This window comes from Cupressus sempervirens, chromosome 7 (genome assembly GCF_028749045.1).
Source record: "Cupressus sempervirens isolate cs-2001-9-10 chromosome 7, ASM2874904v1, whole genome shotgun sequence".
NCBI classification, from domain to species: Eukaryota; Viridiplantae; Streptophyta; class Pinopsida; order Cupressales; family Cupressaceae; genus Cupressus; species Cupressus sempervirens.
In genome coordinates, this window is record NC_143124.1 from 374,218,742 (window position 1) to 374,487,627 (window position 268,886).

Consider the following 268,886-nt stretch of genomic DNA (forward strand, 5'->3'; position numbering starts at 1 on the left):
CCTAATCATTAGGATTGAAGACACTCCCCAAGGTGATTAAACCCTTGGGAAACTTGTTAGAGTTGAGGTTGATGATTTGATCACCATGTTGGCTTTGTAGTTTGGACTAGTTTCTCTCTGAGAATTATACCTTATTTTATAGAAAATTGACAATCTACACATCAGAGTCAAATACCTACCAATTGGTATTGTTTTTTGGGATTGTAGGTCTTACAACCACTCTGATTTGTTGCTCCTTTTCATCTTCAACATGCTCTAGTACATCATAAGAAACACCAATTGTTGTAAGCCTATCATTATGTGTCTCCTAAGGATGCTTTGGATGTTGAATGCTTGAAATCCCTCAAGAAAATATCATACCCTATGCTTGTGTGATTTAAGAAGGTTGTTCTTTGAAATATTTTGATTTCTAACCTGATGAACAACCAACTCACTTTCCCCATATACCTTCAAAGTTTAGATGCCTCTCCTTTTTGCTAGTTGAAGGCCCTAAATCGGTGCCTCATATTCTGACACATTATTGGTGTAACTAAATTGGAGTCTTCAAGAGAAATAGCATTTCTCCAATTCAAGGGAAATGAGCATGACACTAGCTCTTGAGCCATTTTTATTCCTTGAGCCATCAAAGAACAAACTCCACAATCTACTTGTATTTTCTTTGGTCTTTATAAGACTAGGAACAGGGGCCTCTTCCTCAAGTATGCAATAGGTTCAAAAACATATCTCCCTAGCCTCTTGTATTGGGTCAAATTGATAAGCAGTGGCCCAGTCATCCAAGAGATACTCAGGCACTTCTACCAAAGAGGTAGCAGGCTCTTGGGCCATCTCTTTATCATATATCTCATGGATAGTTTAATTCATATTAATGAGACTTGGAGAATAGGTTTCAATATGATTGAGGGCCAAAGGCTCTATGCTTATGGAAGCTTTTTTCCCATATCTTCTTCTAAAAAATATGTATGACTAGTCAGATGAAATATAGCCACCTATTTATGCAGTAAAGTCTCCAAAAAGATAGATAGAAAAATGTAGTTTGACCTCAGCTACTAATATATCTTGGATAAAAATACAACTAGGGAAAGCATGCAATGTCATCTCTAAATTTTTGTAATATTCCTACTATCTTGACAAAGCTACCATCTAACTGGAGTACATCTATAATCATTGGCTCATATTTGATACCTGGGAGGTCAGCTACACACCTATGCATTACAAAACTACTAGCCCCTGAATCAATCATGCAATTATGGAGTAGTTTATCTCCTATGATTAAAGAGACATAGAAAGGAGGAGGTATTCTTTTCTTACTTTATTATCCCTCTTTTCTTTGTTGCACTAGGCTTGTAGCATCCCTTGGAGTAGCCTACCAATCTTCCATCCTCATAGTTTCTAGCTCTTGTTGTAGCAACACCCTTTGTGATGGCATAGTGATAACAACATCCCACATAGGGACACTAACATTGATCCTCTTCATCTAATCCAAAATGTTAATAGGAATGCCAACTACTTTGACTAAAGCTTTAGGAACTGCAAGGTTGGATGATTGAACATGAGCAAACTAAGATTCATTAGGCTTCCCTCTATTTGTATCTTGTTGATGATGGGTAGCCACACTTGGTTGTGTATTCATTATTGGAACATGAGGAGCAACTCCTAAAGTTGAAGCTTGATTAAGTGGAGGAGGGATAGCATCCTCAATAGCTCTTCTCATACTTCTGGTGTTGTGAGCTATGGCATACTAATTGGTATGATAATGATCTCCCTATTGATGATTCATGAATGAATAATCACCTTGGTGCTAAAAATGGGCAGCATTAGTGGATTGAGGGGCATTATATTTTTGTCCTAATTCTTGGCCTTGAGTGGTTAGAGCTAGGTATGATTCCACTTTTTGGCACATACAATGACAATATGAATAATTGCAGGAGGGACAAAAGTCTTGGTCCTAAGCAAGATTATCTAGATTTGGGTTTACATTTGTTGCAAAGGTATTTCCACTAGGCCTATTATATGTAGGGATTTGAGAATAAGTTGGGGAGGCTTAATATTTTGAGCTTGCTTCCCTTCCAAGGTCACCACCTTGTTGCTCATCTTTTGGACTACTCACAAATTGTCCTCTAGCTTCTTTTCTTGATCCTACAGCTTCTTGCCTATCTTAGAGCCCAAATATTGAAATTTTTGATTACTCAACATCAAGGCTTGCATCATGTCTTTCAACTCCTTAGGGCTAGAGCAAGAGGTCATCTTGTGGAGGTAGTATGGATAGGGGCTACTATGGACCAGTGATTATGAATATTTGGGAAGAAAGGCATTAGAGGCCTTGGAGTTAATTTTAATCCTTGTATCAATATATTCTCTACTCTTATGGAAATTTCATAGGCATCAAGCAAAGTGTATCCTCCCATGGATTTTAGGGTGGTAGCAACATCAATGTTAAGGGCTCTAAGGTAATGCTAGAAAGCATTACCATGAGAAGGTTTAACTACAGTGGGTATTCTATTCCATGTTTTCTGAAATCTATAATTAAAATTAGTCACATGCTCATGGGGTGCCCTCTTGATAGTTGTTAGCTACTCCAAGAGTGATAGATGATCACTCTTATGTTCAAAGTGTTTACAAAGCCCAACTCCTAACTCATCCCAATCAGTAATAGAATTAGGGGCCAAACCTCTATACCATTACAAGGCCTTTCCTTTTAGTGATGAAGCTAAAAGTCTAACAGCAACATCATCTTCTATAACACCATGTATATTATAGACATTTGAAACTTCTTAAATATGTTATAAGGGAGAAATGGAAGTTTCATCAATAAATTTAATTATACTTTTAAGTGTAGAAACTGGAATATCATGTCTTTGAGCTAGAAGGAGGAGACCTCCACCATTGGAGGTGGCAAAAGCATGGGCTCTAGCCATATAAAAAAGTGATCTATTTATATGAGTAGATGGTATTCTAGGATGTGATCTATTAATAGGAGGGTAGAGATGGATCTTGCAGGTGTATATACTTCTTTAGTGCTCCTGATTGGTGATAGAGAGAGTCTATCTCTTTTCCTTCTATGGTTTGAGAATGAAAGCTCAATGTATTGAAAATTACTTCTAGAAGATTCTCTTTTGTAATCTTTTGGCATGAATCACAACAACTTTGGTCTATAAACTAGAATGTATAGATAGATTCACCAAGCACTTGAAAATGAGCCTCTTGAAGGCCTGGAATACTAAGACCAACACTATCTTCTCAACATATATTTGAAGTTCTTCTTCTTTGATACCAGTGAACCTAGAATACTTAAATATGAGAGTCCCACCAGGTGTGCCAAAAATTGTGAACCCCTTATTTTTCCTTCTTCTACTCTAGCTCTACCATTTAGATCCCCAAGGACATGTATGTGACTGTTGTTTCCTTGCAATGGCTAAAGATCTTGCACCTTCAAAAAGTGTGCCTATGTCGACTGTCAATCCCATGAGATCTGACAATTGAGATTTGAATTGAAAACTAACCTTGTTTGTACCTTTGACCAATAAGGTTTGAAATTCCTCTGACACATCTATTTTGTGGCCCACATAATTTCTTTGGTCCCATAAGTCCATGTATCACAATGGCATTATCTTTCTTTGGCTAAAGATTTTGCTCTTCAAAATGCATGCATATGCCAACCGTTGATCGAACAAGATCTAACGATTGAGAAAAATCAATAGAAGATGCTTGTACCTTTTGCAAATAGTTACTGGCTGCTAGCATGAAATGCTTTGAAGATGCACTAACTATAGATTTAACTATTTTGTGCCTTTGCAACTTTCTTGAGTGTTAAGTGCTAACAGCCTATGACTAGGCAATGAAAGAGACTTCACAAGATCACAACTTAAAATGTTAGAGGATATAACATGAAAATCAAAAGTTGTAACATTTAGACTTAGGAATATAAGTCCAAAGCATATGCATCTATTTTACTTTGTGAAAATTCAAATTTGAACAATCAATATAATTGTTAGACATGTTTGCCATTTTAAATTCAAATTTTGGTGGGAGGGGCAAAAAATGGATAACAAATATCACAAAAGAAACAACCAAGGGATAATGGAGCCTATAGAGGGGATAGAAAGAAAATCCAATTTAAACCTAATATAGGATCATCTTGGGTTGCCTTGCTATGCTGCTCATCTTTGTTCATTCTACCTATTAATGTCTAGTTATAGTCATTGTTGAGTTTCAATGGTTGCCAAGTTGTAGTTGTCATCGAGTTGTCTAGTGTTGCTCAATCACTTATGTATGTATCAAGTTTTCTAGTGTTGGCAAAGTGTTCCTTTATGCACCAAGTGAACTTGACATTTGTTGATGCTTAGTTCATTATTTGATCAATTTTTTCTATGATTCATTCCTAGTGTGAGTCAACTTATGTATTTTTTTTGGGTCATAAATTTAGTGTTAGGATCTTGTCTTGGAATGTGTGCAAACCATTCTAAGGTTGGCCTTTCTATTATATAATGATCTAGAATCTTTTATAAGTCATTCTGGAAAGTATAACTATGGGTGTTTTGGTTAGGTTAGGTATGCTTAGAGGGAGAGTGTGAAGTTGAGGGAGTTGGAAGTACAAATTAAGGACCTATAAAATATCTACGTCTAGAATTTTGTAAATGTTTTTTTTGTAACCCTGAAGGCCTTACTATTGGGAATGTATGTTGATAATTAGATGAATAAATAAAGTATTTTTTTATTTCTTCTCTCCTTGGTGTTGTTCTCTATGTTGTTTACTTCTGTTGTGTTTACTCAACAAGGTGATTGGATGTCCCTTTGCAAGTAGAATTTCAAATCTCTCCTTGCATCAGGTGGTATCAAAGCTTGAGGTTCATTCTTGAGGAAATTGGATCATATAGAACCCTAAGTTGAATTTGGTTGTGAAGTGATAGATCTATACATCTGACTTATAAGTTGCATAGGGTTACGATCTTGTAGGAGCTTGTTTATTAAGATGGTTTGAGGTAGAGGAAAAGTTGACACTACTATAATGGACGTGTTGAGACAAATTGTAGCCATATTAGTTGTTGTGGAGATAGCCCAAAGGAGAAGAGAAAATTTAGATAATGTGAGTGATGATGAAGCAATGGCACCAAATCCTAATCCAAAACCTAAGGAAGATCAAGATGAGAAAAGATTGTTGAGAGTATTATCTAAGGCACGCCAAAGCCTGTTTTGGAAGTTGTTTCTTATGATGGAAAGTTGGACACCAATGTTGTGTTGGATTGGATCTCTAATATGGAGAATTTCTTTAAGTTTGAACGAACTCTTGATGATAGGAAGGTGAATATTGTGGTCAATAGGTTGAAAGGTCATGCATCACTATAGTGGGAGCATTTGCAAACTGATAGATAGAGAAGAAGAAAACATAAGATTGAGGCTTGCCTGAACATGGTGGTGAATAAAGAGAAGAAGAAGCTCCTTCTAGCTAATTACCAAGTTAGCTTTTTGAGGAAGATGCAAAAATTAAGCCAAAAGGACATGATTAAAAAGGATTATACCGAGGAATTCTATAGATTGGACATCAGATCTAGACATGGGGATGATGAGGTTGAGAAATTTGCAAGGAACCTGAATGGATTGAGATCTAGAATTCAAAATGAGATAAGTTTTGTGAAATTGGAAAGTGTGGAAGAAGCATATCAATATGCCTTGAAAGATGAAGAGATCTTGACAAAGAAGCATGAACAAAGATAGAGAGGTAGAGGTAATAGATTTTAGATAGGAAAAGATAGATCTTTTAGAGAAGGTGGTAGATCTAACAATTTTGCACAAGATAAGGGAAAATTGGAATGGAAAAGTGATGATAAAGGAAAGATTGAGTGGAAATTTGGTAGTTCATATTGAGGAAGTACTAGTTCTTATCAAGGAATAAGTCATTCTTATTCTAGAGAAGGTTTTTAGTGTAATGGTTTTAGATGTGGTAAAGAAGGGCATAGATCCTTTAGGTGTAGGTACTTTGGTGAAAATGAGCAAGGTAATATAAATATTGTGATTCAAGGATATCTTTAGGGTTCACCTTGTGTACCTAAGGTTGGAGAAAATTTGAAGATAAGGATAACTTTGTGTAATAAAATAGTTGATGACGAACCTATTCACATACGAAGTCTTTTCAAGACCATATATAAGATGGAAGGAAAATGTTGTAAAGTGATCATTAATATTAGAAGTTCAAAAAATTTGGCATAAAAGGAGTTGGTTACAAAGTTGAAATTACATAGGTTGAGACACCCTAAACCCTATTATGTTCCATGGGTTGAGGATGAGCATAAATTGTTGGTAGTGAGCGATGTTTGTAAAATTCAAGATTGCAAACTATTTTGATGAAGTTCTATTTGATATTATGCCTATGGATTGTTTTCATATTCTGTTGGGTAGACCTTGATAGTATGATAGAAATTTTTTAAATGATGGTATATTAAATCAATACACACTTTTGGTGAATGGAGAAAATAAATTATTGTTGCCTTTGAGTGAAACTCCTGATGAAGTAAATTGTACCACTGTTAGAATTGGCATAGTTAATGGAAATCAATTTGAGAAGGAAATAAAAAAAGAACAAAGTTTGTTTTTCTATAATTCCTAAAGGGCCAAGTTGTGGTAGTAATGGTCAAGTGACAAAGAATAGTAATGATAGAGTGACAAATAGAGGCCAAGTGACAAAACATAATAGAAGTTGAGTGATAGTAAAAACTAGTAGTTTTGGCTGAGTGCCCATAGAAATTGAAAGGTTGTTGAATGAGTACAAAGAGATTGTTATAGAGGATATACCTTATGGTTTACCACCATTAAGGAGTATAAGTTGTTGTATGGATCTGATTCCTAGAGTTATTTTACTTAATAAAGCACCATACAAATTGACACCTACAAAGAATGAAGAACTTAATAGACAAGTGCAAGAGTTATTGCAGAAAGGTTTTTGATCAAAGAAAGCTTGAGTTCATGTGTTGTACCTACTATATTGGTGCCTAAGAAGAATGGGGAATGAAGAATGTGTACTAATCCTAGAGATATTAACAAGATAATAGTTAAATATAGGTTTCCTATGATAAGGATGAACATAATGGATTGTTTGAGTGGAGAAAAGTACTTTACCAAGACTAATTTGAAGAGTGGTTATCATCATAGTAGAATCAAAGAAGGTGATGAATGGAAGACTACTTTCAAGACAAAGATAGTTTGTATGAATGGTTGGTTATGCATTTTGGTTTAACAAATGCACCTAATACTTTCATGAGGTTGATGAATAAAGTTCTAAAGAGATTTTTGGGTAAGTTTATGATTGTTTACTTGGATGATATTCTAATATTCAATAAGACTAAAGAAGAACATCTTGAGCATGTTAGGAAAGTATTGCAGAGATTGAAAGAGGAGAAGTTGTTGATTAAAAAATGGTTCCTTTATGCAAGAAGAGATTGTTTACTTAGGATTTATGGTTTTAGGTGATGATTTGGGAATATCTTGAGAAGGTTAAAGCAATTTTGGAGTGGCCTACACCTGAGAATGTGGGTGATGTAAGATCATTTCATGGTTTGGCTAGTTGCTATAGGAAGTTTATAAATAATTTGAGTTCTATTTATAATGTTATGACTAAGACTATGAGATGAGATAAAAAAGGATTTCAAATGGACACATGGAATTGATAATATTTTTGAGACTTTGAAACAAAAGGTTGTTGAGTTACCTATATTATCTTTTTTTGATTTCAATAATGTATTTCAAGTTGAGTGTGATGCAAGTGGCAATACAATAGGAGTTGTGTTGAGTCAAGAAGGTAAACTTGTTGCTTTCTTTAGTGAGAAGTTGAATGATGCTAAAAGGAAGTATTCAATGTATGATCAAGATTTTTATGCTATTTTCCAAGCCTTGAAGAAGTGGATACATTATTTGATTCCTAAGGATTTTGTATTGTATATTGATCATAAAGATTTATAATATTTGGTTAGTCAACACAAGTTGAATTAAATATATATGAAGTTGGTTGAATACTTGTAAAGTTTCACATTTTTTTACCAAGCACAAAAGTGGAGTCATTAACCAAGTTATTGATACATTGAGTAGAAGATGTTCTTTGCTAACTAAGATGAAGTTTAAATTTCTTCGTTTTGATGAGATGAAGAAGTTGTATGATACTGACCTTAATTTTTTTGAGACATGGAGAGAGTGCAGAGCACCAAATATATCAGATCAATTGAGTAATTATGAAGATTATCTCATTAAAGAAGGTATGTTGTTCAAAGGAATTTAGTTGTGTATACCAAGAATTTCTATGAGAGTTAATTTAATTAAGGAAAAGAATTGTGGTGAATTAGTTGCACATTTTGGTATTGATAAGGCATTGAGTTTGCTTATGGATAAGTATTATTGGCCACAGATGTATAAGGATGTTTAGAATTTAGTTAGGAGATGTGGAATTTGTCAAGTTGCAAAAGGAGTAGATCAAAATACTAGATTATATACACCTATTTATTTTCCTAAGAAACCTTGGAGTGAAATCAGTATGGACTTTCTTGGATTACCTAAGACAGCAAGGGAGTATGATTTCATATTTTTGTTATGGATAGATTTTATAAGATGGTACATTTCATACCATGTAAGAAGACATCAGATGTTATGCCATGTTGCTGAGATTTTTTTCAAAGAGATTTTTATTTTTCATGGATTGTCAAGGAGTATTATTTCTAATAGAGACAACAAGTTTGGTGGTTATTTTTGGAGGATTTTGTGAAAGAAGATGGATAATGATTTTAAGTTTAGTTCTACATTTCAACCGCAAATAGATGGATAGACAGGGGTTGTGAATAGAATCTTGGGTATATGTTGAGATGTTAAGTTGGAGATAAGCTAAGTAATTGGGATATGGTAATGGCACAAGATGAATTTTCATATAAAAATTTTGTGAATAGGAATAGGGAAAACACCTTTTAAGATTGTTACTGGAATACATCCTAGAGGTATATTAGATTTGACGGATATTGCTAGAGAAGAGAGGAGAAGTGCTAAAGGGGAAGTATTTTCTAGTTTTATGAAATCTTTGCATGAGGAAGTGAAGTCAAAGTTGGAACAAAGTAATCAGAAGTATAAGGAAAATAATGATAAGTCTAGGAGACATCATGTTTTTGAAATTCGTGATGAGATGATGATTCATTTGAAGAAAGGAAGATTTCTTGTTGGAGCATACAATAAGTTGAAAATGAAGAATTTTGTTCCTTGTAGGGTTTTGAGGAAGTTTGACAATGGTAATGCTTATGAAGTTGAGTTACCTAATGACATGGATATATCTCCTATATTCAATGTTGTTGATTCACATAAGTATCATGAGTTAGATGATGAAGTTGTTGTCCCATAAACTTATCCTAACAAGTGGATTGAAGAGATTGAATAGATATTGGATCAGAGAATTAGTAAATCACAAAAGGAAAATATTACTATGAATATTTGGTGAAGTGGAAGAACAAACCAGTTGAATATGCTACATGGATTTCTCAATCTAAGTTTGTTGCAGCTTAGGTTATTGACACTTACATGATTCATGAGAATCATTTATTTAAACCTCAGTTGTCTAATATAGGAGCATCTTGGATTGCCTTGCTATCTTGCTCATCTTTTTTCATTTTGCCTGTTAATGTCAAGTTGCAGTCATTATTGAGTTCCAATTATTGCAAAGTTGTAGTTGTTGTCAAGTTGTCCAGTGTTGGCTAAGCACTTCTGTATGTGCCAAGTTGTCCAATGTTTCCTAAATGTTCCTTCATCTGCTGAGTGAACTTGATATTTGTTGATGCTTGATTCCTTCTTTGACTGAGATTGTTTGTTATTGGTTCCTAGTGTGATTTGACTTATGTATTTAATTTGGATCATGAATTTAATGTTAGGATTTTTTCTTGGAATATGTGTAGACCATTCTAAGGTCAACCTTTCTATTGTGTAGTGATCTAGAATCATCTATAAGCCATTTTGGAAAGTATAAATATGGGTTTTTTGGTTAGGTTAGATATTCTTAGAGGGAGAGTGCAAAGTTGAGGGAGTTGGAAGTCCAAGTTAAGGACCTATGAAAGATCTAAGTTTGGAATTTTCTAAGTCTTTTGGTCATAACCCAGATGGCCTTATAACTGGACATGTATGCTAATAATTAGATGAATAAATAAAGTATTTGTTGTTTATTATCTCCTTGGTAATGTTCTTTGTGTTGTTTGTTTCCATTGTGTTTACTTAGTAAGGTGATAATTGGATTGTTAGGTGTGTCTTTGGCCCTAGATTTTTTATTCCCTCCTTGCATCAAAACCCTAAATGATAGATTCCTTATAATATAATGCAAATTCATAGGGGATAATAGATGCATTGAAGAGCAGAAGAAGGACATGTTATGCCTCCCTAAGTGGTTCCAATTTGTACTAGACATGCAAGAAAAGATGTCATTGTATAAAAGAAAAACAAGTCAACAAAGGGAGATAATGGATCCAATGATATAGATAGAAAGAGGAGATAGGGCCCTTGCTCCCCAAGTTGAGAGACAAGGAAAATGACTATTAAGTTACTCACAAAGTAGAACAATGATCCTCCAAAGGAAAATATAACAATGTCACAAACTAAAGAGAAGCATAATATGTATGTAGATGCATCAAGTAAAATGACCATAAAAAGTTACCGTCCATCATCCCAAATCATATGAAATTATAAAACATAAGCAAGTAATTAATAAAGTATAGAAGAAGATCTCTTAGATTTAATTAATTTAAAATACAAAGAAAACCAATCAAATAAAGGTGTTTGGTACACAAAGTCAAGAATGTAAGATGTTGATGTGAAATTTAAGGTCTCCCAATCATGATGAATTGATAAGCCACTTATATGATCAATGTGAGTAGGGTCCTTAGGATATAAGTTTGGGTTTGTAAAGATAAGGTCATAATGATTATCATGTTCAACAAGACCCAGATTGTGTTTGTATCTCTATCTATTATTGTCTATTAGTGTCAAACACTTAGTCATATACTAGGCAGAGTCAAACATCATCACTGCGACCAAGCTACTCTATATAGGTCATCATATAAAGACTTGTAAATAAACATGTATATGTTGATCTCTATAAGGAGCCAAGCAAGTCTTTGGTCACTGAGTATTTTTAGCATAAGCTAAGCTTAATGATTTATGAGTAGTATAAGCACATTGTTGTCAAGTTACATAGAAGGTGTCAAGCACAATTAAGACTAGACAATAGCAGCAAGAGCAATGAATGTTGAGTATTAGAGACATTAAGTGTTGAGTAATGAAAAATTAGCATTCAAGTCAGGAATGATGCAAACTTTGAGGTAAACTATTTTGGGTTGATATGAACAAGATATGTAATACTTGTAGAGATTTTTATTGATGTTATTGTTGACCTAATGGTCAAATTAATTTGTCTATTAGTGACTTAACACTTATTTAGTTGGTTACATTGCTACTAATCTCTATAGTTACTACCAAGCTTATCATACTGCTATCAATGTAAACTAAGTGTTTTAGTTGCTACCAAGCTAATCAGTTTGATTACAATTCATGTCAAGCTTCATAATGTCTTTTGAGCATCTAAGATAGAGTATAATGTTAAATGAGCTTTGTAGTGTCTACCGAGTTGGAAATGTTAATAAGGTGAGCAAAGGCAGTGTTAACTGAGCCATTCAGTGTCAACTAAGTTTTCCAAGTTCCTCAATGTTCACCAAGTCATCTAGTGTTGATCGAGTTCCTATTACCCCAAGTGATTAGTATGGACCAAGCATCTTCATCAACCAAGTGCCAAACTTTTTTGAGTGTTGACAAGTGTTATCGAGTGTCAGAATATCACTTGAGTGGTCTTCAGAACTCAAGTTACAACTATAAGCCAATTTTCTGAAGATTGCTTGAATTTGGTATTGTAGCCAACTCCAAAAGGTAATCTATTGGATTGGTATATATATGAAATATATCTTTTCATATCCAATGTAATAATATCAACAAAGCAAGAAGCAAATGAGTATGAATTAAGAAGGCTACAAGAAGTATAAGGAAAAGTGAAGTCTTATCTATCACAGTCAAGTGATCATTGTTATTCAAAGGAATCTCATTTAGCAAACCAAGTTGTAGATCAAAAATCAGCCACTAATTCACCCTAACTGGTGCATCAGTCAAATCCTTTAACAAGGTGGACTTAATAGTCTCATTCTAAATCTCCTAACAAAGTACATACTTCATTATATGTTGTAAATCCTTTCATAAGGTGGACCTAACAATCCTTATTGCTCCTAATAGGGTAGATCATTAGAAGTGATAAATTGTAAGTTTTAACAAGCTAACTTTATACGGTAGTAATAAATATTGTGGGTACCATCCCCACCCTAGTTTTACTTTCTATTTGGAAGGTTTCTGGGTTACCAAATATTGTGTCAAGTGTTATGTTTTTTATTTTTCTTTTATTCTTTCATGCATGTAATTAGATCAAATTATGTGGTGGTGGTTTAATTGGTGAATTAAAGTATAAAATTTATTAGTTCCTAATTCATCCCCCCTTCTCAATCTCCTAGTCCATACTACATTTCCAACAATTGGCATTAGAGCTTTGGTTCTCACATCATAAGTTTAGTAGCTTGAGAGAAGATTAGAGACAATGGAAGTCTATAGACTAGAGAAAGCTATTGAAAATGAAAAGTTAGATCTGCAATTAGCCATGGATCTGTTGGCTCTTGATTTAACAGATTTAAAGATAACCAAGAAACCTGAACAATACATCTAAGGCTAGCAAATTCCTATGATGGATGCACTTGACTTCTGATCTTGGGCCAACCATAAGGCATAATTCCTTCTAATCTTTTAGTATTTTGATTTATTCTAAATAGTTCTTCAATCCTTCCCCTATCTAATCAAATTACCTATAATCCACATTTTCCTTTCATCCCAAAAGAAGAATATGACTAAATTTTGATCATTGCAAATATTACAACTTCTGAATGCATCTTTCAAAGCCCAAACATTTTAACAATCTAACGGGAGTCAGTCAAGCCCCAAAGTGGGTCCAACTAAAAAAAATATATTTTTAAACAACTGATAATTCAAACTAATTTGATGGACATCAAGTATTATTTTAATTCAAGATTCAACCACTGAAACATCATTAAAACTCATTTTATCAGTTATCTGCAAACTATGATTCTCTACTAATAGGGCCTACCAGTTGCCTTGAAAAACTGACCCAAATAGATAACTAGGCTCTAAAAGCAAGCATGCTAATACTTTGTTCTAAATCCTTGCACCCTACCAAAACTCATCACATAATGACCACTCAATCAAAAGATATTGACATTCAAAGTTGCCTAGTCGAAACTACCTATAGATGAACTCGCCAAAAAACCATAAACTGTGTTTGATTTTAGCCTCAAAAATGGGCAAACTGATGCTTGAAGGTTTAAAAAATAGGGAAAATAGTTCATTTCCATGAGGAGAATTTGATTTTCTGATTTGGGCTCATGATGAATAACTGGACACATTTGGCAAGTGTGCGAAGTGAGGTACTTAGAATTGCAGGATAGTGAACATCAGTAGAAAAGTGTTTTTTATAGATGGAAAGGGCCTAGAAAAGTATGCAGATGAATTTGTCAAGGTTCAAAAATTGACACGCTTGAAGTATTTTTAGAATATATCACAATGGTACAATCTATTTGATTTCATCTATTACAAAATTAGCGTTACAACATCACAAATAGGGATATCGAACAAACTGCATTTTATGACACTAGTGAAAAGTTATAAATTGCATTTAGAATCGGATTTCAAAACTAATCAAATGGATTCATCACAAGCTCAAATTTTGAGTGTGATGAGTGTGTGACCTCTAGAATGCAATGCAAAAATAATTTTCTCAGTAGGGTCAACTGGGTCAAAGTTATAATAGGTCAAATAGGACCTCTTAGATTTTTGAGAAATGTGCATCAACATGATAGAGATAAGTAACCAACTTTGGGGAACTCAAAACCTAGTCAAAATATATCAAAATGACTCAAAATTTGAAACATAGGTTCACTAATATGCATAATAAACAATCTTAAAGAAGTGATTCATGAAACATTACTAGATACAATATTTTTGAATGCAAACTAGGCCTCCTGTTACTATTTAACATAGGCAAAAATGTAGAACTAAACTACTCAAAATGGAACTTCACAAAATGGTTTAGAATAATAGTTTAACATTATAGAATACATTGACATGATGAATGCAAGGTGTTAGAAACATAAAACACCTCTTAGACCTTAAAACAATAGTTGGGTATATAAGCAAGAAAATGCATATAGGGCTCAAAGTAAACTCAAAATTTGGAATGGTACTTAAAATGGGGAATGCAAATTTCAGTCCCATCAGTGGCTTTTTTTGGGGATGTATACCCCTTGTAGGCATGGTAAGGATTCAGATCTCTGGTGGAAGTAGATGGATTCAAAAACTTTCTCCGAACAATTTATTGAAAGCATGAAACCTATTCTAACAGTACAAAAGGATGGTCCCGAGCCACCACAACTTCTCAAAACTCCTTACCTCTATCAAACACATGATTCTCATTTACATCTCTCTACGGTAAGCTAGAAAAAACTTTTCCATCAATTTTATGAAACATGACAAAATTCTCAATTAGCTCAATTGGCAAAGAAAAATAACTTTCCTAACTTTCATAGTCAATACTAGGGACATCCTTAACATAATTCTCACTATGAAAATAGGGATTAGCATGCTCAAATATACCAAGATCAAACTGATAACTATCTTCAATAGATGAATTATGCATGCTATCAATTTTGAAAGTGAAAGACTCAAACTTAGCTTGGGGAAAAAGATCAGACACACCTTGAAATTGTATATCTTTATGTATAGCCAATTGGTATTCAAATGAGTATTCAAATTTATACTCACCAATATTATCCTTACTAATGACTAAAACTAATCCAAGGCTCTCCATTGATTCTTCACAATTAGAAGATGGATCAGTCATATTAGAGCATTCATCTTAAAAATCCTTACAAGGTGCAAGCAGATTTTCAATAACCATTTCATCTAACACCTCACCATCATCATCACAATTGAAATGTTGATTAGTTTTTATCTCATATGAATCATCACAAAACTTACTATGAAGTGCCCAACTTATTTTCAAAGACAACTCCATCAAGCACCTTATCTTCAAGCTCACAAAATGCAACATCATTAGAATATTCACTATTGCATGTGGAAGAACAACATTCTGATTTGTTACAGTAGTATGATAGTGTGTCACCATTTGCATCTAGCTCAACTAAATCTAAAGATTCCATGTCTTCTTCAAACAATGGATTGATAACTTCATGCAAGGATCCTCTTTGAACATTTTGACAAAAGATGAGCTAATCATCATCAAAATCCTCATCATATAAAGCATTAGTATACACTTGAAACTCACTACCCATTTCATCTTTATGGAAACTCTCAGCATATGAAAAAAAATTGGAACTAGATGAAGACTCACTTTCTATTTCTCCTACCAAGCATATAGTATCCATAATTACATTCTCTTCATTATCTTGTTTAGGATAACCATTATGGATAGACCATGATTCATTCCTAAACCCTTCACTACATGATGTAACTTTATTGTCTAATGTAAAAACATTTAACAACCCTTCCTTGAGATCTTCATATTCAAATTCATTAGCATCAATTGGATTCACCATTTCTTTATCTCCATACCTTGAGGACAAATCACTCTTGAATTCTTCATCGACTAACTAATTTGTATAATGCAAAAAATAAGATGCATTTTTACTTTCAGATTTAGAAAAAGAATTCACACCTTCACTTTCATATGAATGTTCACTTCCATCATTGCTTTCTTTTTCTTCTATTGCATCTGACTTATAGGAAGACATCTCAACATCACTTCCTTCATCACTCTCACTTATATGATCACTTTTAGTATTCTATTCATCTAACTGTGATTGAGATAAATGTGATTCACATTCTTCATCTTGTGTTACCTCTCCATGGAATGTTGGATCAGCAACATCAAGCTCATCTTTGGAGACATAACACTCAACCTTCTCACTTGCACAAGATTAAGATCTAGATGCAGCAACTTCATGTCTAGAAACATTAGCAACATCATCATGTACATAATTAGCACTACAAGAACTCATTCTTGTAGCTAATCCTTCATCTATAATATCATCACATTGCTCGTTTCTATCAAAGTCTAAAATACATCTTATTGTTGTAACATCACAAACATATGTGTCTTCATTTGCAATCAACTCATTCTTCTCTACACACACATTCTAATTTGAAATTTCAATTTGATTATACATTACAGCAAGGGTGTTGATATTCTAATTTGGAATTCAAGTTTCAACACTATGTTCAACTTTTCTTTCATAACCATTATACTGACAGTCATTCATAGAAAAATGACCTCTAATCAATCCATGCTTCAAATTATTTTCAACATCCATAGTGGTCACAAAAGCCTAATATAATGTCTAAGGTTCTTTATCCCTTAGTAGATAGTCCATTTTCTTGTCAAATGTGTCAAGATAAACTACTAGACATACTTGATCATCTGGTCTACATTTTTCAGGGATCTCATTCAAGGTTCTTGCAAAACTAATATTAAATTGGTGAACAAGTTCACCATTATTAAGATGAATCCTTAAAAATTTATTATATGAATCAGATATGCTTACCCTTTCTCTAAATTGCTCCATGAAGGTTGAATGTAACTCACTTCAAGATGAAATAGAACATGCTAGTAAAAAGGAAAACTAGTCTCTAGCATCACCTTCTAAAGTTTGAACAAATAATTTCATGTACACATCCTCATGAGCAATCTCATAGTCATCCATCAAGTCACTAAAAACTTGAACATGATGACTAGCTGAAATAGTATGGTTCACATTAAATTTAAGCAAACTTTTTCTAATATCATTAGGAATGACATTTGGGAAACCATAGATACCATCAAAGAATAATGGCATGTATCTCTTGGTAGAACAAGATCTACAAACATCACTAACCAGATGCATACTTGATGAAAATAAACTTGTCATTCTTCAAAGCCTTGACACTTATCAACAATAATTCTAATTTATAATTTGTAGCAGGCTTATAACCTTCTACCAAATGAATCTCTCCAAATACTCCACAAAACTTTATACACCAAGCTAAAACTTACTACAATGAAGTGTATAAAACTTATCACACTATTATCCTCCTCCTAGTGCTGAAAATCACTTGATGGAGAACACATATGTATACAACTTCCTTTCATGATAAGAACAACAACATGAAAAATGAAATACCTCAAGTGTTAATGCTAGAACCATTGATCTGCTAGTTTGGCACTGGTGCTGACATGAACTTCCTCACACCACATATGAAACCATTATAGATCCACCACCTCCTTGAAGAGGAAAATTAATTCACAGCAATGATTTACTTTGAACATTTAGATTTCTTTCCATAGTAGAAGCAATAGCACTGAACTTTAATCTAGAAATACTTATTTCCCAAGAAACTATCAAGAGCTCCAAATCTACCCATACAACTGAAAGTCCTTCAAATTTTAAACATGAAATAAACTAGGATACAATGGTATAGAAATAGAATCACCACTCATAAACATGAGAAATAAAACAAGATTTGTCACTTGACAAAATCTGAACCAGACTTTCTATGGTAGAAAAAACACAAATAATCAAACCACTCTTATAGATTTACAATCTTGAAAAACAAAGAACAAACCATGCTTATTCATTCCTAACTCTAAATACAACAACACCTTGAAAATATTTCTCGGCTAAACTAACTAATGATGGAAACACTAGTAACAATAAAATCTTCATTCAACCTTCAAAGCTAATATTGTCCTGGATAAAAAATCACTGGGAGGCATGAAACTTTAGTATGACCTTTCTGTTGATAACAAACTTTGCACATACCTTTCTCCTAATTGTATTGAATCACCTTTCAAATTGTAATACTCCCCAATAGACTTGCCATTTTGTTGGCTCTTGATTTAACAGATTTAAAGATAACCAGGAAACTAGAGAAATACATCTAAGGCTAGCAAATTCCTATGATGGATGCACTTGACTGCTGATCTTGGGCCAACTATAAGGCATAATTCCTTCTAATCTTTTAGTATTTTGATTTGTTCTGAACAGTTCTTCAATCCCTCCCCTATCCAATTAGATTACCTATAATCCAAATTTTCCTTTCATCCCAAAAGAAGAATATGACTAAATTTTGATCATTGCAAACATTAAAACTTATGAATGCATCTTTCAATGCCCAAACACCTTAACAATATGATGGGAATCAGTTAGGCCCCAAAGTGGGTCCAGCTAAAAAAAACTCATTTTCAAACAACTAATATTTCAAACTAATCTGATGGACATCAAGTATTGATTTGATTCAAGATTTGACCACTAAAATGTCATTAAAACTCATTTTATTAGTTATCTACAAACTATGATTCTCTCCTAACAGGGCCTGTCAAATGGCTTTAACAACTAACCCAAACAGATAATTGGGCTCTAAAAGTTGGCATGTTGATTACTTTGTTCTGCATCCTTGTACCCTATCAAAACTAGTTGCATAATGACCACTCAATCAAAATATATTGACGTTCAAAGTTGCCTAATCGAAACTACCTATAGAATAAACTCATTAGAAAACCATAAAATGTGTTTGGTTTTAGCCTCAAAAACTAGGAAATTTGATGCTTGAAGGTTTGAAAACTGGGGGAAATAGTTCATTTCCATGAGGAGAATGTAATTTTGTGATTTGGGCTCATGAAAAATAATTGGACACATTTTGCAAGCGCACGAAGTGAGGTACTCTAAATTGTATGACAATGAACATCAGCAAAAAGGTGTTTTTTACAAATGCAAAGGGCCTAGAAATGTATGTAGATGGATTCATCAAGGTTCAAAAATTGACACACTTGAAGTACTTTTAGAGTAGATCACATTGGTACAATCCATTTGATTTCATCTATTATAGAATCAGAGTTATAATATCACGAACAAGGGTATCAAACAAACTGCATTTTATGACACCAGTTAAAAGTTATAAATTGCATTCAGAATCATGTTTGAAAACTAATCAAATGGATTAGTCACAAGCTCAAATCCAAAGCATGACAAGTGTGTGACCTCTAGAATGCAATGCAAAAGGAATTTTCTCAGTAAAGTTAACTGGGTCAAAGTTATATTAGGTCAAACGAGGCCTCCCAGATTTTTGAGAAATGTGCATCAGCATGACAGAGATAAGTAAACAACTTTGGGGAACTCAAAACCTAGTCAAAAAATATCAAAATGACTCAAAATTTGAAACATAGGTTCACTGATATGCATACTAAATAATCCCAAAGTGATGAGTCATGAAACATTACTAGGTACAAGATATTCAAATGCAAACTAGGCCTCCTGTCATTGTTTAACACTTGGGCAAAAATGCAAAACTAAACACTACTCAAAATGGAATTTCACAGAATGGTTTGGAATGTCAGTTTAACATTATAAAATGTATTGACATGCTGAATGCAATGTGTTAGAAATATAAAACACCTCTTAGACCTCAAAATGATAGCAAGGTATACAAGTAAGAAAATACATATAGGGCTCAAAGCAACTCAAAATTTGGAATGGTACTCAAAATGGGGAATGCAAATTTGAGACCCATCAAGGTCAATTCAAGAGAATGAAGGAGCAGCTCTCTAAATCCTTGAAAAGAAGAAAAGATCTTGTAGCATGGATGAATGAAAATATTGACATTGAAGAAAGAATTGAAGACATTTTTCAAGAAACAAGTTCAGATGAAGTTGATGCAGCAATCACAAATTTACTTGAAAAGAATTTTACTCTTCTTGAAAAAGTCAAAAAGTTAAAAAAGACAACAAGAAATTCAATCATTCAGAATGTGTGAAGCCATGGAACAAAAGGAAAAATCCAAAGAAGAAATAAAAGAAAAGGACAATGAAATTCATCAACTATCTCTTCAACAAATAGATCTAACTAATCAACTCAATGATGCAAATCAAGAACTTATCAACTTAAGGACAGAAAATAAAAGATTGTAGAATGATCTCAGTATAGAGAAGAAAACCAATGAGAGGATGATGAAATATCATGAAAGAATGAATCAATTGAATAAGAAAACTCAATTTAGACACAAAGGAAAAGCTAGATTAGGATACACAAAAGAAGGTGAGTCATCTTAGCAAGGAGCTCAAAAGAACAAAAGGCCTACTTGTAATCATTGTGGAAAGATAGGACATACATCAAATAAGTGTTGGAGCAATGGTAAATCAAAGTTTAGTGGAAAGTGATATAGTGGCAATAAACCAAGACATGGAGCAAGTGAATGCACAGAGAAACCTATGTTTGAAGGAAAATATCACAATTGCAACAAACAAGGACACAAATCTTCAAAATGCAAAACCAAGAAATGGAACCTTGTAGAACAAATTGTCAAATCTATAGTTGGTTGGATACAACACATGATGTAGATGTCACTACTATGGTGGGTTTCAGCACATTGGAGCAAATTGCATAAAACATCACACAAGGAAGAGAGACACTAAAAAGAAATGTTTTATATGTACAAAACATGGACATCTTGCCAAGAACTGTATGAACTAAGAAACAATTGAAGATGAAAAGAAAGAAAATGTTGAAAATATTAGAAGTTAGATGAGGCATCAATGGGTAAGGAAATCTCCTAAGGATGCAAATCAGAGTAATGAAAGTGTTGACACCCAAGTCAATGAACTAGGTGACTCAACCATTTTAACCCAGTTATTTATCGAGATTACTAGAACTATGATTTAGAATGAGATATCTAACATCAGTTCCAATCAGTGAGAAGAAGATCCATATCAGTATTTCAGATGCACAAGGATCATGAAGTTAGGATGATAGCTGGAGCGATGTCTTAGACCTTAATGAGCATGGTTAGGTTGCAAGACCTAACCGAGCTTGGATACAGATGATGAAAGTTCATGTCAAGTACTTTTCCAAGTTGATGACTCTATCTAGTTAAAGGTATCTTCTAAGTGTTAAAGACTTAGCTGAGTGCAGGATAGCCTATTACTAAGTGAATTATTGTATGATGCATTTATGGTGACTTGAAGATAGAATTTAGTTAAAAGGAGAAATCAAAGGTTATTTTTTCACCACAATTTTTAGAGGAAATAGAGTAAAGAGAATTCCAAAGCCCTCAAGTGATTTAGAGCAATTTTTTCATAGTCTTTTTCTAGAATTTGAAGTTTTACTAAGTAATATGGCATCCTCTAGTAGCAAAGTAAAGAAAAGGTATAGAGATGTTAGTTTAAGGAGTCAATTGTAAAGCCCCAACATTTAAACTAAGTCTGATGATTGTTGAAGAACTTGACCTAACTTGAGCATAATCATGGATTCCTCCCAAGGAACTCCTTATATGTGACATTCAGTCATTTTACCACTATTCAATTCAAGATTTGGGAATCCTAGAAATTAACCAGGCATTCAATGAGTTATGTGTGGATGGGAGCTTGAAACCCAAGCACAAGCATATGAAGACAAAAGTTTTAACACATATCTTACATATGTTAGGGGATTTCTAAGGGAAATGGATTAGGTTTATCTTAAGCCAAGTCCACGACATGCATTTGTGGTTGGACCATCCCATTTCGATTACAAAGAAGATGATACATAGAATAATAGCGTTTCTAATGCTAAACAAGACAAAGACCACAAAATCCCTAGGTCAAGTTGAACTGACAAAGAGGACTCTTGTCGATTGGGATGGTAGAGGCATGAAAGTGAATGGAATTACTGACATGGAGATAAAGTTTGGCATTCATGTTATAGAACACAAGATTTACAACTCTAGTTATATGAACAAAATTCCCTATGAAGCTATTGACCTAGCATACAAGGTAATGAAGAATAGCATATCCTTTGAGGTTGTTGAGTAGTTGTTGAACCAACTCAATAAAAATATGGACAGCATCTAAGTTTAAAAGAACAACCCATGTAAGTTTGGATCTCTATTGACTTGTTTATTCTTTTTTGCACAAAAATTCTTTCCTTCCAAAGGAATTGTGGTGTGGAAAAAGGATACACTAGTTTAATATCAAATTGATGAGTTTATAGTAGAAATGGGTGAAAATTTTAATAGTATTATGGATAACTACTTTGAGTTTTTTAAGGAGAAAATGCAAAGAAGATATAGAATCTCTAAAAAATTAGTGGAAAATTATTAGCAAAGCATTTGTTTTCTGGTGGATTATGTGATAAGGTTCATATCTAGGCAGTAAGGCTAAGAGTGTCATTGATCAAGCCTCTAGGATATGAGGTTAACATAGATGACACAAAGGATATAATTGAAGCTCTCATTAACGAGCCAATGGACCCCAAAGCACCTTATTTTGGCACATGTGAGGAAGCAAAGGCTAGAACTGCATTAGAAATCAAACTACCTCAAGCCTTGAAAAAAGGAATAAAGAAAGTGAAGAAAATACTTAAGGATAGCAAATCATCTAGTTATCCTCTTATGCTAACTAAAGGCAAAGGAAGTGATCTTGAAGAAGAAGAAGGATAGGAGGAAAATGCAAAGGAAGAAGAACCTAAAGAAGAGGAACCTCCTAAGAAGAAAGGGAAGGTCATAATCACCAAACCTAAAAAGTCCTCTCCTACTATGGTCACCAGAAGAACATCAAAATCAAGGAAGAAATTGAAGTTAGGTGATGATGATGAATAAGATGAAGCAGAGAAAATAATATTTCAAAAGATTGCACCTACCTTTGTAGAAAGATTGAAAAGACTAGAAGAAGGAGGAGGTATGGAATATTTCAAATCTCTTAAGTATGACACTAGTAGTGTAGAAGAGAAGAAATAGATAGAAGATACTCTAATGACAAAAATGGAAAAGTGGAAATAATCTCCTAATGAACTAACCAAGCAAGTTCCTAACAATATTCTAAAGGCAGTTACACCTATATGGGATAACGCACTTAATGTTACAAAAGGCATCAAAGAACATACTTTGAGGAAACTTATGCCTAATTTGTCAAATAATTAAGTAAAGGAATCATTACAAAAAAATGAGTAGAATTTTACGCCAAAATTCAATGCATTACTGATTCTTACAAAGGACACAGAACCTATTGTGAAATCTAACATTATAGCATGGAAGAATATCTATGGGTTGCACAAGCCTACTGAACAAGTTGTGCAAATTGATGATGAAGAAGGTGTTGAGAAAGATGATGAAGAAATAAATGATGATGAAATTGATGATATTGAAAATTTAGAAGGAGATGACACAGAGGATCAAGAGGATCAAGAAGTAGCAGAAGGTGATCTTCCTAAAATTCATAGTATTGAAGACTCAAGTCCTGAAAGGATAGCAATGGAGGTAATGGCCTCCCTCCCTCTCTCTCTAAGCAAAGCCTTAGTGCAATCCAACTTAGAGAAGGCTACCACTGAGTTAGTTGAGGTAAAAACTACTTCACCAAGTACCCAACTAACTAGTGGAGCAATACTATCAAATGTAATGATGAGTGAAGTTTCCATCACTTCATCTACTAAGAAATAGGCTCAAATTGTCTCATCATAAATGTCATAGCCAGCATCAATAAGTTTTCCTGTCATTGTTGTTGATACTATTTGTACTATTTTTACTTCATCTATTATTTGTTTACTAACTTCATCTTCAATGAGTGCAATGATGGTTGAGGTCAAGCCTCAACTTAGCACTAAAGTTTTGAAGAAAGATAAGGAAATTATTCCTTCATTTATTCAAAAGGAAAAGGGTAAAGAGATAGAAGCCTCTAGTAAAGAAATTGATCTAGAGGAGGACATTGTAATACCAAATTAGGATCTTACCAATCTAACCCCTAATCAAATGGATACCCTTGGTCAGCAATGGAAGAAGAGGGAAAAACAAAAAAATCTCAAAGAGGGGAAGAAAAAGAAAAATCAAGTGCTTATAGACATCAAGAATATATTTTTTGATGCACTGAATATTGAGGAGGATGATAAACAACCAATTTTGGATCAGTTTGTTGACATTTCTCAGAAGTATAATGAGGAAGCGGATGGACAAGGAAAACCTTTGCAAAGGGTGGAAAGGAAGTTTAAGGATAAAGTTTTGGAGAAGGTAGCATAAGGGATTGCTATTGACCAAGTAGAGTTATCCACCATTCTTGCTACATTTTAAAATTTTGTAAATAATGTTGTTTCATTATTTGTGAAATTGAGTGATAAATATAAATTCACTAAGGAAATAAAGGAGAAACTATCTAAGATAGATTCTGATGTGAAGGCAAGTGCACATTAGTTGTTACTTGATCCTAGCTACAATTTTGCACATTTTGTCAAAATAAGATATCTGACAGATCTTCAAGCAAAATTGTTACAGGAAGACGCTAGGATAAGGGCCACACTAGTAAAAACATAGGGCATGATCCTTCCCAACATGGATGTAATGCAAAAACATATTGCACATGCAAAAACATTGATCCATGACAACAATTTCTCTATAGAAAATCACATGATGGAATTATCAACAGAGGTGCAAATAGCTTTGCACGCATCAAAAGTTTTGAAAGAGAATTGGGAAAAGTTAATGTCCATAGTTTTGAAGGTATGAAGTAATTTACTTTCACATTTTGGCATTACCCTATAGTTATGCATTTTTAGCATTTGTGTAAAAAAAGGGGGAAATATAGAATGTATATCATATGTAAAGAAAAATTGTATATACAAAGGAGGAATACATGTACAGTATGAATGATGTATATACATAACATAAAAAAAATTTACAAAAACTATTTTGAAAAACAAAAATTAAAAAGGCAAAGATTACCGAGTAGCAACAATAACAGACAGTAGTCAAAACCGAGTTACAGACCTAGACATGTTGATAGGGGGAGTTTTGACATGTATTTTGAGTATTCAATATTTTGGTATGATGTGTGGTTTTTTCACTAATTCCAAAGGGGGAGATTTTTTACCTAATGGTCAAATTCATTTGTCTATTAGTGACTTGACACTTAGTTAGTTGGTTGCATTGCTACTGAGCTCTACAGTTGCTACTGAGCTTATCATACTGCTAGCAGTGCAAACCAAGTGTTTCAATTGCTACCAAACCAATCAGTCTTATTATATTTCATGCTAAGCTTCATAATTTCTACTAAGAATTTGAGATAGAGTATAGTGTTAACCAAGCTCTATAGTATCTACCAAGCTATCAGTATTAATAAAGTGAACAAAGGTAGTGTTGACCGATCCATTCAGTGTCAACTAAGTCTATCAAGTTCTTCAGTGTTCATCAAGTCATCCAGTATTGATTGAGTTCCTTATACCCCAAGTGATAAGTATGGACCAAGAATTTACATCAATTGAGTGCTAGAGTTTTTTTAGTGTTGACTAGTGTTGTCGAGTGTCAAAACATCACCTAAGTGGTCTTTAGAACTCGAGTTATAGTAGTAAGCAGACTTTGTGAAGATTGTTTGAATTTGGTATTGTAGTTGACTATAGAAGGTAATTTATTGGATTGGTATATATATTAAATATATATTTTCATATCTAATAAAATAATATCAAAGAAGTAAGAAGTAGATGAGTGAAAATTAAGAAGGCTACAAGAAGTATAAGGAAAAGCAAATTCTTATATATCATAATCAAGTGATCATTGTTATTCAAAGAAATCTCATTTAGCAAATTGAGTTGTAGATCAGAGATCAGCCACTGATTCATCCTAATAGGTGCAATAGTCAAATCCTTTAACAAGGCGGACTTAACAGTATCATTCCAAATCTCCTAACAAAGTGCATACTTCATTGTATGTTGTAAATCCTTGCACAAGGTGGACATAACAATCCTTATTGCTCCAAATAGGGCAAATCATTAGAAGTGATCAATTGTAAGCTTTAACAAGCTAACTTTATACTATAGTAATAGAGCTTGTGGCTATCATCCTCACTTTAGTTTTACTTTCTATTTGGAAGGTTTCTGGATCACCAAATATTGTGTCAAGTGTTATGACTATTTTATTGCTTTTATTCTTTCATGCATGCAATTAGATCAGATTATGTGGTGGTGGTTTAACTGGTGAATTAAAGTATAAAATTTATTGGTTCCTGATTCACCTCCCCCCTCTCAGTCTCCCAATCTATACTACATTTCCAATATCTATTATGCATTTTATGATGTGGATTATAGATCCCTATGATATGTGATCAACAAATCAGATGAAGAGGCAAAAAAGGGAAGCATCTAGAGAACTCTTTAAGAAATATTTAAATAGATCATATCAACACCTATTCTAATATAATGGTGAGAAGAAGTGAGCAAGCTATTTGTGTGATCAGAGAGTAGATCAAGTATGAAAGTGTGAACATTGCAAAGAAGGCAAAAATGTTGAGTTTTGTTATTGCAGAATAGAGGAATCGACCTTATCAAGTAGTGAAGGATAGTAAAGATATATCAAATTAGAGATCAGATTAGATTGAAGAGAGGAGATCCAAAACCAACTTTTAGAGTAGATCAAGGATCAGGCCCTAAATTAGATTTAATAGATTGAGTCAGGGCTAATCTCCTAACAGAGTGGTCTTAATAGATCTTTTGTAAATATCTTAACTGAGTCATTACTTTACTATAAGTGTAAAATCCTCTCACAAGGTAAGACCTAATAGTCTTAACAACCTTTAACAGGGTAGATCATCAAAAGTGGTTGACATTGTAACCCTAATATGTTAACTTTATTACTACAGTAGTGAAGATTTGTGGGTGTCATCCCCACCCTAGTTTTACCTTCACCTTGGAGGGTTTATGGGTAACCAAATATTTGTGTTATGTTCTTACATTTCATGCATGTGATTGATAGATTATATCTACATGTTACTAAAGTTTGATTTTACAAGCTATATTATGCATGCATTATATATGAGATGGTAAATGTGGTGAATGTACTAAAGTTGTGTGAAAAGATAAAAGTGTCACATATCCTGATTCACACCACCCCCCCCCCCCCTCTAATATCTTAGTTTCCCTATTAAGACTTCCAACAAATTGAGTTGAGATATAGCTTGGAAAGAAGAATCAAGGGTGTGGTCTATTGGATGTTTTTCATCTATATTTCCATCAATGCCAAGTTATATATCCAAGTTCCAAGAATACCAAATTGTACTTTTCTTTTGTCTTCTTCTCAAATCCTCTTCATCAATCTAAAATCTTTCTAAAACATTGTATTCTTCTTCTTCTTCTTTTAGGATCAGCAATAGTTGTTCACAATAAACAACTTCTAATACTCTTTGGTTGCATCTATGCACTTGCACATCCTTCTATGTACTAACATGAATCTTTCTAAATCTCCCTAAAGAGATAACTCTCCCCCATTTCCATCTCTTCTCATGTGCATTTGTTCAATGTGTTTTTCATGTACATTCTCTCCACCATTGACATCAATGTTAAAGGTGTCAATCACAATACTAATTGTTACATGCCAATTGTTACATACCACTTGCTAATCAATTGCTTAAGTCATCAACTAGCTCGAGTGTCCAAAGATACTATTCAATACCAAATACCTAGAGTCCTTCATGACTTAGTACAATTAGATACTCCCCCATATAGGAAGTATCAGCATTCAATCCAGTCTAACCAAACTACTCTGCAACACTGGACTAATGCAATACTGGATTCCTAGGCATACTTATTATACTTGTGTTATCATAGTAAATGATAACAGGTTCTATAAACCCAATTCTAATATCCTTCAATGTTTGTTTCATCCACATAAATTGCTTATAGTTATTTGCCGCTGCAACATACTCTGCCTCAGTTGTACTTTGAGATATACAATCATGTTTCTTGCTCAACCAAGAAACCAATCTTCCTCTAAGAAAGAATGCTCCACCACTAGTGCTCTTTCTATCATCTATAATACCTACCCAATCTACATTAGTATATGTGCACAAAGTGAAATCACTTGATCTATCAAACCATATTCCATATTCAGATGTACCTTTCAAATATCTAAATATCCTCTTTACTGTTGCATAATGATACTCTTTTGGATTATCTTGGAATCTTGCCACAATCCCAATTGCATTTTCTATTTCTGGTATGGTGTGAGTCAGATATTGCAATCCTCCAATCATAGATCTATACTTCTTTTGTTCAACTATAGGTGTCTCATCCTTATTGGATAACTTGTGACCAATTATCATGGGTGTACCAATAGGTTTGCAATTCTCCAAACCAAATCTTTTCAAAAAATCTTTCAGATACTTATTTTGTGAAATAAATATCCCATATGTATTCTATGTAATCTACAATCCTAGGAAAAATTTCATTTCTCCTATCATGTTCATTTCAAATTCATTTTTCATCTCTTCAGCAAACTTATCACTTTCTTCATCATTTCCTCCAAATATTATGACATCGACAAATATTACAATGATAAATAGACCATCATTAGTTTTCCTCAAATACAAATTACCATCTATTGTACCTTTGATAAATCCAAGCTTTGATAAATACCTGTCCAACCTTGCATACCAGGTTCTAGGTGCTTGCTTCAGACCGCGCAGTGCTTTCTTTAGTTTACATACAAAATCTTTATCTTTTGTTAGAGGGAATCCATCAGGTTTCTCAATGTAGACTTCTTCTTCGATTTCTCCATTAAGAAAATTTGACTTGACATCCATCTAATAAACCTTGAAATTCTTGCTTGCTGCATAAGCCAAGAACATTCTTACTCCCTTCTTGCCATGGTTACATAGGTTTCTTCATAATCTATGCCTTCTTAATGTGAGTAACCTTTGCAAAAAAGTCTAGCCTTGTTTCTCACAACTTCTCCTTTCTCATTCATCTTATTTCTGAATACCCATTTGGTTCCTATCACATTCTTGTCTTTAGGTCTAGGAACTAATTCCCATGTTTCATTCTTGACAATTTGATCTAATTCTTCTTTCATAGCTTGCCTCCTCTAATCATCCTTATATGCTTCATTTTTACTCTTAGGTTCCACTTGAGAAATTAGACACAATTCCTCATTTACTCTATTTCTTGTCATTACACCTTTATTCTTGCTCCCAATTATCTACTCTAGAGGGTGATTCTTTGTCATGTTTCTATTGGAAGTAGGAGTTGACATCTCAACTCTGATCTCTTCCCTATGTTCAGATCTTTGTTCTTCTCTATTCTCAATAGATACTTCATTCTACAAATCATTGTTAGTCTCAAAAAAAGCTTCAAAATTTTGTCTAAAAATTCTAGAATTATCCTCTTCTTCATCAAAATTATAATCTACCATTTTCTCTTTAGTACCAAAATTTTCATCAATCCTTACATTTGTTCACTCAACTATTGTCTTAGTTCTATAGTTGAATAACCAAGAAATATACCTTCATCGCTTCTATGATAAAACTTACCAATATCATCATCTCTCTTTATGTAACACTTACTTCCAAAATTTCTAAAATACTTAACTGATGGTTAGTGACCAAACCATAATTCATAAGGTGTCTTTCTCATACCCTTTCTAATTTGTACTTTGTTCATAGTATATATTGTAGTGTTAGTTGCTTCTCTCCAAAATGTCTTTGAGACATCATTCTCAAATAGCATCACTCTTGTTGCTTTTGCTACTAACTTGGTCCTTCTTTCAATAATCCCATTTTGTTCAGGTGTTTTAGATGAAGATAATTGTCTTTTGATTCCATTCTCTTCATAGAACATGTTGAACTCTCTAGAAGTGAATTCTCCAACACTTAATCTTAAGACCACATCCATTTTCAACTCTATTTTTGAATAACTTAAATTTCTCAAAAGCTTCAGACTTCTCTTTAAGAAACGCTGCCCAAATCATCCTAGTGAAATTATCAACAAAAATCATAAAGTATCTTTCACCATAAGATCCTCTGGTTCTTGTAGGATCACTCAGATCTATGTGAACAATCTCCAGTTTCTCTATAGTAGAGAACTTCTTGCTAGGAAAAGACACTTTCCTTTGCTTAGCCAAAATACATTCCTTGCAAATAACATTAGTAGGCTTAATATTCTTAGGCAGATCTCTTACTACAAATGTATTGCTAACTTTCACAATATTATCAAAGTTTATATGATAGAACCTTCTATGCCATAACCAACTATTATCAACCTTTGCAACCAAACATGTTATTTCAACAAGATTAGATTGAAACACATTACCTCTAGATTTGGCTTGAGTACCAATGAGCTTACCATCTTTGTCTTTGATAATGCAAGTCTTCTCTATGAACTAAAACATATATCCCTTGTCTACCAACTGTCCAACACTTAAAAATTATGTTTCAAACCATCAACAAAGTAAACATCATGAATTTTAGTTTAACCATCAAGAGTAATATATCTAATCCATGTAATATGATAGGTTGCATTGTTACCAACTCTAACAATACCTCCATCATGATTTCTGAACTTAACAAATTTGTTCATATCACCAGTCATATGATGTGAACATCTACTATTGATTATCCAATTTGATTTCTTCTCATCTTGGGTAACTAGAGATCTTTCTTCTCTAATTTCTCTATTAAGGTTATCTTCCTTAATAGCCACAAATCCTAATTCATCATCACTTCTGCTCTGATACTTTTCATCAGATTCTTTGTCCTCATTAGCATATAAGTAATTTCTATCCTTATCTCTTCTAGGCTTAAATTTTCCTCTCAACTTTTTTTTTCTCTTTTAGGACATTTTGATGCAAAATGACCATATTCATCAAAAGTCCAACACTTAAAGATTTTCTTACCATCTTTTTCTCTTCTTACAAGAAGGATTATTCCTTCTTCAATCTTCTTATCTTCTTTAGATCTGCTACTGCTGGAAAAGTTTCTTCTTGTGCTTGTACTTCTTGATAAATTAGGTTGAATGTGCATAGCACTAAAAGTTGTCTCAACTCTGGCTAATTCCCCAAACTGTCTCATTTCTACTTCTACAAGTTCTAACCTTCCAAGAAAAGTTTCCTTTGTAAAATCTTTGGTGCAGGGCATTACTAGATGAATCATCTAAACTATTTGCTTGAATGGTGGTGATAGACTTTTCAAGATCTTCCATTTAACCTCATCATCATGTTTAGTTCCACCAAGAGATCAAATACCTGCAACAATTCATGATATTCTTCCCATATAATTTTTGATGGACTCATCTTCCATCATCTTAGCATTGTGAAATGCACAAATCCAACTTTGTAATTTCATTCTTTTTGCATGATCATCACCTTCAAAAGTAACTTCTAATGCTTTCCAAATTTCATTAGAAGTTTGAAATGTCTTTACCTGATTGATTGTATTTATTCTTTGGAAGAGCTGATAGTAGGGCTTCTCTAGCTCTCATGTTACACATGATAGATCTCTTTCTCCCTCACTACATTCCTCTAGCTTTGATTCTTCAATAATTACCTTCTTAAATTTTTTCAAAAGCCAATATCCTGGACCCATACACAATAGATGAGTCTTCATCTTTTCCTTAAGCCTTAAGCCTTATCTTCAAGGACCTAATGCTCTAGTACCAATTGTTGGAATATATAGTCCACTGATATAACTAGAGTGTAGGGGGGTGGTTGAATTAGTTATACAACTATCATTACAAATATTAACCTTAAACACTTAACTATGTGAATAATATAAATTGAAACCATAATAAGATACTCATACACAATTAACACCTAATATGTTAACTAGAGAAACCCTTGATTAGAGGGAAAACCCTAGTGGGGATGGTACCTACAAGATGATGTACTAATATAAATAATCCTTGTTAGAGGATAGACCCTGTTAGGAGTCTATTACAACATTCAATACATATCATTCCCTGTTCGTAGACTTTGAATCCCTGTTAGGAGATTCCAACCCTATTAGGAGTTGTGGAAGATAGTTGGATGCACTGCCCAAACAACTTCAAGGTTAAGATCAAAGAACCCACTATCCAAATGATCTCTGTATTATTCCTTGCAGAATAATAGAACTAAAATGTACTTCTTCCTCTATCTCTATCATGTCAACCAGACTTATGTTCCTTTAGATCTTGTAACCAAATCTTATACTGTACATCCAGTGATCCCTTAGATCATTTACACACATTTAGTAAGCATTCTACTCCTTCTCAATCTACACACTAATACTTCACATTCCACTTGATCCTCTCTTTTGAAGTCCTTCTTATAAACAAAGAAAACAACTTTCCTTTATACGATATTTTCATAATAATTCCTTGAGGTGGCCTTGAGGATTTCTCCATTAATTAAAATAACATAATAAATTAATCTACAATTACAACAACATTGTCGGCTCATAGTCTATACAAAACTTAACACATGTGAAACCATGTCTTTTGTACATGATGGAGTCACCACATGATCATCCTCTATCATTGTTAACTATGTATCACCTTCATTACATCTTAGATGAAAGATAGTGATAGATCATCAGAACTATGTTTTCCAATGTTCTATTTCTAAACCTGCTTCTAGTAAAACAAGTGTAACTTATGTACAACATCGAATTAGACTTAGTCCTTTCAACCACATCATCTAGACAACCTAAAGAACATGTCCTCCACTATGCATCATTTGAAACTTCCTTAGCTCCTATGCATACTAAGATTACTGACTACTATTCTTCCAGTCTTAATAGAATTACTATTGTGTTGACATCAATGATAAATACAGTGATGAATGTAACATATCAATACTCTTCAATGCTTACGATACTCCCCTAATGTAGTATCATCATCATTCATGCTAACATGGTCTTCTATCACTAAGGGACTCTTAGGAGAAGGACAAACACAACTCATCAAGGCCTCATCTATAGAAGGAACATCAATGAAATATATAGAAAGAGTTTGATCAATAGGAGAAATAACCATTTTATCATCCAAAAATGTCTCATGAGGAAGAGAGTAATATTTATTCCTATCTAAGGGTTCATCCCAAATAGTAGAATCATCCAAGGTGGGAAAAAACACACATTAGAAGAGGAACAATCATGAGTCAAAGAAGTTTTAAGAAGGAGAGAGTAATCAATATTAATTTCCAGGGGATCATCCCAAACAATATTACTATAAAGGTAGGAACATCATGAATCAGTAAATATTGACCAACAATATCTTTAAAAAGATTACCCTTAAAGGGGATTGAGAGTTGTTGAGTGGTTGTTTTACACGATGCCAATGACAAAAACTCTTACGAATTTCTCTCTTGAAAAGATGATAAAATTGGCCAACTCCAAGATTCCAAATGGTTATTTTTAACCTTTCTAGGTAGTTCAATTGAAGATAAATGAGAATTTTTACAACAAGGCCTTTGTTGGTATTTTAATCTACAAAACTCTTAAGAAATACAATCCACAAACCAATTTTTTTTTTGTATTTCCTGATTTTAATGATGAATGCAAGTTCTAACATTGCAACTATATGAATTCCTATTATAACCATGTGTTCAATAGTGAAAAACAAAGTTAGGGTAACAACGGATTTAAAAGAAATTACTTAAAATTAAATTCCTAATGGACATAAATCATAGCCACAATGCCTCTACAAATTAAATTTTTAAAAGCGATCAAGTAAAAAACTAATAAAATTAGGAGTAGTGTGTCGTCAACTCCATTGATGCAATTGTCAAAGGAAATGATGAAAACCCTATGATGTTTCACAATTCATCAAATTGTATAGCCATGAAAAGTGTGGTTACACAAGACAAATTGCTATGCAAGAACTCAAAGGTGATCCTTTCTCCAATTTGTCACAATAGAGGAATTTATTGGCAAATGAAAAATGCTAGAACTAAATGATAACACAAGCATTAAAATACAATAAAATCATTGGCTTCATTTCTAATTAACATAAAACTCATAAAGGAAACACACATTCCATCAAGAAACACTATGCATAGAATGAGAGCACCAATAGCATACTTTATTGCATCAAAATATTAGCCTTGAATGCATATTACACCCATGTATTTACAATATTCCCTTTCATTATGAGTGATGGTTCTTCTAATGCAAATATTATGTTAAAAACTAGTAAAATAAAGCTAATTATATACAAACTGACTCTCTAAATGGTGCTAAGTAGGTCTCCAGCCTTGTTTATATTAATTAATGGGTGCATGAGTATCTAGGAGTCACTAGAGCTTCTAAAAATGCAAGCTCAACCTTCTTTAGGTATTTCTAGGAGTTAAACTATTGTCAAAATACATTTTTTGTGCATGGAATGCTCAAAAATTAGAATTGGTAGTTAACTATCGGTACACCACAACTGATCCAAAATTATTGGCACACCTTTGTGTCTAGTGCACCTTGTTAAAAGTGCACCTTTGTGTTTGTTGCACCTTATAAAAATCCACCTTTGTAAAAAGTGCACCTTGGTGAAAGGACCAGAACTGATAGAATTTTTCTAAATCCACAATTTTCCAAAAGTGACAGAATTCTCTAAATCTACAATTTTCAAAAGTGATAGAATTTTTTCTAAGTCCACAATTTTCCAAAAGTGATAGAATTTTTTCTTAGTCCACAATTTTCCAAAAGTGACAAAAAAATTCTAAGTCCACAATTTTCCAAAAGTGAAAAAAAAATTCTAATTCCATAGTTTTCCAAAAGTGACAAATTTTTTCTAAGTCCACAATTTTCCAAAAATGGAAAAAAAAATTTAAGTCCACAATTTTCCAAAAATGACAAAAAAAATTATAAATCCACAATTTTCCAAAAGTAACAGAATTTGGGTCTTGTTGACCTTCAACCAAAATGATGTTTTGATGTTCCCCTTTGAACTTTTGGATGGCAGAGGTGATTTCTTAAGGATCTAACAAATCTAAAGCTCCATACTTTTCCCTCACTTACCTATGGAAATCGTGAACTTCTTTCCTTACTTTTGAAAAATTATCCAACTTAGAGTTGAACTCCCTTAGTGTCTCCTCTTTCAAAAATGCATCAGATGTTATTCTTAGAGGATACTGCTTCAAATGATGCTTGAATTGTTGTACAACTATTTTCACTGAGCATAGTTGTGTTTTGGAGTTGTCATCAAAAATCTCTATGTTGGTTGCACTATAATATTTATCCACTTCTTTTAGTTGGGCATGTGTTCTCTACATATCTTCATACATAGATAACATGATCTTATTACTAGCTTGTATGTTCTCAATCCAATCATCGATCTTATCTAGTTCTTCTCTTGTATAATATCTAGCAACATTCGGTATCTCTCACTTCTGAGCACAAATCCATGAAGTGTTACTTCTTGGGTACTCCTTGGAACTTGAAAGTCATGGGTTTGAATGTAATCTTAGCTTTTGCAGAAGATGAGGAAGCTATTGTAGTTTTGGGGACCTCAGGGACCTCTAGATGTTTTGGATATGTACACTAGCACACCTTCAAACTTAGAGAACATTTTCACTAGTGCACCTTCACACTACTACACCTTCAAATTTAGTGCACCTTCACACTAGCACATCTTCAGGGAGTCGCACAAGGTGCTCAATTCACCAAAAAATCAAAGTTCCCAAATTTGAAAATAATTTTTGGGTTTTTCTCAAATGAGGTCTATGAACACTTTTGTGTACTTATTCCTAATCTTTTCGATGATTTATACCCTATTTATAGTCCAACATTGTCATGGACTTGAACTCCTTATGCTTCTTCTATCTAATAGCCTAAGGCACTTGTGTTGAATATGCACATGCAATACCAAGGTAATCCTTGATGCTATGGATGATGAGGATGCCATGATGACCTACACAAAAAATAAACATTAGTATACTTGTGATAAGGGTTAAAAATGATGCTAACTAACCAGACTCCTAAATCTAAACAACAAAATTTTTGCTCCCCAAGGCACCTTTGAAGATACCTTATTCCGAAGAATGAGCTTCTGTGAGTCAAAAAAAGGGGGTCCCAATTTGCGATATTGAAAATGGGGCATGTGTTGTGGAGCCACAAACAAGAATCAATACAAGGAAAAACTAAGTGGTCATCATATGCAAGAAATGGAACATCTTGAATATCATGAATAAAACATGAAAAGAAAGATAACAACCCCATTAAAAGGAAATGCAATGACTATGAAAGAAACTAGATGTAATTTTTTTTTTTGTATTTTTAAAATGCAAACATAGGAAATGAAATCTATATGTAAACAATGCAAAAGGAGATCTAAATACCACTAATGCACCAAAATGAAATATAATTCCAAAATTTAGGAAAGAAGTGTAGTCATCGAGTTCACTAAAAAGAAGGTAAACATCAAATAAAATGCAATAATCTAACTCTAAAATCAAACAAGAGATAAAAGTACATCAAGTTCACCAAAAGGAGGTAAACACCTAATTCAAAATCTAACTCTAATAAGAAAAGTGTATGGGAAATTGGGTCCACCAAATCATGCATGGAGTAAAATGGGTTCAATCACCCTAACACATTTAGAAAGGGGAAGACCGAGATCCACCCCTCGAATTAGATTGGATTCATACAAGAGGAAATATAAATGCAAACCTAATGGACAAAAGAATGAATAACTCAAATTTATTTCCCTCTCACCTCCACCTTAAGAGGGTTTAAGAAAAAATATATTCAATATGGAGATTAGATATGAAGATATGACAAAATGATGAAATATATAGAAATGAAAGAGAGGAAGATGATATACCTTGTGAGCTATAAATCTAAAAAACAAGCTATCAAACGACCTCCAAAAGGGTCTATTCTTGTTATTTAGACTAAAAATTGTGCTATAGACAAGACCTAGAAATTGTTCGGCCCAAAATTAGGGGTGGCCTCCTTAATCAGGGTCAAAATGGAGCATTAGGGGTCAATTCACCCCTGATGAAAGGTGTGTGACGTTGATTCTAATTTTGCATTTTTTGTAAAGGATGAAAAGGGTATCTAGATCTACAACCTTTTCTCTAATCCAAGATATAAAACCTACAAAACAAGAGATTGTCTATTTGTTGTTTGAGAAGGGTGGTTGCCTAAGTCAAACCCTAGTTTAGGAATTAACCTTGAATTGAAATAATTGAAATCGAATGCTAGAAAGTAGTAGTGATAGATCTACTATGAAGTAATGTAACTCTATGAATATGTTCTTGAAAAATTAAATATAATCAAGTATATAGATGTAATAGCTTTGACTTAAATTAAAAAACCCTAGAAAGGAAATCAAAATGATATCAAAACCTTCATATAGGAATGTTCTTGATATTTGTCATAGGAATGCATGTAGATGAATGTAGATCTTGATAGAATGAATGTAGAAGATGCAAAAAAGGATCTTGAATGTATATGAAGGGAGATCTTGAATGTTGGAATGATAAATCTTTCATAAAATCCTTAAATATCTTGAATGCATGAATCCTTTATCTTAAATAGAGAAATCTTGGATGCCTTGAATACTTGAAGAATACTTGAGAACTTGAGAGCTTGAGAGAGAGAGAGGGAGCTTGAACTTGAACTTGATGGATGCTTGGATAATTGATAATGAGATATGAGAAATGGAGAAAATGGAAGGGTCTATAAAGTTCTTAGAATTAACTAACTCCCAAAGATCAACCAACCTTGAAGTTAACACCCGAACATCCCTGAACACAAGATCTAAAGAGGGGAGCCAAAATAGGGCTTCATCAGGAGAAAATTGCACCCCTAATTAGTCCATCAAGGAAAAACTCCACCCCTGATTGGTCAAGGTTGAAATTTTCCCTTGTTGATCAAGTGCACAAACCCCTGGGGTTATCTTGGGGCTCCAAAACATGTCTTGAAATCTCAAAATCAGGTCCAAATTATGAGGAAATATCATTTCAATGCAAGAAGAATATTCTAGGTCGATGGATGGATGAAAAGGAGGGACCTAGGGGAAAAATATCCTACCTTGATCTTAACATCATCAAAATAAGATCTTTAAAGGGGATCTATTAGGTTTTACCCTAATTCCAGCTAGGAGAAAGGACAAAAAAGGGAAGAAAAGATTAAAGAGCAGAAGAGATTCATGATTTCACATTAAATAGGTGTTAAAACTTCATTAAATTAGAGTGATGTCAATTTAAGATGGTATAGCTCATCATGGTAGCTCCCAATCTTGAACTTCATTAGGCATTGTTTATTGACCATGACCTCATAGTTATCTTGCATCCAAGAAACCCTATATGGATGCAGGTGTTTCTGCCTCTTAAGCTTTAACTTCATGACCATCTATTCTGACACTGAATTTTTAATACTTCTAGTATCAATAATCGCATCACAACACTTTTCCTCTCATTTGCACCTAGTGCAAAACAAGTTCCTCCTTTGTTGAGGTTAATTCTCACCACTTAGAAAAACTCTTCTTTTATCTAGGACTTCGCATCTTTTAACATCTTTAGAATGTTATGATTTGGAATCTTCATCCACACATGAAACTCCTTCTTGGCCTTTAGTCCTCCTATATGTCCTTCCTTGGTGTTGAGGACATCTAAATGCTCTATGACTTCTTCTTTGTAATGAAAATGTATTCCATGAAAGCCTCCTCTTCCAGGTCCTTTCCCTCTTCCTCTTCCTTTTTGATCCCTATTATTTTGATCATGAAAATGATTAAAATTATTTCCCCTTTGATTCTGACTACTACTATTAGCCTCACCCTTATTCTTTTGATCTTAATTTTGGCCTCTATAAGACTATCCACCAAATCTTCCACCAAGCCCTCGTCTATTTTTATTGTTCTCAAACTTCTTGTTCAAATTTTCCACTACTCTTAGAGGAAACTAGTATGCCTCTTTAATGTTTTTCATTTTAACTAGACCCAACTCCTCCTGAACACTTAGCCTCAATCAATTAAGGTAATGGAAAATTTTCTCCTTATCAACTTTCCCATGGCTTGTTCAGATGAGGACTTGGTAGAACCCTTCTACATAGTCTTGAAAAAATATTCCCACTTGCTTCAACCCTTGCATTTTCTTAAGAATATCAAGCTTGTAATCAATGGCGATGAAACTTTTCTTTAATTTATCCACCATTTTATTCCATCTTGTGATTTTCTCCTTTCCTCTTTTATTTTGCTATAATTGGATCTCTTCCCACCAAATCTACACATGACCCTTTAGTCAATCCTTTATAAAATTGACACTATTAGGATCCTTGATAGCTTAATACTCAAAATAATCTCTTAATTCATTGATCCAATCCATTGATTCCTCTGGGTAAAGATTCCCCAAAAATGTGGGAACCTCAACCTTAGGTCTTTTCCCCATCTTGGAAAGGGCCCTAAAAAGCCTTTCTTCCTCTTGGTTCAAAACTCCATCTCCTCCTTCCTTATCAATATTTCCTTATTCTTCTCTTTCATCTTCACTTTTATATCTTATGAAAATATTCATTCCTTTATGGACCTATTCTTGTAATTCTTGCATTTTTATTTGGAGGGTTATAACCTTAGGTGGCACAACTCTTACTCTTCTATCATGTTCCCTTTGTAGACACATTTTTTCACTTATTATTGAAACCCTAAACCCTGATCCTAGTGTAAACTACCTCACAATCTATGATCTATCCACATGCTCATATCAATCCACATTCTTGGTGTAAAGTTCCTCATAGTCAGAGATATGTCTACATACTTGGGAACTCTCACTCTGATACCACTTGATGAAGGGTGCTCCCCTTAATACCAAAAACACATAACATAAATAAAGAAACAACAATAATTTTACCAAAATAGAAAATGGGCTTCTTATTATCTCCAAAAGTATAGAATTAGAGATTTTCAAAAATACAATATGAAAATCCACATGGGTGCCTTCCTTATAATATTTTGCAAGATAGAGATGTAAAGCACAACCTAGAACTATCCTAGAAAATGATATGAGCCTTCTTGATATATGCAATTTTCCACTACTTGGGAAGGTTCTAGACATTTATCCCTTACCTTTAAGGCCAACCAATCCTAAAATTATTTTATTTTATTACATAGAATCTATTGGCTCCTGATTTGACAAGATTTTAACTACCTTTTGAAAATACATAGAACACCTAGAAGTTCACCAAAAACAATAATAAGAATTCCAAAAACAAATCAAAAGGGCCAACTATTAAGACCATTAGTCTTCTTCCCTTTGAACTCTACAAGATTCAGGCAAGTGTACCTTGGAATTTATAAATCTTCTTCATTTCTATCAATTCTTAACACAAATTCTAGTATAACAGATGGATGCATGTTATTATTCTAATTTAAAGATTGAAAAGGGATGTGAGCTAGTTGTTCCTTCAAACCCTAAATCTTCCTTAAATCAAGTGCAATCTATATTTTTTATTTGTGATTTTAAAAGACTTTTACAATTTAATTGGTTGATTTTGCACTATATAGTTCCTCCAAATTTAAGTAATTTGAGACATGATCAGTGCTTTATCCATTTGGGTTGATAGTCACAAAACCTGACACATAATATATGATCTAACTTTTCCCTTTGTGAAAAAATAAGGAAATCATCATTCAATTTTAGACCTCATTCTTATCAGAATCTTCTTGTGATAACATTTAATTTTCTTATTTCACATCAAAAATTTACACAATACATTGGATCATTAGCAAAATATGAAGTAAGATATAATTCTAAATGAATTGCAACTAAGAATTCAAAGACTTTGTCAATGAAACTTAGAAAATCAAAAGTAACACAAGTATATACAAGATCCAAATTGAGAGATCAATGTTTCTATATTTTGTATTATCTTTTCAAAAGATATACAATTTAGCATCAATTTTTTTTAAGAACTAACTCAAAAACAAACTCAGAACCCTTGATTTCTTTATGTATTTTCCATTAACAATCTCAAGAAAGAAACCATACAATACATGAATGACTCAAAAAGTGAGAAAGATTGCTTTCATTTTAATGATATTCTTTGGACCCTTTCTAAATTTGAATTATCTTTAGGACTGGGGTGAAAATCATTATAAAAAATTTTGTTAAATATGGAGTAAAATGTTAATCTATGTGCTTATCCTTTCTAAAGTTCATTTGTCTTTATTGCATATTTATATCATTCACTTCATATTTATATCCTTCACTTTTATGATCTTGTTTTGGAGTAATATTTGTGAAAGTTGTTGTGGATGCTAAGGAACTAGAACAATCACCTAGGTATGTGCAAAAAATAGAACAATCTCAAAAATGTGACTAGGCTTGCCTAGCTTCAGATTAGGTAGGACTTAAAACTTTTCTATGCATCATTTTTTTGTGGCATTTTCAAGTTCATAATCTTATTGTGAGTCACTTTTTATTCTAAGGAATGAACAAATGTTAAAATTAAAGTTATTTGTTTCCATAGATAAGGATTGGAAATAACAACCATGTTTGTTGTGTTTGGAGGCTAAAAGTAGTAGGGATATGCTCTTGTCCTATTGGATGATCAAATTCCTAGACCTACTCTTAGTTTCATTTCTTTTTTTTAGTAGGTGGCATAAAATATTTGGGGCAATACCTCCTAAGGCTTTTCTTAATGAGGTTGGTGAGAGGGAAAGTCAAGAGTGTGAACAACTACTTTAACTACAGTATCTGACAAAGAGCATGCAAAAGCCTTCATCTAGTAGTTCTCATGGATTGCATAAAACCTCCATGGCATTGGTGGGAAGCTCTCAAAAGAGAGGTAAGAGTAGGTTCTTTGAACAAAAAATCCTAACTAGACCTTGTTTATCAGAAACCACCTTTTTGGCCATGTCCAAATCAAGTTGTCCTTAGGAAGATTTCTTGGTATCTATTCTTGCACAATACTTGTAAAATCAATCTAGAACATGCATTCAATGTTTGTATCTTCGAACTATTGATTGCAGTGAGTGTTGTGCTTGTTTATTTTGTTGTTAACTTCAAATTTTCATGTTGTAAGTGTCATCAAATAACCTTTAAATCACATATCAAGGTTCACTATCAAGGATCCCAAGTCCTTAGAACCAAGAGATCACAATCAAAATATCAACAAGTCTAAATCATAGAGATACTACTTTTTCTATCATACTTCAATTCAAAAGACACTTTAAAATTGGAATCACTGTAAAAATAGTTTGAATCACACTCCAAGTACCTCACATCAATGGAAAGATGTCTCTTACATACCCTTTTGGTTAGAGATTAGTCATCAAAATCAATCATTGAAAAACCCAGATAATATGTGCTTTAATCCATTTTCCACCTACAATGAGAAACAAGATCTGAACAATTATGATGACATAGACCCCTTTGTCTATTTAGAAAGCTCCCCTAAGATGACACAAAAACAATGGAAAACTATTATTCTCATACAACAAATGCAATACTTACGAACTGAGTTAGATGATTTTAAAAGTCAAAGGCAACAAATGCCTTACACCATGAAGGATATTTATCCCTACCTTGCCAATCAATCAATCAGTCAACATGCCTCTAATCAAATAACAAGTCAACAAAGATCTATTTACTTCCTCAAATCTACCACAAAGGATTTTAGAAACAAAATCAATTGAAAATATGGCATTCTTTGGACATCAACAAAGTATGATCAAGAATAAACCTATGGTATCATACATTTAATCGACTGATGACTTGCAACATGCAAGCATCAACATGGTATCACCAACAAGATCACACAACCAATGAAAATTCCAATCTAGTCCTTTAAAACATTTCCATCAAAAACTAGTTGATAATCATCATCTTCTTGTTCAACAAGATGAAAATAATCTACTCATGTCTATCAATGGCACATATACCTCCCATAGAGAATTTGTACTTCAAGAAGCCTCCATAATTTCCACCTTTCCTTTATCTCTCAAAATGTCACAATAGGAATCTATTCCATTTCTATAAAATGATATATCTAGTAATGAGACTTCCCAAGGGCTATCCATAATTAATTTCCAAGTTAATACTTTTCATGATGCAATTCCCTTCTACAACTCAAATATTCAAAATCCAATGCCACCATATGCTCTATTCCTAGACAAACCCATCTTAGAGAGTCTTATTCATAGTCTATCTCCCTCATGTAAAAGCATTGAGCCATTTGAAGAGTCCACCTCTCATGTTCCAATTCATACCCCATGTCAAGAGGATGATTTAAAGAATGAAGATACAAATCCTAAAAAAAATCAAGATCAAGATCCCAATAATAACTAGAACTATCCAATTTTTCACCATGAACCCATATTTTTGGAGTCCTGTGAAGATTCTACTATCCTTTTCCATCCTGACCAAGATAATCCTCTTCCATCCCCAATTTTATGGACCTTACACTTCCCATTCCTAAGCAAGATCATGACATCCTATCCGTTCTTCCAAATGATTCTAGTCATAGTCAATAGAAAATGCCCTTAAAATAGAGTCCAATAATCACTTTCCAAGTCAAGATCAAAGTATCCCTTCACCTTCATGTCCACCACAAGATCCCACCATCTCTCCAAATCCTCCTCATGATCCTACCTTTCAATCAACTTCATGTCCTAATCATCCATACCTTCCATAATATCCTAACCTACTAAATGATCCTATCACTCCTCCTATTGCATTGCCAAATCTCATTATTCCTCTTGATGTCATTCATGATCAAAGAAAAAATGTGCAAGTTATTCATGAACCCCATACATGACAAATAGGTTCATCTACTTTCATAAGGACTAGTCTACTTCATGATCCTATTATTTCTTCCATATCATATCCACTTGAAAAGGGACTCACATCTTGTTATGAGTATCCTATTGATGAGAAGCATTATCCAATCAAAGGGTTAAACCTCCAAAGAAATTATATTAAAACCCTTCAATCAAAGAAAATTAAAAGGCCATGCCCTAAGCTATAAATATCATTTTGAAGGTGTTGGTTTCCCTTCAATATCCAAATTCAAACATACAACTTCTATTAGGATTAAACCATAGACAGAAATAACAATTACATGCAAATATAAATGATATCAAAAAATATTAAATCACACAAAAGAGAACACAAGACACCAAGATTTAACATGGTTCACCCAATCCCTGGGCTCCGTCCACCAAACATAAAGTCCAATATTATTATGATCTAGTGATTACAATCTGTAATCCCTTACAGCTCAATATTGTCACAAGAAAGAATTATCGATTATTGCATCACACATAATGAAAATCCCTAACCCTAAGCTCTTCTATAAAAGTATTTTTGTTTCTTTAGGGTTATAATTAATTATTACATGTTGGTCCAAAATCCTAATAAAATAGGGCCCAAAATTTTTTTTCCAAAGAATTATGAAGTATGTACAATACTTCCTTGATCAGTCACCACAAAATAATAATCTCCCACTTGGGGACTAATCAAGCTCCACACTAAACAATAATCTCCCACTTGGAGACTGATCTTGTAGTAATATCACTACTGCATGGGGCTCCCACTAGATCAAACCACCCTGGACTATGCTATTCTTTTATTCTATTTAGTCTAGAAGACCAACCAAAGCTAAAGAGGAGTTCAACATCTCCCTTGTCACTACCTTTGTAAACATATCAGCTAGATTGTCATATGTATGTATCTTGTCCATTATCCATCATCCAAAAGTGACCAAATGAAATGGTACCACAAATATATGTGTTTTGTCTTTAAACATAGAGCAGAATTCTTCACAAGATGAATGGCACTCTGACTATCTATAAACAAATAATTATACCTTTTAGGGTGTCCCAATTCTTCCAAGAAGAATTGAAGCCATATCAGCAACATACTCTGCCTCTATAGAGGATAAATTATTAACCTTCTACAAATGAGAAACCTAGCTCACTATTGCCCCACCAACAGTAAATACGTAACCTATAGTACTCTGCCTGGTATCAATATCCCCTACAAATCAATAGTAGAGCTCCCAAAATGTAGACACTTATTGGATGCTCCTCTCAAATATCTACGAATCCATTATACTACATTCTAATGCTCAATTCCTGGATGACTCACATGCCTACTAACGACTCCCACTGCATGTGCAATATCTAGGCTTGTACATACCATAGCATACATAAAAATTCCTATAGCTGAAGCATAAGGTACCTTATACATATTATCCTCCTCTTCTTGTTGTAATGTCTTGTTTAGGACATTTTCTGATTATCTTCTTTATTCTATTAAGCCTTCATGATAATTCATATCTGATCCTCTTTTCATTGTTTGGTATCCTATATTTATATGCATATCTCCAAGAGTCGTGTCCCTTCATTAATATTAATTACATGAATAAGATAATTATATTAATAAGATAATCATATTATATATTGATTATGATTATATAGCATATTACTTGTTATATTTAATCATATATATTAATTAATATAGTATTTTGATATCTAATATATAAAGGTGTGTGTGTGTGTGTGTGTATATATATATATATATTCTTAATTTATATACATTATTAATCATTTTAATATAAGTATAATACTTATATTATACTTATCTATTATTAGATTATATATGTCAAGATAGGGATATCACAGTCCTCTCCCCTCTCGAATTTGCTTGTCCTCAAGCAAAATTGTCCATACGCAACTCCTTCATAGATACAAACATATTTCCATACAAAAGTCCTTAAAAAATTATGAAATATACATCTCAATGAATGAAAACACGAAGCAAACATAGTGCAAATAGGTGAAGACACAAAGTATACATGATGAAAACACATCATACATTATTTATTGATTCTCTATAAAATTATTTTTCACAATGAAGTAGAGTAAGGGGGATAATTTATAAAATATACTTCCCCAATACGCTTTTTGATCATAGATCCTGCAACACAATCAATTATTAGCATGTACATGTATATAATAGCTCCAAAGAAAAGTTTAGTCATGATAAAGTAGTTCTAAACCAATATCCTACCAAGCCCAAGAGTGAAACTTTGGCCCTCTTGGCCTTGAGGGCAGCCTTTGACATCCATTAAGGTGGTCTACTTGGTAGATTTGTAATTGAATTAAGTTGACATGATGTCAAATATTAACTTAACCAATCTAAGCCCATGAGCAAAACTTTGTCCCTCTTGGCCTTGATGGCAGCCTTTGACATCCATCAAGGTGTTCTACTTAGATGTTAATCTTATTCTTCCTACCTAAGCCCAAGAGCGAAACTTTGGCCCTCTTGGCCTCGATGGCAACCTTTGACATCCATCAAGGTGGTCTACTTAGGAGGTAATCTTATTCTTCTTAAACATCCTACCTAAGCCCAAGAGTGAAACTTTGGCCCTCTTGGACTTGATGGAAGCCTTTGACATCCATCAAGGTGGTCTACTTAGGAGGTAATTTTATTCACCGCTTTATATCTTTTCTATCTTGATATTTTATTCTTCCTCTTTGCCTTAAGATTGGATCTTGTCATCCTTCAATTTTGATGGCAAGATGACTCCTTCCAACCAAGATTTTCTTAATAACACAATTTGCAAAAGTTATATTAGTGATTTGGTTATATAATGTTGTCAAATAAGATTGAAATTTTAATAGTAACTCTGAATTAAGATTACAATATCTTCTAACTAAGTAAAGATATTTATATTCAATATAAAATAACTTAGGAAATAGAACTTATCTTTATTTAGAGAAATGTGCTTGAAATTTATGCAGGTCATTGTAGACTTTATTATTTTATTACTTATCCTCCTGGAAGCTTGAGTCTAAATAATAGCTTGTCACAAATCAATCCAAACATAGAGAGATATGTTGATTCTCAAGCTAGATTAGGAGTTCTTCCTTAGACACATGTCCTCCATCTTTCTTTCTTTTCTCCCTATAATTTCAGCCCTTTATTCTTTTTAGAGATTTCGTATTCTTAGGAACTCCTCCATACTACTTAGACATAGTTTTTTTTATCAATATTTATTAGTTCCATATGAGTTGGCAGTAAATACATGGCTTATATTTTTTGTTGGTTTTTTCCTATGCCACCTTCATATTATCATTTGTAACCATACTTCTCTCATGATGCAGATAAATGTTAAAGACATTAAAGCATTCTCGAATGCATATTTTCCTTAATTCAATCCATTATATCTACACCCAAGTTAATAACTATCATTGATTCTACTCCCATTAGCTTCATTTTTAATTGACTGAGCACATATGACATTATTTTATTCTCAAAAATGAAAAGTACTCCCCATTATCTATATTGAACTCATAGCAATAACCCAAATCTCCTCATTGTTTGATCACCTACCATCATAGTAGAGTACGTTGAGTTTGCATTATTCCTTCTATAATGCCATTTCTACACAATCATATATAATGGTTGGTGATAGTAATTGATTGGTCCTAGTTCTAATGTATGTTGAAAATATTTCTAGCTTCAATAGTTAATTGATATGTATTGTATGGGGAAGACACATTAATCTAGATCTATGTGCTGCATGGGGACATGTCCTCTGCCTTGGCACCCTCTCCCCAGTGCCGAATTGTTTTTGGAAAATGAGGACTACAAAGTTAGGATATTGATCAACAAAATTCCACATTCATGTTATGAATCAACAGTAGATTTGTTTGATTGAATTTGCATTTATATGTTTGACAAGATGGTGTGAGTTGAGAATTTTCATAAGTAACGAGTATGCAGATTTTTGGAGTCTTTGATACTATTGAAGGATGTCAAATATTTGATAAGGATATGATATTTAACATTTCCATAGGATAGAGCATGATGGAGTTTGAATAAACACTCGTTAAGAATTTGACAAGGTATTGACATCAACATATGTCAAAATGTGCATTAATTAGCATTATGGGTAAGCATATGAATTGTTTGGCAAAATGCCACTCTTGGAGGCTTGTGGAATGCAAGGGTTTATCATTGCTCAAGTTTTCCACCTTCTATGCATGGTTTTTTGTGAATACATAATGTGTGGAACCAAATTCCACAACCTCGGTCCTATTATTTTTGCGCACACCTTAAGGAGGATTCATTCGATAATTGGGATGATGTGATAATGACACATTGTACAAAAAGCATAGTTGACAACACAAAAGCATGGAAACTAATTGACCAAATGTCAATGCACACATTATATAAATGAGTCTTCAAGTTCAAATTTTCGTCCTTACATGCTCTCCTCTTTCGCCAAGCCTACCACTGGATTGAGTCCACCCTTGTCACACGCCCCCACATATTGAAAGAGTAGAAATTAGCAGTGAGGAAGGGCCAACTAGACGTAGGAGTGGAAATCATCCCTTTCAATGGCTACACCCTTGACACCTAGATCAGTGCCTTCACCTTTGATAACAATAATGTGCACCACACTTCCGCTGATCTCTTCAAACATGCCAATTCACAAAATATTTGTCTTCTTTTATCTACAACTCTATGAAGCTTTTGAAGAAAAATACTCTAATATAATTGCTCCTTTGATGCATTTCACATATCCTCATGTTGGATCCACAGGCAATGTGATCTCCTACAGTAATATAGGTGAAAAATAATAATCTCTCACTTGTCTATGGAGGGGCTGGGAATTCCAATGAACATAGTGGGAACATATTGTGATCATTGTTAAACTTTGAATATGTTCATGCAATATCTTAGTTGATAAGCACACTCGCACTAAAAAAAAGTTGGATCCATTAATATTGCTATCTCTTTTTTCTATATTGGTTAATTTGTCCACTGAATACTTTCCATAGGATGGCAAGAAAGATGCTCTGATACCACTTGTAATGTCCCATTTAGGACATTTTCTGATTTTCTTCTTTATTCCTATAAGCCTTCATGATAATTCATATCTGATGCTCTTTTCATTGTTTGGTATCCTATATTTATATGGATATCTCCAAGAGTCATGCCCCTTCATTAATATTAATTACATTAATAAGATAATTATATTAATAAGATAATCATATTATATATTAATTATGATTATATAGCATATTCCTTGTTATATTTAATCATATATATTAATTAATATAGTATTTTAATATCTAATATATAAAAGTGTGTGTGTGTGTGTGTATAAATATATATGTTCTTAATTTACATACATCATTAATCATTTTAATATAAGTATAATACATATATTATACTTATCTATTATTAGATTATATATGTCAAGATGGGGATATCACACTTGTGTTTTGGGACACATCTCTTTAGTCAACTTCAAATGACCAGGTAAATGTGTGCTGACAACTTTAGCATTCTCCATAGAGAATATTGCAAAACCTTCACAATATAATCAGCTTGAGATAATGTCAATTTCATGTTCTTCCTATCTCTACAAATTTTCATACTAAGGATTTTTTTTGCTACCGCAAATCCTTCATAGAAAATGAATGTGCTAACTATTCTTTTAACCCCTTAATGTGATCCATGTTAGACCCAACTACAAGCATATCATCAACATATAAACATAAAATAATGTAGTTTTCATCATCCAACCTTGTAAAGTAAATATAATGATCTAAATGGTAGCTATTATATCCATGCTTATGCATAAAATTTTCAAATTTCAGATACCATTTTCAGGGTGCTTGCTTCAAGCCATATAAACTTTTTTTCAATCTGCACACTAAGTTTTCCTTAGCTTTGATCTCAAATCCCTATGGTTGTGCCATACATCTCTTCATCCAAATCACCATGAAGGAAGGTTGTTTTAGCATCAAGGTACTCCAAATGCAAATCTTTAGTAGCTATAATATTTAAAATAGTAGAAATAGAAGTCATATTAACAACTGGAGAGAATATCTCATGAAAATCAATGCCCTTTTTCTATGCAAATCCTTTAACAACTACCCTAGCTTTAAATCTTTTCGTACTTCCATCCTCTTCCTTTAACTCATAAACCCATTTATTCTATAAAGCATGTTTACCTACAGGAAACTTACACAAATCCCAAGTCTTATTTTTCAACAAAGAGTCCATTTTATCTTATTCTTCAATAAATCTAACATAATAATGAGATCCACTAAGGAAAGATACCTAAGATAGTCCCCATACATCTATATGCACAAGCTCTAATCTCTCACTTTTCTTTTCCTTCCCACTCTTCACAAAGCTCACTCTTTTTTGTTTTTCATACATCAACTTTCACATAAATCCATATTAACACATTTCAGACCTGGAAAAACTTTCTTATAATGAAGTAATTTCATACATTTCTCACTCATGAGCTTAATTTTTTTGTGACATAACGTTGTATTAGAATCTACAGCAATCATTTGTTCTCCCTACTCAATTGCAGCAATTATTCCTAAACATTCATTTTTTCCTAAAATAATCAAAGTAAAAGGAGTAGTATGACTTGTAAAAAGATATAATGTGCCTACTTTCACACATTTTTCTACTACAAGGGAATATTTTGAAACCTTCCAATTTTTATCATTAAAAGTAACTACACAACCCTCATCACCGAGTTGCCCTGTGGAAATTAAATTCCTACTCATCCTTGGAACATGTCTTACCTCATGTAGTAGGCAATGATTCCCATTCTGCAACTTAATCTTAACATTTCCCTTTTCAACAATCTGACAGGGTTCATTCTCCCTCAAATAAACAAGCCCAAAATTGCTTTGGACATAATCAATAAAATAACCTCTATGAGGTGTAGCATGAAATGAAGCACCAAAATCTAAAACCCATGAATCATCAACACTTTCTAAAGAAAGAAGAAAAGCATCCTCTTCAGATTTCTTACTTACCACATTTGCCTCTTTGTTCCCTTCTGGTTTATCTCCTTCATTGTTTTTTTGAGACCATCAATCTTTCTTCATATGCCCTAGTTTACCATAGTACTAGCAATCTCTTGGTCCTCTGGATTGAGACCTCTTTCCCTTTGACTTTCCTCTTGATTTTCCATGTTTTCTAGAATTGTTTTCTCTCTTAGTCATTCTACCTCTACTTTGTGCATTCAAAGCACTTCCTGATGTAGATCCACTTGAGGTTTTCCTACGAGTATTCTCACTCAAAATAACACCAATCACATCATCAAATTTTAATGTATTAGATTAAAAAAAAAAATTACTCATTTATTACCAAGCCATTCTAGCTTTCAGACAAAGAACACAAAATCAAGAGAGCCCTAATTTCTTCATCAAAAGTAATACCCATAGAAGATAACTCACTAGTAATAGTATTAAATTCATTTAATGATCTGCAATAAATCCACCTTTTTCCATTTCATATTAAATAAATGCTTTATGAGAATTACTTTATTTGAAGCGAAGGGCTTTTCATATACTTTCGCTAGGGTTTTCATCAACTCTTCTGTCATTTTTTCTTTTGTAATGCTAAATGTCACTGATGGTGCCAGGCATAACCAAATGCTTCCAAGTGCCTTTCTATCTAAAATCTCTCAGTCCTCATCTATCATAGTTTCTTGTTTTTTGGATTTTCCTTCCATTTATTTACATAAATCCTTATAATAAAGATAGTCTTCCATTTGCATCTTCAATGACTAAATGTAATGCCTCACCAAGGGATCCAAAGAATTTTACTAAGTTTGCCAAACAATTTTTTTTTTTTAACATGAAAGATAAAACCATTCATAACATTTGCGGAAGCAATAGCAACAATTCAAATGAAAATAAACATAACATATATACATAACAGGCTACATTCTTTAAAGATCCCTTAACGTTGTATCACATCTAAATTAACTATTCATCTAACATCCCATCCTTATGAGATAACAATGATACATCCAATGTACTTAAACAATATACAAGTGTCCTTTTGTAATTATATTTTAGTTTAGCTCAATCATCCACTGTACATATCACAGGGTATGAAAAGCTTAAAAGAATAAACATCCAAGTAACTAAAGTACATCATCATTATCTAATATTAATCCATGATGCAATAACATAAATGAAACCACATATCATACATGATACATCATTACAAAAGATATAAACATCCATCACAAAAGATAACCATATATCACAAACATAAATAACTAAGTGCACGGTTCCTCCCAACCGTAAATAGCATCATTAGACTATCGTGGATCCTAGCCATCCTTTCGTGCGTAACATTCCAAAGCATCGAAGAGATCATCGGTATTAACATAGTAGGAATGTCACTCCTAAAACATCCTACTAACATGCAAAGTAAAGTATAATAAATCATCAACTAACATATGCAAAGTAAAGCAAATCATCAATATAAGAAACATACCAGTAAATACATCCATCATAAGGTATATTATCTATCATAATGCTCTAAGAACATAATGAAGAATAAATACCAACCAAGGATACTCCAGCCACAGTGTCTGAGACGGATCTCAAATGATAAGAGTGAAAATACACTACCACCCGACCGCGTAGAACTTAAGTGGTCCACTCCCACCGTGCTGAGGAGATAGTCTCAAGTCCCAAACAAGATATCAATTCACGAAGCACAAATTTCTATAAGTCTAAGAATCCTAAAAGTATACTAACTCAAAGGTTCCATTACACAAAACTGACATCTAATTCCTAGAGGCACAACAATGACATGTAGGAAACCTACTATGCAAGCGAGAAAGTGTCATCGCATTTATCATGTACAAGTTACCCTGGCAGTTAGCTAAACTCCACGGGTCCATACTAATCTCATGCGGCCACTAGTATCCTCTCATACTGACAAGGCATACTATGGAATGCACAGTCGCAACCATGCGTTCTCACTACTCCCATCCTAGCCTGTACAAGCACTCAAGGCATGGGCGAGAACGTCAAAACAATTATCTTTTTAAGTTCATTTAATTCTCATTTAGTGTGTAAATGTTATCACTTATTAACCAAACTTACAATGAGTTACCTTGGCAGCCACTTAGGCCCCCGACCCCCATTGCAAGCCACTTCCCGACACTACAAGTAGATTACCTACCCTAAGCTCATGAAATCATAAATCTCAAAATCATAAGAGATAATCTATAATAAAATCATCAAATATGCATAAAAGCATCAAATATCCATAATAAGAATCATCAAATCTTCAAGATAAGAATCATCAAATCTCCATGAGCATCTGAAAAAATATCCATAGAAAATTATGACCACAACAGTTCTCTATTTGCAACTGAAGGCATCACAGATAATCATAAGTATTAATTGGTTCTCAATAACCAAAATATATCTCAAGATAAATGGTTCTCAACAAGCAACCAAGAATATCTAAAAATCATACTGATCGAAGACTCCAAAATGGTTGAGTCAAACATGTCACAACATGACATCATCCAAAAATAAATCCATATTTCAGTCCCATCATGGCGACTAGAAAATAATCCAAGGATAATTGATCGATGACTCAAAAATGATTAGCTCAAGCATCTCAGATATATATACATCTCAGCTTCACACATGAAGGCTGAAGAACAAATACAAACATTTCATAGAGCATACGATCACATAACCATGGTTGGGCTTATAAAGATCAAGACCAAATAAGATCAACATGCCATCACATCTCATAATCTCCGAGCCTCTGGTAACATCCTAAGACTGGTCAACACTAGTCAACCCAAAACTCAAAACAAGAAGCATATAGAATACACGATGCAAACACATATTTTGGTTTACTAAATTCACATAGATGAATAATGTGTAGGGGTTTCTAATTTTCTGTTTGCAAGTATACTTCAAGTGTTTTAAGTTTCATCATTTGACCTACAAGTCAACCCAATTGTTTTCCGATAGCATTACCCTTCCATTATTAAGAATTACATTCTAAGAATAACTTAAAGATAAATATTCACTAAACTGATCATCATTGACTTTAATTAAATTTTCTTTTATATTTAACCATGATCCATATTCTAATTGATTAACCTTTCAACTTTTTTTTAGAATCATTATTCGTTATATTATAAGAGGACCAATTATCATTCTTCGAATAAGAAATTATAACTTTATTAAAATGATCAATTACATCAATCAATTAACATAGGTCCATATTCTAATAGTCCTCAATTAAATATTACTCTCTTCACCATTAAAACATCTAAGGTCTTTATTCAAGTCATGAGAGTACGACTTATCAACTTCGATGTAAATACTTCACAACTTTGCTAGAGGAATCGATATTAGCATATCAATTAAAACACTATTACATAACTTGATTATTAATTAAATCTAATTAACTCTAATTAATTTAATTAATAATTACATATCCAAGGCAACATTCCAATTAATATCAGTTGACTAATAACTAACTATAATTTTATAAGTTAAAAGTCATCTATAGTTTAGTACACAAATATTCATATTCATAGTTCAATAATAATAACTTGTTAATATTTAATAACAAGCTATATCGAAAATCTTATTAATAAATCTATAATGACCACATTCGTCATTCTTTCAACAATGTTCCCATTTTATTTTAATAATAAGTTATAATAAATCTTCAATACCAAGTATTATTATCTCAAATAAGTTTCTCCTATGTACGATAATTCAATTAATTAATACTCCAAATTATTAACCAATTAAATTTGATTAATATCTTTTACAATACTTCAATCATTAACTAATCTCCTCTAGATTAACTCTGATCGTATTAATTGATAACTATTTAAACTATTTACACTATTATTTATTAATAATTTGTTAGTCCCAACAAACATTAATAAATAATAAACTCATCAAAACTGTTATTAATCGATCTAGAGAACTTTACATAAGCTTCATTAGTTAACTCTTAATACCATTAAGGTATATCAATAATTTAGTTAATAATATATAACGTATTAATAATACCATAATAATTCAAATTATAACAATGTTATAATAGTGACTTCATGTCAATTAAATCTTAATCCATTATCATTAAAGTTTCTTCATTTAAAAATGTAATATAAAATTACCATCTCTAAATTATTTAATATATATTAAATAGTATTTAATATACATTACAAAAAGTCTACTATATAAACTATATTAAAATATCTTTTCTTTTAATTTTCTCTCATCCATTTACTTAGATTGACTAATAATTAATTACACTTCTTCTACTATTAATTAATCTTAATTAAATTTGATTTAATTAGATTAGATAATAAATCATATAAAACTAATGCATATTAATAAGATTCTAATAAAGAAAGATTTCAATAATATCTTTAATTCATTCCATGCTTTGATATATTATTTTTGTGAAGTTTAAGCATAAAGAACTCTTGGTTATGAGAAATGGAGAAATATTTGTCCTTGAATAAAATAGTCTCAGTATGACGGCCATATCTCCCTAATGAACTGTTGGATCGGGCTGAAATTGAAATATGTTGGAGAGGGCCAAGTTGCACCAATTCTGATTGGAGCAATCGAATAAATTCAATCCTGATAAAAAGTTATGAATGACTGAGTTCGGGTCTATCCAAGGGGCAGCGACAGAACAATTAAAAATTTCTTCTTAAAAGGTAATTGTTCTCTAAATTTATCCAATAATTTCACTAATGGATTTGGTCATAAATCTTGAAACCATTTTCAAATCTATTTCAATTTGATTCTAATTCGAACCCAAACCCGTTTTCTCTTTTTTTTAAATCCATGCATATAAAATTCTCAAATAAATTTAATTGCCCAAATTGAAAATGCATACAATAAAAATATGAAATTCTTCAGAAGACATATGGAAGACACAAAGAAGATAGGAATGCATGATGCGGAAATAGCATAAGAAAAATCACAAGAATCTACTCGAATTCTGATGCTAATACGCTCTTCCTCAAAAAATCTGCAAAGCAAGTTCCCTTCTTCAGAGTTATTGGGTCTTCAAATGCTCCAATTGCTCTCCACCCCCTCCCTAAGCTTCTATGAATGCTTGAATATGAAGAGCTCTCAAGAAACTTTTGGATTGCTTCTTGAAACCGCTGAAAGGTGTCACCAACTAAGCATGGGTCTTTTCCAACCTTTTTGATGAGTCATAGAGTTGTAGACACCTTGTGCTTAATTGATGCACTAACCCCCATGTTGTTGACACATGTTAATTCTCATGCAAGCTTATAACTCCAATTTACTTTTTAAATAATCTCTATTTAAATTTTATAACTTTTATTTTAATTTTTATAACTTTTATTATTATTATTTTATTTATTACTTTATTATTATTTTATAATTATTATTAATTTTAATTTCTAGTTTTCTTTTATTTAATTCTTTTTTCTCAATAATTCACATTTAATTAATTACAATCAAAATATCAAAAATCATGATATTTTATTAATTTTTTCAAATAAATAATTTATTAATTAAATCTATTTATTAAGACTTAATTAATAGAAAAATTCACCATAAACCTCCAAGATAAAATATGAAAACTCATTATAGAAAAAATCATACAAAATAAATCTAAAGGGTTAAAAATCACGAAATATGTCATCCGACACATTCGGTGGGTATTCAACTCAGATACTTGTCCTAATTTTCCAATTAGGACAAATGACTCAAAGGGTTGGGATTTGGACTTGAGAATTTATCTCCCCTCTCTTATCATTGAGATAATGTTATAGGGTATGCTCATCTTAGCAATTCCGAAAAGTCGATACCCGGTACCTGCAACTTGCATAAAAACTATGCATGTACAAACACAATAAATACTAAACTAAACAGACAATGGTAGGAAGTGGTGCATCGTGTAGATTCCGACTAGTAGGTGACTACGACTCCCTTCCTCAACCACATCAGACACGTCATACAAAAGCAAACACACAAGGCAAACACGCACACCATACACATGCAAGTATGGGGTAAGTATCCATAAGAAAGCACGTATGATAATAAATCATCTTACTAATCATCATTAATAATTGAAAGCAATGTAATAATCATCATCAATAATTGTGAACACTAAAAATAATCATCATACATACATAAAATGTAGAGTCAAAGTAATCTCATCACATAATAAATTGAATCCATAGCACAATATCTGATAATCTCAAAAGAATGTTGCTAACCAACAACATAAAACTAGTTCTAAAAGAGTTCAGCAATGATAACAAAATATGAACCAGGGGTAGGCACTACATCCACCCCCCCGGGATTAGGCTTACTCTTGGAAGCCTATAGGAATAAAAAACTAAGATACTCACTATGTGGATCCCATTGAACCCTTTTCTTCCCTACAGGGGAATATGATTCCACTAGAAATATTACAACACACTTAAAGCAATATGATTCTGGTTTAATGGTAAACTGAAAATCACATTGATCCAACATTCATTCCTTTAACATCTACTAAAATAGATCCTCTAATACATTCTAAACAAGAGCAACTTAATGCTTGCAAAGATAACAAAGGTATACTACCTTAAATCATAGATGAAAGATACATGTTTTGCAACTAGAATAACTTTCAATTTTCAGTTTTGCCCATGTTTAGGTTTGCAGTAGAATTTTTAGTTTTGAAAGCTAAGTGTTGAAATATAAAAAATATGCAAATAACAGTTTTAAGTTCTGTTCCAGTTCACCTAGTTTCAAGTTTTCAGTTTGAAAAAGATACACATGATAGTTTTAAGTTTTCCTTTTATTCAACTAGTTAATAACTAGTAGCATTCCAATATACCCAGAGCTCCTAATGTTGAAACTCGGGCTCTGATACCAAATGTAATGCCCTGCCAAGGAATCCAAAAAAATTTACTAAGTTTGCCAAACAATTTTTTTTTTAAACATGAAAGATAAAACCATTCATAACATTTGCAGAAGCAATAGCAACAATTCAAATGAAAATAAACATAACATATATACATAACAGACTACATTCTTTAAAGATCCTTTAACGTTATATCACATCTAAATTAATTATTCATCTAACATCCCATCCTTATGAGATAACAATGATACATCCAATGTACTTAAACAATATACAAGTGTTCTTTTGTAATTATATTTTAGTTTAGCTCAATCATCCACTGTATATATCACAAGTTATGAAAAGCTTAAAAGAATAAATATCCAAATAAATAAAGTACATTATCATCATCTAATATTAATCCATGATACAATAACATAAATGAAACCACATATCATACATGATACATCATCACAAAAGATATAAACATCTATCACAAAAAATAACCATATATCACAAACATAAATAACTAAGTGCACGGTTCCTCCCAACCGTAAATAGCATCATTAGACCATCGTGGATCCGAGACATCCTTCCGTGCATAACATTCCAAAGCACCGAAAAGATCATCGATATTAACATAGTAGGAATGTCACTCTTAAAACATCCTACTAACATGCAAAGTAAAGCATAATAAATCATCAACTAACATATGCAAAGTAAAGTAAATCATCAATATAAGAAACATACCAGTAAATACATCCATCATAAGGTATATTATCTATCATAATGCTCCAAGAACATAATGAAAAATAAATACCAACCAAGGATACTCCAGCCACGGTGTCTCGGATGAATCTCAAATGATAAGAGTGAAAATACACTAACACCCGACCGCATGGAACCTAAGTGGTCCACTCCCACCGTGCTGAGGAGATAGTCTCAAGTCTCAAACAGGATATCAATTCATGAAACACAAATCTCTATAAGTTTAGGAATCCTAAAAGTATACTAACTCAAAGGTTCCATCACACAAAATCAACATCTAATTCCTAGAGGCACAACAATGACATGTAGGAAACCTACTATGCAAGCGAGAAAGTGTCATCGCATTTATCACGTACAAATTACCCTGGCAGTTAGCTAAACTCCATGGATCCATACTGATCTCATGTGGCCACTAGTATCCTCTCATACTGACAAGGCATACTACGGAATGCACGGTCGCAACTATGCGTTCTCACTACTCCCATCCTAGCCTGTACAATCACTCAAGGCATGGGCGAGAACATCAAAACAATTATCTTTTTAAGTTCATTTAATCTCCATTTAGTGTGTAAATGTTATCACTTATTAACCAAACTTACAATGAGTTACCCTGGCAGCCACTTAGGGCCCCGGCCCCCATTGCAAGCCACTTCTTGACACTACAAGTAGATTACTTGCCCTAAGCTCATGGAATCATAAATCTCAAAATCATAAGAGATAATCCATAATAAAATCATCAAATATACATAAAAGCATCAAATATCCATAATAAGAATCATCAAATCTTCAAGATAAGAATCATCAAATCTCCATGAGCATCTGAAAAAGCATCCATAGAAAATTATGACTACAACAATTCTCTATTAGCAACTAAAGGCATCACTGATAATCATAAGTATCAATTGGTTCTTAATAACCAAAATATATCTCAAGATAAATGGTTCTCAACAAGCAACCAAGAATATCTCAAAATCATATTGATCGAAGACTCCAAAATGGTTGAGTCAAACATGTCACAATATGACATCATCGAGAAATAAATCCATATTTCAGTCCCATCATGGCGACTAGAAAATAATCCAAGGATAACTGATCGATGACTCAAAAATGATTAGCTCAAGCATCTCAGATATATATACATCTCAGCTTCACATATGAAGGCTGAAGAAAAAATACAAACATTTCATAGAGCATACGATCACATAACCATGGTTGGGCTTATAAAGATCAAGACCAAATAAGATCAACATGCCATCACATCTCATAATCCCCGAGCCTCTAGTAACATCCTAAGACTGGTCAACACTAGTCAACCCAAAACTCAAAACAAGAAGCATATAGAATACACGATGCAAACAAATGTTTTGGTTTACTAAATTCACATAGTTGAATAATGTGTAGGAGTTTTTTGTTTTCTATTTGCAAGTATACTTCAAATATTTTAAGTTTCATCATTTGACCTACAAATCAACCCAATTGTTCTCCAATAGCATTACCCTTCCATTATTAAGAATTACATTTTAAGAATAACTTAAGGATAAATATTCACTAAACTGATCATCATTGACCTTAATTAAATTGTTCTTTATATTTAACCATGATCCATATTCTAATAGATTAACTTTTCAACTTTTTTTTAAGATCATTATTCGTTATATTATAAGAGGACCAATTATCATTCTTCGAATAAGAAATTATAACTTTATTAAAATGATCAATTACATCAATCAATTAACATAAGTCCATATTCTAATAGTCCTCAATTAAATATTACTAACTCTTCACCATTAAAACATCTAAGGTCGTTATTCAAGTCATGAGAGTACGACTTATCAACTTCGATGTAAATACTTCACAACTTTGCTAGAGGAATCGATATTAGCATATCAATTAAAACACTATTACATAACTTAATTATTAATTAAATCTAATTAACTCTAATTAGTTTAATTAATAATTACATATCCAAGACAACATTCCAATTAATATCAGTTGACTAATAACTAACTATAATTTTGTAAGTTAAAAGTCATCTATAATTTAGTACACAAATATTCATATTCATAATTCAATAATAATAACTTGTTAATATTTAATAACAAGCTATATTGAAAATCTTATTAATAAATCTATAATGACCACATTCGTCATTCTTTCAACAATGTTCCCATTTTATTTTAATAATAACAAGTTATAATAAATCCCCAATACCAAGTATTATTATCTCAAATAAGTTTTCCCTATGTACGATAATTCAATTAATTAATACTCTAAATTATTAACCAATTCAATTTGATTAATATCTTTTACAGTACTTCAATCATTAACTAATCTCCTCTAGATTAACTCTGATCGTATTAATTGATAACTATTTAAACTATTTACACTATTATTTATTAATAGTTTGTTAGTCCCAACAAACATTAATAAATAATAAACTCATCAAAACTATTATTAATCCATCTAGAAAACTTTACATAAGCTTCATTAGTTAACTCTTAATACCATTAAGGTATATCAATAATTTAGTTAATAATATATAACGTATTAATAATACCATAGTAATTCAAATTACAACAATGTTATAATAGTGACTTCATGTCAATTAAATCTTAATCCATTATCATTAAAGTCTCTTCATTTAAAAACGTAATATAAAATTAACATCTCTAAATTATTTAATATATATTAAATAGTATTTAATATACATTATAAAAAGTTCATTATATAAACTATATTAAAATCTCTTTTTTTTTAATTTTCTCTCATCCATTTACTTAGATTGACTAATAATTAATTACACTTCTTCTACTATTAATTAATCTTAATTAAATTTGATTTAATTAGATTAGATAATAAACCATATAAAATTAATGCATATTAATAAAATTCTAATAAGGAAAGATTTCAATAATATCTTTAATTCATTCCATGCTTTGATATATTATTTTTGTGAAGTTTAAGCATAAAGAACTCTTGGTTATGGAAAATGGAGAAATATTTGTCTTTGAATAAAATAGTCTCAGTACGATGACCATATCTCTCTAATGAACCGTTGGATCGGGCTGAAATTGAAATATGTTGGAGAGGGTCAAGTTGCGCCAATCCTGACCAGAGCGATCGAATAAATTCGATCTCGATAAAAAGTTATGAATGACTGAGTTCGGGTCTATCCAAGGGGCAGCGACAGAACAATTAAAAATTTCTTCTTAAAAAGTAATTGTTCTATAAATTTATCCAATAATTTCACTAATGGATTTGGCCATAAATCTTGAAACCATTTTCAAATCTATTTCAAATTGATTCTAATTTGAACCCAAACTCGTTTTCTCTTTTTTTTAAATCCATGCATATAAAATTCTCAAATAAATTTAATTGCCCAAATTGAAAATGCATACAATAAAAATATGAAATTCTTCAAAAGACATGCGGAAGACACGAAGAAAATAGGAATGCATGATGCGGAAATAGCATAAGAAAAATCACAAGAATCTACTCGAATTCTGACGCTAATTCGCTCTTCCTCAGAAAATCCGCAGAGCAAGCTCCCTTCTTCAGAGTTCTTGAGTCTTCCAATGCTCCAATTGCTCTCCACCCCCTCCCTAAACTTCTATGAATGCCTAAATATGAAGAGCTCTCAAGAAACCTTTGGATTGCTTCTTGAAACCGCTGAAAGGTGTCACCAACTAAGCATGGGTCTTTTCCAACTTTTTTGATGAGTCATAGAGTTGTAGACACCTTGTGCTTAATTGATGCACTAACCTCCGTGTTGTTGACACATGTTAATTCTCATGCAAGCTTATAACTCCAATTTACTTTTTAAATAATCTCTATTTAAATTTTATAACTTTCATTTTAATTTTTATAACTTTTATTGTTATTATTTTATTTATTACTTTATTATTATTTTATAATTATTATTAATTTTAATTTCTAATTTTCTTTTATTTAATTCCTTTTCCCCAATAATTCACATTTAATTAATTACAATCAAAATATCAAAGATCATGATATTTTATTAATTTTCTCAAATAAATAATTTATTAATTAAATCTATTTATTAAGACTTAATTAATGAAAAATTCACCATAGACCTCCAAGATGAAATATGAAAACCCATTATAGAACAAATCATACAAAATAAATCTAAAGGGTTAAAAATCATGAAATATGTCATCCGACACATTCGGTGGGTATTCAACTCAGATACTTGTCATAATTTTTCAATTAGGACAAATGGCTCAAAGGGTTGGGATTTGGACTTGAGAATTTATCTCCCCTCTCTTATCATTGAGATAATATGATAGGGTATGCTCATCCTGGCAATTCAGTGAAGTCGATACCCAATACCTGCAACCTGCATAAAAATTATGCATGTACAAACACAATATATACTAAACTAAACAGACAATGGTAGGAAGTGGTGCATCGTGTAGATCTCGACTAGCAAGTGACTACAACTCCCTTCCTTAACCACATCAGACACGCCATACAAAAGCAAACACGCAAGACAAACACACACACACACCATACACATGCAAGTATGGGGTAAGTATCCATAAGAAAGCACATATGATAATAAATAATCTTACTAATCATCATTAATAATTGAAAGCAATGTAATAATCATCATCAATAATTGTGAACACTAAAAATAATCATCATACATACATGAAATGTAGAGTCTAAGTAATCTCATCACATAATAAACTGAATCCATAACACAATATCTGATAATCTCAAAAGAATGCTGCTAACCAACAACATAAAACTAATTCTAAAAGAGTTCAGCAATGATAACAAAATGTGAACCAGGGGCAGGCACTACACTAAAAGTTTTGCCCATTAAACTTCTCCACTTTTAGCTTACCTTCATCTGCTATTGCTCCCACTCAATCGTGAGACTCCCATTCAACTGTGAGACTTTCCTGTATAGGATAATTGAAAAAACAACCTCACTTTAATACCACTTATTAGGATTAAACCACAAATAAAAATAACAATTACATGCAAATATAAATAATATCAAAAAATAGTGAATCACACAAAAGAGAACACAAGACACCAAGATTTAATGTAGTTCACCCAATCCCTAGGCTACGTCCACTAAACAACAAGTCCACTATTATTACGATCTAGTGATTACAACCTTATTACAATCTATAATCCCTTACAAATTAATGTCGTCACAAGACACACTTATCATATCACACATAATGAAAATCCCTAACCTTGAGCTCATTTATATAAGTATTTTTGCCACTTTAGTGTTATAATTAATTATTACATGTCGACCCAAAAAAAAAATTCAAAAATTATGAAGTATGTATAGTACTTCCCTAATCAATCACCACAAACTAACAATCTCCCACTTGGAGACTGATTAGGCTCCACACTAAACAACACCTTCCCCTTCATCCTTTCCATCCATCTTAGATCCGTATATTCCTCTATCCACTAGCTCACAACCCACTTATTCTTTTTGAAATTGAAGTCAACAAAGCAACACATTTTGGAGAACCCTCCACCCATAAAAAAGGCATCCATATCATTCATATCCATCTATTTATGCCAAAAGCATTGGAAGAAAATTGAATGAAAAACATAAAAATAACAAGTCCAAACATCCACATCCATCAAAGAATCAATATGTCCTATCAAATCATCATGTTTATCAAAAGAAAAAGAATCCAAAAGGTTAAACATACCCATTGAATAAAAAGAAATATCTAAGACAATGTGGGTTCTTAAATCCCTCGTTGAAGCAATGTGTTCTAAAAAATCACAAAGCAAAGAAAAGTCAACTATGTGGATCCCCAAGTCTCTCATAAAAGACTTGCATACTAAAGAAAATTCAAAATTGGTATTCAAGCTTCCTAAGGCTTCCTCAAATCAACCATCCAAACAACTTCCATCCACTTACAAATATATTTTGGGTACTTATCTCCCAAAATTATACCCATATTCATTTCACTATCAAATCCAAAATGCATAGCCATTCCTCCATCAAATCAAAAACAAAACAAAAAATCCTCCATCACTCTATTACCCTCCAAGGTGTGTGGCAATGTTGACTTTGTCACCCTTTTCATATAATCCTACACAAGTCTTCCAACATCCCATCTATTATTCAACTCCTCTATTCAGACCTCTCATCCATCCTATCCAATCCTTTGCATAAACCATTATCTCACTTCATCCAACCATCCATTTCATCTCCTTTTTTCATTACCCTACCAACATCTTTAAGCATACCACCAAAAGCCATGGTCCATTATTTCCTATTTTTCAAGAGCACTATACAAGGAAAGTGATGCTTGAGTCCTTCCTCCATGTCCTAACATGAGTCTATCATCTTCTAAAAAAAAACAAAATAAATAATTTCATCCAATAGTGAAAACCTGACAAATAGGCACTTTTGATAAGTATCATGATGAAAACCTAGCAACATGCATCATGTGTAAGTTATGAACTTCTTGCATCACATACTTGGGGGTACATTTCATCCATGTAATCCTGTCATATCACGTCCCTTTCATTTCCTCCATTATCTTATGTTCCTCCTACCCCTTGTCTTATTAGCATCCATACTTACTTTTTCCCAACTTTGATCTTGAAAAGGTTAGTAATATTCATGGAAGCATCACATGTCATATCTGCTTCATTTTCTCCATATCCTTTAGATCCATATCCATTATCCTATCGACATCCCTTTGGCCAGTATCTATTATCCCATCTATATCCCATTGGTCCACCATATTGCTTATCTTATCACAACCTTCAGTCCATATCCCTTATCTTATTCATTCTTGATCTTGCTTCAACTATCATTATCCTATCCAAATCCCTCTCTTGATCTTGATAGAAAATAAAAGGATATAAAAATAAAAAAACATTTTCAACATCCTCTTGACATGGACATTCCTACATTTCATGCCAATCAATGCACCATATCATCACCCTATCTTTTCATGTCCAATCCCTAAGCTTGTCAAAAACATGTTATCATATCCTATGGATAGTCTTTAACATCCAACCATCTCCAAGGCATAATAAGGAATCTTTCTCCTTCATCCATATACCAATCCATCTATCAATCCCTTATCATGTTAGACATTGGGGGCAGTCTTAAAGTCTTGAAAATCATCAAAAACATATCCTGAAAAAAAAAATCTTCAAAAACATTCAAAAAATGTCCTGAATTTTTTTATTATAAAAAAATTCAAAAAAATGTCCTAAAAAAATCTTCAAAATCATTCAAAAATGTCTTCAAAAAAAATCTTCAACAGCATTCAAAAACTATCCTAAAAAAATCTTCAAAAACATTCAAAAAAATGTCTTAAAAAAACCTTTAAAAGCATTCGAAAAATGTCCTAAAAAAATCTTCAAAAATATTCAAAAAATGTCTTTAAAAAATCTTCAAAAACATTCAAAAAAATGTCGTAAAAAAAGTTCAACAATATTCAAAAAATGTCATGAAAAAGTCTTTATAAATATTCAGAAAATGAGTTGAAAAAGTTCTTCAAAAACATCATATACAATCCTTAAAAATTTCCAAAAAATTCAAAATACATCAAAATCCTTGCGATAAAAAATCTTTCTCAACAAGCAAAAACAACATGATGATGAAACATTCATATCAAAGCAATGAGCTTGACAAATCAAAAATGGACTCATGAAATCAAATCAAACATCAAATCAATCCAATTAATAATCAGTAAAGTTGCTGACAAAGTCCTTTATGTCAGCCTATTATTAATTTATCTTTCATGATTATGTTCCTATGATCATCAAGGATACTACTAAGTGGTGAGAGAGGCTATGGTGGTTCATCATCTTATTTTCTTTGTTTGTGTTTGTGGAGTGTTTTAATAAATTTTTGGGGCAAGGATGATGTAGGGTGAATGTGATAAGAGTTGTTATGCATTTGGCAGTCACACCCATGATCTCAGACAACCTAAAATGACATTGAAACATTCCTTTTTTTTTTCTGCTCATTAATCAGAGATAGTAGTGGTATCTAGGTGGTCAATATCTAGGTGCACTTATATTTCTTTCTTTTCAATAATGCACGATAATGAAAACCTATGAAGAATCGATACATCATCTAACTTGATAGCAAAAGATCAATTATTCTAAGTCACAAATTCTAATTCATGATTCTTACTAACATTTCTTCTACCAATCAAATCAATCAATCCATCAATTTGTCAAAATCCAAATCTCTATATCAGTTGGTCAATCAATCAATGACAAACTTGCAAATTTACATTTAACACACTAATTATTCTTCTATCTTTGCATCATTTACTCTTCCTTATTATTACTTAAATAATTAAACTTGTTTTATTGATAAACCTTTAATTAGTTGATTATTATTAGTTAATCAAACTTAATTTCTAATTTCCCATAATTTAAATAATTATTTAAATTAGCTAATGTATTCCTCTTCATTAAATTAAATTCTAAGTTTAATTTTATCTCAATTTCAATTTTGATCAATTTCTAATTAATTTTTATTTAATTTCAATTAATTTCATCTTTCTAATTTGATTGAATTTTGAATTAAATTAAATCTTATAAAATCAATCTTATAAGAAAGTATGATTTCGAAAAATTAGAAAATTCTCATAAACTAAAAAATTATTTTCTGAAAACCCAAAATTAGAAAATTATTTAAAGTTTCCATTTTCAATTTTTGGAAACTTTATCTCTCCAAAATTTGAAAATATCTTAGATTTTATCCTCTATCTTTTTTAGTTTAAAATTGGAAACTTTCCAATTATTCCTCCAGTCTCTTTCATCCTATCCGTTAATCATGATTTTCCCAAATTGATCTCAACCATTTATGGATTTCTAAAAGATATATTTAAACAACCCTCCTATCTCATAATTTCATCACTCACTTTCACATCAAACCTCTATCAGCTTTCTATTATCTTGCTATCACTTGAAATCATATCTTTTAACTATATTTCTCAAAGCCCAGAGTCTAAGTGCTGCCAAACTCACAACTGAGTGCACACTTCATACAATCAAAGAGAAGTGACAAAGTCTTGGAGTATTTATCGGTTTGTATGCATTCATTTATGTATTTTATTTCTAATAATATTTTATTTCTAAAAATTAGAAACTCCTCATAAACTGGAAAATCATTTTTCTGAAAACCCAAAATTGAAAAATATTTTAAAGTTTCTATTTTCAAATTTTGGAAACTTTATGTCTCCAAAAATTAAAAATGTCTCAAATTGTATCCAATTGGAAACTTTCCAATTATTCCTCTAGACTCTTTCATCCTTGTCCATTGATCATGATTTTCCCAAAATCGATCTCAATTGTTTGTGGATTTCTAGAAAATCTATATAAATAGCCCTCCTATCTCACAATTCCATCACTCACTTTCACATCGAACCTCTCTTAGTTTTTTATCATCTTTCTATCATTTGAAATCATATATTTTAATCATATTTCTCAGAGCTCAAAGTCTAACTGCTATCAAAATCACAATTGAGTGCACACTTCATATGATCAAAGAGAAGCAACAAAAGCTTGGAGCATTTGTTGGTTTTCATCTATTCATTTGTGTATTTTATTTATGATAATATGCTTCTTATTTTGTTGTTTGTAGGCTCGAATGAATTTATTAGTTTAGCATATTGATATATTGGTGCTACTAATCAATTTGTTTGAGTCTTGCAGATTTCCCCTACGACAATAGTATTGGTATTACATTCTTTGAACTTATTATCATGCATTGTGACAATACAACTACAATTAATATGCATAAGATTCCAGTTTTATACTCTTAGACTAAGCATATTGTAAGGATTAACCTCAGAGAGAAATAATAGTTACATGTAAATATAATCAATATTAGAAAATAATAGATTGCACAAAAGAGAACACAAGACACCAAGATTTAATGTGGTTCACCCAATCCATGGGCTACATCCACCAACAGCAAGTCCAATATTATTATTATCCAGCGATTACAATTTGTAACCCCTTACAGCTCAATACTGCTGCAAGAAGCTACAATATCACCATTACATTATGAAATCCCTAACCCTAAGCCTTTTTATACAAGTTTTTTTCCACTTACAAAATTAGGGTTAGAATAATAGAAAAATGGTAGTTGACATCTTTTACAATATAAGGTCATTTTTGGCTTAACCCTACGAGGGTGTTGCCCCTCGACCCCACCCTGTATTGCAATAGGGAGCACACCTGGGGTGCTACCCCAGGACCCCATAGGGGTGCTACCCCTTGACCCCATCTTAGGGGCTCTACCCCCAAACCCTTGTAGAAATGATATGAGGAGAAAATTGTGCCGAATAAACCTCTGAGTCTGATTAGGCTCCACATCACAACACATATTAAAATTAAGTATCACTTTTTGAGAGATAAATTCATTGAGAAGGAAATTGGACTAGAATATGTGAGCACATATGAGAAGGTAGTAGATATATTCACTAAACCATTGGTTAAAGACACTTTAGAGTACCTTAGATGTATTCTTGGGGTAATGGTCCCACCCAGTGCAGTGTAATTGATGTAGATTTGCATTAGTCTAATGTAATCAGAGAATATTTATTCATATGAATGTGATGCTCGGTATTACTCCTTAAGGGGAGTGGCTGCTTTATGTAGAGCTCTTATGTAATGATTTTCAAAATAATAGTATTTGTTGGTACTTGACATTTATTTGGTACAGATTGGCTTGATCCAATGCAGGCACTTTGATGAAGATCATCATCAAAGGGGAAGATAATACTTCATATAGGGATAAGATCAATGAGTTACCCTAATTTTTGGCATATTGACTCAAAGGGGCAGAAGACTAGTGAAAAACCTTCTTGGATAGAAAGAATGTAATAAGATATATGCAAGAAAGTGTTAGAGATGATCAATGAAGATACATGCACAAATGAAGACTATATATGTTGAAGATGTTCAAAAAAATTGTATTGTATTGATTATTTTTGGATTGGTGGGTTTTTGCCATATGTTTCTATTAATGTTAAAGGGGGATATTGTAGGAATTGAGGATTTTGCTTGCACTTGGATGAGTTGTTGTGATGTTATATTGATGACTAGTTTAACATTGATGACAACATATGTTTTTATGTTTATGACATTGTTGGAATTATTAATCACATTGGCATTAAGAGTGGTGACTGATCATGCTTAACTCTTAGCATTTGATAGTGTTTTCATTGATTGGTGACTAGTAGACAAAGGAGGATGAACATGTGGAGTAAAATCAACCACTGATAGACTCATACATCAGTCAAACCAAGAAAAGAGTTAACAACAGGTCATACAGACAAAAAGGTGAAGTGAATAGTCATAAGCAGTGAACAAGGAGGGTGAGTCACCGTTGATGTAACATAGCAAAGGAAGGCACCTGAAACAAGATGTGATAGGTGTTCAAAGATGTAAAGGATGGAAGATACAAATAGACTTATAGGGTGACTAGAAGGCCTACCATTTTAGACCCCTACTCATTGGTAGTCATAGGTATTTTGTGACTACCCCATGTATGGTATTCAAATTTTGAATCTATCAATTTTGAGTGGGAGTTGAAAATGTGGTTTTGGTACAAAAGTATTGGGAAGTTTAAATAGACATTTGCACTTCATTTTTCATGTTGATGATGTTGTTGTTAAAACTTTGTTGTGTGTGAGTGAAAGAGAAGAGAGTTGTAGAACAAAGAGCTAAACACTAGACTAGTGATTGGAGACACAGAAGAATAAACACAAGAGAAAGGTGACACAAGAGTCTTCATAGGGAAAGTGAAAGCAAGAAAAGGAGATCAATGGATCTTCAAGGTATACACAACATATCTATAAGGCAAGTTGTGCCACCTAGTAGATCAACCATTATATTTTTCTTTCTCTCCATTGCATCTATTTTATAAGCTCTTAACTAGGTGTGCTTCATTAGTAATAATTTGTAAAACCTCTTACAAGTTACTTCCTAGAAGGAGTGTTATAAATCCCCTTACAAGGTAGGCTTAATAGGTTTTTGTAATCCTCATATATTATCAACGTTCATAATTGAATGTGTTCTTAGAAAGAATAGGTGCAACCTCTAATTGACAAACATTTTATCCATCAAAAGGCTAGTGGGTATATTACTCCCATCATGGTTTTCATCCTCTCATTAAGGGTTTCCATGTACAAAAACAATGTGTCATTTATGTATCCTTTCTTGTGTGAGTTTATATGGTTATATTGTGTGTCTTTCATTATTATCTTGTTTCTCAATCAACTGGTAGTTAAAGTAATTGAAAAGGCACCTCAGCTAATAGATTTTAAAGTTCGTATTGATTCACCTCCTTCTCAATACCTATTTTGGATGACAAAAGTATCCAATCTTAGACCTTAACAACAACAATCTTGAAAACTTGAGGGATGATCAAATAGAAGCTTTAAGACATTAGAAACAATTGGATGGTATTCTTACCACCATTGAGGATTTGAAGTACAAGGTAAGGGTTTCCTTAACTAAGAGAAAGAAATTGGTGAAGAAACTTAGTGAAAGCCAATATCAAGTAGAAAAACTTAAAGATCAAAGTGGATCAAATAAATATAAAGATGCCATAACTGATCTTATGTCTGATAATGAGAAGTTGACCAAAACCACTGCATTGCTAAAGAAAGAGAAAGAAGGCACAAAAATAAGAATTAGTCAAGCACAAGATGAAAAGGTAATGCTATCATGGCCAAGGAAGAAGCAAAGAAAACACTAAGTGCAGCCCTAGAAGCTAATAAATAAATAATTTGTCTTCTAGATTTGATTGTATGCGCTTTTTTACCATCAACATTTCGGATCATACTACATGATCTCTACTCCTGCACTTTCTCATCCTGATGATGGATCATGTAGTATGATCTGAAATGTTGATGGTAAAAAAATGCACACAATCAAATCCAGAAGATAAATTATTTACAAATGGATTGTGGAAATTTGATAATGTTAGCTAATAAATACATAAGGAAGAAGTAAGGGGTAAGGATGAATAAATGACACAAATAGAGGAAGAACGTCACTATATAAGATATGAAAATAGTGTCTTACATGAACATGATCATGACTACAAGGAGCAGATTGAACAACTAGTGGAAGAGAACAAGTTCAAAAATTGACTAAAGAGATGAAAAGTACAAAAGAGAGGAATAAAAAAGTGAAGAAGTTTAATGAAATCTCTAAGGGCCCGTTTGGTTGGTGGAATATAATTTTAGAATTGGCATTCAGAATCCTTGATTTGGGATTTTGGAACTCCAAATCCATATTACAATTTTGAGAATTTGATTTGGGGTTGTTTGGTTCACCAAGAATTCATTATGAGAATACACATTTCCTCCATTTGGTTGTGCATTTTTGGATTCGGAATTGGAATACCAACGTGAAGAAGAATTTTTACATCCATTTAAAATATTTTCCATCCACACTTTAATATTAAAATAGACCCTTTTTCACATTTATATTTAATATTTTTAAATATAAATTTTTTATTTTTTATTTTTTTTCAATTTATTAATTTAACTAATAGAAAAAATAAAGAAACTGCACTTAATTAAAAATTCTATTGACATTAATTTGTTTTAAAATGGGATCTAATACTATTTAAATATGATAACACCTTAGTAGTCCTTCCTTGGAGCAATGAATATTATCTTCTCTACGGAGGAAAACATAACAATAGACTCCATTCATTTAAGTCAATGCCAAGAGCACAAAATTTTTACTTTATTTTAGTAGCAAAAGTAGTTACTAATGATTCTACGTAGCACAGATAGAGCTTTATGTTCTTCCTCTTTCTTTCCAGGCATAGTAACCTTGTACCCCTTCTTCACCATTACATATTCAGTGACTTCTCGGTCAATAAAAAATATAGTCAAAGGGAAAACAATAACCCTTGTCAAGAATGTATCTGTGTATCTCATCTAGGTTTGTAATTATTGAGACAATCAACCATTCACCTTATCGCAATCAAAGTTTAGCAATAGATTTCAATCACATCCTCCCATGAAGTCATTGATCATATCAGCTATAGTCAACATCTTCACCACAACCATAAGTGATTTCATTTGGTTGCTTGGTAGACTTAGAACAATAGCATGTCGAGAAAGTCGAGTTAGGGTTTGGACGTCATCATTAGCAAATGGCCACAAACAAAAGATCAAAGACAGCTACACCCCAAACATGACATCAAAAAACCCTCAAATGCATACCTGTGTACAAAAACTCTAGACACGAGTCTGATCAAGACTAAAATAGGGTTGAGCCAAAGAGTGAGAAATCAAATAGGTCAGGCAGACCTCAACAAAAACTCAATTTTCATAAATTTGTAATTCACATTTTTGCCAAATTGGAATTAAAATTAGAATTAAACCAATTCTACCTATTTTGGTGGAATACGAAATTGAGGTTTTGGGGGTTAAATGGGCACATAGAATTCCATTTTTTTACAATTCCCATTCCGATTTGATGGACCCAAATAGCGGATTTTTTTTCTCTAGAATTCCAAATACCAATTCCATCCTAATTTCAGCAACCAAACAGACCCTAAAAGGATAGAGGATCAATTGAAATCCCAGAGGAGAAACAAAATTACTATCAGTATGGGATATGAAGGTGACAACAAGATTGAAAAGGGGTGATTCTTCTAGAGAAAAAGATCTAGACTACAAGAAGAAAGGAAGGACATAAAATAAAGGTATGAAACCCAAGAAACCCACTTGTTATTGTTGCGGTAAAGTAGGACATACCTAAAATATATGCTAGCACAAACAAGTATCACATGGTATCCAATGTACCTTTGATGGATACTATCACAACTACCACCAATATGGTCATACATCATAAGAGTACAATTCTCATTTCAATAAGGAGAGGATCAATAAATACTATTACTACTATAACAAGTATGGACATGAGGCTGAAGAGTGTAGATCCAAGACAAAACTAAACCATTCATCCCCAAAGTCATCAAGTTTGAATGAGAAAGACAAATATACCGCATGAGTTTGTACAACCTATGGAAATTGTGGACAACTGGAAACATCTTACAAATTAAGGAAGGATCAAAGAAATAATGTTCGACCTTGGAGAGGAACATTTATGACTTGTTAAAACTACAAAAAGATTGGACATCTTTCTAGAGAATGTAAATCAAGAAACATGTCCAATGATCAATACCTTGATAGGAAAGGGCAGAAAGACTATAAATAGAGAGGAAGCCAAAAAGAAATTTTATAGAATATGGACCAAGAAAAGTGATGAGGTAGAAGAAGACAAACCTATTGAGGTTGTGATATCATTGGTCAATGGTGAGACTTCTGAGTAAAACTAAGTTATTTTAGCTTAAGGGGTTGTACGCGTAAGGCACATCTTACACCAATCCCCGTATCTAAACTGGTAAGTCACTTGTTATAATGTCAAAGTTGATAAAATGCTTGTTACACTGGCAAATGCACTATACCTATGGTAAGAAAGGTGAATGACAAGATTATGACCATTTGTTTACAGGTCATTGACATTAATTGCATGGGTTAAGTGGTAGGTAAATTCTTTTTTTTTTCTATTTTAATCTTAATGTTGCTATTTCTCTCTATAAATTGGCTTTCAAAAAGCTCTTTACCACTTTTAAAATTTTAAATCTCTTGATTTATCTAATTTGCATGACCCTATCATTCCAAGTGCAAACTTTTTGCAAATACTATGTGATGATTCAAGAAAAAAGTGAAATGAAATTGAAGTATTGTGTTGTTGAGAGTACAAAAACTAGAAGATCATGAATTGCTAATGACATTTCAAAAAAAATAGCATAAGAAATCAACAAATTCATGTTGGTCAATGGAAACATCATCAAATGACTAGAGTATGAGGTTATCTCATTAAAGGCAGATGAGAGAGACATGGCAAGAGCATTATCGTCACTCCCAACTAATGTATCACTTATTGAAGATGTAAGTGCATTTCTAAAAGTTATAATTCAAGAACTTGGTGATTAAAAAAATCTATGACCTATATGGGGAGCTCTGAGAAAATGGGGTTTTGAAGAAGAGCGCAAGTTTTTGGAGAATACCTCATTGCTAGATGTGATGAACATTCCCAACTTCTTCTATAAAGATTGGGTTAGATGTTGAGCAGAGTGCATGACCAATATATGTGGTTGAACAAACCCTGTAAGATTATGAAGGATATGTTTTGAAGGGTTATTGGTTTAAGTAACTCCAAGGTGGAACTAATCACCAGAATAATTCTAGTAACAAATGATGCAAAACGAATGGGAGGCCACAGTGATGGGTGCACTTACACATTAAATGACATCCCCAACTATGAGACGAGAATCACAACAATGGTGACTTCCTATTGTATCTACTACTTGAGCCTAGACAACAATACGTTGAGTGGTGTAGTCTATGGTGCATATCAAATTATTTATGGCCGCACCATACTCCACCTAAGTGGGTGGCTTCACAAACAAATAATGGAAAATCTAGGTAATATTAAGGACTATAGTAAACATATTTTGAGATTTGGAGCTATTCATGTGAGCATATTATTTTATTTTAGAAGAAAATTTATAGGGTATCTACCCTTCAATTAGGAAAAAAGACACACCTATTACAACCCAAATTAGTAAGCTATATAGAAAATTATAAGGCAAAGGAAATGTTACCTTATGGGGTACTTCAAGAGTTTCCAACATGAGATGCACCAAAGGGAAATGATGTTGGAAATATTCAAGATATAACAGTTTACTGAGAGGGGAGGGGTGAATGTGTTAACCGAGCTCAGTCGGTAAACACTGCATCCATTTTTACTCGATTAATATTGAGTTCTTAATTAACCGACCGAACTCGGTTAATGCTGAGTTCTTAGTTAACCGACTGAACTCGGTTAATACTAAGTTCTATGTTAACCGACTGAACTCGGTTAACACTGAGTTCTTCTTTACTCGGTTAATACTGTGAGAAAAGTGTTGTCACTAATGGCAAATAACTTTATGCCAACAATCTCCCCCTTTGGCATTAGTGACAAAAACAATTATGTATCAAAGTTTATGTATAGAAATTGACATACATTTCAAAAAGTTTCCAAAATTGTAGATCTTATTAGATGTATGTCTCCCCCATACAATATGCACAGTATTTACAGATCAATACATATATCTTTGCACGGATAGCTCTGAAGTTCTGAAGTTCTGTCTCCCCCTTTTTGACAATAATGCCAAATAACATATATTTACACTGAGATTTCAAAATGAGAGAGAAATTCTGAATGTACCTTGAGAATAAGAGCCAAAGTCTTATCCCAATTTTCTTGTAAAATTTTGCTGGAGGAGAGTGCAATTTGAATTTCTGCAGAAAGTTCAATCATATGATCTGCAACTGAGAAATTGTTGTCATGAATCAATGTTCTGGAATGAGCAATATGCTTTTGCATTGAAGTCATGACAGGAAGAATCATATTCTGGATATCTATGAGAGTAGACCTGATTCTTGCTTCCTCTCTCAGCAATTCTGCCTGTTTCTCCGACAAAAATCTTATTTTATGATGATGGGATGAACTTGTACTGAGGTCAGATTGCAGCACTTGGGCACTGACCTTCATATCCTCATCAATTTTATTCAACTTTTCTTTTATATCTTTGGTATACTTAGTAACATCACAGAGTTTTCCAAAAAGTGAAGTTACAATATTAAAAGAATTCTCAAAATTATTCAAAATTGTAGACAATTCTACCTGATTTAATGCAATATGCTGAGCAATGTGCTCAAGCACCTTATTGTCAAATTTCTTCTCTGCTTTTTCAATCAACTTTTCTTGGCCGGAGGTATCCTCATTGAATTTGTTTACAGCCTCTTCCAACTGAATCAAAATGTGTTGAGTAGAATCTACTTCAACACCTATAGCCTCTGTTATAATATTTTTAGCACTCTCAATGATGCTATATTCCAGATCTCTTTCATGCCGTAGCTGTTTCTGCCTAGCCTTCTGCTCTAATAGCTGACTGAGCATTCTCATTTCATCAACTGATGCTGTATCAAGATCTATTTTAGGAAGGATAATGTCCTTATCCAAATCAATTTCCTCATCCAGTGTTTTGCTGGAAAAGCAAAAAGATACATGTTTTCCAGCAAGACACTGGATGAGGAAATTGATTTGGATAAGGACATTATCCTTCCTAAAATAGATCTTGATACAGCATCAGTTGATGAAATGAGAATGCTCAGTTAGCTATTAGAGCAGAAGGCTAGGCAGAAACAGCTACGGCATGAAAGAGATCTGGAATATAGCATCATTGAGAGTGCTAAAAATATTATAACAGAGGCTATAGGTGTTGAAGTAGATTCTACTCAACACATTTTGATTCAGTTGGAAGAGGCTGTAAACAAATTCAATGAGGATACCTCCGGCCAAGAAAAGTTGATTGAAAAAGCAGAGAAGAAATTTGACAATAAGGTGCTTGAGCACATTGCTCAGCATATTGCATTAAATCAGGTAGAATTGTCTACAATTTTGAATAATTTTGAGAATTCTTTTAATATTGTAACTTCACTTTTTGGAAAAATCTGTGATGTTACTAAGTATACCAAAGATATAAAAGAAAAGTTGAATAAAATTGATGAGGATATGAAGGTCAGTGCCCAAGTGCTGCAATCTGACCTCAGTACAAGTTCATCCCATCATCATAAAATAAGATTTTTGTCGGAGAAACAGGCAGAATTGCTGAGAGAGGAAGCAAGAATCAGGTCTACTCTCATAGATATCCAGAATATGATTCTTCCTGTCATGACTTCAATGCAAAAGCATATTGCTCATTCCAGAACATTGATTCATGACAACAATTTCTCAGTTGCAGATCATATGATTGAACTTTCTGCAGAAATTCAAATTGCACTCTCCTCCAGCAAAATTTTACAAGAAAATTGGGATAAGACTTTGGCTCTTATTCTCAAGGTACATTCAGAATTTCTCTCTCATTTTGAAATCTCAGTGTAAATATATGTTATTTGGCATTATTGTCAAAAAGGGGGAGACAGAACTTCAGAACTTCAGAGCTATCCGTGCAAAGATATATGTATTGATCTGTAAATACTGTGCATATTGTATGGGGGAGACATACATCTAATAAGATCTACAATTTTGGAAACTTTTTGAAATGTATGTCAATTTCTGTACATAAACTTTGATACATAATTGTTTTTGTCACTAATGCCAAAGGGGGAGATTGTTGGCATAAAGTTATTTGCCATTAGTGACAACACTTTTCTCACAGTATTAACCGAGTAAAGAAGAACTCAGTGTTAACCGAGTTCAGTCGGTTAACATAGAACTTAGTATTAACCGAGTTCAGTCGGTTAACTAAGAACTCAGCATTAACCGAGTTCGGTCGGTTAATTAAGAACTCAATATTAACTGAGTAAAAATGGATGCAGTGTTAACCGAGTTTGGTCGGTTAACATAAGGACTCAGTGTTAACCGAGCTCAGTCGGTAAACAAAGAAGTTTGTTCTACCGAGTTTGTTTTGCTATTTGGCCGACTCAGTTAAATTTTGTCTACTTTTATTCAGCCGACCATTGCATGTAATTTTAACTTGGATGGTATATATATGTAATGTATTGTATCATTCTAAATGGATGTGAAAGATATGAATTATGTGAAATATATGAAGTATGCGAAAATATATGAAGTATGTGAAGAATGTGTGCGAAAGCATGTAAGTTGAATTTTGAAGGTTTTCAGCAAGGTCAGCATTGGAGCAGAAATGTTTTATCTGTCATATCAAGGACAATCAGAGCATAGCGGATCTTATCAGCAATCAGTTGTATTCAGATCCACTGTTTCATTCTAACAGGTGAATCAGTTTTTATAAATCCTTTAACAGGGTAGACTTAACAGTCTTTGTACTAAATCTCCTAACAGAGTGCATACTTATGAAGTATGTTTCAAATCCTTTAACAAGGTGGATATAACAATCCTTTATGCTCCTAACAGGGCAGATCACCAGAAGTGATCATTGTATGCCTTAACCGGCTAACTTCCTACTGCAGTAAAGAAGATTTGTGGGTTTCATCCCCACCCCAGTTTTACTTTCTATTTTGGAAGGTTTCTGGGTCACCAAAATCTCTGTGCTTATGTGTTATGAATGTCTACATACTGCTGATTAGGTGATTAAATATTTTACTGGTTAATATGAATTGATTTAAGATTTTATGTTTACTGATTCACCTGTTAGAATGAAACAGTGGATCTGAATACAACTGATTGCTGATAAGATACGCTATGCTCTGATTGTCCTTGATATGACAGATAAAACATTTCTGCTCCAATGCTGACCTTGCTGAAAACCTTCAAAATTCAGCTTACATGCTTTCGCACACATTCTTCACATACTTCATATATTTTCGCATACTTCATATATTTCACATACTTCATATCTTTCACATCCATTTAGAATGATACAATACATTACATATATATACCATCCAAGTTAAAATTACATGCAATGGTCGGCTGAATAAAAGTAGACAAAATTTAACTGAGTCGGCCAAATAGCAAAACAAACTCGGTAGAACAAACTTCTTTGTTTACCGACTGAGCTCGGTTAACACTGAGTCCTTATGTTAACCGATCGAACTCGGTTAACACTGCATCTGTTTTTACTCAGTTAATATTGAGTTCTTAATTAACCGACCGAACTCGGTTAATGTTGAGTTCTTAGTTAACCGACTGAACTCGGTTAATACTAAGTTCTATGTTAACCGACTGAACTCGGTTAACACTGAGTTCTTCTTTACTCGGTTAATACTGTGAGAAAAGTGTTGTCACTAATGGCAAATAACTTTATGCCAACAAATGATTTTTTTTTATCTTGTAGAGAATCACAAGAATAGATTGTATTTCCTTGTAAACATAGACAAATGCATGGTTTAGGTTGTTCAACAAGGAAATCACTAGTTGACACCATTTCACTATGAAATAACTAAAGAAGTGGAAAGGCCAAACATCGAAAGGTTACTGGTCATGCTAGTGAACCCTAAATTGCCTAGGTTTAGAACCAATATGGAGGTAAAGAGCAGAATCATCAAGAACCACACTAATGCTTCACTAATGAGGAAATCAATAAAATCAAACATGAAAAAGGCTACCAAGGCCACATAGTTAGAAGAAGTTGAAGAAATGGATATTGAGGGAGAGCTCATCAATGGAGCTCCGTCAAGTCCTTAATAGATGGTAGAGACTGAGGCATAAATTGGACCAACCAAAGATTCATCACCTAAGCTTGTGGAGACAACAAAAGATATTGATAAGAAGGAGGCAAGCATAATGTAACCTGTAAAGACTGAGACATACAAGAGAAAAAAGAATGAGAAAGAAAAAATGAAACTATCATCAATTCAAGAAAAAAAAGGGTCCCTTGAAACTAAAATAAATGTTGAAGTGGCAAAGGTGGTAAAGAAAGGTACAAATCAACCACCCCAACTTTTCATTCATGACATTATAGCTGATATTGTTTATGATGAAAGCTATAAAACATTGAAAAATTCTCCAAGTTTAATGAAGCAAATAATAAAATGGTTATAAGTGTTGTACTACTTAGTATGAGAACATTTAGTAGAAGGCCAACAAAAGTAAGAGAAAAAGTACCAATAGAATTGGGATACATTATGCTCAAGAAATGGCAATTAGGGATCTTACAATTCAAGCAAAATACTTAATGATGCCCTTTCCAAGATTAGGCCAAAGTGTTCTTCATCATAAAGGAATATGTTTGTAGATGCTTACAACAAGAACTTGGATGGCAAGAGAATGTATCTTTTGTAACCACTAGACAACTAAAAGAGGTATATACATATGTAGTAAAGAGTTGGAATATAATAGCTAATCAATTAGAAGATTTTTGTGTGAAGAAAAAGGAGGAAGGGGATAAAGCCCAATTTCCTTAACACACAGATCCAAAAAGTAAGAGAATAGACCCATTTAATCCAAAGAAGAAGAACTAGAAATATTGACTAGAATCTAGTAACAATGAAGAGAGCAAACTAGAAGAGCTACATGATGTACCTCTAGATTTTAATCCTCTCACCTCACTAAGGAAACAAGTCCAAAAAGATTCTATAATAGAACAATATACTCAAGAGGAGAGCTAAATGGTGAATGAGAACTTTCCATAATTAGCTCAAAGGAAGGTTTCACCTATAAGGGCAACTTAACAATAAGAGTAGAATCACTAATCATGGGGAGCACACCCATCCAATAGACTCAATAAGAGAAGGAGAACACTACTGAGAAAACATAAGTAGTTAAAAAAGAGAGTTTTAGATGAAACTGAGAAGGTGAAGAAACCCGTAGAGAAACATGGAGTTGATACACAAGTTAGTGATGCCAAACGTATTATAGTGGATACCCCATAGAAGGTTGACTCCCCAATAATACAAGTCATATAGGATAAATCCAAGTTTATTGAACTTGCAACACAACAAATAATGAGAGAGGACACTCCAGTAAAGGAGGATACCCTAGCAAGGGAAGACACACAAGCAAAGACAAAATCTCCTAATAAAGATAATACACCAAAAGCATAGAAGGATACATATACACTAACTAGTGTAGCCGCATTGGTCACAAAGGGAACTTAAGGAGAACAAGCTAAGGAAAAAATGAAAAAATCTAGAGAAGGAAAAGCCATGAAAAAGGGTGAAGACACCTAGAAGGAAAATACTCCAGTACCAAAGGAGGAGTCCAAACAAGATATGGTTAAAACACATGTAAAAGAAATGACATCATTAGGTCAGAAGTATTAGAAAGAAGGACATGAGGACAACAAAGCATGAAGAAGCAAGATTCCTTAAAGAGGAAGATCAGTCTAGAATAAGAAGACACAAATGCTAAGAAAAAGAAGAGAAAGGTTCAACATAGGTCATCCTCATCATCTTCTCGCTTAGAAGATGAAGGAGAATTATTTAAAGATTTCGAAGAAGTTGAGAAGAACTCATTCAAGGAGGAGATGGAGAAAATGAAGGAGAAGGTTAGAGAGAAGAACTCAAGGGAATTGAAGAAATACTTCAAAGTGGTACGCTAGTATGAACTTATTAACCAAACCAAAAAAAGATGAGAGCAAACACATACACTAGTTAAAACTAGAGACCTGGTTATCAATTTAGCTTCAGGGGTCATATTTGAACCTCACACTAATCTTGTAAGTCAAATCACTCAAATAGTTGACAACATCACAGGACAAGTTGAGGATGTAGAACATGTAGTAGTAAAGAAAGTTGAAGAGAAGAGAATGTCAAAGCTCACGAGTCTTCTTGAGATAAGAAAGCTATCACTAGAATAAGCCAAAGATGCAATGTCAAAAGCATTAAAGACAATAAGTCCAGTGCTCTGGAAAGTGTTAGATTAATCTAAATTCATGCTTGACTTGGATTAGAAAATGAACCAATCTCAACAAGAGCTTTAGCAAATGAAGATAACATTTGATACTCTAACTAGTTCAGCAATTGACTACAAAAAAAAATTTCAAGAGTCCATTCACCTCATCAATAGGATAAAGGTTGAACAAGAAGTTTAGATTTCCTATCACGTCCTAGTAGGAATTTTTTAAGAGCACATTAAGGATGCTAAGATATAAATTTCTAAGCAACCACTAAGCATAGTAGATGGCATTAAAGAACATTCGGTTGACATTAGAAATGAGATAATTGGCCTTACATCTCTCAAAGAGTCATGGTAGACACTACTAGATTGTGCTCCTATGCATTACAAAGAGGTTCTTGACATGGTGTGACCATTTTCTTATTACACTTAATCATTGATGACAAAAAGGGGGAGAATTAGAGAATAAATAAGGAAAGGTGCATAAAAGACAAAGGGAGAAAAAGAGAAGGAGAAGATGTATCAAGTAGATAGATGAGAAAAGTAGAAAGGGGGAGCAAAGATCAAGAACAATAGATTGAGGAGTTAAGGAAAATAGCATTCAAGGACATGGATGTAAAGGCATGAAAAAAAGAGACAAGGCCAAGGAGACTACATTAAGGGGAGTCTCATAAGATTTTTGACTAAGTCCACACTAGTGTAGAGTCTTCTATTGATATAGTCAAAGAAATGAAGGAGGAAAGGGCCAAAGCCAAAGGTTTTTGTTAAGGACAGTTTAGGGTTGTCAAAGGTTTTTCCATATATGCCAAAGGGAGAGATTGTTGAACTTATTAGTTACATTGGCAGGAAGACTAGAGATTGGTGATGCTTACCTCTTAGCATCACGTAGTGTTGTCATTGATTATTAATCAATAGATAAAGGAGGATGAAGATATGGCATCAGATCAACCATGAGTAGACTCCTACACTGATTAGATCAAGGAAAGAGTTAATAAAAAGTAACACAGACATAAAGGTATAGTGAACAATCATAGGCAATTAGCAAGGAGGGCGAGTCACCATTGATGTGGCATCTAGAAGAAGAAGGCATATGAAACATTATGTGATAAGTGTTCAAAGACATAAAGAACAAAATATACATATATAATTATAGGTTGAGTGGCATGCCTACCAGTTTAGAACCCTATTCATAGGTAGTCATGGGTATTTTAAAACTAGCCTGTGTATGATATTCAAATTTTGAACCTATTAGTTTAAGTAGGGTTTTCAAATGTGGTTTTGGTGCCTAGGTATTGGGAAGTGTAAATAGGATTTTATACTTTATTTTATATGTTGTCGATGTTGTTGTTGAAACATTTTTGCATGTGAGTGAAAGAGAAGAGATTTGCAAAGTAGAGAGTTGAACAACAGAGTGGTGGTTGGAGACAGTGAAGAATATGACAAAAGAGTGTTCACTACGAAAGCCAAAGAATGAAGAGGAGATCAAGGGATCTTTAAGGTATACACAAAAAATTTACAAGGAAAGTTATGCCATCTATTAGATTGACCATTTATAGTTTTCTTTCTCGCCATAGCATCTGTTTTGTAAGCTCTCAACTAGGAATGCTTTATTAGCAAGCATTTGTAAAACCTCTTACTGGGTACCTTCCTAGAGGGAGTGTAGTAAATTATCTCACAAGGTAGCCTTAATAGGCTTTTTTAATCCTCACATATTATCAACATTCATAACTAAGTGTATTCTCAAAAAGAATAGTTGCAGCTTCTAACTGTGCAACCTTTTATCCATAGTAAAAAGGCTAGTGGGTATATTGATCCCATTGTGGCTTTTATCCTCTCATTGAAGGTTTCCACGCACAAAACTCATGTGCCATTGATGTATGCTTTCAATTTTGTGAGTTTATATGGTTCTATTGTATTGTTTTCATTAATGTTTTGTTTCTCAATCAAGTTATAGTTAAAATAATTGAAAGGGTAGCTCATCTAAAAGGTTTTTAAGCTAGTATTGATTCATCCCACCTCTCAGTACATGTTTGGGACAATAGACATACAAAGATTCTATATATCATAGGTTGTTTATTAGTTCAGTGAGGTTAGTTGGTGTAAAAGTGATGCAATATTGATTCCCCCTCTCAGTATTGCTTATTTATAACAGGAATGTAACCAAGGAGAGATTACCAACAATGGCTTCCTTGTGGGTGGACACGAGATTATTGAATCTAGATCGATATAGTTGAATTCAGAACATAAAGATGAGCCTTTAGCACTGCTACAAGGATGTTCAACCAAGAAATGGTCTGATTTGGGCATGATTTTTTTACTGATGTAATTAGCAATGGTAATCCCATTAACTGGGTCTAATTAAGTACAAGGAACAACATCCCACAATTAGAATAGAGAATTTACTCTACTCTTAGAGAGGCATGAACAAATTTGAATACCCCAATCTTTTGCATGGAAGAGGATAAGTACTTCTCTAACTTCAAATGTTGTGATGGCTCATTGTTATGCAAAATCAAAAGGAAAGATGTTTTTAATCCCCTTTCTAATAATCATTTTATCTATGATCATATTCATGCTTGTTGGAATCTTAATCACCATGATAGCTTTTGTAGTAAGCGTATATATAACTTGTGGAAATCTACTAAGCCTAAAAAGGGCATGGTCTAGATGGTTATTTATGTTACAAAATCTAGCTTTTAAAAAGTATTCTAATGATACTAACATTTATCTAATCTGTATAAAATAAGAAACTATAAGAAATATATATTATTGAGTGTCTTTATGCTAAATAATTTTGGCTCATGTTTTGAAATGGCTTTGTATTTGAGATTCCAACAATAGTGATGCAATTACTAATTTCTTATTTGGTAGCTTTAATAAATCTGAGAAAGTGCTTAAAATCTTTTAGCTATCTCTATCTATTGAAATTCTATGACATTTATGGAAGGCTAAAATGGACAGTTGTTTAATGGTACAAGGAGGATGTTGACTAAGTCTCACAAAGACTCAATGCCAACATATGTTCATATAGTCATGACATTCACAAGTTACAATTAATATAGAGATCTCAAAGGCCAAGTTCAACAAATTATTGAAAGATGGGATTACAATGGTGAATGGACAAGAAATGTGACCTGAGCATGCCTAAGTATGATAAAGATACCAAATCCACCTTTCACAAGCATCTTGTAGAACTACATAGACTAAACGACCTTGAAGAGAAAAAATGCAGTTGCTAACAAAAAAGAGGAAAAGAAGCATAGTTCAAAGTTCTTCTTCAACAATGATAAATGATCAAGCATTAAAGTTGTTAATTTCAATGAAGACTTCTTTGTAGTGTCCACCCCCCTCCCCAACATAATTGTCATAAATTTGATGAAAGATAATATGTTAGATAGTAGTAGGCAAGTAGAGCTTTGACATTATTCTATATGTAATATTGATATACCTTTTTTTTTACTTTTGTAAATTGTAAAATAAAAATTGTTATTATTTAGTTGCTTCTAATCACTAGTAGCATTGATACTAATATATGGAAGGTAAAATCTCTCTCTCTCTCTCTCTCTCTCTCTCTCTCTCTCTCTCTCTCTCTCTCTCTCTCTCTCTCTCTCTCTCTCTCTCTCTCTCTCTCTCACACACACACACACACACACACAAATTTGATGCACATTTTCATTACAAAATCCCCACAGTAAATCTAATTTTTGTCATATATAAAAATTATTATTATTAGAATTTTTTTTAACTAAGCAACGTATTACATACTCTTATTTTAAATTATACCATGGTTTTAAAAACCTTTATTAACCATACTAAATCCCATCAAATTTGATACTTGAAATATTTTGACCACTATTATCATCATCATATTTTTTATTAATATTTTAAATTATATAACCATCTTCAATGTTATATAATTATTGTTATAAATATTTTAAAATCATATAATCATCTTCAATGTTTTTAGTAGTTAAATTATTCTTTATAGCATCATTCATTCGAGAAACTTGTAAGGGAGACTTTTTCCCTACCAATTAAATAGGTTGCAAAAAGTGACCCACAAATAGGTACCTTTTTAGTTAAAGATTATATTATTATATTAATTAAGGAATTTGGAAAAAGAGGGGTAAAAATTTATTAAGACAGAAAGTATTACAACAAGGAGAGCTCAACAAGGAGCTCTAACTTGAGCAACAAGTTCATCAAATTCATGTACCAACTCAAAGGGAAGTTGTCCCCTATCCATAATATTCCATCCCAGACCATGACCAAAAGCCCATTTGGCCAAACAATTGGCAGCTTCTATTCCATTCATGAAGAATGTAAGTAAACCTAATGAACTCGGGAGAGGTACAAAATAGAAGAGTTTGATCAACAACAGTGCTCAACTGCCAACTAACATCCTCAAGCTCCTACAAGGAAAGTAAGTTCACCACCACTTGGGAGTCGGATTCATAGATAATCTTGCACCATCCACACAAACAACACAGTTCCACAGCATATAAAATGGCTTGAGCATCCATTAGATTGTTAGTGTAGTCACCCTTATGCACTATGAAAAAAGAATTTAACTTTAGTAGAACTAGAATGAGCCACTCCTCCAATACCAACAGGACCTAGATTCCCCTGGGAAGGACCATCAGTGTTAATTTTTAGAACTCCATGAGGAGGAGGAGTCCAATGTCCCTCCTAATTCAGCCATCCTTTCCTCTGTTATCAAGGTTTCTTGGGCACTCTTTGATACCATTGAGCTGCAACCCCATCCTAAAGATGAAAATTGAGGTGATTGCAGATAGTAAGATCAGTCAGATCCATACCCCCATCTAGCGCACACTTCACTTGAATAGTTTCCTAAAGAGAATGTGAGATCTTCCACCAAAGATGTATAACACCAATCTGAACATCTTGGAAGATTTGACAATTCCTCTCCAACCAGATATCCCAAAGAATGAATGATGGGCCAGCAATCCAAGGAACATGGAGAGGAGAAGACTTGGAGGGAGCACTACCCAAATGGACCCAAAACTTAGGCAAAGAGGAAGCATGCTTACAAGAGAAACCCCAAGTACTCTACCAAATGTGCCATAATTGAGTAAAAAAGGAATAATGGAAGAATTAATGGGAGACATACTCCTTCGCATTACCACACCAAACACAATAAGAGGGCCCCTGAAATCCATGTTTACAAAGATTATCCCATGTAAGATAGAAATTGCGAGCCACTAGCCACATGAAAAAATTACACTTGGACCAAGAAAATTTATTCCAAACTTGCTTCCACCAAGGGACCTCAACATCTCCAAATAATTGTCTAGTTATCTCTTGATACCCAGTAGAGACATGATATTTACCAAACAAGGTACCTCCCCAAGCCAAAACATCTAGTCCTAGTAGAGATGAACACTCCCTAGAGGCCAAAATCTGAGAAAGCTCTTGACGATCCACCTCTGTGCCTCCAAGAGGCCAATTAGAAGAGTGCTTCCATCTATAACCAACAACAAGTCACAATTGATAAGGAGCCTTGTAATGAGCCACTTTATCCCATCAAGCAACATGAAAAGAATCATAGAGAGTCTGAAGATGAGGGTACTTGGATAATATGGATGAGAATCCATCCCAAGTGTAAGAATTTTCCTTGGGGAAAAATTCACCCAAGAACAAAAAACTCAAACACAAGCACAATAGTAGACTAGAAAGAGTATGATCAGAATATTGATATGTATTCAATTCAATGTGAAAGTACACTAGGAGTGCCTGTATATAAAGGCCTCTAGAATGCTTCTAGAATGCATAGGAATCAACAACATGATAAGTCATAAAACCAGGCACATGTCCACCATATATGGGTTATCCTTCATTAAGCACATGAGAAAGTGTGACGATGAGAAGATAACCTACAAAGGTGTAGCATGTAAATTTATGTTGTAGACACCATGTGCTAAATTAGGAGTATGAATAATTGTGTTGTCTACATGATAACTCAGTTAATGATGTAAACTCCAATGTTGTAGACACCATGTGCTGAATTAGAGTTGCTTACTTTTGTGTTGTCAACATGACAACTCATAAAAGTACGCAAACTCCTAAGTGTCTCACCAAATAAATAATAAAATAATGCATTAACCTAGGTAAACCTAAGTAAGTGTAAATAGTAAATACGTATTTACACCAACACCAAGAATTAGACTAAAACAAAGCCTCAAATCCTCCCTTACATATCCAAAACAGACCTCTCTTGACTAATAGAGCAACAATCTTCATAGTATGCCAAACCATAGAGCCACAACCTTTAAGAGGAAGTGCATAAATAGAGCAAGGATCAAGACCACTAAATTATTTGTGGGTGATAATATGAGCCTAAATTTAATGTTGTCTAGAGCACCATCACCAATAAATCTTAGCAGCCAATGCTTGACTACTCAAGAGAGTTGATTGAAGACCAAGACCACCCTCCTTTTTAGGCCTGCAAATAGTCTCCTAGCTAATCAAACTCCATGTACTACTATACAAATAATCACTCCAAAGGAATTGCCGAGAAAGAGCATCAAACTCCTTGAGAAAGTAAATAGGAACAACCTAAACCATGCTTCTATAAGTAAAAAGAGCTTGAATAACATATTAAAGAAGAGTAACCCGAGTAGCAGTAGAAAGCCATCTATGAGTCCAACGATTTACCTTATCCTGAAGCTTGGTAATCAAATTTTTCTAGAAGAGTCGTGGCTACCTAGAAACAACAATAGGGATGCCAAGATAAGTCAAAGGAAGCAACCCAATCTGAAACCACAAGATATCAACAATCCTTTCCTGAATAGAATCAAGAGTGTTAAAAAAGTAAATGGAAGATTTGTGCTCATTAACTTTTTAGCCTGAAGCTGCCAAATAAATATCTAGAGTATGTCGAAAGGCTTTAGCTTCCTTGATCCTAGCAAGATTCGCAAGAGTAAAATCATCAACAAATTGAAGGCAAGAAAGAGTAGGTAAACCATTACCCCACCACCACCCTTGAATAGAATTTTGGGACACTTGATACTTAATGAATCTACCTAAGCCCTCAGCCATGATGTTGAAAAGATAGGGGGAGAGAGGATCACCCTGACGGAGACCTCTAGAGGCATCAAATAGCTAGGAATGTTGACCATTAAGAAGAACTAAAAAAGAGGCAAAAGTAACATAACTCATAGTCCAACTCACCCACTCAAAGCTAACGCCAAAGGTAAGAAGAATATTTAATAGGAAACTCCATTTAACTCTATCATAGGCCTTAGCCATATCCAGCTTAACAAACATTGATCGCTTCCTTGAAATAGCCATAGAGTGAATAGCCTCAGTAGCAATAACCACCCCATCCAAAATTTGTCTTCCAGCAACAAAACCACCTTGTTCCTCTAAGATGATACTAGGGAGCCACATTTTAATTCTCTTAGTAATCAACTTAGTAATGAATTTGTAAACCACATTACATAAGGCAATTGGTCTAAAAAACTCTTGTTGATTAGCCCCCTCTCTTTTTGGAATAAGAGTCAAGAAAGTAGAATTCAATGTTCAAAGCATCTACTTGCTACAATAGGATTCCTTAACCAACTCAAAAAACTCATGATTAATGATGTCCCAGAATTCTTGAAAGAACTCAATTGGATAGCCATCAAGACCAAGAGCCTTTCCCTTAGGCATGCCAAAAAGCACCTCCTCCAACTCTTCCAAAGAGATTGGTCACATGAGATAATCATTCATTTCCTTGGTAATAAGGGAAGGAATACAAGACAAAATAATATTTTCTTCATTATCAATAGGAGAGTCCTCAGAGAAGAGGGTAGAAAAGTACTAAGTAGTCTCCTAGAACAAAGCTAGCAAGGAAGTCAGCTGGATACCTTAAGAATTAACTAATTCTGACAAGATTGCACAATTTTATGGAAAAAAGTAGTGTTCTTATCACCTTCTTGGAGCCAATTAGCTCTAGCCTTTTGCTTCCAAAAAACTTCCTCTCGAAGTTACCATTCTTCTAGAACTCTAGAAGCTAGGGATTCGGCCCTTCCAAGATCCTTCGAGAAACCTCGATCTCTAATATGTCTGGTGATGACATCAAGGCCTTCCTAAGAAAGCCTCTTTATATAGTAAAGGTTCCCAAAACATTGTCTATTCTATATCCTAAGTTACCTTTTAACATATTGAAGCCTTTTAGAAAATGAAAACATAGTAGTACCATATGTAGGAGCACCATCTCTCCACCAACATAATACAAGATCACGAAGAGAGGAGTCATAAAGCCACATCAATTGGAACTTAAAAGGTGGACACTTCGGAATAAAAGCCCTAGTAGTAGAAAATTTGATTGGCCAATGATCAGAACCCCTCTAGTCTAGAATTTTCAAAGAGAGAGTAAGAGTGCCACTAACCCAAAAACAAGAAACAAGAAATCTATCTAGACATTCTGAGATAGGATCAGCCCCAGTCCTTTGATTATTCCAAGTATAAAGACCATTAGAAGGCTTAACATCAGAGAGGTGCAAAAGCGCTATGTGCTATTGAAGAAGAGTAGAAGAAGGCCCCAATCTAGCCAAACCACCTTGCTTCTCCTCTAGACTTAAAACTAAATTGAAGTCTCCTACTAACACCCAAGGATGAAAAGGATGATAATTTCTAACATACTAAATATGCCTCCAGATTTCCTTCTTTCCCACAAAATCAATAGGCACATACACATTAGTAATCATGATTACCTCTCCTAAGTCCAAAGCAGAGGCCACCATAGAGAGAGCTGAGTGAGAAGATACTTAGCTAGGGGGAGAAATTTTCCATGGATCCCAAAAGATAGCCAAACTGCCAACATTGCCTATCGCCCCAACACATTGGCATTGCCCACGAGGCCAAATACTAGAGGCACATTGGACCATAGACTCTATAGAGAGCTTAGTCTCTTGGATACAAAAAAACATCAGGAGAATGAACAACCACCACATTTTGAATAGCTTTTTGTTTAGGGGTGCTATTCAACCCCCTAACATTCCATGAGAGAATAATCATCATTGAGTAGAATGGGGAAAATGAGCATCCAATGGCTACACTAATCTAGACTCTATTAATATATCTCCTATGAGTTTAATCTTCTATTGGTTAGTTTTGCACCCACTCCTTAGAGGAGGAGTAAAGGAAACCCACTTAAAGGGTCTATGCATCAACTCTAAGGGGACAGGAGACCCCTTACCCTTACCAGATGCTAGCACATCCTTAACCAAGTATGCCAGAACAATGTCATTATCCTCTGACACCATAGGTGTCACCTGAGCATCTAACATAGGAGCTATAGGGACCACACAATTCTAGTGTACCACAACCTAGGATGCCTTACAAGCGTCATGAGGTGAAAGTCCCTCATCTATTAAAACTAGGTCAGAAGAGATACTAGGAGGAATACCCTCCTCTAAAACCATACTATCTAGCACCTCAAAGTGAAAACCCAAATTAGATTCTCTATCTTTCAAAGGCCTCTTATGACCACACCCCTTAGCTCATGGGAGAGCAGGGGTAAATCCATCCTTATCGTACATTTAAGCTTTTCCCTTTCTTGTAGTATATAGTTGATTCTTTCCCTTGGTTGTATTATCCATCCGAGCATGTCCTTTCCCTATAATATTTTCTAGACCACCACCATTGTTGGCTATAGAACCATCCATTCCTTTGGAAGTCAAGTTGTCAAGAAACTGATGCTATAAATGTCCATACTCATGACATATCTGACATCAGAAAGGGAGGGATTCATAATCTAACTGCTGCACCCATGAAGAAGCCCCAAGACAAATTTCCAAAGGATCTAGTAATGGGTTATTCAAATCAATTTCAACACAAATTCTAGCAAAAGAAATAACCTTTTTTATTGAGGGATTGATGTGTAAAAGCAGTTGGCTTTCCTAGCAAAGCAACAATTTGACAGAGGATGTCTTCTCGCCATAATTCCAAGAGAAGGTAAGGCAAGCAAACCCAAATTGGCACTATTGAAGGGAGATCCTTGGTAGAATTAAATCCTAAATACAGGGGTTTGACAAATAACCCCACATGGTTGTAGAAATAAGGCCTTCCTTCAAAAACATGGTCATGATCAGACATGCATGAGAATACAACAAAAAAAAAGTTATTCCCAGCCAGCATGCTCTCCATATCTCCTTCCACTTGCCATGAGCTACAGATCCATGCCTCAAGAGCAGGTAAGGAAATCCAAATTCCAAGAAATTTGCATATCAAAGCATGCTTGGTCCAATATTGAAATGAAATAAAAGATTTATAATGACGTCCACTAGGCCATAAGCCTAAGGGACCCACATAAACTCCTATTCAGTCTATTGTGATTTCTCCAGCCTGTCTCTTTTGTTGTGAATCTGCATAAGTAAAATGGCCCCCTTGAGGAGTCTTGGTCCTTTGAGAAGGTCTTTTATGTTGTTCACTTTTAATGTTTCTTTGTATTGGTTGTGAATGTCTTCGTATGTTGTACAATCCTTCAGATAGTGCCACTTTATTTTCACCACACCTTTGTTGTAAAATCTACAAATTTTGTCCTCCCACTCTTCCTTAGGGACCTTCCATCTACCATTTTCACATCTCAAATGGTGGGAACCACATCTCAATTGAGTGATTACAATTTTTGCCTTTCCTTTGATGTCAGCTCCTAAATAGTCTTTGTTGTCATGTTCGCATGTGGGATTAAATTCTTTGACATAATTAGCCGATAGGCTTTCCTTCTAGAGTTGCCTCTAGCTGGAAATTGACTCATGCGTAAGAACCTTTCTATAAACCATCTTCAGTCACAGGCTACATCACCATTTATCATCTACCCTCATAATGAGAGAAATCTTACAAGATCTTTGTTAGATAAAGGTATGGGCGGAACAGTGGGCGAATGCATATCTATTTCAATCTTGTTCACCGACCATATTTATTTCAAGATTTTAGATATGCATATCTTTATATCAAGAGATCTTCAATAGTTCTATAAGATCTCAAAATTAATTCATTACAGATGTTTCTATAAATATCGTCGTCGGCATCGGGCAAAGTAAAGGTAGCGAGGCATTGCAAAGGTGAGCTATTTATTCTTGTCGGTCAATTAGTCGGTCTAATGCATTATTGTACACATTTTCCTCCATTGAATTTTATGTGTAATATTGAGCATTGTGTCGATTTGAACTTGTTTGATGGATATTTTGGCTATGAATTTGATTCATCAGTCAAATTTACTTTTTTTGTTAAGGTTCTTGGAAATGTATTTGAATATTTTGAGTCACTTTATGTATTGTTTGGACATGGATTTGAAGATTCGTTGGTCAGAGTTTGAGGACACAACAATTGATTTTTCTATCGAGTTTGAAGTGTTTGACGATGTTTTGTAACATAAATTCGAGGCTTCGATTCATTGTGAGGTATTTAATGCAGTTTTAGGTAATGCAATTGAGACTTCCTTCCATTTGAATCTTCTAGCTAAATTTTCAGGCACTAGTGTGTGGGTTCTATCCTTTTTATGTTATTTGACGGAGTATTGAGAATTGAACTTTGAGAATTTTCCAAGTTTAGATCTTCTGGACATGATTTACTCTCATCAAATAAGTCTTATATTTTCTTATCGCATTATCATTGTTTTTGATTTGGAACATTTCATTTTCTTTGAAATTTGCATTTTCTCCTTTGAATTTCGGGCCGTGGGACTCGTTACTCATTGTTACGTCATTGACCGATTTTCTTGGTATGCATTTTTCTTTAGAATTTAGGTTTTTTATTTTAATTTCCAAGTTCTTGAATGGCCGAAGCTTCTATTCTGTATTTTCTTGACTTGATTTTGATCAAAACATTTTTTTTTTCAAGTTTGTGGCTAAAAGCGCTTTTCTGCTTTTAAATATTGTATTTCTGATCTAGTATCTCTGGGGCTTATGAACTTTCCTTTTTGTGGAGTTGATATCTTAATTCTGAAGCTTGCTTACTAATTCAAGTATTCCTTGAAATGAGTTTAGGAACTCATATTTAGGTCATTTGAGTTCTCTTTAATGTGTTTAATTCTCAGCTTGTTTGGTGCTTTTCTCTAAGTTCCTTGTACTCTTTTTTAAGCCATGATTTTGAACTCCTCCCATCTTGATATCGCTTATTCGTAATCTAGTAAAGAATAAACATGCATCTATTTCAGGCTCTGCACTTGGAGTATTTGAACCACTCGATGACCTTTCTTTTACAAACTTCTTGTTTGTTGTAGTTTCTCCAACGGGTGAGTTAGTACTGTGCAAGTTATGATCCTTTTCTTTGAGGTTAAGATTTTGTTTTTCTCTATGCATTTTTGTGTCACGTGATTCTTCCATACAACTAATTGCATTCTGGTTCGATCCTGACTGTGAACCTTGTGGCGAACTCTCCAGGCTTCCAGGCTTGGGACACAATGAACTAGTATTACCATCATTCAATTGTTGCATGGATACTTTTCTCTCAGATTTAGAACAAGGATTGTTGGGCATTGACTCGAGGACTTTGTCTGCTTTTTTTAGGTGAATCTCTTTTCTAGGCATGAAGATGACTTAAAATAATGAAAACACTACTAATAGTGTCAAATTAAGGAGCCTAATTAACTAATACTACTATCCATTTAATAAAAAATATATCCTAAATTTTTGAAGAAGCTACCAAAAATCACATGCAATAATATATCAAAATATTTTTCAAGAAAAAAACTTTTTAGAAATTAGTTTGATGTTCTCTTCCCTTCAAACTATTTACATCATATTCAAAAATTCATTTTCCATGAAATGACCACCCCATTGACTTTTAGATGCTTCAACTATGCCATATATTCTTAATTTCATTATAGTTTTTAAGAAATAATTGGAATATGAATCCTTTCCAAAATGTTAAATTAATGCACTATATATTAGAGCTCTCAATCTTTGTCCAATTCCATATTTGCTTCTAGTAAATTAGCCAAAAGAATCACTTCGCACTCATACAACCCTATGTTGGGTGTAAACTTCAATGAATTTATTGATAAAGCTTGATGATTGAGATTATTGTTGATTAAAATTCCCAAACCTACTTAGACCTGAATTGTCACTTTTCCTTACATCTCATCTTCAATACAATATTGCTAAAATTTTGGCATTACCAAATGCAACTAGAATATTCATGTGTGCTAAGAGTTGAGTAACAACAATGTTGACTTGGAGTAAATAACACAAATTTTGAAGCTAAAAGACTTAAAAAACTTAGTTAAGAGTAATATTTGTCAATGTTAACCCACTGAATTTTGAGCATTTTATTTGTACAATTAAGAAAATGTTTTTTTTTTGCTATGATAAACCCATGACTAGGAAAATTGGTAGTTAATTGGGTTTGGTTTATTACCAACTACAAACCAATTAGTTTTTCAACCCTAATTGTGTGAAGTAACATCATGAAGGGTTGTCCGCATTTAGTCAATTTAGCTTTGACTAAAATTGTGAGAAATTATGTCATTTAGGTACACAAAGTCAATGAAGAAAGTAATATTCCTAATATATGTTTTCATCTTAGGGATATAAGTTAGGAAGTATGTAAAAAATTCTGAATGCAATATTTAGATATAATTTTTCCTATTGAAATGAGGAGAGATTCACATTGGACTTAGATACAACATTATGCTGGTAAAAACATTAATGGTCATGGTCTTTTAGACATTTTTATTGTTTTAATATGCAAATTTTATCATTTTGGGCAATGCGAAATCATTTCTCAGTCTATGTGGGATAAATGGGCTTAGAGTGAGGTAGTTTCCTAATCTATGTTTACATCCACACTAAAGCAACATGGATCATAATGCCCAAATCCTATATCAACAAAAAATTATGTTAATAGATTTGTCTCCTTTTGTCAAGAGTTTGATTTTAGGATATTTCGAAAAATAAGCGTAATGTAGTTTGGGTTTATGACAATTAATCTTGAGTTCATAGAAAATCAATATTGTGGTGAAAAGGAAAATCCTAGGTATAAAAGAAGGTGTAAGCTTTTTTTCTTTGGACATTGGTCTAGAACTAATATTTCTTCCTCTGACCTGATTCAACAATTTCAAGAAGTCATATAGTTGGCGATATAATCCTTTATTGAAGAGCATAATATACAAGAGGATATTCTTTTAATTTATTTATTTTCCTATCTTTTTAAGGTAGAGATTTGTTGTGGTTTTCTCATTTTTTAGGATTCTATTGAGTTGTGTATGCCCATGTTGTATGTGAATCACACTTGTGGTGGAATTTTCCTTGGAGTTAATCGAAAATCTTTTCCACGTAATGGAGTGGTTGACATAAAAATATCTTGTTGAAAAAGCATAAAACAAAAATCCATCAATGTTCAATTTTTAAAAAGATTCTATGATAGTTTGAGATTTGGAGGTTATACATTCACATATTTTTAATAGTAACTTGTATGTGGATGGAAATTCTACAATCTTCATTCAGAGTTTATATCAGTTGCCAATAGTTTTTTTAATATTTTATTTTTAAATTTTCAACATTCCTTTTTATAAAATAAATAATATTATCTTTTAGCTCTTGAAAGCTATTGCTTATGGGCTTAATGTACATTTTGCAAGTTTATGCAAATAATGAGAAAATAAGATATAGACCCAATTTCAAAGTACTATTTGTTAAAATACCCTCTTTCCTTCATCATAATTATTGTCACTTATAAATTATAACATTTCAATTAAAGAGAAGATTTTTAATTAGGAATAATGCACTTTTTTTTGTTGTCTTTTCATGCATTTTAGTGGTATACTTTCTTAGGACCTACAAAAGCTAGAAACTCTATTTGATGCTACTATGTAGTAGACTACCTTCTACAATAATACATGTTCATAGATCTACACCTTTTAAAACTTACTATTATCATGCAAAGTTTCAATTATGCTTTCAACTCAAATACCTATCGACGTACCCCTTGCACCTCTTTTGGGTGCAAGTGCTACTAGGCTTTTTTTTTCTACCTAAATGGTTTGCCCACATAATAGATCTGATTTTTGCTGCCACCCATTTTTTTATTTCAGAATTATTTTCCAGCCACTCTTGGTAGTCAATGTTCCACTTTTTTGAACCATTTATCATTTTGTTTCTTCCATGTCTTCTTCTGACGAGCCAATTTTCCATCCACCACCCTACTAGGCCAGTGATGTGCATCTGTTTTACTCACTTTTTAAAGATAACTCAACAATCTAACAATTACTGAGGCCTCACTGAGAATATGCCCACCTCTGCTAAAATAATCTCGTATGGAACTATGGATTTGATTTTGAGATTAGTTGTGACGAAGTGTTTCTTAATTCTTTCAATTTTTCGCCATTTATGGTTTGATACCTTGCTCCCCCATACCTCGCTGCCATATAGAATAACTGGTATCACCAACAACCTAAAGAGGGCTTTCTTAGTCTTCCAATCCAATAACTTTGCTATTCTGCACCTGTTTTGAAGAAGATAAGATGCCTTCCATCCCCCTTGTATTGTTTTTGATCTGCGTGTTTCCCAACTGAGCTAATAATGGAAATCTATCCCCAGATACTTGTATTCTTCTACAATTTCTAGCACTTTGTCATTAAATATGAAAGTGCATTGTTGTTTTCTCTTCCTTGAGGAAAAGACCATGATCTTGCTCTTAGAAGTGTTGATCTCCATCCCTACTTTCGTGCAAAAGGTTTCTAAGTTCTTCAATTTTTCCTTTAACCCTTGTGTTGTTTTAGCAAAAAGAATGAGGTCATCAACATACAAAAACAATCTAATCACATATATCAGCTAGCTGAGTTCCCTCTCCATTGGCTTTGTTTAGCCATTCCTCTAGTTTGTCAATATAGAGGCGAAACAAGGTAGGAAATAATGGACATTCCTGTTTGACCCCTATGTCACTGTCAAAACATTCTAACATGCCCACTTTGGTTTTGATTTTCACTTTAACTTGTTCGTAAAGTTTATAAACAACAGCTCTATACTCTGTTGGGATCTCCAATTCCTCTATCCTATTCCATAACTTATCCCTAGGGATGGTGTCGAAAGCTTTCTTAAAGTCACCAAAGTAGCAAAAAGCCTCTTTCCCCTATTTATCCCACTCTTTTTTGATGAGGAACCTTAGGGTACTGTAATGATAAATGGTGGAATGTTTTGGTCTGAAACCTGCCTATCCCATAGCTCTTTTCCCTTCTTTTTCTGCCCATCCATTGATTCTCCACTCTACCATACTCTTGTAGAGTTTGCTTAATAGGTGTTTCACCATGATGGTAAAGTAGTTGGAAGGGTTGTTGACATCCTCACTCTTATGGAGAGGAATAACTACACTCGTGGTCCACTCCATGGGAAAGTAGTCTTGTGTGATCGTATTAAAAATGTTTCTGATGTATGGAGTCAACAAATTTGTCCCCCACTTTAGAAATTTAGCCTATAGCCCATCAATATCCTGAGCTTTTCCACTTGCTAATCTCCTTATCTCTAGAGTAATGTCTTCATCAGAAAATAGTTCATCCGAATTGTCAGTTGCGAGAAGTGAAACTTCATCCTTCGGTCTTTCATAAAGAGTCTTTGCATACTCTAACCATTGAGAATCCGTAATTTTATTTTCAATCTGTTTCCTAGCTTGTTGTAGCTTCCTCCAAAAATCTTTAAGATTGTGCTTTCCTAATATGATTAGCTCCTTCCTTCGATTAATCATATATTCTTCTTTTTTGGATTTGATCAGTTATTTGTATTCTCTTATGATTGTTTTGTTTTCCTTTCTCCCTTTAAATTTCCTTTTTGCAACCTTGCATTAATTGTCATACCATGGGTTAGCCAGAAAGGTGTTTGAGATGCTTCTTTATCCTTGTTCTCTTACAACCCTTTAGTGCTTCTTAAATTAGTGAGATTCGTGAACTACTGGTGATGAGACTTTTCTTATCATTGTTTTCCTTAATAGTCGTGATGTCATGATGCATTTGGATCTACTGTTCAATAGTGGGGCAAAATATCTTTTTATTTATGTCCTCATCACTGCCATTGGAGGAATAACCAGAACAGGGTAATCATGGTTATGTGGAAAACAACCATCAACTTTTTTTCATCTTGAAGCTCTCTTTTGAATAAAACGATTCAGATTTTGTTGCATGCATAGTTAGAGAAGAACCATTCATCTTCATGAACGCAGAGGAAATCTCAAGCCCTCCCATGCAAACAATAAAAACCCCAATCTAAAATTGTTTGCAAATGCTCTCCAAGATCCCGAACCCACACTCAAGTATCAAACTTCCAAAGTTTTAAAATACTTGCCACCTAACTCTTTTTTAATTTTTAATATTTAATTTTTAATAATCTCCAAACCGCGTACCTCCGATTTAAACTAATGATAATAACAGGGCCAAATCTGGTTTAGCGTGAATCCCAGCGGAGACCCACACGAGCAGCCGGCAACCGTTTTCTCCTGGGGCGGTCCGTTGTATCGACCCACGCATGGAGACCACCAGGCAGCTTACGAAAACCTTAAAAATTGTTCGAATTTTCATTTCGAGCGTTTACTTCACAGGCAATTCAAAATTTGGATGCGAGACCATATTAATTGGCAACGGTTTTTTGTGACGCTTCGTAGGAAACAGCTTTCGGTTGACCCGTTGTTTTCTAAAATCCAACGATAAATCAGTTATCTGTCTGAAATATACAGAAGTTGCAGAGACCTCAGCTTTTCCCAGCCTAAATTTAAGGTTAAGGTAGGTTTTTTCCCCTTTTTCTCAAAAATTGTACCTTCTTCATAGCATTCTGTTCGGTCCGGTTCTTGATTTTTTTGGGCAATTTATGACAGTAAGGCTTTTGATTGGTTAATTGCCAACGAAATTTACTGCAGTTGATAATGACGAGCTTTTGCTGAAAGTTCATACTAACGTCTGATAAATTTGCTGTCAATACGATCAAATCAAATGGCCTTTCTGCTTAAATCCCTTCTCTTTGTTTAAAACTCCCTATTCCAAAGCCATTCTGACCATAAAACTGCATAGATTTCTATTCAATTGTTATGAGCAACAATCTTCTTTAAAATTTATGCGTTAAGTCCTTTGTTTTGGAACTGTTGATTTGTGTTCATTTTAATTGTAATTCTTTGTAGTTATTGACTCCTCTGGCTCTTATTGGCACTATTGTATTGTTGTATGATTCATCTTTATTGAGAAATTTAAATCCATCGGACATTTAAGTTCATTCTTTCTTTTATCAGGATGTTTTCCTTAGCGGTTGCATACTTGGCCGGGGTTGTCTCTGTTTTAATTGTTGAAGCCGGGCTATTACTTTTCTTCATAGCACACCTTGTTCGTCGATGGCACTCTCGGTCCATACGTCTGGAAGCCAAACCAAATTTGGTTTCTCACGACTCGGTACCTACCTTACTCAGCAAGCAGGTTGGCACTCTTACCTTGTTAGAACTTTACATGTTCCTAGTTTTTCCTATGTTAAAGCTATCTCAAATTTCATTGCCCTTTGTTAAATATATGCTGTGTTTGAAAATGGGTACGGACCATATCAGTCTTAGCAATATTTCATTTAGAAAGCAAATGTAAATACCTGACCTGCATTTCTTCAAACAGCAGTTTAAGAGCCTACAAACGGGCAATGGAGATCCTTGCTCTTGGTTTTTGATATGCTGCTACTGAAAAATTGGGGACAGACAATTTGCGGCTGGTCACATAAAAAACCCATCAGGAGTCGATTCTCGGCGTCCCATTCAGGCTGAATGTGAAGGGAAACAGAGAGACACATAAACTTGAAAAGATTCCATGACAAAGTGACAATGTTTGTGAACAAATTTTATATAATGCTGCATATGCATTAAATGACATTACCATCGAAAGACACAAATCGATGGCTTTGTGCCATTCTTAAAAAAATAAACAAGGTCTTTTTACATAACGTTCCCAAACCTAATAAAAAATAACTTGTCCACTTCTTTGCCAAAGCTTTCATAAGATCCCTTGTCCTTGTGATTGTAATATGTATGAGGATCTATGCTGTCTATTTGCAAAGTGAGGTGATTGCTCAGGTTCAACATTGCTTAGAGACACTTTTAGTTTTAACAAAAGCTATAGAAAATGAGAACCCTAGTAACTTGAATAGAGAAGATGGTCAAACACCTGAGGATAACTTGAGGTCTCTCACCAATATAATAAAAAGTAACCGCCAGCATGCATATCAATATGCATGTGGGTAATTTTTTTTGAGATGATCGTGGATGATAATTCCACTTGAGACAACTTTTGCTCAAATTGTCTATCATCTTTTTTTATGTATTTGGATTTTTTTATTGAAGTTATCTTGCACCTTATTATCGTTGTTGACATATTCTTAATGCATTTGTTCATTTCATTGGAAATGAACCAACATTTCAGAACACTCTGATGTGTTAGTTACTGTGTGGCATCCACCAGCTGTGTTCATTAGATAGACTACTTTCTCTTAATTTTATTTGTTTTGCATGAATGTCAGTATGCACCGCTGCTTTATTCAAAGGAGGTATTTTAAGCAGTCAGTGTCATCACTGTAGGAGCAAAAACATTGAAAGGAACACCTTTTGGCAAAAGGCATAAGACCAACCTTCATGTGTTTGTGGTAGTTGTTAAATACTTCTTCAAATATATTAGAATTGGATTTATATATTTTGGATAGCTGTTAGATAGATTGCTGATGATCTCTTTGTTTGGAATTAGTTGACAAGTTTTATAATTTATGGCCCAAACTTTAACATCAACAAGGCAGCATTCTTTAATTCTCTTTTAATATTGCTTTTGTTGGGTTCATAAATTAAAGTTGGCATCAAGTTGAAAGAGGCGAGGGACAAACAATAAACTAAACATAGATTACACATTACGTAATGAAGCTAATGCAAGTAGGGTAAAATGAAGCAGCACCATTGTTGTGGAGTTAGGGAAAATCTGATAAGCCATTCAAAGGACAAGCGAAATAAAATATACTTCCTCCAACCAAAGCTTTAATGACACAGGTTTGTTATAAATACACCTCTCAAGGGTTTAAGAAAAAGGAGCCTATGACTATTAATGATGTGAGACTATGAAGTGCTAATCTGTAAGACATTCTCCTTCGCTAATCTGTAAAATGTTATCCTTCTCTAATCTGGAAAACTTTCCCCTTTGCTAATCTGTTAGAGAGCTGGGCAAGTCATTTATGGTGGCTGCTATTTTCCTGCGACCCAGACAGGCTATTTTGGGCCATGAAACATTACTACTTACTGCATCATAATCTGTATTGAGCCTATTTTTAGGCTGTCTGTGGTCTGACTATGTATGGAGTTGGTATTTCTATAAAACGACACATTTAAAGTAGGCAAGGGGAGTTTAGAGAGAATTTTACTCAATATCTTCTTCCTTGCTGAAAATAGAATGATGAGAGTATAAGAGGCATTTATAGTATTTTCTTATGTTGGCTAATGTAAGAAAGCCTTTTGTTGTTTTTGATACAGCAAAAAACTAAGTTGCTGGTTTGGCTTCGGGTTCAAAGTTTGTTGTTCAAAATTTGTTCAATTTGTTTTGTGTTGGCTTCAGGTTTGTTTTGGGTTTGTCTGTACAAGTTTTTTTCCTGTTTATATATATGTGTGTGTGTGTATGTGTGTGTATGCTGGAGCAAATAAGTTCTTACACCACTATGCTAATATTAAAGCAGCTTAGCAAAATACACCACCACATATATTAACATTTTGGTTCAAATGATATAACAAAATGCTAAAATGTACCACTATATCAATGCTTTGGTTCAATAACAATAATGTCAATATTAATACTCTGTCACTAGTGATCAAATATCACAAAAATCATCATCATTCTGCTGTTGCAGATTAGAAGCATAAATTTTGTCACTAGCATCAGTACTAGGCTACTAGCAGCCTTAGGATCAACTTCAACATCAGGAAGGAGCTCGTGATCATCATCATCAATAGCAAGTGTATCAAAATGGGCTTCCAACTCCGCATACTTTGGCTCAGCATCTTAATGCTCTGCCTCCCCTTTTTGGCAAGTATTTCGTTGTGTGTTGGGAGCCTCATGTTTGAATGCACAAGACCTAGTTATCTGCCTTCTTGGAGTTTAGTTTGTTGTGTTTTATTGAGTGAATGAAGGAGTATGTGCTCCACTTCCTCTTTGATAATGATGAATTAGCAACCTATTAAGGTTTTACAATTTTGAAATTAGAGAGTTAAGAGTTTTGAATAAAAAACTTTAAAATATAAATTCAATATTTATCAACAAGAATTTAGAAATTAGAGTTTTAATCATTGTGCTACAATTTTGATGGCAATGGTTGTAGGTGCTGGCACATTTGTCCATAGAAATACCACCATTTATGAGCATCAACATTGTTCTTTTAAGAGCTTCGAGGCCACAATCATTGGTGCTTGCAAAACTCATGAATTTAGATCTCACTGCAGGTTGTAGCTGCTTGAGAAACCGAAAGTCTTAAAAGGGCCGCCTTGTATGCCGCCTTGTATCCTTGAGCAACTTTAGGATCTCTGTATGAGGCAGCTCTAGTGGTACTACCCTGAGGAACAATTGGTTATAGAACTTGAGGATCAATACAAAGGGGTAGTCATTTTGTTCCATCTCTCTACCATGATTACCTATAGCTCCTTGAAGAACTTTTCATCATGACGTTCCTCTCTCTCATTTATGATATTTCTAATATCCTCAATCATTGGAGTGAATGGCATCGTATACCTCACCCAAGCAAGCCCTATCCATGTTAGCGTATCAGATCGTTCTCAATATAGGCTTAATGAATTTCAGAAGGTACTCAACATAATCCCACCAAGAGTAAGCTAGTATCAATGCCTTAATGGAAGCTACCTTGACACTATTAGATTGCCTCCATATGCTCCAATTAGCACTAATTACCATTCTAGACAATACCTCGTTAACCTTGACAGGGCATCTCAAAACAATAGTGTTGGAGGCAAAGCGGGTCTTGACAACCTATTTAAGATAAACAAATAATAAATTAGAGTCAAGATTAAAATTATAATTCAAAAAACATAGAAAGTCTACTAAACCAAAGTGACTAGACTTCTAAAACATGTTTAAATTTTAAATAATTGAACATAACTTCAAGAGCCCCGATTTTGAGTATTGTCTAGATATATGGCTTGCATCATATGGTGGTTCGCGACGAACATTTGAATCTCTTGTGCATCTTCATCCATTTTTCAATCCGCTCAATCTTAGTGCCATTTTTTTTGCAGCAGTAGGTTGAGTGAGTGCACAACACAAGGGATGCAAAAAATGTGTTCGAAGCACTCCTCGACCAATAAGTCAACAACCCTATAATTCTTAGCATTGTCAATTATAACGTGAACACCATTTTGAAGGCCAACTTGCTCAATTGGATTGGATGTGAATGTTTGCAATGAAAGGACTGTCCTTCACCTCTCCTCCACAGTCCACAACTTTCAAAAATACTGCACCTCTTGTGGACACTGCAATAATATTGACCAAAGGTCTACCTCATATCTTTTCATCCATTAGATACTATGGTCACACCTATTTCGATCCATGAATCCTTGATGGGCTGCATGAAATGCTCTACACTTGTCATCTCTCTATCCAATAAAATGGTTCACACTTCATAACTAAGGTTCTTGAACCCCTTTGGAGCCTCATTAATTGCTGTCACCATTTTTTGGCAATACAATGAGCAAACAACATCAAAAGACAATTCATTTGCTTGGCAATCTAGCGTCATTTTGAAATTATGTTTCCAAGTGTCCATTGCTCTTTTATTTGTGACCAGTTCTTGAGGAGGGTGCAATAATGGATGACCCTCTACATGTGGCTTATTGGGAGTGGAAGTTGAAGACATAGATGATATTTTTTCTTTTTTTTTTCTAGCATTTTGCAGAGGATGATTTTCCATCCCGACTGCTTAGGATGATTTGTCCTCCCGACTGCTTCATCTGCTTGTTTTAGTTCTTGAATATATTTGTTCACTATGTAGTTTGGAAGAAAGGCTTTAGGTAGCACCCCAACAACTCTTGACTTCCTTGTACAAAATTTAATGCCTTTTTGAGAAATAAAGCACAAATGTTCTTTCACACTACTATAAGAGCTTGTAAATTCCTCTTTGCAATGCTTGCCACATATAATGATGTCGGAGCATCTTGGGGTAGTTGGCAATCCTGTATGTTGGAATGGTTTTGACCTTGGAGTTGGTGGACTCAGTTGATGAAGGTGATGCTTGGTTATCATTGGTTTAGTTTTGGATTGTAGTTTCCCCTAAGGAACTTGGTGATGCTTATGGTGCTCGGTGATGCTTGTGAGAGCTCGGTGGGTGTGCTTGGTAGGTATGCTCGGTGGTTGTTGCTAATGCTCAATTGTTGTTGCTGTTGCTTGGTGGTTTGCTTCATCAACTGGATGTTCTTGGAGATTTGATCAGTCAACTTGGTGCATATAATATGTGTAGCATGTGATCGTGATGTGGATCGATTGTGGGATGTGTGTTGACCTATTTGTGGGCTTGGTTATTTCTCTTATGTGCATTTAATGATTTTTGTAAGCCGACTAAGGCATATTATGTTTATTTAGGTTGTAGATGATTCATTTGCAATACAACTTGTGGCCATGCAAGTATAAAAGGAAGGGTTGGCTAGAGTTATAGGCAGGTATTGAGAAGCAGAGATTCAGGACAAAATTTGGAGTTGCAAATTAAGAGTAGAGCTAGTAGCTAAGTATGGGCTTAGGAAATAAGAAGGTTGTTGGATGGCTTGCGAGCACAAGTTTAAATCTTGCTTGGTGTTTCTACCAGATTTCTATGCTATTACAGATTTGGACTAGTTGGGGTTGAGAGGTCTTGTGAGGTCTTGCAGAATTATTACTGTAATTGCTTTATATTTAGTCGTAACTGGAAAGGCCTTACAACTCGACACATTGCATGTAATCAGTTGTTTATTAATAAAAGAGTTGGATATTCTATTAGATCTTGTATTTTGTGTTGTGTTTTCATTGAGTGGTTGTTTGCTGGGGGCTTGGTCACCTCCACTGGGGTTTCACTCGGCCTTGCACTGCGTTAGGTGGTATTAGAGCGAAGGCTTGATCTAGTTGAAGATTGTTGGAGCGTAGTTGTAGAGATTTTGTGCGATTTGGTTGCAAATCCATGTTCCTGAACTTGTGAAACTCTTGTCTAGTTGTTGTGTGAGGTGGTAGGTTGCAATCTGATTTGCAAACAACTCAGGTTGTCACAAGGTGGTTGGTTGGATTTGTTGCAAAGGGTTTACAAAGATCTTGGAAGACGCCTTCGAGAAGATTGGACCCTAGGGTGATTGCAAATCTCTGTGATGCTATGGAGACTAAGATTTCAGAGAAGTTTAGATCAAATTTCAGATCTGAGATGGAGTTGATGAAGAATGATATGGTTGCTAGATCATTAGGGCTATAGCTGGAGTATTGAGGGATGTGGGTACGAAAGATGGTTATGAGGAAGTTGCTGAAGACTTTTAAATTGCTGGATCTAGTGGAGAGGAAAAAATTGATCAAATGGAGAGATCTGTGAAAGATAGAACTAGTCGGTTGGATAGATCTAGCACTTGGTTGAAATTGAAACACAAGATGGAGGTTTCTAATTTCTCAGGTACGTTGAATCCTAAAGACCTGATCGATTGGACTAGTGAATTGGAAGACTACTTTGAGTTAATGGATATTGGAGATCTGCTCAGAGTAAGGTTGGCACAAACTAAGTTGAAAGGACATGTTGCATTATGGTGGAAAGAATTGCATAGAGATAGAGAAGAGGAAGGTGAATTGAAAATCGCTAGGTGGAGATTGATGGTGACAAAATTGAAGGCTAAGTTCATTCTTGCTGATTATAAACTTGAGTCATTCAAAATATTACAAAATTTGAAATACAAGGATATGTCTGTGAAGGATTATACTGAGGAGTTTTACAAGTTAACTATTTGGTATAGACATAGAGAACTTTGCAAGGAAAAGGTGGCTAGATATATAAATGGCCTGAGATTCAATATTCAAGATGAAATTGGTATGTTGAAGATTGATTCAATTGAGGATGCTTATTAGTATGCTCTAAAGGTAGAAGATAAGCTGAAGAGAAGACATCACAGGTAATTTTTGAGGGAAGGAAAAGCATGATCACTTGGTGAAGGATAAACATATTGTTGAAGATGAACCAAAACTTGTTGAACAGAGGAGAATAATAGGTAGAGGTGTATTTAAAGGTAATTGCTTCAGGTGTGGTGAAGGACATAGATCTTTTGAATGTCCCAATGCTGATAGGAAGGTTAGTGATAAAAGAGCTACTGTGGTGAATGAAAGTGAGGACTTGGTGAATGAGCTCGAGGTGGAAGATAACTTGCTAGCTCGACGAGTATTATTTGGTAAGAGGATGTTGGAGCCTTGTCAAAGAATTTGTTCACGACTCGATGTAAGACCGAAGGTAAATGCTGGAATGTGATTGTGGATAGTAGTAGTACTGATAACCTAGTTGCTAAGGAGATGGTTTAGAAACTTGGCTTGAAGAGAGTAAGACATCCTTGTCCTTATAGCATCAGTTGTTTGCAAGATGAACATGCTTTGGACTTGAGGGAACAATGTCTTGTTGATTTTTAGATTGGGCAATATAAGGATCAAGTGTTGTGTGATATTGTGGACATGAGTAGGTGTCACATATTACTTGGTAGACCTTGGCAATATGATTGTAAGACAGTGCATGTTTATGTCAAGAATGTGTTTCCTGTTGAGAAGGATGGCGAGAAGTTTTCCCTTATTCCTTTGCAGAATGAAGAACTCGGTAGGAGGAACTTGAGTTTTGGTAGGAGAGTTGAGTTGAAGGATTCTAAAGGGGTTAGAGATTAGCATGGGAAACGGACTTGTAGTACACTGAGGAAGGATGTGAAGAAGTAGAGTCAACAGTTGTCTGTTGCAGGAAAGAAGTGGAACAAAGGCAAGAGTGTACAAGTTGAGAACTTCTAGGATGTGTATATGAAGAACCAGTTTAGGATCTATGTGTTGAATCTTGAAAAATGTTCTTCCAACTATTAAGAACATCTTTTTGCACCTAGGATGTTTGATGCAAGAGTATCCTAGGGTAGTTGGCAATTCTGTATGTTGGAGTGGTTTTGACTTTGGAGTTGGTGGACTTGGTTGAAGAAGGTGATGCTCAGTTATTACTGGGGTAATTTTGGATTGCAGTTTCACATGAGGAACATGATGACTGAAGGAACTCGGTGATGCTTATGGTGCTCGGTGATGCTTGTGAGAGCTCAGTGGGTGTGCTTGCTAGGTATGCTTAGTGGTTACTGCTGACGCTTGGTTGTTGCTTTTGCTCGGTGGTTTGTTTCATCGATTGGATGTTCTTGGAGATTTGATCGACCGACTTGGTGCATTTAATATGCAGTATGTGATCATGATGTGGATCGATCGTGGGATGTATGTGGACCTATTTGTGGTCTTGGTTATATCTCCTATGTGCATTTAATGATTGTTGTAAGCGAACTAAGGTAGATTATGTTTATTTGGGTTCTAAATGATTTTATTTGCAACAAGTCGACTTGTGGCCATGCAAGTATAAAAGAAAGGGTTGAGTAGAGTTGTAGGCAGGTATTGAGAAGCAGAGATTTAGGAAGGAATCTGGAGTTGCGAATGAAGTGCACAGCTAGTAGCTAAGCGTGGGCTTAGGAAACAAGAAGGTTACTTGGTGGCTTGCGAGTACAAGTTTAGATCTTGCTTGGTGTTTCTACCAGATTGCTGTGTTGTTATAGATCTGGGCTAGCTAGGGTTGAGAGTATTTGGATCTTGCGAGGTCTTGTAGGACTATTATTGTAATTGCTTTATATTTGGCCGTAATTGGGAAGGCCTTACAGTCCGACACATTGCATGTAATTGGTTGATTATGAATAAAAGAGTTGGATATTCTATTAGATCTTGTATCTTGTGTTGTGTTTCCGCTGTGTGGTTGTTTGTTGGGGACTTGGTCACCTCCATTGGGGGTTCACTCAGCCTTGCACTGCATTATATAACCTCCTCCACTGGGCATTGGTTGAACCATTTCTACATATTTCCATAGTGGAGAGTTTCTAGTGCTAGAAGCACTTGCAAGCATTCTTTGAATCTACTAACAACAAAGCAAGCAATTTTTTTCCCTTCATAAATCAGAAAATATGAAATAAAACTAAGGACTTCAGGAAATAATTTGAAGGAATTTAGATACAACTCTGGATCTCCATTTTGTGGTAGGACATTCTCCTATCACTATCAAACTTCTTACATTGCTTCTGTTTTTCTAGGCATTGAGTCACATTTTAAGTGCATGTCCTTATTTGACTATAATAGTATAATGTTAGGAAAGGAGTAGCATACAATGACTGTGTAATTTCCCCCCTTTTTTGGCGAGTTTATGCAGTTGATGGAGTTAGCTCATCATAGCGACCGTCTTTAGATGACAAGGTGATTTGGGGTCCCAGTTGTGGATTTACTATTTTTGGTAAGTCTATTTTTGGCAGTGTAGTGGGTGGCTCTGGCAGTTGGCCGTCACTTGCAGTGGACGAGGTTAATATTTGCATGAGCTCTTGTTTATTAATTAATTAGTTAAGTTGCATTATTATAATAATATTTATGTTATTATAATAATGACATTAAGAGATATTTCTAAAAGAGTGTGTTGGAAAGTTTCAAGTGTTGAGTTCTTTTGGGAAACTTCTACAGTTTCTGAAGTGGAGTTCTTTGGGAAACATTTGCCAGCAAAGGATTATAAATAGGAGCTCATTTCATTGGAAAAAATGCTTGGATATTTATTTGCTTTTGTTGCCTTTGTGGTTTTTTTTCTGAGGTTCTGAATTCTGTTGCCCTTTCTTGAAGTGCAAAGGTCTGGTTCTTAGTTGTATTTTGATCCATAACTGAAGTATTGTGGATTGAGTTTTGAGAATTATCAAGTCTTGAGTTATTAAGTCTTCCATTTCTGTATACCTGTAGCTTTGGAAGGAGTCATTTGTGCTGGGAATAAATCTGAGATTGCACTTGCAACTCACTTTGCCATTTCTCCTATTGTATTTCCTGTGTCTAAGGAGAAGCTTCTATTGGTGTTTGCATTTGAATTAATGTAAGTATTAATTGTGGTTTCCATTGCAATTCTGGAGCTGCATTCTGAAAGTGCGATTTGTGCAATTGAATTACAATGATCAATTAGAGAAACCGTGTGGGGGTTTAGAGGCTTGGATTATTGTTGGGTGCCAAAATACCAGCACCCACAGGTGGCAAATTGGAGTCTCCAAGTCATTTCTACCACCTGTGAAATCATTTGCTGCTCCTGTGTTATATTTTCCTTTGTCTGTGATTTGTTTACATGCCCTGCGATTTGTCTCAAGGTGTTGCCAGGCTGGGCATTTCATTACAGGCAGCGTTTGATCAATTTCTGGGCTGCGTTTGGTTTATATTTGCCCTACTCTGCATATTCAGTGGACCTGCGGCTTGGTATGGGAGGACAAAGCTAGTGGATAAGGAAGTTGTGACCTGTGTTTGTGTTTGAGGTTGGAAGGGTCAATTATATGCCATTATTTTGGACGACAGACTTTTTGGAGCAGTTCATCTCTGCATTGTTATTCTGCAATAATCTAATCAGGTTCATTATTATTTACAGCACTCATCAGCATACTAGAACTTCATAGAATAAATTGGTAGCAGCATTGGTTGGTAAATAAATACATTGCCATTGCTCTACTAATTCAAGACAATAGCTGTTAAGTGGAGTTTGTCAAACCAACATTGCTACATAGAATATATGTGGAGGACTGATTGTAATACATAGGTGCATGAATTAAACAGTTGTAAAAATCTGAACTAGTGAATTCATTATTTGCAAAACTAATCTGGCATAGTCATTCCGTAATTTGCATTTATATTTCTTGTGAATTTGAGACAAGGAAATGAAGATACTCTGATTATCTTATTAATAGTTGTTATGAGGTTTCTAGACAATTGTTTGACAGAATGCCTAACCACTAAATATTAAGGAAATTAGTGATATTTGAAGCTACAACCAGGTAGGGTTATTACAGATTGGGAGTTTGGCAAGCTTGGATAGGTGGCACTATTGCAAAGACACGCATATAAATTTCATAATTTGATAATTGATACCTTTAAAAAAGTAAAAAAAGAGCTTACTTGCAGCAACATAGCTACCCATGGGCTCTTCTTTTCAACGACCTAAAGATATACCAAACACTAGAAGACATAGACGTTGCTAGAAGACACACTAAACACGGTTGATAAACCAGACTTGCCATTGATAAACCAGACTTGTCGCATGAGGAAAAATGCTTGCTATGTGTGACCAAACACTCTGTATTTTCTCAGAAAATGCCATGGGAGACAAAACACTGCCTGCTGTGTGCTGCGCAAGACCAAAAATGTTGTGGGAGGCCAAATCAGATCCTTTACTTTTTAGGTTTAGTTTGAAAAAAATGTTAAAGAACTTTTACGAAAAGTCAACAAAATTTAGAAAATTGAAATTCGCCCGACATTCACCCAATTTCATTCAAATTTGCCCTAGGCTTGTGCGACCATTTCTATAATTGCTCTAAATGCGTTGAAATTCAACCAGGGTTTGTTTTACCGGATTTACAGTGAATTCCTTAGAAAAATCAAATTTGCAACAAATACGAACTGTTTCAACTTCTAGGTGAATTGGCTCTCAACTTTGGCTGGGATCGAGCAAATATGGTAACTTAGGCAAAAAAATGGTTGAGATAGGAGAGATTATTTTAAAGTACCTATTGCTGGACTGTATGTAATGTCCCCTTTCTATCTTGCCCTTTGTCCTAAAGTCATAATTGTGTAAAATTAGGATTAGGGTTTACTATATATAGGATCTCTTTGGTAAAGTAATCCCAAACAACAATCATAATCCCATAGCTTGATTCCATAGGATTATAAATATAATATAAATATAGAATGTAAATTAATTCAATAGATGTTGGAGTTAACTTGAGGATGACCCCACCATAGAATTGATAAGGTAGCAATAGGATGATTTGATGAGATGCTTTAGAAACCTCCTACACTAGGTCCAAGAGAAAATTTATTGTTCCCCTTGGTATCATGTGGCCCTTGCCATACATATAAGATGAGCTTCTTAGAATGGTGTCTTGCTACCATTTCCTTCATCTTGTCATTCCTAACATGCTTCTAATGATTGAATACCCATTCACAATGGTAGGGATTGTGAAGAGTATTCACCAATAAGGTGCCCTGAAAGTCTATCTAGAAACTTCCTACACTAGGCCCAAGAGCAAATATATTGTTCCCCCTTGGCCTGATGTGGCGCTTGCCATACATATGAGGTGGTTTGCTTAATATGGTGTCCTATTAACTGTTTTCCTTCATCTTGTCATTCCTAACTTGCTTCTGATGATTGAATACCCATTCACTATGGTAGGGATTGTGAAGAGTATTCACAATAAGGTGCCCCAAAAGCCTATACCCCCTAAGCCCAAAGGCAGTCTATTTTGTTCCCCTTTGGCCCCATGGGGATTCCCCTATCACAACTATGAGATGGCATGCTTAGGAGGTGGCCTTATCGCCTTTCTGGAAATCATGATTGTAGAAAGGTTATTAACACAAGTTACACATAGCAATGTGGCATAGATTCAATAGCACCAATAGAACATTCATTACTCGTACCATAATACCAAAATAGGAAGGAAATATTATTACTTTTATTGATTACCAAAAACATGAGTACAACATCCAAGTTCCAAAGTTCTTGTATAATGGTTGGTTGGTTGGGAAAACCAACAAATGCATCCCCTCGCTTCCTAACTACTCAACCTACAAGGCTTAGCTAGTTCTAATTACAACATTAGTTTATTACGTACTACATTTATTCCCCCCGAAAAAGAAGTCCTCTTCCAGACGACTACCCAACAAAACAAAAGGAAAACCAAACTTCAAGAAGAGGGTTGTGAAAACATCCCTGGGCTCGGGGCTTCATGAAGGCGCAGAAGATCGTGTTTAGTTGGCTTTTGTTTGGCATGAACTCCTTGTAGAACACGCAATGCATCCATCTTTTCCGCCTCTGTTGTTGCGAATTTCTCTTCCAGGGTTGCTTTTTCTATCCTCCAGTTTTCTTCCAGGGCAACTTCTTCTACCTTTCATTTTTCTTCTAGAGTGGCTTTTTCTAACATTCCCTTGCTAATCATCTTGCCAATTCCTTTTCCTGTTGAAGTTCCAAGTACGCCCTTCTAAATGTGACGTCCATTTTTTCAAGTGCCTGTATAAGAGGTGGCTGTTCTTTAGCAAGAGGTATGGTGTATCGGGTTGTCCACTTTGCAACTGTTTCCTCCTTTTACCCACCCTACTAAAGTAATCTCCAATTTGTATAATAGTCCTTCATGAATGCTACCAAGGATTCAGTTGCTCTAACTATGGCCCCTAGGTTCTAATTTTTAGCCCGCTTTATAATTTCTTTGGTGGTATGTTCCGTATCTTTTGATTCTTTGAGGAATCTTTCTACTTTGTCCTCTAACGAGAACATCTCCAAGGGTCCTAGGCCCGTGCTTTATATCTTTGTTTTGTCTTCCCCTTCTACCACCAAGGGGGTTGGTGAGGGTGGAGGTACCATTCTTTCTTCTACAAGCAATTTATTTGCCTCCTCTAATATAGTGGTCTCAACTGGTATGTCTTCATTTGCCATTTTGGTTTCTTCCGCCTATTTCTCACTCTGTGCACCCATGTTTCCTATGGGCTGTAAGACTAAAGCAATAGGATGTGCTACTTCTATACCTTGCGAGATGTGCAGTCGCCCACACTTTATCTGACACCTAAGATCTATCACCTTAGTACAAGTCTGCTGATCTCCAGGAACTAATTTTGCCACTCGTGGCAACGAAAGTCTTGTTGCCCCTCATTGAGGAACTTTGTGCCGTTTACTACATTCTCCCTTTGTACTAAGGTTCTCTTCTTGTACGGCTGCTCGCCACGGTACTGACATTTGCACCTCCTTGCGTACTAGGAGTGGTACGGATGCTTTCCTCCATACTAATGGTGGTATGTCCCTACTACAGACTAGGCATAGTACGGATGCCTTCCTCTGCCCTTGGTGGTACATTGTTTTTGTTGCACTGGTGAATTTGGGCGTACTCGGGTACCCCACTTGGCAATGACCCCCCATTCTTGGTAGAAAGGTGATATCTCCAGGTGCGCCCTTCAAGTGGCTTTGATGGATTTCTCAAATTTCTTCTTGTTGGGAATTTGAAGACATGTCTGTACTAGTCTCATCTTCCTTTGAACTGTCCTCTCCAATCTTCTTGATTTGAACTCTCAACAGATGCTACTTGTTGTACTTGTGTGGCTGCCTGTCTTAGTTTCTTTTTCCATGGTTCTCCGCCACATGATCCTACTTCGAAGGTAATCATGTGAACCCAATATGTCATTGCTTGTTTATAGGGTTCCACTCTATTTGCTGGAACCAATGCCCCTCTATGCTCAGCGACCACCTGAGTACGAACTATTTCTAGAAATAAGGCTATGGCATGGTGTGGCATGTAGAATGTCTTCTGCTTCAACTCCATGAATTCTTGTAACTTCTCTAAGAGAAAATGTGCCCAATTATACACCTGTCCTCTGTTCAATGGTCTTCAACCCATCAACCACAGGGAGCTTCTGATGTGCAACTTCCAGATGTAAGTTTACATTTAACCAAGTCTACTAGGCATCACCTTTCTTCATTAGCTATTAAATTTTTCTTTAGGCCTTGACTATTCTTTTTGTTGAGAATGATCTACTCCTGTGCTGTGAGATATTTTCTGCACATTATCCCCAACCACGTCTCTTTTTCCTCCATTTTTATTAGGGATTTTGTCAGTTCCTTCCACTTGTTGGGAATTACAAACACCTTAGTTATTTCTTTAGCGGAGTAAGAGATTGTTAGTTTGATGAAAATATTGGATTACTGATTTATGGGCTTTCTTCTCATAGCCAGCCACCATGGTGCGTAATATAGATTCGAACTTCTTGAAATTAAAGATGGGCATATATATTATTTTGTCTACCTTTGCTTTGCGCAACACCTCTTTCAAAAGGTGACTGTTCCTCTGTATTTTCCAAAGTAATGAGACTTGGACTCGCTTGGACTTGGCAAGGGTAACTCGACTCGCGACCTCGCTTGGACTTGCCAGTGACTCGACAAACTGACAAAACCCTTGAAATATTGAGATTTTTTAGGATTTAAAGAACATTCCATGCACCCATTATTGAATAAAGCTTAAAGACAATAACATCATGAAATAGAAGGTAATTTGATCACATACATAAACATACATTGATTACATAAGTACAGAGGTAAATTGCTAAATACTAAATTGTAGCTAAAAGAAATAGAAAACATAGATATATAAAATTCATGAAATCCATCAAAATGTATATCAAATCCATGAAATCCATCACTTTTAAAAATATAAAAAAAAACAAACATTTTTTAATTGTTTGTCTTAGCAAGAGCTTGACTACCGTGGCCAGTCACGATAGTCGTGACTTGCGAGTCACGCCTTGAATTGCAAGTCAAGCGAGTCACCTGACTTGACCTGCTGAGCTCGAGTCATGGGTCATTTTGACTCGACAAGCCTTGCTTGACTTACCGATTCGGGAGACTCGCCCGGTTCGCGGTGAGTCTCGTTACTCTAGACTACTTTCCCACCAGGTGCGACATTCACTTCCATTACACTTTCGAAAGAGACATTAGCTGTGATACTTTTTTTTGCAGTTTTACCTTTGTTACTGGACATCTTCTTTATTACCGTTCTAGCCCGCAAGAGTGGGTTTTTCTTTCTGGAATCGATGATTTTCCCTCTTCTAGGGTTCCCAACACTTATATTTACCATTTTTGAATAATGCGCAAGTCCCAAACTGATATTAGTCTTGTTGTCTTTTCACTAATTGTTTCTCCAATCCACGTAGTATGAAATGATTCCATTGCTGCCTCCGAGTAATTCTTCTTCTCTTCCATACCTCCATAGACCAACCCATATTTGTACCCTTTCTATGAAGCTTCCTTGAACACCGTCCACCGTTGTTAAGGAGTTTCTACTCCATCTTTTACCTTGTATGCTAGAAATGGTTCGTATGCCTATTGTAGCTAGGCCTTCACTATGTGTTGCGGTTGTGGGAGTGGCCTGCACTTCCCTTAGCTCGAGTACGTTTGAAATAGTACGTACCATTTTGCCTCCACACCGTACTTCACCTCGTACGGATGAAACAACTTCTAGACCTTGTATGCATTGCCAAATCTTGTACGAACTCTTGCCAAGGTGCGAACGCCTTCTCATACCCCCTTCCCTCCTAGTGTACGAGATGGATCTTCGCCTAGTGTACGATCTTGAGCTCATACTTCCTTCTTCCACACTCATACGTTGCTGGCAAGCACTTCCTTCCAACTTGTACACAGACGGTCACCACTTTCTCCTTGTAGATGCACGCCCAACCCGATTACCTCTCAACTCGTACGCTGACTCCCAATGCTTTCTCTTACTCGTACTCGTACAACCAAACACAAAGTTATGTTGCATACAAGTTTTTTTCAAGTGCGTGGATATTAGGGTTTAGTTTTAGTAGTTCCCCTATAGTGCGGCTTTTTATTACCTTATTTTTTTCTTCTATGTCCATGGAATATTCGTTCTCTACCTTCCTTAACTAACCTTGTATTTCTAGCAAATAGATAGAAAGACTCCCTCTTTTCTTTGTAAGGCTTCAATTTTGATCCATTCACAAGGTCTTTTAGGGGTTTATTGTCCAAGGTGGACAACCTTACTGCCGCATTATCTTTGATTTCCAAAACCTTGTATGGCGGCCCCCAACCATCTTACTTTAAACTTACCTGGCTTTGTTTCATTTTTCCCATTGTACTTAAGTGCCAACTGCCCAGGTCTACAATCCATCTTTTTTAAATGCTTATCATGTTAGAATTTGCTTCTCCTTTGTGCTACTTCATTGTCCATTGAGCTAGTCTCCTTTTCTCATCCAGTTTTATCAAAGTATTGAGTCTTTTCTTTAAACTCTCAACATCCCCCAACCAGTGTTCAACTGCTATTCTTAGGCTAGGTATTGCATATTCCATTAGCACTACTACTTCTTGTCCATAAATTAAGTGAAAGGGGGTTTGCCCAGTGGTGGTCTTGTAGGTAGTCCTATACGCATGCACGACTGCTAGAAGTCTTTCTTCCCAATTTCCTTTTTCCACTTCACAAGTCTTGTACAAAATTGTCACCAATATTTTATTTGTAGGTTCTGCTTGACCATTACTCCTTGGATAGTACCAAATGGAAAAATAATGAAAAATTCTATACTCACTTGTCATTGTTCTGATTGCCTTATTGACAAAGTGCACCCCTCTGTCACTCATCTGTCACTCATCAATTGCAGTGGTATACCAAATCTTGTTACTATCTATTTGCTCGTAGAAAAATTTGGTCGTACCGAGAGTTGTGTTGTCCGAGAGTGCTCGTACCTCTACTCATTTAGTAAGATATTCTGTTGCCACCACTATGTATTTGCACCTAAGGTTACTGCTAGTAGGCAAAGGTCCTACAAAATCCAGTCCCCAATGTTCAAATAATTCTTGTTGCTATGATGGAAACAACGACATGAAATCTGTTTTTAGGGGTCTCTTTTTCAACTCTTGGAAGGCCTCCTCATGTTCTTTCTCCCAACCCCTTTTGTGGTGAGTTTTTCCTAAGGGTAAGGGCACTTTAGAAAATGCCTTTATAAATTTCCTATAGTACCCCACATGCCCTAAGAAGGACTTGACACCGGTTATATCCGATGGAGCTTCCATATCTAGAATGACCTTGATCTAGTCGGGATATGTTTTCAACCCTTCTTGTATACTATATGGCCTAGAAGTTTTCCTTGTGGAACCATAAAATTGCAATTATTAGAATTCAAGGCCAACCTTGCCCTTCGACATCTATCCATGCATTCGCCAATGACCTTGAGGTGGTGCTCCTTTCCACTATAAATTGACCAGTCATTTAGGAAGGCTTTGAAATTCTCTACAGACATAACGCCAAAGATATGTAGTATGATCCTTTGAAAGGTGGCGGTGCATTGCACAACCCAAATGACATCTTGTTATAAGCATACACCCCATCTTCAACTACAAATGTGGTTTTCAACTTATCCTCCTTGGCAATGCTAATTTGGTTATATCATGAAAACTCGTCCATGAAGGAGTACACTTCATGGCTATGAAGGAGTACACTTCATGGCTGACCACTTCTTATAGGATACTATCAGTGAAAGGGATTGGGAAGGGGTCTTTTATAGTTACCGCATTCAAGCACCTGAAGTCCACACATATCCGAATTTGGTTTTCGTCCTTTAGTGATATGACTATAGGAGATACCCACTTATTGGTTAGTACTTTGATTATGATTCTTGCCTCCAACAGTTTTGTGATTTCTTCCTGCACCTTGGCTGCATAGTTCTTGTTCATGTAGTACAACCTTTTGTGCATTGGTCCTGCTCCTGGTATCAATAGTATTTGATGGACTCACAATTTTGATGGCACTCCTTTCAAATCCTTGTACATCCATGTGAATACGTCCTTATATTCAAGGAAGAACTTAAAAGCTGTCACCTTCAACACCAGAGCCTAGTCATCCCCTATGAGAATTTCCTTAGGTTCGTACTTCTTTCCTAGGTTTACTGACTCCAACTTAGCCTTGTATTCGACTTTCTTCTCTTTGCTAAATATATGTGCTAGTTTACTGTTGAGAATGGCCATACCCTCCTTGTACTCCTTATATCCCTCTAGATACCTTTCTTCTTCTAATTCAAACTCTTGGCTTTGCAACATATTGCACTCTGGTTGGAATGCTTCACAGTGCCATTTGCCATTGAAACAATCTGTTGAGAGAGCCTGTTTCGTCTTTTGAGCAATCCCCAAGCCAAAGCACTCCTTCATCTGGTTCCACTCCTTCCTCGTCTTCTCCCTCTGCCTTTAAATTGGATGCCAGATCCTCACTTACAGACGGGTTCCTTAGATCTATTGTGTACTTTCTGCCTTCTACCTCTATGGACAAGGTATTTCTCTTCCAATTATGGGTGGCCTTTGCTGTGACAAGCTTTCCTCTCCCCAACAATGCATTGTACCTTTTCTTCTCTAGGGGGTAATCACCACAAAGTTGAGGAGGAAGTGCTGTGTACTAATCATTACCTTTTGCCCCATCAAAGTTCCTATTGGCCTAACTCCATGTTAGTCTGCACTCACCAGTTGGAATGTGGGTGGCCAGAGTGTAGGTTTCCCTAGTGCCTTCCAAGTCTCCTCAGGTAGGATGTTCATTTGGAACCTCATTGACGATAGTGTTTGATAGTTTACATCTCATTATTTCCATTTCAACCACTGTGGGTGTCCTCATTCCTATGGTGAACAGGGTGTTAGTCTCTTTTTTGACTGTGCTTCTTCTTTCTTCTCCTTCTTGGAGGGTACCCCTTTGATACTTGCTCCTTGTGTTATTGCTACCCGCAATTGAGATAGCATTTCTAATAGATCCTCAACTTTCACGGGAATAGTGGTCTCTAGTACTTGTTTCATGATGTTTGGTATCCCCTAGTTGTTTGGGAGTTTAGCCATACTTAATCCCCCTTCTTTTGCCATGTTATCTTTAATGCCCTTTCTGGCTTCTTGAAATCTTTCTTTCTCTGTAGCTGCATCCGGTTCTACAATTTTCCTGGCCTGCATTCTTGTGTTGGCTAATACTTAGCTTTCTGGATCTGCAATGTCAAGTGTGTTCACCCCTTTTTGCCTAGGGCAATTGGCATTCTCATGATTACTTGGTCCGTACCATTTACAGAACATTCCTCCATTCTGTCCTCCACCGTTCTTACAATCCTGTGCAAAATGCCCCCATTCGTTGCATTGCAAACATTGAATCAGAATCATACTGGATTGCTTTCCTAGGTATGTTGTTATTGCTTCCCCACCTATTGTCTCTATACCTCTAGGTGGGGCTTCTGTATTTGTGTTTCATGGAGGGGTGGAAGGTGGTGTGGATTGTTTTCCTTGGGTGAAGAATACTTGTACTTGCACATTCCATGCTTTTAGATTGTAGGGTTAGTCCTTGATTGTGTGGCTTAACACCTGACAGATGTCACGAAAGGCTTTGCGTGGGCATGACCCTTTTGTGTGTCCTTTTCGCAATCTGTACACCACAACTCCCTCCCCTCTCCTTTCTCTTCCTTACTTCTTGTTACCTCCTTCATTAGCTTCATCATGTCCTTCCTCAGCGCTTGGATGGTCTTGGATTCATCCTTGCTCTCCTTTGAACTTCCACTCCTGCTCCCATGTCTCTTGGCTTTGGAAGTTTTGTTCTCACTTTCTATATCCATTGCGCGGGTGCATGCATCAACAAAGGATGGTGACTTTTCTATCTTCATTTTTTGTCTCAAGGATGGAGTTAGCTCCTCAATGAACCACTACTTTTTAAATCCGTCAGCAAGTTTGTTGTCCAACTTCTCTATCAATTCCTTGAGTCTCTTGCTATATACTCTGACTGATTCATTTTTCCCTTGTCATGTATTATAGATTTCTGTGACTATCTCATCATCATCCCTTAGGAATCTAATCATGTGGTCTTCTTTGTAGCCTCGAAGTCTGTATACTTGTTGATAGCTGCACCTATTAGCGTGGCAGGGAAAGCTTTTAACCATTCATTGACATTATTTTCTCTATTGGCTTGCCATATAGTTATACATGTTTTACAATGACGTACGGGGTCCTTCTATCCTTCCCTAGTAAATTTAGGGAGTTTTTGTTTGTCTAATGCCATTTTTCTTCCGCTCTTCCCTCGTGTCGGGATGCTCCCTCTTGTTGGAGTAGATTTTTGGTTTCTTGGTCTAGTAGTATCTCTTCCCCTTGTGATTCTTCTTCTGTCTGGCTGGAGCTTTGTTTCATGATTCTTCCACCCTTCATTCCTTCCCTGTGTTTCTGAAATAGCCAAGTCGGCTATACCTTCTATTGTGTTTTCGATCAACCTTCCCTCGATTTGATTTGTACTCTAGGGATGGTTCACTAGTTCCCTTAAGTTGCAACGTCTTTCCTCCTGCCGGTTTTCACATCATCGCCCCAAAAAATTTTGGGGACCCCTTTTTTTGGTTGCCTTGGCAAATTTTTCGGAGTTGTCCAGAGGTTTTTGATTTGAAAATTTTACACTTTGGATACCTTTGGGCCAGGAGGGATGTGATTTGATTAGGTTTATTTTTCACTCGGTGTTGAACTTGATTTTTTGGAGCATGTAATTTTATCCTTAGGCGAAACAAATTTCAAAAACAACATTTCTTTTGGTTAGAACAATATTCGGCTGGATGAAATTGCAAATTTTGGACTTAGACGGATTTTTGAAAATTTGATATAATTGTATAAGCTTGAACATTTTCAAACTGAATTTGTTAGATTTAGTCATTTCGGAAAATCTTGAATTTTTTGGTGAAAAATGAAATTTTTGATAGTGAAATTGAAATTGGAGTTTGAATTTTGACTGCTAGGAAAATGATTGATTTTGTTCAAAAAAAAAGAGAGAAAAATTTATAATTGCATTGCAAAATTAAAATTGGATTAAATTGCAAAATCACATTAAATTGGGTTGAAATTTTGCCTAGAAGATTTTAAAAATGTTAAAAGAAATTGGTAAATTGGAATTGAAAATTGATTTTAGCTTGCTAAATTCAATTTTAATGATATTTTAATTGCCAAAACGTTATTAAATGAAAGTTTTGACATTTCCTAGGCTCACCCTGTTTCAATTTTGCAATTTTTGATCAAAACTAGCAATTAGATGAGCTAATTTTACTATGGGCTAAATAATTTTAATGTGGCATTTAAATCTGGGCCATTAATAAAGGAGCTAATTTAATTTTGTTTTCCTCTAGGGCAAGTTGGCTAAGTTGGAGAGGCAAGAAAATTTGGTCTAAGAGGGGCTCCCCCCCTCTTATTTCCTCATTCCCTCTTCCTCCTCCTCCTTTGGTGGGCGATTTTTTCTTCTAAAGGCAATTTTCAACTTGGGCGATTTCTTCTTGGAGCAGATTTTCTCCCTTTTGGTGACATTTTCTTCTCCATTTTTGCGCAGATTTCTTCCCTAAGACGATTTTTGGAGCAATTTTGATTTTTTTCCCAGCTTAGGTGATTTTGTTAAGGCAGTATTTTCCATTTTCTTGGCAGCGAATTTCAGAATTGGGGGATTTTATTTGGTGAAGAGGCTACATGATTCGAGGTCTGATTTTTTTGGCATGTGTGGGCAATTTCAAGGAAGTCAAAATTTTTATTTTTGCTAGGGCATCATTATTCATGAGGAGGTTGAATTTCCGAAATCTGATCCAAACTTGAGGAGGGCCCGATTATTGGTAAAGGTAGATTTAAGGTAAATTCTATTCATTTTTAGACGTGAAGATTGGTTTAAAGGTGGATTCTATTCCTCGTTCTTGCTTGGTTTCGTTTCCCTTATATTCTTCTTGCACTCATCATCCACCACTTCATCATTCCATTGATAGGCTGAAGTTTGGAGAGACAAGTGTAGATTTCATGAGAGGACACTTCAAGAGGCAGAAATAAGCTAGACCACCCTAGGTTTGAAGTTGGGATATATAAGTGTAGTCCATCCTAAGGGTAACGAAGAGACAAAAATAAGTGGTAGTCCCACCCCTAGGTTGAAGCTTGGAGATTGATAAGTGTAGAGATAGGACTTGGAGAGGCAGAAATAAGCTAGATTCCATTGATAGAAAGAAGGTTAGAGATTGATAAGTGTAGTCCATATCATTTAGAACGAAGGGGCAGAAATAAGTGTTTATGATGGTAGATGTTAGTGCAAGCAAGAACCCAAAGGGAACGAATACCAAAAAAGACAAAGAAGACATGATGCCTAAAATCACCTTTTTCTCGAAAGTGAGGCGAATAAGTGATACCAATATCAGCACAGTAAACAAAGAACTCTTAAGAGCAAGAGGAGAACGTCAATGAGCCAGAATTTGGATCAAGATTGGATGAGCTGGGGAAGGTTGCCATCAAGAGGAAACATTTGGGCACCCTTGCCTCCCTTAATGCCTTTATCGGATATGCAAAAGAATATGAGAAGGATCATGAGAAGACATTGCAAGTGGCAAGCAACATGATGAATTGGCTGAGCTCAAGATGAAGCACACGCTTTGCCCTCCCATGAAGGGAATCAATGACAAGCTAGCCAAATTCATTGCCTTGGCTAAAAAGATGAAAGAAAAGGGTAGATTTATATTAGAAGATCATTTGATGTAAGTGGCAATTTCTCCTTCTTGGGTAGGATATGTGTCTGATTCTGATTGGCTATCATTTTGGTGCCTTCTCATTGGTTGCCACTTTTCCTTTTTTTTATTGGTCCATTGATGAGGTGGCATCTTCTCATTGGCCAATGGGGTGGCAACCCTAATTAAGGTTTCTAGGATTCAATCTAGATTGTTGATTTTGCCTCTTTATCTCTACCGTCAGTTGTAATTTCGGCCTCTATATAAGGCCATTTGCTCTTATTTGTAAAGGGTTGAAGAACATTGTTGTTAAGATAATACCAAAATCGCTTCTCTTTATCATTGTTGTGACTTGCATGGTGATTAAGAACATTTGGTGTTATTGCATGGTTTCTATTTTCACTAGTTAGAATTAGATTTCCTATTGAAGTTGTTAAAGCAGATTTCATTTCAAGAAAGTTGTTAAGAGTAAGAGTAGATGGATAGTTGCCTGGTGATATTAGTGGATGTTTGATAGGGATCTATAACTAGGCCACTAGCATCCTAGCGACTTTTTAGGAAGCCTTGTGTAGTAAACTAGTCGTTTCCTTTGAATCATTGCATCTATGGAGGTAGAGCCATTGATAAACTTTCATTAGATTCAATCCCCGTCCATTTGTTAATCTTTCCATTCATAGGAGTAAGAGTAAAATAGCAAGTAGTTGAGTAGTTGGATTTCATTCTGAGAAAATTAAGAAGGCATAAGTCATCTAAACACACCCTCCATCATCTTCACTATCAACATTATCTAGCACTCATACAAAATCATCACCATCACACCAAAAGTCCAAGTTATCCTTGAATGAACAATGTAAGGCCGCCTACATAATTACCAACAAATCACATCGATATAACTGAGTTAGTATCCACAGGTGTAAGGAACATTGGAGTTTTTTCTTATGTCCTCATGAGTATTAACTTTACAAGAGAGGAATTGAGTGTTTGATATTCCATATCAAGTATTCAATTGCTATATGTTATGTAGTGGTACAAAATTGACATCAACAAGTTTGTAGGGCGGCTTCCTTGGTTTCTTCCTTTGGCACTTGCCTAAGATATTTATTTGGAAGCATGGGAATTGTTTGTGTCTGGTTACATTCCTTGGATTGTCATGCTCCTCCAGTTCCCGTGTCCTCTCGGCGAACTGTTGGAGCACTTGTCTTTTTCTTTCTCTTTCCATTTCTGCTCTTTCTTCCTCCATGCGTACCAAATTTCTTGCCAATAGTCAAGGGATTTATCCAAGTAGATCGTACACTGCTGGTGCTACTGATAGCTTGTCTCATATTGTGCTCTCTCTAACAACTCTCTCTCAGGCTTCCCTTTGCACGTACTGGTCAATTGAAACTTCCCAGGCTGCCACTAGATCTTGTGTCACTTGATCTTCTCTTGTTATTTCCTCTTCTTCGTCATTGTTTGTTACTTGTATGCATGGTAGGAAGGGTCTTTTCATTACTCCATCTTGCGTAGTCGACAACCTCCAGGTTCAGACTTAGGCAATGGTGCCAAAATTTAGAAAGGTTATTAACACAAGTTACACAGAGCAATGTGACATAGATTCAATAGTACTAATAGAACATTCATTACTCGTACTAGAATACCAAAATGGCAAAGAAATGTAATTACTTTTTTTTGATTACCAAAAACATGAGTACAACATCCAAATTCCAAAGTTCTTATATAATGGTTTGTTGGTTGGGAAAACCAACGGACGCATCCCCTCGCTTCCTACTACCCAACCCACAAGGTTTAACTAGTTGTAATTACAACATTACTTTTTTATGTACAACAATGATTGCTACACATTCCGTACCATGATTAATTACAACAATTAAAAAACATAAATAACGTTTTATGCGTGTTTTCCATAATAAATCTTATAAATTGTTGTTGTTATAGTGTTGGGAGCTATCTTTCTTTCCTAAATTTGAAATATATAAATATTTTTTTTATTGAAGACAACAAAGGGTCCTGAACCTGAAGGGTTGATACATTGAAGAGTCAAGACAATGAAGGGTCCAAAGAAGTTTATATACTTCAAGAAGGAATTCACAGATACCATAGACTGATATCTTTTGTTTTCTAAGAGATCAATACTATTTTTCAAATTATTGTTCGCATATCAGTTGCAATGATCATCACTTGAGATTAGTGTTGTGTTTTGGCAAATTGTAAATTTGTTTTTGGCTCTTTCATTAAATATAAATGTGTGATGTCTCCAATCTCGAAGGTCAAATTAGACAAATAATGATACAAACATAAATATAATATTTAAATAATCAACTAATAAATAATACAATATAATCAAATATTAATATAATAATATATTTTTAGTGTAATAATAATATTTAGATCTTAATAAATAAATAAACAAATAAAATATATATTGGTGATCAATTATTGGTATATGAATATTATGTTGCTAAGACAATATTAGCATATAATCATCAACAGTAAACATAATTATAGATGTGTTGGTGTAAATAAGTATTTATTATTTACACTTAGGTTTACTTAGGTTAATGCATATTTTTTAGTATTTATTTATTAGCCACCTAGGAGTATGCGTACTCTTGTGAGTTGTCATGTTGACAATATAGGAGTCCGCACCTCTTTTATGCACATGGTGTCTACAACATAGGAGTTAACACACTAATTAAGCACATGGTGTCTACAACCTTGTCATTCTTATCCACTCATCTAGAATGATGGATAAGGCATGTGCTTAGTTGTCATGATGCTTATCTTATCTCCTAGTTCTTTCTAGAGACATTCTAGGTGCTTCCTGAGAGGCCTTTATATACCGGCACTCCTAATGTGTTTAAATATCACATTTTGAACAGAGCAATATATTGAGACATACTCTGATTAATTGATTATATCCATTTTTGGTCTACAATTGTGCTTGTGTTTGAATTCTTAGTTCCTGGGTGAATTTTGCCCTAAGATAAATTCTAACATGGAATCAGAGCTATACCAAACTCTTACATGGTATCAGAGCTTGGAGATTTTCTCATCACATAGCTTTTCGAGACCATTGTTGCTTCAACACCTTAGCTCGAATCTGAAGTACTGCAGAAATTGGGAGTGTCTAGAGCCAGATTTGACCTCGCCATTGCATCTAGAATGCTGATTTGGTGAAAATCGGCTATAAAGCTGGCTACCCTAGGCCAAAGTCGATTGAGGCAAATTTTTTTGCAAACCGGCACCAGAAGGACCGATTTGTAGAATTGGTATGATCATTTCAGATTTATACATTTAATTTTTAGATTTGCATTTTTTTCATTTGCATCTGCTATTTTTTTGGATCTACATTATTTTTCGGAATTTTTTTTGGCCATTGGGCCATTGGAGAGATTTTTTTGCAAGTGAAGATTGAAGCTTGCTAGTGCAAATCAGATATTTGCATCACGTTCAGAAGGTTCAAAAACCCCCAAATCGGATTTTGTTTCATCCAAATCAGACATCTGAGGCAAAATCTAGAGCCATTTGTTTTTTGGAAGTGCGGGGGTGGTTCAGAAAAATAACAGTAGTAACAATTTTCAAACAACGATATCTCCCTCATATGGACTCTTTTTTGCGAGCAATTTTTTTTGTTTTGGGGTAGGATTTCGTGATCTACACATTGGTGTAGGAAGTTTGACATCTCCATTCTTGAATTTTTTTGCAACTCGCAAATCTCGAATTTTGCTACTTAAAATATTCTGTACGGGCTCATCAAGACACATAATTAGGTTTCGTTTTTTTTGAAAGTACATATTTTTTTGTCTACTTTCCATATCTGCAATCATATTATAGGTTATATGGACAAAAATACTGCTTTCAAAAACAGGCCCTAAATTGGCAAGTGGCTATCAAGTGCCTAAATCATACATTAGGGGCAGTTCTTTCATTCATTATTCTTGTTTTTTGGAGGTTACATTGATTGGTCCATCATGGAAGAGGAGTATTGTTCCACATGTCGGTATGGCATTAGACCCAAGTTGACAAACAACAACTATCACAGATGGAGTGATACACTTCTTGATCATCTTAGAAGAGAGCATAAGGAAGTATTTCCTTATTTATGTTCCAACGACTTGATCACTGATGAATTACAGAAACTTGTTGGTAGACTGATTTGTATCATTCTTACCAGTCTCTCTTCTTCTGATTATTATTATATGATTATTGGATGTATCTTTGGGAGAAGTATGGAGATCCAAACATTCCTCCATTCCCAGAAGATATCTTACCTCCAGTTGTTGTTGCATCCTCTTTAGTTGAGATCATACCTCCAGATGCTCCTACTAATCCTGTTTTAGCCACAGATGCTTTGGATTCAGTGCAGTAGGACCCTTTATGTCTTCCTACTTTACCTTCATGCGACGACTTCCTTCTCGCCATTGCAGGCCTGCTCATGGAGTCTCACATTGAAGATGTGGGAGACATCCTTGAGGATATTTGTCTTCTCTTTGAGGCGAATTCTTCATTCATTGCCGTAGTGACAAATTCATGTACTTCAACATAGTAGGGTACACATGGTCTTCCAGGTGATGACTTCTTGACTGACATTTCAAGTTTGTTTGTGGATTCACACACAACAGATTTGGAGGACTTCTTTGATGATTTATCGCTTCTCTTTGCTGAGGATGATCCTTCGAAAATTGTTGCGAGGGCCCACTCTGACCCTCATGTCCATTCTCTACATGATCAGTCTTTTCGGGCTGATGTGATTGTGGATACTTATGTACAACATTTGTAGGAGGTCTCTTTGTCATTTGAGAAGATTGTTGGTTTTTTGAAACAGGTTCTACATCACTCCTTGTTTGATCTGCACTTCTTCTCAGCAGTTTTGGAGGAAGCCATCATCATCATCGACATAGGGACACTTGAATAGGTTTTAGAGACACCGTTCATCTTACAGATTCCTTCTCCATACAGGGGACACATCTCCTTTGTACCCTTACATTTGTTTCTTCCAAAGGGGAGGAACATCATTCAAAGGTCATGGATCAGCTTCTACGTTGGAGCATTTCTCACTGGTCGGCACACTACTTTTAGGGGGGGGGACTACCTCGTCTCCTTCTCCTTTTTGGGGGGGGACTTTTTCCTCTTAGGAGGTTTTGCCCTTCTCCATTTTTCTCTTGTATATACTGGATGTATGTTGTAATGGGGGGGTCTTGATTACTCCATCCATCCATGCATCCCTTTTCATCTCTCTTTTTGGGGGAGGGTTTTTCCCATGAGGTTTTCTCTCTTTCTCCGCTTTATGAGAGGTTTGCATATCATTATGTACATCGGTACCTAACATGGCCTAGTAGCTGGGACCCATTATGCATTGCATCTTAGTTTTCGTAAGCTTAAGGGCATTCCCCTAAGTTGCACTTAAGGGGGGGTGTTGGTGTAAATAAGTATTTACTATTTACACTTAAGTTTACTTAGGTTAATGCATATTTTTTATTATTTATTTATTAGCCACCTAGGAGTATGCGTACTCTTGTGAGTTGTCATGTTGACAACATAGGAGTCCGCACCTCTTTTATGCACATGGTGTCTACAACATAGGAGTTAGCACAATAATTAAGTACATGGTGTCTACAACCTTGTCATTCTTATCCACTCATCTAGAATGATGGATAAGGCATGTGCTTAGTTGTCATGATGCTTATCTTATTTCTTGGTTCTTTCTAGAGACCTTCTAGGTGCTTCCTGAGAGACCTTTATATACAGGCACTCCTAGTGTGTTTGAATATCACATTTTGAACAAAGCAATGTATTAGGACATACTCTGATTAATTAATCATATCCATTTTTGGTCTACAGTTGTGCTTGTGTTTGAGTTCTTAGTTCCTGGGTGAATTTTGCCCTAAGACAATTTCTTACATGGTATCAGAGCTATACCAAACTCTTACAAGATGAATGAATGCATCTACTAAAATAAATAAAATAACAATACAAATTACCATATCATAAAATACAATATATATCAAATATCAAATACATACATACACACACACATATATATATCTCAAATAATGTTGATTAAATTACAGTCAAAGGATATCTGCCACAAGTAATATATCTTCAGCTATCACAGGCAGCTAGGAGAAGTCCATTTTGCCCAAGTGGATATCAACCTTGGCAAGAGTATTATCGGCATTTAATACATTGCCTCACCACCCTATTTATCATGGAATCATTATATTTATCTTCTTTATTCATATTTGGAGTGGTCTATTGGTGCAGTGGCCCTTGTCAGCATAAGTTCCGTAGCATACTGAAACGCTGCAGTTACACCACTCATCTAATACTTCTCATTGACACTTCCTATGAATACTTCTTATCATAATTCTATTTCATCATCCATCTTGAAGCCAGAGCCATGAATCATCTAAAGAAATAATTAAGAATGTTGCCTATTATGAGAAGTTGAACATACAAGATGGATAACTCAGAAAAATTGAAGAAATCAAACATTGTTGAGGGCCAGTACATCGATATCAGAAAACTCTACAAATGCCAAGTTAAAATCATTGCAACTGTACAAACAGTGCCCAGCATCAATTGATTTTATGTAAATAGTTCTTTCCACATAATGCTATCGGGTATGAAATCAGACAATAGAATTATCAGAAAATCTCGCTGACAGCGATGGAATATATAACGAATAGATTTTCCGAGTAATGTGAGAGATTATAATAGCAACACTAGTCAAAGACTACATGTATCCAGCATGTGAGAAGGATAACGATCTGGATAAAGATGAAAATGGTTAGAGGGAGGAATATACTATCAATCTTTTGTGGACAACACATGTACTTGATGAAAATATAGATTATGAGGTAATGGGAAAAACGTTAAGTCTGACAGTTAAATGATTAACAATGAAGAGTCATGTTAATTAAAGAATTGTTTAGCGATAGAATGGGCATGTGTAAAAGATGCAACCAGTCGATGATGAAAGATATATATGGAGGTGGAAGACATTCATTTCAGATATAGAAGATTGTCTCTTTTAGGATTTGCATATTTATTGAAGGAGAAGCAGCCGCTTATCCAATTATTCAATGTGTATTTAACATATCCAATATTGATTACGAGAAGAGTCAGGATAGTGGTTTGGATTAATTATATATTACATTCCAGAAATAATTAGGAGGGGTGCATATCTCGGTATATATATGTGAGATGGAGATTGGTTATATTCACTAGTCTTCTGAGATACTGCAGCAAGCATGTATACTGATTTATGCAGTATTATAAATTTGAATTCAATTAATTATCTCGGATCTGGGTTGTGATATGCCATAGTTGTCCATAGCCATATAGTATTGGCTAATTAATCTCTTACATAAAAATCATTTTTCTTACATAAGTTTTACACATCAATAACCTATTATACTTTCCCAATCAAGAAACATAATACCCCTAAGTATAATTGTCCTGATAAAAATACAAAAATAGAGTGACTTAGACAAGGGGTCATTTCAAAATGTGATATTTTTGTGGCTTGGTTTTTCTCCCTCAAGGTGGAAGGTTTTCTTAGGATAATTTGCGGTGTCTTATTGGTCATTATTTTGTTTTTGTATATATATCTTACTTTTGATTTGAGAACCCAACACAGTATCAGAGCCAGGTTGCAACTCCCTAGTTGCACAACAATATTTTTGCTCCTTCGCTGCCAAATCTGGGTAGGGGCTGAGTGAATCTAGCATGTTGAACTTTATGTGATGCGACACAACTAGAAGGGAGTGCCAGTTGCAGTTTCATATATTTAGTTTGAAGCAACTACATGGAAGTTGGTAGAGTTTGAGGCATATATTGGGTCTCATGCTGGACAAATTTGAAGAGAAGCTTATTACCAAATCTAATATTGTGACAGATTGGAGAGCATATTTTAAATTGGGATATTCTATTTGAGTATTATATGTCCGTGGATAGATCTGCGATGAGTTTATGTGAATTTATTATTACCCATGGGATAATTGAAAGAAGTATAAAAGATTACAACTGTTGTAGGTCAGTAATTATCATTGTGAAGCAATGAGATGATCTGGAATTGTAATTATTCATATTATATGATGTTTGTCCCGAATATTCTAATAGGAGTTGCCTTCCATATTAGGTTTGATGTTTTAATATTGATTGCCAAAACTTTCTAATGTATGCAGAGACACTATAATTGTATAATTCCAGATTTATATAGGCAGCAGTATTAACGAAACCTTGCAAAATCAAGAGTCATCACATTGATTTGTGATGTGTTTACTATTGTATAAGCAGCTGAAGATGGAAGCCAAACCTCATCAACAGAGGCAGTGAATGTTCGTCTTGTATGAGTTTTGGGCAAGACTTTACAGACAATAGGCTTGTGTTTGGATTTGACTGCAACTTGTGGGTTCTTTCTTTGCACTGGGCAAAGCAAGTCCAAAATATTGCCTGTTTTGTGTGTGCAAATACTTTGCAGTGACTTCCTTCATATCGGGTTAGAGATTTATGGAGCTTGATCGATTGAGAGTGTCAAGTCCTTTGCAAAGGATCAGCAAGTTTGAGAATTAGCATGCCTTCGAAAGATCCTCGTTTGGTCAAATTGAAGCCAGTTGTAAATTTTTGTTATATTTAAAGCTGTGAGTATGCTGCCCTTGTTGAGACGAAGTCTCCACATCAGCTGCTCTTATTATGTGCTAAAAATGCTGGTGAAAAGCCCTTGAGACACGTTGCTTTTCAACACATGGGAGTAGCCATGGTGGACGTAATGTTGAGAGATTTTATGATGACATCACATTGAGTGATTCCGTGATGGGCACTTGTGCACATGCTTCTTTACACACGTGAGAGTAGCCATGTTGGATGTCATTTTGAGTGACTCCACGACGTTATCATGTTGAGATATTCTGTGATAAACTCCTTTTCATAAATGGGTGTAGCTACTATGGGTATCATGTTGAGTGACTCCTTGATTTTATCACATTGAGAGATTTTGTTTTGAAATTCACAAATGAATGTAGCTATTGTGGGTGTCATGTTGAGAGACTCCACGGTGTAAATATCTAGAAAGATGCCCTAGCTAAGAGGGAGTGTTGATGTTATAGTACCGAGAGCTATCTTTCTTTCTTAAATTTGAAATATATAAATAATCTATTTTTTTATTGAAGACAACAAAGGGTCCTCACTTTGAAGGGTCAAGAAATTTGAAGAGTCAAGATGAAGGCTCAAAACAAGTTTATATACTTCAAGAAGGAATTTATAAGCACTGCAGATTATTATCTTTTGTTTTGTGAGAGATCAATACTATGAAATTTATTATTGTTTGCATAGTAGGTACTTTGATCATCACTTCAGATTAGACTAGTCTTCTGCTCCTTCAATTAAATATATATGTGATATAACTGTGGGTGAGTTTTTCTCTTCAAGTTGGAGTGTTTTCCGGGATAATTTGCTGTGTCTTTTTGCTCATTATTTTGTCTTTGCATGTTTATCTTATTTTTGATATGAAAAACCAATAACAACAACAATATATCTATCATTACTAAGTAAGATGATTATAAAATTGTCATTAAATTTATAATTTATATTAAAGCATATTTAATTACTCATTATAATTAAGTCTTTATAACACACAAAGTTCCAGTGATAATCACCAAAATACTTTCTACCTAACATTGGTATCAAATATTACTTGTCACAAGATATGTTTAGTTGGACACTTTTCTTTATTTTCCCTTTTTGTATTCTTCCTCTTTTTTGCTGTGAATGGGAACCATGTTTTTATTTTGTCCAACTCTTGTTTGAGTGTAGGGAGTTATTTCATTTGTTAATGCCCTTACGAAAGGGTTGCACCCGTTGGTAACGAAAAGATACATGTGTTTGACAGCAACGGCTGCCCCTTTCACTTCCAATTTCTCACTTCTCAAATCTGCCTTTACTACTTTTCAAATCTGCAAATATCCTGTTTCACATCTGCATACCTTCTAGATCTACATGTCTTATTTTGTTCTTTCTTTCTAGTTCTTATTTCAGATCCTTTCTCATACTTATGCTTTGAATCTGCTCTAGATCTCTTCTACTACTTTTTCCTCTGGTCTGTTTTATCCTTCTTCTGAGTTATATCTTCCCATGTAAGGGAGAGGCCAAACCTTTTTGCCAGAGTCATGACCTGACCCTTCATAATTGTTCCTCTTTCAAGTTTTGAAGAGTCACAACCCTTCATAATTTCAACCCATTCAGAGAGTCACAACCCTGTAGAATCAGAACGCTTTCAAAGAGTCACAACCCTGAAAAGTCACAACCCTTCATATTCACAGCCCTTTTGAAGAGTAGCAACCTTTCATAATCACAACTCTTTCAAAGAGTCACACCCCTTCATCTTTTGAATGTCACTTTCTTATTTTCTTCTTTTTTCTTTCCCTTAATACTTTCTTAATTCTTATGCTCCACTCATTCTTCTTCCTTCCCCTTTTTTCCAAATGAAGTTCTCCTCTCCATTTTATACCTATCATTTGAGGGAGACACAATTTCTCCATTCATGCTTTTTGACCCTTCATTTAACTTAATATTAATTATTTTTAATGATTTTCTATTATGTTTTTAATTTAATCCTATTTGAAGAAGGGGGCAAGGCACTACCTGAGAGACAGGGTTGGGTCTAAAGTTCGATAATAAGGATAGCGTTAACTTCTGTTGCTTCCATAATAATGCATGTTGAGCTCAGTAAGTGTTCTTTTCATGTCTGCTGGTGACCAGTGCTATGAGTGATTGTGTCTGAGGCATCTTAAACTGTATCAATTTCGCTTTTAGAAGCATGATCAAAGTTGGGCTTACAAAAGCCTTTAGGAGGTTGCAACTACTGTGACTTACTTTAACAGGCTAACACGTTCTTGTCTGCTACAAAATTAATCAGGGAATGAGCATAATTGAATTCTAATGTTGCGAATTAATTAAATAGAATCATGGCTTCCCATAATTTAGGTGGTGTTACTATTTGGTGTCCATTGGTGAATTTAAATGTCAAGATGAAATTAAAGACATCAAGCAAAATTAAGATAGTCTCTTTGGAAAACATGGGCAGACAACTGAGAATAATTTGCAATCAGATACTAAATTCAGATCAAGAGGCTATTTATAATATACTACATTAATTCTTCAAAGAAAGGCAGAATAAGTTATTACGTCCAGTGGAACAAAAGTTCTAGAACCATGATTGCAATGAAAAAAAAGAACACTATGGAGAATACATTGTGGTAGTGATGCATGGCAGACATTATAACACTGGTTCAATATGCTCTGTATATGAGGCTTGTGACCCCAATTATATTTTGATTTCAAATCATCAAGCCTCATTTCATTTAGCTGGCAAGGATTTAGAACAATCAAACAGTTAACCTTGATAGCTGTTTTCTGGTTTCTGTTATTAATTATATGTTGTTCCAAAGGAGTGATTTTATCATGGTTTAAAGTGTGTGTATCTCTGCTTGTCTGTATTTGTTTATGCTTTTGAATGGAAAATAGTCCACTAGTTCTGTGATGAAATACATCAAATTATATCTTCTGAGGATATGAGAATAACACAGCTCGTGAACTTCAAAAAAAGAAAATATAAATATCTTCTACCCAAAAAATCATTTTTTTAAAACCTTATACTACTTGCGAAATGCTTAAAGTGTTATTTGCTTGGATTTTCAGGGCAGGATATGGGTGGCAGTAACAGGCCCTTCACTTCAAGACAAAGATATGAAGGGATTTTGTAGCCAGCAGGTGAAAGGTTTGAAGGAACCAAAGGCGAAGAAAGATTCAGTCAAGGAAATTGCTGAAGTCTTGCCAGTGCAAAAATATGCCAAACTTAAGGACCATATGCTTATTTTGACAGATTTGGATGGTTCTGAGGAAGAAATTGAACTTAAAGGGTGTAACATTAAAGCAGTGTCTGGTGGAGATCAATCTATGAGAAAGTGGTAAGCCCATCCAATAGAGAGTCACCTACTTCCAATGTTTTTACTTTTTTTATTATTGGATAGCTTTTCTAAAATATGTTTTTTTATATTATGACATTTTCCCTTTTTAATGAAGGGCAAAGAGGTACCCAATCAAAATGGAAAACAAAAATCGGGTGCTTCTTAATGGAAGTAAAGTTTGTTTTATATATCTTGAAACTGCTTGGGAAAAGGAAGCCTGGTGCAAAGTACTTAGGCTTGCTTCAAGGACTGACCATGGAGGATCTGATCCAGGAGGAGTGGATTGGTACTGGAATTTAAAGAAAGAATTTGAAATTTATTTCAAACAAATAAATCAAGGTTATTCTTCTTTTCTAAAATCAAATTCGGTTTCCAATCTTCCGAGTGACACTAATATTAAAAGTGCTATAGCTTCCTCAAAGGCTCGTCATTTCTGGAAGAAATTTGCAAGGAAGGCTCCTAAAATTGGGTATGAAGTGAAGACAAATAATATTTCTACCTCATCTCAAGATGAGATTAAAAGCAGTATGAAGGAATCCAGGAGTTTAGATAGTTCCTCATTAACTGATTTTTCAAGCAAAGCTGGTCCTGCAGAGAAAATTATTGATAACCATTTTCATTCAGGTTCATCATCAGGATTTGGTAAATTTAGGTCTGGGAACCAAAGGCAGTCTGTATCTGATAGGGATCCAGAAAAGACTTTTGTTGCTGGTACTGATGCTAATCATGATAATGATAGTAATATTACTGATCAAGGAACACTTTGCTGTAATTTACTGTTTTCAAGGCTTTTCTTTGATGCAGAAAGAAGTCCGGATGTTGTAGCCCACATTCAGGCATTAATTCAGGTGTTCATTGAGTTTTATTATTTGCATTAATGCTCTACACCATAGCATGCTTACAATTTTTTTTTTCTTCAGATGGTTCATATGTGACACAACGTTGGTTATTATCCAAGCACTGCATATGGTCTACTAGTATATTATTTATCCATTGTAAGCACTCGGATTCCTTTTTTGATTCTCGTGTTTAATGTTTTGAGCAGAAACTGCTATCCAAGGTCAGAACCCCTAGTTATGTTGGTGGAATAAATTGTACACGGTTGGATCTTGGGAAGCTTCCACCGCATCTTTCTAATATGAGGATGCTACCTGTTGCCATTGGTGAAGCTTGGGCCCTAGAGGTTGATATTGAGTATTTCGGTGCGGCACTTATGGACATAGAAACACGACTGGAAGTTAGTGAATCCAGCTTCCAGGAAGGCATAGCCGGTACAAGTGTTGAATCTGAAATTGTGTTGGAGAAATCACTGGAATTCTTAGATAAGGACACTGATGGCATCAGTAGTCAATCACAGACTGGTACAAAAACTGGAGAGAAAAAGGATGAAGAAGTAACATCAGGTGGAAAGTAACCACATGGATTTGATTCTAGCTGTTTTTTAAGGTTTCATATGCCTATTACTGCTTTCTTTCTCTATTTACGAAAAATACACAAAGCTTTGTGGCCATTTCTTTCCCTAGCATTTTGAATGTTTCCTCTGTAGTTTGTACTAAATATAAGATTGCATAAGAAGAGAGGACAGTATTCAATTCAATGTTCATTTTCTTGAAGGGAATACTCTAGAGGTGATCCCATACAGAGGAGTACTATGGAGCATGAGGTCCCATGAGATAAGAAATAAGCTGCATCAAGATAAATTGGAACCTTATCTTGGAAAATAGAAGCTCCTATCGTAGATTTCCAGGGGCAATCTTTGGGGTGGGGCTGGAAAATATATCCACTAGTCTGTTTTTTTTGGGCCACTTGACATCATTAAAGGTGTCTGCAATTTTTTACAATTAGTTGTTCCCCTAAAAAATTCATAGGACTGGCACTGAAAAAACTCTCAAACAATTTTTTTGGCATTGCCTACTGCTATAAAATTCATGAGACCAGTCAGTTGTTAGAGGATCCTAAAAATTTTTAGCAGCAGGTAGTCTGCCTCCATGGGAAGTAAACATAGGTTCTATATTTTTGGGGGCTAATATCTTAAAATATATGCTGGAAGATGTAGCAGAATGAAGTGCTAGGTTGCTTTTGCTCCATAAGCTTCAACTGATATGCTATCAGTAAACACCATTTCTTATGAGTTTGCTTTCTGAACATCGTATCCTTTATTGCTGCTGCTTTCTTTCTAATTAAAAATGAAATGTTGAATACAGTCATTGAAGTTATACTTACAATGTCCTGCTTTCTATGGGTGAACTACCAATTTTTACAGTTTTTCATTTTATATGTCAATTTATTATATTGATGTTCTTGTAACTGTGCAACCTAGTGTATTTGTTATTTTGTTACCTATCACATTGTCTCAAAATGAAATTAGATTCCATCTTCTACAATAATCTCTTGTTTGGTTTGAAAGGGTGATTCTATTGTATTAGTTTTGTCTTGTGTTTGTTGTCATGTATGTTAGTGCTATTAAAAAAGGTAGGTAAATTACTCCTATCAGCATAGTTAGGAGTCAAATTCGTAGGGAGGAAAGAAAGTTAAATGGTGTCAAAACTTTCTTTGGTTCTTGGAACAACCCGAAGTCTTGCTTGGGCTCAAATTGCCAACAAAAGATTACCTGCAGCCTGCAATGTTTGATTTCATCAATGCATTTGATACCAAGGGCCAATGCACTGTTTTTGATTTGAATTTTTTCCATCAATGCCAAGCAGCTCCCCAGCTACCATGATTTATTGGTGTTCCCATCTTTTGACGCGTATCGTCCATTTTGGGTGCAATTCCCTTTTCCACCATAGATTTTAATGCTGTTGCAATGGTGCTACTTAGGGTTTTGCTTGACCAACTGCTCATACTTGGTTCTTTCTCACATTCTATGCATTGGACAGTACTGGGATATAGAAGACAGCAGAGGAATTCCGAAAGGGTAGGTGTGTAAAAAAAGGTTCTATTCTCCAGAATAATATAAGGAGGCAGAGACAGTGACAGACTGTTAATGATTATTGTAATGACATTTCTAAATTTTTTGTCTCCATTGATGTGCAAACTCAGAAAGTGTTTGTTTTTAGAATGTTTTCTTCAACTCATTTATTGTTGTCAATGTAATGCCACTACAGGAATTTGGTAAGCTTCTTAGCCTGTTGGATATCTTGTAACAACCCTTATCATTCTTGCTCCCGAGTCTGAATAGTTCATTATGGATGACTAAGTTGATGAAGGTAAAAGTGATATATGTTGATGCATCTTAATGAGTGAATCACTTGCTATCTGTTATCTTTTTGTTGCTACTTTTCCTCATCATCTGAGACTGCCCTGAGATAGACACTGGTCACATTGTATTTGTTTCAGTCACTCATTTTAAAGAAATCACATCTCTCATTTTAGTTTCTGTTTTTGTGGTTCAATAATCACTGCATACAAGGAATAATGTTTACTTTCTGTGTATCATGCAACTCACCCCCACCTTGCACTTACTCCCAAGCTGCCATATCAGCTATATAGAGACTGTTTGGTAGTTAGTCGCTGTCAGACCAGTAACAAATTTGAGCTCAAATTGACAGTTTGGGTTTAACTGCTGATTTCATTTGTTTGTTTTATGCTTTTACCTCTTGAATTTCCCTCCTGAGTTTAGGTTAAGCTAATACTGTAGAGAGACAGTCCACTCTTGTATATTTAGCTCTGAATCGTCTAGGATTCCGCACACCAATTCATTTCATTGACTTGTTGACAACCCTCACCTTGTGAGTGGTCCAAAGGTCAAGATATGCCTAATGCTACCTCTATCTCCACATATTCTCCTGTTATTGAAAAAGCAGGCACCACAAATATGAGAAATCCATCAAAAGAGTATTATATTAATATATCCAATGGCTTAGTTGATAACTTTATCAGAACTGGATGGAGAGCCTTTAGGCGTGATTTTGGTAGATTTGAAAAGGAAATGAGTGTTGACATACATAATGGAGATGAATTTCAATCTTTGCATACAATAAATGTAGGTAAGAAATTTCCTCTGCCTCCACATTTGAGAAATCCAAGGGAATTGAAGCATACTACTCATACTTCATCTACTAGAATTGAACTAGAAGTGAAGACTATTCCATGATGTTGATCTGTTGGCAAGAGACACTGCATTATGACATGTATGTTATCAATGATCATTGCTAGCAACACTACATGATTCAAACAATCACTTGATAGGATCTGAAGTTTCTAAAGGTTAGAAGACAAAATTGACTATGGGAGAATAGGGACAGTGAGCAGGTTGCAGTAAATATTTTGGTAGGGTCATGTACGTGAAATATTGGAGAGGGAACCTAGGGGGAGCTTCATGGAGGTTTGTACTATCTTTTTCCATCTTTGCTCTACCTAGTGATTTCATATAATTGAGTTATGTTAGTTTGAGTATAGGTTTAGCAGAAGACTCAGAATGAACAATGATGTTCAGCTGGTAGATTGATCAACGATGCTAAGAGGTTGATGATCAGTGTTGTTCTTGAGGTTGCGATGATAAGCTGACCCAGTGAAGAGGTCTATGGTGATAAACAAGGATAGGTGAACAATTTGTGCAAGGATCACACCGACACTCTACACATTTTATATTTTATTCTTCGGACAACTAGTCAAGAACATTATTCTTGATATCAGGTATATAAGATTGACTTTTTGAGTTGATTAAGCGTAGAGATGGTTGGGTATGATAATGTAAAGATGGATAGGAAAACTGTTTTTGCGAAGGAGCAGATGGTAGAGGTTAGGTGAGTAATACAGCAAAGTTTTGTTATGTTATCAGTATATGTAATTACATTGAATTGTTTAGGATGTAATTACATTGAATTGTTTAGGCAGAGTTGATGTTATTATTTAGTTCACCTTTTGGATTGTAGTCCATCTATGTTTTGTAAGGCAAAAGGCTTTCACATATTGCAATCTGAGCAGTGTGCTTGTATGTAGGTGCATACCTCTTTTTACTAAATCCTCTAATAAGGTATTACTTTTAATAGAGTATTTATTTATTTGTTCCATGATCTATCCATGCCGTGGCTTTTCCCCTAACAAGGTTTCCCCGATAAAAATCATGGTGTCATAATGTTGTGGATGCATGTTCTATTTTGAGTTGTTTACTGTTTATTGCATTTGGTTTATGGTTGAGAAATCAGTTGGATAAAGTAAAAAATTGCAGCACACTGATTCCCCCCCTCAATGTTCCTTGATTCTAATAATTGGTATCACAACTTGGTGCCTCGGAGGAAGTCTAACAGCTTGAGGAAGATCTTGATGGATGATTCAATGTAAACTCAAGGATGCTATATTCTCGAACTAAAGAATCAGTTGAGTGATTCTATGGAGAAATGGAAGGAACTTGCTCAAGAATTGCAACAGAAGGATGACTCATTGTTGCTTGAAGGATGAATCTGAAAAACCAACACAAGAAAAGGAAATTATGAAACATGAAATGCAAACCATGATAATAAAAATGACGAAGGAAATTGAAGACAAGAAAAGGAATGAAGAACACCTCACAAAGCAATGTGCAAAGATAAATCATGAAATGGAAACCAGTATAAGGATTCTCAATGAAGAATTAGAAGGAAAAAGAAGCTATGAAGACTATCTCATTCAGAAAGACATAGAACTTAATGAAAAACACAGAAAGCAGATTGAAGACCTTGAAGGTGGAGTTGCTACTGCAAGGAATTGAAAGAAAAATGCATGTAGAGTTCAACAAAGCTAGATAAGAAGTTAGAAAGACATAGATCAAAAAGAGATACACATGGTCTTTGATTTGTAAAGGGAGAAAGTTCTGGATATGGTCAACAAAATACCTTATTAGATGATCAAATAGAAGAACCTAGGAGAATTTCAATGGTAGATGTTTGCATGCAATAAGTTTGGTCATAGGGTAAATAATTGCAGAAGCAAACCTAATGCTACATCATTCTTAGGTTATTGTTTCACATGCTTCAATTATGGACACAAAGCACGAGTGCAGATTCAAGGTAAACACAGAGGAAACGCCAAATGTTATAAATGCAATATTTTTGGGCACATGGCAAAGCAATGCAGACTAAAGACAACTCAATCAAACCTAAGGTATGGAAACTTTAATATGATATGTTTCAAATGTAGTAATCCAGGTCACATTGCTAGCAATTTCAGATTCAATAATGCGAATACAAACATGAGAGAATCAGTTGAAAAGAGCAAAGTGCAAAATACTGATATAGGAAAACAAAAAGGTTGATTCTGAAGGAAGTTAGTGTTGGAAAGATTGTCATTGATGTCAAGGCACTTGGTTGTGTTTGTTAGACTTCATAATCAATGCCAAAGGTTAAGTATGAATGCATCTAGCATATACAAGATTGAAGGTGTAAGAGGTTAATTATATATTGACTATATGTACAGAATGATTCATGCCAGCAAAATACTCACAGTGAATATATTCAATCAATGTTAGAAGACATACACTGAGTTCCAAGTTCAGCCATCTGATATGAACAAAATAATTATACACAGTAGACGGACAACAAACCATGATCAACATAGCAGCGAGGATCTGAAATACTTATGTATCTTAAGTTGTATACTGTTAGTAAGATGTGCAGAAATAAGGTCAAACAAGAGTTTATGGCAAATAAACATCTAAAGCAATAACAATACAATAAGACTTGACACATCTTTATCACTGGCATCTCTGCAATAACATCTCTGCAATATATTCACACACAGAAGCAATATATCTTTGTATTCACTAGAGAAAACATTAGAAGCAATACTTGGCATCGTGAGTATGAAATATACAGGAGAAGACGAGAAGTTTGTATTTCCAGTTCAAGCTTAAAAGTGATAAGCCAACAAAAACATTCAGTGAAATATAAAACAGAGGAATAGATGAATACACAGGCAGATATAAACTACCGCTACGCATAAGTATTTAAACGATGAATGAATACCATGACTGATATTTCAACCTAGTTCACAAATCATATAACAAAGGAGTTTTGATACGCAAACACCATATTAAGGGTTATGCCAGAAGTCACGATAGTGTTGGGAAAGAATATTGTGAGACGTAAACTCCAAGTATTCCATCAAACACTCATATTTCCTGTGACAAAGCTCTGAATGGTTGAGTCTTTAATGCAGACATTGGTTCAAAGAGTTGAAGCCAGTTTCAAGCGCATGAATTAGAAACATGCCAAAAACAAATACCATATGTTTGAAGACAGCAGTCAACAGTAAGAATGAAAAACTAGTGATTCTCTTCAAATACGATGACCAATATTTCATATGGCAGTGACAACATATGATTAGCATGATCAAAGGAGAGAACTACAGTCGGGATTGAAATCTCAGTCAAGCGTGATGAACAGTGCAGTAATGAAATGACAATGATAAATTCACGTCATGCAGCATAATGGAAAACCTGTATACACAGATCTGCAATAAGTGACATATGTGAAACATAAAATAGAGGCGACTATAGAAGTATGGTTACAAATCGAACAATGAAAAGAATTGGTGCACTAATAATCACTGCAGCAGAGTAAAGAAGATTATTTGAATTAAAGAAGATGCGACAATAATTGACGGCACTGAAAAATGCGTACCCAGTATGGTGAGAATATATATGGAGTATAGTGTGACTGTATCAACAGCCTGGATCGTGTTCAAAGGCAAGGACACTTTTTGAAGCACTGCATTTCTCAAGTATGCATTGATGGAGAGAATCAGAGTTCTTTTGTTTTCAGCGATTATCTTTTAAAGTGGAGTTTCTTAGCATATAGTAAAGTTATCATATAAATATCTTTCAAAAACAAGTTATACTATGTTATCCGACAAGTATGAAGGTTTTATTGAAATAAAATAATAAAAGGCTTTCAAAGACAAAGTATTTAAGGAGATCATAATAGTGCATTTATTAAGAGAGGAGGATTAACTTATTATAAAATATATTATTTTAAGAAAAGGCATACCCTCTCGTAAATGAAAGGTTACTTTGGTTCTATTACTGAGGATATAAATAAGGATTATTTTATTTGAAAAATAGTGTGAATGTGAGAGAGGTCAGTGGTGATGAGGGAGTGAAAAGAAGAATAGTAAGGAAGTAAAGATTGAGTAAGAATGAAATGGTAAAATAAGAAATGAGAAGTCAGTGGGCTGTGAGAAGAATGTAGAGGAGTGAAAGAAAGTTGTGCAAATCATAGAATAGTAAGTGGAGTATAAATAGAGAAATAGAGTATAATAAAGAATTAAATAATCAGATTTTTAATCTGATTTATATATCTATCAGAGAGAGAGTGTGAAAGTGCAAAAAGAAAAAGAAGAAATGTATTTAATTAAAGAGGTACGTATTTCAGTTTAAGAGGTTGGTTTCAAGAAGATATAGAAGAAAAGTGTGTGCTGAAGCTAAATAATCCGTACAAATATAAGAAGAGTTAGTGTGTGCTAAGATCCATCATCACTTGAGTAAGCAACATCGCGAAGGTGAAAAGAAGTTTGTGCGCAGTGGGTTGGTACTCACGAAGACAGCAGTGGGGGCTGGTGCTTCCAATAGGTTGGAGCCTACAAAGTGTGGGAGTTGGAGCTTCCAGTGAGTCGTTGCTCATAAAAGTAGAGGTCATAGCCTCTAGTAGGTTGGAGCCTACAAACCAAATTGTAAAAGATCAAGTTATATATAAAAAACAATTATTTGCCATGGTTTTCTCCTGCATTGGGCTTCCATGTAAATCCTTTGTTATTGTGTTATGTGTGTAATTGTTCATCTCAGCTTCTAAAGTTATATGGATGTAAGGGAGTTTTTATGATTTATTTTAGCTAACTCATAAATTGAAGGAATTGATGAATAAGATTGATACAATCAAGAGCAAACATATGTAAGGAACACAATGATGTATCTTGATTTATTTTGGAGGATCGCAAATGATGTTACAGTCCATAGTTTGAATGCAGTTTTGTGCTAGGGAAACAACGCATTAAATGAAATTTACCTTTCATAGTACGTATTGAAATAAAAGAATAACATAATACTCAAGGATAATTCTGTGTAATGGTATAAGATCATTCCAATGTAATATAGATTAAGATCTAATTTAAATATATACTTTGAACATATATGCCTATATGTATTCAATTGTCTTAATATATAGCTTCAATCTATGTTTTAACATATTATTACTTTGTATCCATATATAATCACCATATAGGTATGTTTATATCTAATAATGTTTCTCCAAAGCATGGTCATTTCATAATCCGCTCTATTTTATTTTCTCCTACCCATGCTATATACTTCAGTTCTGCTCAAGCAGTCGTTGTTAGATAAATGAGAAATGTCTCTTTCTTTCCATCTCGGGCTCGTACCACCCTTGCCACGTATGACAATTGTTCTTCATGGTTTCCTTCCTTTGACAACTCTCATGTCGACCAAATTAAGCTTTGTTATCTCCTTTTGAACCCCTTTCTTGCCCTCTAATTTACAAAAGGTTTGTAGAACCCACGTGCCTACGCTTTATCTTACCACCCAACATTAATATTCCTAAGTGTATTGCTAACAAAGTGTCGTCAATTTGATGTCCTTGCAATGTGGAAATGCATTTATCCTCTTCATTATGGTTCATCACCGCTTGATGCAATCTCTCTATTAATAGGTTCACATCTTTTTATACATACTTCAATCTTAAAGGAATTGGTGCCCGAAGCCTATACCTCTTATATGCCTTTGTCAATGTATCTAGTGTCATTCTATTTAATAAACGAGGTTGTAACCTTTTTTTTAATCTCTTGTCTCAGTTTTACCACATGATCTCTTATCTCAGTTTTACCGCATGGCAAGTTTGCTTACTTTCGTTGGGGCTAATGTACGTTTTCCTTGACTGCTGCTTTTATTTATATCATCCTCTACTCGTGGTATCCAACTTATGTGTGATAGGATTTAATTCCTCCCATATGATGTTATCTTTCACTTTCTTTTCTCCCCTTTCTATTTGCAAGGATTTGTATTTAGCTGACATGGATTTCTACATATATAATATGCTTTTTTTCATTGCTCGTCGATTGTCTTCAATTGACCCAGCATGTAACTATTTGTACGTTATCAAGGGTTTATATGACATGCAATTATATTTGTTAGACTTTTCCCTATTATTTGTCCAACATGTCGTTTGATTCATTCTGCAAAGGACGCTTGTTCACTATTTGATGTGTCTGACCTATTGTTATATTCCTCAGACTTGTTCAAAGACAGTGAAGGAAAAAAATCTCTGAAATTTGAATCTATTTACAATGTCTTCAATGATTTTCTTATCTTTGCAGCCTAGCTTTGATACCATGTTAAGGTTGTAATGGATCACTGCAAATGTATTAACCTTACTTCTTGGGTATATGTTTAACAAGAGCAGCAATCTCTCTCTTATATTGTGGAAAACACATGTAGAGACATGTCCCTTCATGGGAAATGTCTATTCATTATTATTTAATTAATATAAAAATTAATTATTTAACTATATATATATGATATCTCATATACATATAATATATATCTTTAGTTTAGTCTCATGGGTTTATCCAACTGAGGCTACTAAACATTAACATAGGTGATCTATATCAAGCTAAGTCAAGTAGCTAATTTACATAGATCAAGCGTTTTGTTGTTCTCTTGTAATTACAATAACAAATCTCGGTGAGGGTGGAATTCAACAAGTCTTTTGTACTAAATCCCCTAACAGGATGACACAATCATTTGTGCCTTAAATCCTTTGGACATGCTACCTCTAATAGGGTAAAGACTTTAATTGGTCTTCACAAAATCCCTTATCCGGGTGGCACTTGGCATTGTCTTTGTAATCTTTTAATAGGGATAAGCTCTTGATGGGACACACTCTAGAAGGGTGCAAGCTTTGTAAACATCGACTCACAACCGTGGTTTACCCTAGGTTGGTTTCCACGAGATAAACCTATGTTGTGTTCCTACCTTTTGTCTTGTATGCATTGTTACTTACCTGTTAATTGGTTAGATCATAAGATTGCATATCAGCAGATTGGTGAAAGGTGAAAATTTGAAGTTACAATCATTATATTGATTCACTCCCCTCTCAGTATAATCACTAGTGTGTTGACCAACAATTGTTGTCAGAGTCTTGGTCCTCTGAAGACAAGCCTAGCAACTTGAGGAAAAGATTAGAATGATGAAAAGAGAGGCACAAAAGTTTATAGAGGAAAACTATGCCCTATGGTGTGGAAAGATGAAGCTGCATCTCAAAACACTGGGAGATGCATACTGGAAGCATTTTGAGACCAAATATGTTCAACTTGCAACACCACTGGATGCGAATCAAACAAAGGAGAAGGAGTTACTTGTTGCTACCATGGATGCACTGGTAAGCACACTTGCGTATGCTGATTATGTTGATGTAGAAGATCTTAAAACTGCTTATGAAATTTGGAAAAAGCTTAAAATTGTTTATGGAGATGAGAAGCACGTCCAAATGGCGAAGGTTGATAGCCTGAGAGGGGAAGGAGAGAACATCGAGCAATATAGCAAGAGAATAAAAGTTGTAGTGATTGGCATAAAAGCAGTTGGAGGCAGATTGGAAGATGTAGTGAGCAAAATATAGAGGATTCTGCAATGTTAGTATGGTAAAAGGGTCTCAAACTTTTAGGAGCTAAGATCACTGGAGAAAGGTGAAGTTTCATTTGATGCTTTGATAGGAAAGTTGATTGCTTTTGAACTGAGGAACTGCAATAACAATCTTCAAAAAGGTGAGGCTACATTCAAAGCCTCTGTTGCACCTGTTATACCCAGAAGAGAAAAAGAAGTGGAGAGCATTTCAAGACTCAACAAAGACCTTGAAAGTCTCTTTGCAGAAGAAGCTGAACAAGAAGAGCTAAAGGTTCTACTGGTTAGAAGATTGCCTCGAGGGAAAGGAAAGTATAAGGGTAAACTTCCTTTCAAGTGTTTTAACTATCGCAAAATAGGACATATAGGTACCAATGTCCTAAGTCAGACAAAAGGGAAAGAACAAGAAGCATAAAACTTCATAAACAAAGGCAAGAAGCATTGCTATCTTGTAGAAGGTGTGACTAATGAGGAGTAAACTTGTTCTAATGACGATGAGGCAAAGATAGCTTTTGTGGCAATAAATAAAGAACCAGTGGAGAGAGCCTTAATATCGAGCACTAGTCATAACAATAACTGGATCATAGACAATGGTTGTTCTCATCACATGATTGGAGACCGGAGCAAATTCCTTGAAGTAGAGGAATTAATGTAAGGGTAATGATTTAGAATGCGAGATTCGACAATGATCCTTCATGTGTCGTGATAGGTAAGGGTTCTATATCTTTATATGATTGTACAAATTGTGAAGATGTGTATTTTGTGGAAGGATTGAAATATAACCTGTTGAGTCTAGCTCAACTAAGTAATAAAGGTTATAGGTTTGAGTTTGCCAAAAGGGTCTTGTAGGATTCTAGATAAGATAGGTAAACTACTTGCAACTGGTGAACAAAGAAAAGGTAATTTGTTTTACCTTGATTCTAGAATAAATAGTTGCTTAATGACAAAAACTAATAGTTGGCTCTGGCATAAAAGGTTGTGTGATGTGAATTTTGCTAGCATTGTAAAGGTAGGAAGAAAGAAATGTGTGAGAGGATTACCTCCAATTTCTAAATCGGATAATGCTATGTTAGGATTGTCAACTGGGCAAGTAAGCTAGTTCAAGTTTCTCTAGTAAATTGTTCTCTTTTGAACAAACTCTAGAGTTAGTGCACTGTAACTTGTGTGGTCCCATGAGGACTAGGAATGTATCGGGCAATAGGTATTTTATGTTGTTCATAGATGATTTTTTTAGGATGATGTGGTTTGTTTACTACCTAAAGGAATAGTTAGAATCATTCCGCAAATTTAAAGTTTTTAAAACCAGAGTGGAAAGGGAGACATGCAAAATTCTAAAGTGCCTAAAATTAGATAGGGGGGGTGAGTTCATCTCACAAGAGTTTACGAGTTATTGTAAAGAGCAAGGGATAAAGAGGCAGATGTTAGCCCCTAGGAGACCTCAATAGAATGGTGTTGCTAAGAGAAGAAACAAAACAATAATAGACTGTGCAAGAACATTGATGATTCAAAAGAACGTTGCACAAATCTTTTGGAGAGAAGCTACAAGTACAACAGTGTATACTTTAAACAAGGTTCAAGTGAAGAAAGGTAAACATAAGACGCCCTATGAGCTGTGTTCTGGACACTCACCATTGGTGTGTTACAATAATTTTTTGGAAGTTAGTGTTATATAAAAAGGGATGAATATAATGGGAAGTTTGAGCCTAAGAGTGATTCAGGTATCTTCATAGGATACTCCACGAAAAGCAACTCTTACTATTGTTTGAACACCAAGACAAATAAGATAGCGGAGTCATCCAATGTGAAGGTTGATGATATCTTAGAAAAAAATGATGAAGGAAGAAACAAAGAACCTAAAGATTACAAGTAGTTTGTATACACCCGACTTACTACACCTATAGTAGAAGAACTTGCATAGGTTGTGCAAGAACAAGTTTAGGAAGAAGTTGTCTAGCCTGAGGAACTAGTTGTTGAGGCACCAACAAAAGAATTAGTGCTAGCAAAATATTTGGGAAGACACCATGCAATAGATCAAATTATTGGGATAAAGATGTTGGAGTGATGACAAGAAGCAAGGCAAGAGAGACTACTTGTCTAATTGCACAAATTGAGCCCAAGGCCACAAAAGAAGCCTTAAAGGATAAAGACATCGATTCTTGTTCCCAACAGGCACAAAAGGGGCGTATAGAAACAAGATGAATGAGGATGGAGAAGTAATAAAAAATAACGCCAGACTTGTTTGCGAAGGGTATGCTAAGAAGGAATAGACTATGGGCAGACCTTTGCACCGGTGGCAAGACTAGGAGTCAGGATACTACTGGCATATGTAGCTTACACAAGGTTTTAGTCTGCATTCCTCAATATGCAAACTGAAGAAAGCTCTCTATGGTCTTAAACAAGCTCTGAGGGCATGGTATGAAAGAATAGATAGATACCTTATCAAATTAAGGTACTCAAGAAATGAAGTAGATAATATATACTTCAAGAAATTACAAGGAGATATGTTAATACTAGTTCTCTATTTGATGATCTTCTGATAACTGGCGATGACTATCTTAGTGTTAAATTTAAGCAAGACCTCATATTTGAATTCAAAATGAAAGATTTAGGTCTTCTACACTACTTCTTGGGATTATAAGTAAGACAAAAGGAAGAATATGTTTTCCTAAACCAAGGGAAGTATACCACTGACATATTGAACAAATTTGGCATGATGGATTGGAAATCGCTATCCACATCTATGGAGACAAATCTCCATAAACTCAAAACCGAGGGACATGAGTTTGAGGCCATTTATTCTACATATTATAGACAAATAATTGGTTCTTTAATGTACTTAGTAAATACCCATCCTGATGTTTGTTATGCCACAAATACACTTAGTTTATGTGCGAACCTAAGAAAATTCACCTCGTGGCAGCAAAACATATTTTGAGGTTCCTGCGAGGCACTATTGGACTTGGTATGAAATATGAAAAGGTTGAGTTATAGCTTCATGGATATTGAGATTTTGATTGGACTGGATGTTCTATTGGTCGAAAGAGCACTACAGGATGTTGTTTTAGTCTTGGTTCTGCAATGATATCCTGGTCTAGCAAGAAGCAATCTTTTGTTGCCCTAAGTTCCATCGAAGTAGAGTACATAGCCGCATCCATGGCAGCTCGAGAAGCAATGTGGTTAAGGAAGTTACTGGTTGGGCTGTTTGGAAAGCCTCTAAAACCTCTGTCATTTATTGTGATAATCAAAGTTGCATCAAACTCTTAGTGAATCTAGTCTTCCACAATAGATCCAAACATATAGAGATACCTATTCTCTACATCAGAGATATGGTAGATAGAAGTGTCATCAAGTTGGAATACATCAACACTGAAGAGAAGTCTGTCGACATATTCACCAATTCTCTTGCAAAGTTGAAAGTGGAATACTTCAAAGGAAAACTTGGTATGAGAAAACTATAATTGTAGCTCCTGAGATAATCTCTTAGTTTTGGGATATATATATATATATATATATATATATATATATATATATATATATATATATATATATATATATATATATATGACTTTTATTGTTTTTTAAAGACTTACTATTGTGCACATGTGGTTGTTTATGAAAGGTGATGATCTTTCATTTTATGAGATGTTAGGTCTCTATTGTAAGTTGACGACCTTAACAATAGATTGACTTGTTATCATAGACTTAACTAAATTGTTGTCCCAGAATGTGCCAGATTAAATTGTTGTCCCAGAATGTGCCAGATAATATGATAACAAAAGTATCATGATTGACTTCTACTATTGTCCTAGGATGAGCCGGAACTCACAGTACTACTTGTGTTGTGTGTTTTATGAGTTCTTGATCCATTTGTCATATATTGTTCTAGACTGTGTATCATAACAATAAAATCATGATAGACTACTTTTGTCCCAGAATGAGCTGGAGGTCATGATTCTATATTGCCTTAGATCAAGATCAACATTTGATAGACTATACCTAGCTATTGTCCTGGAATGTGCCCAATTTCAGATTATTGTGTTGATGAGCATTTGAATCTTAGATTGATGAAATCTAGATCATCAGTTTTTGTGACATAATCATATCCTCCCTCACTAAGAGAGTGTTGGATTTGTAGCATCTGTTGGGTATCTTCTATTTGATTATTGCTCAACAGGAATTGCAAACACACACACACACACACACACACACAACACACACACACACACACACACACACACACACACACACACACACACACACACACGCACACGCACATGCGCGCGCACGCGCGCACACGCACACACACACACACCCACACGCACGCACATGTATGAGTATATACGAGAGTATGTTAATTGACTATATTAAACTGATTTGATCTTTTCAATCTCTGTACATATGTAGCTATCATATTACAAGATGAATATGATTCCATTATTCACTATTATCGTGAACCGCTTCATTATGTTATATCACCGATTGAGATCAGAAGTTGTGAATTGCTAGAATCATGATCAGATTTCTTGAAGCACCGAATGTGATTTAGTATAATGGATCTTAACTAATGATTAAGGATAATTATTAAGTGTTGTCTCATATAGAGACATGACCCTACGTGCCCAAGAGCATGTAGAGTCATGTCTCTACATGAGACACAACCTCTAAATCCTTTTATGTACAAAGTGACATGATTTTTTGGAAACACATCAATAACACAGGCTGTTACCAGCAATCTGCATACTTATATCCACCTGTGATTAAAAGAAGAAAGCATTAGCATTATTCGTTGAAGGATTCAAATACAAGTAAGATATCAAGATTCATTTCTTGAATGATCTAGTTATATCCTCACTGTGATAAGTATCAAAACTGGAGCAGTCAAATCTGAACACAATCTAAAGAATAAAGTTCTACCTCTGTTCTTATTTTTCCTAACACCTAAGAGCACCTAGATGGACGTGCACACGTAATCTTGAGACCACATGATGACTTGTATTGTAATATTATAATATTTTTGATGAAAATATTTCATATTGGGGAAATAATTGAACAAAGTACCAATACTGAATGTGGGTCAAAGTGGGTGTGGTAGCACATGGTTTATGTGATATCACTTAACGATTTTGTGGGAGTTTGTTGCTTTTGTTTCTGTAAAAGCAACCACATGGGTAGTTGTCAAGTTTAGGCAGGTTAGCATTTGTAGAGGTTGGAAGCATGACATAGAATGTATGGTTTCTTGTTTGTTCAAATGGAATGCTTGTTTATTGAGTTTGTCTCTACCATCTGTAGGGTGGAGGGGGAAGGTGATAACTTCCTTTGCCCCACCCCTACTTTTTTTAGGGAAGGGGGTTCGGTTGTTAGTCGCAGCCCTCAGAGGACCCCTACTATCTATAGGGCCTGCCCCCCATCATTAATTAGTACCAATCACAACTCAAATTGACACAAATAAGACAAGTGCCTCAGCGTAGGCTTTGAAGGCTTTCACAGTGTATCAAAATGGATGCATTGTTGAATAATACATAGCTGACAGATGCATTTGCAGGCTGAGTTTTCTCCTCATGAGGTTTTCTTGTGTGGGTATGTTGTCTATTCTCTTGCATAAGGACTCGTAAGTGTTTATTTGCACAAGATCTATTATGGGTTATGTTGAAATTATCATAAAGTTGGCTGCAACTTTCCTTACACAGGCCTATAAAAATGGTCATAACAATTGCGCATGACAAGCAAATTTTTTGGCTCAGACTTCTTCATAGATAAGAATTTAATCATAGGAAGCAAGAGGAAAGAAGGGTCGAAGTGGAAAAGTTTAGAGCAACAAGAGATGAAGGCAAACAAGCAATGGTTGAACAATGGAAAACTGTTATAGCCTATTTTGTGTCCCATAGTAAGGCAAGGAAGCAAGATGACAGCAAAGAAAGTACTTTTGATTTGGTAGTATGAGGGAAAGCAACAAAGCCTTTTGGGCAAAAAAAGGCCAAGTCTCAAGTTTTAGTCGTGCACGTCAAAATGAACAGCAATCAAGGCTTCCCCAAGCCTATTGAAGTCTAATATGTTGGAATTGTAGAGGATATTTGTGGATAAGGGGAATGTGGTTAGGAATTGTTGGACTCACAAAAAAACTTATGAGCATGAAAGTGGACTATGCGCCATTTATTTTCTATCATAGGTTTCTAGTTCTGCTACTTTGAGGATCTTGTCTTCTTATAGCTATATCCACTGTGTTAAGAGGATCAAACTTAGCTCCAAGTGAATAGAGAAGCTTGTAGTTATATATAGTGCATTGCATCACTTATACCTCAACACACTTTTTTGCAAGGAGAGTTTAGTATCATGTTGGGATGTAGAGCTATAGTAGCCATCGTAGATTGATGAGGATGCTACACAGATAGGGTGTTTGGTATTCTTTTGGGGGAGTTTGACCATGTACGCTCCAATAGGTCTAGTGATGAGGATTTTGGGGATGATTAGAGGCATTATCATCCATTTTGTTATTTTTGAACATATGTAATAATCATTTTATTAATTTTAATCATCATATTGAAATCTTGAATATAATAGACATTTTTAATTTGATATTTCATTGTTCAATGTTAAATTGTTAATTATCTCTTCAAAGTTTAGTCATTTCAATTTTTACTAGTTTGCTTTTAAAAGTTTCAGTTGTAATTTTAATACCCATACATCTTTTTATAATTTCTGTGTTACAAGTATTACATGTATTTTTGTGCCACTCCCAGTGCTAGTTCCTTGTTCCAAAACGTAAGGCCTTGGTCCCTTCTTCCCCGTGTCAAGAAATACTTTGTGGAAGGAGGGTAATAACAGGAGAGGCCACTCAGAGACAACTTTCAAAACCTGCTGCTCCCATGACATTGGTATTAGAATGGAGTTGGGTATGGTATTGATAATCTTGGATCAAACACGATGCACTTGGTATTATCTATCTTATGTATACAACTTGACCAAACTTATGTGTTGAGTTAGCTCAACTGATAGCAACATGCATAGCTAGGGTTTTCAATCTGTATCCAAATCCATCAATTTCATTTCCTCTCTTTCATGGTTATTGGAACCCTTACTTTGTTTCCATGGATTTCATAATCATGAGTTTTGTATGCCAATGTTCCAGTCTCGTAACTATGGTACAAACATCTTGGATTAAAAGTGTTTTATCGCACCATCCCCAATTCCCCACCAAACTCCTTTGGTATGTTTTTAGTTGTTTTTGCAGAGTTGGCGTTTTTGAAGTCGAGTCTTGACAAGTCTGAGTTGAGTTCAAGTTTAGAAACTATGGGATAAGTCGAGATTGTTGATAACTGTTTAGAACTATTTACTTACAACTGCCCAAAGATGACAAAGAACTAAAAAACTAATCAGATAAACAAGTACAACAAATTATATGAAATTGGAAGTAGACTAGGTAAGTTATCATCGTTGATCAAGATTTTTGCCCTTTCTGACTCAGCTATCTTTCATGAGTTTCCACGATACATTTTTGCTCTAGATGCAGATTCCCTTCTCTCATGTTTTTTTTTTCATCATTCAGCAGATATGTATTATCCATTATATTTCAGGAGAGTTATATGTACATTTTTTGTCATATGATAGTGCAAAGTAATAGAAACAGGTGTGGCTACTTGTGTATGTGTATGCTATTAAATGTGCATTCTATTTTATATTACCAATAACTTTACAGAAATGGCAATGTGTCCACCTAATTTCTCTTTGACTGATTGTAAAAGATTTCGTATATTGCAATAAAGAACATTTCATTATGTCGGGAAGTTAAAAAGGCCTTTTTTGGAGACAATTTTTAGTTTCATTGTGCAATTTTATTTTGAATGCATTAATTTTTTCTAACATGGCATCTGCTTTACATTGCTACTGCCTACTAGTGTATAGGATCTTAATTTTTTAGTGATGTTTCTGTCTTTGAATAGATGGGATAAAGAATTCAAGTGGTGGCAGTCGAAGATCATGGAAAGGATTGCTTTCCCATCTTGCAGATCAAGTTTCACAGGTTTCAATATTATTTTTTGTTGTGTCAATGTGGTGCTTTATGTGGAAATTGTAGTCTTGCAAGAAATAAATCAAATTTAGTGGACAGTTTTGTTGAAAATGTATGAAAAATGATATGATTACTTCATGAGTGATATTAATAATGCACTTCAATTATTATCAAACTGTCAATTGTTTTTTTTGACCTCTAATTGTTTTAAGATACTGGATTCTAGATATGTTTACTCTATAAATACTAATTCCACATATTGTAACGAAACAAGCAATTCACGAGTAAGTATATATTATTAAATGATAAAAATTGAACAAGGTCATTAAGTGTAGATCATAATGTTAGAAATATGGCATATCACTTATAGCTCAGACCTTGCAATGTATATAGTTAGATAGTTCTTCTTTTGCATTGGCTCATAAAGCAAGAAAAGCATGGTAAAGTTGCATCTCTAAAATCTTATTGAAAGTCATCATGTCTAAACTTGATATTTTCTAGTCTAGATATAGGGTGGGGTATGCTTTGGGTTTGTGACATGAAATTTTTTTGTGGGTTCAATGTAATTGTGTAAGGCAAGGAGGAGGATGGTTAGTGAATGAAGTAAGACCAAGATCAAGGAAGTTAATTATGATTTGGATGTCCTCAAGAGATGGAGGGATCCACCATCTCCGAGGATATAATTCTCTAACCTGCATAGCTTTGCCTTGGCCAAATCCTTAGATCTTGCGAAGTTTCACCAGTTGGGCTTGGGAGATTTTAAAACGTCCAGTGGTGAAGGAAAGACAAAAGATTAAAGTGGATGTTGGTCTGCTAAAGAATGGTGAGTGTTTGCAAGAAAGTGCCTCAAATCAAATCACACACCACTAAACTTGTTAGTACTCTTGAGTCTTGGGGGTGAAGGATTGAGTCAAAAAAAATACAAAATCACTATTATAAGCTAGAACAATGTTTGTATATCACCTTGTCATGAAGCTCCCTACAGTCATCAGTATTCGCATCAAAAATCACCTCAATAAGATATGCCTTACCCTTACCAAGACATCTATGACCTGGTTCCAAGGCTCTTTGCAATTAAAACAAAGATTCCTTGTTGATTCCTTTTCTAACTCATCAGATGCAACCTTGCGATGATTAGGAGTCTTCACATCGCATTTATGATTTTTGACATTCTTGTGTGGCTAAGAAGAAGGTATAACTTCAAAGTCCATGGCTAACCAAAATCATTATCTAAAGAGCTAGGCTTGTGAGCCTTAACCAAACCTTTTAATTTATCACTTAATCCTTGAACAAAGAGCATTGTAACTCTCAGGGACCATTACATAATTTTTTGGAATTCATTGATGTAGGACTTCATATGTCCTACTAGCTTTAGTTGTACTAGTTCAATGCAATACACCTTCTATGTCTTTTCAGTCATAGTGAGTAACCAACCTTTTGACAAACTCTTCCTAAGAATCAACTATGTAATGAACCTACAAGACAAGTTTTTGATGTTTGCAATCGTATGCTACTCCTTCTAGGTGCATGATAGCAAACTAAGTCACTTTTTCCTTTTCTGTGGGCTTTGAGCTCCGAGTCGAGGCTTCAGAGTTTTTCGGCCTTTGGATTATAACTTGGCCAAGTCCTAGTAGAATCCTGCAAGACTCGTAGATTCCATGGACTCTCTTGACTTGGAGACTCCTTTGGCTAGGGCTCTTCCATGGCCAGCTAAGCCATAGAGTAAAAAAAACATTTTAATTTTTTTTAATGTTTTTTTGGATTATATGGTCGTGTTGCAATATCGAGTTCCAAAAATTTGTAACTATGGTTCCCAATAAGGCAATCAATATGGAGTAGTAAAAAATGTCTCGCATGTAGCAGGTATAAAACATAACAATTTGTCTATAAAGCAGATTACAAATAGAATTTCACTAATATTTTTGCCAAAAAAGTATTTTAATATGAATATCACAAATCGTAATCACAAATTCTTGGAACCAGGTATTCAAAATTTAAAATATCACTATAAAATTTGAGAGCATTGCAAGAAATAAAATGCTTTCCTTTTAAAGAATTGGACATCTCCAGAACACTGAAAGAACAATTTTAAGGTTTCTAAAGATTAAAAAAACAAATGTCTATTAAGCTGACCATTTGACAAAGTTAAATGATGATGACATTTGAGCAATTATGTAGTTGATATCATTCCAAAAATTTATAATGATCTTTCTAATCTACTAAGAACCAAAAATTTAAGCGAAGAGTTATGCCATAACTTGCATGTTAGAAGAATATAATATCATTTTTTTTTGTGAAGACTTAATAATAATATGCCACTTTGAGGGAGCAGCCTCGTAGTCTACAACAAGGGAGATATGACCGACGATCTTCAACATGAACACAATGCTCAATATGATGATGATAAATGATCTATACCTTCTATAATTTTAGTCTAAATTATGTCCTTTAGAAATTCACATTATACTAATGTGATCAATGTAAGCTTGTGCACGTGTGCAAAGTAGCTTCTATTCATCTCAATAATTGTAGATTTGATGTTAGTTGACCAAATGATGCATGAACAAAGTTTAATCCTTAATATATTTGGATTTCTTGTGTTTTCAATTTGCCAAGTCCTTCCTCACTCCAGATGCCAAGCTTGAACCAGTTTGTCGAGTCTGAGTCTTGTAACACTGTTATAAACCCATGATCTTGCTGACATTTCAATGGTTCTATTAAAAGTTAGTATAGTTATTTTGTTCAAAGCATCCTTATACTCCATAGGTTGTGTTCCCTACTTAATTGGCCCTCTATGTCTCCTGTCTTTCTGTTCTAAATGGTTTCTACTTTTGTTATAATATCTATATGGTCCTATTCCTCTTGAGTGCATGAGACCACTTTAATTTGACATGCAAGTAATTAGAAGTAACATGCAAATAACATTATTTGACATGCAACTGAAAAAAAATGACATGTCGACATGCAATTGAAAAAAGATGACATGCAATTGAAAAATCTGACATGCACTGACAAACCCCACAAGCTATCCTTGCTACGATTTTTTTTTCCCCTAATGATGAATAAAAGCAAACTGTCAAACCAAGGGATAATTCATTCCACAAAATTTTTATGAAATTATTGGCTGATTGGTGAGATATTTTTTTTTGATAGATAAATGGCCTAAGCCTTGATACATCTCAAGTACATAGATACATCCGGATAATCAGCTTTTAGTCCCAAGTTACATTTTTCCACCTTCCTTCTAGGCCGTTCCTCGCCCTTTCCTTCTTCTTTTGTGTAATATCCCTCAACTGGACAAAGCTTAATCAGATCAATTTCTTTCATTGATTAGTAGTTTGACATTTTGTGGAACACTTGGGAAGCATTTTGCATACCAGCTAGTGCTACTGAACATGTGAGTGAATTACTCTAGTTCAACTTAATCAACAGTTTATGCATTTCCAGATAGCAACCATTTACAATTAATTTTACTGCCTTGCAAAAATCTGCTAACTATGTTATGATATCAGTCTAGTGATGAACAACCAAAAACAAATTTACTATCATTCACTGTTTTCTCAAAGGCAATTACAAATTACATTTCACTTATTAAATAAAGAGCTTGGAACCTGGAAATGTTTTGCACTGTGTACATTCATCTTCCCCACCAAATTGCAGCCGTGGAGTGTCTGCTACAGCAGCCCAAAATTGCTTTAGCAATCTAGTCTCTCATGAATACAAACAGTCCCAATGCCAATAGCATGGATACTGGCGTGATTTTCAGAATGCTTGATAGGGCAAATACATCTCCAATGTGCAGCCCGAGCCAGAGAACTTCTGCCCAGAACTGCAATGATGCTAACGTCTAAAGTCAGGAAGGAATAAATTCTCAAATACAGGGTTTATTGGCATCAATTTGCGGAGGTTTCAACGCCCAGCTACAACTCACAATGCCTTAATGCCAATATGCAGGAAGAATTGGCATTTTGTTGCAGGCATAAAGTGCTCAGAAAAATCAGACATATAAATGCCTAGCAACTGATAAAGCTAGCGTTCAAATCAGGTTACACAGTTGCCCACAATCAGACTTTTTAGATTTAGTAATTTACCAATAATCAAAGATTAAATTACCAATTTCCCCTCAGCATAAAGTCGCCCTCTCAGCCACATGAATCACAGTAAGAGAAGACACTGAATTATTCCAACCAACAATCGCTTCTCAGCCACAATTGCTACACAAAGAGGAAGCTTGGAAATCATACACTCAAATCAAACTCTTACGCATCAGCAAGGGCATAGAAAAATCAGAACTTTAGAAACGTTACAAAGAAGACCAATCAAAATAAGATAATCAAATAATTGGATGCTTTTTGTAAGATTTTGCCTTAGGGCAAAATCACCCAAGATCAAAGAATTCAAGCACAAGCACAAGAATAGACCAACAAAGTATGATCATAATAACAATATCAAAAATGAATTGATGATATGTCATGTACATACACACTAGGAGTGCCTAAATATAAAGGCCTCTGGAATGCTTCTAGAATGCCTAGGAGTCAACACATTGATAAGTCTTACAACCAAGCACATGTCCACCAGGAGTGGATTATCCTCCATTAAGCACAAGAGTTAGTGCGATGATGAGAGGACAAGCCTATAAAGGTGTAGCACGTAAAATTATGTTGTAGACACCATGTGCTAATATAAGAGTGCGAATAATTGTTGTCAACATGACAACTTAGTTAATTATGCAAACTCCAGTGTTGTAGACACCATGTGTTGAATTAGAGTTGCTTACTGCTGTGTTCTTATCATGACAACTCATAAGAGTATGCAAACTCCTAGGTATCAAACTAATAAATAATAAAATAATGCATTGACCTAAGTAAACTTAAGTAAGTGTAATAAGTAAATTCTTATTTACACCAAGACCCCCCCTTAAGTGCAACTTAGGGGAATGCACTTAAGCTTACGAAAGCTAGGATGAAAATGCAAGATGGGTCCTGGCTACTAGGCCATGTTAGGTACCTATGTACAAAATGCAATGAAATCTCTCATAAAGTGGAGAAAGAGGAAAAACCTCATGGGAAAAATTCTCCCCCAAAAAGAGAGATGAAAAAACAAGATGCATGGATGGATGGAGTAATCAAGACCCCCCCATTACGACATACATCAAGTATATACAATAGAGAAGTATGAGAAGAACACAATCCCAAAAGAGGAAAAGGTCCCTCCCCACAAGAGAGAAGAAGAAAGAAGACAAGGTAGTCCCTCTCCCCCCGCCCCCAAAAGTAGAATGCCGATCAGTGATAGCTGCTCCAATGTAGAAGCTAATCCATGATTGCTGAATAATGTTCCTCCCCTTTGGAAGAAACAATATCATAGGTATATATGAGATGCTTCCCCTATGTGTAGAAAGAATCCCGATGATGAATGGTGTCTCTGAAACCTGCTCAACTGTCCCTGTGTCAATACTGATTGTCGCCCTTTCCAAGACTGCTGAAAAGAACAAGTGCAGATCTAGCTAGGATGTATGTAGAACATATTCCAAAGAACCATGCGTCTCTTCAAATGATAAAGAGACCTCCTGCAAGTGCTGTACATAAGGATCCACAATCATATCAACTTGGAAAGACTGATCATGTAGAGAATGGACAGGAGGGTTAGAGTGAGCCCTTGCAACAATTGAAGAAGGATCTTCTTCATCAAAGAGAAGATGTATATCATCAATGATGTCTCCCAAATCTGCTATGTATGCCTCCACAAACAAACCTGAAATATCTGTTATGTAGTCATCCCCTGATGTTGGAACTGGAAGACAAGGTGTACCCAATTGTATTGAATTGCATGGACCTATCACTGTAGCAATATATGTATGTGGAATGTGCTGATGCTATATCTATCAATAGGATCCCACATATCTGAATTTGTTGAATCACTATCAGTTTCCACCGTGTATGAAGTGCGGAGAGGATTAGAGGGTAAGCTTGGTGAACTTTCCTCAAAGTGAACATTCCTCTATAAAAATCTTATGAGTCTCGAGATCCATAAGTCTATACGCCTTAATACTATCTTCATATCTGATGAAAGTACAAGGCCTTGGTGGTGGCTCCTTGTATTCCCTTGAAGATATGTTTGCCCATGCTGGACAACCAAAGACTCGGAAGTGTCTCACAATTGGTTTTCTGCCGCACCATGCCTCAAAAGGAGTCTTTCCATCTAAGGCATTATGAGGAGATCTATTAAGTATGTGATTGACACTGCTTATAGCTTCAACTTCAAGTGATGGATCCAGAGACTTGGCTTATATCATGCAACTTGCCATTGACTTAAGAGTTTTAATCCTTATTTCTGCAACACTTGTCTTTTGTGGATTAAATGCTACTGGATTCTGAAGATCAATACCCTCAAGTTTACAAAAGTCTTTAAGTCTTGAGTTCACATATTTTCTTTCATTATCCATACGAAGAACCTTGATGGCTTTCTTTGATTGCTTTTCAACATTACTCTTGAAGGCTAGAAACTTATCAAACACTTCATTCTTGTGATGAAAAAAGTAGACCCATGTGTAGCGTGAAAAGTCATCAATGAAAGTGAGGATGTAGCGACCCTTGCTAACTGATGTTACTTCAAAAGGACCTGCTAGAACTGTGCAAACCAACTCAAGAACAACTGATGCTCTTGAAGACCTTTCTTAGTCAATCTTCTCCTCTAGATCCATATCCAATGAACATGTTGAACATTCACCTTTAGAAAAGTTGACTGAAGGTAGACCTTTGACTATATTGTTTGAGCAAAGTTGATGAATATAGCGGAAGGCAAGATGACCATACTGCTTATGCCATAATTTGCTTTGTGATTGAGATTGAGTTAACAAGGCATGCGAAGGAGACTTAGGTACAAAGTGGGAGAAAGAATAAAGCCTTTTGTCATGATTGACTTTACCCACTGCAACCAATGAATCATCTTTAAGATTGCACACCATTATTGAATTAGGAAGGAACTCAACATTATTGCCATCTCCATAGTGAGTGATTTGTTAGAGTGAAAGGAGATTAGAGCTAAGGTTGGGAACATAGAGAACTTCTTTGAACTCTCCATTTTCCATCTCCACTTGTCCTTTCCCTTCAACTTCCATTTTTGTATCATCTCTTACAAAGATGTGCAGCACCTTAGACTGCTTCAATGAAGAAAAGTCTCCTTTTGAAGAACCCGTATGATATGAGGCACCTGAGTCAAGAATTCATTCTGCTGAAGAACTTGAACCTACCATAAGTGCTTGCCCTTTTCCCTTTGAAGTGGGTGGAGTTGAATCCTTGGAAGCATTTGGCACATTGAGTTTGTTCTTCCTAAGTAGGTTTTCCAACTCATTGATTCTCTTAGTCTTGCAATGATGCTCATTATGATTCTGTTTCTTGCAATATGCACAAAACAGTTTATCCTTCTTATCATTGTTTCCCTTCTTGTTGGAAGAAGAATTGCCTTGCTGTGAGGTGGTAGATTGTTGTGTCTCTGATTGTGATTTTTGCTTCTACTGCTTTTTCTTGTTGTTGGTAGAACTTTTGCCACTTTGATTTGATTGGTTCTCATTGCTAGCTACCAATGCCTTGGTCTTTGATGACTTGAGAATTCCCATATCTATTAACTTGGATTGTTCCAACATCAACATTTTTGGGATTGTTCCAACATCAACATTTCTGCAAATGCATCAAATGTAGGCTTAGTGAAGGCACTTCCCATGGTCAACTTGTGAGTGTTGTAACTTGAAACAAAAGATGCATAACTTCAAAATTTGATGAATAAATCGATCATCCTTCATAGGATTACCACAATCTTTAAGTAGTGCTCTCAATTCATTGGCTTTGTTGATATAGTCTTGAATTGTGTCAAAATTCTTAGGATCCAAGAGAAGTAGGTCATTCTTACTCCGGAATCCCTTTTCCTCATCCACCTTACCATACAACCCTTCAAGTTTGTCCCAAGAAGCCTTGGATTCCTTAAAGCTAGAAATGTGGAAGAAGAGATCTCTATGAACACAACTTCGAATGATTCCTAAAGCTTGATTGTTTTTAATTTGCCAATCAACTAATGTTGTATCATCAGTGGGTTTTGTAATTGTACCATAAACATATAGATTTAAACCTTTTTCCATTAATCTACTCCATACAATATCTTTCCATGTAGTATAATTGTGTGAAGTTAGAAGTGAAGTTTTAAGTGAACCCATGATGCAAAAAATTAAAAGAGCACAAAAGAGAGACATAAAAACACAAGAGACATCCCCCTATTCACTCAATCAAAAGAGCCCCCCAAAAATGATGCTTTTGGCACTTTATATGTAGTGTGTGTACAATAGACCACTTGTCAAAATGGACAAGAGTGGGCTTCTGATTTTTCTGTTTACAATTGCCTTTTGAGGTTGAAATCTGACACTAAGCATTGTAGCTCAGATGTACAACAAATTTGAAGAGTAATCAAAGCAATACAATGCAGAATAGGATCTAATTCTAAAGTGATATTTTTGTTCACACAAGCCTATAGTTTGATTGTAGATCTGGAAAGTAGACAAAAAATTAAGCACCTTCAAAAAAAATGGAACCTGAAAATGCGTCCAGATGAGCCTGTACGGAGCGTTTAAAGTTGCAAAATATAGGATTGGACAAGTACAACTGCTAAAAAATGCAATTTCTGACAAATCTGTGCACCAAAACTAAAAAAAACAGCACCACTGAAAAGTTCAAGAAATTCTACGCAAAATAAAAAAATATTGCACTTGATTTGGAGTTCGGATGATTATGGCCTCCCAAAGTTGGACTATCAAATCAAAATTGCATCTGGAGAGTGGTCTGGGCAAAAAAACACTGGGTTAAATTTGATGGTCAAATGACCATTGCAATAGTTCAATTTTGCCTGGAAATGATGGTCAAACGACCATCAAATTTAGGCTTGTGACTGGCTGGCATCAGTGAAAAATCAGGTCCCCTTGGTGACGTTACTACTGATGTCAGCAATGTATGGATTTTACAACTGGTACGGACGTGATGCGTGGCTTGTACATCCTTGTTGGCGTAGGATGCTGAGGTGTCAGTCATACGCTGAGTTGGCAGGCATACGTGGCCAGTTGATTGGGTGTGATGTCGCTGCAGACGTGGAAGTTTGATGTGGCGCTTAGCTGGAACAGTGATTTGGCCATTTACCGTGTGTTTGACATGTGGCACAGGTTAGTTGGGCAGAAGTGACGCATGTCCAGAGCTCATTAGAAGTCGGGGCTGTAAACATTGTAGTTAGTGGGGAGAGTAAATAGACTGGAAAGTCATAGGCAGTGTCGAGAAACCACAAAATTTGCCGAGGTTCAGATATGCGATTTGTCACTGCCGGAATGTGGCAGGTTGTCGGAGAATGGTTACCGTTGCCGGAGGGGGTTTTGCTCGCTGGTCACCGTAGATAATTATCCCACATTGGTTGTGGGAACACTTGACGGGTTTTAAAAAGAAAGCCCGTAGGGGGAAAAGAAAACAAAGCCGCCCAGGTTGATGTGAACTTGTGCAGCTTGGGTAGTATCCACCGGAGTTGGTGCTCGCAGGGTGGTAATTCCGGTGGAATATTGTGAGTCTGCAGAGTATATTTTGCCTGTAGGAGCTGGGATATCACCACCTGGTTCCTGCAAAAAAATTTTCTCTGCAGGCCTAGCCTAAAAAATTTCCAACAAATTCCAAAAATTGAAATTGTAGAGAAATAAATGCAGATCTGAAAATAAAATTGCAAATCTAAAAAACGATCATATCGGATTTGCAAATCGGGCCTTAGGGTGCCAGTTTGCAAAATTTTTTTGCCTCAAATTCAACTATGGCCTAGGGTAGGTGAATTTATAGTCAAATTTCACTGAATCAACGTTTCGGATGCAATGTCGAGGTTCGCTTTGGCTCTAGACGTTCCCAATGACTACGATACTCCACTCTAGGTTGAGGTGTCTTCGGAGAGGTGAAGCAAGAAAATGGCCTCGAATGGCTATGCGAAGAGAAATTCCCTCAGAGCTCTGATACTATGTAAGAATTTGCCTTAGGGTAAAATCACCCAAGATCAAAGAACTCAAGCAAAAGCACAAGAATAGATCAACAAAGTATGATTAGAATAACAATATCAAAAATGAATTGATGATATGTCATGTCATTAACATACACACTAGGAGTGCCTGAATATAAAGGCCTTTGGAATGCTTCTAGAATGCCTAGGAGTCAACACACTGATAAGTCTTACAACCAAGCACATGTCCACCAGGAGTGCATTATCCTCCATTAGGCACATGAGTTAGTGCGATGATGAGAGGATAAGCCTATAAAGGTGTAGCACGTAAAATTATGTTGTAGACACGATGTGCTAAAATAAGAGTGTGAATAACTGTGTTGTCAACATGACAACTCAGTGAATTATGCAAACTTCAGTGTTGTAGACACCATGTGCTGAATTAGAGTTGCTTACTCTTGTGTTGTCAACATGACAACTCATAAGAGTATGCAAACTCCTAGGTATCAAACTAATAAACAATAAAATAATGCATTGACCTAAGTAAACTTAAGTAAAGTGTAATAAGTAAATACTTATTTATACCAACACCTTTTCCCTCACAAAGAGCTCATATTTTTAATCTCCAAATGCCCTTTTGTTTCCAAAATGTAATTTCACTTACGAAGCTTCTCCAACACAACTTTATAACATTTAATACTTGGCTTAGGCATATAATTAATTAAATAAATGGTCCCTTCTAATGATGACTCAACCCTCAACTTAATTGAAATGATAAAGTTAACTTATAACTCTCTAATAAGCAATTTAATGATTTGATAATAATTTGGCCACTAAAAATATAATAACTCCCAAAATACTCATCATTTAAATATTCCATCTTAAATAGGAGTCACCTATTATTTCTCCATATGACCAAATGCACTTTCCAAAAAATAGAAAGGGTCCATCTCAATCAACACCCGACTTACCACAAATAGTAAGTACACAAAACTAAGCTCAAATGAAGTCCAGTTTGAGCCAAACGAAGACCAACATGTAACTTACTAAATTGTGGAGAATATAAGACCCTCCCAAGCCAAGCCATTGCCTCAGAAGACCCTCTATCCACAATAATTAGCCTAGGAGGATCACAATAATTGGCTAGTCTCTCAAATTTGATGTTGGCAAAAATGGGGACATTACATTTTGCTTCCAATCAGGATCTGTAATCTAAGCACTTCATCTTGCATTTATGTTAAGGATAAAGCTTGAAAAAGTCACGAAACATGAATACAGAAAGGACATAGAAACAAAATGTGAAGTGATAAAAGCATATTCTTAAACAAAAATAAAATATACATCTAAATCATCAAAAAATACATCTAATAGAGTGAAGTAGTCATCTCTTATCTGGAAAAACATATCTCAAGCAACGTGATCATCATTTAGTTACACCTAAGGGTATTATGTTGGCTTAATTACAATAAAATACAATAATAATAAACCTATGTCACTCTATTGGCTTAAATTGAGAGGAAGGAGTTTCTTTGAGCCTAGACTAGATGATTCTAGAACTTCACAATTCATCTCAAACTCATTTCCTATGCTCCAATAGTACCTTCCTCAACTGACCTATCTATTTGATCATATTGTCTTGGGATTCGAGATGTTTGCAATCGGTAAAAGTTGAAGAAAGACCCCTTAATCTACCCTTGGATAATGAGATGTAAAAAATGTTAAGAGTAATTATTTGTTCTAACTTATTAATTAAATCACTTTGATTTAATTAATTAAGTTGCCTATTACTCTAGTTTTCTTAAGCTATCTTGTAGGTGCATATAATTAATATTTTATTAATTATATTGTGCAACCCTAGCTTTTTTAGGCTTTAGTTTCCCTTTTCGGGTTTCATGATTCCTTTATAAGGATTCACCTCTTTGTATTTTAAACATTCACTTATTGGATTATATGAGATATTGCTCTTTGCATGTCCATAAGATGGATCTGGCTTTTTGGCCTCCTTGATTTTTCCTTGCCTCTGTTCTTTTGCTTCATCCATGTGACAGGGTTATGCATGTAGGTGTTCTTGGGAGATTAGTTTTTCACCTAATCTAACGTGGTATCAGAGCAAGCTTGCTGCTCTTTGTTCGTGGTTTGTTGAAGCATTTCAGAAGCTGCATTTTTTCGGAGCAGTGAGAGGCCGTACGAACAATATTTTTTTTTTTTTGGGGCACTTTGGGCTCAAACGGACGCTTCCATTGGATCCGGAAGGCCGTTTGCAGTTAGAATCCATATAAAATTTGTCCATTTTGGACACCGTTGATTTGGGAGGCAAATTTTTTTTGTCCAACAGGCCCGTACGGCCCCCTGCACGCAAATCGAGGCGCAAAATTACATAAAATTGCAAAAAAAAATTTAAAAACGGCATTTTATTTGCCGCAGCGGTTTAAAAAAACCGCCTGCGGTCACCGAGACCACTAGCGGTTAGCGGTAACCGCCTGCGGTAAAACCGCCGGCGGTCCGTTGACCGCAGTGGCTCCCGTGACCGCCGCTGCTTAGTGGCCTCGCCGCCGGTGGCGCCTCCATCCCACCACCACGGCCATCGGAAGCCCCGCTCAGCCGCCGCTCCACGGGTGGCGCATTTTTTTGTTTTTGGGATTTTAAAGTTTTTTATTAAAAAAAAATAATTTTTCATGCTTTTTCAGAGGCCCTGTCCGTTTTTCTTCCGTAACTTGAGCATACGGACGTATTTTTTCAATCCGAAAAATGCGCCGGAAAGCTGGTTCCAGGACGGAGATGATGGTACAGGCTTTTTAAAGTTTTTCTGCAGTTTGGTTGCCTGTTTTGGTAGTCAAAGCCGGATGTTCTGTTTTGCACTCCGGGAGGCGTATCTTGAGCATTTGATCTTCGATTTTGGACTTCTTTATATCGTTGGAAAGCTCTTTCTGTGCTCTTTCCAGTGATGTTGGTTTTTGTTCCAGATTCTGTTCCAGGCACATCCTATTCAGTCTTTTGCTTTTTAGCATTCTGGTGGATATCCTGTTTGTTTCAGGTCCGGGGATCGATTTTGTTGCTTCAGTTGCTTTGTTTTGGGCTCTACCTTCTGTTGTTTCAGCCTTATGTCTTTTCTGATCATTGTTGATATTCATTGTAAGCATTTTTATGCAACGCACTGAGATAAAGTGCCACTCTTGCGTTTCGGGATCCTTTTCATCATTGTGCTTCGTTGTACTCGCACTATTTTATAAAGTGCCATGGGGGGGATAGTTGTTTGCTGCTTATAGGTCCTCTTTCTCTAATTCCTCATGCAGTGTCGATGACACGTGCCTTTATTGGTGTTTTGTACCTCACTCTCGATGTGTTTGGCTCCTGTGTTGTAGGAGATTCTTGGCCCATCTTTTCAGCTGCCTGTCACCTCACCTGCCTTAAGGGGAGGTTATATTACTGTTCTATGCTTCTTTGGTTGATGGTTCGTGCCTTCTATTTCCATGGAGGTTCCTTTGGTTGATGGTTCGTGCCTTCTATTTCCATGGAGGTTCTACAGATCAGCATTTTGACAGAGTTTTGCGGTTCTTCATGCTTCAATGATTATCTTCTGATCTCTTTGTTCCTTCTTCTGGAACATTCTTTTCTATCTCTTTTTGGAGTAGGGTTTTTCCCATGTGATTTTCTCTATTGCTCCTCTTTATAGAGATTTTGTTGTGATTGGGTACCTGATCTGGCCTTGTTGCCGGGACCCAATTCTCTTTCATAGCTGTGCTAGGTTAGCTTCCTCCCAAGCTTCGCTTAAGGGGGGGTGTTAGAGTAATTATTTGTTCTAACTTATTAATTAAATCACTTTGATTTAATTAATTAAGTTGCCTATTACTCTAGTTTTCTTAAGCTATCTTGTAGGTGCATATAATTAATATTTTATTAATTATATTGTGCAACCCTAGCTTTTTTAGGCTTTAGTTTCCCTTTTCGGGTTTCATGATTCTTTTATAAGGATTCACCTCTTTGTATTTTAAACATTCACTTATTGGATTATATGAGATATTGCTCTTTGCATGTCCATAAGATGGATCTGGCTTTTTGGCCTCCTTGATTTTTCCTTGCCTTTGTTCTTTGCTTCATCCATGTGATAGGGTTATGCATGCAGGTGTTCTTGGGAGATTAGTTTTTCACCTAATCTAACAAAAAATGGTTGAAATTCTAAAAAAACCTAGACCATCTCTAATTCGAAAGGAGCCCCTATGTTGAAATTTTGACTACTTATGTTTAACATTCTTCTATACCTATATTAGTTAATTCATTTGCCCTTTGATTGCCTTCCCAGAATTTATGATTGATTGTGATCTTGTCAAAGTTCTGACATAGTGAGAGGGCTCTAGATAAAATTGAGTCTAGTCTTCAATTAATGAGGGATCCTTTTCTTATAGCATCAATTAAAACTGCAGAATCTTTTTCAATCTCTACATTCTTGCAACCAAGAGTTTTACACAATTTTAGTCCTTCAATTAAAGCCATTAGTTTTGCCTAATTATTAGTTTCTATTCCTATGTATCTTGCTAACTTTGCTATCTCCATGCCTTTTGAGTATTGGATATTGCATCCAATGCCTGCTTTGCCTAAATTTTCTCTTGAAGCTTCGTCAAATTTGAGCTCAAACCATCCCTCTAGATATTTATTAGCAGGCAACAATGATTTCCAATTCCAAGACTATCGAATACAACTTCTATTGAAGATAACCTTTAACTTCAATATGTTGAATATAATGCGTATTAACATTAGATCAAGCTCTAGTCACTATCTTTGACTGTAATATCCTGTTCGGATATTTAAGCCCAAATCTCTCATAACAAATTTCAGAATTACAAACAGATAAACTTTGAATTTTTTTCAAAATAAATAGTAATAAACACAACAAAAATTTAAATTTTTAGATTATCTTTTTATTATAACTAGATATATAATAACTTAATGAAATCCAATCTTAACAAAAAACAAGAATAGTTAGATTGGTAAACCCTAGAAAGGAATTTGTAAATTCATAAGTGAACTCCGTTTTGAATTCACCACAATTGATGAACCGGGTTTGTGCCCAATCCACCAATGAGCCTAAAGGCTTCCATCCTTGGGTTCTTAAAAGGAAAGTTGAATGCTTCCAAGTTTCTCCAAGAGAAAACTGAAATAAAATCCAATTTCAAAGCATGTTGAAATGACTCAAGATTCCTTCTTTTAATGCCCATTGTTGTATCTCTTTAGGTTCCCATGTTTGTCTCTTACTCTTTTATTCTTTTATTTAAGATGTCCTTTTTCCGCTTAGGAGAATAAATGATGCAGGAGCATCTTGGGTGTAAGGGCCGTCTTGCATCATCCAAAAATGTTTTCTTTTCAGTATTTTCTATTTTAATAAGCACTAGTAGATAGGGTGGTTACTATTTCTAGGAGGTTGCTATTTTTAGTAAATTTATCATATGAGCTCAAAATGTTCTCATTTTCTATAGGAAGGTTCATTTTAGAGTTGTAAGCCTACCATAAAAATCTTATTGCTCAAGTAATAGTATCAGAGGAGTTATTGCAGATTTTCAGTGGAAAAATGTGCAGAAAAATCTTAAGGCTCACCGTTGAAGGCCTTAGAGTGAACTTGATAGAAGGGCACTAGCACGGTTTCAAGCTTGTAGATTAGGAGTTGACATTTCCGAAAAGTGGTTATAATAGCCAATTGCAGCAACAGTTCATGAGTTATGACCTTCTGAAGTTGAGCTACCGAAATTTCTAAAATAATTTGTCAAAGATGTATTTGGCCGACTCTATATGTATTGTTAGTGTCTGTCGGCCCTAGGTATTAAGTTTGAGCATCTAGAACCTTCTCGGACGACATAAAACTGCCTATTTAAGAAAAGCCCGAACATTGTCTAGGACAGCTCTGGGGAATAGTTCGCAGCTTGTCTTGCAAATTATTGTATTGGAGTCGCCCATGTGGGTTAGAATATTGTACTTGTGAATTATGTAATACCACATTTGCTGCTCAAATAAGAAGTCCATATTTTGTTCTTGCATTTGCTGTTGTTTCTTTGTTTCTGTTATGAGTTTATGGTATTAAGGGGAGCACCCTTCGTCAATAAATGGGCCTTTTAATAGTAAAGTGACTTTTTAATATTCCTTAATTTGATAGTCACTTTATTAAATAACTATCGAATTTTTTGGCATTAAAGTAGATAGCCAATTGAACTCAGAACTATATATGTAATAGCTGGTTGGAAAGTTCTCGATGAGCCACTTCAAGTCCAATATTGAAATGCCAAAATATGGAACCTTGTTGACTTACTATAAATAGTAAGTATCTTGGGAGCCTTGCTAATCACTTTGATTAGCTTGAAATTGAAAGTGCCTAGTGCAATCTCACACTGGGCCCTATGAATTCCTAGTTAGCACTCGGGACCATGGTGAAAAGGATAATGACACATCAGGAAATAATGGGCTAGAAAAAGGGGACATTACAATCCTCCCTTCCTAGTTTTAATGTTATAGCTTTAGTTGGATTAATTCTGTTAGATTTTCCGGATCTGCTGCAAATTTATTAAGCATTGCTTTCTTAGGTATGTGTGTTCGAAATGCAACATCCTCTTAGATTTATATAGATAGATAATAGGTCATGAATAGAAATGTCCCTTCATGGGACATGTCTATTCAATAATTAGATAATTAATACTAATAACAAATTTAATTTCATATATATATATGTGTATGTATATAATAATATTTTTTTATCATATAACAATGACCTTATTGTAGAATTTGATGATGAACAAATTCATAGATCCCTGGATATCTTGCATGCAAATAACTTGTTACAAGGAAGAAAGAAAAGCTGAGAAAGAGAAAGGTTTGCTCAATAAACAAGAAGAGAAAAGGGAGATCCTAGAAGGGTAACCCTAAAAGGTGAATGACCTTTAATAATTACTTATTAATTATTAAATGGAAATGCAAGCTGCATAAAGTGAAATCTTAAGAATGGAGTAAAGGTAATTTAATAAATGCAATGAAATTAATCTTTTACTCTAACACCCCCCTTAAGATGAGCAACAATGCAATTACACACAATGCAAGAAAACTACAATGCTGCAAGCAAACTTGGGTCCCGACAACAAGGCTTGATGAGGTACCCAATCACAATCGAATCTCTATGAAATGGAGAAATAGAGAAAATCCAGTGGGAAAAACCCTACTACAAAAAGAGATAGAAAATGATACACAAATGAAACATCTCAAGACCATAAGTACAATGAAAGCCCCCATGATAGAAACTTGAGACTCCATAGCCCCCCAGAATGGTAGAACTCCTGTATCGATGAACATACCAATGTGGCTCCAATCTAAAGGAAACAAAGGTAGTGGCAAAGGATGATAAAACCCACATATGTAAGGTGTAGCTAGAAGTCCTAGTTGATGCTCAAAGGAGAAAAACTGAGAATCTTGAAAGGGAATCTTTAATGGAGATGGGATAACAAGTGTGCCGAATCTATCATCTGAGAGGAGATGTGTGTTCTCTATTATATCCTCAACAACTGCAGTAGGTGGCTTGATGATTGGAGCTGCAATAGTAGGCAATGCTGAAGAGCAATGCGAGAGATGGAATTTGAACATGAGGTGGAGGTATAGAAGTCACAACATTGGTCTTAGGAACAACACATAAGTTCAAGCGCTGACTTCACCTCAGTAGTCTCTCGTGAAGGAGAGTGAGTCTCTGATAGTGGAGATGGTGGACCAAAATGTGAGAAGGAATATAGGCGGGAAGCATGATCAACAATATTGCCTGTCTCACTATCTTTGATGTGCGATGAATTTTGTGCAAACTCAACTATCTTCCTTGTCCCACTGTGTAATCTGATAAATAGAGAGAAGGTTAGAAGACAAAGATGGAACACAAAGTACATCATGAAATGTTCCATCATCAATGTCAATAAAACCTTTCCCACATACAGTTATAACAATGTTGTTCCCCATTAAAATGTGTGGAGTATTAGAAGCCTGAAAATAAGAGAACAAATCTTGAGAAGATGCCATATGATGTGAAGCACCTGAATCTAGTAACCACCTAAAAAAGGGTGGAGTAGTAGTTGCACATAGTGCATGACCCTTTTCTATATCTTTACCATTTGATTGAAATGATGATGATGAAGACGATCTTTGAGAAGTAGAAGGAATATCAATGTTGCTCTTTTGAAGGAGAGTAGTCAAATTTGAAATCTGTTTGGCATAGCCATCTAACTTCTTCTCGTAGCAATGTGGCTCATTATGATTAGGCTTATTACAATAAGCACAATTCTCTCTTTCTGGCTTTGGTTTACCCCCCTTAGGAGGAGGTGGCCCTGATGAATTGTGAGTGCTAGAATCAATTTGAAATTCTATAGAATGAGATTTTTGTGTCTTCTCCTTCGTCCCTAAAGATGGCCGAGCTACCAATGTATAAGTCTGTGAGCCTGTGAGAGAATCCAACTGAGTGAGCTTAGCTTGCTCTCAAGTCAAATGATCACAAAAAACCTCAAAGGATGGTATTGCAAATCTATTACCCAAAGCATCTTTGGTGGAATAGAAGGTAGAAGCAAAAATTTGAAAGTTTCCACGAAGCTTAGAAAGAATCAGATAGATGCACTCATTGTCATTCTTGGTTTTCCCACAACCTTGCAATAAAGATCTCCGTTGATGAACTTCATCAAGAAGTCCTCTATGGAAGGAAAATAATCTTGTATGAGTGAGGTAAGCTTTGCCTCAATCTGAAGTGCCCTGAACTCATTCACTGTACCGAACAAGCCTTCAAGCTTGGTCTACATAGCTAGAGGGGTATTGCACCCATCAAGATGAAACTGTAGACTGTTGGATACCTGTAAAACAGTCAACCTCATTGCCTTATCCATCTTGTTCCTGTGTTGCAAAGGCTGATATGTACTCTGAAATACTGGCTGCATTGTATCTAAACAAGACCACAACCCTTTTGACTGGAGAAGCCATGTCATCAAGGTCTTCCATGTGTGATAGTTATGAGGGGTCAGAAGTTCTAGACAAGAAGAGGTCTCAGCCATTGTTTTAGAAGGTGTTGGATTGTTTTTTGAATGTTTTGGTTTACTAATGTAAATAATAGAAACAATAATACAAAAACACTTCCCACAATACAAAAAATTGAACCCCAGTTGTTAGAAGGAATGCGTAAATAAGAAGAGCAAAAAAGCTTCAATTTGAGTATTAAATGTACCTTTGAGAAATACTGATGAAAATAGTAGAGAATCTGGATAGGGCTCAAGAAGAGCTTTCCGATGCTTTTTTTGGATTGAAAAATAGAGCTATAACGACCAAGTTACGCCCCTTGGAAGATTGAAGACATCATCGGACTTCAAGCGCAAAAATAGGTACCAAACTGGAACAAATGCCAAAAAATACCTGCACAATTGTCTCCATTTCTGAATTAGCTTTCCGACGCTTCTTTCGAATCGAAAAAATACCCCCATATGCTCAAGTTAGAGGAGAAAAACCGACAGGGCCTCTATAGAGCAAATTTTTTTTTGCAATAAAACCAAAAAACTTTTGAAGGGCTAAAGATCTGGCCCTGGAACCCCACGTGGCCATGGACTAGGTGGGAGGTGTAGTGGTGGCTCGGCGGCGGCGGCCCAATGGCTGAGTGGCTGCAGTGAGTGGGTGGAGCTGCGATGGAGCGGGAGCGGCCAACGGGCTAAGGGCCATAGCAGTTTTTAAAAAATCATCGATGGCCAAAGAAAGCAAATTTTTAAATTTTTTTTGCCACTTTTCTATCTTGAAGTGCGTGTAGAGGCCATACAGCCTTGTTATGCAATTTTTTTGCCTCTTAGGTCAACGTTGTCCAAAAATCGACAAATTTAATACGAAAATGGGTGTTTTGACACCTTTTGAATCCAACCATGAGGTTTGTTTGGCTTGAAAGTGCTTCAAAAATCATAGACTCCCTATTTTTACAGAGAAAACTTGAAAAACGCCAGTTTGTTTTGTCAAACCCTTGTTCTTTTTCTTCAAACAAGAACAGATAGTTGCAAGCAAGGCTTTGATACCATGTAGAATTTGATGATGAACAAATTCATAGATGCTTGGATATCCTACATGCAAATAACCTGTCACAAGGAAGAAAGAAAGGCAAAGAGAGAAGGGTTTGCTCGATAAACAAGATGATTGAATTTAGTTGTGCAAAACAGAATGGTTGAAGGAGATCGAAACTCTAAAAGGGAAACTCTAAAAGGGAAATGACATTTAATAATTACTAATTAATTATTAAATAGAAATGCAAGCTGCATAAAGTGAAATCTTAAGAAGGGAGTAAAGGTAATTTAATAAATGAAATTAAATTAACCTTTTTCTCTAACAAAAAAAGGTCAAGAAAAAAAGTGTGGAGAAAATGCAATTCATTTTATTTTAGTATTGTAAAAAATATATTATTAAAATTGTGTTTTATTGTCTTTACAACAAAAATCAATCATCTTATTAACATTGTAATTATAGAGAACATGTAATTGATTTTGTAAAGAACACACACACATATATAAATTATATCTCATATACAATTATATATAGGTTTATTTGATTGAAGCTATCAAACCTCAACACTCCCTCTTAACTTGGAAGGATAAACGCATAAGCATAAATTTTACTTCAACTTAATATTACAAATAATTTTTTTTAAAGATATCTCATTTGATATCTCAAAAGATTTCCACCATTTGATATCGCATTTGATATCATGAGTATTGGTCTTCCAGAATATCAACATATGATATTCACCAAGTACCCAAATAAGTTTTGATACTACATCTGATATCAAGAGTATTGTCCTCCCAGAATATCAATGATATTCACCGAGTACTCAAAATGTTTTGATATCACATCTGATATCAAGCGTATTGTCCTCCCATAATATCAATGATATTCACCAAGTACTTAAAAGGTTTTGATATCCCATCTAATATCAAGAGTATTGACCTCCCAGAATGTTGAGATGTAAGACATTCACCATGTACTCAATTTGTTTGGTCTCGTAATACAAGTTATTGTAAGATCGTCACCTGACAGTAACTTCTGCAAATACAAGTGACATCATTTGGAAGTCATCACTTCCTCATGATGTACACAGGGGATAGACCCTTTAAAATCACATAGTCACGAGGTATATTTATGAATCATTGTCCTCTTGATTGCTACAATTTATTGATCAATGGAGAATTCATCTCAACATGGTTTACTCCCTTTGAATCAATATGACAAAGATCATTGAAGGTTGACTGAACGATATCCTCTATTTACTCCCTCTCTTTCAAGGTGGCCTTTAATGAAATGTCAGGCTCCCTCTAAATCTCAATCTTCCTATTGCTGCAAAAACATTCTCAGAGGAAAAGATCAAGGCAAATAGCTCTTATAGTACGTATTGATAATTACAAATAAGAGATTAACTACAATAAAATTAGTATTCAATAGAAATACTTATCTCATTATCTTGGGTATGAGCTTCGGTCAGAATAATCTAACCGATGAAATCAAATGTATAACTGGCCTATACATCTTGAACATATTATTTCTATCCTTGGCTGATTTGACTATCCGCAACATCATAAGATGATTATGCTTATCATTAATAATCTCTTCTATTTATGATTTTAGCCAGTGAAATCATCGATAATATGTACGTACGTATGTATGTATGTATAATATATATATTTATATATATTTAATAGTGATTATATTATTAAATATATCCATATATCATTGATGATCAGCTTGATCTTATCATATTGATAATAATGTGTATGGTTGCAGTAAATATTGATTATGATTAATGTTTATCTTGCTGAGGTATAGTAATGAACAACTGTTATTGTTAAACATGAAGTATTGAATCATGTCTCACATAGAGACATGACTCTACGTGAGATGATATGGTCTGCGTAGAGTCATGTCTCCACAGGAGTCATGGCCCTTCAATCATATGCATATTGGAGGCCGTTCAATTCTTGGCAATGTAAAAAAATCGACAAGTGCAAAGTGTAATGTCCCCATTTTTAGCAAGTTCTTGCAGTTGGCTAGGTCAGTTCACCATCGCAACCCTCGTTAGCTGGCAGTAGGATTTGAGGGTCTCAGTTATGTGGTTATAGGCTTTCTAGCAGCCTATGATGTGTTTTGGTTCCATTTGAGGGACTTACTATCTATAGTAACTCAAACTGTTGGTTCCAATGAGCTCAGTTGAGCTAGAGGGTTTGTGTGATGCTCTCAGTTTTTATTTCGGGCTTCTAGTTTGGGCTCCAAGAATTTTGGAGGGAGCGTCTATTTATAGTAAGTCACCTTGTTAGGTTCATTCATCATCTTTCATCATGAGGATCACTTTGGTGTTGTCAGATTTCAATTTTGATGCTTCTTCAGTTGTTTTCGCAAGACGGGTGAATTATTATTATTATTATTATTCATCTAATACGCTGAGGTTGTTATTTTTCTTGGTATTGTTGGTTGGTCACCTCAGTATCATAGCTCATTGGAACCAAGACAAAAAGTTTTAAATCATGGGAACAAGAAACATTGGCCTTGCGTGTCAAAATATTAAGTTATGGTGGAAAAGGTCATTTTTGGAGCCAAAAGCAATTAAAAAATTATATTAATGACAATTTATTATATTTTAATGTTGTGTAGAGGAAGCTTCTTAAGTGGAGTTCTTTTGGGAAATTGGTGCCATTTGGAGATTATAAATGTGAGGACATTTGATGAGAAAAGAATCTGATTATTTGATTATCTATTTGCCTTTGTTGTCTTTGTGACAATTCTGGATTTGGGGTTTTGTGCCCTTGCTGAAGTATACGGGTTTGGAGTTTGTATTGATTCCACAACTGAAGTATTGTGGATCACTATTTGTGTATTGCTTCTTCCATTTCTGTGAATCCTGTTGCTTGGAAGAGGACTTTGGTGGATTAATTTATTTCAAGTTCTCTACTGAATTTGACTGTACTTGAGAAGTGTTTAATGCTGGAAGAAATTGGTTTGGAATTAATAGTTCTTGCTGCTGCTATTAATCCTTTCCACCTATGATTGAATTTGTGGAGTTATTGAGCACTTTGGAGGGTTGTGTTGATTACTAATAGCAGTGTTGGACCATCAATAATACCTGTGATTACCTCCTTGAAAGCTTGTGTCCAACACAGGCAGCCTACGATCAAAGAAAGAGGGCTTGCAATTACAAATAAAGAGCCTGCGTTCAGATACAGACTGGCTGCGATTCAATTCCTGTAGCTTGCGGTTGGTCCTTTACATGTACAAGGGGCTGCCAATTCAAATTGACAGTTGTGCTGGCATTCTAACAGTTCAAAGGTCTCTGAGAACGGCTGCATTTCATCACCACAACTTACATTTCATAGTTGAAGTTGATCAACATTTCCAGGTTTGGGAAAGATTAATAAATTGTCGTTATTCATAGATGTTTTGTTAGAATATACTAAAATTTCAGGACTGATGAATGCAAATTTCCTTTGCAATTTGTTTCAAAGTTTTGGCATTGATGCTCTATTTATTAGTAGTAAATGTTGATTCTGAATCTGCCAAGACTCGTAAAACCAAGTAACATTTCACTTGCAGTATTGGAATATGGAAGATGTTTCATAAAATGCTGATTTGTTGATTAGTAAAGGAAATTAGTCATTGTAAGGCTATAATTGGCTAGGGGTTCTTACAAGGGTATCAGAGCGGTTTCCTGCCATCCCGCGGGGTAGGAAAGTGTTAATGTATAGATTAGTTGGACATAAATTTTGAAGATTTATTAATAACTCTTTGTGTTGATATTTATGTTATTGTGTCAATTCATATATATTTAGGATATTTAAATACACACACACACACACACACACACACACACATATGTATTACAAAATGTATATGAATTAATAAATGAAGATTTTCCTATGTTATCGACTGCTGTAATAAAGCGAGTTTATTCTCCTGTCGATATTGGAAAGATTATCGAGGGTGACTGTTGAGTCACGCTCGATGGGCGTGACTCAAGGATGAGTCACGCCCATCGGTCGTGACTCATGGTCAACCCTCCCATCTATTTAAAATGCTATCTTTGCTGGTTATTAGACACGGTGAACACATACATAATCCAGTCTTCCAGTGCATATCAGCGTTGATTACGTAAACATATTCCTGCTATACTTTCATAGATTTATTTCTACATTCTTGATCATCATACCGTTATATATTCTAGTTCTATCACTGTGTTACTGTTATTCAAAAGAACTCATTATCAGTTACTTATCTTGAAGAACAAATCAGAATAGTATTATACATATAGTTTGTTTACACTAACATGGTATCAGAGCACATTTAAAAGAAGCGATCCAAAATCAGACTTTATTAAAATATATTTCTAAAATGCGGAACCACATGAGGCTAGAAGACAGGTTAGAAGGTGATTCAGATTTTGTAGGCTGGAAAATACGGCTAAAACTCATATTGAAAGAACATGGCCTAAATAAGTTCATTGAAATTGCTGACCCACCACCCAAAGGAAATGATGAACTAGAAAAATGGGAGAATGACAACAATAAAGCCATGAAACTCATTGTGGACGGTGTAGACACTCATCTACTTCCTGTACTCTCAGAACTAGACACTGCACATGAGATGTACAATACTCTTGGAAATATGTTTGAGATAAATAATGCTTTTCAAATTATCACATTCAGGGACAGAATTTCAAATATTAAAATGAATGAGAGAAAATTTCCTCATACTTTATGAGAATAGCCGAACTTCGAAATCAACTCTCTTCAATAGGACATGTCTGTGATGGAAAGGAGTTAACAATAATGGCTCTAAAAGTCCTTCCATCATCATGGGATACCTTCAGACAAGGGCTACGCTCTTGCTCTAAATTTCCTAAATTTGAAAGACGTAAAGCTAATTGCATACAAGAAGAGTGTATGCAAGTAGCCCGAGGCCAGACTGTCTCCTCAAAAGAAAATTTACAAGTTCTCTCTACACAAGTAAATAAGAAGAAGAGAAATTTTCGAAGGGAAGAGAAAGCAACCCGACTTCTCCAAAATGCAATGTTTTAGATGTGATAAAATTGGGCATCCAACATCTAAATGTCCTGATAGAATTAAGCAACAAGCATCATTTGCAACCACTCAAAACACAAATGGAAATTATGAACACAATGCATTCTATTCAGCTCTCTCTAGTGAAGCATCAACCAGATCAAGTACTTGGGTAATTGATAGCAGAGCCTCTCGACATATTACAGGTTTTAAAGAACAGTTGGATTCTATCAAGGAGGACTATGTTGATGGAGTAACTATTGGAGATGATACAAGCTATCCTGTAAAGGGAATAGGGACATGTACTTTTCATCTGAAATCAAGGAAAACAATTGAACTTACTAAGGTACTATATGTGCTTGGTATAAAAATAAACTTGCTTTCCATCTCTGCTTTTGAAGATGAAGGATTTAGAGATACATTTATGAAAGGAAAGGTCTTAGCTTGGCCTAAGAATTCTAACATAAAAAATGTGTACAAGATTGGCTTTGTTGATGTTTGGTAGCTTCAGTCGGATAAGCCTATGAATATATTTAATTATATATGAGATATAATTTATATATTTGTTATATTTGAGATATGAGTTTATGTGATATATATATATATATATATATATATATATATATATATATATATATATATAATGTGAGAAATTATATATTGTTATTATATTAGAGAATTTAATACAATGATAATTATCATTATGTTAATGAATGGACATGACTCTTGACCCTTTCTCTATTATAAGTATAAGATCGTTGTCTTTGGAAAGCATATACCAAGATGGCAATACAACTACATTTGCAGCGATCCTCAAAAAATCAACATGGTTTTAGAGCCAAACTGCAAATGTGAGAAGATTGTAAGGAGTCTTTGGAAAAACAATGAATATGGAGCTTAGTTGTGAGGCCAAACTAAAATAATAAAAAACTCTTACCATATTTTCGTGAGCTTAGTTGTTGGATAGATGAGGTTTAGGATGAGATTGTTTGATGACAATAATGTAGAGGCTGCTCATTTCAGGTTATAGCTTTAATAGAGAAGGTATAATATTTTGGCAAACAACATGATATCAAAGACATGTAGGTTCATGTTACTCCTGCACCATTGTAAGAGGACACATGATGGCATTGACATACTCAAATCGCGTGAGTGGCATTGGGTACATATAACATGCTACGTTGGCATTAGGTTTGAAAATTGTTTTGATCTACGTTGACCGGATATCCACCAAACCTCATTATTGATTGATGTGTCATTTGGGGATGCTCGTAGGGCTCACGTCCCTTATTTCTTATCAGACAACAAGGTGTCTAAGCTCATTCGCCTCCTCATTTGATGAACAGAGTCAGCTTCGTAGTATTAGAATTGCTTCTATGTATCAGGCGAACTCAATCTGATTATATTAATTATTTTGCAATCATACGTGGGCTTCCTTGAAGATAATGAAGAGTTGGAAATAGTTGATATTCCACTAGGACACTGACAAGACTATCACCATCAATTTTTTAGGAAACTGAAGACCTGCCATAAGCCTCAGATAGTGATGACAGACTCATAGGAATGAAAGGAATAGAATTAGTCGAAGGGCCCGCGTCAGTAGAAAAACACATTGATACCCATAGTGATGTCTAATCGGCAATACGTGGCTATACAAGGTAAGGAATGACTATTGAAATAAGCATTGAACATTGGAGTGAGCGGACAAGGTTAAGTTATGGTATAATGTTTATCAATATTTTAATATAAGAATTATATTTTATAGTATGACATGTCATTTGAATATAAGATATCGTATTTGAATGACTATAGTATGACATATTATAGTTAATGAATGGAATGGAATTCAAATTTGATATGATTTAGTCAACCTTTGATAATCTTTGATCATATTGATTAAGAGGGAGTAAATCATGTTGTGATGGATTCTCTGTGATCAATAAATTCTAGTAAAGACGATAATGATTCATGAATATGCCTCATGACTATGTGATTTTAATGGGCTTACCCTGTGTACATCATGAGGAAGTGACGACTTCGAAATGATCATCATTTGTATTTGGAGAAGTTGTTGTAAGGTGACGATCTTACAATAACTTCTATCATGAGATCTAAATTTGAGTAAATGGTGAATGTCTTGCATCTCAACATTTTGGGAGGCCATTACTTAAAGAGTAATTGGTGAATATCTTTGATATTCTAGGAGGCCAATACTCTTGATATCAAATGTGATATCAATCCTTATTTGAGTACTTGGTGAATATCCTTGATATTTTGGGAGGCCAATATTCTTGATATGAAATGTGATATCAAACCTTATTTGAGTGCTTGGTGAATATCCTTGATATTCTGGGAGGCCAATACTCTTGATCAAATGTGATATCAAATCTTATTTGAGGACTTGGTGAATATCGAATGTCGATATTCTGGGAGGCCAATACTCTTGATATCAAATGTGATATCAAACCTTTTGAGTACTTGGTGAATATCGTTGATATTCTGGAAGGCCAATACTCGTGATATCAAAATAATTAATAACTTGTGATCAAAGATGTCTTTAAATTTTCCATATCTAATATTACCAATAGTGTAATATATGTCTTGTGTTTATCCTCCCTAGCTAAGAGGGAGTGCTGATGTTTGGTAGCTTTAGTCGGATAAGCCTATGAATATATTTAATTATATACGAGATATAATTTATATATTTGTTATATTTGAGATATGAGTTCATGTGATATATATATATATATATATATATATATATAATGTGAGAAATTATATATTGTTATTATATTAGAGAATTTAATACAATGATAATTATCATTATGTTAATGAATGGACATGACTCTTGACCTTTTCTCTATTATAAATATAAGATCATTGTCTTTGGAAAACATATACCAAGATGGCAATACAACTACATTTGTAGCGATCCTCAGAAAATCAACAGGCTCCAGACGTGAATGTCTTTACCAACTTAACACTCACACTCATTTAGCTCTACGTCATGATTCTTTCAAGGAAAATGAAATCTGGCACAGAAGACTAGGTCATCTTCATTTTCGAGGATTACCTTCTCTAGAAAAAATGGTAATGGGTCTACCTATGCTTCATCAGTATCATGAAGGAACCTGTAAAGGTTGTGCTCTGGGGAAGAATATTAAAACTACATTTCTAAATAGTCAAAGCAAATCCAAAGAAGTTCTAGAACTTATTCACTTAGATTTATGCGGTCCTATGTCAATTCCCTCACTAGGGGGTTTCCTATTTATATCATATTCGTGGATGATTTCTCTAGGAAGACTTGGATCTATTTTCTTAAAAGTAAAGAGTTTGAAGAAATCCTGACAAAATTTAAAGAGTTTAAAGCCCTTGTAGAAAATCTATCTGAAAAGAAAATAAAAGTTTTGAGAACTGGCAATGGTAAAGAGTACATTTCAGAGATCTTTATAAATTACTGTAAAACTGTTGGGATCAAGAGGGACTGTTCTGTTCCCTATAATCCTCAACAAAACATAGTAGTGGAGAGAAAGAATAGACCCATAGCTGAAGCTGCTAAAGCAATGCTTCATGATCAAAATTTTGAAACTTTTCTTTGTGGAGAAGCCTCCAATACTGCTGTTTTCCGTCAAAATAGATGTCCACACTCTCATCTTAAATTCAAGACCCCTAAAGCAACATTTTTTGGGAATAAACCTGATCTTAAATACCTAAGAATTTTTGATTGCCCTGTCTATGTGCACATTCCCAAGGAGAAGAAAACAAAACTAGATCCCTCAGGAAAGAAGGGAATCTTTTTAGAATATAGTGAAACTTCTAAAGCTTATCATATCTATATCCCTGGACAAAGAAATATTGAACTAAGTCGAGATGTAATAGTTGATGAAGATTCAACTTTCAAAAGATTTAAGGATGGAACAGAATCAAATTTAGAAGAGACACTAGAAGAACAACACTCTGATAATGAGAGGGAGTTTCTTATGGAGGAAGATAACTCCGTTGAACCTATGGACATTACTCACAGTTCTGAGGAAAAGAAAAGACCGCTATGGGCTAGAAAGCTAATTGAAGAAAACAATTCCATTCCCTCAGATGTCATTAGGGAAAGAAAACGTCTTAACATATATTCTAGTTACATTGCATTAATGAATGAAATCTCCAAATGTGAATTCATCTTATGTAAAAGAAGCAATAAAACATCAAAATTGGAAAGATGCTATGACAGAAGAATATAATTCCATACTTATTAATTATGTTTGGGATATTGTTCCTAGGCCCAAAAATAAATCAGTTGTCTCCTCAAAATGGCTATTTAAAATTAAACATGCTGCAGATGGAAGTATCGACAAGTACAAAGCAAAGTTTGTAGCAAGAGGATTTTCTCAAAAAGAAGGAATAGACTATGAGGAAACTTTTGCTCCAGTGGCTAGATATACCTCTGTCAGAACTGTTTTAGCCATTGTTGCATCCAATGGATAGAAAATTCATCAAATGGATGTAAAGACTGCATTTTTGAATGGTGTTATAGAAGAGGAAGTTTATCTTGAACAACCTAAAGGATTTGAAGTACACAATAAACAATCTCATGTATGCAAATTAAAAAAGGCATTATATGGATTGAAACAAGCTCCCAAAGCTTGGTATGAACGGATAGATCATGACTTAACTAAACTTGGTTTCTCTAAAAACATTGTAGATCCTAATTTATATTACAAGGTAATACAGGGGGATATGTTCATTATGGTTTTATATGTTGATGATCTTTTATTATAGAATATCATCTTATTGACAAATGTAAACAAGATCTTATATTTGAATTTGAAATGGAGGACTTAGGAATATTGAACTATTTCTTGGGACTAGAAGTATGGCAGCTTTCAAATGGAATCTTCTTAAATCAAGGGAAGTATACTTTGGACCTACTCAAAAGATTTGGCATGTTGGACAGCAAGGCAATGAAGACTCCTTTAGAAACAAATCTCAAGAAACTAAAAGAAGCAACATAAGATTCTGAGAATGTTGATCCTACTCTATATCGACAGAAAATTGGTTCTTTAATGTATTTGGTGAACACAAGACCTGACATCTGTTATGCTGTAAATCTTCTTAGTTAGTTCATGTGTGAAGCTGAGCAAACTCATTTAGTAGCAGCAAAACACATTCTCAGGTATCCTAGTGGTACAATTGAATATGGTCTCAAATACACTAAAGCTGAACTAAATCTAAGTGGATATATAGACTCTAACTGGGCAGGAAATTCAAAGAATCATAAGAGTACTTCAGGATGTTGTTTTACTTTGGGGTTAGTGATGATATCGTGGTTTTGTCTGAACAGTCTTCAGTAGCATAGAGTTCTACAAAAGCCGAGTACATAGCTGCATCCATGGGAGCAAGAGAAGCTATATGGTTGAGAAAGCTTCTATTTGGATTATTTGGAAAGCCTCTTCCACCTACTACTATCTATTGTGATAACTAGAGTTGCATTAAACTATCTCTTAATCAAGTGTTTCATAACAGATCAAAACACATCGAGATACCATACCACTATGTTCGAAATATGGTTGAGAAGGATGTAATCAAGTTGAAACATATTAGTACAGAGAATCAAATTGCAAACATTCTTACCAAACCACTTGCTAAGACAAAGGTGGAGCACTTTCGTAAAGAACTTGGTATGATTGTAAAATTTGAGGAAATGTCGCAGAGAAATTGATTATTTTACATTACATATATTATATAAATATATGAAACTTGTGTTAATCATTAAGAAGTGATGACTTTAAAATGATTCCATTTATATTGGGAGTTGTTGTAAAGTGACAACCTTAAAATAACTTGTAGCATGATTCATTTTGTGTAATTGTTTGATGTCAAGGCTTTATCTTATAAATCAACAACTAGGCACTAGATATCATTAAATTGATTATCTACAAGTTGCTTAAATAGATATATTTCCGGTATTTGGTAAATATCTTGCCTTGATATTCTGATAGGCCAATACCACACTGAGTGCTTGGTGAACATCATTCAGTTGATGTTTTGATAGGCCATTACTCAAGAGTGCTTGGTGAATATCATGTGATTGATATTCTGATAGGCCAACACTCGTGTTACATAATGTCAAATATAAGTTGGTGAATATCTTATCATTGATGAATCACCACTTATCTGACATTGTATAAAGAAGTCTTTTGATCAAAGACTTCTTCTGTGTTAAACGTAAATATATTCTTCTATGTTTATCCTACTAATCTAAGAGGGAGTGTTAATGTATAGATTAGTTGGACATAAATTTTGAAGATTTATTAATAACTCTTTGTGTTGATATTTATGTTATTGTTTCAATTCATATATATTTAGGATATTTAAATATACTCATATATATATTACAAAATGTATATGAATTAATAAATGAAGATTTTCCTATGTTATTGATTGCCATAATAAACCGAGTTTATCTCCCGTCGATATTGGAAAGATTATCGAGGGTGACTATTGAGTCATGCCCGATAGACGTGACTCAAGTACGGGTCATGCCTATTGGTCGTGACTCATGGTCAACCCTCCCATCTATTTAATATGCTATCTTTGCTGGTTATTAGACACGGTGAACACATACATAATCCAGTCTTCCAGTGTATATCAGCATTGATTACGTAAACATAATCCTACTTTACCTTCATAGATTTATTTCTGCATTCTTGATCAACATATGTTATATATTCTGGTTATATCATTGTGTTACAGTTATTCAAAAGAACTCATAATCAGATTCTTATTCTGAAGAACAAATCAGAATAGTATTATACATATAGTTTGTTTACACTAACAAAAAGTTATTTTATTTTCAGACTTGTTACATTTGGAGTGACCAGCACTCCAACATTTTCTAGCCATGGATAGACATAGGAGGATTGACAGTTCTAGAAGTCGGTGGAGTAATGAAGAAGTTAGCGGGAAAATGAATGCTTTGCAGGAGAGTTTGGAGAAACTTAAGCTTCATCAACAGAGGTTGGCAGAGAACTTGTCGGGTGCAAAGATAGTTGAGAGGGCAGCGAGGTATATGGTTTCCGCCTTTAGAAGGCCAACATTGAGTTTGTAGGGAAGGAAGCTTGGGTGTTCCCCAACAAGTGTCCATCATGTAGATGTACCTATATTTAGTACGACATTTTTAGTCCTATCTGTAGTGATGATGATGCACTTATTTCATAGGGACATGTGGATGTGTTAGTACCCTTGGTGGATAGCGGCATTGAGCTTCAAGAGGTTGAGGCTCCCAGAGGAGTTGTTGCAGTTAATGTAGAGACAATTGATGTAGTTGTTACTACTGACACTTCTGGCTCTCTTGAGGAGGGGATTATTATTGGAGATTTGTATGTGAGTTATCATAGTGTTGCTCCAGTACAGGAGGCAACTGCTTCCTCAGGTGGGACTGATGCATGCATGGAGTCACCCAGCTGTGATGTTGGTGATTTGTGTGTTATAGTAGAGTTAGTAGATGTGTGTTCATGCTCTAGCTTTATCGATTCACAACTTGACGTTGAGTCATGTGTGCAGTGTCAAGTGTGAGCAGTTGAGGGTTTATTACGAGATGTGGATGCAAATAGTATAGACACATCTGATGATACATTTGATGATGCTATGAGCTGTATTGGGTATGATATCCCTTGCTAGGTATTAGCTGATCACTTCGAGGAGGTTTTTGATGGGTCCCAGGATCAGTGTTTACAGGATCTAGCTTTCGAGGTGGAAGCTAAGACATGCAGTTATATTTATATTGCGAGGGCTTCTATTTCTTCAGAGGAGGAGTTGATTGAGGTACATAGTAGTTGCATCTTGGATAAAGAGTTGTGCAAGGTTGATAGCACACATGCAATGAGTGATCTTGTGGTGGGTAGTTTTGATTCGGTTTCCTATCATAGTGCAATTAGTGAGACAGGGAGCCTACATAGGAGTCAGGGGTTATAGAGGCATCATGTGACTTGTCAGCTGAAGGTGAGTGATAGTGACATTTCTTCAGCTCTTGAGCATTATGATGCTATCCGTCAGATGCTAGCTACATTTGGTTGGGGTGCTCTTGTGTTAGTTGAGCACGATGATATTAGTCTTTCCCTAGCAGAGGTTCATGTGCTTCGAGAAGCTATTAGGATCTTGAAGCATAGTTACTCTCAGTTAGTTGCTGATAGGGATTACCTTTTGTAGTGGGGTAGCACCTATTATGAGATGTTGCTAGGGAAAGAGGAGGAGGTGGTTGAGCTCACCCAAGAGCTTGAGGTGACTGTGGACTCTCCTCAGTGTACTCAATTGGCTCTTCAAGAGTCACAATCATGATTGGATGAGGTGACCATGGAGTTGGAGCATGTTCAGACCACACTAGCCCTAGATCCTATTTAGTTTGCATATTGTGGTTGGTAGTGAGTTTTCTTCTACGATTGGGGATGTTGGATGTGATAATGTGGCTGACACGTTCGTCTGGCATATGGGTGTAGTAGGTACAGAGGAGGTGAGAGCATCTGTTGAGATGAGCTCTCATGGTGATTTTCTTCCTTCTGTTGGAAGCGAATATATTTCTTCATTTCATATAGTTGGTACCATTGGATAGTTGGCAATGCTACATTTTCAGAGGGATCAATTGTGGGTTGTAGGGGAGTAGGTTGATGCTTCCACATATAATTTTTACTGCATAGAGTCTTTCATGCAGTATCTATTGGAGAGTTCGGATGTGAGGGAGGATTCATACAGAGTGTTTGAGGGTACACTCATCCGAGGCTCTCATGCTATTCAGAGGTTGGTGGGAAAGATTGTAGAGACTCTGTCTACTATGCTTCTCCATAGGGATTTTGAGGTTGGATTTGCTAAGAGGGTTGCCCAAAATCCTGCCCAGCCAATAGTTTGGAGTTGGACATTGGAGCTGTCTTCTGATTCCCAGTTTGATGAGATGAGCCCTTGACAGAGATTGGGAGTTTTTATTGGGATTACATTTTGACGAGTGCTCATCATTTTTCTTTTGACCCATAGGTGGAGGACTTGGTTTCACGTCAATGTGGATTGGCTCCAGTTTCATACCATCCATTGTGGGATTGATAGCTGCAAATTAGACCCCTTGCAGTATCTACACCCCTAGGACAGTTTGGCAAAGGTTGGGAGTTGGTGGTAGTATTTCAGGTACCTATAGTTTTTGCCATCTCTACAGTGCAGTTGGGTATGAGTATCAGTTTAATGGGGACTCAAGTGTTGACAGAGTTGGTATTTTAGTTGCGTTGAGTTATGATGGGTTGTTGCCTTCATTAGTGTCTCAGGTAAGTTTTTAGATGATTATGATGTTGATGTTCGTTATTTGGGTGTTGGTGCTACATGAGTTGTTGGTAAACAACAGGGATAGTACACAATTCTACCTTTGGGATCGAAGTGGATTGTGATGTCCATTTTGCTCCATGATTGCTTAGGGACAAGTAGTCTTAGGGAGGGAGGATTGTAATGTCCCCATTTTTAGCAAGTTCCTGCAGTTGGCTAGGTTAGTTCACCATCGCAACCCTCGTTAGCTAGCAGTAGGATTTGAGGGGATCAGTTATGTGGTTATAGGCTTTCTAGCAGCCTATGTTGTGTTTTGGCTCCATTTGAGGGACTTACTATTTATAGTAATTCAAACTGTTGGTTCCAATGAGCTCAGTTGAGCTAGAGGGTTTGTGTGATGCTCTCAGTTTTTATTTCGGGCTTCTAGTTTGGGCTCCAAGAATCTTGGAGGGATCGTCTATTTATAGTAAGTCACCTTGTCAGGTTCATTCATTGTCTTTCATCATGAGGATCACTTTGGTGTTGTTAGATTTTGATTCTGATGCTTCTTTAGTTGTTTTCGCAAGACGGGTAAATTATTATTATTATTCATCTAATATGCTGAGGTTACTATTTTTCTTGGTATTGTTGGTGGGTCACCTCAGTATCATAGCTCGTTGGAACCGGGACAAAAGGTTTTAATTTTGGGAAGAAACAATGGCCTTGCGTGTCAAAATATTATTTAATGGTGGAAATGTTCTTTTTTGGAGCCAAAAGCAATTAATAAGTTATATTAATGGCACTTTATTATATTTTAATGTTGTGTAGAGGAAGCTTCTTAAGTGGAGTTCTTTTGGGAAACTGGTGCCATTTGGAGATCATAAGTATGAGGACATTTGATGAGAAAAGCATCCGATTATTTGATTATCTATTTCCAGGTTTTGGGAAAGATTAATAAATTATTGTTATTGATAGATGTGTTGTTAGAATATACTGCAATTTCAAAACTAATGAATGCAAATTTCCTTTGCTACTTGTTTCAAAGTTTTGGCATTGATGCTGTATTTATTAGTAGTAAATGTTTATTCTGAATCTGCCAAAGTTCGTAAAACCAAGTAACATTTCACTTGCACTATTGGAGTATGACAGTTGACTACCCAATGTTTCATAAAATGCTGAATTGTTGATTAGTAAAGGAAATTAATTACTGTAAGGCTATAACTGGCTAGGGGTTCTTACACAAAGCAAAGATTAAGCAATTCCTCATAAATATATCTCAGCAACATTAGATATCTCAGATTGATATCAATATTGAGATTATTATTGTTCGATATAAATAAATATTAAAGTGATATTGATATATATCCAACTTTGTTATTGTGATATTGTGATATTGTGATCAACGAAAGACATAAAATAGATTATTGATCGATCTACAATAAATAAGCATATGCATCTGCAAAACATTAATTAAAATTAAAATTCCTATAACATATAAATCTGATGAGGTGACAGAGGAATGTGTCATCTTTCTTCTAAACTCCATAACCATCCTAGTAAGCATGCACAATAGATAATTAAGAACGTTGACCAGCCTAGTGTGGCATAGATGGCTAAGTAATTGAAGATGAACATTTAAGGAAGAGAATGTTGCCTACCACATGTAAGGTACCCGATTACACTAGTTTCCACTTCTTTCCACATCAAAGGTAGAGAGAGACACTTAATCCCTTGTGTTGAGGAGCTAACCATTGTATAGGTTTGAAAATTCAGCACTAGCTAATATTGTGTTTGGAAATGTCGGGTGGTTCTCTCCTATCAAATGTTGCCTAGAGGCCACTGCAATTGCTGCCTTGGAAGCTTCAAATCTCAACCCATTTATGATTGTTTCATTTTTCATGAAGATTTCTGCAAATCGCTTAGTAATGTTATCATTAAACATAGTTAACCTCAAAAATTAGTGGATTGATCGAGATCCTTAAAGGATGGAAGCTATTTGTATTTGCAAGTAAGAGACAATAGTTTATGGCTTCTCTTCTTATTGGTTTACCACCTATCTTGGATTCTTATTTTGCAATTGAATTTGAAATTAACACAAATTTTTATGCTTCACTCCATCTTTCACACTCTTTGTTGTTCCATGTAGTTCACTCTTCTTACTACACTATCCCTTAGCTTTCTAAAAGATTATTAACAATACAACCTACCAATTACTATGACTGATGCTTTTGTTTTGTCATTCTTATGAAATAAGCAAGTTTGAACTAAACTTCAAGCTCTGGTGCGCCTTGCCAAATAATTATTATCCAAAAATATAGAAGAGTTCTAGTCATAATGTGTTGAGTTGCTTCCATTGTCATGTAATCAAGGCCTTTCAATTGATGTTGACAATCCCTTTGTGATTGGCTGAGATCCATCTCCAATTTAGTAATTACATTTTCTTTTGTTAAATATGATCTGGCAAACAATTATTGTAGTTGTTAAGAAATTTTGACTATGCTTTAATTGTATCAATGCATGTCAGTTCATCTTCAAGATTGTTGCACTAGAAATGGTTCTAGGAGATGTGAAATGTTTCCATAATTTTAAACACAAACAATGTTCTTATGCTGTTTCTTTGTAATGCTACATGAAACAAATGCTTCACCAAAAGAAATAGCAAAAAGAAAAAAACTTAAACTAACCACCAAAAAACAATGTAGATGTGGATGAGGAATGAACCTATGTTTGGGAGTCAATTGTAGGGTTATTATTGTAGACAAGTTGTGTCAAATTTGCATTTTTACAGTCCATGCATTTTAGCTCCATTTGCATGCAGCTTGTTTACCGTATAGGGTAAACGGATGTTTATTGCATTAATATATTAGAATGTAACACAAAACAATATACTTTATTTATATAAGCACATATGCAATTCCAAATACAATGATGATCCATTAATCCATTCGGACAATGTACATATACTTCCCGAAGGGGTGACTTAACTGTCACGCGACCTTTCGGATACCAACTCAACTTGTCGGCTACAATATAGTTTTTACTAACAACATCATATTACCCCCCAAGAAAAGTAAAATCGTCTCCGAACGACAAAATAGATACAACTTATGCATCAAAACTCAAAATATGACTCAAAGTAATAATTACATTAAGACTCATAACAAACTAAAAAGTAGAGGGATGCATCCCTGGTGTGGTAGACGTCCCCTGTGCTCTATGCTCGTTCAGTTGTGCTTGTAGCTCACGCACTTGCTTGGTCTGTATCTCCAAATCTGCTTTGGCCTGCATTTGAATCTCCAAGGTTGATTGCATCATCTTGGCAATCTCTCCAAGCTCTATCTCCTTTTCTGTTGACTCCTGCTGTAGCTGACTATTCTCCCGCTTAGTCTCATCTAGTTGAGCAATAAATGCTATCCTCTCAGACTCCCAGGCTGCTCTTTCTGGCTCCCAAGCTGTTGTCTTTGCTGTTAGGTTTGCCTTCACTACTGCTAGCCTAGTAGCTGACTCCTCCTGAGCCCTATTTGCCGCTACTTGGTCTGCCTGGCTCCTCTAAAGAGCATAATACGCAACACGATATATTTGGACTACTTCACGAGTCAGAGTCTCTTTGCTGCTCTCCACAACTGGCTCTCTGGTGGTGGTCCAGTCTTGGCGCATCTCCAAAGTCTCTACTCTAGGCCATCTGTGTTCCTCAAAGCAAACTAAAAAAGCAACTGAGCACATTACTCTCATGAAGGATGTGACGAACTCTAGCTCCTGAACTAGTGAATCCAAAGCATGGTTTTGCGTAGAGTTCACCACTTGGTGAGCTTGAGTCACCATGTCGGCCAAAAATGTCTCAATACATCCTCTCCCATTGATGTCTCTGGCCCTACTATAGGCTGTTGGGTACCCATAGCCCTCTTCACTGCCTCTACCATCTGCTCTGCAATGCTATCCATCGAGGGATGTGGTATCTCATCAATCTACATCAGACAACTCTCCTCCACCTGTGTTTGTGTACTAGTAGAGTCTCCTTCGAGGGCTACTTCTCTCACAGGTGAAAGAATGCATGACAACCGCAGTGCTGGTATGTGCGGTTATACCTCGTACTCAAGTATGTGCCCAATTTTTGAGATTTGCTTGCATTGCTCAGGTTTTTTGCTGCTGGCGTTGCTAACAATGCTGCGTCTACTGTGACCATTGCGTCTGAGCCCAGTACATCTAAATGAACATCGGGTGTCCACGAACCCTCACCTATTTATGCTTGTATAAGTACCTCCATCACTTCCTGTTCTGCTTGTTCAAGTACCTCCAACACTTCTTGTTTTGCCTGTGCAGGTACCTCCATCACTCCCTCTGGTAACTCGATCGTTTCCTCTGGCATGGTTGTCGTCAATGATGATTCTATCCCAAAAACTATGGCCACGGCCTCTAGAATGGTTAGGGTTACTGTATTTGGCTGAGCCGCTACGATGACCGGGGTCATCATCAACACAGCTTTGTGCTTGTGTTTTGGTCAAGATGAGTTTCTTGGTGTGTTTTGGTCAGCTTTTGTCTATGAGTTTCAAAGCTAGTTTTCGAGGAGTACCCCACATTATCTGCTTGAGACTCAACTTGCAAATACTAGCACACAATGAGTCTTTGTGTGGATTTGTAATCTTGAGTCCTTTAGTTGGCTGATCCTAATTGCCTTGGTTTTGGAAAGTACTTGGTTGAATCGTGCTCCAAGATTCTTCAAGGCTTAGGTTCAAACTTCTGAATTTTGAGCTCAAACTCCACTTTTTGATGATTGGACATATCATTTGCACTTTTTAAAGTAAAATTTTAACTTTTGTTTGGTCATTCTTTGCTCTTAGTCACCCGTTTCTCTTGAAGCATCACAATTTATCACCCACAATTAAAACAATGATCCACAGCACTAAGAAATCGTACACCATAACACAATGATTTGTTGACTAGGGAGACCCTTGGCTAGAGGGAAAACCTGGATGGGGATAGTACCCACAAGATAATGTACTAATATATAAGTTCCTTGTCAAAGGATGTGACCTGATTAGGAGTCAAATGCAATTCATTTAGTGCTATAGTCCCACAAGGACACCTTGAATCCTTGTGTAATATCCCTTGCCTAATCTGATCAGAAAATTTAAACTTGTGCTGATGGAATTTTGTCAAACAGTTGGTGTGTGATCTCTGTAATCAACTATGAAGCCACTTAAAAATCCGACTCCACTAATGCATGCCAAAGTCTAAGAAGGATTGAATAATGTGGGACTCAAATACAATAGCAATGCTTAGAACTGTGTTATCAGATTAATACTGTATACCAAATACTAACTGAAAGTACGATAAGCACAATGAATGGAGTTCAATAGCATTACTTGCAGCATGTGATTACAATTTTACAAACATAAACAAAGAATAAGGAACCTGGAGTTAGCTGCTGATAGTAAACTGACCATGTGACCTGGTACATGTAATTTGTCGCAGACTGCCTCCAATGATAATCAACAGCCCATGACCCTATTTCCTTGACGTGGGATCTAAGATAATTGCCGCTGTGTGTTGCCTAGGCTCAGTTACTCTTGCTGTGATTGGTGGGACTCCAACACATTGTTGAACCTCAACCCGCAGAATACACCATCTATACAGACATCCCTTAATCAGTGATAAAAGAAGAATGCTGAGGAGTGGTTGAGCATGTGGTTAACGGTTCAGTCTGTGTCTATAATCCTGATGACCTCCTACTCGGTTGTAGAACACCTTCCAACTGCTGTGGGGAAATCATGCATACTGTCCTTACATACAACCTTTATTCTGACTGCTATCTTACTTAGCCGGCAAGCTATTGTTCATAAGTATAGATGAAAAACTGATGCATTTAGCTAATATTCCACTGTGTGTTCTAACTGCAAACTTACTTCTGATTGTTGAAACTGACGTCACATTCTTCTTGCCGATTTCTGCCTGGTACTGTATTTTAATCCAAATGAGGGGCTGGGGTGACATCCAACTTCCTCATACAACTTGAGGGGTTTCGTCCTCATAGTTACCTGTCACATTAAAGCAACCGCTTGTAGCAATTTGCAAATATTTATCATAAATTCAGAGTGTCAATCCCAATGCAAAAGTTTTCTTTTATAACCTCGAAGTGAGGAGAGGTACAAATAACGTAGCAATGTGGGATAAAAGACTATTTCATCTTTTAGTCACTTAAATCATTGTGTCCTAAAGTGACTTTAAACAGTACTTTATATTCCAACTCAATAAAATGAAGTGACTTAAACCTTAGAAAATCCCATTTAAAGTTTCCTCAACTGAAACCAAAATTCCTATGACTAGCTGGCATCCTAAATCATATGCCGTTAGTCTATCCAGATGGAAAGATAGACCAACTAGGCGCCATAATAGCTAGCGCAGCGAAGGGGACATTACACCTTGCTAGAAGGTTCTAACCTTGTTAAAGGTTGATAAGAACAAGTAGACCCACTGTTTAAATGCTTGAACAAAGGTGAAAGATAATTATTTTAGGGTAACATATCCAATGAACATGAACTGATTGATCTCCATTTCGTTGAAATAGTTCATTTCAAGTCCACTCAATCATCCAACATCATCTCCACTATGCTCTGATTATCTACCATCAAGGCTCGCATCATATGTATGAAGACATACAACTCACATACCATACATACATCCCAAACAAGGAAAACACCTTTCCTTTATACCCATTACAAATAATTAATTAGGTCGGCCTATTAGAGCTTCCCTAGTATATAGTTAATTACATAAGACCATGCTAAGGCATACATGCTTTCCTAAGAATCATTACAAACATTATATTAAGTTTCCGACACATTACAATGAGAATATTACTTTTTTCAATGATAAACCATACACTACAATAACACAGTTGACTGCCAGTAAAATGCATCGCACGTTACACACAATCGACCTTTCCAGAATAATCCAAATGACTCTCAAGTCTGAATATGCACGTACAAACAAGTCTTCTACCATATTCCATGCTCGCTAGCATTGATTGCTATTTGCCACTAAGATATAGCAAAAGTATGTACAACTGCCTCTTTCATGATTTCCTATACACTGGTCTGCTTCCAGTCTTAACAAAACAATCCATAACTTATTCAGAACATCACATAAAGTATACAGAAAATATGCATGATGTCCAAACTCATTCTACCACACAAACATAAGCTTGCATATCCAAATCTGTCACTCACTATCCTCCCTTATCTGATAAGTAGGCTACGCTATAGAGAATCTAAGTTTGTCATGAAGTAAAGAGCATATGTTATCAATGACAAAATCTGTCACTAATACAACATCTTTGCAACACATCCAAGTGCCAACAATATCCTTAATTTTTAACGATTTCCCTCTTTGGCATTGATGGCAACATATGGTGAAAAACCATCAAGCCAAAAGCAAACATTTGAGTACTATTTTCTGAATATTCTCAACATATAGAGTCTTCAAACTTCTTATGCATATACCTTCCTTTATCTTTGGTACTCTTCTGCATATACCTTCATCTCAGAAAGGTTTTTAACTGATTCAAAGATGATCAAATCTTCAATAAGAAGCAACAGAATCGGATGAAATGGAGGAAAATGAAGACAATTTCAAAGAAACAATCTATTATCGTTTGATACTGACTTACCTTTCATTTTTGGCATATCATTAAGCCGCGAGGCTTCCTATAGTGGAAGCAAGTTTGGTTGTAAACATTTTGGCTTTTTTAATAAATTTGACATGCAACTCTTAGTACAAATTAACTTTGTGTTTAAATTTTATTTTAGACTTAACTGCCACAAGAATACGAAATGCCAGCTTAAAGAACAATATAAAAAATGCAATTCCAATTGCAAACAAACGTAACTCTTTATTGGCTGTGAGATAGTAGGATTATGGCGAAGCTGAAATAGGCAGCTCATGATTATAAAAGAGTATAATAAAATTCAAACTCACTTTGACGTGAACAGTATAATAACAAATTAATGGCTGTAAATGTGCTGGACATAATTTATAGCTGGCTGGCATACAAAGTTTGCTGAATGTAACTTTAGATGATATTGGTCTACGATGGAATTCAAAAGGTCTGGCAATGAAAAATTAACGGTTGACGTTTAGAATTTGCCATTTCCTTACCTTGTTGGCAATGTTGTCTCTTCCCTATTCATATTGTCTTCCCTTTAGAAATGGAGTATTTCAGATTTTAAACATTGCATAAACAAGATAAATTCTTATATGCTACATATGAAATAAAGATTTTTGTCATGCATCCAGAATTAAAGATTTCTATCCTGCATCTGTGTAAGTATATTTCTTTCCTGTATTCACTCTAGTTTCCATTTCTTAGTATTGGTCTTAAATCTGCATTAGTTTCTCTTTAATCTTGCGCTAAAAAACTGTCATGGTAAATTGGTTTTGTTGTTGTATCAAATAGAGGAGAGGAAATTCCTTATAAATTTACAAAGATGTTTCTTAAAGAAACAAACATTATCAAAAGGTGAAATAGGTAACTTTCTAAACAAACTAAAGACGACTAGATCACCAAAAAAAAAAAAAACATTCTATTATCCTAATATGCTCCCTTAATTGTCATCATCGAACTACCCTGCAGAAGACTACATGTCTTGTGGTCATAAGTTCTTCAGAGCATTCTGCTGCTGTTGAGACCTTCCTTGGATCTGCAAAATGTTAATGACCAAGAAGACATCCAATCTGATGTTGAAACAATGATAGTATTCCTTGTAACCGGAGGCATCAAGATGAAATGGAAACCACAATTTTGAGGAAAATCACCAAACCCTTTGGCAAATACCTGCAAAACAGACTGCAAGATGATTCACCAAGAACTTTTGCAAATGAGTGCTACGACATAGATCGAACTGCAAGAAGCCACAACTTTTAACGAGAAAAATTAGAAACTTTTGCTCAAAGTAGGAAATCTTGCAATTAAAACCCTTGACTAGGCTTGCAATTTTCAACAAATGTTTTCTGCAAAGAAAAACCACAAAATTTTCATAAAATGCTGTAAACATCTATATATATAAAAAAAATCTAAAAAAAAAATTGTTGAAAAATATTCTTGAACAAAGAGGCTTGAATTTTCTATAAAAAGTTAGCCAATTTTTTCCAAATCTCATTGACTCATTTTGGTATTGTGTTATGGTAGATCAATGTTGTTGTATTAAACAAAGGAACCAACATTTATTATATAGATTAACAAAGATGTTGTTTCTATAATAAACAAACAATATCAACAGACAAACTTGGAAACTTTCCTAAACAAAATAAAAAACACTAGATGATCATTAAAGAAACATTCTATTATCCTATTAAAAACTTGTATCTTCCTCCTCGCACTTCATAATTATTTGTACACTATTCACTTACGATATGTTACATGCACTATTTTTATTTCTCTTTTATCTTCATATTATGATTTGAAGTTGCTAATGTTTGCAAAAGCTCCTTGTTTAGTTTATTTATTGATATAGTACCTATTGCACCAATCTTAGAAATATGCATTTCTTACCTTTGTATTGCTACTTATTCTCACCTTTGTATCACTACTTTGGTTTCTAGCAAATTTTTAAATTGATGTTTTCTTTTTAGCAAACAAAACCGTCTCCTCTCAAATGGGTTATTATAGCACATTCTTTCTTTTTGAATCTTTTAGTTCTTTCTTTTGGAATCTATTAGGATTTGCGTATTTAATCTTCTATAAAAGCTCTCATGTAAATTCCTTTCTACGTGTCTTTCATTGCAAAATTTTGAAGGTATTTTTTTCCCCGATGCGGTTACATGTTGCATGCATGTCTAATAGTTCTACCTAGGGAAAAAAAAATTGTAATAAAGTTTACTAATAAATGCAGGTGGTAGTCGATTGTTAGCCCAATTTCATCACATTACCTGAAATTAATAATTCATTGCAATCTTGCTAGGTTGTCCTAAATTTTTGTTGATTATTATTAGACGGTAATATTTGTGCCTTGAGGAAATGACCTAATAGTGTGAAGAATGAACAATTTGGTAAGGAAATCAACACAACTCAATTATAATTAAATCCTTTTAAAGATATAATCTTTTAACTCATTTCTATTTTGTTTGAAAACTAGATTTTTTTTTTTTTTTAAGATTGTTAGTTATTAACAATATTACATCTGTTTTCATAAATGAATAGTTTCATACATTAAATTTTTTTTAAGGGCCTCAATTTTGAGATGGTGGGGGACAAGGACATGGGGCAGGGGTGTATCGTATAGGGTAAATGGTTTATTAATGCATTTAGACAATAAACAAGAACATGTAACACAAGTATTCCTTTTATTATTCGCATGTATACAAAAGATACTACAATATTCGATATGATTGATTACAATGATGATTACAAAATCCATTCCAGATGGTGTACATATAACTTTCCGAAGGGGTGACTCAACTGTCACGTGCCTGTTCAGATACTATTCTACCTATCGTCTACAATATAGATTTTACCGACAACATCATCCCCAAAAGAAAAGTCGTCTCCAGACGACAATTACAAAATATTCGAGACAGATTAACAAGATAGAATAAATTAACTGTGACTAACTATAATAGGATAGATTTTTTTTCATCACACCACTTTCACATTCCTCCTGTGCCTGCACCAAATTGGTCTCCAAAACACGTTGCATTTGTAACCTCTGCTAAACAACACTGTCACCTTAGCCAATCTGACTTTGATAGCCACCCATGCCGCCTTCTCTGCTTCCAATGCTTGGGTATGTTGAGCCAAGTGTCGCTCTACTGCCTCCAACTGGATGATCAGCTCCTCTCGAGCTCTCTATGCATCCACCAAGACACCCTCACGTCCAACACCTACTTGGAGTGGCTCAAAGCGTAGCACCTTTCTCGAAAAGCTTGCTCTAGTGCTCTCTCCACCTCTGGCAGACAGACATCCATGCCTGCAGTAGCTCCAAGTCTCATCAACTTGTCATACTTCCCACGACTGATAACTGAACTGACTGGGGGTCTAGGGGGCATCGTCCCTAGTAATGGCGCCAAATGTTTACCGTACAGGGTAAACGGTTTATTAATGCATTTAGACAATAAACAAGAACATGTAACACATAAGTATTCCTTTTATTATTTGCATGTATACAAAAGACACTACAATATTTGATATTATTGATTACAATGATGATTACAAAATCCATTCCAGATGGTGTACATATACCTTTCCGAAGGGGTGACCCAATTGTCACGCGCCCGTTCGGATATTATTCTACCCGTTGGCAACAATATAGATTTTACCGATAACAAGGGGGTGCTATATTCTATACATTTAAAACTTGAAATGCTAGTTTTGAAATGATGTTTAATTATAACATACCACATTGAAATACTTGAACATAACAAAATTGCAATACGAACCAAAACCATTGATTTAACATAGTAAAATAGTACATACCAATAGTAACATTCAAAAATCAAAATCCAGATGGAAATTCAAGTACCCATCTCGACAATGACGTGGTTGTGGAATGACAAAGTTGTGGGTACTCAAGTACTCCAAATACCTTGTGCAGGGACGTCCCAGGGAATCGGTACTTAAAAGGTTTTGGAGGAGATGTGAGTCTCTAGGTTTACTGCTTATATCTCTATTGATTTTTATTTTATAATTTTCAATCTAGAAATTTTTAAAAAAAAATGTGATTTAGTTATAAAATTGTAAAGTCACAATCGAAATAAATAGGTAGAATGGATTTTAAACATATATTCTTTTAGCATTTCCAAATTTAAAAAAAAAATAAAATTCGCATGAACAAATATTTTTAATTTTAAAGATAAAAAAAAATAGATTTTAATATAATACCCCATTCATAATTGAGTATTTTATTAATTTTTATCAATTGTCTGGAGCTTGAAATGATCTCTCTCAATTTGTTTTAGTTATTACGATAATAGATAAGCTTCTATTATTATTTAATGGTTATTTATTTGTAATCTATTATAAATATAAGAATGATTCTAATATTTGTTAGTCTGTAGTTATTTGTTAGCTTTCTTTTAGCTAGAATATAGAATGTTTCTATTCTTTATGATCGTTTCCTAGGGAAACATCATTTTATTCTTTTGTATATATTGATCTCTCGGTCTCTATTAATATCAAGCAAATATTTACAAATTACTTCGTAGTATGGTATTGAATTGGAGCCACTTAAATTTTTTCGAAAATCATAATTTCTTTTTTGAAATTATTAGACTCTATTTTCAAAATTATTTTTTGAAATATTTGCTTTGAACTAGGGTTTGTGTAAGAATATTGACCATCAATATTCATGTATTTTTTTTCTTGCCATTTTTGAAAAACTTAATTGTTTTTTGTGCATTTTCATCTTTTTTTTCTGCACATCTAGGGCTAGGAGCGACGCCTAAAATCCTTAGTAACAGATTTGCGCCTAAAAACTGTATTTTTTCTGCAAATTCACCATTGATTTCAAGTTTTTCTCAGCCCAAGACGTTTATGTTCGAAACCCTAATTTTTGGGCTTAGTTTTTTTTTGATCAACGATTCTTGGTGGGTTTTCCGAGAGGTCAATTGGGTTGTCAATTTTTTTGGGTGCCTCGATTTTTGTGCTTCAATTTTCGAGCAAGTGAATCTAGAAACTGACAACATATACTTTTTGGGTTTTTTGAGCTCTCTTCTGGGTACCCTTGCAATTTCTTTGAGTCTTCCATTTTTTTGCATCGAAGTATGTGCCTTTACAAATCTTCACTCTTTGTCATTGAAAAACATGCTATAGCATCTTTGACTAATATTGTGCTCGAGAGCAATTCAAAATTCAATAGTCGAAATTATGGCATGGAAGTAGTGGATAATAGCAACTTTTGAATATTGGAATATTTTATCAAATTGATCTGGGTGTTACAGTGTTCGCTTGCCCTTGGTACCGATCAGGATACATGGGATCTTAATAGTCAAGAGGCAATGATGCATCTCAAATTATTCATAGTTGATGATCAGCTCTCTCAGATTCCATCGAGCAAGATAGTTGCCAAAATATGGGCATCTCAAGAATCTTCATGAGACTTAAAACAAAAGCAGAGCTTTCTTTTTAAAGAACACTCTACTTTCTATTATCATGAATGAGCGAACATTGCTCTAGGCTCACCTGAACAGGATTTGGGAAATTTGTGATCAATTGCTTGCCATTGGTCGCAAAGTGGAGGAAGAGGACGTTGTGGTCATCACTCTTAGGAGTTTACCCAAGTCCTATGAGCATTTTATCGTCACTCTCAACATCACTTCTTCTGGTGTTGATACGAAGTTCACAAATCTCTGCACATATCTGTTTCAGCAAAATCGGTGGAAACAACAGTTTGATAGCAGTTCCAGCTCCACCTCCACAGAGCAAGCCTTTGTTGCTAAATCCTCTCAGAAGGATAAAGGCAAGTCTCAACAGTCTTCTTAGCAAAAGTCCTCAGCTCAACCTTAAGAAGGCTCCTAGAAGAAGAACATTCAACGCAACTATTGCCACAAGTTTGGTCACATGAAGGTTGAATGTTGAAAACGCTTAGCTGCCCAATCTAAGCAATTAGGTTCGTAGCCCAAAGTAAATAGTTCAGATCATACTGAGCAGACATAATCTACCTTTTACACCTTCATGGCTAAAAGACCTACAGATCATGTGAAGTCGTCTACATTGTACATTGATTCAGGTGCCTCTTGTCACTTCACCCACCGCAAAGACTGGTTCATTGACTACCAGCCTTATTCATATTCTATTTATTTTTGGTGACGGAGAAGAGTACATAGTTGTTAGCAAAGGCTACATTTAGATTCAGTCTATTGGGAAGAATATGATTTTTGTCGATGTGTACTACATTCCAGGGATGGAAGTGGAACTAAATCTACTCTTAGTCAGTTGTTGTGACATTCTCTACAGTCGGATGTCACTTTCAGTTTACATCAGTGTACCATTACTGATAGGGTGACAGTTTATTGTTGCAGTGGGTGTTGAGGATCATGGTCTTTTCTGACTTATTGATTTTGGTGATTCTCGGGATTTAGTTATGGCTTTTTGGTGGTCTTCTGTTAGCACAATTTGGCAGTAGCGGAAATGAGCACTATCTCTCTTAGCTTGCTTGGGAAGATCTTTTCCTTGGTTTGCTAGAGATTCTGACTCAACAACTTGGAGTTTGTAATGCATGCCAGGTTGGGAAGCAACATTGCACACCTTTCAGTAGTGGCGATTCATGGCGAGCTTCTCAGGTATTTCAGCTTGTTAATGCTGATATCTGCGGCTTGATGGCCACTCTTGTTCTTGGGTCTAGGTATTTTCTGTTGTTTGGTTATGATTTCAATAGAAAAATGTGGGTATATTCTCTTAAAAAGAAATCAGATGCATTTATAGTCTTTCAAAAGTTTAAACCATTATTTGAAAAAGAGTCTGGAAAATCTTTTATTAGTCTTAGGTTAGACAATGGAGGAAAATTTTGTTCTAATGAATTCTCTAGCTTCTTGGATACTCATGGAATGAAATGCCACCTAACCACACTCCACACACCACAACAGAACAATTTAGTTGAATGTCAGAATAGAACAATCACCGAGATGGCTCGATCCATGCTTGAACAAAAATATGTTCTGAAGAAGTTCCAGGTATAAGCGGTTGACACTGTAGTTTATCTTTTGAACCGGTCACCCACAATGGCAGTCAAAGATAAGAGTCTAGAAGAGGCCTGGTTAGGTCGTAAGCCTAGAATTAGGCATTTGAAAGTTTTTGGCTGCCTTGCTTTTGTTTGGATCCCTGATGTGTCCTGCACCAAATTGGATGCCAAGAGTTAGAAATTCATGCTTGTTGGATACAGTAGTCTTCACAAAGCCTAACACTTGATCGACATTGAGACATCTCATGTCTTTTATAGTTTTGATGTAGTTTTTGATGAGTAGTGGCGACCATTCATGCCTGTTTCTCCTGTTCTTGATCTAGCATACCAACCTATGAAGGCTTATGATTTGAAAGTTAGGCTTCTATTAGGTCCACCTGATGAGAGGGCTCTAGTAGCTCTTATGGCTCCAGCTATACCAATAATCCCTATACATACACCTCCAACTTCTCCTGTAGGATAACTTAGATTTGTAGATGCTTCACCTGAGTTTGATCCAGATTCTTCAAATGAGGAACCTGATCATAGAGCATTTCCTGATACTAATGTTGGTCATTCTCCTCTCCGGCCTAAGTGGTGGGCTAAGACACTTGTTGATCTTTGTGATTATGAGCTCATTGATGAGAGAACTATTCGAAAAAAGAGCAAACCTATAGAGTATGTTAACTTTGCTCTCATGGCCAACACTCATAGTGTATTTGAATTTCAAACGTATTCTGAGGCTAAAGGAATTCCAAAGTGGGAACAAGCCATGACATTTGAACACCAAAGCCTATTGAAGAATAACACCTGGGTCCTTTTTGATCTTCCACCAGGGAAGAAACCCATTGGTTGCAAATGGGTTTACAAGTTCAAATACAAATCTGATGGTACTTTGGATAAGTACAAAGCTCGTTTAGTTGCAAAGGGTTTTTCTCAGTGTTAGGGCATTGATTATGAGGAGACCTTTGCTCCCACTGCAAAGATGACCACAATTAGATTAGTCCTAGCCATGGCAACATAGTTTGGCTGGAAGGTCCATCAGATGGATGTCGAGAGTGCTTTCCTGAATGATGATTTCCATAGAGAGGTCTACATGATGCAACCTCCTGGTTTTAAGGTTGCTAGTAAAGACCATCAAGTTCTCAGATTTGTGAAAGCTCTCTATGGCTTGAGGCAAGCTCCTAGGGCATAGTACATGAAAATTGATAAGTACCTTAGTGATCAAGGCTTCTAACGGAATTCTTGAGACTCAAATTTGTACATCAAGACTTTTGATAATGACATCATCCTTTTGGTTATTTTTGTGTATGATTTGATCATCACTGGCAGTTTAACATCTTTGATTCAGGGTATCAAACAGAGTTTATGCTAGTCTTTAGATATCATAGACCTTGGGCTCATGTACTATTGCCTAGGTATTGAGGCTTGGCAACAGTCTTTTGGTATATTCATCTCTCTAGTCCAAATATGCAAGGGCTCTGTTAGACAAATTCTATATGCAGTATTGCAAGCCTGCATCTACACCCATGGAGAAAGGTCACAAGTTATAATCTAGGTTTGGTTATCCTCCTGTTGATGATACTCCATACAAGGAACTAGTAGGTAGCCTCGTCTATCTCTCTGCTACTAGGCTTGATATCAACTTTGTAGTCACCTATATCTCATGTTTTATGATAGCTCCTAAGGCTGATCATTGGATGGCAGCAAAGCGTGCTCTTCGTTATGTGAAGCGCACTACAGTTTTTGGACTTCTTTACTCTCAAAGTTCTAATCGTAGACTTAGTGGGTTAACAGTTTCAGATCGGGCTGGTTCTATTGATGATAAAAAATCAATTTATGGATATGTGTTCAGTTTGGGATCTGGTGCCGTCACATGGACTAGTATGGACCATTAAGAAGCAACAGACAGTTTCTCGTCTCTACAGAGGCCGAATACAGAGGGATAGTCAAGGCAGGTTGTGAACTTGTTTGGCTTTTTTAGATGTTTAGGGATATGCAAATGTCACCAATAGGACTGACCACTTTGTTTGTTGATAATGAAGGCATTATCATATTAGCATGGAATCTATTCTCCCATGAACGAACCAAGCATGTGGATGTTCTTTCTCACTACATATGACAACTGTTTGAAGATGAGATAATAGACTTGCAGTATGTTCCTACCATGGATCAGATTGTGAGCATTCTGACCAATCCTCTTGGTCCTGATAAGTTTTTTTAAATTCAGAGGACAACTTGGTTTTGTGGATAGATTAGCCATTAAGGGAGGGTATTACGATAATAGATAAACATCTAGTATTAGTTAATGGTTATCTGTTTGTAATCTATTGTAAATATTAGAATATTTCTAATATTAGTTAGTCTATAGTTATCTGTTAACTTTCTTTATCTTTCTTTTAGCTAGAATAGAATGTTTCTATTATTTATGATTGTTTCCTAAGGAAACGTCATTTTATTCTTTTGTATATATTGACCTCTTGGTCTCTGTTAATATCAAGAAAATATTTACCAATTATTTCATAATATTAGCTTAATTTAATATTTTTTGGGTATGCTAGTCATAATTTATTATTTATGAATTTGTTGTATTACTGTGTATTATTTGACTTTGAAACAATGAAATTTAAAATTATGACTAGAAATTTTGTTCTCTAAATGCATTAATTTTTATTCTTGTTTAATTATGAGTTTTTTTGGGTCCGCTTCTCGTCAAGTTATTTTGTTAATCTAGAGTCCAAGTTAAATTTTTTGGCTACTTAGTTGAGTTCGAGTCTTTGAACTATTGATTATTGTAATCTTGGAATAAGTCAATATGAGTTACATAATTTCTTTGTGATATTTTAGTAGGTTTGTATGCTGTTTTTCCTTTCAACATTAATAAAATTCTAAATATGCTTGCTTAATCCTTGAGTTGTTTTAACAGGTGCCTCTAGCGTTGTCAATTCGAGTTTTGTCTTTGAAAGGGACAATAAGAATAAGTATCAAACCACCTCCTTCAGATTGTATATGGTTTGGATTTACAGCAGTTCCTGATATAGAATGGGGATTTGAGCCATCAATTGGAGACCATAAAATTACAAGTGGAACAGTGGCAGCTTTAATAGCAACTCGAATTAAGGTAAGATTTTTTTAAAATTTTATTGTAGGGATTTCAAATTCTGAACTTACTGATACTTTGTGGAGGAAAGTGCTTTGGGATATGTTCTGTGCTCTTGGCAAGTACCTGATGATCAAAATGAACATATGAAGACAATGAAGAGAAGAGTTGGCAGTAAGATTGTGAAATCTGGTTAGCAGTCCACAAGTAAATATCCAAGACAAAATCATCAAATCCATTAAAGCCTTGAACATAACATAGTAATAATGAGTGAAATCTCTTTGGTGAAATTGATGCCTATCACTCCATTTCATTTTTATGTCATTAAGTTTTCCCTTTGCATTTTACATTGCCTCACAGCCGCAAAAGAACAGTTGTTTGAAATAGGTATTTTACTTCTGCATACTTCAGTAATGTAAGCAAGTTTAGAAAGTTCAATAAACGATGCATCGATAAGTGCTTATGTAAGAAAGGATGATTAGGTATTGCAGCAACCACAAGAGCTAGCTAGGTCCCGTTTCTCCCAAAATTTTAAAGCTTGCTGATTTTCTCCATGTGTCAGTGCAATACATTAGGAATTCAGGACACTTAATTTTGCAAAAGGAAACCCTTATTATCTGCCAATTTGTTTACTAACTATAATTTTTTTATATTATAGAACAAATTATTCTCCCATCACCTCTGTTCAACATTGATGATCATTAATTAGTTCAATAATATAAAAACTAAGGGAATGCAAATAGCTGAAAGTTGTAATCATTTATGCATGTGGTTGCTCCTTGATAGAAGAAAATCTTTATTATCTATTATTTAATGGTCAATATTGTAACTTAGTGTAAATATTAGATAGTTTCTATTTTATTAATGTTTCGTTTTTGCATAAGTAAAAAACAGGTTTTGATGAGGTCCTGAAACCTGGTACAAACAGATTTTTGAAGGGGATCTGCAACTCTCAAAAGACAAAGAGCTGCAAGAGAATATTCAAAGGAAACAAGCAGTCCAAAGCGAACAATCAAACAGCTGCCTGAACGATATAGCAAGACAAACACTAGCTGCTGAAACAATCACCACAGCAGTGCCAAACGCCTTACATCTAAGACCGACTGTCCTAAAGAGGGAGATCCTTGGGGAATCAAAGCTTCACAATACCATTACACTGGGTTTTAACATAGCTCCCAGAACCAGCTATAGAAACTGCCATAAAAAAATTAGCCTCCACTATGTGCCAGAAATTAAGGATAAACGAGCACCACAAACCACACAATGACTTTAAAAACCAATGCTGGGACGAACAACTCGCCAAACAAAGACTAGCTGCATAAAGAAATAATACAAGAAAGAAGCAGCTAGCTTAAAGGGTTAACCATGGAACCCCAAACCATCCAAATATGGGCAACATAGAGTTACTAGAAGAATAGAATCATTCTCTCAGCGCAACTCCCCTCCACCTCTATAAAAAGGGATCCCACCTCATTAGGGTAGAAGAGAGAAAAATCTCACCACCTTGAAAATCACTTCCAAAACCAACTCACCTCCCAACAGCCAACCGTGAGATGGAACCTCTCTCTGCCATTGTCAATCTTCTCTTCAAAGTGTATCACCACCTCCTTAGATGATGAATCCACCTCTATAGCAAATGAGATTGAAAGAGACAACGACAAAAAAATATCCAACTATCTAATAGGCCACAGAAAGCACTGTAAGAACCACAGGGGTAACTTGACCTCTATCAAAGTCCCCAACGTGAGAGATGGAAGATTACCCATGTATTATGAACTAATTGGTAAATATTTGCTTGATATTAACAAATGAATAAACAATGTTTCTTTAGGAAATGATCATAAACAATAGAAACATTCTATTCTAGCTAATAGTTCACTAACAACTAACTAAATATTAGAAACATTCTAATATTTACAATAGATTACAAATAGATAACCTTTAAATAATAATATATAATAATAGATGCTATCTATTATCGTAATAGCCTCCCTTAATGGTTAATCTATCCACGACACCAAGTTGTCCTCTGCATTTGACAAACTTATCAGGACCAAGATGCTTGGTGAGAATGTTTGCTATCTGATCTGCAATAGCAACATATTTCAAGTCTATTATCTTGTCTTCAACGAACTATCGTATGTAGTGACAGTGAACATCCACATGCTTGGTGTGTATGGAAGACTAGATTTTGTGCTAATTTGATAACGCCTTTGTTATCAACAAATAAAGTGGTCGGTCTTGCTGGTGACATTTGCATATCCCCAAGCATCCGACAAAGCCAAACAAATTAGGAACCTGCCTTAGCTGTCCCTCTGTATTTAGCCTCCATGGAGGAGAGAGGAACTGCCTACTACTTCTTACTGGTCCATGTGACGACATTGGATCTGTAATGTCCCCTTTTTTTAGCATTCGTAGCATGATGTTGTCGTTAGCCTATTTCCCCATGGTCCCGTAGGCTAACCAGGACATTAAAGGGACTTAGAGGCCATCTGGCCTAGATAGTTTTAGTTGCAGGTCTTTCTAAGGGGTTTTGAGGCAACTTTGGGCATACTTACTATTTATAGTAAGTCATCTTGGATATGGTCGGACATCCAGTGGCAGTGGTATGTCGATGGTAATTGTTTAAAATCGACAAGAAGACTTGTTTATCATTGATAAGATTTGTTATGCATTGATAAAGCTATTTTATAAAGTTAAATTTAAATATTTAACTTTATTAATGCATAGACTATAATTTGTGGGAAATATTTAAATTAAAAGAGTCCCTTTTATTTTATAACACATTGGAGACATAAGTTACATAAAGGGAGTTATCTTTTATCCCACATTGAGAAAACGAAAGATGGAGCTCTTGTGAGAACACTATAAAAGAAATGGAAGAGCTTCGTTTTGGCATGGTTGGAAATATCAAAGAAATTGGAAAATTTGCTGGAGATTATGTCTCAATAGTTTGGAGGACGAAATCCCTTCAAGCTGGAAATCTTGACGCCATTGAAAGATATGGTCTTGAGATTCAATATAGTAGCAATCCGAAAAAGCAGGTATGAAAAAGCAGTCTGAAAAAGTGGAATCGAAAAAGCAGGCTAAAAAAGCGGATACGAAAAAGCAGTTTGAAAAAGCCGAATTGAAAAAGCAGGCCGAAAAAGCAGTCCAAAAAAGTGGAACCAAAAAAGCAGGTTGAAAAAGCAGAATCGAAAAAGCGGGCTGAAAAAGCAGAACCGAAAAAGCAGGCCGAAAAAGCATTCCGAAAAAGCAAGGCCGAAAAAGTAGAATCGAAAAAGCAGGTGGAAAAAGTGGATCGGAAAAAAGCAAAGCAGAAGGGGCAACATTGAAGAAAATTATTACAGCCATCTACAACCAGGTTCCTTTGTTAGTATTGTTTTTTTAGGGTATGATAAATTTCAGTTGTAGGTGTGCATTATACTAGCATTATCATTTTTTGTAATCCATGTAAATGCCAAAAAAGTCTTGGCCATATTTCATGAGCATTGGAAATTTCATTGCAATTAAGGAGATAATAGTTGCTGGTGTCATTTGAGCAATTCAATATTATTATTTATCAGCTAGTTAGTTTGCATACCAACTGTTTGTAAAAATGCTAGTTGGCTGTAGGTGTTCATTTCTCATGCTTAGATCATATATATGCACTGAATATTGTCAAAATTAGTAGCACACTCATGTTAGGTCATTGTGTAGTCCATTGTAGTCTTCTAGCACAAGATTTTCATTGATGCAAATTGAAGAAAAAGTCATTTGAAGCTAGCTGAAATACTATATCAGTCATACGTCCCTTGCATGTGAATTGTTTGATGAAATTCCTTGAGCTTTCGTCAGCATTTTTGAGAGCAGATTTGAGGAGGGTTGTTACAGTGGTATCAGAGCTTGCTTGCAAAGTGTTTGACGAAATGTCAAACAACTGAAGTATAAAGATTTTTGGTGTTTGAAGAAGTTATAACCTGTTGGGATCATTACAGGATCCCAAACTGAACACATCCCAGAAGTTGACTTTGTATCGTCAATAGATGCTGTTCAATCTTAATCTGTGAACCGAGTCTAGGATTAGAACTTCGAGAGTAAAGAAGTCCATAATCTGTAGTGCCCTTCACATAATGAAGCACACGCTTGGCTGCCATCCAATGATCAGCCTTGGGAGGTGTCATAAAGCATGAGTTGTAGCTGATTGCAAAGATTATATTAGGTCTAGTAGTAGAGAGGTAAATGAGGCTGCCTACTAGTTGACTGTATGTAGTATCATCAAATTTGTTCACATCCCTTCACGAGATCAATCTGCTATTTAAATTGCTCTCCTCTACTGAACTTCCTCTTCTCCAACTAAAACTCTTACAAAGGGAACTAATTATGTAATTAATAATCCTTGATAATTATTAATTAAATAATTACTTTATATCTAACTTCATCAAAATAATCAAATATATGTTTATTTGGAATATTCAAACAAATATAAATAATTAATATATTTATCTTGATTTTTATAATTACTTTTAGAGGGACACTGCAACCACAATCATTTGATACATATATTAGTGGAGACTGAAAGGAAACTGCTACATGTAGGCAGAGGACATAGCATTATATTGAACCCTTATGATATGCAAACTAACAAATATACATACATACATACATACATATATAGGCAAGAGCCTATAACACAACAGTAAGTTGTGAGCCTTTCATCTGAGAGGTCTTGGGTTTGAGTCTACTTGAGCTCAACACATAATAATAATGAATCTCAACAAATAATAATAATTAATCTAGGCTTCAGCCCATTACCTATTAAAAAAAACCAAAACAAATATATATATCACAACAAAGGGGATTGGTTATTATAGTATAATAAAGGTGTAATTTAAGAAATAAAGGTATTAAATAAGATACATATCAATCCATCAAATGAGGATCAGTATGCACCCAATCAGGGAATAAGTTTTCTGCAATATTCTACATACTATGTAAACACTTGGCTCTTGGTCAAGATAAGTTCTGTACTAAATTGTTCTCTTTGAATTTCAAGTTGAATAATATAATGAAGATGTTTTACTTTTGATAAATTTATATTTGTAAATGTAACACACTTCTCATATATAAGTTTGAGCATTTGTTCATGGAGTAAATTATGATAAGTCCGAATAGGGGGCACTACACTATTGTTGTTCTCATTGCTTGCCTTTTCCTCTTTTAAATAATCTTTCTAATGATGATCCTCTTCTTCAGTGATAAGCACCACTTTTGCATCTGATCTAGAGCAAATCATGTTGCCAATTCTTTCAAGGCTTGATTGTAATGTCCATGGATATTCTCTTCACAAATTACCTGCAAAATCAGTATTAGTATAGCATAGCATCACAAATTTAGTAAGAAATAATATCTACTCTAAGTTAATAAGGGAAATTGATCCTAGGATTGCCTCTAGGTCGGGCATCATGCAGTCTTTCCATAGAGCACTAATCCAAGATCTCTTGCATACGGACACTGTTACCCAAGCCTACACATATGCATACGACTGGGTATCAATATATATACTGCCTATGGGAGATTAGGGAAACCATAAGTTCCTTTAATCCCCATAGATAGGAATCCATATCTAGTTCATTTTATATGGTAACCATATCTGCCTAAATTTGGGGTATGAACCCTGAGACTATGGTGACCATGACAATCATCGAGTGCCCCCCTCAAGATATCGAGATCCATTTCTAATGAGCATTACACTCATCCTCTATGGAGTCCCAACCTCATTCTCGAGAATCTATCTCTAATGAATATTGCATTCATCCTCTATAGAATTTAGGCTAAGTAAAAAGGATGTAAACAGGATGCAGAAGAAATTGCAGAAAGAGGTAAAATTTTACAGCAATTATATATATATATATATTATAAATTTACCTTCTACAATGCTGAAAACTGCTTGTCTTTTTGTGATCTGTCACTCCTCTGTCTTGGCAAACTTTGGCAAAGTTTGTTGTATTTATAGGATGGAGGGAGACGGGTCACAGCCTTTGGCTGCGATTCAGTCATGCCTTAAGGGTGTTTCTGTTCACATCATATCGTTTACTGCGTTTTTATTTTATATTTTAAAAGTGTTTGTTCATTATATATAATATAATATATAATTAAAAATTATATATTATAATATATAATATATGATTATATATACTGTAATATATAATATTTAATTATTATTATTTAATATTGTGATTATAATATATATATATATATATATATATATTATAATATTATTTTATGAAAATTTTAACAAAAGAAAAACATATTATGATAATTTTGATATATTGTAATATTAAATTACAAAGGTACAATTAATTAAATTACAAAGGTGCAATTTATATTCACAAATATACCCTATTCGAGGGGCATCACATTGATTAATATAATGAAGTTGTTTCACTTTTGATAAATTTATATTTGTAAATGTAACGCACTTCTCATATAAAGTTTGAGTATCTATTTAAGGAGTAAATAATGGTAAGTCCCAATAAGGGGCACTACACTATTTTTGTTTTCATTGCTTGCCTTTTCCTCTTTTAAATAACCTTTCTAATGATGATCCTCTTCTTGAGTGATAAGCACTAGTTTTGCATCTCTAGAGCAAATCATGTTGCCAATTCTTTCAAGGCTCAATCTGACCTTTTTGTATCTCCTGCTTAAAACTTTCTAAATCTGTGTTGTCATCTTTTTTATTACACTTGTGTCTTTTTTCTTCTTTTTCCTTTCTTGTTTCTTTTTTGTTGAGCCCTCATTTTGCAAGCAACTCTTCAACAAATTCATTTTTCTTCAAGTAACTCTCTTTAACCCCACTTCCACTTAGGCCTTTGCCTCACTTAGGTCTCTTCTCTTCCCTACCTAGTCTTTTGGCAACGAAGTTCTCTCTTCCACCTGCACAAACACAAATACACAAATACCAAACTCCTTTCCCAGAGCTTCTAAGCTTTAAATACTAGATGTAGCCAAAATCACTACAACCATTAAGCAGAACATAAAAGAATAAAAGAAAAACACAAGTTTCAGATTCCAAATTCTTTATTATCTTCCAACTATATAAGTTTTAGAATTCCAAATTCTTCTTTATTATCTTCCAATTACCCTACTACCATGAAAGAAAACACTAATTTAAGTACAAACTTGAAATGACCTTTTTGGTAGCTTTTTCACAAAATCAATTTTGGCCATATTTGGCGACTTTTACAAGTCCGATAATCCAGATTTTTCCTTGAAGCTTCCTAAAACTAATATACGATGAAGTGTCTGATGGCCAAAATTTTCACTAATCTTAAATTGTGATATCTTGTGAAAATCAATTTAAATATGTCTTCATGATTAGGGTTTCATGAGTTGTCATTTTCCAGAATGAAGCCCTAACTTCATTTTTACTCAGACCATAGGGTTTTTTCAAAATTATTAAGGTTTTGGTTTGCAATTTTAAAAGAGGTGGATATGATAAAACCTTGGTCATACGCATATGTGTTTTATCCCTAAGTTAAGTTTTAAATTCATGTGGTATAAGGTTGTAGTTCCAAACGTTTTAAGTCTCGAACAAGTGAAAGCCTTTTAATCATTGCATCTCTGCGTTATGTTTTCTAGCTATTTTGATGGTAGCCATATTGTGAAGTAGTTAGTCATGAGGTTTACGCTACATCTTGAACGATAAAGCTAACAGTTAAGTTGAGGCTACAAAGTGGAGAAGAGCTTTGAATCGTGAGGTCTTGGCCTATGATTTGCAAGGTGATTTTTAAGTTGTGAAGCCATGAAGTGTAACCACGTTGATTAGAAGCTAATTTATCATTACATCTCCTGCAGTCAAAGGTGAAGTAAGTTGAGAGTGGAGAAGTGGAGACAACTAGTGGTCATAGCATCATAAGGTTAAGTTATGAGTTAAAGTTTTATAGATGCAAAGCTGTGAAGAAAGTAATGGTTAGCTCCAAGGTATTGTTTGAATCATTGCGCGGGTTAAGTATGATAGGTTGTTGATTGTTGCGAAGCCGTGAAGTGGTAAAATAAGGGTTTCACGACATTGCCAGTATGATAAATGTTAAGTTCTAAATCGTGGAGTCCCAAAGATGTACACAAAAGGAAGTTTTGCTGCTTCACGAGGATAAATGGTGAACAAAAATAGCATGTTGCGATGAAGAGATAAGTTGTCCTTGTGCCTTTGCGAGTTTCAAGCCACAATAAGGTTTTAAAGGTGAGATGTGGCAATAAAGGCTAAGTAGCTGTTCACGATTATAAATCGCTGTAGTTAGTGAGATGGTTAGTTGAATGGTTGTGAAGTTGTGAAATAGTTATGGTGACCAAATTCGCTACTTCGCGGGTTACTTGCAAACAACATAGATTTGAGTTGCAATGGAGCAATAAAATGTGATTTGACCGTTAATGCCACATCTCCACGATGTTTAATGATAAACTGTTAACCGGTGTGATGTCGCGTGTAAGGCTATGAAGTATGTTTCGATGCTCTGCTGGTCTCCATGGTAAACAAAATTATATGGTGGAAGCAAAGATGAATAACCCAACATCTTGGGGTGAAGCCGGCTATTTAACAGATAAGTGGTGAAGTGGTGAGAAGGTTTTAGTAACCGTGTTCAAGCCATCGCGGCCAAGATTAAGGAAGGGCACAGAGCCGCTGAGAAGTGGAGATAAAGGGTAATTGCTACATTGCTACCTTAAGTTTTGAAGGCAAAAATCATAAAACAAAGTGCATTTCCAAGCTGGCACCGAATAATAAATTGGAAGTATGAGTGATGTAAAATTTGAATGCAGGGCAGCTTTTGAAACATTGAAACATTTTTTGTTCACGCTGTTTTAATGCCATTAAGCCACACTTCGATTTGCAAAAAGGAAATAAAAGGTAAAAGGGACAAGGATTTTGTCACCAATTGCAAAGTGTTTGAAATTACAGAGCAAAATTATGTTGCAAAGCAAATCTGAGCGAGCAAAGTTTGGTGATATTGTGAGAGATTAAAACAATGGCACAAAGGGAGGGGGAATTGATTTCACAGGTTCAAATTGAAGAAGTTCCTTCAAGTTCTTCAAAGGGTAAGAGTCCTAGCCCTTTTGCTGATGAATGGTTACAATTTTTGCCAGGTTCATCAAATCTTCAGTTTGCAAATGCTGATGCATTTAGAGACCCGTGTAGTTTTTGTAGAGATGCAGAGGTGCTAGACAGAAATGGGAATGAATTGTTTTGGTTCTTTTATAACAACAAACTAAGTAAGGTCCCTATATGAAATCCTTGGAATAGAAATTTGGGCAAATTGATTTGTGCTTGAGGTCTTTGTTAATGTTGATTTGTTAAAGGCATTGATCAAAGCATACAATCCTGTTAGTCGTGCATTCCACAAAAAAGGACAAAAGTATAATCTACACATTGGACAAGGGGACTTTCATTGAAGCTTTCGATTTAGGTGGACCTATGGCATTCCCTATTGATTTGGAAAAATTTGGTGATTATTTCTAGAAACACAAGAATTTCTACACTAAGAGGGCCATGTTGAGGCATATTCCAAAATCGAAGGAGCAGGGAGACATACCAAAGAAAGTGGGAGATTACATGCCTCTAGGGTATTTCCAAAGATATCTTTAGAATACAGTGTTTGGTCTGAATAAAGTTTTACGTTTGGATGGGACTATGGATGCTTTTGGTTGACTCTACATCATGGCATTGAATATCTAGGATCCACATACCAACATTGGATATGATTTTGTCACCTACCTAACGAATCACATTCACAATGAGATTGTCTCTGCTCGGCAACGAGAATTGGGAAACTTCAAATTTCATCATTATTCCCTTTTGATGCATTTGATTTTGTACAAGAATGTGGGACCCAAATTTCATTGAGAACACAAAAGGACTTGGAGAGAATTTGGCTGTGCAACGATGGACTAGGGTATGGCAAAGATTCGACCCTTAGTCAAATTCTCTTTCCTTTTATAATGATTTTGTCTACCCTGTATTAAATATGTTGGGGGCTGTATTAAACCCTTTATTTTCTTTGATGAAGGAAAACAATTAGGGCATGATTGTGGAAGTGTTTCTGTTGGCAAATTGCACAATCATTAGGGTTTTTGGGTGCCCTCAGCCACTGCATCTCCTGCCTAGATTTGTTCCAGAAAGATTAGGAATTGTTGAATTTTTTTGGCAATTGATATCTACAAATAGAGAATATTTGTGCCCTATTGTTAGGAAGGGAACATTTTTGTGTAGATGTTCCAAGTTTGAAGATTTTGAAATTGGTAGGAATGCAATTGAAGAGACTTGATGCATTCCTTAGAAATTTCAAATTGCCAACTGCCCCTGGAAGGACATATGATCCTTTTGATGTTGTTAGGGATGCCTTGAGGCAAATGAGGGGATATAACTTGCCCTTGAGAAAGAAATATTGGGAAGAGGATGTCATTGTAGATTTTTTGGATGAAAATGTACGTAGAGACAGGATAGTAAAATGGAGGGAAATAATGGGTTTTGAAGAAGAAATGAAGAGAATCGACCCATCTTTTAAGGGTTTCTATCATGAAGGATATTGGCCTAGATTTCATAAGTGTATTGAAAATTTTGATGAGATTATAGCCCAAGTTCCCGAAGAAATAAAAAATAGAGTCAATCCTGAATCTCTTGAGCCTGATATTATAGTAGAGTAGATGATGACAAGGAGTAGCTTAAAAGCTCAACCTAGGCTTTAGAGAGGTAGGAAGAAACATAAAATGGTTGAGATTCCTTAGAAAGCAAGGGAGAAAGCCTTACAGGTTATGCTAAGGGGTAGTGAGTATTTCAATGATACAAGGTGAAGAATTTTGATGGCACAGGCCACTGAGGATGAGTAGAGGGCAAAGAAAATAGAGCTGGAGGCTATGATGATAGATGATAGGATCATACAAGCTAGATGATTTATGAAAGATAAATGGTCAAAAGGCTACAGGAGTATGATCCTAAGAGTGAAACCTTAATCATAGAAGAGGCAAGAGAGATGATAAAGAGAAGTGGCATGATCATCTTTCTAGGATGGGAAATCAGCTCTTCATTTTTGCTTGACCAAATGAGAAGACAGGAGAAGACAATTTCTTTTGAAGATGTGAATCAATAGGGATAATTAAGAGGGTCTGGTTACAGTATTGATGCACAGACCATGGCAATATGGAGCTTAGCTCCAGAAAATGAAAAGCCAACCCTCATGGAGTTTAGAGATTCCCCTAATGGAAATGTAATCTTTTGGAATGTTCATTCTACATCCAGTAATCAAATTTATGGACTGATGACTTCAACATCATTATTGGGAAATAATAGAATTGATGTGTTGGAGGAACAACTATATGCAACCTTTGAGAGGTATGTGGATACAAGGAAACACTATGATGAGGAGATGAAAAAGACATGTCTTAGAACAAAGAAATCTCCAACTGGAGGATGATGTAAAAACATTGAAAGATATTGCTAGGCATGTTGTTGAGGTAGAAGACAAAGGTGTACAAACAAATGATTATGCAACAAATGCAGGTGATATAGCAGGCCAACCTATGGTCATTGACGTGGAGAGCTAGAATCAAGCAAGGAGACATAAATTAGGACAATGCAAAATTTGCTGATTCATAAGATAGGCTCTTTGAAACATTCTTCACAGGATGCACATAGTAGGTACATTGCTTTGCAAGGGGCTGAGTGTTAGTGTTTAGAAGCAATTTCATTATTATCCCCTTTATTCACAATGTAGGGCCTGTATACACCATTATTTGAAAACCTTGTGCCAATGCTGACACAAAAGTAGTTACCCAAGGGAGTAATTATCCTTATTAGAAAATTGATTCATAAAGTTAAAGAATTAAATGGTTTTTTCTTAGGGAAATTACAATTGATCCAAAATAAAATGAAAACAATTACCACAGGGACTCCTAACTTTGTGCCCAACATCATTGATGAAAATGGAAATGTGAAGGAGTGGCAGGAATGGTCATCCTCTTTTGATGATATTTTAAAGCAGGTAAGATTTGTTGCATACTGTAACAATGAGGCAGATGTCATGGTAGTATATGATATGATTGATGTATTTTATAAAATAGAATCAAAGATGGGAAAGTCGACTGCAGAAGTGAAGGCCATAACAGATGCAAAGTGGAATAAGTGCCTTGACGAACTGAATACAATTAGAGATGCCACTTGGCCAAACATTGATACCGATATTGCCATCGGGGAGGTCATAGCTGGTATAAAAGCCTTATCATCTAGAGATAGTGACTAAACAGTTAGGGAAGAAACTGCGGTTTTCATGGGGCGCAGTTAGAAATCATAGCTAAATGGCATAAGAGACAAAATAGAGAAAGGATAGTGATTATAATAGGTTGAGTTGTACATACTCATCTTGCAAATACTTGCAGAAACAAACCCAGATTGTACCTGAAGATCAATTGCCACCTGTCAGTTTTGAAACTACTTCCCATCTTCTATCCAAGTACAAAGAATGTTTTGCAAAAGAAAATATCCGATGTCTTTGTATTTATTTGTGAATTAAATTTTGACAAGTGTCCTCCCATCTATAGCTTGTTTGCAATCCTTGTCTTATAAAAGGATTTCCAAGATGTGGAGTAAGGGTCCGAAGTCTGTTTTCTTTTAGTGATAGTGCTAGGTTGCAGTTGGTCCAAATTCTTGTGTTAATTTTTGTTGTTTCAAATTTGTATTTCAAGAGCATGGTGAATGAAGGAAATATTGTCAAATCTTTAGTTATATTTTGAGTCTTATAATAGATATATGTATTATTCTCAAGAAGATGAATACAAAAGAAAGTTACTGAATATCTATGTCCTTATTTTCTATCTCCATTTTCATGTACTTGTCATTCTGAGATTAAGTGAACAAAGTTCATTTCATTTAATGTAGCTTGGATAGGTTGGATATTAGTTCATTGTTGCTTTTAATTCAAACAATTAAATAAATGCTTCTGTGAGCTGATAGGATTTCTAAATATGTGGAAGGGATATCATAAGAATGGGATTGAGGGTTAACAACTGGTATATTTGGTTGCAAGTCAATTAAATGGATCAAAATCTACTAATATGACTTTGTGTAACAATGGATAAGGCACTGATCATTAGTTAGGATGCAAATTGGAGCAGTCATTTAGTAACACAAATCATTTTAAAACAAATCAATATTTGAAGTTTGAAACAAAAAAATATATGTTGGTCATTCACTTATTGTAATAGCACCTGAGTTTGTAGTTAGCTGCTATAATTCAATAGTTGATTTCAATTCCAAAAAGATTAAGAGACCAAATCTTCTTTAAAGGGATGTGTAGTGTGAAAATATGAAGAAATGTTGAAATCCCTAGGTAAACCCGCCTTGGTTAGCAGAGCCTACAGTGTAGGAAACACTCTTGCTTTGTTAGTTAGTCCAGATGTAAATAGGTTTTGCTGAAAATGGAAGGTAGGTAATCCCTAGGTATCTCCTTATGTAGCATTTTGGGGCTGTTTTTAAACTTGTAGTTTTAAAACTCCAACAGTGCCAACTAACATTTAAAATTAGAAATAAGATTTTGTTACAAGTCTAATATTCCGTATTTTTCCGTGAAGCTTCCTAAAACTAATATACGATGAAGTGCCAACCAATGTTTAAAATTAGAAATAAGATTACGAAGTTATTCAACTATTAACTTTTTATAAATAAAAAACACTAAAAGCTGATTTTAGAGGCTCAAAAAATTTTCTAGGTCCCCAAAAAAATTGTGAGATCTAGTCTAATGAAATTGGCATGTTAATGAACTCTAGAAGCTACAAGTGATTATAAAATTTCGATCCAAACGGACAACTAAGTGAAGTTATTGATTGTCAGAAGTCCTTGAATCACAAAGCCAACTACGCAAAGGTGAGCTTAAACACGAAGGCAATGGTTTACAACAAAACCCTAGTAATCTATGTGAAACTTTTAAACCCATAGACCAGTGCAATTTCAGGAGAAGTACCCAGGAACTAATACTTAACCCTACATTTCCTCCAATCTTTAATCACACAACACAACCTTGAAACAAGCCATGGATGGATCTCAAAACCAATATGCATGGACAAGTGCAAGAGGAGAATTATGATAGAAAAGGTTCCTTCCAGATCATAGGGAATTTCAATCCAAATGGACAACCAAGTAAAGTTATTAATTTTCAGAAGTCCCTGAATCACAAAGCCAACTATGCAAAGGTGAGCCCAAGCATGGAGGCAATGGTTTGCAACAAAACCCTAGTAATCTATGTGAAACTTTTAAACCCATAGACCAATGCAATTTTAGGAGAAGTACCCACAAACTAATACATAACCCTATATTTTCTCCACGAATCTTTAATAACACAACACACCCTTGAAGCAAGCCATGGATAGATCTCAAACCAATATGCATAGACAAGTGCAAGAGGAGAATTATGATAGAAGAGGTTCCTTCTAGATCATAGGGTCAAACCCCTCATGACACTGTACACTTGGCCAAAGAAAAACTCCAAACTAGGAAGGAGGAACATTGCAGCCACAGGAAAGAAGTTGGTGCTAGAAATAGAGAAAATGACAATGGAACTCATGAAACATCCAAACCAATGTCGTTCCACAACAACCCCCAGTAGAAAAGAAGCCCAAAGAAATTAAAACGCAAAAAGAAGGAAACCCGAGCAGCTCAACCTTCATATCTTCTTCTCTCCTTTAGAGTCTTAGTAGCTTCACTCTTGGGTAAAACCCTAGGGCCACTCCTCCTACCTCTCTTGCCAAGTTGTTACACTCAATTAACACTCTTCCATACCCTTATGAAGGTTTTGCTAGGGTATATCTTTTGTTACATATTTTGTGGGTATGTTGTTTATTCTCTTACATGCATATTCTGAGTACTTATTTGAGAAATTTATGTTATGGGTTATATGGAATTTGTGAATGTGTAGCAACAAGCTTCCTTACAAGCAAGTATCAGAGCCATCATTTTGGTCATATAAACCTAAGAGTTGAATCTAAGTACATCAAAAAATGTTAGATAGGGCAAGATATGAGGATTTTGTAGGCTGTTTATTGTACATCCGAGTGGTTTGTGTTTGCTATTCTGATGGGTGGTTTGCATATTAGGGTTTGAATTTATTTTGGCCAAATGGGTTTTTTTTGATAGCACTTTTAGTAAGAATTTTTAGAAATTGTCTCCTAGGAAGATATGGAACTCACCATTGGATACAGCTTGGCCAAGCAATGAAGTTTGATATGTCTTATCATGCCCAAATTTTTTTGAACAAGACACACACATACTATTCAATTTTAATTTTTGAAATGCTTTAAGAAAACATATCAAATCATTTACAGGTTATTGCTACAATTTCAATACTTAATAATCGTATTCAAAGAAACATTTAAAGTGAAATTTATTTACAACATTGATTTTTTAATATTACAATCAAATTTGAATCTTTACCACAAATCAAGATACATAAATGAAGATCTACATGTGATCTTTACAGTACAAAACTTTTACAAATACTCATAAGTCTTGAAATCTTCAACGGAAAATGAAATCTTCCAAGCTTTTCTTCAATACAAATCCTTCAATACACATCCATTTAGAATCCTTTAGAAAACAACATTGAAAACCATGGAGAGCTCACCTCCCAACCTAGTTCTTTATGAGACCACCCACCAAGCTTGGAGAACCAAGACCAATCGAGTAACAATCAAGCATCAATGCATATAACAACAATTACAAGATACCACATTTAACACCCTTTTGAGCTTACACAACAGGTTACCATAGTAAGCAATAGAATGGTTGAAGGTGTGCCTAAAAACCTTTAGGAGAAGCCAAATACAAAAAACCAAATTTGCCTTCTCAAGGCATACAAAATAAATACCAACTCTCACAAAAATTCTCCCCTTATCACCTCCAAAGTGCATAACAATGTACTGGCACATGCAGCCCATACTACATGCATATCCCTCTTCCTTCTAGGGAAGAGACTCTGCACTCAGGAGAAAGGCTCAATTAACCCCTTCACCCGAAGGCCACTTCTTCCTTCCCAAGGGTGAGTGAGGTCCTTCCACACCCATAACATCATACTCTCAAAATCAAAGAGAAAGGAAAAAAGGAATAGAAATTCAGTCACACCCAACAATACAACGTGGACAATGAACAATACACATATGCATCTATAGCAAAATTTACATAATTTTTCTCTAGAAAAACAATACAATACATAATTCCTAATATATGGAAAAAGCTCCAACCTTCTTCCAAGTTATGGCAAATGAACCGATTTGAGAAGAGCCCTCTATCCTTCCTTGATCAAATCTCCAAAACAACAAATCTCTAAAACTAGAGAGTGGGTGAATGAAATCCCTATTTTCAAAATCCCCTTTAATAAAAAAACTCAACACCTTTTTGTCCATCATGAAATAGAAAAAAATACTTTAATTCCACCTGAGTTTCCCTATTTGATTGGAACTCTAACTCATTGAAGAGATGGTGAGAAGTTGGGTGAGGTTTCTTTCATTTTCGCAATACTTGAAAAATGGGATTTTAAATACGTTAGGAAAGTGATTTAAACTAAAGTCAAGTCAAAATTTAAGCCCTAACATATGGTACTAAAATGTAGGGAACTTAATTTTACCAAAAGAACACCCTAGGACTCTAATAAAGCCCTTTAAAATCACCTTAAACTTGAAATCCAAATTTAATCTAATTAAAGCCTTCATATGATAATTTTATGCAAGGGGATGTAACTTTAACATATCTAATTGGTTAGAAATAAGGTTGGATGTTTTTTGCCGATATCTAAATCCGACTTGCCACTTATACACATAACAATACAAGTGCTAAGTGACACTATAAAATATACACTTAACATTAGGAGTGGCAAATCTAATCTAACACACTCATTCACATTACATTCACAAAGTAAAATACTACACAACGAGGCTAAGATCTCTTCATTAGATATAGCCTTGACATTCTTAGTAGATACAAAGGTATAGTCTTGGTTCTCCATTTTACCATAGTTATTTCCTGCACACTCAAACCAAATATCAGTAGTCCAAGATAAATAAATCATATGCATGTATACACCCCAAATCATTATTTTAATAAAAACCACCCCACCACTAACATTAAATATTTTGAAATAGAAAATTAAATGAAACATTAAAAAAGGTGTCGAGCCTTTTTAAAAAAAATGAATTTTAAATTTATCTTGAAACTAAAAATTTGAAATTAATGTGGGGTTCACCTTGGAATTATTTACATTCATATTTTTTTCCTTGCCTTTATTGCCTTCTTTTATCACCCCTCTATATCACTTAGTGTGCCCATTCATCGGAAGTGGTGACTCCCCAAGAAGGGTCTGCCTAATTAAACATAATTAATTGATTATTTAATCCTCTAAACAGGCGCCATCTAGGTAGGGTCGGCCCATTCCTTAGTTGTAATTGTACTTTGTTTTCCTCGATTATAATGAGTGCCTCCTATTTATTGATCATTATCTGGTAATTATGAGGAGTTGGCCATATGAGTTGGTCATCTTCATATCTTTATTTTATATTTCATCTAGTTAGCTCTTAATTAATTATTATTCTGTCTTTGGTTGGATGTAGTTTAATTCCTATAAAGACTATTCTTGACGACTGCAATTCTATCCTTGCATGAGCTGCAACTTCATGTACTGGCAGGGGATATGAAAAAAGGAGACTTAATAAAGAAAATTGCAGATAAAGAAAGTATTTTATAATAGGGTATTGCTCATTCAGTTATTCCCAACCATGGATTAATGATTTGTCAGCTTGTGGGGGTTTCAAAATCACTTCCCAGTAGTTGTCGATAGTTTAGTTTTCTTGGCAACTGTTAGGAGGGGTTTTTATTTACATATCTCATTGATAGGGAAGGTTGTCTGATCCTTTCTTTGGTCTACTTTTGTAAGAACTTCATATGGATAAAGATATACTCTATCTAGTATGCAATGTTAATTCTATTCATATTTAAAGCACCAGTTCTATGATCTATCAGATAGAAGAGTAAACACCCTTTACCTTGCCCATTACTACAATAAAAAATGTGCTAATGATGTTGTTCCTTGACCTTGCTATGGGGTTTTTGTGTAGACACATGTCAGCTACTATTTTTTGATCCATCCCCAAATTAAAGTTTTGGCTCCAATTGTCCCAATAACCTGTTTCCCTGTTCTCATATTTTGTGGAACATGGGACACATTTGCTTCCATGCCTATTCCAATAACATCGATGTAGTTGCAAAAGTTTCCATTTTGTTATTAGTCTGACTTTGCAAAATTAAAGAATTACCTTTGAGTGAAAATCATTTTGTATAAATCAACTTTAAGAGGGTTACAATGGGCAGGTAGTGTTGCCTTTCTTGAAGTACATTGTTTTTAGTGGAGAATACACTACACTACACATATAAAAGATGAAACTAACAATTGGCTTAGAGAAGATAGATGTATATTCTTATACTATCAGCTCATGAGCTGTTACAATGGTTTCTGCCTTCTAGATGTCTCTTGCACATCCAGCAATGTCCAGACTTCGCACAATCCTTGCAATTGTTATCACACTACTGTAATCACACCATAATCGCTCTGAAGACCAATAGTCTGAAGCAATATAAGTTCAATTCAGTCCAGTTCATAAGAAAATAGTACCTGAACTTATTTTCAGTGACTTCTTTTGGAGGTGATCATAAATATGCGTCTGCCCCTGGGTTTTTTTAGGGAGCTATAGTGCGCTACCTTAGCATCCCAGGTTTATCATGGGTTTTTCAAAGGATTCAAGGGAACTTGGGGGACTAAGGTGGGGTAGCCAAGGTGAAGTTGAACTAACTTGATCTAAATCCAAGGGCCATCCAAAGAAAGAACAAAACAATAATTATTTTTATAAACAATAATGTGCCAAATATCTATTTTTTCGCATAGAAGGACCATGGGGAACATTGGGGGTCCTGAGAGCTGCCCAAAGAAGAATAAAAGAAAAATCATAATTTAAAAAAAAAAGAAAAAACTTTTTAAGAAACAAAGAAGTGTCAAATACCTAATTTCACCCTTAAGTGATAAATTTGTGAAAATGGCATGCACTATGAAGATTTCGTATTGTTTAAATGTCTTAATTTGGGCTTGGTATTGGTGGTGGATAGAAAATGTGCTAGGGGCATTGCCCCCATGCCACCAACAAGGGAGGCTGCCCCTCAACCCTATTGAGTTATCCACTTCCCGACTTCCACCAGTTAATGAGATCTCGTCATGTAGAAACTCAGTTACAAAGAGGGGTGACAAGGAATTGGGTGCGGCCAGATTTTACGAGATTATTCATTTTTTCAATTTATTAGGTATTTGAATATCTTGTTCATTGGTGGTTATAATTGGTTTTACTTATTATATTTATTTATTTTTGGGAATGCATAACTTAGTGGCTTTTTGTTGAATAGCTGCTATTTATCTAGAATGGGTCAGTTAAGAAAACTTGGTCAATAATCTCGTGAATATTCTTTGTTGTACGAGATACAATGATTCTTTGGTCAAATATTTATTGTAGATAGTTCCCCTCAAATTGCAGAAGTCATGTTATACTATTTTATAATACTGGGTGCTCCTTATTTGCTCTTAATATAAGATTTAAATAATGGGACATTTTAATTATAGCCCTGACTATGGGAAACTGTGCTTCTTTCTATGTAACAACTGACATTGCAATACCAAGTAGCTTTTACAGCTCTCCTCTGACAATTTCTATTATATTGTGATAACAGCAAAGAACACATTAAGATTTTTCTGATTCTTAAGAAAGTAAACAGATGACTGTAAGGGGGAACTATACCTTTTGTGACCTTTTTTTTCATTACAGTGGCACTTGGTAGATTGTGTAGTACATTTATTACTATTTTGCTTTCAATACTTTACCATATTTTGAATTCTGTGGAATATCATCATTTAACCATTTTATCCTGGCTTTCTAATATTTACTGGAGGAATCGGTCATCTTATTCCAAGCTCTAGTAGTTTAATTTTATATTATTTTGGAATGGTTTCTTTGCAGGCAGCTATCTGTGAAACTTTAGTACTTCCAAACTGTGAAAATATATGTATTCCATGGATGCAAGCAGAAAAAGATGATTGGATTCCGCAAAGACTTGCTCCTATACCATGGATTCGGCAGGAGTCTAGTGATGATGCTACCTTCAAACAATGGTATGATTCTTTGAGGGTAAAGGATGATGGGCATTTATCATTGGATGATCACAAGTCTGACACAGATAATCCGTCAAAGGACAATGTAAATAATCCAAAGAACGGATCTAGTATGGCAATTCAATTTGAACACAATACACATTCTCAGGAAAAACTGAGCTCACATGAAAAAACATCATCTCACCCTGCAGCTACAAAATCTTTGTTTAATAATGAAAATACTAGTCAACTATTCCCTCTATTAGATAAAGATGACTTGCGAGATAGGGAAGTCTCAGAAGTACAGACTGATATTTCTCTTGTTGACAATGAAAGATCACTTTCTTCCATAGATGGTAAGTCAAAGAAGGGTTTAAAACGTACAAAGATGTTAGACCTTGGAAAGAAAGTAAGCATCAAATTTGAAGAGAAGAGGCGTCATATTGAAGAAAAAAGTCGCCATATGGTTGAGAAAATGAGAGGAGTGGAAAAGAATGAAGGCACTGGAAGTGAGAGTTGAATTATGCTTTCTGCATAGGCTTACTCTCTTGGGGAAGCTGTGCATGTATCTTTCACGAAGAGGAATGTTACACTGCTCAAAAATACTTTTCTTGATGAATAGCTTTTCTCATAGCCTCAATGAGCTCCAGCTTTTAGTGGATCCTCTCTATGTATAACCCTTGATGTTTCTCAAAACAATTATGGTTTATATTCCTGTCTTCATGGACTTTGTCCTCTTTGAATTTCTTTGCAGAGGCAGTTTTGGTGATCATGGAAATTCATTTGATTCAGCTACAATTACCAGGCATGGCGCCAAGTTTCTTTTTGAGGTTGAACCTTGATCTGTGTGCACAAGCACTGACTTGTCTAACCTTCAAGAGTGGCTGGAAGCATTTTATTAGATCAGGGGGTTTCCAAAGAATGTTGTTATATAAATGGTTCTCTTTGAAGAGGGCCCTCAAAGAGTGAGCCAGCCCAGATGATAGATTAGACTAGTTATCAGCAAGCTTTCCTTTTTCCATATGCAAGGAATATAAATATGCATTTCGTTAGTAGGTTCTGCTACTAAGGTGTTTCACTGTCATTGTAAGCAAGGGTGACTCATTTTCTCAGCTATGACTGCTTGTACATATTGAAGATAATGTCCAGTATTAATGGCACTCTTCCTCTAAGGCGATGCATGTTTTATCATCTATGTATTAGCAAAGACTGGTCTTCTTACGGGGGAGCTGAGATGTAACGGTTTACGAAACCAAATTATATTCTTCAATGAGCGCAGATGCATTGTCACCTATAGCTGGAAAATCACCAGTGCTAGTTGTTTTTCTTGTCTTCTTTTTACTCCTGTGCTTCATCTACAATAAGTTTTCTAGTTATGGCTGTTGAACATAATGTGCAACATTCTGTCAAGAGTATTAAACCTTGTGATAGTGCTACCAGGATTAAATTGTGTATTTTATTGTTGTCAAATTCATTGAACTATGTTTTATGAGTAGCGGTTCATAGCAATCCATCTCTCATGAGAGTGAATCATAACAATTTTTCCTATTGACACATTCAAAGATAACTAGTCTAATATTCAATTGAATTTTGATTATGACATTCTACTCAAGGCGACATTATCAATTATTTTTTAAAATAAAACTATTAATATTTGTTAACAATAAGATTAATAGATAAGCATCTATATATGTTAGTGCTTTTAAAAAAAAAAATCTAATTGCTTAGGTAATACATCATGTTATACATTTTTTATTTTATTTTTATAAATTGTCAATATAAATTTAATTAAATAATTGAAAAGTTTAAATTGTTTGATGAAAATTTGAAGGTTTTCAATTAAGTAAATTTTAATCTCAATTAATTTTATCTAGTTATATCAACCATAATATTATTATCATATTATTAAGGTAAAAACTAAATGAACAAAATGTAGTGATAAGATAAGATAACATAAGATAAATTTATTAATGTCCAACAAAAGACCACAACGTGGGTTTATGGGACTGAAGCTTACAACAAGGAAAAAACAGATAAACGGAGCACCAAACGGTGTCCAAAAAAGAACAAGCACAACAAAAGAAGAAGAAAGCAGTTTATCACGGAAAAGGTTAGGTATCTTTCTTCACAGGGAAAAAGTCCGACAGTGACTGATCTATGTGGCTACCAGAAGCCCTGTGATGAAGCTGAGTGCTACGAGAGGAGTGTCGCTGGCAAAAAGGTCCCTTGTGGGGTCTCACCGATCTGGAACAGCCCGTGTTAGGGAAACTGTACGGTCGCTTCACACCCCGAGCTGGAGTTAACACCTTGTGATAGGATCTAATTGAAATATGGCAAGATTTTAAAAAGAAATAATGGATCATTTGGTACAAGAATGAACAAAGAAAATCTACAAATAAGGGCAACACAATTCAACATTCATACTTTAAAAAAGATAGGTAACATTTCATGAAGGGGATGTAGAGAATGAATTTTAAAGTCAATATGGAATGTAATATTAAAGGGAGAAGCCTTGCCCAATGATGTGTAGTGCATTTAGGGAAGGCTTGGTATTAGGCTTATACCTACTCTTACAATGGCAACCTCTAATTGGATTGTTCAAACACCAGTGGGGACTCTAGAATGACTTGAAACATGTAGTGTTCACCAAAAATTTGGACATAATTTGTGTCACAAGATCCATAAATGTTCCCTTAGGAACCCATCTCTTCTAAGGCTAGTAATATGGCTAAAATTCATCAGAATGAGTTCCTTGATTTAGGAATGAATTAAACACCACGAATATGCTCAAAACTACGGTGTGAGAATGATGCTCACAAATATTTATACTCGTTTGGATTACACTTAGTAGAAGCTTGCTCAGTTAAGGGTAACAACAACACAGTTAGGTAGTAGAAGCTTGGCCGGTTAAGGGTAACAACAACACAGTTAGGTGTTATCCACTTAAGGGATTTTCTTGGAGACTTGTTAGAGTCTTATACCATGTTAGGAGTAACCTCGTTAGAGGATTTCAAACACAATTTTGAGAATTTCACATGGTTAGAGAATTTTACAAAGATTTGTTAAGATCACTTGATTAAGGATTTTTTTTGCTACAATGGTTAGAGAAACAAATAAGAGTGATATGTAAATTTGCACTACCTCTGCTAGATCAAATCAAATAAAGCTCAGTAACACATCAATATACCATACTTGATCCTCTGTATCAATAACACTCAACATTGTGTTTTTTTTATGATCACAACCTTCTCCAAAAATCTTCTATGCTACACTAACAAGTTTTATTGGTTTTCTTCTTTAAGTAGAATTGCTTCAATCATAAACTCTAAACCTAAATCCAACAATCCAAATTTAGTCATGATGAATCTAACCATTCATGCTTTCTTTTCCTTTGATGGTATCAACATGTATTTGATCTTTACGTTGGGAATTGTTCCAACTCTATACACCATTTTGACCTTGTAGAGAATTCTTGAAGAATCTTCTTCAAATGTAGTACCTCGATCTTTGTGTCATCAACTCCTTCCTTGAATCACACATCAGCCATCCAGTTGTCTAAATCAAATCACCATTTTCAATACCAATTCAAGTCTAACGATCGTGCTTGAAATCTTTACTGACCGTTCTTAGTTCACCAATGTGTCTTCTCTGTTTACCTATTTAACTCTTATTCCTTTGTACTTGTTCATCAATTTACCTATTGATTTTCATGTTTACCGATAAGACAATATACCAATATGCCCTTCTTTATGTGTTAATCTGTCTAGTTCACTTGTTTAACTTCTTTGCCTGAAAACTTTATAAGGTTCTATCCTAACTATATCATCTTAACATCATCACAAATCGTATCCAACAATAGATTCAACTACTTCTAATGATTTGAAGAAATATTCAAATCATTCAACTATTCATCATTGACTACCTCAATAGTCACTTGGTTTGATTACTATCTTCATAGCTTAAATCTTCAAAAAAATGGGTTCTATCATTGACTTAGCATCTATACACATTACTTGACATTTTTGTACGATAAAATCACTTAAAGCATTCTGCAACTTCTTGATAAACTATCAGTTTATCAAGAAAAATGGCTCCCGTTCGAAATTTTGGATCTCCTGCTCATGGCGCTCCTGGTGCTTCAGTGCTTGGTAACGCAGAGGTCTCTGCTCCCACCGATCATTTGGGTGGAGTGCTTGGTATCGCAGAGGTCTGCTCCCGCTGGTCGTTTGGGTGGAGGAGCTGATTTTTCCCTTCGCTTGGCTTCTTCTGCGGGTGGGGATAGGGCTTTTGCAGATGTGGCTGCCTTTGAAGCCAGTTTACATGGAACTCTCCCTCATGCTGTTTCATCTGAGCCCTCTCATGTGACGCCTATAAGTGCTTTAAAGCCTATTAAGGTTTCTCTTGATCGAGAATCAGTTGAAGATATTTTCCATACGGCAGAAGAGCTTTCTTCTTTTGCTGCCATTTTTCGCTTCTGGGGTTATTGGCCTTCTCTTGTTGATCTACATGATTGGATCTCCAAGAATCGGGTGCCACTTATAGACAATGACGTCCACATCTTTCCATGTGTGAAAGGCTTCTTTATAGCTAAGTTTGAAAGTACTAATGATAGGAAGATTATTTTGTGTCAATAGTTTTTCCTGGTAGGGCAGATTTCCACTTATGGCCAAATCGTGGCATATAGATTTCGATCCACTTTCGGAGTCCTTTAACAAGTTCCCTATTTGGGTCCGGCTTCCGAATCTCCTGATACATCTTTTGCATAATTCGGTTTTTGAAACTATTGGGAATGCTATTGGTGATTTCTTATATGTGGATTTTGACACGTCCGATATTTTCCACTCGACCTGTGCGCGTTTTCTTTTTGAGTTGGATGTTTCTAAGGGCCTCCCTGAGGTGATTTGCTTGGATTCCCCGAGGGGTTCTTGGACACAAATGCTAGATTTTGAAGGTATCCCCTTTTGTTGTAGGAATTGCCACTTGACTGGTCACATTGCTGCTAGGTGTGTTGTTGGGAAGTCTAAATCAAGGCGACCACCTTCTTGGTGGTTAGGGGCCTCTTCTGAGCACTATACGGTGAAACAATCCTTGGATATTTCTGTGTATTCTGTGGTTGAGGTCTCTCCTAGCGATCATTTGGAGCCAGTGGTAGAGGAGGTGGTCTCTACCCCTATTTCAGATGCTCTTCCTAAGGGCCGGTTGTCGTGTGATTCTCATAGGGAGATTGGTACAGCTTCGGTGCCCCCCGGGTTCCACTATTCTATTTCTTCTGAAGCTTGTGTTGTTGAGGTTGCGAAGATTGAGGATGGGTGGATAGCGGTTAAGAGTAAGAGAACTAAGCCTTCTGCTCCCTCTTTAGATATGAACCTTCGGTCACGTAAGGGAAACTTCAAATCAAAAGGGTAATCTTAAGTTCCCCCGTTCTGACTGGTTTTTTAGTGGTGATAAGCGGGTTGTGGCACTGGCTCATTGGTTACTGGTTTGGGAGGTTTTTCTGATTGCTTTGCTTTCTAGTTTGTTTACTTTCTAGGGTCCAGCGTATTTTCTGGACACATTTGTTGGTTTCAGGTCCTAGTAAAACCTGGTTTAGATGTTCAGCTGGTTTCAGGTCCTTTTAAAAACCTGGTAGGGCTTCATGGTATATCTTTCTTTTTGATGTAAAGGGTTTCGGGGCCCCTTCAAAACCTTTTTTTACCTTAATTTAAAACATGTCAAAGTGCTTAGTCAAATAGTTTGATATCAATGACAACAATATAACCAATTATCCCATCATCAAATCATGTTCTAGGCTTTACCATATCATCATCGATATTAGCCAAAAATCACCATCATCAAGTAATTCAACCAATCAACAATATTAATCAGTTATGCTAAAAATTATTGTTGGGATATGATAAAATAAAAAATCCCTACTATCTGGTGGGTTTTTATTAGATGGGTAATAGGTTGTAGCTAGTAATTCTATTTTTGAAAGCTTATAAAATCTCACAACCTAGTTTGGTGTGGGTATTAGGAGGAAATAACTCAATAAACTTCTAATATATTCCAAGACTTTATAAAAGTTTGGTTTATTATGAGTTATAAATTCCCTCTTCTAGCAACCGTGGGTCAGTAATAGTAATATCACCATTTCGTACATACAACTAGAGCCTGACTTAATGACTTTACATTATATAATTTATGATCCTTATTGAAATGGATCAAGTTTAGGAGATTACATTTCATACTTTCTTGTCATATATTTTTCATACATTATCCTTTTCAAACTTAGGAGATTACATATTTCATGATTTGGTGTACAATATAGAGGAGCTTCATGCTCCCTTACCATTCTCTCCACTATAACCTCTACTCTTCAAAATTCATTAGTCCCAACACACCTCTCTTTGTTCATGTTAAACCTTCCATACTTGTATTCAGTTATGGAATCTTTTTAACTCCTAGGCATTTGTTAGTAAACCAAATCATTAACAAATCACATGCATCCCATAGTATTATAATAACATGGAATTTCATTCATATTAGGAATTATCTATGTGAAGATATCATCTGCATAACAACACGATAAAGATTTATTCTTGAGCATACAATGCATAACCAACATTTACATATGTGAATATAATTGTATATATAAAATTGTTAGTAAAACTATAAATACATATCACAATAATAACAAAAGCGACTTAGTCAAGCAAAGAGACAACGATATCTAGAAAAGCCTCATTATTGGCCATAGGATAAAACCAATAAACATGATGGAAAGATCCAGTAAGGATAAAGATGTATGTATAACTATATATTTAAAAAATAAATCAATAAAGATAAAGAAGATAAAATAAAGGAGAAATTGCAGGTCAAAGACTTTAACTGCATATATGAACCCAATAAAGAAGTGAGAGAGGGAAAATAAAAATAGGAAATAAAACATGATTACTCCCACTCAACCTCATAGGTAAAGTGAGAACACACACACACACACACTCTCTCTCTCTCTCTCACACACACACACACACACACACTCTCTCTCTCTCTCACACACACACACACACACACTCTCTCTCTCTCTCTCTCTCTCTCTCACACACACACACACACACACACACACACACACACTCTCTCTCTCTCTCTCTCTCTCTCTCACACACACACACACACACACACACGCACACATGCACACACACACACACACACACACACACAAGGAAAGTGACAAGCCACACTGTATCTCAATTGTAGAAATAGAGATCCCATAACATAATGAATATGGAGATGTACAAAGAAATATACAAAGCTACCCAAAGTATACTAAAGATATATATGTTAGGAATACCAAGGAAACAATCACAACTGGGTGGGGGGGCGCGGGGGGTGGGGTGGGGTGTGTAAATTAGATGTGTAATAATACTTGATCAGTAAAATCATTCACTACTAGAACATCTTACATCTTAACCATAAGCATTAATGCAAAGAAAACACCACCACCATAACACATAACACTAGGTTTTTTTTACATGTAAGCCCTATTAGAGGAAAAACCATGGTTGGGATCAAACCCACTAGATAATCTACTAGCACATAAGCCATGTGAAAGGTATAACTAGAATGCGCATGAAGTCAAGCTCACTACATAGAGTTTACTGTTGAAATATTTACAAGAGGGAAATCACCCCGAGAGTACAAGAAGGGTAACAAACTTGAATTGGACAACAACCAACTATGGACAACAATGTATTATATTATGAAATGATTGATAACATCTTTGGAATCCTAATACAACTCCAATGTAGTACATCAACTATCTTATTCTAAAGATTACACTCATAACTCTTCTCTCAATAATAGAAATAACATGCTCACACACCTTCACATGTCATATGCTCATCACATCATCCATCGCTTGCAAATACAAGATGTTTTAATCTTTTTATATATTGCATCAACATAAAATTGAATCGTCCAAGATTAAGATCATAACCACAATAATTTGTTACAATAACCAATTCTATCCAAGATATGTCAATTAGGACATAGCTAGGACATAAAAAATAATCTTGAACATGCTTAGATCCATGAATTACACTTGTGATCTAAATCAACATGCTAGCCAACCAAGTCACCTAGGAATACATCAACACACTTCATGAAATCTTCTAAATGTGATCGCATAAGACAATTGCAATCCAACAACAAGAATATGACATCATTAAGAAATAACAAGAAGTATCTTTGAATGCCACAACATCTTTGTCTTTAAATCCATGAACAACTTTGCATAGTTCATCATGAACATCACTTGGCAATCTTTTCCTTAAAAGAAAAATAGCTTGCACATATAAAACTCATGAACTGCTCTAGCAACCCAAGTCCTAAGCATACCTCCAAGTTAGCAATAAGAAATATTGCATGATCGATTCATGCTGATCCAATTATATAACACTGTCATCACCATAATAACTAGAAAAGACATATCCTCAAAACTAGCTAACTCATTATAACTCACACAAATCATGACATCAACAACTTCAATCCAAAAATAACTATACATCACTTGATTGAAAATATAAATATCATATCAATCCAATCACCCCACAAAACAAATTGTCAACACTATTTTTTATTAGGAAAATAGGTTTTGAAGGGACCCTTAAACCCTTAACATACCCAAAACATCAAAATATAAACAATAAATCCCTTAGAACATATCCCTAAAAAAATAGACCTAGCACCAAATATGGTGCATCCCATTGACAAGATGAGAACATGTTTAGTATGTATGGACTTGCATTCCACAATCACAAATTGGCGGTGACAAAAAGTGAAGCAACCAAGTACCAATGAGCCTATGGATAAGAAGCAAGAACAACCCTAAGAAGCCCCCTTGGATCCCAACTTGTGAAATCTAAGTGACATGTCTAACTAAAGAGAATGCTTCCTTGAATGTTTACCTTTGATTGTGAACCATCCATGTTCCACCTTAGTTGTCTTAACCTACCATGTCAAAACATCTTTAGATCTAGTAGAATTAGAGCTAGCTCTAGCAAAAGTAACTGTCACATCACCACTAGAGATAGCATTTTTCTAGGGGCAAAAGTATCCCCATCCACATGGACAATGCCAACAACAACAATACTCTGAACTGCAGTAGTAGGTCCACCCTCCAAAAAAACTAGTTTCGTAGGGCCAACATCTAAGATTTTCCTATCAAACTTCAAACTAGGCTCATCACCACCATGCTGAAAAGAGCTACCAACATCACTTGAAATCTATTTAGTAGCAACAGAAACTCCAACACCAACTACATGAAGGAACTCATCAACATTGAACAATTGAGCATAACTAGGAGCAAAACCATCCTCCTGTCACTGAATATCAACAAAGTCATCCGAGGTGACATCCCTAATCGAAGTGGATTTCTTGATAGCCTTATAGTGTTGTGATAAAGCACCCTGCCACTAGGAGGAGGGTTTCTTGGATTTGTATTTTTCAGTCTCACATGTTACCGCAACATGCCCAATGTTAAAGCATTTCCAACATCTAAATGACCTACCTTCATAATCTAAAGATTGGATCCATGAACCAATAGAACTACATAGTCTAATCTACACTGGAAGGCCCTTAGTGACATCGATATTAACAAGAATCCTTGCATATGTAGAATGAAATATGTCAAAGGATTTTGAGTCTACCATCAAGAAATCACCTAAAGCATCACTTATGTCCTCAAGGACCAAATCATGCTAGAGAAGAGGAAGATTTGGAAGACATGCCTAGCTATGCATTTTGCAGAATGATTTAGTTGTTAGATTAAAGTCCTTATACCGAGGTTTCATCATTAGAGGGAAACAATTTTCCCATGTGAAGAAATGATCACATGGAATGACTCTCCTATCGTTTGCATTATCAAATCTGGCAATAAAAAAACCCCTAACTAGAGAAAATATCTGTACAAAGTTTGTAAGATATGTATCAAGAAACTTAGAAATACAAGTGTGGAGCTCCTTTAGTGAGGGCTAGAAGCCCCTAGAATGACATATAATCACATCTACCTCAAGGGTTGTAGTGCATTGCTGAATGTCCAAATCCAAATTAATTGAAATAGATTTACAGGTGGGAAATGGTTTGGAAACAAAGGGTTTAGAACCAACCCCCAAACCCCGACTAGCACAATGGGCAGATCCTTTTGTACCTTCCAAAACCCCCAAAACAACCTCCTGCCATGTAATAGCCTCATTCAAGATTGCCTCGCCCACTGCAAAATGATCGACTGATGAGGGGACAATCCATGACCAAATGAACACAACAGGAAAAGGGGAATATTATTATCAAAAGTGATATGCTATTACATTTAGTACAATGTCAATAGATTCAAAGATGTGCCCTATGGGCTTACAATGTGGTCTGATTCTGGAAAAAAAATCCTCCTCACAGTTTCCTCTCCTAAACTCCAAAAACTACCTTTACAATGCCAGAAATGTCCTTAAGTAACCTAGATTAGGTTTAGGGTTAGGAATACATTTTAGAATATGCCATTTGACATCCACTGCCAAAACAAAAGGTTCTAGAAAACATGTTAGAAGTCGGTGTAAAATTAGAAGGATCTAGAAATGGTAGTCCAACTTCCAGGAAGCATAAGTTTTCATCTGAGACTCCGATTGATGAACTATTTACATTTCCAGAAAGCTCTCCAAGTGCTTTATAGCCATATGGACAATCTCTTTTCATCCCCCATTTTTTGAGCCCATATGAGGCCATTTAATGCCTCAAATCCAACTTTGAAGTGCTCTTAGGAGGTCTCTAGGCAACTTAAAACTACAATAACTTTCAAACTGTAAAGCCTTTTGACCTGATTCTTTATAATTGTCCCTCCAACTTACACCCTCTAACTCATTATAATTATGGCTCAATTACAAAATAACCTATTTTCTACATTGGCACATATCCCAAGGTGCTTAGAAACTCTAACCTAGAAAACCAATAGTGGAACTATGAGAGTTGTAATCTTTATTTGACCCAAATGGGTATCCATAAATGAAAACACTTTAAACAGAAACTAACACTAAGCATATTTTTGGGGGATATAGGATTGCCCTTACACCACTGGATGCTCTTGCATTAGAGACCAAAGAACCATGATGAGTCCCTCTTGATAAAAAAGAGACATGCCCAAAATAAGGATGAAGAATATGATTCATATAGGGAGAAAGACACCCACTATCCTACGAAGCCAACACCTCAAGACTAGCTATGACAAAAATACCTCCTTCAACCAATGAGCCTATAGCACACCAGAGCCTAGGAGAATCATGGCTGACAGAGGGGAGCCTGTGCATGTGAGATTTTCCACAAGCCATTCAAAATTGTTGATTCAACCTTCCTTCTATAAATTGTCAACATTGTTAGGAAAAGGAACATGTTGACATTAATGACAAAACATATAATGCAAACTCCTATTAACAATTCCAACAACGTCCAACAATATCCCTTTTCAACATTGATGATAACATATGATGTGAAAAAATGCAATATGGTGAACATAGACATGATCTCTACACTCTTTATTTTACACAAATGTAAGCTCACATATCCAAATTTGTAAATCACTATTTGCACTAAGATGATTGATAACCTGCAATATAAAAAATTTGAGTCTTTCTTGAACAAAAGAACATATGTTGACATTTGTTTAGGGGTAAAATGGAGATTCTTTAATAGGATTTATACCTCTACTTTACACTACTAAAACATTTCAAAGGATAGGATAAAGGGGAACAACATAATCCCCAAATATGATTCCCCTTTATAACCCAAATTAGATTAGCAAGGACCCAAAAGAGAAAGGTTGCCAAGTCTAAATTTGAATTGTAAAGGAAAATGCAATATAAGTATATACACTCTTTGGCCTGTGTGCGATGGTGTATGTGCAAAATTGAACTAATTAATTAAATAATGTAGATATAGATGCCAAGTGCACACAATCAGCCCACTTGAGATATAGATCTAAGATAAAGATGTGATCGAAAATAAAATATGAAAGAATCACCTCAAAATATGTAGTAGATGATGTATCTCATCTCTGTAAATTGTAGATCCGAGCCTATTTCTAGATAAGTAACTATCATTCTTGAATAAAATGATGAAGTAGACGGAACCTAGAAATCCTTCTTCCCACGAGGTCACTATGTACCTTGGGCACTATAACAAAGTAAAACCAATTTCTCCAAAAAGCCCCCAAGGAGTAATTTCTAAATCTACATGCACATTCCACTATCCTACTCCTACACACAAAAAGTGAAGGGTTTTTGTTATTTGATGGGTGAGGTCTTTCCTTGGTCAAGCCCTAGATTGAGGAATCGACCTTGAATTGAAATATAATTGATAAAGGAAATGCTTGCATATAGTAAATTTGAATATTATCAAGTAAGATATACAATTACTTTTATAGATGTAAATGGATCCAGTATGTAAGTGTAATAGCCTTGCTCCAAGAAACCATAAAGAAATCAAAGAAGCCAAGACCTCATGTCTAGAAATGTATGTGACATGCCATGATGAATATTAAAAGAGGTTGAATGGATTTGAATGATAGATCTTCTCTTTAGAGCCAAACTCCACTACCACCTTGAAGGAAGAATCTTAATGCAAGAACGTGATGCCAACACTTGAATGCTTGAAGAAGACGCCTTGATTACTTGATTGTGGTATGATAGATCATGTAGATTAGATATGAAAATGAAGCTCCCAAGCCTCTTTTTATACTAGTTTTTGGGTAGGAAAATAATTCAGACTGATTGGGGAACAAAATAAATCAATTGGCAAACCCAAGGTTTCCTAGCCTCGAACCCTACAACCACTAGGGACAAGGTTGATTTGGTCGACCTTGACCTAGACTAGGTATGTTAAATAATGTGGATCTCTAATAGATAAAACAATACAAATAAATGCTTGTAGAGAATATCTTACTTGAACAATGTAGAATATATTTTCTTTTCTATGGTAGAAATCTTAGTAATATATTTACTTATCTTTGGCAACGATCTCAGTGATGTATTTGATTATCTTTCTCCTTTAGAAATAATCATAACTTTGAATTGCTATGTAACAAATGAAATGGTGTTGATAACAGTAAGTAATGTTTCACAATACTGATGCTGATTGTAGGTACTTGAATGCCGTGTAATGATACTTTCCCTACGACAACATGCTTTCTTATATATGTGGGTAAAGGGCATGACTCTGAAGAGTCATGTCTCTACGTGGCTCAAGGGCCAAATAGAGACATGCCTCTTTGGAGGCATGTTTAGTTTAGTCAATAACTAACATTAGTATACGTGCTCGATAATATTAACAAGGCACGATACTAAAGTCTGCTGATAATATGGAGCCCGACCATTATAAAGTCTGTCAATAATATGATCTCTACACTACTGATAATCCATGAGGCATAACAGGGATGTAGGCGTATGTATGTCTATATGTATATTAATATGTATAAATATGTGTATGCTTATATCTCTATGATTCGTAGAAAACAATAGTAACTTCAGTATATTAAGAAATTCATGTTTTTCTTTTTCTGATGCTAAACATTAACATTCCCTCTTTAGCTGGGGAGAAGTAAAACATTAATTAAGTTAGAATCATCATATAAGCAACACAATATGAATAGTAAATGATCTTTACTTGCACTTAAGCAATGTCTAGAGAAGCACATATAATCTCTACTTGCACTTAAGAAATGTCTAGAGAAGTACACATAATCTCTACTTGCACTTAAGCAATGTCTAGAGAAGCCCAAATAATCTCTACTTGCACTTAAGCAATGTCTAGAGAAGTACACTTAATCTCTACTTGCACTTAAGAAATGTCTAGAGAAGCTCAAATAATCTCTACTTGCACTTAAGCAATATCTAGAGAAGTACACATAATCTCTACTTGCACTTAAGCAATGTCTCGAGAAGCCCAAATAATCTCTACTTGCACTTAAGCAATGTCTAGAGAAGCACATAATAGGTTTATTATTTACAAGATTGTCACCTTGTAAATAATTTTCTACAAATGAATATGTTCATGAAAGATCGTCACCTTTCATTACATATCAAATACTATTAAGTAACCAATGGAGGCATAAACTCAAATGAAATAAATATTTTATTTCAAAAATTTATCATTACAATTAATCATACTAAATTTTTCTCTGAAGTATTTTAGTTTCACTTTAGCAAGAGGCTTGGTAAGGATATCAACAGTTTTCTCATTAGTACACATGTATTCCAATTGAATAACTTCTTGATTCACCATATCTCTGATGTAATGGAATGGAATTTCAATATGTTTGGAGTGGTTGTGAAATACTGGATTAGAAGAAAGCTTAATACAACTTTGATTATCACAATAAATCACAGTGGGCTTCAAATGTCTTTTGAAGAGATCTGATAGCAACTTTCGTAGCTATACAACTTCTCTAGCACCCAAGGAAGACACAATGTACTCTGCTTCAGTGGAACTCAAAGCTACTGAAGTTTGTTTCTGACTAGACCAAGAAATCATACCAGATCCAAGACTGAAACAATATCATGAAGTACTCTTCTGCTCAACGGAGCTTCCAGCCCAATCAAAATTTGAATATCCAAGTAGTTCAATGTTGACTTTGTCATATTTGATTCCCATTCTAATAGTACCCTTTAGATATCTCAAAATGTATTTAGCTACATGTAAATGTATCTTCTTAGGAGCACACATAAACTGACTCAAGGTGTGAGTTGCATAGCATATGTCCAAACGACTATTGACCAAATACTTCAGGGATCCAATAATTTGTTTGTAGTAAGTAGGGCTGCAACCTCAGATTTGTTCATATCATGTTTTAGTTTGTGTAGATTATTTCCATAGGGGTAGCAGCCGATTTACATTCCATCACTCCAAATTTGGTTAAGATATCAATTGTATATTTTCCCTGATTTAATATAATATAGTTGTCTTGTTGCCAAACTTCTAATCCCAAAAAGTAGTGAAGTAATCCTAAGTCTTTCATTTCAAATTCTGTAGTGAGTTCTTGCTTACATTTCTTTATGAGATGTTCATCACCTGTAATTAGCAAATCATCAACATATAGAACAAGAATAATCATATCATCACCTTCAGTTTTGAAGTATAGATTTGGGTCAGCTTCATTTTTAGCATATCCTAATTTCAATAGGTGATTATCTATTCTTTCATACCAGGCTCTGGGAGCCTGTTTGAGTTCATAAAGTGCTTTCTTTAGTTTACAAACATGTGTCTTGTTGTTATAAGTATTGACCCCTTCTAGTTGTTCAATGTAAACTTCTTCTTCAATCTTACCATTGAGAAATGCTATTTTGACATCCATCTAATGTACTTTCCATCCTTTGGATGTTGCAATTGATAGGAATGTTCTAACTAAAGTGTACTTGGCAACAGGGGTAAAAGTTTCCTCATAATCAATACCTTCTTTTTGAGAAAAACCTCGGGCTACAAATCTTGCATTGTATTTCTCAATACTACCATTTGAAGCATGTTTAATCTTGAACAACTATTTGGAAGAGACAACTGATTTGTTCTTAGGTCTTGGTACAACATCCCATACATCATTTCTCAATAGAGAGTTATATTCCTCAATCATTGCTTCCTTCCATGATTGATGTGAAAGTGCTTCTCCAACATTAGTAGGTTCAAATTTTAAGAGTTCAGATAGTAATGCAACATAACCAGATTGATTTATGGTCCTTTTACTTTCCTGAATTACTTTATCTATTTCAACTTGATTTTCTTCTAACATTTTTCTAGCCCAAATAGGTCTCTTATTATTTTTATTGTTGATGTTTTTAAGTTCTATATGATTAGACAAGGAAGAGAAGTCAGAATCATCCTCCCTCTCAATTTCTATAGGTAGATCTTCTTCTGAAATAGATTCATCACTATTACTAGAAATTTTAAAAGTGATGTCTTCTTCAAATATTAGATCTCTCCTAATTTCAATTGTCCTTTGCCTAGGAATCTAGATCCTATATCCTTTTGTAGTTTCAATATATCCAACGAATATTCCCTTTTTCTCAGAGGGCTCCAATTTGGTTATTTTCTCTTTTGGTATGTGAATATACATTAGACATCCGAATATTCTTAGGTGACATAAATCTGGTTTGATGCCTATAAATACTTCTTTTGGGGTTGTATTTTCTAATATGGAGTGAGGGCATCGATTTTGAATGTACACAACAGTATTGGATGCTTCAGCCCAAAAAAAGTAATGAAGATTTTGATCATGTAACATGGCTCTGGCTGATTCAACAATACATCTATTTTTACTTTCAGTTATTCCATTATGTTGAGGATTATAAGGTATAGTAAACTCCCTCTTAATCCCAACATAAATACATAAATTTTTAAAGATATCAGATGTGTATTCACCTCCATTGTCAGACCTTAGGGTTTTGATCTTTTGACTTGATTGATTTTAAACTAAGGCTTTAAACTCTTTAAACTTGGATAAGACCTCAAATGACTCCTTTTGTTTCAAAAAATAGATCTAAGTTCTCCTAGAGTAATAATCAATGAAGATTATATAGACAAAACATCCATTAAGAGAGGGGACTGACATAGGACCACAAAGATATGTATGAATCAATTCAAGAATGGATTTAGATTTATGATCACTTTTAGGGAAGGAATGTTTAGTATTTTTACCTAATGCACACCCTTTACAAATATTTGAATGATTTGCTTCCAGATTAGGTAGACCTTTTAATGTTTTCCCTATAGATGATAAGGCTCGAAAGTTAAGATGACCTAGTCTCCTATGCCATATTTCAGAGAAATTTGACTTATCATTACTAAGGGTTAAGTTTAAATTAGGATTTTTATTATTAAAAAGCTTATAAAGACTTCCATCTCTGAGTCCAATGGAGATGGACTTCTTAATAGTTGAGTTCTTAGTCCAAGATAGAACTCTATCTTCTTCAAATGCAATTCTATACGCTTGATCAACAAGTCGGGAGATGGAGACAAGATTTCTTTTGATCCCTGGTACATATAAGACATTTTTGAGTTCAAGTGTGATTCCAAAATTCAATTGTATAGAACAAGAACCAATTCCTTTAATAGGGTGAGAGGAATTATCTCCAATAGTTACTTCTTCTGATTCATGTTTTGAGAAGGTCTCAAACTTATCCTTAAATCCGGTGATGTGACGAGAAGCTCCACTATCTATGATCCAGGTATTGTGATTAGTGTTTAATTCACTTGAGAGAGATATAGGAAATGCATAATTTTCTTTATCTATTTTCTCAACATTTTCTTCTTTAACTTTTGCTTAAGCTGCTTGAATTTTCTGCTTTTCTAGACATACATAATAAGAGTGACCAAGCTTATCACATTTAAAACATCTGACTTTGGACCAGTCACATTGTTTGTGAGATTTGTGATTTTTGTTGAAATCCTTCTTGTTACTTTTAAACTTTCTTTTCTTATTTGATTTGGTGTATAGTGCTTGGATGTCTCCCTCTTGATTTGAACTTAGACCTCTGGAAGCTAGTCTAGACTCCTCTTGAGTGCATTAATTCTTTAGTTGATCCAACTTTGGAAGTTCGGGTCATGAACTTAAACCTCGTATGAAGGTTTCCCATGATAGAGGAAGACCTCTAAGAGCAATCATGCTCAGTTCCTTATCATCCACTTGGTTTTGCATAGTTGCAAGTTGATCTTTTAATTCAATAATTCTTAAGAGATATGATGTTATGGATTCTCCACTTTTCATCTTTATATAAAGTAGATCTTGTTTTAAAGTTAATAATCTAATTGTATTGTTAATTTCAAATGCAGTTTTAAGATTAGCTATAGATGGAAGTATATGATCCTTTATTGAGTCTATGATGATCTTCATTACTTTATTATTATGCCTTTTCCATGTTACTTTCTCGAATTCATTTTCAGGCATGGGTAAATTTGATTCAATGTATTTTTCTAATTCCATTTCTCTTAGCACTATTAATAATCTAATTTTCCAAGATGAGAAATTTGATGCTCCATGTAGCATATCTTCTATTCTTACGTGATTCACCATTTTGATGCTTTGATTTTAAAACCTCTTAACTTTTGAAGTTCATGTTAGAATGAATACTTTGCAAAAGTTTTCCTATCAGTATAGCTCTAATACCATGTTAAATATTGTGGATCTTTGATAGATAAAACAATTACAAATAAATGCTTGTAGAGAATATCTTACTTGAACAATGCAGAATATATTTGCTTTTCTATGGTAGAAATCTTAGTAATATATTTACTTATCTTTGGTAGCGATCTTAGTGATGTATTTGATTATCTTTCTGCTTTAGTAGTAATCATAACTCTGAATTGCTGTGTAACTCAAATGATTTTGACATCTCTTTTATTTTTTTCCTTATGTTTGTGATGTTGTCACAATATTGATTTCCCTATGGCAATATTGACAACATCGGGGATAATTTTAGAAAAAATGTAAAATTCATGTTAAAAAGCCATTGTCATCACAAAATGGCTCCTAATGTTGTAGTGGATGGAATCATGAGGGATGTGGTATTTTGTGGTGTTCTTTCCTTTCCTATGTGATCTCTTAAACTTTGTAATAGCCTTCCAAATATGATAGTAGTGGGTGATACATTTCCTTACCTAAGGCCAGCCAAAACACTTCAACACTCCCAAATTCGTAGCACATGTAACATGATAGAATGTGTGGGTAAATGTTTGCACCTAGAATGAAACTAGGTTTGTTTGTCTTCATTAAAAAAATTCAAGTTTTATTGTGAATGAAATGATGAATGGAAGGGTCACTAACTGCCATTAGATTTTGATTTTTTGTGTTGTTTTTATGCCCCCATAGAGCCATTGATTCATTCATTTCATTTAGGATTCAAGAGATATTATATATTTTGTCTCTTCCTAGGCATTTTTTGCCTCTTGCCTACATGTCCTAGGTGCAATGATATGTGCATAAAGAATGGTGATTGTTTGTACACAATGTCTTTATAGTTTCTTCCAACTCACATGCTCATTTCATTGAGGACTCAACAATGAATATATATTTTGTTTGTTGTCGTGCCCTTGTGACATAGGTCTTTGCAGTGATCTTTAACAATGGAGAAGGAAGAAAGGGAATAGGAAAAGGAAGGGTATTGTGGAATGATCTCAGATGATGATATGTGCATATTGACTGGTGAGTGTGTATATAGAGTACTCCAAAATCATCCATTTAATACCTTCATCTATACACAATGCCTTTATAGTTTCATTCTATTAAGATGCCCATTTCTAAAACTGTGTCAATCTAAGCTATCGTATCCTAATTTTTTTATTCATTCATTTTTTTAAGGATCCAATAGTGAATATATATTTTATCTCTTGTTGTCCCCTTGGGATCTAGGTCTCTACAACGATATTTAACAATGGAGAAGGAAGATCGGGCCACAACATTTTTCTTTAAACCTACATTAGCTTGCAATAACCATGCATGATAAAGATATTGTTTATGTGTTGCAACTTACTTTGTTTTTTTTTTTTTAAATTCGGTTTGCATTTTCTCTTCAAAACAACCATCCAAAACATAAAATAATAGTTTGAAGGATAAATAAAACCTTCTACACCAAGTGAACAAAATTAGTTTCAAATGTCGATCTCATAAGAGATTAATATCTTAAGAACTCAAACATGATGGATCCATTCTAAAAGTGGCTTATGTGTTAGAAATAACATTATTTTTGATATTTTAAATACATGATATATCATATTGTTTTTCTATAAACTTAAGTCTTTATTAGTTCAAGTCACTTTTTGTCTCAAGTCACTTCAACGATGTGTAGGAACCCATATTTTTTAATGCATCATCCTTCTATAGTTTTTTGCTAATTAATTTAATTCTTCAATGTAAGAATATTCATGTAGAATATATCTGATCTACCTTTCTTCTAATGATAATTTTTTATTTATAAGGCAGTGATGAAAACTAGGTTAATATCCAATAATCTATATTATCTTTTTATCCTTCTTGACATTTTCCTCATAAAGATGAAAAAACTTTTGGTGATTTGATTGGATAGTTTTTGTGATATTGCTACTAGGATTCAACTAGGTAGTTTTTTTAGTCAAATTCATTAACCAATGTTTTATGAGTAGTGATTCAAATGAACTCATTTACCATGATAAAGAAGGGAACACTTGTCCACTTAATTTTTTCTAACACCATATTTTGGAACCTTCATTATACCACACTACAAAAGATATAATTGTTTATTTTTATGCATTTCCTACATTCATTATGAGTGTTCTAGCATCATATGGACCACCCCACATTCATTAAGGCTCCTCATTGAACCAAATTTATTTCCTTCTTATACTTCCTACATAGGGACTCCTCATTGACTACATTAACACTAAAAATCATACTAATATTCCAAGAAAACCTAGATTTTAAAAGTAAAATCAGCATATGACAATCCTGGTATACAACTACTTTCACTATTTAGAATTTACGTCACTAGCTTGTATGAATTTTTTGAATTGCTTCACTCTTCAAAATTTAGCTCATAATATGTATAATTTGAGGATTTCAATCCTTAAGTAACTAGGACTTCTACTAATGCATTGACATTGAACACTTTCTTTTTCATCACATTTCTTGACCCTTTACTTTTGAAAATTCAAAATGTTTCATGAATTAGTTAACATCTTTGAAACTCCAAATTCTCTAATCTCGACCATCTAATAAGCTTTGTCTCGTCAACATACAAGTACTACTTCATCACAAGCAATTATAAATTATTATCCTATTCAAGAGGACATACTATCTATAACAACAATCTCAATAACTTGTCATCCAATCTTAATCAATGTCCTTAACCAATTAGGTAATAAATTTTAGATGCCAACCACCCATTTCAAGTATCAACAAACTTTTCTAACAACAAGGATATCCTTAGTTGGTGTGATAGTAATTATTATGACAATCACATAATAACTTACAATTTTTTGTCCAATTACATAGAACTCAACAACCACAACAACCAATGCATTAGAAGATGATTATCAACCATATAGAAAAAGGTAGTTATCAATCAATGTATCATACTATTCAACTTACTCAAAATGCATACAATAGTCAACTATGACATCTTCAAAGCATATTCAAACTGCCTGTAAATAAACTACACCTTTGGGGATATAAATATCACATGGAAACTTAATAGAGAACCAAGATTTATGTTATTCCACCAGATAGTTTCAAAGTTACATGATTTCTATTATTACTGGATACCCTACTAAGGGTTTGTAACAATGAGAATTTGATTTCAAGAAACTTCATCAAACCTCTAGAAAATGGACCATAAAATAATATATTAGATCAAAATACAAATTATTGACAAACTTCTCAACAAAAATTAGCCACCATTTTCCTTACATCCTTGATCATTGAGACAACTCTATGTCATAAAGTTAGTCTAGGATCACACAATATGATAAAAAAATAATGGGAACAACTACCCTCTTTTCCAAAATTGCAACTCATCCACTTGATAGAAAATCAATGCTTAAATCAGCCATTACCTTGGAAAACTAATCATAGGAACAAAATATATATAATAACTTTACAACTTATTCAAGGAGATTATATCTTACTAGTTAACACTTCAAGAACATTCATGGAATAGTTTGATGATAAATTTTAAATGGCCTTTCAAAGTACAAGAAACACACATTCTTAGGAATTTAGTAATACCTAAAGAAGATATTTCCAGTCACAAAATATACATAACCATGACCCAAGATAAGAAGATTTAAAAAAAAAAATTGAAACAAAAGTTGTTGGACATCAATATTATTCATTTATCTAGTTGATTTGTTAGAATACATGTACCACTTGGAATATCATAAGAAAATGAGGCTTTAATATTACATATGTTAGAATGTATATGTTTCCAATCCTTTGCCAATGCTACTTCTTTGCCTATTCTTTTGGTTGCTTTGAAACATTCTCTTACTCTAGCATTTCTCCTCTTGGTGGCTTATTGGTCCCATATTTGTCCTTCAAATATTTTCATTTTCAATAGAATCATTAGATATTCTATGAGAAATAGAGTCTTACTTGAAACATGTTTAATAAACTATTTTGCACTCAATTATAGAAAATTTACTAAGTTTTTTATGGATGAAGTCATATTCCCTCCAAATATCTAGTTTTCAATGCAATTAGATTTTTGTAATTTGATTGGCTTCTTAGCCATTATGAATTTTACATTAATTTTTTTAGTGAGATGAATAATGTAAATAAGTGGTCTCATTTCCATCAATCTATTCCAAAATAGAAACTTTTTTCTCTTCCATAACAATTGAGATTGAGATGAATTGGTAGAGTAAAATATACTAGTGTATCCTTCAACATAAAGAACTAGCTTAAGGTTGTGTGATGCACAATTCCCTATATGTCTTCTCAATATATGGTCAGGTACCCCACAACACCCTTTCCCCTAGTACAAAGGATTTCCCTTCCACAATTATATTTTCTTGGGAAGATGTTTTTATAAAAAGCATGTAGAATGGATGTAAATCCAATAATTGGATTTGTTTTACAACACATGAAAGAGATGGGGGTGTGCTTATAATAAAGGAGGCTTAACATAAAATTAATTAACATAAAATTAATTGTTTCCAGTGAAGGAAAATAATATAATAGATTAAAAAAAAAAAAAAGTTTATGAGGTTAGAGATAAGGGGAATATGTGTCTTATTATTCAATTACTGTTAGTATTTATGTGGAAAGGCAGATTTTTATAATAACTTTATATTTTAAAATAAAGTGTCCTTTACATTAAATTGTCTTAATTATTTAGAAGAGAAAATTAGTTCTTATTGTTATTTTTAAATCTTTTATTTAGATTCATTTGATCATTTCAAAAGATGATGTGACTTAGTTATTGATTGAACAATCAAAATCATTCTTTTTAAGAAATATCTAATTTTATATAGACTTTTTTTTTCATGATTATAAGTAATGTTAAGTTCATAAAGATAAATTTTCTTCTTTTTTGTGCACTTTTTTCTGTATATCAAAATTAATTTAAATATATGTAGAATGAAAGTTGTGAACTACAAACACTAGGCAAATATAAAGAATAAAAGTGAGAGAGACATGAAAATAAGTGAAGATGACTACATAGGATGTCAAAGTTAATACATATGAGAGGAGAGAAGACATATGAGGGGAAATTTCCTACTTACCACCCTAGTTAGTGTTAAATATGGTTATCCTTTATATTGTTCTCCGTAAGACACTACAATAGTACACTAGTAGATTTGACCTCTTTTTTCAATGAAAATTGGTTGAATTTTTTACTCAGATTGGTCGAATGATCCATAAATGGTCTTGCCAGTATTTTTCCCATCAAAAATTTGACAAGCCCTTGCTAAGGTCATAATTTTTATGCAAATCTTGGTCAAAAGTGGCCTCCATAATTGGCCAATGGGTTCACCAAAAGTTTGATGAACTTTGGTCAAAATGTTTGCCCCATGCAATCAGGATGCCAAACCCACTATGATATCATGGCGGGTGATTTCGTCAAAAGTTTGATGGGGCTTGGTCAAAATTTCAATGAAGATTGGTCAAAATTTTGACAAATATGAATTGTTTAAAAAATAAAATCTTGAAGATAAATATCCAGAATAATCACCAATGACATTGTGGTCAGTGATTAGTCTGGATATGTATCTTCAGGTGTTACTTTGCATTCTAAATACCTAATTCATTATTAGAATGAAGGTAGTTGGTTTGCTAGATAGTCTAATAGCATCACCCCCCACTCAAACAATCCATCTTAAGCTTTGAAAGGACTTTACTGGCAAGTGTTGAATAATTTTCTTAGGTTTAACAATCCTTGAGGGCTAGAAGCCATTTTGTCCATCATATCCCATGATTCATTTATTCTTCTATATCAGATCTCACGTACATTATGCACCATGTTGTCAAAGTTATATTTCATGATAATAAGGGTGATATTAAGTGAAAGAGATGAATAAACATAATTTGAAATCTTTGGTGACCATGCTACCATAAGAATAGGTGGGGTGATGTTGTCAAAGTAAAGGATAGGTGCAGATGATGCAACCACACCAATTGTTAGGTGTGGGTACTTGAAAAGTGAAACCATGCAACTAGCACTGCAAGAGTACCATTTTAATCATTGAAATCTACTTATTTTAAATCATTATTATCATCTAGATGCAATGAGCATTAAGTTTTCTATTCATTCTTATGGCATATGCCTTCTTGTATCTCATGTAACATAGATTAATGAGTTTGATTCCAAAACTACACAACTGAATCTTGATAACAATACCAAACTAAATCATACTTACTTTCACCATAAGATGCACCAAACATAACCAATGAACAATTATCTACCTTCAATATTTTCTTCAAATCAATGGTGATCATTGCATAATTAGCCAAGGCCTATGTGGATGTGAAATAAACCTTTGTGCTTGCATTTGCATACACCCCCTCCTTTCCTTCGAATGGCATTGACGTCACATAGTAACGGTGCTACATACACACTTTTTCACAATTAACTTTCAAATTATCATCAATAGACATTCTTCAATGACAATGAAAAATAGAATACAATGATGACAATCTATTAGTCCAAAGATATTAAAAAAACTTTATTTTATAAATTTGACTACCATTTACATGAAACATGCAGAAAATATAGAATTAATGAGAAACTAGAATAGTACCTCTATGTAAACCACAAGAGCTTTTAATTTGGAAACTTGATCTATGATGGGGACACAACCCAACAAAAGAATGGACACAATAGAAAAGGGGAATTATATTATCTGACAAAATAAGCTAGTACAAACATTGCAGAGAAAATAAACTTTAAAACATGCCCTACGGGCTTACAATAGCATAACTCTGGAGAATATTTCTCCTTTTAGCACCTCCTCTCAAGCTCCAATCCGAACTGCCTTTTACAATGCCAGAAATCCCCTTAAATAGACCCCGGAGGGTTAAGGACTAGGAGTACATTCTAGAAAGTGCTAGTAGGCATCCACTGACAAAATAGAAGGTTCTAGAAGCTGCGTTAGAAGTCGGTGCAAATCTAGAAGAATCCAAAAATGGTAGCCGAACTTCCGGGAGGCATAACTTTTGAACCGTAGCTTCGATTGACAAACCGTTTACATTTTCGGAAAGCTCTCGAAGCGCTCTATAGCCCTAAGGACGAGCTTAGCTCGTCCCCCATTTTTTGACCCTTTTTGAGGTCATTTAATGCCCCAAACCTGACTTTGAAGCATTCTTAGGAGGTCTCCAAAACCTGAAAAACTGCAATAACTTTCAAACCGTGGGGCCTTTTGACCTGATTCTTTTTCTGGAATGCTCTAAATCTCAATTACATTCATCTGGCCAAGTCACACCTTTTAGGTCACCAAAATGATGGCCAAATTGCATGCTCCTATTTTTTTTGGGATTTTCAAATGCACTGATAGTTGAACTATGAGAGTTGGAACCTTTATTTGAGCCAAATGGGTATCCAAAAATGTAAAGACATGAAACAAAAACTAAGTCTAAGTACATTTTTTTGGGTGACACAGGATTGCCCTTATACCTCTGGATGCTCCTGCATCAGACACCCAGGGTAGATTGAAAAGTGACCCTGTCACTTTATGGATGGTAGAGGAAATCCCAAATGGGAAACTTCAGCTGCTGAAATCCAAGTTGAGTCCTAGATCGATCGTCCTTTCCATTTGACCAAATACTCTTCATACTGCCTGTTTCTGGTACTCCTACCCACACGATGATCTAGAATGTCTTCTATCTCCTCCTTCTTAGAAGCAGGAATTGGACATGGCTCTAAAACCAGCTCTTCATTTGCACCATCATCATGATACTCTGTTAAATCTGTAATGTTGAAAATGGGAGAAATGTGAATACCATCTGGCAGCTCCACCTCATATGCATTTCCTGAGTTATGTTTCTTCAAAATTTTGCAGGGGCCAAATTTCTTCATTTTCAGCTTGTTGTAAGTACCAACTGGAAATCTTTCTTTTCGTAAGTGCACCATGACAAGATCCCCTACTTGGAATTCCTTATGTCTTCTCCTTGCATCAACCCTAGCTTTATACTCTTGATTCATCTTGATAATGTGTGCTTGAACCTCCTCATGTAGACGCTTGATGTGTTCAGCAAATTCCTCAGCTTCAACACTTGTTCTCTACCCTTGTTCTATCTTCCTCAATTCTGGTGCAGTCCTTGGGCTATTTCCATATACAATTTGAAATTGTGATTTTCCAGTACTCCTATTTACAGAGTTATTATAAGAAAACTCTGCCTGTGGTAGAATCAAATCCCATCCCTTGGGCTTATCTCCAACTAAACATCTCAGCAAATTGCCCAGACTTCTATTTACCACTTCTGTTTGGCCATCAGTCTGTGGGTGATGCGTGGAACTGAATTTCAAGTCTGTTCTCAACTTCTTCCACAATGTCCTCCAGAAATACCCCACAAATTTAGTATCTCGGTCAGAAACTATACTCCTTGGAAGACCATGTAGTCTTATCACCTCTTTGAAAAACAAGTCTGCAATATGGACAACATCATGAGTTTTGTGGCATGGAATGAAATGTGCCATTTTGGAGAACCTATCAACCACCACGAATACTGAGTCATTACCCCTTTGTGTCCTTGGCAATCCAAGAACAAAATCCATACTTATGTCCTCCCATGGCCTTGATGGAATAGGCAATGGCTGATATAGGCCAGTATTTTGACTAAACCCCTTGGCAACTTGACAAACCTGGCAACTCTGTACAAACTTCTTCACATCCTGTGTAATTTGAGGCCAAAAATAATGTTCTCTAAGAATGGCAATGGTCTTATCCTGACCAAAATGTCCTGCCATCCCTCCACTGTGTTTCTCCTTAATCAGATTTTCCCTCATGGAACTCCTTGGAATGCACAATTGACTACCTTTGAACACCATGCCATCCTGAATCAAATAGTCTAACCACTTGGTTCTATCTATAGCCACAGGTTCTTTACAAGCTTTCCATGCTTCAGCAAAATCAGGATCCTCAGGGTACAAATTCTTGAGTTCTTCAAACCCAACTACTTCAACCTGCATTGTTGTAAGCAACAACTGCCTCCTACTTAATGCATCTGCAACCCTGTTAGATTTTCCACTTCTATGCTTTAACACAAATGTATAACTCTGCAAGAATTCTACCCACTTCATATGCCTCTGATTCAACTTACCTTGGCTATTTAAGTACTATAATGCCTGATGATCAGTATACAAAACAAATTCCTTTGGCAATAAATAATGCCTCCATTTCTTTAAGGCCTGAACTATCACATAGAACTCTTGATCATAAACATAATACTTCTTCTTTGCATCATTCAATTTTTCACTAAAATATGCAATAGGCTTACCTTCTTGGCTTAATACAACCCCAATAGCGCTACCACTAGCATCACAATCCACTTGGAATATTTTTCTAAAATCTGGAAGTGCCAACACAGGCTGTTCAGTCACCTTCTTCTTCAACAATTCAAAACTTCTTGCAGCTGCTGCAGTCCATTTGAACTCTTTTCTATCCCCTCTTATTGTATCAGTTAGAGGTGCACATATGCCACTGAAATTCTTAATAAACTTCCTGTAAAAACTAACCAGACCATGAAATGATCTTACCTCAGTAGCAGACCTTGGAGTAGGCCATTCCAAGATGGCTTTTACCTTCTCTGGATCCATTTTGAGACCTTCAGGTGATATAACCAATCCCAAATAGACTAACTCCCTTTTTGCAAAGACACACTTCTTTAGATTAATTAACAGTTTCTCTTCCCTTAGCCTTTCAAGGACACTACGAATATGCAGTAAATGTTCTTCCAAAGTCTTGCTGAAAATTAAAATATCATCCAAATAGACAATAACAAATTTTCCCAATAACTTCTTAAGTACCTCATTCATGAGCCGCATGAAGGTGCTTGGGGCGTTCGTCAATCCAAAGGGCATGACTAACCACTCATAAAGACCCTCCTTGGTCTTGAAGGCTGTTTTCCACTCATCTCCTTCTCGAATCCATATCTGATGATAGCCACTCTTCAGATCTATCTTTGTGAAGTACTGAGCTCTGCTCAAGCAGTCCATAAGATCATCCATCCTTGGTAAAGGAAACCGGTACTTGATGGTTATCCTATTTATAGCTCAAGAATCTATACACATCCTCCACTCTCCATCGTTCTTTGGTGCAAGTACTGCAGGTACTGCACATGGACTCAGGCTCTCTCGAATCAAGCCCTTCCTCAACAGCTCCTGAACCTGTCTATTTAGCTCCTCTGTTTTAGTAGGAGTCATCCTGTGAGTAGCCTCTTTAGGCAAACTAGCTCCTGAAATCAGATCTATTTGATGACTGATTTGCCTTACTGGTGGCAATCCATCTGGAACATTATCAGAGATAATATCTCCAAATTCTCCTAGTAAATCTGAAACTTCAAATGGTATTTCACTACTACCTTCTTTATCTTTCCTAGGAATCAAAGCATAGCACATACGCTGATGTTTCATGCCATCTAAAAACTTCCTTCCATCAACAAGACAAATCCTAGCACTGCTACATACCTTTTCACCTTCCTTTTTCATGGGCTTCAATTTGTGGCGAACTCCATCCTTTGTTAGAGAGTATGTGTTTGCATGTCCATCATGTATTGCATGTCTATCAAACTGCCATGGTCTACCCAACAATAGATGGCAAACATCCATCGAAATAAAATCACAAAGAACTTCATCATGGTAACTCCCAATTTTGAATTTTACTAAACATTGTTCACTTACCAGGACCTTATGATCATCTTTTACCCAAGAAATTCGATAGGGATGGGGATGTTTCTCCCTCTTGAGCTTCAGCTTAGAGACCATCTCTTCTGATACCAGGTTATCAGTGCTACCACCATCAATGATCACATCACAACATTTATCCTCACACTTGCATCTGGTATGGAACAAACTCCTCCATTGTCCTGGTGCATTTTCACGACTTAGTAGGACTCTTTCATTTACCAAGGTCTCTCCTCTTTCTGCATCCTCTGAATGTGATGATTGTGCATCCTCATCCACATGAGCAACCCTAGCTTGCCCTTAGTTCTCCTATCTGTCCTTCCTTGTCGTTGAGGGCATTCAAAGGCACGATGACCTTCTTCATTGAAATGGAAATAGGTACCATGGAAGCCTCCTCTTCCTTGCCCACGTCCTCTACCTCTTCCTCTTTGATTTCCAAAGTCTTGATCGCGGGAGCGGTTGAAACCCTCATTCCTCTGGTTCCTGCTAGTACTCTCATCTTCATTTTTCTTTTGAGTTTCATTGCGGCCTCCAGATGATCTACCGCTTCCCCTTCCTCCTTGATCGCGCCCTCTTTGTCTCCCTTCAAACCTTTTACTCAGCTTCTCTTCAACTCGTAGGGCAAACTGGTATGCTTCTTCAACGCTGGTCATTCTTACCAGACTTAATTCCTCCTGGATGCTAGGTCGCAACCTACTGATATAACGAGCAACCTTCTCCTTATTTGCTTCTGCATGCCCCGCTCTAATCAGGAGTCGGTAAAACTCCTCTATATATTCTTGGACTGATCTTCCTGCTTGCTTTAACCCATGCATCTTCTTAAACAGATCAAGCTCGTAGTCCACAAGAATGAACTGCTTCTTCAATTTGTCCACCATGCGATCCCATCTTGTGATCTTCTCCTTTCCTCTTCTAAGTCTTTCCAGTTGAACCTCTTGCCACCAGATTTTGGCATGGCCTTTCAGTTTGGCCTTTGCAAACTTAACCCTATCTGGGTCCCTTATATCCTCATACTCAAAGTATTCTTCCAGTTCATTGATCCAATCGATCAACTCATCTGGTTTCAAATTTCCCAAAAATATACCCACTTCAATTGTAGGTCTTTTCCAAAACCTAGTAATGGCCCTAAAAAGCCTTTCGTCTACAGGATTCAGAACTTCCCCGTCAACTTCCATTACTTCCTCTCCATTGTCATCCTCACTATTGTCATCTGCGGCAATATTTGCTCCTCTACGAAGCTCCTCTTGCAATGCTTGTACCTGTCTCTGGAGGGCTCTAACCTCCTCAAGATCAATAGCTCTGGCCCTTCCACCACGCTCTCTTTGTGGAGGCATCTTCTAACTCAAACCCACAACCACACAGTCCTGGTGCAAACTGCCTCACAGTCGGCGCTCTGTCTACACACTCAGGAAAACCCGCTCTGATACCACTTGATGGGGACACAACCCAACAACAGAATGGACACAATAGAAAAGGGGAATTATATTAACTAAGAAAATAAGCTAGTACAAACAGTGCAGAGAAAATAAACTTCAAAACATGCCCTACGGGCTTACAATAGCATAACTCTGGAGAATATTTCTCCTTTTAGCACCTCCTCTCAAGCTCCAATCCGAACTGCCTTTTACAATGCCAGAAATCCCCTTAAATAGACCCCGGAGGGTTAAGGACTAGGAGTACATTCTAGAAAGTGCTAGTAGGCATCCTTCGACAAAATAGAAGGTTCTAGAAGCTGCGTTAGAAGTCGGTGCAAATCTAGAAGAATCCAGAAACGGTAGCCGAACTTCCGAGAGGCATAACTTTTGAACCGTAGGTCCGATTGAAAAACCGTTTACATTTTCGAAAAGCTCTCGAAGCACTCTATAGCCCTATGGAAAAGCTTTGCTAGTCCCCCATTTTTTGACCCTTTTTGAGGTCATTTAATGCCCCAAACCTGACTTTGAAGCATTCTTAGGAGGTCTCCAAAACCCGAAAAACTGCAATAACTTTCAAACCGTGGGGCCTTTTGACCTGATTCTTTTTCTGGAATGCTCTAAATCTCAATTACATTCATCTGGCCAAGTCACACCTTCTAGGTCACCAAAATGATGGCCAAATTGCATGCTCCTATTTTTTTTGGGATTTTCAAATGCACTGATAGTTGAACTATGAGAGTTGGAACCTTTATTTGAGCCAAATGGGTATCCAAAAATGTAAAGACATGAAACAGAAACTAAGTCTAAGTACATTTTTTTGGGTGACATAGGATTGCCCTTATACCTCTGGATGCTCCTGCATCAATCTATAATGATGCCCATCATGTCTAAGTTGAAAGTAATGTCAATTTATGCACCCAACCATATAAATGTGGGAGAATTGTTTTGTGCACCACCCCAGGTGGAATTGTCCATGAAATATCTCTAGGGAAATATTTCATAACTCTAGGGGAAATATTTCATAACTCTCTAGTACGTATGCAAAATGATCTAGAACTTGGGTATAGTTGTATGAAACCAAACTTGTACTCTAACCTATAGAATTTGTGATTGGATGGCTCTCTAAATTCTTGAGAAAAAAATGCCCATCAACTAACAAAATGAAAACCATGACCAACAAAATTGTACATAGAAATCCAAACTTCAAAGAATCAAATTCCATTTCATTTTCTTCTATTCAATGCTAGGATAAGCCCAAGTTTCTCAAATTTAGATGGATATATCAAAGCATGTACATGCATGCCACAAAAATAGCAATGAAATCATTAACATAGAATCATTTATTCCAAGCTCATGTCAGTTTGGAGGTTAAAAAATTCTTGCACTAAAAAAATAAGATGCTATAACTCTAGGAATATTATCAAGGAATCATTTATTCCAAGCTCATTCATTTGCAACTAATAAGAATAATGGATTTTTACAACTTTGCTCAATAAATTCAATTTCTTATCAATTAAAGTCATTCCATGAGACATGCATATCATGAGTTTAAGCATATCATAGAAGGAGATTCTCTTTCAACACATGTTTAAAACTTATTGATAAATGCAAGAAGGGAAGACACCATAACACATTCACATCCTTGTTAACATAGTCAAGGGTTCTTAATAGTTGCACATGCATCATAAAAAGACTATATCTATGAAGGCATGATATGAAATAATTAATTATACCACTTTCTCAACTCCTCATATACCCCAATATACACATTCACTCTTGGCTAAACACTTATCTATGTAATCTACCAATATATCTGATGCATCAAAAATAATGTCAATTGCTAGAATATAAATTTCAAAACTAACAATTCAATTTTCCTAATAACACATAGAATGTATGCAAGAACTAGTGTAGGGAAATATCCAATGTTTACACTATTTTATTACACTTATTTAATAAAATCATAGTGCACATAATTTATTCTATACCATTAGATATGAGGTTCATTTCTAACATGTAATCCATTTGCTAATCCAGAAAGAGTAAGGATTGAAATAATGAAACTAGGCAATCAATCTATGTAGTAAATAATATGGTGTGTTTGCACTTAATTGTTCCTATTTATTCAATTTAACATGCAACTATGTGCAATATTAGTATTTGATCAAGTGCTACTCATTCTCATGAAAAATAATTTAAAAGAGTAGGATATAATGAATTCTCTCATTTTAAAAATAAACAACCCATCACAACATAGCTTAGAGATTGATAACTAAAACACGGATTTAAGCATAGAAATAATAGGAAGGAAGTATGCTCACCACAAGTTAATAACAATTTAAGCATAGAGACAATAGGGAGGAATTGTGTTCACCTATAATGGTTTTATTTGGCACACAAATATCAATTCTTTACAACAACCTTCCACTTCCACATCAAGGGGTCAAGGAGGATTAAATATGAGTTCATACTCCTATAGCCAAAGGGCTAACATGTATCACCGATAATTAATTCTATTGGTTCAATGCAAATCAGTTTTGGCTATCCTTTCATTTTTGTGGTGAGGCAAGGATCTAACCAACATACTCTATATCTTGTTCTATGACCAATAATCCACCATCTAGCATCCAAATCATCAACGCACAAGCACACTAGCCTCCAAAACAGTTATAAGAGAAAATATATAATCATGAATTACTAGTCAAAGCATATCATTCCTGGTTAAAATAAAAATTCCTTTCAGTCCTCAGGAAAAATCTAATTGATCCATTGAGGCTTTAGACTCTTCAAGACTATGACTTAAAAGAAGACCGATCACAAAAATAATGTGTAGAAGTGGCAAAGACAACCAAAAATATAATTGGTTTCGTACATCGTGGTGGGTATCTTAGAAACTATTAATACCACAACTTCCCAATCAAGATAGTAGTGGTATGAAATAAGTACTATGTTCATAATTGATTATCCTAATGTTTTGATCATAAAAGATATTAATTTATTTACTCATTAACTTTAATTAAATACAAAGAAGAATGGGGCTCATCATTCTACATGGAAAAAGTAGGTTGTGACAACAACATTGGATAATGGACCTTTTTGCATTGACGTCTTCTCTTATCATACAACATATACTATTATTTTAACCTTTTGATCAATAATTGACAAAGAAACGTCTTGTCAACCAATTGTCATGTAAACCAAATACTCGATAGAATTGAGATATGGGTCAATGAATTTGAATAAAAAACTATATAGCTGAATCTTGATAGCAATATCACAAGTTTATAAATTTCTTGAAATAGATGATGGCAATGTTTCCCTATGTTGTAGAATGATTGATGTATTGAGTCAAAACTAATGCATTATTATTACTATTGCATGTAGATAAAATTTGAAGTCAATCTTGCTCCACCGTAATGAGATTCACATGTAATTTTCCTAGCTAATATTTCAATCAAATACAAATTAGAAATGAAAGGTATAGATACTTATCTACTAGCTTCAATCGATTGCAACTTAGAAATGAAATGTATAGAAACAAAACATTCTCAATTTCAATCAAAGAATGATTTAAGAGTTCATGCATTTCTCCAATATCTATTTTATATCCATAATCTTTAAAACCAAAATAGACTTTAACTCTTTCCCATGATTGAAAATAACCTAAATTCCCATACTACTGTATCTCCCTCTTCTTTGGCTGCCCTCTTGCCCATCAGCTTTGAAGGGGAAATAATGATTTTACTAATATGAGTCCCATCCTTGAGTGGAAAATCATTTGGCTATAGTTTCAAAGAAGAGTAATGTTGACCATTCTTGGTTGCATTTCATTGTCAAAAGGGGTAGAGAACAATAATTTTACAAAGCCAATGTAACACTTGAAAGTTTATTATAGTGTTCATCAAACACTTGTACCATAAGTAAATTGATTTTTCCATATAAGTATAACAAACATTATTCTATCCTTTATTAAATTCTAAAATAATACCATAGTAAATTGATATTAATACAACGGTGCCAGAAAAAGGTGTTGGAAATACAATAGGAAAGTAAACCCTGAGAGACGGGGGGGGGTTTGAATCAATACTTAAATTGTTCAACCTAAAAATAATTCACCACACATCCAACTCACAATCTATGCATATAAATTGAAATACCAAATTAAGCATATACATCCATAGCATGAAAGTAAAACATTCAACACATGTATGACACAAGATATTTGGTTAGCTAGAAACCCTCCAAGGAGAAAGTAAAAATGGGGTGGGGATGACACCCACAAATCTCCACTACTATAGTAATAAAGTGTATCTAATGAAGGTTACAATATTTTGATCATGAAACATGATCTACCTTGTGAAAGGTCTACCCTATTAAAAGATTAAAAGATTATTAGATCTTACCTTGTTAAAGGACTTCAACACCTTATTAGAAGTGTGCTTGGTAAAAGGATTTTAACTTACAATAAGTAGGCACCCTGTTAAAGGATTTACAACAATGTGTCAAGATTACTTTGTTAAGAGATTTAATTGATTCACCTATTAGAATGTCTCAACAATGATATTTCAGTTAGCACTTTTTTGATTAATGTCAGATAACCTCTTTCTTGATTTCTACTTGATCCTTCCTAATTAGAGGTATCTATGTTGTCTTCTAATTCCTTTCATATATTCTCCTCTAATTGATTCTGCAATGTATTTCAAATCACAACTCCTTAGTCACCATGAATGTTTAGTTTTCACATGAAAACTTCTCTCCTTTCTCCTTACACATTCATAAAAAGTTTAGAATTTGTCCTCCTTAAGAAGACCTAGGTGACTTAGGGTTAGGTATGAATCAATGATTGTAATTCATCCATATTGCCACTTAAATCTTCCATTTTTCTAATTGGATGCTTGTACTGCATATGGATTCACAATTAAGATTCATCCTTATCATCTTAGATTGCAAAACAATCCTTAAGTTAGCTCAAAAATGGTTTACATAGAATCTTGTGCCATCACAAACAACTATGTCAAAACTACATAACTTGGCACTTGAAGTCCCTGATGGTCAGCACCAACTACAACTTCAATGCTATAACTTGGCCTCTAAATGAATCAACATCCATTGATCACTGATCATCTAAATAACTCAGCACATACTATCTACTTGGCACTTGAGTGACTCAACACATACTAGTTACTCAACACATACTAAATATCCTTCACTCAACATATACTATCTAACAACTTATGCTCAACATGTATTACTTGCTTGGCATGAAATAAATAAATGACTTAAGCATATTGTCACATATATGTTAAAACCAATTTGAGATTAACAATCTCCCTATTTGACATGAGTGGCAAAAACACTTGGTCATGCATGAATAACGTTACGCCTTTCAAGCATAACTTAGATAATATCCATTTACATACAAAATTTCAAAACTTCAAAATTTTGGAAAAACTTATGACTCATTAGTCATACCTTTGAACCAAAATTATTCCTCTTGCTGAGTAGATTTGCATAAGATGATCTATGTACTCTGTTCATTGACTCCTCCTTTCTAAAAAAAAATAGTAGCTCCCACAAAAAAAATTATCTCCTTCATTATCTCCCCCATACTTATTTCTCCCCCTTTTTGACACTTATGTCAAAGGGTTATACACTTATAGTGTGTTTGTCCAAAATTGTTTTATGGAGGTCAAGCATTATTTTCAAAGCAACATCCCAATTGTCATAAGCTAACTCCAATGTTTTGATTTGGATGGCCACCTCGGTAGCAAGGTGTACTAAGCCTTCATGAGTAGAAAGATGTAGATCTTTCTTCATGAGTTTTTCAGGAAAGGCTAGTTCCTTGTACAATATCTCCATATGTGGAGTCAGTATAGACTAGATGTTGATCAGTATAGCCATAATGTTTGCTTCATCTACATGTAGCATTGCTGACTTTGGGAGTTTAGGAGATTCCTAAAATCTTTCACTCTGCTCTAGAGACCTTGGTAGAGTTATGCCAAAAGACTGTATATGAAACTCCAAACTCATTATGTGGCTCTTGATTTTTTGTGTCAAGAGTGTTGGATTGCACAATTTGGCGTATAAAGAGAAAATGTTCTCTAGTACCTTCTTCAAATCATCAATTTTGGTTGCTAACTCAACCTATGATAGTGCAATATAATTTAATATCTTTTCATTAACCTTATTTTGAATTTTTCTTTCAGACCATTCAAGTAATTTCACATTTGAATCTAAGTCTGTGTCATTAACCTTCTCAACTAAGCTAGTGAGCTACTTTATGATAGGCTTGGTTTCTTCTGGTGCTGGCAAGTCAAATCCATCAAGAAAAAATTCCTTAATATCTAAAAAAGCTTGCTTCTACCTATGCTTCCTTCTGAGTAGTTCTTGATTTTTCTTCTTTGTAATAACATCCTATAGTATGATCATCTATTCAATAGTGAGGGTTTCAAGATCAAACTTTGGTAACTCAAATACTTTATTCAGGTTCACATCACCAAATGATGTAACCTTGTCTACCTTAGATGTGCTTGGACTCGACCTTGATGATTGTAAAGACATCGCTTCTATACTCGGCCTATGAAAAGCTTGACTTGGAGGAGTAGCAATTTCTAGCAAAGTCACCAGTGTTTTTATTGCAAGTTGCTCCTCAGGTTTTGTAGTCAAATGTAGCTCTTTAGTCCTATCTTGTGCTTTCTCTACATTCTCAGTTGCACCTTGATATTGTGCTATAGGTGTAGGAGTAATATCTTGTCTTGTTTGTGCTTGTGTTCCTTCATTCTCTTCTATTCATCTTTTTTCTTTCCACGTGTCTCATCCTTGTTATTTTATTTTTCCTTTTCATTGCTTGAGATTGGAGTACTTCGTACCAATGTACTGATAGTAGAAGTTTCTATCTCCTTCCTTTGATATACTACAACAGGTAATGTAGTTTGTACCATGGTGAATTGAGAAGGGGTTGTAGATATCTTTTGTGCCTAAATTTCCTCCCTTGTAGATGCCTTGTCTGCCTTCTCAATCTCATCAACACCTACCAATATAGGATTTTCACAAAGCTTGGCCTAGGTAGTGGATTCTATTAGTATCTTCTTCAAGTCTTCCTCTATAAGGGGGTTGATGTTCTAAGTGATAGTATCAGAAACATCCTTAATCTTTACAGTGTTAGTTTTTGGATTCAACTCATGTTAAGGGTAGACACTTGACTCTAGTGTATCTAGTACACTTTGTCTGTCTGCTACTCAACCTCAGCTGGTGCCTATGTGTCTATGTTTATTCCAGTGCCTTCTGCAATTGTATCTTTTTTAACATCTTCTTTTGTAACCTTAGTTACTTTTTGTTCATCTTTATCCCTACCTACCTCAATAGGCATTTTCTCTATTGCCTTAAGTGCTGTCAAACCATATAGTGACTTCCACAACTCGATGGTCTTCTATACAACATCCTTAATATTATTCTGCAATATGCTAAAAGCCCTATATTTAGGTGCAAATTTCCCTATGTGGTTCTTTATTTCCTTTGTCATTATTTCCCTATCCAATTTTGGCATCACTTGTGCAAGTGTAGTCTTTTTGATTTGTCTTTCTATATTAAAACTATATTGCCACTTTTTCTCAACTCTTTCACATAGATCTTTTGGTAATGAGTTGGCAATCTCAATTGGAGTCAATTTAAATGTTCCATATTGACTCCTCTACTTGGTTCATCTCACTTTTTCCAAGTTTATCAAACTCAATATGTGTGAGACCAGATAAGTCAACATTATTCTTTATGTTCTCACATATATTGTCTAAATTTAAGGAAGGACTGTGACTTACCACTTTGAATTGGCTATTGCTATTATATTCTATCCTCTCTTCATTAGATTTAGCTAGAGCTATATACTTTCTCTTTGGTCTCTTCTCAGACTCTTCTTCTTTACTAGTTGATCTAGCTCTTTTCTCTTTTGGCTTTTCTCAATCTTGATCCTTTTTACCAGTAGGTCTTTTGCTTTCTCTAGTAGTAGGTAGTGTAGGCTTAGGTTTTGCAACCTTATTTTTCTTGCTCACTGTTGGAATCTTAGCTTTTCTCTTCTTCTTCTAAATGGCTATAGGTGCTTCACTGGCTTCTTCTCCCTTGCCACCTTGCTTAATTTCTACCTCTTCATCTTGGTCTTCACCTTGACCTTGAGTTAGGGCTAGTGGTGCTTGGGTAGGTACATCTTCATCTTCTTCTTCTTCATCATCATCATCTTCTTCTTCTACCCCCTCAAAAAATTTCTCCTTGAGTTTCTTGACTATTTTGTTCTTCTTTCTTATAACTGAGGTAATCTTTAAATTCATTGTAATTTCAGATTTAGCCACATCATAATTTGCAAATGCTATAGCCTTATTATCTATTTCTTCTACAAGTAATGTTTTAATAGTTGCAAAGGCTTCATCCACATTAATCTCATAGCCTAGTGGTCTTAACCATCTCACTCTTAGGACTACAACCTATACATATGTGAAATCAATTTCAACTAGAAAGAAAAAATCATTGAAATGTTTCTCAAGTAGAGAAATTGGTACCTCAGTCTTTTCCTCATTGATTGCTCAAAATCTTCAAAGTAGCTAGTCATTACAGACTCAAAATTCTCTCCAAGTTGCTCAATAAGTTCACCTATTTGCACTGCAATAGATCTATTTGTTTTCCATGCACCTTTACCAAAAGTAGAGAATGTATTCTATACATAAAGGAATACAAATGCAAGAATTGAACTAAATTTGTATTGTGCACTCTTGGTCTTCCTTATTGCTCCCAAATTTTTTGACAATTGTTGCATCTACAACTTGGCAAGGTCATATGTATGATCCTTGTTAACTAGCTTGTAGCCCATGTCAACAACAATACAAGGCACACAGTTGAGTCAACTAAATTGATAGAATTTATGTGCTATATTACTTACTACAAAATAAATTAGGGGATCTGAGATAGTGTCAATTGTGATTCCTCTTTTGTACCACACCACCTTTGTATTCTTCTCAATAACTTCTTTTGCTTCACTCCTCATGGTTTTAGGTTGGTCTAGGGTTGGATACCTATTACTCTATGTACAATCTTCTTTGTGATCTTCACTAGTCCATTTTCCAACCATATAGAATTATCATGAATTTTTCTCATAACTATCTTTATACATTCTATTTTGAAGACATTGGGGAAATCTAGGGCATGGGTTAACTCTTTTCTCTCTACAATTTTGAATCATCTTTTAATACTCCATTTTCATATAGTTTCCCATAGGTTTCTCTAATTTCCATGTCATCTATGCTACCCAACTTGTATGTGTTGCAAAATCTCACATCTTGAATCATTAAAATTTGTGGTGGTATGATCAATAACACACCAGATGGATCTTGATTGTAAGAAATATTAGGAATAGCTCTAAAATTAGGTTGTCTGATCTCATTGATTATCAATTGTACATTCAAAACTTCTTTACTCTCTTTAACCTTAGGAGCTAAAGAACTAGACACCATTATGAAAACCTAGGGTTTTGCAAAAATTCAAACTACATAGCTTGACACACGATAAATACTTTTGTAAATCTACTCAAATGATGTCAAGCAACTATTGGATCCTATTTACAAATGCTTGGAATGATTTCTTCAATTCACCTTTTTCTCTTCATGTTCCTCTTCAAATTCAAATGATGTCAAATGAGTAGAAATTGATCAAATAGACTTTAAAATCTTGCATTTAATGCTTAGTGCTTATACAACTATGAGCTCAAATTCAATAGAAATTTCAGCTCACTCAACTTCCATGAAATTTCTTTTATTCTTAGAAATTACTATGAGCTTAGTCAACACTATCACCTTTGATAGCTTGGCATGAACTAACATTTCACTTGCCAACCATAGTGAAACTTTTCATGCTTGACAGTAACATGAAAAGTGACAAAACTTAAAGATTTCTTCTAGGTTATAATCAACACCTTGAAATTTTCTCCATGCAAATAATCTTTTTAGATTTAAATCCTTGAAACTGATGTATAATATGTCTTTTAAATATTAGTCCCACACATACCTTTTGATTGCTTAATTTGAGGTGGTGTGATCACCTGACCCATTGGGTAAAGTGATCCCATCTAAACTTGATGTGCTACAATCTTCCTTTCTCTTACATGTATTGTTCATCTCATCTCAGACATTTTCAACATTTTCCTTTCCTTTGCCTTTGTTGAACTCTCTACTTGGTGCTTTTGATCTTGTTGGACAATTCCTACTTATGTGACCAATCTTTAAATAACTAAAACATGTAGTTTGACTCAACCATCTTTTGTAGTCACTTTTGAGGTGTGTTCTAATGCAATTTTTAGAAAAATGTCCATAATCTTGACAATAGTGACAACTATACCTAGTATTATAATCCCAATTATAAAAGGTGCCATTGTGCTTTACCTCTATCTGCTTGTTTGATGACCATTTAGGCTTGGATCTACAGTCATATGCTCTATGTCCATACTTTTGATAGTTATAGCAATATCCTTCAAATATTTGTGTGCTTATGGTCCTTGTTTTTCATTCATGTGCTTGATGTCCTTGTTTGTTGCATTTGTGGTAGTGACCCATGAACTTCTTCTTAGGATTCTAATTTGCAGTCTTGCTCCTGCAAACATTGGCAGTATGACCTATCTTACCACAATTATGACAACTAGGTTTGGAGTTCTTACCTTTGTTACTTGTTTCTTCACCACTTTTGGATGATTCTTCTTCTTTAGTACTAGTGTAACCCAATCCAGAAGTATCACCCAATCTAGAAGTATCACTGTTGGATCTAGGGGATCTCATCAATTGCTCAAAGTACTTAATGGCTTCACTAGGTTTTTTGAAACATTCAAAAAATTCTTTTTCTCTTTTTAGATAATTTCTCAATTGTTTATTCTACAACTTTAGCATTGTGATCTCAATATCCTTTGTATTCAGTTTAAATTAGCAATCATCATTTGACTCAATGTTTCCAGTTGCATGTTAGCAATCTTATTTATCTTTGATGTTTTCTGTTCTAGTCTATTGGTCAAAATCCTTTTGTCATCTTCAATCATGACTTTTTCCTCTTTAGCTTTCTTCTTTTGCTTAGTCACCTCACATAGCAATACTAATTAAACTTCTTGTTCTCCCTTGATATTTATGATCTCTTCAATTAGGGTGACATTATTTTCCATCAAATCTCCAATTGATGCATCAAATTCATTTGTGTTTCCATTAGGGCTCAACTCTTTTCTATCAGATGTCCAATGGATGCATAAAATTCATTTGTGTTTCCATCTACAAACAATTTAGTATTGTCAATCTCTTGGTATTATGTGCTCTTTAATAGTTATTTCCTTCCTTCTCTTTAGTGATCACTTTAACTCATTTCTTTCTTCATTCAACTGATGTAGGGCAAGTTCTATTTCAATCTTTTGGTTCTCAATAGTCTTTCCCAACTTATAGACTTCCATCTCCAAGATCTTTTCCTCAAAGCTAGAAGACTTTACTTTTAGAGAATAGATCTCTAATCCCAATTGTTGGAAATACAAACACTTAAAACTTTCAACCTCAAAATCATTCACAACACATCCATCTCACAATCTATGCATATAAATTGAAATACCAAATTAAGCATATACATCTATAGCATGAAAGTAAAACATTCAACACATGTATGACACAAGATATTTGGTTACCCAAAAACCCTCCAAGCAGAAGGTAAAATTGGGGTGAGGATGACACCCACAAATCTCCAC

At 34.9% G+C, this 268,886-nt stretch overlaps 1 protein-coding gene across 2 annotated transcripts; it reads left to right on the forward strand.

Moving 5' to 3' along the window:
- The first annotated feature begins 99,106 nt into the window (after window positions 1–99,106).
- LOC149547022 (uncharacterized) lies at window positions 99,107–228,346 on the forward strand. Of its 2 annotated transcripts, XM_089791472.1 has the most exons (8): window positions 99,107–99,442; window positions 99,943–100,123; window positions 134,687–134,955; window positions 135,071–135,803; window positions 136,001–136,358; window positions 154,501–154,580; window positions 206,483–206,677; window positions 226,721–228,346. In XM_089791472.1, exons 2-8 carry the CDS (start codon window positions 99,944–99,946, stop codon window positions 227,369–227,371), a joined length of 2,466 nt encoding a protein of 821 aa, XP_089647598.1. In that variant the 5' UTR covers window positions 99,107–99,442; window position 99,943; the 3' UTR covers window positions 227,372–228,346. The 2 variants fall into 2 exon arrangements, with proteins under 2 accessions (XP_089647598.1, XP_089647599.1); XM_089791473.1 differs by lacking the exon at window positions 206,483–206,677 and having other exon boundaries at window positions 99,110–99,442.
- The last annotated feature ends 40,540 nt before the right edge of the window (window positions 228,347–268,886 follow it).

Coding starts and splice junctions, on each gene's coding strand:
- LOC149547022 (XM_089791472.1), top strand. CDS start 99,944: ATGTTTTCCTTAGCGGTTGCATACTTGGCCGGGGTTGTCTCTGTTTTA. Junction 100,124..134,686: donor CTACCTTACTCAGCAAGCAG/GTTGGCACTCTT, acceptor TTGGATTTTCAG/GGCAGGATATGGGTGGCAGT. Junction 154,581..206,482: donor TTGCAGATCAAGTTTCACAG/GTTTCAATATTA, acceptor TTGTTTTAACAG/GTGCCTCTAGCGTTGTCAAT.